This window comes from Mesoplodon bidens (assembly GCF_964165515.1).
Source record: "Mesoplodon bidens genome assembly, chromosome: X".
Classification (NCBI taxonomy): Eukaryota; Metazoa; Chordata; class Mammalia; order Artiodactyla; family Ziphiidae; genus Mesoplodon; species Mesoplodon bidens.
This window is the reverse complement of record NC_138163.1, coordinates 139,538,498-139,826,855: the sequence shown is the minus strand read 5'-3', so window position 1 is coordinate 139,826,855 and position 288,358 is coordinate 139,538,498. Positions and strand designations below refer to the sequence as shown.

Below are 288,358 nucleotides of genomic sequence, written 5' to 3'. Positions count from 1 at the left end.
ACATGCCTCCACGCAGATGTTTTCTCACCATTGTAACCTGAGGAAGACCCCGATAGAACCTTCGGTGTATTACAGGTAAACCGTTCACAACAGCTACTTGGCATTTCCAAATGATTACAGATTACACTGAACAAGCTAACCACCAATTTTTATATTCCAGCAATCTGTCTCTGAGTGTTTATGTCAGAAATAATTTTTAGGAGATGGTTGAGTGGCCCGCATGTGAGGTCCGCATGGGTCACTGACTCATTCCTGAGTCCTTTATGCTGGCAAGCGATCACAGCTACGAGAAGTTGACGCCAGGGCGAGAGAACCCATATTAATTATCCCTTAAGATCAATAGTTGTTTTGGGGTTTTTTGCTGTTAAATTTATTTGTTTGTTTGTTTGTTTATTTATTGGCTGCGTTGGGTCTTCGTTGCTGCGCGCGGGCTTTCTCTAGTTGCGGCGAGCAGGAGCTACTCTTCCTTGTGGTGTGCGGGCTTCTCATTGCGGTGGCTTCTCTTGTTGCAGAGCATGGGCTCTAGGTGCACGGGCTTCCATAGTTGTGGCACGTGGGCTCAGCATTTGTGGCTCACGGGCTCTAGAGTACAGGCTCAGTAGTTGTGACGCACGGGCCTAGTTGCTCCACGGCATGTGGGATCTTCCTGGCCCAGGGCTCGAACCCCTGTCCCCTGCATTGGCAGGCGGATTCTTAACCACTGCGCCACCAGGGAGGTCCCAGATCAATAGTTTTTAGTTTATTAAAGAAATGTAATCAGATTACAGTAACCACTGACAAGCCATTGGTTCCAAACATTGAGTTTTCAGCATATAGGATGAATGTAAGCCAGGGACATTTTTAATATTTAATGCAGCATATTTTCATGGTTCTTCAGTTCATAATGTTTATGCAGACACTTGCACATGTAAATAGAGTATTTGCATGTTTTTAAAAATGTATGCCCATTAGTGAAAGCGATTGGCTTGGTTGCCTATGTTTTCCTATGGCTGTTTGAATCATTCACCGAAATTTGTGAATTTAATCAATTGATATAGTTTGTTTAGTGTCTACTCTATGCTTTGCATTAAGCAAAGGGGAGCAAGCTATGGCCATTTGGACTTAGTACACGGAAATATTAGCAAAAGGAGTTTTCCCAGTTTTACCGTAGGAATTTGTATTCCCAAACTTCAAATCTGTAGCTGGTGGATTCCAAAGGAAATGACCCTTTTCTCTCTCCCTTTCTCTCTTCCTCTCCCTGTGTCTCTCCCTCCTTTTTGTTTTTGTTTTGTTTTGCGTCTATTAGCTATTCATGTTACAGAAACGTAAAGAGAAATGATCTTTTGATGTGCAGCGTCTTCAGGTCTTTCCTTTCTCCTTCACTTTTTTTCTTCCAACCTAGCTCGAACGACACACTTGAAGTGGTATCAGGAGAACATAAAAGAAAATTGACGGAGCAGAGAGACATGGTGAAAGAATGGAGAATACAAGCGAAGATACGTATTCCCTCTTTGCTATGGATTTTAGAGTTTGTGGATTTTAGAACTGTGCACTAAAGAGCCGTCTGAAATAGTAAACAGTATGCATTTCACTCCTTTCTGGCTTGCTCCCATTAGCACCGTCATCCTTCAAGGTTGCCTTGTCGTTGGAGTTTGACAAACACACGGGGAGACCATGTTGCCATCACAGAGGCTGGGAGGTGATGGAGCAGAAATCCCTTCAAACTAAACAGCAGCCTGATGTCAGAGTGTCGGAGACGTCGGTCATTCTCTCGACGGGAGAATGTGGGAGCTCTGATTTGGATGTGAATATATGTATTCTGTGAAAAGTAAACATTTTATAAATGTAAGAAACAAAGGGATCTGGAGAGATGATAGTGTGCAGGTGTATGTTCCTGGACCCCTACTTATTGCACAGGAGCTCGATGACTAAAGAGACAGAGAGAGAGACACACACACACACACACACACACACGAGACAGAGAGAGAGTCAGTCGGTCTGTGGACAACAGCTTGATCCGTGCCCATGAGCTGCAACCTGTGAGGTGAGTTTCTGTTTGTGACAAGCTATGGTTTTTAGACTGAGGAAGTCACCACAGTCACCTGAGACGACTGCTTGTATACTACACTAGAGTATATCTAAGATATATTTTATATACAGATAATATAAATGTATTGCAATTATTGTAACTGTATTACAGTTATAATACATAATGCATTACGTATTACCTATTTATATATCTTTACTGTTTCTGCTTATCTCATTGAACCCTGATGGATATATCCACCAATATTTCTCTATCTGTGCTGCATTTATTTATCAATACATATATGATTGATATATTTATGTCCATGATATATATATCTCTCCCTATATAGGCAGCATACACATAGAAAATACTAATACTAAAATATTAATCAATTGTGTACAATAATGGAATAAGTTAAATCATAAATGTATAGCAATAAAATGTACCTGTTCTGTAAATAAGCTTATTCCAGTCTAAAATCTTATGAATGCATTATTATACAAGAAATTCTCTCCATTCATTTATTCTGACACTTTTTCATCAAGACCTAATGCCTGGGGCTTCCCTGGTGGTGCAGTGGTTAAGAGTCCGCCTGCCGATGCAGGGGACGTGGGATCGTGCCCCGGTCCGGGAAGATCCCACATGACGCAGAGTGGCTAGGCCCGTGAGCCACGGCTACGGAGCCTGCACATCCGGAGCAGGGGCTCCTCAACGGGAGAGGCCACAACAGTGAGAGGCCCGCGTACCACAAAAAAAAAAAAAAAAAAAAAAAAAAGAACTAATGCCTGCCTAGTGTCTACAGCACATTCAGAGACGTGACCGCAGCTATAATGAAGAAAATATTGACAATGTCCTCCAACATCATAAATTTATTTATAAAGAGGACCACAACCAGACAATTATGAAAGATGCTACAAGAACATCAGAAAGACATTTAAGGAAGCACAATTGTTAGATAAATTGGTTCCAACTGAGATCATTGAAAAACGGGACCATTTTCGCTGGCCATCAAAATCCAAATGTTTAGGGAGAAAAGTCATAAAGGATACTTAAAAGATAATGCTGTTAACTAACACTTGTTCTTTAAATGCCAAGTACCATGGTCTATTTTTCGTGAATATTTCACTCTTATAAAAGTCACTATGATTCTCAATTTGCAGATAATGTCATAAAAGCCTAAGAAATTCACACAGTAGATAGCAGAGCTGAAGGTCATCTATGCTTGGTGTGATTTATCGCCCAAGCTCCTACGTTCACTCGCCCAGTAAATATTTCTGGTTGTCCACTTTGCATGATGCCATATTTTCCTGCTCCAAGGGTGTGTGGGGGGAGCATCTGAGTGCAGCCCCAAATGGGAAAGACTAGTGTGTTGAGATTTTGCAGCTTAGTTCGATTTGGGACAAATCATAGCGATCCCTGCATTTCACCGCCCAAGTGATTTGACTGCCCTTGACATCCAGCTGCCCGGACTTCGTGTTTTTGTAAAGTGGAGTAATTAAAAGGTCCCTGTTACATGAGCCTCGTCTAAGGTTAGAAGACGACCATTCTGAAGGAACAACCACACCATTATTCTAATGGATGGCTTTCTGGAGAAGTAGCGATTATCAAGTCTGATTTGAGAAGAATTAGAATACTTAGTCCAATCACTGACATGGATAAAACACAGCAATATAATCTTAGGACAGCAGGTGAAAATGGATTTGATGGTGAATGCCACAAAACCATCCAGGAAGAAATGATCGCCATATTATAGGCAATACACGCAGCAGACAGAGGGGTGTGTGTGCAATTTGCCAGTGCGTTCATGAGCCTTCTGTAGGCTACAAAAGACAGAGTGTGACCAACCACCTCTGTGAGGGAGAGGATGAGGAGGGGCACGTTTTTTCTTAAAAAGAGTTTGTTTTCTCTAAGAAGATACAGAAAAATAAGGTGGCTGTGAACATTAGGAATGGGCCTCTAAAACACGTCTCTTGTGTTCTGATATGGGATATAAGAGAACATAATTATTTGCTGATGAGAAAAAAATAGAGAGAGAGATGGGCTCATGATGAAAAAGAGATAAGAGGTCATCTTCATGGTGGAGAACAGCAAAGGCTCTCGGGGAAGAAGTCCACTACCAAGTGGATGTGGGAAGCTTTGATCGAAGTGGTACACGTGGTCCATTATAACAGGAAGGGGTAAAGTCTGAGTGAAGATTGATGGAACTGGGACCACGAGAGGTCCCTTCTGAAGAGTTTCATTGTCTGAGTGAAGCACAAGGTGGTATCTTTAGGGACAGCACAGAGGGTAGAAAGGGTTTGAATGGAGAGAAAGAGTATTCATCTCAGAATGAGCTTGTTCCCTCAAAAAGCAACCATGGACATTTCCAAAGCATGCGTTTGATATCTGTGTACCTGCCTTGGAGGTTAGATTCCTCTTCAGTTGTGCGTGTTTTCTCTAGCGATGTTGACACATGCTGGTCAGGTCAAGGATTGGTTGAACAGCTGGCTGAACCAGAGATATGGTTTATTCAGGCCAGTCCTATAGAATAGGAAAGTCCTGCTCATGAGGGAGTAACTTTAATGGAGGACCTTCGATTTTAGGCTGAGTAGGAAGGCAAACATAAATGAGCTGAAAAGAGAGAACCATTTGTAATGGCAAAGGATAGAGGTATCGGTAATACGTGGAAACGGTAATACATGGAAATGCTGCACCAAGAGCAGGGGGGTCGAACATCAAAATTCAACTTAAGAGCTGAATGTTGGGCTTCCCTGGTGGCACAGTGGTTAAGAATCCGCCTGCCAATGCAGGGGACAAGGGTTCGAGCCCTGGTGTGGGAAGATCCTACATGCCGCGAAGCAACTAAGCCTGTGCGCCACAACTACTGAGCCTGCGATCTAGAGTCCATGAGCCACAACTACTGAGCCCGTGAGCCACAGCTACTGAAGCCCACATGCCTAGAGCCCGTGCTCTGCAACAAGAGAAGCCACCACAATGAGAAGCCCGTGCATCGCAACGAAGAGTAGCCCCTACTCACTGCAACGAAGAGTAGCCCACACTCGCCACAACTAGAGAAACCCCGCATGCAGCAACGAAGACCCAATGTAGCCAAAAATAAAAAAAATCATTAATTAATTAATTTTAAAAAAGAGCTGAATGTTGACCGTACTTGTGAGTTGCAGAGCATTTCTTTTTCCCTTGCTTCACACACAGTAACTGTTATTCTCATTTTGGGGTTTACCATTGCCTTTTTTTATTTTTTTAAAAATATTTATTTATTTTGCTTATTTTTTTTGGCTGTGTCGGGTGTTAGTTGTGGCACACGGTGTTTTCACTGAGGATCTTTCGTTCCGGCGTGCAGGCTGTTCGTTGCGGCACACAGGCTTCTCTCCAGTTGTGGTGTGCGGGTTCTCTCTCTCTAGTTGTGACGAGCAGGCTCCAGGGCACGTGGACTCTGTAGTTTGCAGCACACGGGCTCTCTCGGTGAGGCGCGAGAGCTCAGTAGTTGTGGCCCGCGGGCTTTGTAGCCCCGCGGCGGCACGTGAGATCTTAGTTCCCCGACCAGGGATCGAACCCACGTTCCCTGCATTGGGATGCAGATTCTTTACCACTGGACCGCCAGGGAAGTCCCTTACCAGGGCCTTTAAATGTAATTTTGCACCTCTAGTTATTTACAGCTATTTTGTGGGAAGTATAGAAGAGCAGGACACAGTAAATATACCTTTTGAAGATGTTAATTGTAACTGTAAATCTTAATGTTCTTTCTACACAGAGGTGAAGGCAAGATGCTTTCTGTTTGGTGTAATGTTTGCAATGGTATTTTTCAATATGAAGTTGGCCCTTGAACAGCAGGAGTTTGAACTGCACGGGTCTACTTGTATGTGGGCTTTTTTTTTGTTTGTCTTTCATTAAATGAGGACTACATGACCCACGGTTGGTTGAAAACAGGGATGCAGAAGCAAAGATACAGAAGGCTGACTGTAAAGTTAAATGCGGATTTTCCACTGTGTGGAGGGTCCGAGTTTGTAACCCCCGTGTCGTTCAAGGGTCAACTTGAACTTGTTTGATTAGATATTTAAAAGCAATTTCAGAAATATGATGATCCCCGATAGAATATATAAATAGTAATGTCTACAGTTTAGAACTTTTTTCATGTTACAACATTCTATTTCTATATACCCAGAGTACACTCACCAACAAAACTTTAGTTTTCATCCATCACCATACAGGAGAACTTTTCAGTAACCTTTAGATCAGGATGCATCTGGATTATAAAGAGTGGTGTTGACACATTTCAAGAGTTTGGAAGGATAGATGTGGGGCAGAGGGGAGGGAATGTGCACGGCCTTGTTAAACAAATAAAAATTTCGAATTCCGTTTATTTTCTAGAAGCCAGAGAGACTAGAGGGTGAGACATTGCTCCCATGGGAGAATGACATGAAGTTAAAAAAAGGGCATCAAGACATCAGCCAGATGGATTCGATAGAAGCGATGAGTCTGAGAGTTACGGAGCAAGGCAGGGGGACCTACGGGGTGACAGTCAGGGGACCCATCATTAAATGTTTCCATAGAGATACAGAAGAAAGGGGAGGTGGGTCCTGGAGCAGGGTATGGTCCCCACCTTGACCCACGATGATGGAGAGAAGGCAAAAGCAAGGGGACCTGTGCACCTGGCATGGCCACGTGTTACTCCAGGAGCCTGAATCCTCTGCATCCATGATGATGGGGAGGTCGCATTTTAAGTGCCACATCCTATTTATTACTTTTTCTAATGAATCAGCAACTTTCCTCACTGGATGACATGACATAAAACCTGCACATGTACTCATTTTTATAAGAAACCAACAAGGATGAGAACAGTTTCTTATCCTTTTAAGCATTTCTTTTTTTCTTCTTCCAGTTTTGTTGAGATGTAATTGACATCCAGTGCTGTGTAAGTGTCAGGTGTACAGCACAATGATTTGATTTACATACAACATGAAACAATAACCACAATACGTTTAGTGAACATGTATCATCTCGTACAGACACAAAATTAAAGAAATAGAAAAAAAGGTTTTTCCTCGTGGTGAGAACTCTTAGGATGTACTTGCTTAACTTTCATACACAACACACAGCAGTGTTAATTATATTCACCAAGCTGTACGTTCCATCCCTAGTTCTTATTTAACATATAATTGGGAGTTTGTACCTCTTGACCCACCTTCATCCACTTCCGCCTCCTCCCACCCTTCCCTGTAATCACAAATCTGACCTCTTTTTCTATGAGTTTGTTGGCTTTTCAAGTACAATTGACCTACAACACTGCATTAGTTCCTGTTACACAACACAGTGATTTGATACTTCTATATGTTTCAAAATGATCACCATGGTAAGTCTAGTTACCATCTGTCACCATACAAAAATATTACATAATTACGGACTATGTTCCCCACGCTGTACATTTCATGCCCAAGACTCCTCTTTAATGAGTTTTTGTAGGGGACAAAGGGCTTCCAATTTATTTCACATAAGGGATGGTTTCCATAGTCTTGATATTTAAAAAACAACTATAAGCATCTTTTTTTTCCCTTAGGCTCTTGTTTTTGTTTCAAGGTTATAATATTCCTTTGAAGCCTGAAAATGGTCTTCTACCCAAAATTAACGTGATTTTTACCATAACATTAAATGAACATGTTAGTGTGTATTTAAGATATTTCCAACGAGGCCAAATACAGTGGAGGCCACTATTTACAATTTGCATTTGCTCTAAATTTTAGATGCTAATTCATTCATAAAAAGGTAGATCATTGAAATTCTCACAGTGTTTCTGTGTCTATTATCTAGTTTGGGGACACACAGGGGCATATACACTCTACTTGTTTTTAAAGAGCTTTTTTGTGTAGTAATCGTGAGCAGTGTGAGGGAGTCTTGGGAGTGTCCTAACCCTTCTCTTGAGATTTATGTGTTTAAGTAGTGCAAACTCTTATCTAGACGTCTCTGATATGACTAAAGGATGAGTGTACACATTTTAACTTCCTTTACAGGATAATGGAGAGTCGTTCATAATCTCCGTGACAGTGGTATTTTGTCCACCGTGAGTCCCGATGTCTACACTGAGAATAATTCATCCGTGAAAGGACTGGATACAATGGGAAGTACGAACACACACTTGCTCTGACAGAAGCTTACGTTCAATCTCCCTGCTTCCACACGCCACCGCCCCTCACCCCCATTTCCTACGGCGCTGATCTACTACCCTGGGGGAGTCTAACTGTTATATGGGTTTCCAGGGGACAAAGACTATTAACAATTTTCTGTATCTTTCCCTCTCTCGATTTCTCTCTCTCTGTCTTTCTCTCTCTCTATCTCACTATGCATTTAATCTCACACCTAGAGAAAAGAAATCATCTTTATGCTTTCTGATTCATTTCAAAATACTACAAATGTACGTTAACTAGCTTTTAGCACTCTTGCAGTGTGGAGGCTGATGTAATCATATATAAGATCCTCTATTGAATCTGACATAGGAGCACAAGACCTAAAATTTTTCCTTCTCCAAACCTACATCAGTTCATCCACAACCAACTTTATTGTGTTTTTTTGGCACTTTCGGAGAAAACAGGAAAATGACCCAGTTCTAGATTAAACATTTTTTTTTTGAGACAAAACACAAACTTTCTCAAAGAAAGTTCTCTAAATTGTAAAAGACAGATGTATCGTCTCTGAGCCTACTTATTAAATGAACCAACACGTCTGATACCCCACACCTGCCCCAGAAAGACAAGACTTAGTTCTGTGGAGTTTCCAGATAAGTTACTGTGCAATTTATAGAGCTATCAGGCCAAACCCTTTTATCATAATTAATTGCAAATTAGAGAAGCACATCCATTTTTAAACCTTAGCTCATTTCCATACAGATCATATGTATATGAATGCAGAATATGTATTCTTTCTTTCCACTGCAAATTCTGTTCACTTATAGCAGAATATTTCTTCACTAAGCTAGAGTTTTTTCCTCAAAGTTGAGAATGATTCAATTAAAAATATGCTCTAGTCTTTACTAGAATAAGCTTTTGGAAAGCATCCTAAAATCATTCCTCCTTCCACTAGGAAGCTAATAAAATATGAAGCCAAAACACACACATAACACACACACACCAAATCTAACAAGAAAAATGCTTTGGAAGAAATAAGTATTTTTATTACTTTTCACATTAGATTCAATTTCTCTCCTTAGAAGTCCTAAAAATTTTTTTTTTCTTTTCAAATTGATTTTGCTTTAGAAAAGTACGGACTTCTGCGTTTTCATGCCAAAAGAAAAAATCCTTGGTGAGTTCAGAATGGCATATGATACAAAATAATTATCTTGGACTTGGATTTGGAGAGAAAATGATATTTCTATAAATATGATAATCCCCAACCCTGTAAATTGAGCACATTGAAGGTACTACCCCACTAGCTTCAGACATCCAATTTTGACTTGAGGAACTAAACTGCTAAAATAACTGTCACTTATTTCAGTGAAAAATATTTGGTAGCTTTACAATTTTATTATGTTAATTTTCTTCTTACTTTTTCATGTTAGAACTTCCAACTTAGACATTATTCTTCTATTCTTGAGGACAATAATGCTTAAAAAAGTGCATTTTTCCCCAAAATTCAAGTTGTTTTTAGCAGAAAGTTGGGTCTAAATAAACTATTAGACCATATCATGGAATAAAAACTCACTATATGGGGATCTTAGTTCTACCTAGTCAATATGAAGGATTATTATTTTCCAGACACCATGCAAAGTAACTAATTCTCCAATACGCTTTAGCTTTAAAATTGTATATTCCATTAGTGACTTGATGTGTTAACATAATTTGCTTCATAACAGCCTCTTGGCCAAAGAAACTGATTTCAGAGCCATTTTTCTTTAAACATATGGAGAGATGTGTGCTGACTGCTTTCTCTAGGAAGCTTAAAATGAACTACTTTTCTTTAATGTGAGCATCAGAGTCTGATACTCAGTTTCAGCCAATAGTCATCTATCTTTATCACGGATATTACACTTACAGATTGAGATTAAATAAAAATAGTATATGTTCCTGGTACACATTTTAAATAAATATTTTATTATGGCAAAGGAAAAGAGAAATATAAATTTGTGTTATATGTTTAACAAAAAAAATGTTAACCCGTGAGCCATGGCCGCTGAGCCTGCGCGTCCAGAGCCTGTGCTCCGCAACGGGAGAGGCCACAGCAATGAGAGGCCCATGTACCGCAAAAAAAAAAAAAAAAGCAGTTGCTTTTGTGACATGAATAGATTGGATGACTTGCAATGAATTGCTTAAATGTTGAGGAGCAGTAAGAAGACAATACAAGAGTTTAAGGAAATAATCAAGCTTAATATACAGGTTCACATAATGAAAATGCTTATCCCTCTTTTGAAAGAGCATATTGTCTCCTTGGAAACATTAATGTTCGTATTCAACTACACTGAGGAGGCAAAACTTATTTTAATCATTTTAATTCTTAGTGTTTTTAAAATGTCTCCTAATTCACTCAAGTGTTGCCAGAATGTAAGACGTTGATGCCCAATTTATCTCAGTTTGCTAACCAGAGGAAACAAGTTTTACCTGCACCTTTCCTGTCTCAGGATTTTACAAACTGCAGCTCAGCATGAAAAGCAGTGAGAATGTAACTCTTAAGAATGAAGCCTTTCTGGATTTAAACACATACAAAATGTAATTTTGGGAAAATACAGAAATAGATTACCTAGAAGTTGATTTAATGGAAGCTTATTTCTTGCCCTTCAGATCATCTGAAGTTTAGCAGGAGTTTAAATTGTTCTTTCTCTCATTTACTTGTTTATTGCCCATCCCATTCAGACTCTTTCTTTTTTAGATCCTATTAACATTTCTACGTACACTTTGAACAAAGGGGTAGGAGCCAGTGAAATGGAAGGATTGATTATGGATTTACGTAACAGTGACTATCTTGAGGTTTGGGTGTAAATACCACTCCTCAGGGTTCTGTCATGTTTCACTGGATTCATTTTTCTTTCACTGAGGGAACAAATACTAAATCTGGCCTCTAGTCCCAACCCTGTTCTAGGTGTTTGGGTCACATCAGTAAACCAAACTGTCACAGTCATCTAATCCTTGGGGGTTACATTCAAGGGGATATGGACAGAGGAAAGAAAATGAATAAAATAAACCACGGACAATGGTGAAAAAATTATCACTGTTATGGAAAAAAATAATCTGGTCTACCCGTGGATTCCATAACAATGGATTATCATACTTTTTTGGTAATTTCACTTTTAACGTCAGGAAAATCTGTGAATTCTGACATATAATGATCAAAGATTATTAATACTTCTTATTTTAAAAATCTAAAATGTTTCTGGCTAGATTGGATATTTAATTTTAGAACTATTAGAACCAATTTTATTAAACATTTTATTAAAAAGGATTCTATTGAATGTTCATAATAAACTAATTAATGATAAATTAGATTGGCACATTTATTGTTCAATAATCAGAAATAATATAGAGTTAGAAAGAAAACAGTGCTATAGACTAAATGTGCCTCACCAAAATACATATGTTAAATCCTAATGCCCAAACTGATGGTATTTGGAGGTGGAGCCCTTGGGAGGTCATGAGGTCATGAGGGTGGAGCCCTCATAATGGGATTAGTGACCTTATACAAGAGACCACAGAGAGCTCCCTCACCCCTTCTGCCAGGTGAGGACAGAGAAAGAAGACAGCCATCTGCGAACCAGATAGAGGTATCTCACCCGACAATGAAATTTTTGGTGCCTTGATATTGGACTTTCACCAGCCAGAACTGTGGAAAATAAATGTCTGTTGTGGAAAATAAATGTCTGTTGTTTATAAGTTGGCCAATCTATGTATTCTGTTACAGCAGCCTGGACAAACAAAAACAAATGGTATGTTAAAACTGTACCTCATGCTTGAATTATTATAGAAAGGCAGAATGTAAGGAGCTGGCTAAGGAAATGCCAAGAGCCTTGGAGAGTGTGCTTTCAAACTTCAGTGTAAGAGAATCCCCCCAGGAATGCATTAAAGAGGCAGTCACAGGCTATGTTCCAGATGTTCTATAGGGCCAGGATATATCCATCCAGATGTTCTATAGGGCCAGGATATATCCATCCAGATGTTCTATAGGGCCAGGATATATCCTATATCATCCAGAAGGGAAGAGGAAGTCAACAGTGGATCCCTTCAAACCTCACACGCTGTATTTGCTCTGCGGAGCTCAGCTGGCCTTGCTGCCTGCCAGACATCTGTGCCTACATCTGCTTTCAAACAGAGATGTGAGTTGTGACTGGATCCTGCCCACACTTAGACCCAGTGGTTCTCACAGGGGGTTCCCCACCCTCCAGCTCCCACTGTGTGCATTGGAGCAAAGGCTCCACATGTGCACAACCTCTCTCTCTGATGCTCGATTCAGACTGAGCATGTGGCTGCAGTTGGGTCGTGCCCGTAAACTGCAGGAGATCTGAGGGAACGTTAGAATGTAAAGGTCTCTCTGCACTGGAGTTGCAGAATTGAAAGGGTGGTCATGTTGCCATGTGCACAGAAGAAGCACCTGCCTAAAAGAAAGCCTCCATAGGAGGGGGGCACCAGGAGATGGAGAGTTAAGTACACAGTATGGGAGCCATTGGATGGGAATTTCTTATACATTTCAGATTGGGGAAGATTCATTCTCTCTCTTTCTTTCTTTCTCTCTCTCTCTCTGACTTTCTCTCTGTCTTTCTCTCTCTCAAAGTTGAATTTACTTGCCTCCAAACCAATCCTGACCAATCCTGATTCTGCCATTGCTATCGAGTTCTTGGGAATAATTCAGTGAATGTTTAAATACTTGATAGCAGACAGTCCCTGAGGGCATAGTATTCACAAAAAAAGGATGATATCATCTCTGCCTGTCATCCACCTGAGGATGGAACTAGCATGCAAATCAATCTCACACCGGGGATGAAACGGCGCTAATATGAAGAAAAGCCTGTGGTGTTCGCGAGGAGATGGCAGTGAGCCCCCTCTGCTTCAAGGAATTGTAATTAATTACATTTCACTATTTCCATGCCAACGCGGGGAAATTATTTAGCTCAACACAACGCCGAGTCCTTGAAATACTATTCTTTCCCTGGTAATGTTATTTTGGAAAAGAAAGTGAGATTTTTAGTTATTTTTAAAGGTAAAGATTACAGGAAAATATTACAGGTTCATTTATATATATATTTTTTTATATATGTGTGTATGTATATCACACTCTGTAATACTTATTTTGAGGCCATTTATTTTAACTGACATACGTGAACTTCGTGAAACACAGGATGGACAGTCCCTACATAACTAAACATAACATGAAATTTCTGCAGGGATTCAACTTCTTGCATTTGCAGAATAAATATTTCAGCCTTGATGCACAGTATACGTAGGCAGTTTTACTTAAATAGTACCCATTGCCAGGATAATAGAACAACAGGTCCTTACAGGTTTCCTGGTAGGTGTGTGTCACTGTGTAACAGAGTGATTACTGCCTGCTTGCAGAAAAAATAGCTATTGCTATTGTGTGACAAAACCCTTTGGTCAACTAAATTGTGTCTTTCTTCCCCTTGTACAGATCATAATGAATGCCTTGGGGTACAAACACATTCAACAATAGTATGTCTTTTGTGTGTCTGTACATGGTAAAGAAGCAAAAATTGCTACTACGTCTAAGAAGGAAACATCCCTGCAGAGGATGGGACGTGTAAAAGCCTTTTCTCACCAGAACCTCATTAATGGACATTGGTGAGAATGCTGCCGGTGCCGAGAGGTTCAACCCTGGAGCTCCTTCTCAGCTTAGGTGCCCCTCTACTGTCAGTGAACAAGCATGACCACTCAGTGGCTGAGCTACGAGACTGCCCGCACATAGCAGACAGTACAGACATATGGGTTCTGTCCACAACTGGTTAAAAAAAAAAAGGTGTACCAGTGACAGAGGCAGTGTCAGCCATCCAGAGAGAGTTAGGCAGCAAAGTCACAACTTTCAACTCTGGAGTCTACCCTGTGACATTTACTGGACACTACTGAGATCATCCGTTTCCAGGTCATCTACTCGTCAAGGACCGGCACATCCCACCATCTTAGATGAGCCAGGAGCAGGCAATGTGGAGTATTTTATTCCCCTCCCCTCTTCCCTCCCTCCCTCTCCTCCTATCGCTCCCTCCTTCCTGACTTCCTTCCTTTCCTTCTTTATTTCTGACAGTGAGCTCACTGAATTGAACTGTCCAGCGGCTGATAGCAGAAGATCTAAAATCGCGGTTAGATTACATCAAAATATGGGCTGGAGAAACGGAAATGGCTCATCTGGGGAGCTGCAGAGAATGAAAGAAACATAGAATTTTTTGGTGTTAACATGATGCCAAAATATTACAGCAAGAATGAAAACCACTCTTGTAATGGATCTTGCTGTGTCTTTTTGGTCTGCTACGTTTTAATTTCATGTGCTAGTGGATTTTATTTTCTTTATTAAAACACATCTAGGATTTGCTTTACAGCATTTCATGAAAATTAATCTAACAGCAAACATTTGCATGCATTAATCTGGTTGCTTTAAATATGTTAAATCATTTAATTTTCATTAGAAATTAAAACTGAAAATTTTATACTTCTTAACTCATTTACACGTAACAATAAAAACTCATGACATTTTTTCATTTATGACCTATTGTTATGGAAATAACAACATTTTCTAAATTAAGAAAAAGTAGTAATTATATTGATATTATAGTTTATTTTGCAAATCTCTGTAATGTCTATCTTAATAGAAGGCAGTTAGATTCTCACATCTGCTTCTGTGTTCCATCTGTTGTAATGTCACATGGAACACAGCTTCTGGAAAACTCCAGTGATGGAATGAGGTTGCAAAAGAAAAATAATATCTTTGTATAATTAAGAAAATAGAACTGAACACACAGCTGTCCTAGAAGTATCTGCGGGTGACCCAGGGCTCCCCAGAGCAAACAACTCACCTTGAGAATTACTGATCTACCTACTTATGTATCTATGTATGTATGTATCTATCTATCTATCTATCTATCATCTCAAAACCTAGCTATCTAGCTATCCATCTATCCTTCTATTTACCCATCTATCTGTTCATCCATCCATCTACCTACATATTGATCTACCTATCTAGATCTAGGTAGTTATTCAACTATCTATCCAAATCTAACGATCTATCAATCTGTGCATCTATCTATCTACAAATCCAGCAATCTAGCCATCCATCCATCCATCCGTCCATCCATCCATCCATCCATCCATCTACCTGCATACTGATCTACCTCTGTAGATCTACGTAGTTATCTAAGCATCTATCATTACTTTTATATTTACATTTATGTTTATAATTAAATGTGTATTGACCCTAAAATTGAAAGGAACTTTTAGAAAATGAAATTCCAAAGGAATAATATAGAAAACCAGTATTAAACACATGGGCATAATGATGCCTTTTATCACCAGCGTATGTTCTCAGAATTCTCTCCTCACCCTTATATACTTCTCTTGTAATCAGGGAGTTTCTGCAAAAGGTGGTGAGGAGATTTTCCTCAATTATCTCGACACTATTTTGGACTTTTCTCTGAACATTCTGCTTACTTATAATGGGACTGCCTGTCTCTTCACTGTAGACATGTCAAGTAAACAATTCCGTGTGCACATTAACCACTCTAATTCTGAGCCCAGGAAAAAATGAGCATTGTGAATATATTCCAGATTTATCTCCCTCAAAGTATGCATTTTAGGTTTCTTCTGTTATTTGCTCCTTCATTCTTTTGCCCCTAATTGTTCAGACCACTGTATTTTCCTTATAAATTTGGAGGAATTTCTTATATATCTAGGTATTATTTCCTCGGCTGTGAGATTAAACATAGTGAAAATGTTACACCCATTGATCCACAGTTTTAAAAATATTTACCCATATTAATCCTATATTTTGATGGTAAAAATACTCACCAATTTTCTTATCCAATACTTTGCATTAAAAAAAATGCTCTACAACCCTAAACCCATTAGATATTTTCCTGTATTTTCTTCTATTAATGTATAACCTTTATGTTTCACATGTAGGTTTATCCATCTACAATCCGACATTGAATATGGATCCAGAGAAAGGGGCACTGTTATTTCTTACATAAGCTAGTTTTCAGTGCCATATACGGAATGCTCTGTCTTTTTTCATTGATCCATGACACCAACTGAACTGTATATTAAGTTTCCAAACAGTCATAGTTCTGCCAATTTCTGGACTACTCTGTTAGTCTATTTCCAATCCTTGGAGCATCAGCAAATTGTTTTTAATACTAATGGCTTTGCAAATATTTACCTGGTAAGACAGCTCTGTTCATCCTTACATTTCAATTTTGACTTAGCTATGTTGTTTTTTCTATTCTCCATATAAACTTTCGGGTATGTTAATGGAGCTTCTAAAGAACCAATGGGAATTTTGACTGGTATTTCTCTGATAGCATGATTAAATCTGGAGGAGAATTTATATTATTATATTTGTCATGCTTTCTGAGATCTGGATGATCATTTGTATTAGTCTGTTTTCCTTTGTTGAACTGTATGTGTTTAGATAAGTTAATTCTCAGATGTTTAATACTTTTAAATTGATATTGCAATGAATATAATTTGCATTATACTTAGCACTTCATTATTGAGGAGCAGAAAAACACTATAAAATTTTTAAAGTTGATTTTGTAAATTAATCTTTTGTGTAGTATTCTTGCTGGGTTCTCATTAAATTTGAGGCGTAGAGATACAGTATAATTTTTTGCCTTGTAGGAGATCACATCTTCTCTAATGGCAATTTTAACCCTTCCCTGACAATCTTTACTCAGCTAGTTTATTTTTCTTTCTTTCTACTGTTTACTAGGATTGGTAATATTATAATATACAGTAATAATTGTATATATGTGTGTATGGTAAAATAAGAATAGATGTGGAATATGTATGATGAATTACATATATATAAAACCCTCGTACAGTGAATGCTCTCAACCATAAAAGCTATACTCATGCATATTTATGCCTCCATATGAACCAGATCAGAATATAATTAATAATAATATGTAGGTAATCGTATTTTGATAGGCCTTGACACTCAAAGGAGAAATATCAGGAGTCAAATATTATCTTTATTATTATAAAGATATATTTTTATTATTATAAAGAAAATAACTGATTCATATAACTACCTAAAAACCAATTTAAACATGTCTCAATGTCAAAAGACCCCAAATTAAACACAACACCAAATATGACGCCCTAATAAGCGTCAGGAATTTTTTCTGTCAAGGGCCAGGTGGTACATATTTTAGAATTTGGGGGCCACACGTTTTCTTTAGCAACCATACTCTGTGGTTATAGCTTATAAACAGTGGGAAGAACGGTGTTCCAATGAAACTGTTTTTACAAAAAATGGGCCATAGTTACCCACCCTTCACATAGAATAAAAAGCTTGTAATAAATACAGTGACTACTCTGGGAAAATTTACAAGTGGGTCCACTATAAAAATTGCCAGAGGATATGACTGAAGTATATATGCATGCTCTTTGTATTTTGTTCTTTAATAGAATAAATTCTATTTATTTTATTCACAGGAATAACAAATTCACACAACAATATTCATTTTCGTTTCCCAATATTTGGTGTGAGTGTTAGGAAGCATGTACCTAGAATTCTCAGGACACACACTCACTTTTTTTCCCCCCTTTTCCTGCCCTTTGCTTTTGGTTAGTGTTTAATTACCCTGATATGATCTGCCTAGGTTACCAAAAGCTAACCTGTTTAGTTTAGAGGGGTAATTTCAGCTTTGACATCAGAAAATCAGCGACTCTATCGTGGAAGCAGATTCAGCTTTTAATTGGTGTGCAGGCCCCAATGTGTAGGGTGAATGGAACTTCTTTTATGGAGACCAAGCTGAGGGGACTTCCATCCAAGATTCGCTACAAATTACAGGTGAGATGAAGGACGTGGGATTCAGACGAGCCCCTCGGAAGGCGACTCTGGCCTGGATCACCACCGTCATGGCATTTTGTAGGTTGGGTCTTTGCTACAACATTTCTTTTCCTCCACTTCTCTTTCTTTGGCCTAAATTTTTGTTCGCATGGTGAATCTGGCATTTGGTTCCTACAAAATGAACATGTAAAGTGATAGTTTTACATGATCGTGAAGGACGTGTTTTGTGATATGCCCTATATAAACGAATTCGGAACCATTCAGCTGCTGGCTGATGCCACATCATTGGCCCGTGCTGTTTCTCTGTATATAGGGAGGGTCTCCCTGTAATGTAAGCAGAGAGATTCCCAGTACAAGAAATCATGAGAAAAGAGAAACCAGTACTCAGCTGACAGATACTGTCAAACTCCTTTTCCCTCCAGACTCTAATCTGGTCTTTTAGTATATATTTCACCAGGCTGGTGGGAGGTTAATCATATTTTCTTTGTTCTCTCTTAGAATAAAGTTAGGAAAACTAACTAAGGAAGAGAAAAAGAAAAAAAAAAAGAATCAGAAGGTCTATCATTATTATCAGGAGGTCAGATACTGAAAAAGGCAGGCAGCCGTACAGTTCCTTTTTTAAAGCTACAAGTATAGTAATTACTTCCAATCATTAATCAAATGGCATGATAGTAATTAGCATGATGTGAAAACTCAATCTTCCCATTTAACATTTATTTACTTTGCTTTTGGTGGTGTACGATTTAATTCTAACACGCTGCACTCTGCTTGTTACAGAATCCAATGTTTACCCCAAACTGTTATTTTCACAGAGATGGAAATGTCGCTCCACTCTGCAAACTGATTTTTAATGAGGAAAATCTAAAGAGACCAGAGGGAAAGAAGAAAGGAAGGAAGGAAGGAGGGAGGGAGGGAGGGAAAACTAGATAAGATTTCAATTTGTTTTTAGAAGAAAACAAATAGAAAACAACAAAACAAAACTTCACCAAGGAGATTAGAAAAGATCCAAGAAAGTAGAAATGTAAAAAGTGAGTGGAATGGGAAACTCAAGATTTCTCTTCCCCTATGTACCATATTTATTTTCATGATTTGCATCTCGTTTATAACCCAGCGGTTGTGATTTGCACATTTCACAGGACTTTGTCAGAGCATTTAGCATTTAGGTAGCACTGTAGTGCTTATCTCACCTAAAAAGAGGCACTTCTGCAATGTTGGACACACATACCTCATAAAGAGCAGCTTAAGCTGTTATCCCCAAAGATAGCTGTGAATCGTAGCAGGGCAAGAGGGTCAGATGTGCGATGGTGGTCACTTACAGACATTATGCGATTTTATTGTATTTTATATATTTTTTCTGGCTGCTTTGGGTCCTCATTGCTGCGTGCAGGCTTTCTGTAGTTGTGGTGAGCGGGGGCTACTCTAGTGATGCATCTAGAAATATTTTTAGGCCCAGATGAAGAGCTGTAGCAAACTTTCTACCCTGATTTTCTTTCCAAGTCATAAACTTGTATGTAAACATAAAATGGCACATTGGATTAATTTTTAAAAGAATGTGAGATGAAGAACATTGGCAAGACTTAAAAACTATCAAAATTTGATGGAAAGTATTTACTAGTTAGAATTCTACCAGACTAAAAAAGTGGTTCCAGTCGCTGTTTCAAAAAAAATTATCCAGACAAGTTTATTCTTCCTGAAAGGGTTCAATACAGTAGAATATAAGGCAGGTAAAATTCATTAGTGGATAGAAATTGTCCGAAATATTTTACTTTAAAAAAATATCATCCAACTATTTAGACCAGTAAACCTATTAAGACTGTATCTAGTTATATTAACTTTTTTTTTCTCCTTTATATCAGAGATAAAGAAGACATGTTAAAAACATCATATAACAATATAAATATAATGAAGTTGCTTTCTTCCTTAATAATAACTGCTGTTTGGAGCAATTTTTGCCAAAGAAAGCCTAGCTACTAGATTCACGGTCATTACTTCATAATTTTAAAAAGTAATAAATTTTTATGGAAAAGGAATGGTTAAAAAAGATGTGATATATACACACAGTGGAATATTACTCGGCTATAAGAAAGAATGAAATTTTCCCATTGGCAACAACATCGATGGCCTTGGAGGGTATCAGGCTGAGGGAAATAAGTCAGACAGAGAAAGATAAATACTCTATGATATCACTTACATGTGGAATCTAAAAAATAATACAAACTAGTGAATATAACGAAGAAGAAAGAGACTCACAGAGACAGAGAACAAACTAGTGGTTCCCAGTGGGGAGAGGGAAGGGGGGGAGAGGCAAGATGGAGTAGGGGATTAAGAGGCACAAACTGGGCTTCCCTGGTGGCGCAGTGGTTGAGAGTCCGCCTGCCGATGCAGGGGACACGGGTTCGTGCCCCGGTCCGGGAAGATCCCACAGGCCGCAGAGCGGCTGGGCCCGTGAGCCATGGCCGCTGAGCCTGTGCTCCGCAACGGGAGAGGCCACAACAGTGAGAGGCCCGCGTACCGCAAAAAAAAAAAAAAAAAAAAAAAAAAAAAGAGGCACAAACTATTACGTATAAAATAAGCTACAAGGATATATTGTACAACACAGGAAATGTAGCCAACATTCTATAGTAACTACATACCAAGTATAACCTATAAAAACATTGAACCACTATGTTGTACTCCTGAAACTTATATAATATTGTACATAAATTCTACTTCACTAAAAAGAGGAAAAGTAATAATAATTTGTTCACTTCATTCTACCAGCAGGGTTGGATCCCTGAAGAAGATATATGTTGGATATCTAGACTGTCCATTAAGGTGCAGAGATCTTTTATGGAGAGGTTTTACAAACGTTTCAAGAAGCTGCATGATGTTCAGAGACAGAAAACGTATGTGTTCATTCTTCCTCACGAGAATATGTCTAATTCACTGACACTAAAGCTGTTATTAAGTAGGACGACCCTGCTGGCTTCCTCTGCAGGGGAAGAATTCACATAGACTGAGAGTGTTTAAAGCAAACAGCAAAGGACCAACACACACTTTCTTCTTTCCAGGGACGCAGGATGGGGTCGGGGAGACGAGGGAAGATGCTCAATGCCTTCAAAGTCAATGATACGAGGGAGACTGGGTTTTCTTAGGCCTCAATCCTCCTTCGGCTTCCAGGATAAACTGAGAGGAGGGCTTCCACCCCTCTATTCTACCCATTCATCACTCAACGCCACCGAGAGCCAAAGAGACACCTGATGAAGTAGATGACGTGGCCAGGGCTTGGGGAGGATGGGATATTTGCTTTCCCTTTGATGGAGTGCGTGTGTGTGTGTCCGTGTGTCTGTGTGTGTGTTCATGGGCACCGTCTCCTGCTGTTTGTAGGAAAACCATGACAAGGCTAAGATTGGATGCAGGCCATAGGGGATCAGTTGAAGGAAGCCTTTGTGCTTTTTATATCTCAGCTCACTGCTCACATGGGACCTAATACACACACCAGGGTAGGAAAGTTCATAGAACTTCGGTAACAAATTGACCATTTTCCAAATGGTCTTCAGTGCCATTGACATAAGTTGTGAGGCTAACAAATCACAGATGATTGAATGTTTTATTTTGTGTAATTAACAATTCTAATTTTTCTACAGTATGTCCAACAGCCTAGGTTGCTTCAAAAATAGCAAGAGTGGGGCTTCCCTGGTGGCGCAGTGGTTGAGAGTCCGCCTGCCGATGCAGGGGACGCGGGTTCATGCCCCGGTCCGGGAAGATCCCACATGCCGTGGAGCGGCTGGGCCCGTGAGCCATGGCCTCTGGGCCTGCGCGTCCAGAGCCTGTGCTCCGCAGCAGGAGAGGCCACAACAGTGAGAGGCCCGCGTACCACAAAAAATAAATAAATAAAAAAAATAAAAATAAAAAATAGCAAGAGTGACAACACAATTATGGCCAATTGGCTCTTTCACCTTTTAAGGGTCAGTATGTAATGGCCATCTGCTACTGCATTTTAGTCATCCTGAACAAACATCCTACAGAAAAGAGCTTTGCTGACTAATGAATAAGCTTAATTATTTCGGGTATTAAGGGTATACTGAGCACTTCTGTCAACTAAAAAATTAGCTCTATGTGCGCTGGCCTTATAAAATGGATTTCTGCTTATACTGAGCTAATTTAGACATTTAAATGCTTAGCAAAAGGTACTAGTTTATTGAATAAGCTAAAGTCAGACCACATTAAATAGGTCAGACAGTGGACATCTGTATACATTTGTGGAGAAAAAATAAGTAATATCGAAAACATAATTTATTTTAAAACTTTATTTCTTGAAGTAGAAATTTATCTAATAGCAATCAGCAAGTGATTTGGCATATATTTGAATCAGAGCATAGCAAACAAAATTGATTAAATATGGTTTTGTCACTTGCTTAGTAATTTAAAGTGTATACCCTTCCATGATTCAATAAAGAGTAAATTTTAAAATGAAAACTCAGGGGGTTTAAACATTATTAAAAGAAGTCGTTTTAAGTTGTCTTTGTTTATGATGTCTCTCACATTTCTCAGCAGCTGTGCAAATCCCATTATTATAATTACTTATAGCAGACTTATTTTGTACCATTAGGATATAAAAATGACTGGCCTGCTCATTCAGACTGAAGTATTTCAGTCATGATCCAACTAAAACTCATTAACCTTTGCCAAGCACCACTATTTTCCTCCAGCTATAGGATATGGGTGGGGAATGAAATGACCTCTAAGGTAACTTCCGTTTCCAGAATTCCTTGTTCTGCTAAAGCACAGAGGCATTCCTATGCTTTAGGAAATGGATTTTTCCAACACTGAGGTGACCTTGACTTAGATATTAAAATGCAGTGAAGACAGTCATTGATGCATTCACTGTGTGAAAATATAAATTGAAAGTACTTACTTAATCTAAACTAAACAACCTTAATGAATCAGAATTAAGTGAGGAGCATCCCTAGCACTGAAGTACATCGGCCTGTTTGTTCTTTTTCATCTGCTACCCAGCTTTCCTCCTTCCATCCACCATGACAAGTCTGCACGGTGTGAGTCACCATCCCCATCAACTCAGGAGGGCACCTGCTAGGTTTGGGGCAAGTGAACAGAAGCTGCTCCAGGTACTCCTAGGAAGAAGGGTTTCCCCTGCACTGAAAACAGAAGCTTACACCCCTCACAAGGGAAGAGAGAAGCTCTTGATGAAGAAAAACATGTGGAAAAACTAAATGAGATTCCAAAGGAAGACGTTCTAATAATCTGGACACAACCTCGCTTAGAAGGCACTGTGGCGAGAAAGCTCTGTTTATCAGGGGGGATGATGTTGTTGAAAATCTCTAGGCGTGGCTGCCCAGCTGGCATCCAAGTTATTCTCTGTGTGGGTTTACAATGTAATCATAGGATCATAAATGACTGCTATTCTGAATGGGAAGGACAGATAAATGAAGAAGTTTGATAGAAGACAGAAGTGATAGAAGATGTATCACATTTAATTAAAAAGCAGAACGAAATGTAAACAGGGAGTTTCAGAAGTCATAGTAAGAAGTTTGATTCTCAACCCATGCTGGTTAGGAAAAGACTTGTAAGTTATTTTTTTAAAAACATGTTTTGTTCCTAAATCACATTGCCTGTGTAATACTATGAACATTTCTGAATAGAACAGCTAATTTTCACACGTTAATTTTCCTTCCTTCCTCCCTTCCTTCCTTTGAAGAGAGCATGTGTTCTCACTAGGATCAAATCTGTTGAAGAAATCGGGGTGGGAAAAGCTATAAATGGAATCACCCAACTGGGAGAAAACAAAAAACAAACAAACAAAAAACCACTGTCTAACACCAAACTGACTTAGGAATGTAACTCCACATAAAGAAATAGCTGGGGAGTGTGGGTGTCTGAGCTTGGTTGAATCTCTGAGGAAAAGTGAACTCCAGGGCTTCCCTGGTGGCGCAGTGGTTGAGAGTCTGCCTGCCGATGCAGGGGACACGGGTTCGTGCCCCAGTCCAGGAGGATCCCACATGCCATGGAGCGGCTGGGCCCGTGAGCCATGGCTGCTGAGCCTGAGCGTCCAGAGCCTGTGCTCCGCAATGGGAGAGGCCACAACGGTGAGAGGGCCGTGTACCACAAAAAAAAAAAAAAAAAAAGTGAACTCCAAATATGGAAAGGTCAACCGTGGGGCTAGAAAAAATGATATAAATGTCTCTTTTTTGAACCACAAGGGTACAGTTCAAAAACAGGCAGCTCCTTCACCAGAATGATAAATACATCTGAACACTGGCTTCAATGCCAGGAAAGTAGACAGTGATTTACTAATTTTCACTATCCTTGCTGTACTCAAACTTAATCACCTTTCTTCCACATTAAAAAAAAAAAATTCTTAGGGCCATCTCAGAATTTCAGTTCACTTTGGGAAAAGAGATTCTTGTGTGTGAAGCTGCAAGGATATTAGTGCTATAAAAATGAGTGGTTCTTTAAGGTGCAGGGTCAAAAGTGCTGGCAGGGCCTCCCTGGTGGCGCAGTGGTTGAGAGTCCGCCTGCCGATGCAGGGGATACGGGTTCGTGCCCCGGTCTGGGAGGATCCCATATGCCGCGGAGCGGCTGGGCCCGTGAGCCATGGCCGCTGGGCCTGCGCATCCGGAGCCTGTGCTCCGCAACGGGAGAGGCCACAACAGTGAGAGGCCCGCATACCGCAAAAAGAAAAAAAAAAAAAATAAAATAAAAAAATAAAAAAAAAAAAGTGCTGGCAAAGCTCTCTCTGTCTTCTTGGGTTCAAAAAAGCAAATCTTTGATACCTGTACCCCAAAGTTTATTGCCACACTATTTACAATAGCCAAGACATGGAAACAATCTAAATGTCCATCGACAGATGAATGGATAAAGAAGATGTAGTACATGTATGCAATGGAATATTACTCAGCCATGAAAAGGAATGAAATAAAGCCATTTGCAGCAACATGGATGGACCTAGAGATGATCATACTAAGTGAAGTCAGTCAGACAGAGAAAGACAAATACCATATGATATCACTTATGTGTGGAATCTAACGAACATAACTAGTGAATATAAGAAAAAAGAAGCAGACTCAGAGATAGGGAACAAACTAGTGGTACCGGAGGGGAGAGGGAAGCAGGGAGGGTCAACATAGGGGTAGGGGCATAAGAGGTACAAATTATTTGGTATAAGTAAGCTACAAGGATGTATTGTACAGCACAAGGAATAGAGCCAATATTTTATAACTATCCATGAAGTGTAATTTTGAAAAACTGTGAATCACTATGTTGTACACCTGGAACTTATATAATATTGTACAGCAACCATACTTCAATGTTTAAAATAAATAAAAAATAAAAGATAAAAAGTATAAAAATAACTAAAAATTTAAAATGAAAAAAAATGTTTTTAAAAGCACATCTTTCATTGGAGGACATCCACAGGGCAGGAGAGAGCAGGGACAGTCCCTGCCGTCCCCAGGGTCTGACACCTTAATGGGCTGACAACAGGCTTGCCACCTGCTGCGAGCCAAGGAGACCTCTCTTCCATAACGAACAAGATGATTCTTCCCTGCACCGTGAGCACTGATGACTCTTTCACGTTCCGAAAACTTTCTCTAAGCAGGCCTGGGAGAAATTGGTCCAGAGTCTAAGGTGGGCATTCTTCAAGGTCTGTGGTTTCACCGAGAAACGCTTTCCCTTGTAACAGAGACTGGTTTCCATTGGGGCTGCGTCTTTGCTTGGGATGCTCCTGCCGTGGGACGTGCCGGGTGCTGGCGATGAGACTGCATCTTGACTACTCAAGGCCGTTCGCAAGTCGTGGTAAATAAGAATGAAATAGGGAAGACGCGCTGAGGAAGGTGATTTACATTACTCTTCACACAGCATCTCGGAAGCGAGACGCCCGGTGTGAGGGAAGTGGGAACACAGATGGCTAGAATGCCAATTTTTCCCCAAAGGCAAGTGGACAGGGGTCATGAGTGAGCCTTGGATGCCTAGGGGGTCCAGGCTGCATAGAGGTGTCCTGCAACAACAATTCACTTCCAGTGAACGAGGCTTGTCCGCACGTTAAATGTTCTCTGCATGGATGACACAGCCTTGTAGTCAAAGAAATCAAGCATTCCTAAAGGCGGGGTCCCTTTTCATTGCCTCACTTCAGGGAGGAGGATGAACACTGCTCTGATACGGTTGGAAACTATTCCTAATGTAGTTTTAGGAATGGATGCTTTTGATTCATGTGTTTGTCAGACAGCCAGAAAAAGCAATGCTGTATTCCTCTTCCCTCCCAAAAAGCAAAACCAAGCAAAAAATCATTGTTAGGAGGGTTTCCCTGGTGGCGAAGGGTTAAGAACCTGCCTGCCAATGCAGGGGATACAGGTTCGAGCCCTGGTCCGGGAAGATCCCACATGCCGCGGAGCAGCTAAGCCTGTGCGCCACAACTGCTGAGCCTGAGCTCTCGAGCCCACAGGCTGCAACTACTGAGCCCGCGAACCACAACTGCTGAGCCTGCGAGCCACAACTACTGAAGCCCATGCGCCTAGAGCCCGTGCTCCGCAACAAGAGAAGCCACAGCAATGAGAAGCCCGCGTACCACAATGAAGAGCAGACCCCGCTCGCCGCAACAAGAGAAAGCCCACGTGCAGCAATGAAGACCCAACGCAGCCAAAAATAAGTAAATAAATAAATAAAATTAAAAAAAAACTTTTTTAAAATCGTTGTTAGGAAACTTTGGACATGTGGCCTTTTCCATGCAAAAACCATCTAAATATCATATAATATAATTTGTATGTGGAATCTAAAAAAAAAAATTTACACAAATGAACCTATTTACAAAAGAGAAACAGGCTCACAGACATAGAAAACAAACTTATGGTTACCAAAGGGGAAAGGTGGCGGGGAGGAATAAATTAGGAGCTTGGGATTAACATACACACTTACTATATACAAAATAGATAACCAACAAGGACCTACTGTATAGCACAGGGAACTCTACTCAATATTCTGTAATAACCTATATGGGAAAAAAATCCGAAAAAGAATAGATACATGTATATGTATAAACGAATCACGTTGCTGTACACCCGAAACTAACACAACATTGTAAATCAACTATATTCCAATATAAAATAAAAACTTTTAAAGTAATAGTAATAAAATAAAAAATTTTTAAGTAAATAAATAAAAAGTCAAACAAACCAAAAAGCCCATCTCCTCCTTCATGATAGATCATAGGCATTTTATTTTAAACCTGAATAGAGAGAGTCATATCTCAAAAATATGGTAAAAGATACCCAGGTAAAAGTTAGTTCTGTGTGCCTACACTTCACTACTCACACAGCACTTCACTTCTGACACTTCTGGTCACCAAATGTGTGTGGGGGTGGGTTTCTCCCACTAAGCAGTTCTCCGCCACAGCAGCTGGGTGTCCTGTAGTTCAAGGATGACGCTAGCCAGGGTTGGTGACGGGCTCGGTCCCACAAGACAGCCGTCACCAGAGGCCAAATGCAAGTCCTAAGTTGTCACCTGTGCTTCTGGCCGATCAGCTATAAATCGGAGTTCCCACCACTCCCTGCTTGGGTTTGATCATTTGCTAGAACAGCCTGCAGAACTCAGGGAAACGGTTGCTTAGGTTTACGAGTTTATTATACAATAAGGGGTATCATAAAGGATCCAGATGAACAGCCACAGGAAGGGGTACACAGGGTGAGGTGAGGAAGTGTCCCGAGTACAGGAGCTTCTGTCTGCAAGGAGCTGGGGTGCACCACCCTCCCGACGTGTGGACCTGGTCACAAGCCTGGAAGCTCTCTGAACCCCTTACTATCAGCATTTTTGTGAAGGCTTCCCCAAGTTTCGAGTCAAAACTCAACCTCCAGCCCCTCCACCCTCTCTGGAGGTGGGGAGTTCCAAGCTTCTAATCTAGCCGTGGTCTTTCTGGTGACCAGTCCCCACCCAGGAGCCCACTGAGAGGCACCTCAATAGAACAAAAGATGCTTCTGTCACCCAGGAAATTCCAAGGGATTTAGGAGGCTTGAGTCTGGGAAGGGAGCAAAAACCAAATATTAGAACAAAAGATGCTCCTAAGATATGACATAAATGAACTTACCTACGACACAGAAACAGACTCACAAGCATAGAGAACAGACTTGTGGTTGCCAAGGCGGGGGGTGGCAGCGGGAGGGGGGAGGGATGGATTGGAGTTGGGGTTAGCAGTTGCACACTATTATATATATATAGGATGGATAAACAACAAGGTCCTGCTGTAGAGCACAGGGAACTATATTCAATATCCTGGGATAAACCATAACGGAGGGGAATATAAAAAGAAAGCATGTCTCTATGTGTATAACTGGGTCACTCTGCTGTACAGCAGAGATAGGCACAGCATTGTAAATCAACTATCCTTCAATTAAAAAAAAATAAAAGATGCTCCCAGGAGCTTGTGCCGGGAACCTGGGGTGAGACCAATAATATGTTTTCTATTATTTCACATGAGATACCTGAAATCTTCTAAACATTTTTTATATTCACTTAAGATTTTAAAATCCAGATGGAATAGTAATACCTTCAACATTCCCATTCACCTATGACACTAACCACAGTTCATGCATAACTAACTAATCATTCTCCTCCCAGGTTAAATAAGAGCATTATGGACACGCGGTTTTTAAGTCACCAGAAGCTCCTACATTCTTATTTGTAACAGTGCAAAGAACGCCTCTCTCTCTTAGATTGTCGTTTCATTCATCCTAGAATCATATTTGAGGGAAAATACTAAGGCTGTGTGTAAATACTCCAAAGCAATTTGTAAGAAGTTACTAAGTCAGGGAAGCATCCCTCATCACCAATACAATAGCTGGAAAACTCCCTGCTGCTTAATTGGCTCAACTTCTAACCAAGTCAATATTGTCAAACCAATTATGCATAAGTACATAGACTGAAATAAAGTCATACGCCATATTGCTGGGATATAACCAAAATTAGGTACATAATCTTCTAGGCTACCTCCAAACACCTAAATGATTAATGCTAGTCAACATTGCATGATGTATAATCCAGAGCTGCCTACCAACCACACACACCCACACACACACACACACACACACACACACACACTCATGATATTTATTAATACCTGCCACTTATATATATTTCAGGATTAAAAAAAATTCCTGCGTGCAAAGAGTCAGACATCAATTGTGCTTTGGTCTATAAAATAAAAAATAGTAATTTTTAAAAGTCAATGAAAATATCAGATAATATTTTGGCGACACAACGTGGAGTGTTGGCACACACAAAAAAGAGTAAACCGTTGAACAAAGACTGGAAATCACAGGCAGAAGAATGACTCATCATTTTTAAGAACAGCTGCTATTCACTTTCCTGCAACACCCAGGTTCATTAGAGCGCTCACCCATTACATCAGGGATTCTCTGGCAACCCTGTACGTATTTTACTACTCTAAGTCTAAAGTTCTCACCATCTGAGAGACTGTGTTGACTGTGAGTGTGTCTGTCTATAACGTACAAATCACTGACCATTACTCCAGGTGCTTGAGAGCCATAAATGGAAATGATCACGGCAAACAAGGACTGGCTCAACACAAGGGGTGGGGGGGCTCACACTTCATGAGTTAATCTAAGTGAAAAACTGGCTTGGCGGTTCTCTTTACAGCTTTTCTGACGATCATATCTAACACTCAAATGACTTAAATTATCGGTCGCAGCAACACGTATACCCCTCAGCTTTTCCAGCATGGATTCACATGGCCTCTCTTCAGATGATTGATGGGTGGAGACAAAAAGGAACAAAAACAAAACCATGAACCTCCCCCCTAGTATTCCTGATTCTTATATTCTCTCTGCAAAACACAAAGAGCAAGAAAGTTAATGCAGACTGTAAGACCAAGAAAAACCGTAGCAACACCATTTTGGATTGAATTGTTATCACCCTAAGAACTCCCAAGACCTCAGGATGGGACTGTATTTGCAGATGGGGTCTTTAGAAAGGTGATAAAGGTAAGATGAAGTCATTAGGGTGGGTCCTGATCCCATAGGAGTGGGGTCCTTATAAGAAGAGGAGATCAGGACACAGACACACACAGAGGGACGACCACGGGAGGACACAGGGAGGAGACGGCCGTCTACACGCCCAGGAGAGAGGCCTCGGGAGGGACCAGCCCTGCTGACACCTGGATCTCAGATTCCAGCCTCCAGAACTGGGAGAAATAATGTCTGCTGTTTAAGCCGCCCTGTGTGTGGTGTTTTGTTATTGCAGCCCAAGGGCACTAATACACACACTATGAAGGAAAGCGTTACTTTTATAATCATTTACAATCAGTTCTCATTATTCATGGTTTGATGCTCTATAAAGTTGTCCCAAATTAGTGAATACTGGACCATTGGTTCCAGGGCAACTCCAGGGTTAGGTTCCTGTGAACTTCTGGTCACCACATTTTCATCAATGAGTACATAACCTTGTTTTACGTGTCTTTCTGTTTAAAGACACCCCAGTGAATCGGTATTGTTGATTCGTCCACACCGAACTCACAGCCTATAACTCACACCTGAACAAAGCTTCTCTCTCACTCACGTATTTTCTCTGTGAAGCACATCACAGCCTTCTTGTGCTTAAGACACTAGACAGCACCTCAGCCCTACGGTGGGGAGGGGCGCCTTGTAAACAGGAAAATCATCACTCAAAAGCACAGGAACAGGAAATGCATGGCATTCAACAGACCACGAAAAGAACACTTTACAGGAAGAGGATTGACATGAGAAGACAGAGTAACTTTGTAACGCGTCACTTGGAAACTTGCGTGACAAGTGACGAATTTCTCCCTGCTCAGCAAATGCCTAAGAATGACCTCAAAAGTCCAAGTATTGATTTCAGGTTACAGATAAATTTTAGCGAGCTGGTGAGTTTGCAAATATGGATTCAGCAAATAATAAGGATTGTGCATAGATAGATAGGTATAAATAAGAGGATGGATAGATGGATTGATATAAATACAGAGGATGGATGGATGGATAAATATGATAGATGTTACATAGATGACATAGTTAGATAGATAGGTATAAACAGGATGGATGGACAGATAGATGGATATAAATAGAGAGGATGGATGGTTAGCTAGCTAGATACATAGATGATACATAGAAGATAAAGATAGAGATAGACACAGATGATAAATAGATGGTTGATAGATGATAATCATGATAGATATACATATATAAAGAGTACACAGAGAAAATATATGTATAGAGGATACATATCTATGTCTATATCTATCTGTATCTACATGTCTATACTATAACTATAGCTATAGCTAAAATCTATCTCCATTGTTAAATAATTCTGAGGCCCAGTGATTAAAAAATGTGATACTAGATACTTAGCTCTCTCTGAATATGGGAAAGCACAACTTTGAAACTTTTGATTTCCAATTTTACCAAAATTACCCTGGATTTATTTTCACAATTTTCAGTTGAAATTTGGCTATTTTGGGTACAAATGGATGGAAGAATGCACCTGGTAAAGACCTCCATTTATGTGGAAAAGACAACCATAAAGGTAGTTTTGATTTTGGTGTATTCTCACTACCTCGGCACACATATGGGAGATGTGAGGATTTTTTTTTTTCCTCCAGGATGCATTTCCATCAGCTAAATAGAATAATATTGCTATTTTGTGAATAAATGCCCAATCCAGAGAGTGGCTTTATTGCACCTTAAGATGTAGTGATGTCCCTTTCAGCAACCATTTCCCCCCAGTTCTCTTCAGAGGATAAATGTATGCATTAGCTGGGCATGCATTAGCTGGAAGACACTGTCACACGTATAGAGGACGGCAGACAGGAAGCAGCACCCACTGGGGATTGGACAAACTAAATAAACTCATATTAGCATGCATAGCCTTTCTCTCTCTGTGCATCATTCCCCGTTTGAACTGCATCACCACATCTGATTCACAATAATGCCCTGAGTTATTCTACTCTTGTCACAGAAGCTAATTGCGGAATTCCATAATCCCTTGCCCTATTCACGTTTCCCTGCTTGCCCCTGACCAACTTCCAAACGTTATTATTTTCATAGAAATTTCACACCCTAAAAAAATGGACCTAGAGGGGTGGGATAGGGACGATGAGAGGGAGGCTCAAGAGGGAGGGGATACGGGGACATGAGTAGGTACATGGCTGATTTGCTTTGTTGTGCAACAGAAACAAACACGGTATGGTGAAGCAATTATACTCCAATAAAGATCTATTTTAAAAAATGGAGAATCGGTAACTGATTACTCCATGTAATTTTCCAGATTCTGAGCAAAGCAGTTCAAAAGTAAGAATTAGTCATGGTGGACAGTTGGCAGCTCTTAAAACCCTCTTTCATGAATATACAGGTGGCCATCAAATGGTAGCACCATTTAAGAAAAGAAAAAGGGACTTCCCTTGTGGTGCAGTGGTTAAGACTCCATGCTCCCAGTGCAGGGGGCCCGGGTTCAATCCCTGGTCAGGGAACTACATCCCTCATGCATGCTGTAACTAAGAGTTCGCATGCCACAACTAAGGAGCCCACGAGCCGCAACTAAGGAGCCCATGTGCCACAATTAGGGAGCCCACCTGCCGTAACTAAGACCCAGTGCAACCAAATAAATAAATAAATATGTTTTGAAAAAAGAAAAGAAAGGAAGGGAAGGGAATGAAGGGAAAAAAAAGGAAAGGCAAGGCAAATTTTTAAATATCCCCAAATGATAAAAGATAGCTTTATATATTATGTGAGCTAATCATGAAAACAGCAGAGTTTATTTCAGTAGCATAACTCAGAGAACTAAGTTTTGAAAAACCAGTCAGTAGTTTAAAAGCCATTTCCCAAATCCTAATATTTTACAAGTGGGCTTGTGCCCTAGTTTTTAACTGAAATGAAATTTTACTTGAGGCATTTATTATTCATTAGATTTGAGTCCTCATTCTAAATCACTGTAATGAGAAGGCAGGAGGGACCAGATATTTCCTATTATGTGCTTTCATAGGACACGTTTAAACACCTTTCCCTTTACATTATTTACAATATAGTAGCAAGAGCAATTTTGAAACACAATCCACCTGTTCTAGCAGCTACGCCAACTGACCTTTAAATTCGTTCAGGTTCTGCTGAAAGTGGGGCAGGAAAAGAGTGAATGATTATGCCATTCAGAATGTCCATTAGGGGCTGTCTGGCTGATGGGAAGGAGTGCACGGAAAATTAAGCCAATTCATTACAAGGTACAGTCGCGATATAATAAAACAGGAGCAGAGAAGAACTCTCTAGTCCTGCGTATCGTCACGGGAAATGACCAAGTGATTTTGATGAATCCTTACGGCAAATGTGAATTGGGAAAGTCATGGGAAAGCTGTAATAAGAGAAAACTAAACAAACAAATTGTCTTGGATTAGTGAAGGGGGTCAAAGGAGGAAAACTCGATACCTCAGGAGTTTGGGATTAACAGACGCACACGCATTACTATATATAAACTAGATAAGCAACAAGGACCTACTGTAGAGCACAGGGAACTCTATTCAATATCTTGTAATAACCTATAATGGAAAAGAATCTGAAAATTATATATAAAGGAGTATATATATATATATATATGTATATATATATATATATACATATATATAATGGAATCAGTTTGCTGTACACCTGAAACTAAGACTACATTGTAAATCAACTATAGTTCAATTAAAAGAAAAAAGAAAAAAAATTTTGAGTGATGTTGCAGATAATACTGGGAATGTCCTCAGAATTTCTCAGCCTTGGCACTACTGATATTTGCGGCCAGCTGCAACTTGGTCGCAGGGGGCTGTCCTGTGTAACATGGGAAATTCATAGAAGCATGCATGTCCTCCACCTGCTAGATGTCAGAAGCTCCCCATGCCCCAGTTATGACAACCAAAAACAACTCCAGCTCTCTCCTCAGGTGTAAAATTACCCAACATGAGAACCACCATCCATTGAAAGATAAAGCATGTAACTTGCAATCTATAGGATAGAAGACAACTCATAACTCTAGGTCACCAACAGTCTACTGTTCTATCTATACTATATATTCTGTGGGTCTATAGCTAGCATTATATATACTTGACATTCCATGTGTATACAAATCTAATAGCATATTTCCTAATACAGCTAATCTAGAAGAAATTCCTGGTTATTTCCTTTGATATTCAAAGTTTTAAAGGATTGTCATTTCTGATGCAATGTTTATTCAATGCTTATCCAATTTTCTCTTCCTAATTTGTAGAGTTTTCCATTAAAATGTGTCAAGAGGCCTCAGGAGGAACCAGCCCTGCCCACACCTGGATCTCAGATTCCAGCCTCTGGGACTGGGAGAGATACATGTCTGTTGTATAAGCCATCCAATCCGTGGTATTTTGTTACGGCAACCCAAGCAGACTAATATACTCATGTCCTTCATTACCAATGCTTTTTGATAATCTTGGCTTAAATTGGAATAAAACAAAAAACAGAATATGACACTTTTTAACTGAAATATCTATTTCTTCACCCTCAATGATGCTTAAGGAATGAATAAAACAGGAATAAAGAATTATTATTGCCCAAGTTATGTTAAATTTAAAATTTTATATACATGAATTCATGATCCCAGTAGATACTTCAAAACACTTTTTATTTACATTCACAACTGTAATAGTATTCCCTCAGACGATTATTGTATTTTTAAAGTAAAGCTGTTGCCGTTTTCTTAACATCCTTTATTAATCATGTTTGGATTTTGTTCCTGTCTTTAGTTGTTTTAGAATCCTGCTGACAGAATGCCAGATAATTGTATTTCAACACTCTAATAAAAAAAGACTTCAGCTTGGGACTTTTCTGGTGGTGCAGTGGTTAAGAATCCGCCTGCCAATGCAGGGGACACGGGTTTGAGCCCTGGTCCGGGAAAATCCCACATGCCGCGGAGCAACTAAGCTCGTGCGCTACAACTACTGAGTCTGTGCTCTAGAGCCCGCGAGCCACAACTACTGAGCCCACGCACCACAATTACTGAGCCCACGTGCCTAGAGCCCGTGCTCCGCAACAAGAGAAGCCACCGCAATGAGAAGCCCGCGCACTGCAACGAAGAGTAACCCCCGCTCGCTGCGACTAAAGAAAGCCCGCGCGCAGCAACAAAGACCCAACGCAGCCAAAAATAAATTTTTTTAAATTAAAAAACAAAAGGCTTCGACTAAATATTGAAATGAAACCTCCACTGACTTCAGCTCTTTCTGTGTTTACGAATTCTTCCCATAACCGGTTTAGAAAACCAATGTCTATACACGTTGTGAATTTCATTTATACACATCACTTGCTTGTCACAGTCAGTAGATAGAGTTTTCACTTTGAAACATGGAAATAAGTGTCCATTTAGACTTTCCTAGAGAAAGACACTTACAGGCCCAGGAAAATAGGAAGATTTAAAGGGACTTAAAGGAATTCCCTGGTGATCCACTGGTTACAGACCCGGCGCTTTCACTGAAGGGGGCACGGTTTCAATCCCTGATCGGGGAACTAAGATCCCACAAGCTGTGCAGTGTGGCCAACAGAATTTTTTTAATAAAAAATAAATAAAAGGACTTAACATGGTGTTTATTGTCTGCTATTCCTTTTACAAGCAAAATTTAACAATCAAATTATTTTCCAAAATGTTCATAGAGTGCTAAATATGATCATTGATGACGTAGAATAATGTATTGCCAGGATGGAAGGGCAAAAGAGAGGGAAAAGAACTGCCAAGCCATAATCCTAGATTTTCCATTTGGGGGCCATAAGCTGTAGAGGAGAAGCAAAGTAGTAGCTGTAAAAATTAAATGCTCTGTGAATACCTAACGGATTATCTGGTCAAGAGTATTTTATACTAATTGAAGGTAAGAAGTTATTCTCAATCAAGGTATTTGATCAAGGTGTAGAATCTGCTGTACGTCTTAGCACACAGGACAGGATGACACACCCACAGTAAGTTGGTAATTGAGATGAATGAGTTTGTAAAATAACTTAGTGTATTTATGCAAGGGCGTGGAGTGGATAGGGTGCCACGCAATGGATTTTCTATTTTCTGAAGGGAAATTCCCTGTAGGTTGTAAATACACATGCTAATGTGAGCTCACCAATGGAATCAGTGATAATTAACCTCTTCTCTCCACTGTCACATGGCAAATATTCCTAGGAAACCTCGTATTAAAGTTAATCCCTCAGGAATTATATAAAAATCAAAGCTGATTATTTATTGTGATGCCACAATCAAAAACGAATTGCAGATTCTCTAACACTTATTTTTGTAACATCCTCCATTCTGTTGAATCAAAGTTTATTCTATCTCTGGATGGTATTAAGCCCAAGGGTTCAAGATCTGACTTTGCACACTATTTCAGTTGGCAGACCGTAGGCCATTAAAGAAGATGTACAGAAAATAAACAAAAATGTAGCTTACTGGGAAAAAAGAAATAAAGTTAATCCCTCATTTGGGTGCTTGGAAGAAGATAATCATGTACGTTTTCCTGAAATCAATGCATGGTTTTACCTGAGATCATTAGAAAGTCTAGTGAAATCAAAAGTTCTAAGTTGGTTGTTACATTGGGGGTTTTGAAGACCACCCTCAGGTTTGATGATTTGCTGGAAGGACTCAAAGCTCCCAGAACAGCTCTATTCTCATCGCTGTGGTTTATGTCAGTGAAAGGATACAGCTTAGAAAGAGCAAAGGAAAAAGACGGGTCGGGGTCCTGGAGAAATCAGGCATGAGTTGCCCTCTTCCAGCGGTATTGTATGGGTAACACTTAATTCTTCTAACAACCAACTGTGACAACGCTTCGGGAGTACAGACGTATCTGTGTGTTCCCATCCACTGATTCAACCAACCACAGACTGAAACGATTGGAAAAAAAATTCCAAAAAGTAAAACGTGAGTTTTCTACAGAGTGAGAACAATTTACATGGCATTTCCATTGTACTAGGAATCACAAGTGATCTAGAGATGATTTGAAGTACATGGGAGGATACGCATAGATTTTATGTAAATATGGTGCCATTTTATATAAGGAACTTGAGCATCCTTGGATTTTGGTGACCAAGGGGTCTTGGAACCAATCCCCTGAGGATGCAAAGGGACAACTGTATTTTCAACTAGGAAGCTCACCCAAGCCTTGGTGTTCAGGGTTTGTATGGGTGCCTGGAGCACCTAGGTCACTGATCTTAGCTACCCAGTGTCCAGTCCTCTCAGAGATCAAAGGGATATGGTGTGGCCCAAAGCCCCAGTTATTAAAAAAAAGGGGGTGTTCACCATAAATCACCCAGTTAGCATACATCTACTGGCATAGCTCAAGGCTCCAGGTCTACAAAGACACTCCTATCCACCCACTATCCCAAGGGCTTGCAGGTTATCTCACAGGAGCTGATCAGGAGCTAGCTGGTCCTGAAAACCCTGAGGATGTGGAGTGGCTTTGGGCAACGACGGTCTGCTGTGTTAACCCTTTACTGCACAGTCATATGCTTACATGGCTTGACAAAAATGGGAAACAGATAATATGAATTATAAAGTCCCTCAGGGCTTAAAACTAGCATTCTATCAAGAATGATTAATGGAATGTCTATTTTGAGACCTCCCTTTGTTGACTTTAATGTTGACTGAGCACTTCCTATGTTAACACACCCCGCTAAACATTGTACATACATATGCATTGAGTTTAATGTTCTACACCATCTTATAGTCCCCATACTGGTACTGTCTTGTGATGAATACCACAGATCTTGAGACAGTAATTTGCTTAATGTCACAGGCAGCTTTTAGAAACAGGGGAGGGGATTCCCTGGCGGTCCAGTGGTTAGGACTCGGCGCTTTCACTGCCAAGGGTCCAGGTTCAGTCCCTGGTCAGGGAACTAAGATCTCGCAAGCCAGGCAGCTCGTCCAAACAAACAAACAAACAAAATTAAACAAACAAAAAAGGACAGAGGAAGGCTGACTACCTTCAAATCCATTGCATTAAAAATTACTCTATTATGGGCTTCCCTGGCAGTGCAGTGGTTGAGAGTCCACCTGCCGATGCAGGGGACACGGGTTCGTGCCCCGGTCCGGGAAGATCCCACATGCCACGGAGCGGCTGGGCCCGTGAGCCATTGCCGCTGAGCCTGTGTGTCCGGAGCCTGTGCTCCGCAACGGGAGAGGCCACAGGAGTGAGAGGCCTGCGTACCGCAAAAAAAAAAAAAAAAAAAAGGTAGGCCAGGCTGGGTGAACTAACTCCACCCCAGAGCTTCTGGTCTGGACAGTGAGCAGTGAATGGCCTTGTTGCCAGAAACCCAGCCCTGAAGGAGCAGTGCTGCAGGCAGTGACTGAGTCCACAAGTCAGGTCCAACTGTTGCAGGCAGGGGGTTCATAAGACATAGACGGCCTATGTCAAAGCCTCAGGCAAGGCAGCCTATGTTCAGGATAGGGCGACCACCCCCAAAGCCGGAAACTTCCATATAAACCTGCAAACCCAGGTGGACAGGACCTTACTCAAAAGCAGTGTCATAGCAAAAACATGGGTTCTAGAATCCAAGCAGGGTTGCATGACCCTGAGTAACTTTATCCTCCGATGGTCTTCCTAGGCAAAAGAAAATGCATGTCCACGGTCTAATAGAGAGCTCACATAGTACACGCTAAATTCAATGGTGGTTACTATTATGTTTATTGTAGAGGGAATCATATTCTTACCTGAGCCTCTGGTCCTCAGCGCTGCCCCAGGTTCTTTGAATTCTGACCCAGTTGGTTGGAGGGCTGGGTAGCTAGTATAGTACCTTGTTCAGCATCTGAGCAGAAGGAAGCATGCATGCTCAGAGAACACGTACTGGGCTTCTCTGGTGGCGCAGTGGTTGAGAGTCCGCCTGCCCATGCAGGGGACGCAGGTTCGTGCCCCGGTCTGGGAGGATCCCACATGCCGCGGAGCGGCTGGTCCCTTGAGCCATGGCCGCTGAGCCTGCGCGTCCAGGGCCTGTGCTCTGCAACAGGAGAGGCCACAACAGTGAGAGGCCCGTGTAACGCAAAAAAAAAAAAATAATAAAAAATAAAAATTACTTTATTGCTGAAAAATGCTCACCAACATCTAAACCTTCAGAGAGTGGCAATCTTTTTGCAGTGGTAACATCAAAGACAACTATCACCATAACAAATAGAATCATAATAAAAAAGCTTGTAATACTGCGAGAATTACCAAAATGAGACACAGAGACACAGAGAGCAAATGCTTTTGGAAAATGGAACCAATACACTTGTTCGATGCAGGGTCGCCACAAACGTTCAATTTGGAAAAAGTGCCATATCTGTGAAGAGTAATAAAGCAAACACTTTAAGAAAAGGTGTGCCTGTAATTACAGCCTCCACGGGTTCTTTTGCTTGTTTTTGTTTTTGTTTTGTTTTACACTTGTGTTTATATTTAAGATAAAACTCTTTCTCAATATTTCTGTCAAAGCCGTCACATTAGACCACCATGTTTGTTTTCCTCAAGTTTCTTTCCCCCCTCTGAGAAGATCTCTTTACCTGCCTGGGTAACAAATAGCACTTGTTTTTGGTGGGTCTCTTAAAAATACATCATGAGGTGAATGGAGAAAGAGATATCACTGGCCAACTTTATGGATCACTGACACTGTTTTACTAATTATTATCTTACATGATGTATCCTGGGGTTCTTCTCCCTGTAAACAGGCTTTGCTGTTCAGTCGCTCTTTAAAACTGCCATCATCAAGGCCGCTTATAACGACTGTCCTTTGCCACACCTGGCCTTGCGTCTCCCCCATGCTGTCAGTAGACTCTGCTGCAGTGAAGGGAGCCTGCATCAGAATCACCTGGAGGGTTTGCAGAACCACAGGCTGCAGGGCTCCAGCCCCGCAGTGTCTGCCTGGGCGCTTTGGAACAGGGCGGAGATCTTACCTTTCCTAACTGGTTCCCAGGTGACACTGATGCGGCTGATCTGGGACCCCACTCTGAGAAGCGGCTCTACCAGCGAGCCTCGGGCTGCGTACTGTTTGCCAGTTTTCACAGCTAGAGCCACTTAACTCGCGCGTGTTGACTCCGCCCCGCGCAGTTAGGAAGGAATACGGGCTTTGCATTGCGTCAGTCGCACGCCACTTTACGTCCTCACTTTACGGCAGCTTTGCGTTAATAGCGGACCTGAGGCTTGGCTGAGTTTTCCGTCTCCCGAACCTCATCCGTTCCTGGACTCCTTGCTGGGCCCGCCACGTCCTCTGAGACGAGGACGCCTGGATTTCCCTTGCTCTGCTGCTTCTGGAAGCTGAAGACAAACAGGTAAGTTCACTTCCCACATCTGGGAGTTTACCTGGTGGCCTTCTGACCACGTGTGACCCTGCGCCCACTCTAGCCGTTTTGGTTTGCCTGTGCTGATTTCTTCCGTTGCTTGTTGTTAAGACTTTGAAGTTTGCCTTTTCTGCACCAGTGAGTCCACTGTTGTGGTTCTGGCATGTCTGGGCCCGACTTCAGAGACCCCCGGCTCCCTTCCTCTCTGCGCTTGAAACACGGATCGTTTACTCAGTTGAACAACAGTTGTTGCTGTTTCTATGACGGCCGCCCTTTCTTTCCCTCTCTGGATTTCTATTTGTGTTCCCAGACTCCTCAACCCCAGGCTCCATCTCCCTCAGGCTCTGAGACTCGGTGCTGCCGTGGTTTTCTTCCTCTCTGAATGATTACTTTTCTGCTAAGATCATGCAGCTTGGTTGGAAGTTTCTAAAGCCACCGACCTGCATGACTTACATCCAAGTAAGCCAACTACATTCCTTCCTTTTTAAACCTGGGTCAAGGAGGTTGATGGGCTTGCTGTGCAGAGTGTAGCCTGAGGCCCAGCGGCTTTCAGAGTGCTGGGGGGGCTTGTTAGAAATGCAGGCTCCACCTCAGCTGTACTGAGTTAAAAAACCACGTTGTAACAAGAGGCCCTGGTGACTTTCATGCACGTTGTAAATAAAGAACTGATGTATGTAGAGCAGCCCGTACACTGAACTGCTCTCACCTGAGACTGATTGTGACTCTCCACCTGACCAATCACTACCTTTCCAACTCCCTTATCACCACCGATATGACTTTACAAACCTGTGTTGGGTGACTTTCCCACTGAAAATGTGAACTGTACTGTGATTCTGCAGCAACCCGTAGTCTCTGTGTACATCTCACATCTGTTGTTTCTCGGGATGGCTCTTGCACGGGGCCTTTTGGGCTATGTCAACAAACCAGCAGAATATTTCCTCATGCTTTTGGCCATGATGTGGGTTTGGATGAGAGGCTACCTGAGGGTGCAGGGTGCATGAAGACGACTCAAGTTCAACAGTAAATTTTAGGAACTTAATGTAATGCTGGCCCACAGTAGGTGACCATCCAAACATTGCTCATCAGTAGCTGTTGTGGAGTAGGTACTTTAGGTAGGTCAGAGCTTCCCAGGTGGCGCAGTGGTTGAGAGTCCGCCTGCCGATGCAGGGGACACAGGTTTGTGCCCCGGTCCGGGAGAATCCCACATGCCTCGGAGCCGCTAGGCCCGTGAGCCATGGCCGCTGAACCTGCACGTCCGGAGCCTGTGCTCTGCAACGGGAGAGGCCACAGCAGTGAGAGGCCCGCGTACCGCAAAAAAAAAAAAAAAAAAAAAAAAAAAAAGTAGGCCAGGCTGGGTGAACTAACTCCACCCCAGAGCTCTGGTCTGGACAGTGAGCAGTGAATGGCCTTGTTGCCAGAAACCCATCCCTGAAGGAGCAGTGCTGCAGGCAGTGACCGCGTCCACAAGTCAGGTCCAACTATTGCAGGCAGGGGTTCATAAGACATAGACGGGCTATGTCAGAGCCTCAGGCAAGGCAGCCTATGTTCAGGATAGGGCGACCACCCCCAAAGCCGGAAACATCCATATAAACCTGGGAACCCAGGTGGACAGGAGCTTACTCAAAAGCAGTGTCATAGGAAAAACATGGGTTCTAGAATCCAACCTGGGTTTGCATGACCTTGAGTAACTTTATCCTCCGATGGTCTTCCTAGGCAAAAGAAAATGCATGTCCACGATCTACTAGAGAGCTCACATAGTACGTGCTTAATTCAATGTTGGCTACTATTATGTTTATTGTAGAGGGAATCATATTCTTATGTGAGCCTCTGGACCTCAGGGCTGCTCCAGGTTCTTTGAATTCTGCCCCAATTTGTTGGAGGGCTGTGTAGCTTGTGTAGTACCTTGTTCAGCGTCTGAGCAGAAGGAAGCTTGCAGGCTCAGAGCACACGTGCTGGGCTTCCCTGGTGGCGCAGTGGTTGAGAATCCGCCTGCCGATGCAGGGGACATGGGTTCGTGCCCTGGTCCGGGAAGATCGCAGGTGCCGCGGAGCAACTAGGCCCGTGAGCCATGGCTGCTGAACCTGCAAGTCTGGAGCCTGTGCTCCGCTACGGGAGAGGTCACAACAATGAGAGGCCTGCGTACCGCAAAAACAAACAAACAAACAAAAAACTAAATGCTCTGTGAATACCTAGTGGATTATCTGGTCAAGAGTATTTTGTACTAATTGAAGGTGAGAAATTATTCTCAATCAAGGTATTTGATCAAGGTGTAGAATCTGCTGTACGTCTTAGCACCCAGGACAGAATGACACACCCACAATAAGTTGGTAACTGAGATGAACGAGTATGTGAAATAACTTAATGTATTTATGCATGGGCGTGGAGTGGATAGGGTGCCACGCAATGGATTTTCTATTTTCTGAAGGGAAATTCCCTGTAGGTTGTAAATACACATGCTAATGTGAGCTCACCAATGGAATCAATGATAATTAACCTCTTCTCTCCACTGTCACATGGCAAATATTCCTAGGAAACCTCGTATTAAAGTTAATCCCTCAGGAATTATATAAAAATCAAAGCTGATTATTTATTGTGATGCCACACTCAAAAAGGAATTGCAGATTCTCTAACACTTATTTTTGTAACATCCTCCATTCTGTTGAATCAGTTTATTCTATCTCTGGATTGTATTAAGTCCAAGGGTTCAAGATCTGACTTTGTGCGCTATTTCAGTTGGCAGACCGTAGGCCATTAAAGAAGATGGACAGAAAATAAACAAAAATTTAGTTTACTGGGATAAAATAAATAAAGTTAATTCTTCACTTGCGTTCGTGGAAGAAGATAATCATGTACGTTTTCCTGAAATCAATGTGTGCTTTTACCTGAGATCATTAGAAAGTCTAGTGAAATCAGAAGTGCTAAGTTGGTTGTTACATTGGGGGTTTTGAAAACCACCCTCAGGTTTGATGATTTATTTGTTGGAAAGACTCAGAACTCCCAGAATAGCTCTATTCTCTGCGTTGTGGTTTATGTCAGTGAAAGGATACTGCTTAGAAAGAGCAAAGGAAAAAGACGAGTCTGGGTCCAGGAGAAATCAGGCATGAGTTGCCCTCTTCCAGCGGTATTGTATGGGTAACTCTTAATTCTTCTAACAACCAACTGTGACAACACTTAGGGAGTACAGACGTATGTGTGTGTTTCCCATCCACTGATTCAACCAACCATGGATTGAAAATATTAGAAAAAAATTCCAGAAATTTCCAAAAAGTAAAATGTGAGTTTTCTGCAGAGTGAGAACAATTTACATGGCATTTCCATTGTACTATGTATCACAAGTAATCTAGAGATGATTTGAAGTATATGGGAGGATACGCATAGATTATATGTAAATATGGTGCCATTTTATATAAGGAACTTGAGCATCCTTGGATTTTGGTGTCCAAGGGGGTCTTGGAACCAATCCCCTGAGGATACAAAGGGACAACTGTGTTTTCAACTGGGAAGCTCACCCAAGCCTTGGTGATCGGGGTTTGTATGGGTGCCTGGAGCACCTAGATGACTGACCTTAGCTACCCAGTGTCCAGTCCTCTCAGAGATCAAAGGGGTATGGTATGGCACAAAGCCCCAGTTAATTAAAAAAAAAAAAGGGGGGTGTTCACCATAAATCACCCAGGTAGCATACATCTACTGGCGTGGCTCAAGGCTCCAGGTCTACAAAGACACTCCTATCCAGCCACTATCCCAAGGGCTTGCAGGTTATCTCACAGGAGCTGATCAGGAGCTAGCTGGTCCTGAAGACCCTGAGGATGTGGAGTGGCTTTGGGCAACGACGGTCTGCTGTGTTAACCCTTTACTGCACAGTCACATACTTACATGGCTTGACAAAAATGGGAAACAGATAATATGAATTATAAAGTCCCTCAGGGCTTAAAACTAGCATTCTATCAAGAATGATTAATGGAATGTCTATTTTAAGACCTCCCTTTGTTGACTTTAATGTTGACTGAGCACTTCCTATCTTAACACACCCCGCTAAACATTGTACATACATATGCATTGAGTTTAATGTTCTACACCATCTTATAGTCCCCATACTGGTACTGTCTTGTGATGAATACCACAGATCTTGAGATAGTAATTTGCTTAATGTCACAGGCAGCTTTTAAAGAAACAGGGGAGGGGATTCCCTGACGGTCCAGTGGTTAGGACTCGGTGCTTTCACTGCCGAGGGTCCAAGTTCAGTCCCTGGTCAGGGAACTAAGGTCCCGCAAGCCAGACAGCTCAGCCAAACAAACAAAGAAACAAAAAAGGGAAAAGAAATAATATTAAAAAAAAAGGAGAGAGGAAGACTGACTACCTCCAAATCCATTGCATTAAAAATCACTCTATTAGGCAGATAAGGGTCTAGACTTATAAAACAAGACTAAAAGCATGCTGTGTTTAGTGTTGATAAATGAATTATAGATACTGTTACTACTTGAAATGTAAGACAGACAGTTCGACATGGATAGCCTTAAATTGTCTCTCGTTTGTGAAAAGAATGAAACTGATTGCCATTTTGTTGCTAGTATTTGTTACAGATTGCCAGGGCCCCTCCCCCTGTGGGTCCTGCTGCATGAGTGGTTCTGAGCTTGGTTGTAGCCTAGGCTTTGCCATCCCTTAGAGCTGCGTACTCTCTGCATTCCTGGGCTCTGTTTTCCTAGTCCGTCCCTTGAATTGTGGCCGTACTCTCCTTATTTTCCTTATTGATCTGGCCAGCCTCCTTCCTGGCCCTGTCTTCAATCCATTCCCCATTTCAGTGAGACACAGTGGTCCTTCTGAAGGTGACGTCCCTTCCCGGTCCTCCCTTGCTCACCAGCGTTACCGGGATGGCACCCAGGGCCACCATGAGCTGCCCACTTGTGCTCTGGCCTCGTGTCCTCTCCCCCCAGCCGTTCCAAGCTTCCAGCGTTTCCCACAAGGCATTTCACGCCTTCACCTCTTCCCACAGCTCATTCCCTCTGCTAGGATGTTGTTTAATCTTCTGTTCTTCAGAGTCAAAGTAAGCATTAATCCCTGTTGAGAAGAGTTCTTTGATGCGTTTTGGAGAAACTCTATAGGGTCGTGTAGCTCCTTGGGCGAACTTCTAGTACAGCTGTGTCAACTCAGTGTATTGTCATGTTCTCTGCCCGACCCTCCTCGCTACACTGCAAGTATCTGAAAGACATTATGTTTTATCTGCATCTTCAGTGTCTGAATAGAGCAGATATCTAGCTCATATTGGCTGAATTAATGTGTACACAGGCAGACTTTGGAGACACTGCAGGTTTGGTTCCCGAGCTCCACAATAAAGCAAATATGGCAGTAAAGCGAGTCACAGGAATATTTTTTTTTCCCAGAGCCTTTAAAAGTTATGTTTACGGGGCTTCCCTGGTGGCGCAGTGGTTGAGAGTCCGCCTGCCGATGCAGGGGATACGGTTTCGTGCCCCGGTCTGGGAGGATCCCATATGCCGTGGAGCGGCTGGGCCTGTGAGCCATGGTCGCTGGGCCTGCGCGTCCGGAGCCTGTGCTCCGCAATGGGAGAGGCCACAACAGTGAGAGGCCCGCATACCGCAAAAACAAACAAAAAAAAAGTTATGTTTACACTAGACTTTAGTCTGTTAAGTGTACAATAACATTATGTCTAAAAAAATAATGCACAGACCTGAATTAAAACTTACTTTATTGCAGAAAAATGCTCACCAACATCTAAACTTTCAGAGTGGCAATCTTTTTGCAGTGGTCACATCAAAGACAACTGATCACCATAACACATAGAATCATAATAAAAGAGCTTGTAATACTGCGAGAATTACCAAAATGAGACACAGAGACACAAAGAGAGCAAATGCTCTTGGAAAATGGCGCCAATACACCTCTTTGATGCAGGGTTGCCACAAACGTTCAATTTGTAAAAACTGCCATATCTGTGAAGAGCAATGAAGCAAACACAGTAAGAAAAGGTGTGCCTGTAATTAAAGCCTCCACCTGTTGTTTTTCCTTTTTTTTTTGTCTTACAATTGTGTTTATATTTAAAATAAAACTCTTTCCCAATATTTCTGTCAAAGACGTCACATTAGACCACCACGTTTGTTTTCCTCAAGTTTCTTTCCCCCCTCTGAGAAGATCTCTTTACCTGCCTGGGTAACAAATAGCACTTCTTTTTGGTGGGTCTCTTAAAAGTACATCATGAGATGAATGGATAAAGAGATATCACTGGCCAACTTGTGGATCACTGACCCTGTTTTACTAATTATTATCTTACATGATGTATCCTGGGGTTCTTCTCCCTGTAAACAGGCTTTGCTGTTCACTCGCTCTTTAAAACTGCCATCATCAAGGCCGCTTGTAACGACTGTCCTTTGCCACACCTGGCCTTGCGTCTCCCCCATGCTGTCAGTAGACTGTGCTGCAGTGAAGGGAGCCTGCATCAGAATCACCTGGAGGGTTTGCAGAACCACAGGCTGCAGGGCTCCAGCCCCGCAGTGTCTGCCTGGTCGCTTTGGAACAGGGCGGAGATCTTACCTTTCCTAACTGGTTCCCAGGTGACACTGATGCGGCTGATCTGGGACCCCACTCTGAGAAGCGGCTCTACCAGCGAGCCTCGGGCTGCGTACTGTTTGCCAGTTTTCACAGCTAGAGCCACTTAACTCGCGCGTGTTGACTCCGCCCCGCGCGGTTAGGAAGGAATACGGGCTTTGCATTGCGTCAGTCGCACGCCACTTTACGTCCTCACTTTACGGCAGCTTTGCGTTAATAGCGGACCTGAGGTTTGGCTGAGTTTTCCGTCTCCCGAACCTCATCCGTTCCTGGACTCCTTGCTGGGCCCGCCACGTCCTCTGAGACGAGGACGCCTGGATTTCCCTTGCTCTGCTGCTTCTGGAAGCTGAAGACAAACAGGTAAGTTCACTTCCCACGTCTGTGAATTTCCCTGCTGGCCTTCTGACCACGTGTGACCCTGCGCTCACTCTAGCCGTTTTGGTTTGCCTGTGCTGATTTCTTCCCGTTGCTTGTTGTTAAGACTTTGAAGTTTGCCTTTTCTGCACCAGTGAGTCCGCTGTTGTGGTTCTGGCCTGTCTGGGCCCGACTTCAGAGACCCCCGGCTCCCTTCCTCTCTGCGCTTGAAACACGGATCGTTTACTCAGTTGAACAACAGTTGTTGCTGTTTCTGTGACGGCCGCCCTTTCTTTCCCTCTCTGGATTTCTATTTGTGTTTCCAGACCCCTCAACCCCAGGCTCCATCTACCCCAGGCTCTGAGACTCGGTGCTGGCGTGGTTTTCTTCCTCTCTGAATGGTTACTTTTCTGGTAAGATCATGAAGCTTAGTTGGAAGGTTCTAAAGCCGCCTACATGCATGACTTATATCCAAGTAAGCCAACTGCATTCCTTCCTTTTTAAACCCGGGTAAGGAGGTGGATGGGCTTGCTGTGCAGAGTGTAGCCTGAGGCCCAGCGGCTTTCAGCACACTAGGGGGCCTTGTTCGAAATGCAGGCTCCACCTCAGCTGTACTGAGTTAAAAAACCACGTTGTAACAAGAGGCCCAGCTGACTTTCATGCACGTTGTAAATAAAGAACTGATGTACGTAGAGCAGCCCGTACACTGAACTGCTCTCACCTGAGACTAATTGTGACTCCACCTTACCAATTACTACGTTTCCAACTTCCTTATCACCACCGATATGACTTTACAAACCTGTGTTGGGTGATTTTCCCACTGAAAATGTGAACTATACTGTGATTTTGCAGGAACCCGGAGTCTCTGTGTACATCTCCCATTTGTTGTTTCTCGGGATAGCTCTTGCACGGGGCCTTTTGGACTATGTCAACAAACGAGAAAAATATTTCTTCATGCTTTTGGCCATGATGTGGGCTTGGATGAGAGGCTACCTGAGGGTCCAGGGTGCATGAAGACGACTCACGTTCAACAATAAATTTTAGGAGCTTAATGTAATGCTGGCCCACAGTAGGTGACCATCCAAACATTGCACATCAGCAGCTGTTGTGGAGTAGGTCCTTTAGGTAGGTCAGGGCTTCCCAGGTGGTGCAGTGGTTGAGAGTCTCCCTGCAGATGCAGGGGACGCGGGTTCGTGCCCTGGGCCGGGAGGATCCCACATGCTGCTGAGCGGCTGGGCCTGTGAGCCATGGCTGCTGACCTTGTGCGTCCGGAGCCTGTGCTCCGCAACGGGAGAGGCCACAGAAGTGAGAGGCCCACGTCCGGCGGGGGGAAAAAAAGGTAGGTCAGGCTGGATGAACTAACTCCACCCCAGAGCTTCTGGTCTGGACAGTGAGCAGTGAATGGCCTTGTTGTCAGAAACCCAACCCTGAACGAGCAGTGCTGCAGGCAGTGACTGAGTCCACAAGTCAGGTCCAACTATTGCAGGCAGGGGGTTTGTAAGACATACAAGTCCTATGTCAGAGCCTGAGGCAAGGCTGCCTACGTTCAGGATTGGGCGACAACCCCCACAGCAGGAAACTTCCATGTAAACCTGGAGACCCAGGTGGACAGGACCTTACTGAAAAGCAGTGCCATAGAAAAGACATGGGTTCTAGAATCCAAGCCGGGTTTGCGTGACCCTGAGTAACTTTATCCTCCGATGGTCTTCCTAGGTGAAAGAAAATGCATGTCCACGGTGTAATAGAGAGCTCACATAGTACGTGCTTAATTCAGTGGTGGTTACTATTGTTTATTTATTTATTTATTTATTTTTTTGCGCTACGTGGGCCTCTCACTGTTGTGGCCTCTCCCATTGTGGAGCACAGGCTCCGGACGCGCAGGCTCAGCGGCCATGGCTCATGGGCCCAGCTGCTCCGCGGCATGTGGGATCCCCCCGGACCGGGGCACGAACCCGTGTCCCCTGCATCGGCAGGCAGACTCCCAACCACTGCACCACCAGGGAAACCCACTATTGTTTTTTAGAGAGGGAATCATATTCTGATCTGAGCCTCTGGGCCTCAGGGCTGCTCCAGGTTCTTCGAATTTTGACCCAATTGGTTGGAGGGCTGGGTAGCTAGTGTAGTACCTTGTTCAGCGCTTGAACAGAAGGAGGCTTCCATGCCCAGAGCACACGTGCTGGGCTTCCCTGGTGGCGCAGTGGTTGAGAGTCAGCCTGCCAATGCAGGGGACACGGGTTCGTGCCCCGGTCCGGGAAGATCCCACATGCCGTGGAGCGGATGGGCCAGTGAGCTATGGCCGCTGAGCCTGCGCGTCCGGAGACTGTGCTCTGCAGTGGCAGAGGCCAAGGTGGTGAGAGGCCCGCTTACCAAAAAAATAAAAAATAAAAAATTAAATGCTCTGTGAATACCTAGTGGATTATCTGATCAAGAGTATTTTATAGTAATTAAAGGTAAGAAATTATTCTCAAGGTATTTGATCAAGGTGTAGAATCTGCTGTAAGTCTTACCACACAGGACAGGATGACACACCCACAATACGTTGGTAATTGAGATGAACGACTATGTAAAATTACTTAGTATATTTATGCAAGGGCGTGGAGTGGATAGGATGCCACGCAATGGATTTTCTATTTTCTGAAGGGAAATTCCCTGTAGGTTGTAAATATACATGCTAATGTGAGCTCACCAATGAAATCAATGATAATGAACCTCTTCTCTCCACTGTCACATGCAAATATTCCTAGGAAACCTCATATTAAAGTTAATCCCTCAGGAATTATATAAAAATCAAAGCTGATTATTTATTGTGATGCCACACTCAAACACGAGTTGCAAATTCTCTAACACTTATTTTTGTAACATCCTCCATTCTGTTGAATCAAAGTTTATTCTATCTCTGGATTGTATTAAGCCCAAGGGTTCAAGATCTGACTTTGCGCACTATTTCAGTTGGCAGACAGTAGGCCATTAAAAAAGATGTACAGAAAATAAACAAAAATGTAGCTTACTGGGAAAAAATAAAGTTAATCCTTCATTTGCATGCGTGGAAAAAGATAATCATGTACGTTTTCCTGAAATCAATGCGTGGTTTTACCTGAGTTCATTAGAAAGTCTAGAGATATCAAAAGTTCTCGGTTGTTACATTGGGGTTTTGAAGACCACCCTCAGGTTTGATGATTTGCTGGAAGGACTGAAAGCTCACAGAAAAGCGCTATTCTCATCACTGTGGTTTATGTCAGTGAAAGGATACAGCTTAGAAAGAGCAAAGGAAAATGACGGGTCTGGGTCCAGGAGAAATCAGGCATGAGTTGCCCTCTTCCAGCAGTATGGTATGGATAACTCTTAATTCTTCTAAGAACCAAATGTGACAACACTTAGGGAGTAGAGACGTATGTGTGTGTTTCCCATCCACTGATTCAACCAACCATGGATTGAAAATATTAGAAAAAAATTCCAGAAATTTCCAAAAAGTAAAATGTGAGTTTTCTGCAGAGTGAGAACAATTTACATGGCATTTCCATTGTACTAGGTATCACAAGTAATCTAGAGATGATTTGAAATATATGGGAGGATACGCATAGATTTTATGTAAATATGGTGCCATTTTATATAAGGAACTTGAGCATCCTTGGATTTTGGTGTCCAAGCGGGTCTTGGAACCAATCCCCTGAGGATACAAAGGGACAACTGTGTTTTCATCTGGGAAGTTCACCCAAGCCTTGGTGTTCAGGGTTTGTATGGGTGCCTGGAGCACCTAGGTGACTGATCTTAGCTACCCAATGTCCAGTCCTCTCAGAGATCAAAGGGATATGGTGTGGCCCAAAGCCCCAGTTACTAAAAAAAAAAGAGTGTGTTCACCATAAATCACCCAGTTAGCATACATCTACTGGCGTGGCTCAAGGCTCCAGGTCTACAAAGACACTCCTATCCAGCCACTATCCCAAGGGCTTGCAGGTTATCTCACAGGAGCTGATCAGGAGCTAGCTGGTCCTGAAGACCTTGAGCATGTGGAGTGGCTTTGGGCGACGATGGTCTGCTGTGTTAACCCTTTACTGCACAGTCATGTACTTACATGGCTTGAGAAAAATGGGAAACAGATAATAAGAATTATAAAGTCCCCCAGGGCTTAAAACTAGTATTCTATCAAGAATTATTAATGGAATGTCTATTTTACGACTTCCCTTTGTTGACTTTAATGTTGACTGAGCACTTCCTATCTTAACACACCCCGCTAAACATTGTACATACATATGCATGGAGTTTAATGTTCTACACCATCTTATAGTCCCCATACTGGTACTGTCTTGTGATGAATACCACAGATCTTGAGAGAGTAATTTGCTTAATGTCACAGGTAGCTTTTAAAGAAATAGGGGAGGGGATTCCCTGGCGGTGCAGTGGTTAGGACTCGGTGCTTTCACTGCCGAGGGTCCAGGTCCAGTCCCTGGTCAGGGAACTAAGATCCGCAAGCCAGGCAGCTCTGCCAAAGAAACAAAGAAACAAAGAAAGGAAAAGAAATAATACTAAAAAAAAGGAGAGAGGAAGACTGACTACTTCCAAATCCATTGCATTAAAAATCACTCTATTAGGCAGATAATGGTCTAGACTTATAAAACAAGACTAAAAGCATACTGTGTTTCGTGTTGATAAATGAATTATAGATACTGTTACTACTTGAAATGTAAGACAGACATTATGACATGGATAGCCTTACATTGTCTCTCGTTTGTGAAAAGAATGAAACTGATTGCCATTTTGTTGCTAGTATTCATTACAGATTGCCAGGGCCCCTCCGCCAGTGGGTCCTGCTGCATGAGTGGTTTTGAGCTTGGTTGTAGACTAGGCTTTGCCGTCCCTTAGAACTGCGTACTCTCTGCATTCCTGGGCTCTGTGTCCTAGTCTGTCCCTTGAATTGTGGCCATGCTTTCCTTATTTTCCTTATTGATCTGGCCAGCCTCCTTCCTGGCCCTCTCTTCAATCCATTCCCCATTTCAGTGAGAGTGGTCCTTCTGAAGGTGACGTCCCTTCCTGGTCCTCCCTTGCTCACCAGCATTACCAGGATGGCACCCAGGGCCACCATGAGCTGCCCACTTGTTCTCTGGCCTCGTGCCCTCTCCCCTCAGCCGTTCCAAGCTTCCAGCGTTTCCCAGAAGGCATTTCACGCCTTCACCTCTTCCCACAGCTCATTCTCTCTGCTAGGATGTTGTTTTGTCTTCTGTTCTTCAGAGTCAAAGTAAGCATTAATCCCTGTTGAGAAGAGTTCTTGGATGCGTTTTGGAGAAACTCTAGGCTCTGTAGCTCCTTGGGGGAACTTCTAGTACAGCTGTGTCAACTCAGTGTATTGTCATGATCTCTGCCCGACCCTTCTCGCTACACTGCAAGTATTTTGAAAGACATTATGTTTTATCTGCATTTTCAGGGTCTGAGTAGAGTAGTTATCTTGCTCATATTGCCTGAATTAATCTGTACACAGACAGACTTTGGAGACACTGCAGGTTTGGTTTCAGAGCACCACAATATAAGAAATACGGCAACAAAGCGAGTCCCAGGAACATTTTGGTTTCCCAGAGCCTGTAAACGTTATGTTTACACTAGTCTGTCGTCTATTAAGTGTACAATAGCATTATGTCTGAAAAAATAATGCACAGACCTGAATTAAAAATTACTTTATTGGGCTTCCCTGTTGGCGCAGTGCTTGAGAGTCCGCCTGCCGATGCGGGGGACGCACGGGTTCGTTCCCCGGTCCGGGAGGATCCCACATGCCGCGGAGCGGCTCAGCCCGTGAGCCATGGCCGCTGGAGCCTGCGCGTCCGGAGCCTGTGCTCCGCCACGGGAGAGGCCGCAGGGGTGGGATGCCCGCGTACCTCAAAAAACAAACAAACAAAAATTACTTTATTGCTGAAAAATGCTCACCAGCATCTAAACCTTCAGAGTTTGGCAATCTTTTTGCAGTGGTCACATCAAAGACAACTATCACGATAACAAATAGAATCATAATAAAAAAGCTTGTAATACTGCGAGAATTCCCAGAATGAGACAGAGACACAAAGAGAGCAAATGCTCTTGGAAAATGGCGCCAGTATACTTGTTCGATGCAGGGTTGCCAAAAATGTTCAATATGTAAAAAATGCCGTATCTGTGAAGAGTAATAAAGCAAACAGTAAGAAAAGGTGTGCCTGTAATTAAAGCCTCCACGTGTTGTTGCTTTTTTTTTGTCTTACACTTGTGTTTATATTTAAAATAAAACTCTCAATATTTCTGTCAAACACATCACTTTAGACCACCATGTTTGTTTTCCTGAAGTTTGTTTCCCCCCATCTGAGGAGATCTCTTTACCTGCCTGGGCAACAAATAGCACTTCTTTTCGGTGGGTCTCTTAAAAATACATCATGAGGTGAATGGATAAAGAGATATCACTGGCCAACTTTGTGGATCACTGACCCTGTTTTACTAATTATTATCTTACATGATGTATCCTGGGGTTTCTTGTCCCTGTAAACAGGCTTTGCTGTTCACTCGCTCTTTAAAACTGCCATCATCAAGGCAGCTTATAACGACTGTCCTTTGCCACACCTGGCCTTGCGACTCCCCCATGCTGTCAGTAGACTGTGCTGCAGTGAAGGGAGCCTGCATCAGAATCACCTGGAGGGTTTGCAGAACCACAGGCTGCAGGGCTCCAGCCCCGCAGTGTCTGCCTGGGCGCTTTGGAACAGGGCGGAGATCTTACCTTTCCTAACAGGTTCCCAGGTGACACTGATGCGGCTGACCTGGGACCCCACTCTAAGAAGCGGCTCTACCAGCGAGCCTCGGGCTGCGTACTGTTTGCCAGTTTTCACAGCTAGAGCCACTTAACTCGCGCGTGTTGACTCCGCCCCGCGCGGTTAGGAAGGAATACGGGCTTTGCATTGCGTCAGTCGCACGCCACTTTACGTCCTCACTTTACGGCAGCTTTGCGTTAATAGCGGACCTGAGGCTTGGCTGAGTTTTCCGTCTCCCGAACCTCATCCGTTCCTGGACTCCTTGCTGGGTCCGCCACGTCCTCTGAGACGAGGACGCCTGGATTTCCCTTGCTCTGCTGCTTCTGGAAGCTGAAGACAAACAGGTAAGTTCACTTCCCACGTCTGTGAATTTCCCTGCTGGCCTTCTGACCACGTGTGACCCTGCGCCCACTCTAGCCGTTTTGGTTTGCCTGTTCTGATTTGTTCCCGTTGCTTGTTGTTAAGACTTTGAAGTTTGCCTTTTCTGCACCAGTGAGTCCGCTGTTGTGGTTCTGGCCTGTCTGGGCCCGACTTCAGAGACCCCCGGCTCCCTTCCTCTCTGCGCTTGAAACACGGATCGTTTACTCAGTTGAACAACAGTTGTTGCTGTTTCTATGACGGCCGCCCTTTCTTTCCCTCTCTGGATTTCTATTTGTGTTTCCAGACCCCTCAACCCCAGGCTCCATCTCCCTCAGGCTCTGAGACTCGGTGCTGGCGTGGTTTTCTTCCTCTATGAATGATTACTTTTCTGGTAAGATCATGCAGCTTAGTTGGAAGGTTCTAGAGCCACCGATATGCATGCTTTGCATCCAAGTAAGGCAACTACATTCCTTCCTTTTTAAACCCGCGTCAAGGAGGTGGATGGGCTTGCTGTGCAGAGTGTAGCCTGAGGCCCAGGGGCTTTCAGAGTGCTAGGGGGGCTTGTTAGAAATGCAGGCCCCACCTCAGCTGTACTGAGTTAAAAAACCACGTTGTAACAAGAGTCCCAGGTGACTTTTATGCACATTGTAAAGAACTGATGTACGTAGAGCAGCCCGTACACTGAACTGCTCTCACCTGAGACTAATTGTGACTCTCCACCTTACCAATCACTACCTTTCCAACTTCCTTATCACCACCGATATGACTTTACAAACCTGTGTTGGGTGACTTTCCCACTGAAACTGTGAACTATACTGTGATTCTACAGGAACCCGGAGTCTCTGTGTACATCTCACATCTGTTGTTTCTCGGGATAGCTCTTGCACGGGGCCTTTTGGGCTATGTCAGCAAGCCAGAAGAATATTTCTTCATGCTTTTGGCCATGATGTGGGCTTGGATGAGAGGCTACCTGAGGGTCCAGGGTGCATGATGATGACTCAAGTTCAACAGTAAATTTTAGGAGCTGAATGTAATGCTGGCCCACAGTGGGTGACCATTCAAACATTGCATATCAGCAGGTATTGTTGTGCAGGTATTGAAGGTAGGTCAGGGCTTCCCAGGTGGCGCAGTGGTTGAGAGTCCGCCTGCCGATTCAGGGGACACAGGTTCGTGCCCCGGTCCGGAAGGGTCCCACGTGCCGCGGAGCAGCTGGTCCCGTGAGCCATGGCCGCTGAGCCTGTGCTTCCGGAGCCTGTGCTCCACAACGGGAGAGGCCACAACAGTGAGAGGCCCGTGTACTGCAAAAAAAAAAAAAAAAAAGAAAAAAACTATTAGGCAGATAAGTGTCTAGACATATAAAACAAGACTAAAATCATCCTCTGTTTTATATTGATAAATGAATTATAGATAGTGTTACTACTTGAAATGTAAGAGAAACAGTAGGACATGGATAGCCTTAACTTGTCTCTCGTTTGTAAAAAGAATGAAACTGATTGCCATTTTGTTGCTAGTATTCGTTACAGATTGCCAGGGCCCCTCCCCCAATGGGTCCTGCTGCATGAGTGGTTCTGGGCTTGGTTGTAGCCTAGGCTTTGCCATCCCTTAGAACTGCGTAACCTCTGCATTCCTGGGCTCTGTGTCCTGGTCCGTCCCTTGAATTGTGGCAGTACTTTCCTTATTGATCTGGCCAGCCTCCTTCCTGGCCCTCTCTTCAATCCGTTCCCCATTGGTGTGAGATAGAGTGGTCCTTCTGAAGGTGACATCCCTTCCCGGTCCTCCCTTGCTCACCAGCATTACCAGGATGGCACCCAGGGCCACCATGAGCTGCCCACTTGTCTTCTGGCCTCGTGCCCTCTCCCCCAAGCCGTTCCAAGCCTCGGGCGTTTCCCACAAGGCCTTTCACGCCTTCACCTCTTCCCACAGCTCATTCCCTCTGCTAGGATGTTGTTTAATCTTCTGTTCTTCAGAGTCAAAGTAAGCATTAATCCCTGTTGAGAAGAGTTCTTGGATGCGTTCTGGAGAAACTCTATAGGCTCGTGTAGCTCCTTGGGCGAACTTCTAGTACAGCTGTGTCAACTCAGTGTATTGTCATGTTCTCTGTCCCACCCTTCTCGCTACACTGCAAGTATTTTGAAAGACATTATGTTTTATCTGCATCTTCAGGGTCTGAATAGAGTAGATATCTTGCTCATTTTGGCTGAATTAGTGTGTACACAGGCAGACTTTGGAGACACTGCAGGTTTGGTTCCCGAGCTCCACAATAAAGCAAATATGGCAGTAAAGCGAGTCACAGGAATATTTTAGTTTCCCAGAGCCTTTAAAAGTTATGTTTACACTAGGCTGTAGTCCAATCAAGGTATTTGATCAAGGTGTAGAATCTGCTGTATGTCTTAGCACACAGGACAGAATGACACACCCACAGTAAGTTGGTAATTGAGATGAATGAGTTTGTAAAACAACTTAGTGTATTTATGTATGAGTGTGGAGTGGATAGGGTGCCACACAATGGATTTTCTATTTTCTGAAGGGAAATTCCCTGTAGGTTGTAAATATACATGCTAATGTGAGCTCACCAATGGAATCGATGATAATGAACCTCTTCTCTCCACTGTCACATGGCAAATATTCTTAGGAAACCTCGTATTAAAGTTAATCCCTCAGTAATTATATAAAAATCAAAGTTGATTATTTATTGTGATGCCACACTTAGAAACGAGTTGCAAATTCTCCAACACTTATTTATGTAACATCCTCCATTCTGTTGAATCAAAGTTTATTCTATCTCTGGATTGTATTAAGCCCAAGGGTTCAAGATCTGACTTTGCGCACTATTTCAGTTGGCAGACCGTAGGCCATTAAAGAAGATATACAGAAAATAAACAAAAATGTAGCTTACTGGGAAAAAAGAAATAAAGTTAATCCCTCATTTGGATGCTTGGAAGAAGATAATCATGTACGTTTTCCTGAGATCAATGCATGGTTTTACCTGAGATCATTAGAAAGTCTAGTGAAATCAAAAGTTCTAAGTTGGTTGTTACATTGGGGATTTTGAAGACCACCCTCAGGTTTGATGATTTGCTGGAAGCACTGAAAGCTCACAGAACAGCTCTATTCTCATCACTGTGGTTTATGTCAGTTAAAGGATACAGCTTAGGGGCTTCCCTGGTGGCGCAGTGGTTGAGAGTCCACCTGCCGATGCAGGGGACACGGGTTCGTGCCCCGGTCCGGGAGGATCCCACATGCCGCGGAGCGGCTGGGCCCGTGAGCCATGGCCGCTGAGCCTGCGCGTCCGGAGCCTGTGCTCTGCAACGGGAGAGGCCACAACAGTGAGAGGCCCGCGTACAGCAAAAAAAAAAAAAAAAAAAAAAAATGGATACAGCTTAGAAAGAGCAAAGGAAAATGATGGGTCTGGGTCCAGGAGAAATCAGGCATGAGTTGCCCTCTTCCAGCAGTATCGTATGGGTAACTCTTAATTCTTCTAACAACCAAATGTGACAACACTTAGGGAGTACAGACGTATGTGTGTGTTTCCCATCCACTGATTCAACCAACCATGGATTGAAAATATTAGAAAAAAATTCCAGAAATTTCCAAAAAGTTAAAATGTGAGTTTTCTGCAGAGTGAGAACAATTTACATGGCATTTCCATTGTACTAGGTATCACAAGTAATCTAGAGATGATTTGAAATATATGGGAGGATACGCATAGATTTTATGTAAATATGGTGCCATTTTATATAAGGAACTTGAGCATCCTTGGATTTTGGTGTCCAAGCGGGTCTTGGAACCAATCCCCTGAGGATACAAAGGGACAACTGTATTTTCAACTGGGAAGCTCACCCAAGCCTTGGTGTTCAGGGTTTGTATGGGTGCCTGGAGCACCTAGGTCACTGATCTTAGCTACCCAGTGTCCAGTCCTCTCAGAGATCAAAGGGATATGGTATGGCCCAAAGCCCCAGTTATTTAAAAAAAAGGGGGTGTTCACCATAAATCGCCCAGTTAGCATACATCTACTGGCGTGGCTCAAGGCTCCAGGTCTACAAAGACACTCCTATCCAGCCACTATCCCAAGGGCTTGCAGGTTATCTCACAGGAGCTGATCAGGAGCTAGCTGGTCCTGAAGACCTTGAGGATGTGGAGTGGCTTTTGGCTATGATGGTTTGCTGTGTTAACCCTTTACTGCACAGTCATATACTTACATAGCTTGACAAAAATGGGAAACAGATAATGGGAATTATAAAGTCCCTCAGGGCTTAAAACTAGCATTCTATCAAGAATTATTAATGGAATGTCTATTTTGAGACCTCCCTTTGTTGACTTTAATGTTGACTGAGCACTTCCTATCTTAACACACCCCGCTAAACATTGTACATACATATGCATGGAGTTTAATCTTCTCCACCATCTTATAGTCCCCATACTGGTACGATCTTGTGATGAATACCACAGATCTTGAGATAGTAATTTGCTTAATGTCACAGGCAGCTTTTAAAGAAACAGGGGAGGGAATTCCCTGGCGGTCCAGTGGTTAGGACTCGGTGCTTTCACTGCTGACGGTCCAGGTTCAGTCCCTGGTCAGGGAACTAAGGTCCTGCAAGCCAGGCAGCTCAGCCAAACAAAGAAACAAAAAAGGAAAAGAAATAATACTTAAAAAAAGGAGAGAGGAAGACTGACTACCTCCAAATCCATTGCATTAAAAATCACTCTATTAGGCAGATAAGGGTCTAGACTTATAAAGCAAGACTAATAGCATGCTGTGTTTAGTGTTGATAAATGAATTATAGATACTGTTACTACTTGAAATGTAAGACAGACATTATGACATGGATAGCCTTCAATTTTCTCTCGTTTGTAAAAAGAATGAAACTGATTGCCATGTTGTTGCTAGTATTCGTTAGATTGCCAGGGCCCCTCCCCCAATGGGTCCTGCTTCATGAGTGGTTCTGAGCTTGGTTGTAGCCTAGGCTTTGCCGTCCCTTAGAACTGCGTACTCTCTGCATTCCTGGGCTCTGTTTTCCTAGTCCGTCCCTTGAATTGTGGCCGTACTTTCCTTATTTTCCTTATTGATCTGGCCAGCCTCCTTCCTGGCCCTCTCTTCAATCCATTCCCCATTTGAGTGAGATAGAGTGGTCCTTCTGAAGGTGACGTCCCTTCCTGGTCCTCCCTTGCTCACCAGCATTACCAGGATGGCACCCAGGGCCACCATGAGCTGCCCACTTGTGCTCTGGCCTCGTGTCCTCTCCCCCCAGCCGTTCCAAGCTTCCAGCATTTCCCAGAAGGCATTTCATGCCTTCACCTCTTCCCACAGCTCATTCCCTCTGCTAGGATGTTGTTTAATCTTCTGTTCTTCAGAGTCAAAGTAAGCATTAATCCCTGTTGAGAAGAGTTCTTTGATGCGTTCTGGAGAAACTCTATAGGCCCTGTAGCTCCTTGGGCGAACTTCTAGTACAGCTGTGTCAACTCAGTGTATTGTCATGTTCTCTGCCCGACCCTTCTCGCTACACTGCAAGTATTTTGATAGACATTGTTTTATTTGCATCTTCAGAGTCTGAATAGAGCAGATATCTAGCTCATATTGCCTGAATTAATGTGTACACAGGCAGACTTTGGAGACACTGCAGGGTTGGTTCCAGAGCTCCACAATGAAGCAAATATGGCAGTAAAGCGTGTCACAGGAATATTTTTTTTTCCCAGAGCCTATAAAAGTTATGTTTACACTAGACTTTAGTCTGTTAAGTGTACAATAACATTATGTCTAAAAAAATAATGCACAGACCTGAATTAAAACTTACTTTATTGCAGAAAAATGCTCACCAACACTTAAACTTTCAGAGTGGCAATCTTTTTGCAGTGGTCACATCAGAGACAACTGATCACCATAACACATAGAATCATAATAAAAGAGCTTGTAATACTGCGAGAATTACCAAAATGAGACACAGAGACACAAAGAGAGCAAATGCTCTTGGAAAATGGCGCCAATACACTTGTTCGATGCAGGGTTGCCACAAACGTTCAATTTGTAAAAACTGCCATATCTGTGAAGAGTAATGAAGCAAACACAGTAAGAAAAGGTGTGCCTGTAATTAAAGCCTCCACGTGTTGTTTTTCCTTTTTTGTGTGTGTTACAATTGTGTTTATATTTAAAATAAAACTCTTTCCCAATATTTCTGTCAAACACATCACTTTAGACCACCATGTTTGTTTTCCTCAAGTTTGTTTCCCCCCTCTGAGAAGATCTCTTTACCTGCCTGGGCAACAAATAGCACTTCTTTTCTTTGGGTCTCTTAAAAATACATCATGAGGTGAATGGAGAAAGAGATATCACTGGCCAACTTTGTGGATCACGGTGTTTTACTAATTATTATCTTACATGATGTATCCTGGGGTTTCTTGTCCCTGTAAACAGGCTTTGCTGTTCACTCGCTCTTTAAAACTGCCATCATCAAGGCCGCTTATAACGACTGTCCTTTGCCACACCTGGCCTTGCGTCTCCCCCATGCTGTCAGTAGACTGTGCTGCAGTGAAGGGAGCCTGCATCAGAATCACCTGGAGGTCTTGCAGAACCACAGGCTGCAGGGCTCCAGCCCCGCAGTGTCTGCCTGGGCGCTTTGGAACAGGGCGGAGATCTTACCTTTCCTAACTGGTTCCCAGGTGACACTGATGCGGCTGATCTGGGACCCCACTCTGAGAAGCGGCTCTACCAGCGAGCCTCGGGCTGCGTACTGTTTGCCAGTTTTCACAGCTAGAGCCACTTAACTCGCGCGTGTTGACTCCGCCCCGCGCGGTTAGGAAGGAATACGGGCTTTGCATTGCGTCAGTCGCACGCCACTTTACGTCCTCACTTTACGGCAGCTTTGCGTTAATAGCGGACCTGAGCCTTGGCTGAGTTTTCCGTCTCCCGAACCTCATCCGTTCCTGGACTCCTTGCTGGGCCCGCCACGTCCTCTGAGACGAGGACGCCTGGATTTCCCTTGCTCTGCTGCTTCTGGAAGCTGAAGACAAACAGGTAAGTTCACTTCCCACATCTGGGAGTTTACCTGGTGGCCTTCTGACCACGTGTGACCCTGCGCTCACTCTAGCCGTTTTGGTTTGCCTGTGCTGATTTCTTCCCGTTGCTTGTTGTTAAGACTTTGAAGTTTGCCTTTTCTGCACCAGTGAGTCCGCTGTTGTGGTTCTGGCCTGTCTGGGCCCGACTTCAGAGACCCCCGGCTCCCTTCCTCTCTGCGCTTGAAACACGGATCGTTTACTCAGTTGAGCAACAGTTGTTGCTGTTTCTGTGACGGCCGCCCTTTCTTTCCCTCTCTGGATTTCTATTTGTGTTCCCAGACTCCTCAACCCCAGGCTCCATCTCCCTCAGGCTCTGAGACTCGGTGCTGGCGTGGTTTTCTTCCTCTCTGAATGGTTACTTTTCTGGTAAGATCATGAAGCTTAGTTGGAAGGTTCTAAAGCCACCGACATGCATGACTTACATCCAAGTGAGGCAACTACATTCCTTCCTTTTTAAACCCGGGTCAAGGAGGTGGATGGGCTTGCTGTGCAGAGTGTAGCCTGAGGCCCAGCGGCTTTCAGCATGCTGGGGGGGCTTGTTCGAAATGCAGGCTCCACCTCAGCTGTACTGCGTTAAAAAACCACGTTGTAACAAGAGGCCCAGCTGACTTTCATGCACGTTGTAAATAAAGAACTGATGTACGTAGAGCAGCCCGTACACTGAACTGCTCTCACCTGAGACTGATTGTGACTCTCCACCTGACCAATCACTACCTTTCCAACTCCCTTATCACCACCGATATGACTTTACAAACCTGTGTTGGGTGACTTTCCCACTGAAAATGTGAACTGTACTGTGATTCTGCAGCAACCCGTAGTCTCTGTACATCTCACATCTGTTGTTTCTCGGGATGGCTCTTGCACGGGGCCTTTTGGGCTATGTCAACAAACCAGCAGAATATTTCCTCATGCTTTTGGCCATGATGTGGGTTTGGATGAGAGGCTACCTGAGGGTGCAGGGTGCATGAAGACGACTCAAATTCAACAATAAATTTTAGGAACTTAATGTAATGCTGGCCCACCGTAGGTGACCATCCAAACATTGCTCATCAGTAGCTGTTGTGGAGTAGGTACTTTAGGTAGGTCAGAGCTTCCCAGGTGGCGCAGTGGTTGAGAGTCCGCCTGCCGATGCAGGGGATACAGGTTTGTGCCCCGGTCCGGGAGAATCCCACATGCCTCGGAGCCGCTAGGCCCGTGAGCCATGGCCGCTGAACCTGCACGTCCGGAGCCTGTGCTCTGCAACGGGAGAGGCCACAGCAGTGAGAGTCCCGCGTCCCGGAAAAAAAAAAAAAAAAAAAAAAAAAGTAGGCCAGGCTGGGTGAACTAACTCCACCCCAGAGCTCTGGTCTGGACAGTGAGCAGTGAATGGCCTTGTTGCCAGAAACCCATCCCCGAAGGAGCAGTGCTGCAGGCAGTGACCGCGTCCACAAGTCAGGTCCAACTATTGCAGGCAGGGGTTCATAAGACATAGACGGCCTATGTCAGAGCCTCAGGCAAGGCAGCCTATGTTCAGGATAGGGCGACCACCCCCAAAGCCGGAAACTTCCATATAAACCTGGGAACCCAGGTGGACAGGAGCTTACTCAAAAGCACTGTCATAGGAAAAACATGGGTTCTAGAATCCAGCCTGGGTTTGCATGACCTTGAGTAACTTTATCCTCTGATGGTCTTCCTAGGCAAAAGAAAATGCATGTCCACGATCTACTAGAGAGCTCACATAGTACGTGCTTAATTCAATGTTGGCTACTATTATGTTTATTGTAGAGGGAATCATATTCTTATGTGAGCCTCTGGACCTCAGGGCTGCTCCAGGTTCTTTGAATTCTGCCCCAATTGGTTGGAGGGCTGGGTAGGTAGTGTAGTACCTTGTTCAGTGTCTGAGCAGAAGGAAGCTTGCAGGCTCAGAGCACACGTGCTGGGCTTCCCTGGTGGCGCAGTGGTTGAGAATCCGCCTGCCGATGCAGGGGACACGGGTTCGTGCCCTGGTCCGGGAAGATCGCAGGTGCCGCGGAGCAACTAGGCCCGTGAGCCATGGCTGCTGAACCTGCAAGTCTGGAGCCTGTGCTCCGCTACGGGAGAGGTCACAACAATGAGAGGCCTGCGTACCGCAAAAACAAACAAACAAACAAAAAACTAAATGCTCTGTGAATACCTAGTGGATTATCTGGTCAAGAGTATTTTGTACTATTGAAGGTGAGAAATTATTCTCAATCAAGGTATTTGATCAAGATGTACAATCTGCTGTACGTCTTAGCACCCAGAACAGAATGACACACCCACAATAAGTTGGTAACTGAGATGAACGAGTATGTGAAATAACTTAATGTATTTATGCATGGGCGTGGAGTGGATAGGGTGCCACGCAATGGATTTTCTATTTTGTGAAGGGAAATTCCCTGTAGGTTGTAAATACACATGCTAATGTGAGCTCACCAATGGAATCAATGATAATTAACCTCTTCTCTCCACTGTCACATGGCAAATATTCCTAGGAAACCTCTTATTAAAGTTAATCCCTCAGGAATTATATAAAAATCAAAGCTGATTATTTATTGTGATGCCACACTCAAAAAGGAATTGCAGATTCTCTAACACTTATTTTTGTAACATCCTCCATTCTGTTGAATCACTTTATTCTATCTCTGGATTGTATTAAGTCCAAGGGTTCAAGATCTGACTTTGTGCGCTATTTCAGTTGGCAGACCGTAGGCCATTAAAGAAGATGGACAGAAAATAAACAAAAATTTAGTTTACTGGGATAAAATAAATAAAGTTAATTCTTCATTTGCGTTCGTGGAAGAAGATAATCATGTACGTTTTCCTGAAATCAATGTGTGCTTTTACCTGAGATCATTAGAAAGTCTAGTGAAATCAGAAGTGCTAAGTTGGTTGTTACATTGGGGGTTTTGAAAACCACCCTCAGGTTTGATGATTTGTTTGTTGGAAAGACTCAGAGCTCCCAGAATAGCTCTATTCTCTGCGTTGTGGTTTATGTCAGTGAAAGGATACTGCTTAGAAAGAGCAAAGGAAAAAGACGGGTCAGGGTCCAGGAGAAATCAGGCATGAGTTGCCCTCTTCCAGTGGTATTGTGTGGGTAAGTCTTAATTCTTCTAACAGCCAAATGTGACAACACTTGGGGAGTACAGACATATCTGTGCATTCCCCATCCATTGATTCAACCAACCACAGGTCGAAAATATTAGAAAAAAATTCCAGAACTTTCCAAGAAGTAACACGTGAGTTTTCTGCAGAGTGAGAACAATTTACATGGCATTTCCATTGTACTATGTATCACAAGTAATCTAGAGATGATTTGAAGTATATGGGAGGATACGCATAGATTATATGTAAATATTCTGCCATTTTATATAAGGAACTTGAGCATCCTTGGATTTTGGTGACCAAGGGGGTCTTGGAACCAATCCCCTGAGGATACAAAGGGACAACTGTGTTTTCAACTGGGAAGCTCACCCAAGCCTTGGTGATCGGGGTTTGTATGGGTGCCTGGAGCACCTAGATGACTGATCTTAGCTACCCAGTGTCCAGTCCTCTCAGAGATCAAAGGGGTATGGTATGGCACAAAGCCCCAGTTATTAAAAAAAAAAAAAAAGTAGGGGGTGTTCACCATAAATCACCCAGGTAGCATACATCTACTGGCGTGGCTCAAGGCTCCAGGTCTACAAAGACACTCCTATCCAGCCACTATCCCAAGGGCTTGCAGGTTATCTCACAGGAGCTGATCAGGAGCTAGCTGGTCCTGAAGACCCTGAGGATGTGGAGTGGGTTTGGGCAACAACGATCTGCTGTGTTAACCCTTTACTGCACAGTCACATACTTACATGGCTTGAGAAAAATGGGAAACAGATAATGGGAATTATAAAGTCCCTCAGGGCTTAAAACTAGCATTCTATCAAGAATGATTAATGGAATGTCTATTTTAAGACCTCCCTTTGTTGACTTTAATGTTGACTGAGCACTTCCTATCTTAACACACCCCGCTAAACATTGTACATACATATGCATGGAGTTTAATCTTCTCCACCATCTTATAGTCCCCATACTGGTACGATCTTGTGATGAATACCACAGATCTTGAGATAGTAATTTGCTTAATGTCACAGGCAGCTTTTAAAGAAACAGGGGAGGGGATTCCCTGGCAGTCCAGTGGTTAGGACTCGGTGCTTTCACTGCTGACGGTCCAGGTTCAGTCCCTGGTCAGGGAACTAAGGTCCTGCAAGCCAGGCAGCTCAGCCAAACAAAGAAACAAAAAAGGAAAAGAAATAATACTTAAAAAAAGGAGAGAGGAAGACTGACTACCTCCAAATCCATTGCATTAAAAATCACTCTATTAGGCAGATAAGGGTCTAGACTTATAAAACAAGACTAAAAGCATGCTGTGTTTCGTGTTGATAAATGAATTATAGATACTGTTACTACTTGAAATGTAAGACAGACAGTACGACCTGGATAGCCTTAAATTGTCTCTCGTTTGTGAAAAGAATGAAACTGATTGCCATTTTGTTGCTAGTATTCGTTACAGATTGCTAGGGCCCCTCCCCCAATGGGTCCTGCTGCATGAGTGGTTCTGAGCTTGGTTGTAGCCTAGGCTTTGCCATCCCTTAGAGCTGCGTACTCTCTGCATTCCTGGGCTCTGTTTTCCTAGTCCGTCCCTTGAATTGTGGCCGTACTCTCCTTATTTTCCTTATTGATCTGGCCAGCCTCCTTCCTGGCCCTGTCTTCAATCCATTCCCCATTTCAGTGAGACACAGTGGTCCTTCTGAAGGTGACGTGCCTTCCCGGTCCTCCCTTGCTCACCAGCGTTACCGGGATGGCACCCAGGGCCACCATGAGCTGCCCACTTGTGCTCTGGCCTCGTGTCCTCTCCCCCCAGCCGTTCCAAGCTTCCAGCGTTTCCCACAAGGCATTTCACGCCTTCACCTCTTCCCACAGCTCATTCCCTCTGCTAGGATGTTGTTTAATCTTCTGTTCTTCAGAGTCAAAGTAAGCATTAATCCCTGTTGAGAAGAGTTCTTTGATGCGTTTTGGAGAAACTCTATAGGCTCGTGTAGCTCCTTGGGGGAACTTCTAGTACAGCTGTGTCAACTCAGTGTATTGTCATGTTCTCTGCCCCACCCTTCTCGCTACACTGCAAGTATCTGAAAGACATTATGTTTTATGTGCATCTTCAGTGTCTGAATAGAGCAGATATCTAGCTCATATTGGCTGAATTAATGTGTACACAGGCAGACTTTGGAGACACTGCAGGTTTGGTTCCCGAGCTCCACAATAAAGCAAATATGGCATTAAAGCAATTCACAGGAATATTTTTGTTTCCCAGAGCCTTTAAAAGTTATGTTTACGGGGCTTCCCTGGTGGCAGAGTGGTTGAGAGTCCGCCTGCCGATGCAGGGGATACGGGTTCGGGCCCCGGTCTGGGAGGATCCCATATGCCGCGGAGCGGCTGGGCCTGTGAGCCATGGCCGCTGGGCCTGCGCGTCCGGAGCCTGTGCTCCGCAACGGGAGAGGCCACAACAGTGAGAGGCCCGCATACCGCAAAAACAAAAAAAAATAAAAAAATAAAAAATAAATAAAAGTTATGTTTACACTAGACTTTAGTCTGTTAAGTGTACAATAACATTATGTCTAAAAAAATAATGCACAGACCTGAATTAAAACTTACTTTATTGCAGAAAAATGCTCACCAACATATAAACTTTCAGAGTGGCAATCTTTTTGCAGTGGTCACATCAAAGACAACTGATCACCATAACACATAGAATCATAATAAAAGAGCTTGTAATACTGCGAGAATTACCAAAATGAGACACAGAGACACAAAGAGAGCAAATGCTCTTGGAAAATGGCGCCAATACACCTCTTTGATGCAGGGTTGCCACAAACGTTCAATTTGTAAAAACTGCCATATCTGTGAAGAGCAATGAAGCAAACACAGTAAGAAAAGGTGTGCCTGTAATTAAAGCCTCCACCTGTTGTTTTTCCTTTTTTTTTGTCTTACAATTGTGTTTATATTTAAAATAAAACTCTTTCCCAATATTTCTGTCAAAGACGTCACATTAGACCACCACGTTTGTTTTCCTCAAGTTTCTTTCCCCCCTCTGAGAAGATCTCTTTACCTGCCTGGGTAACAAATAGCACTTCTTTTTGGTGGGTCTCTTAAAAGTACATCATGAGATGAATGGATAAAGAGATATCACTGGCCAACTTGTGGATCACTGACCCTGTTTTACTAATTATTTTACATGATGTATCCTGGTTTTTCTTCTCCCTGTAAACAGGCTTTGCTGTTCAGTCGCTCTTTAAAACTGCCATCATCAAGGCCGCTTATAACGACTGTCCTTTGCCACACCTGGCCTTGCGTCTCCCCCATGCTGTCAGTAGACTGTGCTGCAGTGAAGGGAGCCTGCATCAGGATCACCTGGAGGGCTTGCAGAACCACAGGCTGCAGGGCTCCAGCCCCGCAGTGTCTGCCTGGGCGCTTTGGAACAGGGCGGAGATCTTACCTTTCCTAACTGGTTCCCAGGTGACACTGATGCGGCTGATCTGGGACCCCACTCTGAGAAGCGGCTCTACCAGCGAGCCTCGGGCTGCGTACTGTTTGCCAGTTTTCACAGCTAGAGCCACTTAACTCGCGCGTGTTGACTCCGCCCCGCGCAGTTAGGAAGGAATACGGGCTTTGCATTGCGTCAGTCGCACGCCACTTTACGTCCTCACTTTACGGCAGCTTTGCGTTAATAGCGGACCTGAGCCTTGGCTGAGTTTTCCGTCTCCCGAACCTCATCCGTTCCTGGACTCCTTGCTGGGCCCGCCACGTCCTCTGAGACGAGGACGCCTGGATTTCCCTTGCTCTGCTGCTTCTGGAAGCTGAAGACAAACAGGTAAGTTCACTTCCCACATCTGGGAGTTTCCCTGGTGGCCTTCTGACCACGTGTGACCCTGCGCCCACTCTAGCCGTTTTGGTTTGCCTGTGCTGATTTCTTCCCGTTGCTTGTTGTTAAGACTTTGAAGTTTGCCTTTTCTGCACCAGTGAGTCCGCTGTTGGGGTTCTGGCCTGTCTGGGCCCGACTTCAGAGACCCCCGGCTCCCTTCCTCTCTGCGCTTGAAACACGGATCGTTTACTCAGTTGAGCAACAGTTGTTGCTGTTTCTGTGACGGCCGCCCTTTCTTTCCCTCTCTGGATTTCTATTTGTGTTTCCAGACCCCTCAACCCCAGGCTCCATCTACCCCAGGCTCTGAGACTCGGTGCTGGCGTGGTTTTCTTCCTCTCTGAATGGTTACTTTTCTGGTAAGATCATGAAGCTTAGTTGGAAGGTTCTAAAGCCACCGACCTGCATGACTTACATCCAAGTGAGGCAACTACATTCCTTCCTTTTTAAACCTGGGTCAAGGAGGTTGATGGGCTTGCTGTGCAGAGTGTAGCCTGAGGCCCAGCGGCTTTCAGAGTGCTAGGGGGGCTTGTTAGAAATGCAGGCTCCACCTCAGCTGTACTGAGTTAAAAAACCACGTTGTAACAAGAGGCCCAGCTGACTTTCATGCACGTTGTAAATAAAGAACTGATGTATGTATAGTGGCCCATACACTGAACTGCTCTCACCTGAGACTAATTGTGACTCTCCACCTGACCAATCACTACCTTTCCAACTTCCTTATCACCACTGATACGACTTTACAAGCCTGTGTCGAGTGACTTTCCCACTGAAAATGTGAACTATACTGTGATTCTGCAGTAACCCGGAATCTCTGTGTACATCTCACATGTGTGTTTCTCGGGACAGCTTTTGCACGAGGCCTATTGGACTATGTCAACAAACCAGAAGAATATTTCTTCATGCTTTTGGCCATGATGTGGGTTGGATGAGAGGCTACCTGAGGGTGCAGGGTGCGTGAAGACGACTCAAGTTCAACAATAAATATTAGGTGCTTAATGTAATGCTGGCCCACAGTAGGTGACCATCCAAACATTGCACATCAGCAGGTGTTGTGGAGAAAGTATTGAATGTAGGTTAGGGCTTCCCTGGTGGCGCAGTCGTTGAGAGTCTGCCTGCCGATGCAGGGGACGCGGGTTCGTGCCCCGGTCCGGGAAGATCCCACATGCCGCAGAGCGGCTGGTCCCATGAGCCGTGGCTGCGGAGCCTGCGCATCCGGAGCCTGTGCTCCGCAACGGTAGAGGCCACAACAGTGAGAGGCCTGCGTACCGCAAAAAAAAAAAAAAAAAAAAAAAAAAATTTAGGTCAGGCTTGGTGAAGTAACTCCACCCCAGAGCTTCTGTTCTGGACAGTGAGCAGTGAATGGCCTTGTTGCCAGAAACCCATCCCTGAAAGCAGTGCTGCAGGCAGTGACTGAGTCCACAAGTCAAGTCCAACTATTTCAGGCAGGGGGTTCATACGACATAGTCGGCCTATGTCAGAGCCTCAGGCAAGGCTGCCCACGTTCAGGATAGGGCGACCACCCCCAAATCAGGAAATTTCCATATAAACCTGGAAACCCAGGTGGACAGGACCTTACTCAAAAGCAGTGCCATAGCCAAGACATGGTTTCTAGAATCCAAGCTGGGTTTGCATGGCCCTGAGTAACTTTATCCTCCGATGGTCTTCCTAGGCAAAGGAAAATGCATGTCCACAGTCTACTAGAGAGCTCACATAGTACATGCTTAATTCAATGGTGGTTACTAGTATGTTTATTTTAGAGGGAATCATATTCATATCTGAGCCTCTGGACCTCAGGGCTGCTCCAGGTTCTTTAAATTGTGACCCAGTTGGTTGGAGGGCTGGGTAGCTAGTGTAGTACCTTGTTCAGCGTCTGAGCAGAAGGAAGCATGCATGCTCAAAGCACACGTGCTGGGCTTACGTGGTGGCTTAGAGGTTGAGAATCCGCATGCCGATGCAGGGGATGCAGGTTCGTGCCCCGTTCCAGGAAGATCCCACATGCTGTGGAGCGCGTGGGCCGGTGAGCCATGGCCGCTGATCCTGCGCGTCTGGAGCCTGTGCTCTGCAACGGGAGAGGCCACAACAGTGAGAAGCCTGTGTACCAAAAAAAAGAAAAGAAAAAAGCACACATGCTTGGCTAGGTATAGTGTTGAAAGCGGTCAGAGTGTTTTCACGCCAACTGGGCAGCACTAAAATATCCCTGGGAGAAGTGTGCTATTTCCGTGATAGTCAGGGAGGCTGGATTCTACGCGTAGGCTGCTGTGGAGGTCTGTGGCTTTTGGCATGTACGGCTATGACTCTGTGCCTCAGCTTCTTCATCTGTATGTAGGAGAACTGAAATAGATGCCCCTGAAGACAACGGGCAATGCAAATTCTGCCAAGTGATCTACCTGATATGGAATATAGTGGGATTTGTGTGTGTTGCCAGATTAACCAGTGTACTTTTGGTGATGGTGTGTAGCCTCTGTAAGTGTGGCTGGTTAGACTTAAGTCAAGTTCAAGGGCAGCCCACCTTCTACCCTTAGGTCTCTAGGCAGTCAGTGAGGTGGAGCCATGGTGATGAGTGAGACGGACGGAGGCCGCAAGTCAGAGTGGAGTCTCATCCCTGCTCTTCAACCTCCTGAAATTCTGGAACCGGTCCCTCAGATTTTAGTAGCAACTGGACTGAAAGGGACCTTGACTTTTTTTGAACAGAAATCATACAGATGAAAGTTAAATCCGAAAGCAGACTGAAGTGTTCGGTCTTTTTTACCATCAGTTCTTAGATGGATCACAACATCCTTTTTTATGATTATTGAAGTATAGTTAATTTACAGTGTTGGTTAGTTTCAACAAAGTGATTCAGTTTTACATATATATATATATATATATATATAATCTTTTTCAGATTATTTTTCCTTATAGGTTATTACAAGATGTTAAATATAGTTCCCTAGTCTATACAGTAGGTCATTGTTGGTTATCGATTTTGTATATAGTAGTGTGTATCTGCTAATCCCAAATTCCTAATTTATCCCTCCCTCCTTTTCCCTTTTGGTAACCATAAGTTTGTTTTCTATGTCCATGAGTCTATTTGAGGTTTGTAAGTAAGTTCATTTGTATTATATTTTAGAATCCACATATAAGTGATATCATATGATATTTGTGTTTCTCTGTCTGGCTTACTTCACTTGGTAAGGGATAATCTATAGGTCCATCCATGTTATTGTAAATGGCATGATTTCATTCTTTTTATGGCTGAGTAATATTCCATTATATATATGTACCACATTTTCTTTATCCATTCATCGGTCGATGGACATTTGTTTCCAATGTGAATAGTGCTGCTACGAACACTGGGGTGCATGTATCTCTTTGAATTATAGTTTGGTCTTGATAATGCCCAGGACTCGGATTGCTGGATCATATGGTAATTCTGTTTTTAGTTTTTAAAAGAACCTCCATCCTGTTCTCCATAGTGGCTGCACCAACTTACATTACCCCCAACAGTGTAGGAGGGTTCCCTTTTCTCCACACCCTCTCCAGCATTTATTGTTTGTAGACTTCTTGATGATGGCCATTCTGACTGGTGTGAGGTGATTGCTGATTGTAGTTTTGATTTGCATTTCTCTAATGATTAATGATGTTGACCATCTGTTCATGTGCCTGTTGGTCATTTGTATGTCTTCTTTGGAGAAATGTCTGTTTAGGTCTTCTGCCCGTTTTTTGATTGGGCTCTTTGGGTTTTTTTGTTTTTTTGTTTTTGATATTGAGCTGTATGAGCTGTTTGTATATTTTGGAAATTAAGTCCTGGTCAGTTCCATAGTTTGCAAATATTTTCTCCCATTCCGTGTGCTGTCTTTTTATTTTATGGTTTCCTTTGCTATGCAAAAGCTTTTAAGTTTAATTAGGTCTCATTTGTTTATTTTTGCTTTTTTTCCATTACTCTAGGAGATGGATCCAAATAAATACTGCTGCGATTTATGTCAAAGAGTATTTTGCTTATGTTTTCATCTAGGAGCTTTATAGTACCCGGTCTTACATTTATTCTTTAATGCATTTTGAGTTTATTTTTGTATATGGTGTTGGCAAATGTTCTAATTTTATTCTTTTTATGTAGCTGTCCAGTTTTCCTAGCACCCCTTATTGAAGAGACTGTCTTTTCTCCATTGTATATTCTTGTTTCCTTTATCATAGATTAATTGACCATAAGTGTGTGGGTTCATTTCTGGGCTTTCTATCCTGTTCCATTGATCTGTGTGTCTGTTTTTATGCCACAACCATACTTTTTTCATTGCTGTAGCTTTGTAGTACAGTCTGAAGTAAGGGATCATGATTCCTCCAGCTCATTTCTTTCACAAGACTGTTTTTGCTCTTTGGGGTCTTTTGTGTTTCCGTACATTTTTTCTTGCAGTCCTGTGAAAAATTCCATTGGTAATTTGATAGGGATTGCATTCAATCTGTAGATTGCATTTGGTAACATGGTGATTGTAACAATATTTATTCTTCCAATCCAAGAACATGGTATATCTTTCCATCTGTTTGTGTCATCTTCAATTATTTTCATCAACACCTTATAGTTTTTGCAATACAGGTTGTTTGCCTCCTTAGGTAGTTTTATTTCTAGGTACTTTATTCTTTTTTATGTGAATGGTAAATGGGATTGTTTCCTTAATTTTTCTCTCTGATCGTTCATTCTCAGTGTATAGAAATGCTTCAGATTTCTACATATTAATTTTGTATCCTGCAATTTTAATGAATTCATTTATGAGCTCTAGCAATTTTTTGGTAGCATCTTTAGGAGATATATAGATATATAGATATTGTCTTGCTACTGAACTTGCCTTGCCTATGTGACTAGAAGAATCCTATGCCAAGGAAAGAAAACGAAGTGTCACCCAAGGACCAGGTGGAGGCCCTTCCATCCTCCTGAAATCCTGTGTTTTATTGTGGATGCTACAGAGATGTTTCAATTTTTTTTATTGAAGTATAGTTGATTTACAGTGTTGTGCTAATTTCTGCTGTACAGCAAAGTGACTCAGCTATATGCATATATACATTCTTTTTTATATTCTTTTCCACTGTGGTTTATCTCAGGAGACTGGATATAGTTCTCTGTGCTCTACAGTAGGACCTGGTTGTTTTTCCATTCTAAATGTTATAGTTTGTATCTACTAACCCCAAAGTCCCAGTCCATCCCTCTCTCCCCTGGCTCCCCCTTGGTAACCACAAGTCTGTTCTGTATGTTCATGATTCTGTTTCTGTTTCATAGATAGGTTCATTTGTGCCATATTTTAGGTTCCACATATGAGTGATATCATATGGTATTTGTCTTTCTCTTTCTGACTTCACTTAATATGATAATCTCTAGTTGCATCCATGTTACTGAAAATGGTATTCTTTCATTCTTTTACATGACTGAATTGTATTTCATTGTATATACATACCACATCTTCTTTATCCATTCATCTGTTGAGGGACATTAAGGTTTCCATGGCTTAGCTATTGTGAATAGTGCTACTATGAACATTGGGGTGCATGCATCTTTTTGAATCATAGTTTTCTCTGAATATCTGCCCAGGAGTGGGATTGCTGAATCATATGGTAATTCTGTTTTTAGTCTGAGGAATCTTCATACGGTTCTCCATAGTGGCTGCACCAACTTATATTCCGACCAACAGTGTAGGAGGGTTCCCTTTTCTCCACACCCTCTCCAGCATACATCGTTTGTAGACTTTTTAATGATGGCTAATCTGACCAGTGTAAGGTGATACCTCATTGTAATTCTGATTTGTATCTCTCTAATAATTAGTGATATTGAGCATCTTTTCATGTGCCTACTGGCCATCTGCCTTCTATGGAGAAATGTCTATTTAGGTCTTCTGCCCATTTTTCAATTGTGTTGTTTTTTATTGCTGTTCTTGAGTTGTATGAGCTGTTTGTATAATTTGGAGATTAAACCCTTGTTGGTCACGTCATTTGCAAATACTTTCTTCCATTCAGTAGGTTGTCTTTTCATTTTTTTGTTTGTTCGTTTGTTTATGGTTTCCTTTGCTGTGCAGAAGCTTGTAAGTTTGATTAGGTCCCATTTGTTTATTTTTGTTTTTAGTTCTATTGCCTTGGGAGAATGACCTAAGAAAATATTGGTACGATTTATGTCAGAGAATGTTTTGCCTATGTTCTCTTCTAGGAGTTTTATGGTGTCATGTCTTCTGTTTAAGTCTTTAATCCATTTTGAGTTTATTTTTGTGCATGTTGTGAGGGTGTGTTCTAACTTCATTGATTTATATGCAGCTGTCCAACTTTCCCAGTATCACTTGCTGAAGGGATTTTCTTTTTCCCATTGTATATTCTTGCCTCCTTTGTCAAAGATGAATTGACTGTAGGTGTGTGGGTTTATTTCTGGGCTCTCTGTTCTGTTCCATTGATCTGTATGTTTGTTTTTGTACCAAAACCACACTGTTTTGATGACTGTAACTTTGTAGTATTGCCTGAAGTCTGGGAGAGTTAGGCCTCCTGCTTTTTTTTCCCCTCAGATCACTTTGGCAGTTCTGGGTCTTTCATGATTCTATATAAATTTTGGATTATTTTAGTTCTGTGAAAGGGGACTTCTCTGGTGGAGCAGTGAATAAGACTCTGCACTCCCAATGCAGGGGGCCCGGGTTCCATCCCTGGTCAGGGAACTAGATCCCACATGCATACTGCAACTGAGAGTGTGCATGTCACAACTAAGGAGGCCGTGTGCCACAACTAAGGAGCCATGAGTCGCAACTAAGGAGCCCGCAGGCCGCAACTAAGGAGCTGATAAGCCACAAGTAAGGAGCCTGCCTGCCGCAATGAAGACCTGGTGCAACCTAAATAAATAAATATTTTTTAAAAATATCATGGGTAATTTAATAGGGGTGTCATTAAATCACTATAGGGATGTTTTGAGTGATTTTCATGCTTGAGGTTGTGCATAGGAATCACCTTGATGGTGGAGTGCTTCCTAAACTTAACCCTTGGGCCCCATCCTCAAATTTTGTGCCCTGGGGTAAGGCCTGAGAATGTGCATTTCCAACAAGCTCCCAGGAGATTCGGATATTGGGCTGTGGACCCAGTTTGAGCGGCACAGCAGTAGGCTGTTTGCAGTATGTCATTTTCTGTAGTCTAATTCTCCAGCTTACACTGGTATGACTGGGTTGGGGTTGGAGGGTGCACACAACCTAAGAGTTGAGAGCTATGTTGTATTGGGGGGCCCTTACTGAGGACTGTAGTTCAGGAGACAGCCTCTCAGATAGCTCTGAGGTTCTGTGCCAAAAAGGTAAGAAAGGAGCGGGGATATACAGAAGTTTTTGCTGGGGGCTGGGGGCACACATGTAGTTTAACTGCTCATCACACAAAAAACCAGACATCTCAAGTTAATGATTTTCGTGCTTCTCTATGTATGTGAAGATGCAAGAGTCTCGGTTCACTGAAGTCATTCCTTTGATTTGTACCTTAGCCCTCTGGGGCCAGCATCCTGTTTTCCCCATCCTGAATCCCCTCAGGGTGCACAGTCAGTGGGGCGGCTGAGGACTGAATGGTTCCAACATCCTTTGTTTACTAAAGTGGCAGGTGACATTCTTTGTCCCCAGCGGCATCGTCTGTTTGTCAGTCAATACAGGTCTTCCTCTTCCTTCTCCTCCTAAGGTGAGGGAAGAAATGGCTAAGGTGACCCTCCTGCCAGGCTGGAGTGGGTTTATCCCTTACTCTGAAGGCCCCCTGGCTTGGATGCCCTTGTGGATGAGGCAGGTTTTTTTTTTGTTTTTTTGTTTTTTGCGGTACGCAGGCCTCTCACTATTGCGGCCTCTCCCGTTGCAGAGAACAGGCTCCGGACGCGCAGGCTCAGTGGCCATGGCTCACGGGCCCAGCCGCTCCGTGGCATGTGGGATCCTCCCGGACCGGGGCACGAACCCGCGTCCCCTGCATCGGCAGGCGGACTCTCAACCACTGCACCACCAGGGAAGCCCGATGAGGCAGTTTTGATCATGGCAAAGAAAAAGGTTTCTTTAGGCAGAGATTGATCCTCTCCTCATACCCTGGAGGTTGGCTGAAAGCATCAACAGGCAACCCAGTCACCAGATGTTTGCTCGACGCGTGGTTCCCTTCCTCCATCCTTTTGTTAGATCCCAAAGTCGCACATAAAAACTAAAGTGACAAATGTCGAACTTCACCATCTTTCAGACTGTTCTTACGGCTGGCTTCTTAACCCAGCTGGGCGCTGGGTCTGCCCTAGTGAGAGCTCTCGTGTAGGCTGGGATGCAAGATTACGGAACACTCCCTGGTGATGAACGTGCTCTTAAGATTAAGCCATGAATCCATGGAGCAGCCACGCTAGAGACGCCTAGTATTTATTCTAGGAAGATTTCCTCACTGTCACTTGGTCCTCTGAGCAGATTCTCAAAGCAAAACTTCTGGGTCTTAGAGCAGGCACAGCTTTGAATACGTTGACCCGGACTGGTTTCTTTCTCTTTCTGGCCCCGTTTTCTCTGCACATCAGGGTCTAATTCTCAGCCTGGGAGTTAGACTGCTTGTCTAAACCAAACAGACAGGAGATACTTGCTCCAACTGAAGTCGTAGAAGGAGGGGTGCAGGGTGATCTGCATACAGACTGTCCTGTAACTTTTTTTTTTTTTTTTTTTTGGTGGTACGCGGGCCTTCCACTTTTTTTTTTGTTTGTTTGTTTTGTTTTGTTTTGTTTTGCGGTACGCGGGCCTCTCACTGTTGTGGCCTCTCCCGTTGCGGAGCACAGGCTCCGGACGCGCAGGCTCAGCGGCCATGGCTCACGGGCCCAGCCGCTCCGCGGCATGTGGGATCTTCCCAGACCGGGGCACGAACCCGTGTCCCCTGCATCGGCAGGCGGACTCTCAACCACTGCGCCACCAGGGAAGCCCAAGGGCCTTCCACTTTTGTGGCCTCTCCCGCCACGGAGCACAGGCTCCAGACGCACAGGCCCAGCGGCCATGGCTCACAGGCCCAGCCGCTCCATGGCATGTGGGATCCTGCCGGACCGGGGCACGAACCCGTGTCCCTCGCATCGGTAGGCGGACTCTCAACCACTGCGCCACCAGGGAAGCCCTGTCCTGTAACTCTTGTCTAGTAGCCTCATTGCCTGGGTCACAGGCCGATAGGGGCTAAGGGTCCCCATGCATAGGAGCAGCAGAAACCTTGAGGTGCATGACGAATTCAAATACCTACAGTGGCAAGTGATATAAAAAGTGAAGTGGGCCAGGGGTGCCAATAGGGAGGGTTGAGGACTGTAGTGAATGACAGGGCATGGGGCTTGTCTCAAGAGGACGGCAGCTCAGGAGATCCAGCTGACTGTCACCATGGAAGCACCTCACCTAGTGCTGCTGGGTCTTCTGACTTTTCAGAAGCCAGAACTCTAAGGGATTCATCCTCACCCTGCGTGAGATAACAGATACCTTGAAAAGTGGTCAGATGTTTCAGACACCTCCTTAGGTTGAATCTGGCTCACAATACCCTATTCTGACGTCTACGCTACAGCAAATTAGGCAAGGAATTCAGCTTTTTGGCTACTGGTAACCATGTATCAATATAGATAGCTCTTGTATCAGTGGCTTTTGAACTTCCTCCCCAGACTGAGTTTATTTATGCATTAGGTAACGGATTCAACAACAGATGTCTTAATATTCACTAAAATAGGACTTGGGGTTCCGTTCCAAGTGGTGCAGAATTGGATTTAGATGTGTGGATTCTCTACTGGGCTTTGTCCTTTCCTGCTTTTTTCCCTTTCCAACAATTACCTTAAAGACTTTAACCCAATGGTATTAATGGTGTATGGTATTAATACAACTCTGACATTTCTAATTTGAGGACTGAGAAATGAAGAGTGAACACCACTGGTCAAACAGCAGTAAATCTAGTGAACTGCTGTGACTCTATATTTTAGATGCCATTTTTCTCCCAAGATCATGTTGCAGCATTCTCCCAAAACACTTAGAGCAGAAGAAAAAGGTAAGCACATGGCAAAAGACAAACATCAGTGGGATAGAATACATATTTCAGAAAGGAAATGATGCCCTCTCCACCCCGTTCCCACTGCTGTGGAACTCTGTAGCCTGGAGAGGAAAGAAGATAAACAAGCAGGTGCACGCAAAGGTGAAAACACTCAACGTGGAAGTCTCCAGGTTAGGCAGCAATGTCAAGATAATGCCAAATAACTCTCCATAAATTATTAACTCAACATTGGAAGGCATCCTTGCTTATTTTTAAGGACTCTTTAACACCAAAAAAACCACACATGTCAGCATAAGTGGGTCATATTTCAAGTGTTTTTGAAGTCAAGGGCCAGTGAATATTTCAACAAGTCTAAATGTCCAGATGTTCTGACTACTGGCATTCATTCTTCTGGTCTATATTGTATGTTCTTTTTTGTGTGTTCAACACACCAAACTTACAAACTACGGAAATCTTTCTAAGAAAGCCCAATTTAAGAATTTCGCTGAATACTTCAGACTAGGAGAGGCCAGGACTAAACTTGGAAGGACTTCAGGCTCCTGGCAGCCAGGAAGAAGCAAAACCGGGCTGGGGCCACCGGGGTCTGTATGTTCTGACTGTCCCGATGCCATGTAAGCTGGGTGTTAAGGGATATACAGGATTGCCTCTCTGATCTGGAAAGATAGCTGGTGGCCTTGAGCCTGCCTTGTCCTAGAATATTCCATAACTGCATGTGACAGCTGTAGACTTCCAAAAGGCATCCTCACTCAACCACAGGCTTCTTTGAGCCTTTACCACTTCCCCAGGCATCTGAGCTAGTGTATCCTTGCACTGGGGTACAGTAAGTCCCTGACATACGAACCTTCAAGTTGTGAACTTTCAAAGCCGTGAATGTGCATTCCCACGTCCAATCACGTACGTTAGTTCACGTGTCTGGCGTGCATTGTCACGTGCGTGCATCGTCTACAAGTACTTGTGCTTGTGTGTGCTTTACGGTACTGTATAGAGTACAGTAGTACAGTATTTTTATAGATAGAATTGAATCCAGCAAGGAACCAGCACCTGTGCCATCAGTGTCAGGGGTGAGTGACATTGTAGCTTGCCGTCCGTCTCTTATTGCTGATGATGCATCCACTCTACCATCTCCCACCTCCTCTCTCTCCTCCAGTCAGTAACTCTTGTTGCCTGTTCCCTCGATGTCAGCCCCTGGATGCCCGCTGTTGTACTGGACTGCTGTGCTTGCCCAGGTACTGTAGTGTAAGACTGAAAATGTTTTCTTTATTTTTTGTGTGTGTTTGTCTATTATGTGTTAGTTGTGTGAAAAGTATTATAAACCTATTACCGTTCAGTACTCTATAGCCGATTGTGTTAATTGGGGTACCTAGGCTAACTTTGTTGGACTTACGAACAAATCGCACTTACAAACACGCTCTCAGAATGGAACTCGTTCATGTGTAGTGGGGACTTAGTGTATTGGATTCCCCTTACTATCCAAGCTCATCAGGTACTCAGTAGAAACGAATAGTTTCTCTAAGATTGTATACTTTATGCTGTGCCGAGGCATCCTTTAACTGTCACGGTCCATCATTCTTGTCTTCCAATTATTTTGGTTCTAAGGGCTTTTTAAACATGTCTTTCCTAACTAAAATCACCTGGCCCTTATCATACTAGAAGGTTCTATCTCGTGTTCAAAGAAATCTATGTCACTTGCAGCTGGCTGGTCAGATACGATGAATTAGTTGAAGTCTACAATATCCCTGCTGCTTTGCTAGTCAAACTAACTGGAGTCTTTGTCTACGACCAAGCCATAGATTTTGACTAGTATCATTCGTCAGCACCACTCTCGATCCATGGCCTGACGCTTAGCTCCCTGTCTGCGTTCCGTGCTGTTCATTTACCTGCGGCCCCTCCCTCAAGGGGGATGTTCTCGGAGCCCCGGTATCTGAGGGCACAGCATCGTTTCCCAGCACTGCCCTCCATTCCTTCTTTGTCCTGCTGGCCATGCTGTCATACTCATGGTCGGGACCCCAGACAGTGAATCCAATAACTGTTACCTAAATGCTGTGTTCGATGTCCACAGCACCCTGTAGGCTACCGCAGGACGGAGGGCAGATATCTGCCTCACACTTAAAACATCACGGTGGCCCCTCTTCTCGGCTGTTCTGTGAAGACCAGGACCATCCTGGGGGATAGAGTAAAGGGAAGTTAGAGCTATCTTACGCTCTCAAATAACTATACATTATTGTTCCTTAAAATGGGAAGAAGTCTTGGGCAGGTAGATGTGGGCCTTCAATTAAGCCTCCTATATATTTTCAGAACAAGTAGGAATATAAACTAGAACAACATATGTGGAAAGTAATTTGGCAATCATCCTGTTTAGTAATGACTTTTTCAGGAATTTCTCTAAGGGAAATGATGCTCGTATGAACGAAGGTATCTGTACACGACTGATTTTATTTGTACACAGCATAGTAAGAAGCAACAACCAAATAACTGTTTCTTGCAAGACCGAAAGGAAGAACTTAGGTCTCCTGACACTCAGTTCTTGTCAATTCTCATGCTTCTGCTAAACTTAAATACTCTTGGAAGGTCCGTGTGGAAGCAGACTCAACAGGAGAAGTGGAGGTGGATCGTGGTGTGTATCACAAGATGTGCCATGGACCTTTATCTTTCCCAACCGTCTTCTCTGCCCAGGAAGCTGACTTGGAATTATCAGTGGGATCCTGTGACTTGTGGGTTCCCTGTGGGTTCAACAGAGGAGATCGGACAGGTGTTCAAAGGGTGAAGGGAGTTTGAAGTTAGGGATTTGGTTCACTAGCTCCCTGCTTGCAAGATCAGCCTGGGCTAGCAGGGTCCTTCAACCGCTGGTCCTCTCAAGGGGGTGTTTTCTCCATAGTCCACTCTTTGTAGGTTGTTGGCAGATGATTCCTCTCTTGTCACTCATCTGTTTGGATGTCTTACAAGCAGGTAATAACGGCTGTTCTTTTCGGCCCTATCTTTCCAAGGATATTTGCCTAGTTAACTACTATTTGACAACACAAAATGCTGGTGAGGATGTTGAGACATAGGAACTCATTGGTGGGAATGCAAAATGGTACAGCCCCTCTGGGGGACAATTTGGCAGTTTCTTCAAAGTAAGCATAGTCCTACCATACGATCCAGCAGTAATACTCGTGGTATTTCCCCAAAGGAGTTGAAAACTTATGTGCACACAGAAACTTGCATGTGGATATTTGTGGCATCTTTATAATCATAATTGCCCAAACTTGCAAGCAACCAAGATGTCCTTCAGTAGGTGAATTGATTAATAAAATGTGGTACATCCAGATAACAGACTATTATTTGTCACTAAAAAAAAAAAAGACAAGAAAAAGAACCATCAAGCCATGAAAGGACGTGGAAGAAACATAAATGCATTTTACTAAGTGAAAGAAGCTAGTCTGAAAAGGCTACATTCTGTATGCTTCCAACTGGGTGAAATTCTGAAAAGGGAAAAGCTATGGAGACAGTAAAAAGATCAGCGGTTGCCTGGGGTGGGAGAGGGATAAATAGATGAAGCATAGGATTGTTCGTAGTGAAACTACGGATAGTATACTGGTGGGTGCATGTCATTACATATTCAAACCCATAGAACATAAAACACCAAAAGTGAACCCTAATGTAAACTATGGACTTTGGGTGATGATGATGTGTCCGTGTAGGTCCGTCAGTTTAACAAACGTACCACCCTGGGGGGCGGGAGGGGTGTAGGGTAATGGGGGGAGCTGTGCGTACGTAGGGGCAGTGGGTGTCTGGGAAATCTCTCCACCTTCTTCTCAATTATGCTGTGAGCCTAAAACAGTTATGAAAGTGTTTAAACTCCACAAATATCTGTCGTAACTTAAATAATAATATCACATTTAAATAATGTCTTAAAAAGAACACAGTATGTCTTTAAGCCCAAAGTCTGGGCAAAGTGAACTACCTTATGACCTTACATCAAAAATTCAGCGTCTTCATATAATCCAGCAATTTCCCTCCAAGTATTTACCCAAACTAAGTGAAGTTGGAGACCTAGCAGGTATTTGTACACAAATGTTCATAGCATGATATACAATGGCTAGAAGAGGGCAACAATATAATTGTCCATCCATGGATGAATGGATAAAGAGTGTGGTGTGTCGGTACTGTAGAATATGACTCAGCCTTAAAAAGGAAAAGCTCTGACACAGGCTTCAATATGAATGAACCTTGAGGACATGATGGTAAGTGATACAAACCGGACACAAAGAGAAATATTGTATGATACCATGTATACCATGTACCTAGAGCAGGTAAATACAAAAGCAGAGTCAGGGGGCGGGGCTGGGGGAGGGGGAATGGGCGGAATATCTAATGACTCTAGGGTTTCACTTTTGCCTGATGAGCTCTGGAGATGGATGGTGGTGACAGGTGCCCAACAGTGTGATGTACTTAAGTCCAGGGAACGACTGTTCAAACAGTTTAAAGTGATAAAAAACATATATTTTGACCACAATTAAAAAACAAACAATGAGCTGCCCCTTGGGATCCAGAAGTCCTAGGCTGAGACTCCATGCAGTCTTCTGTCGGGGGCTGCATGTATTAGAAATAGCTAGACTTCCAATGAAACACCCCCAGAAGGTGTGGGAGACATAATGAGACTTAAAAATAGGTACCCGGGAAAGAAAAGGATATATTTTCACATTGAAGGTTATCTAAAAAAAGAATTTCTATTAAAAAATGAAAGCTTCCTGCTTTGGTCTCCCTTAGGTGCTAAAAAGGTCACACTTAAAACAAAAATGCCTCGTTAGCATTTTACTCCTTATATGCCGGTGATAATGGCCGCTACACCATTGCTTTTGCGCAGTTATTTATATGCTTATTTATATAAGCATATGTTATTATATGCATATTTAATCTTATATGGTATTTAAGATCATCTCACTTGCTGAAGTTCCACCAAACCTGTGGCCACTGACCTAAAAAAACATTGCTTGCTTAGATAGTTATCCTAAAACAAATGTTACAGAAACTCTGCTTGAAAGAACATAAAAACATTTCTTTTTATATTACAACACAAAGAAGGAAGCCCATTACTTGAGTGCTGTAATGTTTAAGCTTCAGTGTTGGGGCACATGCAGAGTTTCATGGGTTGCCTCTTTCTCCATTTGGAGATTTTACCAGTGGAAGAGAGAGCCCATGAAGCCTCTTGAAAAGCCACCATAACTATGGAGGTAGGCTTAGTATGTCTTAGTTTCCTGGGGATGCTGTAACAACTACCATATGCTGAACATATTTAAAACCACACATGTGTCATCTCCCAGTTCTGGAGGCTGGAAGTCCAAAATCAAGGTGTTGCCAGGCCACCCTGCCTTCTGAAGTCTGAAAAGGAGACTCCATCTTTGCCTCTTTGAGCTTTAGCTGGTTGTCAGTGTTCCCTGGAGTCCTGGCTTTCATGCACACGTCACTCCAACCTCTGCCTTCAACTTCACAAGGCAGTCTTCCCCCTGTGTCTTCACGTGGTCTTCCCTCTGTGTCCTTTTTTTTTCTTTTTTTCCCCACCGCGCCGCTTGCGAGCTCTTAGTTCCCCAACCAGGAATCGAACCCAGGCCCTCAGTGGACACCGGTTATAGTGGATTAGGGTCCACCTTAGAGAGCTCATTTCACGTTGATCTTACCCCCCCCCCCCGTTCACCTCTGTTCATGACGATTCCATCTGCTCAATAAGATTCCATCAGTTTGGAAAGACCCTATTTTGAAAAAGGCTCACATTCCTAGATACCAGGGATTTGGACCCTAACATATCTTTTTGCAGGACACGATTCAACCCATAACACCACCCACTTGAGTCTGGATGGCAGTGAGTATAAAGGATTCAGGATCCCACTAGCTTAGAACCAGTGACTGGAGTCGGCTGTGGTGTGGCTGATCCCCGAGGGAATCACCTCACCCTCACTCAGACCATCCCCCACACAAGGAGTAGCACCAGAGGACAGGACGAAGCAGGTGTTCCTGCATCTGTGACCTGTCCCGGTGTCCTCACTCCAACCCCAGCCCTGTCAAGCCCTGTCCTCATTACAGATTTGATATTTTGCTCCTCATGGATTTCTTGGCATTCGTTTTGCTCTTCACAGACCTTGCCTTAAAATACTATTCTGACCACTGAGTTTTCAGAACCCCTTAAATTTTCCACCCCAAATAAGACCCCTCTCCCCTCACCCTAGTCCTAGCCCCTACCAGTGATTGTCAAATGTGTCCCCAGAGGTAAAATTCTAGCTCCCCCAACGCAGTAAAGCTCCCCTGCGTGTTTCATTCTCCTAAAGCCATGCATCCTCTCAAGGCTCAAATCTGTAGGCTGTTTCATACCCGTGGCGATTTATAACCTGCTTCCCCACAAGCTTCATTATTTCAAATAGATATTTAAATAGGCATTTCAATAATTTAAGTGAGTTTCTCAATAATTCATTGAGGATCACTGGTGAGGGGTAAAGTGGGAAATCAGACTTGGGTCCTCACATTCTGAGTTCATTTCTTTTCAGCTCAGCATATCCAGATTCTGGTCAAACAAGAGGCGAGGAGTTGGAGGTCAGCCAGGAGGGGATTTTGGCTGGGCCTCCCGGGGTTGGGTACTTGAAATTTCATCTGTAAGACTTGTATTCTTTCTCTCACGTTGATTACATGGGCTCACTTGATCCCATCAGGGCTCACTTGATCCCATGTGGTCACTTGATTATATGGGCTCATTCAGTTACATGGGGGTCACTTGATCCCATCAGACTTGGATCCTCACATTCTGAGTTCATTTCTTTCCAACTCAGCATATCCAGCTGTTGACACAATTGAAAATAGAGATAATGGGTACTAATAGGCAACATGGTTTAAAAGTTTGCTATGTGTCTGACAGATACATCATCACAATTAGCTAATGACAGAGAAGCTTTCAGGTGTATGCTTTTTTACATGTTAGTTTTATTGAGGTATAGCTGATGTATTAGTTTCATATGTACAATATAAGGATTTGATATTTGTATGCACTGCAAAATGATCACAAGAATAAGTCTAGTTAACATTTGTCGCCATTATGTGGTTCCAAAAATTTTTTTCAATGAGAAATTTTAGAATCTACTTTCCTAGCAATTTTCAAATATGCAGTGCAGTATTAACAGTAGTGACCATACTGTACATTGCACCCCCATGACATTTCATAACCAAAAGATTGTACCTTTTCACCCCCTTCATCCATTTCACCCACCCCCAGTCCCCTGCCTTTGACCACCATCAATCTGTTCTCTGTATCTATAACCTTGGGGTTTTTTTGTTGAGTGTGTTTGTTTTCTTTAGATTCCACAGAGTGAGATCATATAGTATCAATGTTTCTCTGACTTATTTTATTTAGCATAATTCTTTCATTCATGTTGTCACAAATGGGAAGATTTCATTATTTTTTATGACTAAATAATATTTCCCACCCCCATATACACACACATATACCACATTTTCTGTATCCATTCATCCATAGATGAACATTTAGGTTGCTTCCCTATCTTGGCTATGGTAAATAATGCTGCAATGAACATACAGGTGTGTATACCTTTTGAAGTTAGTGTTTTTGTTTTCTTTGGATAAATACCCAGAAGTGGAATTTTGATCAAAAGCTAGTTCTATTTTTAAATTTTTGAGGAACCTCCTGTTTTCCATAGTGTCTGGACCAGTTTACACTCGCACCAAGAGTGCACAAGGGTTCCCATTTCTCTACATTGTGGAAAACACTTGTGATTTGTTGTCGTTTTGTTGGCAGCCATTCTGACAGGTATGAGGTGATATCTCACTGTGGTTTTTATTTGCATATTCTTGATGATTACTGATGTTGAGCATCTTTTCAATGTACCTGTTGGCCATCTCTAAGTCCTCTTTAAGAAAAACATCTATAAAATTCTCTGGTCATTTTTATTTTTATTTTTTATTTTTATTTTTTTATTTTTTAACATCTTTATTGGAGTATAATTGCTTTACAATGGTGTGTTAGTTTCCGCTTTATAACAAAGTGAATCATTTATACATATACATATGTTCCCATATCTCTTCCCTCTTGCGTCTCCCTCCCTCCCACCCTCCCTATCCCACCCCTCCAGGTGGTCACAAAGCACTGAGCTGATCTCCCTCTGCTATGCGGCTGCTTCCCACTAGCTATCTATTTTACATTTGGTAGTGTATATACGTCCATGCCACTCTCTCGCTTTGTCCCAGCGTACCCTTCCCCCTCCACGTGTCCTCAAGTCCATTCTCTAGTAGGTCTGTGTCTTTATTCCTGTCTTACCCGTAGGTTCTTCATGACATTTTTTTTCTTAAATTCCATATGTATGTGTTAGCATACGGTACTTGTATTCCTCTTTCTGACTTACTTCACTCTGTATGACAGACTCTAGGTCCATCCACCTCATTACAAATAGCTCAATTTTGTTTCTTTTTATGGCTGAGTAATATTCCATTGTATATATGTGCCTCATCTTCTTTATCCATTCATCTGTTGATGGACACTTAGCTTGTTTCCATCTTCGGGCTATTGTAAATAGAGCTACAGTGAACATTTTGGTACATGACTCTCTTTGAATTATGGTTTTCTCAGGGTATATGCCCAGTAGTGGGATTGCTGGGTCATATGGTAGTTCTATTTGTAGTTTTTTAAGGAACCTCCATACTGGTCTCCATAGTGGCTGTACCAGTTCACATTCCCACCAGCAGTGCAAGAGTGTTCCCTTTTTTCCACACCCTCTCCAGCATTTATTGTTTCTAGATTTCTTGATGATGGCCATTCTGACCGGCGTGAGGTGATACCTCATTCTAGTTTTGATTTGCATTTCTCTAATGATTAATGATGTTGAGCATTCTTTCATGTGTTTGTTGGCAGTCTGTATATCTTCTTTGGTGAAATGTCTAGGTCTTCTGCCCATTTTTGGATTGGGTTGTTTGTTTTTTTGATATTGAGCTACATGAACTGCTTGTAAATTTTGGAGATTAATCCTTTGTCAGTTGCTTCATTTGCAAATATTTTCTCCCATTCTGAGGGTTGCCTTTTGGTCTTGTTTATGGCTTCCTTTGCTGTGCAAAAGCTTTGAAGTTTCATTAGGTCCCATTTGTTTGTTTTTGTTTTTATTTCCATTTCTCTAGGAGGTGGGTCAGAAAGGATCTTGCTGTGATTTATGTCATAGAGGGTTCTGCCTATGTTTTCCTCTAAGAGTTTGATAGTGTCTGGCCTTCCATTTAGGTCTTTAACCCATTTTGAGCTTATTTTTGTGTGTGGTGTTAGGCAGTGATCTAATCTCCTACTTTTACACGTACCTGTCCAGTTTTCCCAGCACCACTTACTGAAGAGGCTGTCCTTTCTCCACTGTACATTTCTCTGGCCATTTTTAAATTGGATTATTTCTTTTTTCTTTAATGAATTCTTTATGTTTTCTAGACATTAACCCATTATCAGATATATAACTTGTACTGCATACTTTTCCTATTCATTAGATTGCCCTTTTGTTAATGGTTTCCTTTGCTGTACAGAACATTTTTAGTTTAATGTCATCCCACTTGTTTTATTTGTCTCTGTTGCCTTTGCTTTTGGTGTCAGATCAAAAAATCAAGATCAAGACCTATGTCACAAAGCTTATTGCCTATGTTTTCTTCTAGGGATTTTATGGCTTCAGGTCTTACATTCAAATCTTTGATCCATTTTGACTTAGATTTTTTGTGAGCGGTGTAAGATCAGGATCCAGCTTCATTCTTTTACATGTGGCTGTCCAGATTTCCCACTACCATTTACTGAAGACACAGTGCTTTCCCCATTGTATATTCTTGGCATTTTTGTCATAAATTGAACATATATGTGTAGATTTCTGGGCTCTCTACTCTCTTCCATTGATCTATGTGTGTGTTTTTATACCAATAGCATATTATTTTCATTACTATCACTTTGTAATATAGTTTGAAATCGGGAAGCATGATGCCCCTTTTTTGTCAAGATGGCATTGGCTCCTCTGGTCTCTTGTGGTTCCATAGAAATCTTACAGTTGTTGGTTCCATTTCTTTGAAAAAAATGCCACTGGAATTTTGATGGAGACTGCATTGAATCTGTAGAGAGTTTTGGGTAGTAGAGACATTTTTGTCAACTAAATTTTTATATTATAGTTGATGTACAATGTTGTGTTAGTTTCAGGTGTACAGCAAAGTGATTCAGATACACATATACTCTTTTTCAGACTTTTTTTTCCCATATAGGTTATTTCAGAATACTGAGTAGAGTTCTCTGTTCTATACAGTAAGTCCTTCTTGATTATCTATTTTACATATAGAAGTGTGTAAATGTTAATCCCCAACTCCTAATTTGTCCCTCCCCCACTTTTCCCCTTTCATAACCAAAGTTTGTTTTTGAAGTCTCTGAGTCTGTTTCTGCTTCGAAAGTCCATTTGTATCATTTTTTTTTAGATTCCACATATCAGTCATACCATATGATATTTGTCTTTATGTGACATACTTCAATTTAGTATGATAATCTCTAGGTCCATCCATGTTTCTGGAAATGGTATTATTTCATTCTTTTTTGTTGCTGAGTAATATTCCAGTGTATATATGTACCACATCTTCTTTATCCAGTTATCTGTGGATGGACACTAAGGTTGCTTCCATATCCTGGCTATTGTAAATAGTGCTGCAGTGAACATTGGGGTGCATGTATCTTTATTTTTTACCATCTTTATTGGAGTATAATTGCTTTACACTGTTGTGTTAGTTGCTGCTGTATAACAAAGTGAATCAGGTATACATATACATATATCCCCATATCCCCTCCCTCTTGCGTCTCCCGCCCATCCTCCCTATCCCACCCCTCTAGGTGGTCACAAAGCACCGAGCTGATCTCCCTGTGCTATGGGGCTGCTTCCCACTAGCTATCTGTTTTACATTTGGTAGTGTATATATGTCCATGCCACTCTCTCACTTCGTCCCTTCCCCTTCCCCATGTCCTCAAGTCCATTCTCTATGTCTGCGTCTTAATTCCTGTCCTTCCCCTAGGTTGTTCAGGACCATTTTGTTTGTTTGTTTTAGATTCCATATATATGTGTTAGCGTACGGTATTTGTTTTTCTCTTTCTGACTTACTTCACTCTTTATGACAGACTCTAGGTCCATCCACCTCACAACAGATAACTCAATTTTGTTTCTTTTTATGGCACGGTAATATTCCATTGTATATATGTGCCATGTCTTCTTTATCCATTCATCTGTCGATAGACAGTTAGGTTGCTTCCATGTCCCAGCTATTGTAAATAGAGCTGCAATGAACATTGTGGTACATGACTCTTTTGGAATTATGGTTTTCTCAGGGTATATGCCCAGTAGTGGGATTGCTGGGTTGTATGGTAGTTCTATTTTTAGTTATTTTTAAGGAACCTCCATACTGGTCTCCATAGTGGCTGTACCAGTTCACATTCCCACCAGCAGTGCAAGAGTGTTCCCTTTTCTCCACACCCTCTCCAGCATTTATTGTTTGTAGATTTTTTGTTGATGGCCATTTTGACCAGTGTGAGGTGATACCTCATTGTAGTTTTGATTTGCATTTCTCTAATGATGAGTGATGTTGACCATCCTTTCATGTGTTTGTTGGCAATCTGTATGTCTTCTTTGGAGAAATATCTGTTTAGATCTTCTGCCCTTTTTTTTTTGTTGTTGTTGTTGTTTTGTTTTTGTTTTTTTTGCGGTATGTGGGCCTCTGACTGTTGTGGCCTCTCCCGTTGCGGAGCACAGGCTCCAGATGCGCAGGCTCAACGGCCATGGCTCACGGGCCCAGCCGCTCCGCGGCATGTGGGATCTTCCCAGACTGGGGCACGAACTCGTGTCCCCTGCATCGGCAGGCGGACTCTCAACCACTGCGCCACCAGGGAAGCCCCTTCTGCCCATTTTTGGATTAGGTTGTTTGATTTTGATATTGAGCTGCATGAGCTGCTTATATATTTTGGAGATTAATCCTCTGTCAGTTGCTTCGTTTGCAAATGTTTTCTCCCATTCTGAGGGTTGTCTTTTTGTCATGCAATTCTGATTTGCATTTCTTTAATAATTAGCAACGTTGAGCACCTTTTCATGTGCTTTTTGGCCATCTGTATTTCTTCTTTGGAGAAATGTCTGTGTAAATCTTCAGCTCATTTTTTGATTGGGGTGTTTCTTTTTTGATATTGAGCTGTATGAGCTGTTCGCATATTTTGGAGATTAATCTCTTGTCACTCACATCATTTGCAAATATTTTCTCCCATTCTGTGGGTTGTCTTTTCCTTTTGTCTATGGTCTCCTTTGCTGTGCAAAGGCTTTTAAGTTTAATTAGGTCCCGTTTGTTTGTTTTTGTTTTGATTTTCATTACTCTAGGAGGTGGATCCAAAAAGATCGCAGCGATTTATGTCAAAGAGTCTTCTGCCTATGTTTTCCACTAAGAGTTTTATAGTATCTGGTATTACATTTAGGTCTTTATTCCATTTTGAGATTATTTTTATATATGGTGTTAGAGAATGTTGTAATTTTATTCTTTTACATGTAGCTGTCCAGTTTTCCCAACACCCACTTACTGAAGAGACTGTCTTCTCTCCATGGTATATTCTTGCCTCCTGTGTTGTAGATTAATTGAACAGAGGTGCATGGGTTAATTTCCGAGCTTTCCTATCCTGTACCATTGATCTATATTTCTGTTTTTGTGCTAGTACCATACTGTCTTGATGACTATTATCTTCGTAGTATAGTCTGAAGACAGGAAGCCTGATTCCTCCAGCTCCAGTTTTCTTTCTCAGGATTGCTTTGGCTTTTCAGGGTCTTTTGAGTTTCCATTCATGTTTTAAAACTTTTTGTTTGAGTTTTGTGAAAAATGCCATTGGTAATTTGTTAGGGATTACAATGAATCTTTAGACTGTCTTGGGTAGTATAGTCACTTTAAGAATATTGATTCTTCCAATCCAAGGACATGGTATATTTTTCCAACTCTTTGTGTCATCTTCAATTTCTTTCATCAGTGTCATACTTTTTGGAGTAGAAGTCCTTTGCCTCCTTAAGTAGGTTTATTCCTAGGTATTTATTTTCTTTTTAATGCAATGGTAAATGGGATTGTTTTCTTAATTCCTCTTTCTGATTTTTATTAGTATATAGAAATACAAGAGATTCCTGTGTATTAATTTTGTATCCTGAAATATTACCAAATTCATTGATGAGCTCTAGTACTTTTCTAATAGCTTCTTCAGGATTTCCTATGTATAGTATCATATCATCTGCAAACAGTGACAGTTTTACTTCTTCTTTTCTATTTTAGGTTCCTTTCATTTCTTTTTATTTTCTGATTGCCATGGCTAGGATTTGCGAAATTATGTTGAATAAAAGTGGTGGGAGTGGATGCCCTTGTCTTGCTCCTGATCTTAGAGGGAATGCTGATAGCTTTTCACTGAAGAGAATGATGTTGGCCGTGGGTTTGTCCTATATGGCCTTTATTATGTTGAGGTAGGTTCCCTCCATGTCCACTTTCTGCAGTTTTTATCATCAGTGGGTGTTGAATTTTGTTAGAAGCTTTTTCTGCATCAATTGAGATGATCATATGGATTTTATTCTTCAATTTGTTAATGTGGTGTATCACACTGATTGATTTGCGGATATTGAAAAATCCTTGTATCCTTGGGATAAATCCCACTTGATCATGGTGTATGATCCTAATAATTTATTGTTGGATACGGTTTGTTGGTATTTTGTTGAGGATTTTTGCGTCTATGTTTATCCATGATATTGGCCCATAATTTTCTTTTTGGGTGGTATTGTTGTCTGGTTTTGGTATCAGGGTGATGGTGGCCTCATAAAATGAGTTTAGTTTATCTCGTCTAATGTGTCACTCAAGGCCTGTGCTTCCCTACTGATCTTGTGTCTGGATGACCTGTCCATTGATGTAAGTGGGGTGTTTAAGTCCCCACTGTTACTGTGATACTGTTGACTTCTCCGTTTATGGCTGTTAGCATTTGCCTGATATACTGGGGTGCTCCTCTGCTGGGTGCATCTATATTTATAATTGTTATATCTTCTTCTTGGATTGGTGCCTTGATCATTCTGTGGTGTCCTTCTTTGTCTCATATAACAGTATTTTAAAGTCTATTTTGCCTGATGTGAGTATTGATACTCCAGCTTTCTTTTGATTTCCATTTTTATGGAAAACCTTTTTCCATCCCCTTGCTTTCAGTCTGTATGTGTCCCTAGGTCTGAAGTGGGTCTCTTATAGACAGCATATATATGGGTCTTGTTTTTGTATCCATTCTATGTCTTTTGGTTGGAACATTTAATCCATTTACATTCAAGGTGATTATTGATATGTATGTTCCCATTACCATTTTCTTAATTGTTTTGGGTTTGTTTTTTTGGGTCTTTTTCTTCTCTTGCATTTCCCACCTAGAGAAGTTCCTTTAGCATTGTTGTAAAGCTGGTTTGGTGGTGCTGAATTCTCTTCGCTTTTGCTTGTCTGTAAAGCTTTTGATTTCCCCACTGAATCTGAATGAGATCCTTGCTGGGTAGAGTAATCTTGGTTGTAGGTTTTTCCCTTTCATCACTTTAAATATATCCTGCCAATATTACTCACCATAAACAGGAACAAACCTGAGTTATTTGTAATGAGGTGGATGGACCCAGAGTCTGTCGTAGAGAGTGAAGTAAGTCAGAAAGAGAAAAGCAGATACTGTATGCTAACACATATAAATGGAATCTAAAAAAAATATGGTTCTGAAGAACTTAGCGGCAGGACAGGAATAAAGATGCAGACGTAGAGAATGGACTTGAGGATATGGGGGGGGAGGGTAAGCTGGGACAAAGTGAGAGAGTGGCATGGACATACATACACTATCAAATGTCAAATAGCTAGTGGGAAGCAGCTGCACAGCACAGGGAGATCAGCTCGGTGCTTTGTGACCACCTAGAGGGGTGGGATAGGGAGGGTGGGAGGGAGACACAAGAGGGAGGGGATATGGGGATATATGTATACGTATAGCTGATTCACTTTGTTGTACAGCAGAAACTAACACAACATTGTAAAGAAATTATACTCCAATAAAGATAATAAATAAATACACACAAACACACACACACACAAACACACACACACGCACACACACACACATACACACATATATTTTGCCAATCCCTTCTGGCCTGCAGAGTTTCTGCTGAAAAATCAGCTGATAACCTTATGGGGATTCCCTTGTATATTATTTGTTTCCTTTCCCTTTCTGCTTTTAGTATTATTTCTTCGAATTTAGTTTTTGTTAGCTTGATTAATATGTATATTGGTGTGTTTCTCCTTGGGTTTATCCTGTATGGGACTCTCTGCACTTCCTGGACTTGGGTGACTATTTCCTTTCCCATGTTAGGGAAGTTTTCAACTATAATCTCTTCAGATATTTTCTCAGACCCTTTGTCTTTCTCTTCTTCTTCTGGGACCCCTATAATTCGAATTTGGAGCATTTAATGTTGTCCCAGAGGCCTCTGAGACTGTCCTCAATTCTTTTCATTCATTTTTCTTTATTCTGCTCCTTGGCAGTTATTTCCACCATTTTATCTTCCAGCTCACTTATCCATTCTTCTGCCTCGGTTATTCTGCTATTGATTCCTTCTAGTGTATTTTTCATTCCAGTTATTGTGTTGTTCATCTCTGTTTGTGTGTTCTTTAGTTCTTCTAGATCTTCATTAAACATTTCTTGTATTTTCTTGATTCGTGCGTACATTCTATTTCCAAGATTTTGGATCACCTTTACTATCATTATTCTGAATTCTTTTTCAGGTAGGTTGCCTATTCCCTCTTCATTTATTTGGTCTTGTAGGTTTTTGCCTTGCTCTTTCATCTGTAACATATTTTTTTTGTCATCTCATTTTTTTTTGATGGGTCAGGATGTATTCCTGTCTTACTGGTTGTTTGGCCTGAGGCGTCCAGCACTGGAGTTTGCAGGCAGTAGGAGAGCGCTGGGTTTTGGTGCCAAGATGAGGACCTCCGGGAGACCTCACTCTACTTCATAGTCCCTGGGGTCTGAGGTTCTCTGTTATTCCAGCGGTTTGGACTTGGAGCTCTCACCACAGGAGCTCAGACCTGACCCTCAGCCTGGGAACCAAGATCCTGCAAGCCACTCAGCATGGCAAAAGAAAAGAGAAAAGGGGGGTGGAGGGAATGAGCCAAAAGGAGCACAACAATAACAAAGTATAAAGTACAAAATAAAATTAATAAAACAAAAGATTTATTAGAAAAAAAAAATATATATATATATATGAAACAACAAGGTAAAACAGAACCACAACGTAAAAAGGAAGAAAAGAAAAATGCTGGAAAAGGCCTTGGCTATGGTGGTGGAGCTTAGGCTGGGGCGGAGCTTAGACTCCAGACCCCCTGTGGCTGGGAAACGGAGCAGAATGCAGAGTTCAGAGGTTAGGCCCTGGGTGGGGGTGCAGGGGCAGGGCTTAGGCTCAGCACAGCCAGAGGGCGGAGGATCAGGCTCGGGACCTCAGCAGGCTCCACGGGGCCCAAGTGGGCAGGGGAAACACTGGCCACGTTCCCTTCTGATCCTCCGCTTTCCTGAGCATCTGGACCCTGTCCCCATTGATCCCCTAACTGTGGGTGGGCCCCTCTGGGCTTGGGATCCCCTCCCCTCCCCGAGCCACCCCTCCAGGGCATTGGTCCCATCCCACCTCCACTTCTCCTCCCCCCCTCCCCCCTCACATCCTACCCAGTCCCTGGGGGTTCCTCCTGTCCCCTTAGGTGTCTGTGGTCCCCCACTGGTGCTTGGTAGGTGCCCTAGCTGTGCAGAGACCCGAATTCCCCATCATCCTAGTCCGTCATCTTGACTCCACCCCCCCTTGTTGAGGATTATTGTATCTAAATTCATCAGGGACATTGGCCCATAATTTTATTTTCTTGTGGTGTCCATGTCTGGTTTTGGTGTCGGGGTAATACTGGCCTTGTAAGATGAGTTTGGACGTGTTCCCTCCTCTTACATTTTTTGGAAGAGTTTTAGTAGGATTGGTATTAGTTCTTTGAATGTTTGGTAGAATTAGCCAGGGAGCCATCTGGGCCTGAACTTTTCTTGGGAAGTTTTTGATTCTGATTCAATCAGGGAGAAACTTATATTCAGCTCAACCTATAAATGCCAAAATGAAATGGACAGTTTGTGACAGGTCAAACCCCACCCAGGTAACAAGGGTGTTCAGCTGGATATAGATCTCAGTATTTAGGTTTCACCACCCACCTGAATGATCTATTACCACACTGCCTGTTAACTGGATACTAAATCCATGAACAGCTTTCCCAGGTAAGAGAATTAGGAGGTGATGACATCACAGAGTTTGGTTTTGGCAAAGAAAACTTAGGCTAGACAGAGAAAGTAGGGACAAAACAGATATAACCAAATTAACCACCATTTTGCCTAGACCCAACCCATTTCCCATGCACTGAATCACTCCAAGAATGTCAGCATGTGATAGGCCTACAAGATCATGTTTTCGCTATCTTGGGCACTGTTTTCTTTGGCTTCTGTCTGTGCACCGTTGCATATTTATGTCTTCCTTTTTCTACAATAAGAACTGTGGCTTCCACAATGATTAATATAATTAATCATCTCAATACTACAAAACCCTCAAATGAGTTTCCAAATGGGATTCTTGGTCCACGGTTTTTCCCAACAATTTTATATTTTTGATAGGCAATCTATTGGTCTGCAAATTGTTTTAAACTTTTGCCCATATGGCAGAGAGCATCAGCAATATATTTTTTTCTTGGACAAATGTTGATGCTGTTTCTCTGTTAGGCATATGCATCCTACGTGAAAAAGACACTTATTAAATGCCATGTTCAATGCTCATTTCTTCCTTATGTGTTTTCATTATGAAAAAGTCACTGACCAGTATTCTTTCTGAGATAACATTTCATACCTCATTCTGTTTCACAGAGATTGATCTCTGAGTTTAATATAAGGATTGGCTAAGGCAAAGATAACTTTGGAATGTAGACATTTCTTCCAGGTAGGTTTTACTTGTGGCTACATAAAAATATATAATAAATTAAAAAACTAAATCTTGGGTAGGGCCAAGGTTTCTATCCTGTCCTTTACTGGAATAAATTTTGCTAGAATAGGAAAAATTACCACTGTTTCATAGCTTTAGGGTTTATCTATTCAGGCATTTTGTGTGTGTGTGTGTGTGTGAACAAAACAATGTGAGGGTATAACAAAAGGATATCTGAATATTTAAATCACTCACACATCTCAAGGGAATTAAGTTTTCAAAACTCCACACACATACACCTTGTGACCAGCTGTATTTGTTCAGAATGTCCACAGCAATTTCTCCCATCCCCTGGCCCCTTCACAGAATGTGACTTTACCACTTTAAGCCTCCTCCTAGATAGAAGAGGGCTCTATAATCCTCATCTTGAATTTGGGCAGAGTTATGAACAGAGAGGAAGTGATACTTTGTAAATGCTGAGGCTGGATCATAAAGGGTTATACAATGCTACCCTGCTTTCCTTAGGTGGTTTGTTCTTGAGAAACAGTCATCACACAGTGGGGAAGCCCAAGCAGCTACATGGAGGTGCCATGTAGAGCTATTCTGAGAGCTCCAGAGAGGTCCTAGCTGACAGCATTCAGGGACAGACATAGAAAGAGACTAGCCTTAACTTCATTCTAGCTCCCAGCCTTTATAAATTCCCAATTAAGGCCCCAAACATCATGAGCAGAGACCAGCCATGTTCAATAAATTCTCTCCAAATTCCTGACCCACAGAATCCATTCACATAATAAAATGATTGCTGTTTTACAAGACGAAATGAGGGGTTACTAGTTACACAGCAATAGAACAGGAAAATACACCCCAAGGGCAAATTCAAGTGAAAACTGAGAAGATGAAATAAGGTAGCAAAAGTATTTCTTACTAGTATGTTAAGAACTGTTTTTTTGTTCTTAGCATATGCATTTTCAAATACATAATTGTACGTAAACATTCCTAGACAGCATTTATATTTATAGGATAAATGAGCAAATCAGTTTTTTAAAGGGAGAGATTTTTTAAATATATATAAATAATTTCCATTTATGATATTCAAATAGTATGGTTGGTGAGTAAAATTGGCATTTCTCATTTCTCAAGCTTTTCCTCCTGTGATGTGAATATTCAGTATAACACTGAGTCACCTACCCTGTAACAAATTTTAAACATTATAAATGACATTTTCTAACCAGGAATGTTTCAAGCATAAGAAACTTTTTTTTTTAAATGAGAACTATTAGGGAACTTATATTTTAAAGTAGGTACTATCTTTTGTCACCATTCAAGAAAGCAAAAAGAAATTTTGCAGTGCCTTGTTCCCACATTTTTACAAAATTATTTCTTCTGTAAATCAAGCTGCATGCCTACTGGAATAAGAACGTTTAATTAGAAAATAACGTATATTGCTGTCAAGTTTTGATTCAATCACTACATTTTAACAACCCGCTAAATTAAGGTGGGTGACAAGAACAGTTGCTTCTTGGTCTTCAAACAAGCAAGCAAAATAGAACAAGCCTGAATTTCCACTAGTGAGGAAAATCTGAATGATCCATAAACATGAGTCTAATTTACTAGTAATGAACTAAAACATGAAAATAGAATTTCACAGCCATTAAGCTAGCAAACATTTAAATATCTACTGGATGCACTGTTGAGAAATTGTAGCAATGGGAACTTTATACACAGTTTTTGAGGAGCAATTTTGTATCGTTTAATAAAATGTAAAACCTCTTTTGTATGTTACTCAGCAAAACCTTTCAATGAGAAAGCAAGAAATATTTAATCCCTGGGGGATTTTTTTGTTTTGACAGAGTCTGAGTTGGATCCCAAATTTTCTGCCTGCTGGCCATGTGATGTGAAAATGGAAATGACTTAGACCAAGCAAGTGGTGTAAATAAGTAAATTCCAGTGTTTTCATGCAGTGTGTACTCTACTGCGGTTTCAAAGAATTGGCTAGATATGTGCATAACAGAGTAAAATAAAATTGCAAAATATGCATCCATGAATGTACTTCTAATACATAATTTAAAAATATCCACTATGTATTTTTCATATTTTCAGGGACAACAGGAAAGTGTAGATTGGAAGATTCCATGAGGATTTCATAAAGCAGTTAGACCACCACTATCTCTGCAGATAGAGGAAATTGAATAGCATGGAGCCAACTTCAGATTTATCAATACTAATTTGACTTAATGGACAGAACCAAGCTACATTTGATCTTTTAAAAACTGTGAATGGTAGGCATATGGGTTTTTGAAAAACAATACAATAGCAGTGCACAACTTACATTTTCTGAATTAAAAACATCAAATGCACTATATAAAAACTTTGTTCTAACTGCTTGGATTTCCAGGATGTTCAGTTGCAAAATGAAATATTTCCAAGTAAGTTGAATAAACACTGTAAGGAAGCTGCTACCTTTGGGGACAAATGCAGTACTTGTATATCAATTAGTAATTTAAAAGTGTAGTATAATTCCCTTTGACATCTCAGATTCAGAAAATGTGTGTGTTGCTGCTGGTTTAGAAACTACCAAAACAAGACTGCCTAGGTACCAATATCATCACTGGTCAGAGCACTGCACTCACTTTCTGTAACTGTAAAACCTAAACGAGGTTTTGGTGGCTTCAGACACTGAAAGAGAGACGTGCAAAGTTAACATGAAAAGAGAATGAAAGCTGCACCACAACTAATCTTACTAAATACAATTATGTACAAACACAGAGATAAAATCTAAACCTGGCTGCATGCCATATTTAACATATATGTATATATGGATCATGGGTCGATATTTATTTCAGGCCTTAATTCATGTCACTTCTTTTTTAAAATTTATTTTATTTAAGTATAGTTGATTTACAATAGTGTCAATTTCTGCTGTACAACAAAGTGATCCGGATATATATATATACACACATATACATTCTTTTCATTATGGTTTACTATAGGATATTGAATGTAGTTCCCTGTGCTCTACAGTAGGACCTTGTTGTTTATGCATTTTATATATAATAGTTTGCATCTGCTAATCTTGAACTTCCAGTTCTTCCCTCCCCCACCCTCTCCCCATTGGCAACCACGCATTCATTCTCTATGTACATGAGGCTGTTTTGTAGATAAGTTCATTTAGGTCATATATTAGATTCTACATATAAGTGACATCATAGGGTATTTGTCTTTCTCTGTCTGACTTCACTTAGTATGATAATCTCTAGGTCCATCCATGTTGCTGCAAATGGCATTATTTCATTCTTTTTTTATGGCTGAGTAGTATTCCATTGTGTATGTACCACATCTTCTTTATCCATTCATCTGTCAGTAGACATTTAGGTTGTTTCCATGTCCTGGTTATTGTAAATAGTGCTGCTGTGAACACTGGGGTGCATGTATCTTTTCGAATTAGAGTTCTGTCCAGATATATGTCCAGGACTGGGTTTACCGGATCATATAACAACACTACTTTTAGTTTTTGAAGGAACCTCCATACTGTTCTCCATAGTGGCTGTACCAATTTACATTCCCACTAACAGTGCAGGAGGGTTTCCTTTTCTCCACACCGTCTCCAGCATTTATTGTTTGTAGACTTTTTAATGATGGCCATTCTGACCGGTGTGAGGTGGTACCTCATTGTAGTTTTGATTTGCGTTTCTCTGATAATTAGTGATGATGAGCATCTTTTCATGGGCCTGTTGGCCATCTGTGTGTCAAATTTGGAGAAATATCTATTTAGGTCTTCTGCCCATGTTTTGATTGAGTTGTTTGTTTTTCTGATACTGAGTTATATGAGCTGTTTGTATATTTTGGAAATTAAGCCTTGTCAGTCACATCATTTGCAAATATTTTGTCCCAGTCCATAGGTCGTCTTTTTGTTTTGTTTATGGTTTCCTTTGCTGTGCAAAACCTTATAAGTTTGATTAGGTCCCATTTGTTTACTTTTGCTTTTCTTTCTATTGACTTGAGAGACTGACCTAAGAACACATTAGTACTATTTATGTCAGAGAGTGTTTTGCATATGTTCTTTTCTAGGAGTTTTATGGTGTCATGTCATATTTAAGTCTTTAAGCTATTTGGAGTTTATTTTTGTGTATGGGATGAGGGTGTATTCTAACTTCATTGCTTTCCATGAGGCTGTTTAACTTTCCCAAAAGCACTTGCTGAAGAGACTGTCTTTTCCACATTGTATATTCTTGCCTCCATTGTCAAAGGTTAACTGACCGTAGGTCTGTGGGTTTATTTATGGCCTCTCTATCCTGTTCCGTTGATGCACATGTGTGCTTTTGTGCCAATTCCATGCTGTTTTGCTTATGGTAGCTTTGTAGTATAATGTGAAGCCTGGGAGGGTTATGCCTCCTGCTTTGTTCTTTTTCCTCAGTATTGCTTTGGTAATTCTGGCTCCATATAAATTTTAGGATTATGATTCCACATAAATGGTTTTATGGTTCCATATAAATTTTAGGATTTTCCTAGTTCTGTGAAAAATGTCATGGGTAATTTGATAGGGATCACATTAAATCTGTAGGTTACTTTGGGTACTATGGCCATTTTAACAAATATCAATTCTTCCGATCCAAGAGCATGGGATATCTTTCCATTTCTTTGAATCATCTTCAGTTTCCTTTATTAATGTTGTATAGTTCTCAGCGTGTAAATCTTTCACCCCCTTGGTCAGGTTTATTCCTCAGTAATTTTTCTTTTTTGGGGGGATGTGAGTTTAAAAGGGATTGGTTTTTTAAATTACATCTCTGATATTTCATTGCTAGTGTCAACAAATGCAACCGATTTCTGTGTGTTAACCTTGTATCCTACAGCCGTGCTGAATTCATTTATCACTTATTGCAGTTTTTGTGTGGCGTCTTTAGGGTTGTCTATATAGACGATCATGTCATCTGCATATAGTGACAATTTTACCTCGTCCTTTCCGGCTTGAAGACCATTTATTTCCTTTTCTTGTCTGATTGCTGTGGCTAGGACTTCCAGTACTATGTTGAATAGAAGTGGTGAGAGGGGGCGTCCTTCACTTGTTCCCAGTTTTAGTGAGAAGGGTTTCCTCTTTTCACCATTGAATATTATGTTGGATGTGGGGTTATCAAAAACAGCTTTTATTATGCTGAGTTATGTTCCCTCTATACCCATTTTGGTAAGTTTTATTATGACTGGATGTCGAGTTTTATCACATGCTTTTTCTGCATCTATTGAGAAGATCACGTGTGTTGTGTCTTTTCTTTTATTGATGTGGTGTATCACATTGATTTGCGTATGTTGAACCATCCTTGTGACCCTGGGATGACTCCAACTTGGTAACGGTGTATAATCTTTTTATATGTTGTGGGATTCAGTTCGACAATATTTTGTTGAGAATTTTTGCATCTATATTCATCTGAGATATTGGCCTGTAATTTTCTTTCTTGGTGATGTCTTTGATTTTGGTATCAGGGTGATGGTGGCTTCTTAGAATGTCTTTGAAAGTATTCCCTCCTCTTCAATCTTTTGGAAGCATTGGAGAAGGATTGGTATAAATTCTTTGTATGTTTGGTAGAATTTGTTTGTAAAGCCTTCTGGTCCTGGATTTTTGTTTGTACGGAATTGTTTTTTGGGTTTTTTTGTTTTGTTTTCTTTTTTTCAGATCCTATTTCACTTCTAGTGATCCATGTGTTCAAATATCTATCTTCTTGATTCAGTTTTGGTGGGCTGCAGTGTTTCTAGGGCTTGTCCATTTCTTCTAGGTTGTCCAATTTGTTCATAGTATTCTCTTATGGTTTTTGTATTTCTGTGGTATCAGTTGTGATTTCTGCTCTTCCATTTCTTATTTTGTTTTTTTGAATCCTCTCTCTTCTTGGAGAGCCTGGCCAGAAGTTTGTCAATTTTGTTTACCCTTTTAAAGAATCAGTTCTTGATTTTAGTGATTTTTTTTCTATTGTTTTATTAATCTCTCTTCATTTCCTCTCTGATCTTTATTTCCTTCCTTCTGCTATTGTCCCTTCTTTTTCTTATTCTTTTAGGTAGGAGGTTAGGTTGTTTGAGATTTTTCTTGTTTCTTGAAGAAGGCCTGTATCACTCTGAACTTCCCTCTAAGAACTGCTTTTGTTGCATCCCACAGATTTTGTATGGTTGTGTTTTCATTGTTATTTGTCTCAAGGTATTTTTTAATTTCCTTTTTGATTTCATTATTGACGCACTGTTTTTTTTTTGTTTTTTTTTGTGTGTGTGTGGTATGCGGGCCTCTCACTGTTGTGGCCTCTCCCGTTGCAGAGCACAGGCTCCGGACGCGCAGGCTCAGTGGCCATGGCTCACGGGCCCAGCCGCTCCGTGGCATGTGGGATCTTCCCGGACCGGGGCACGAACCCATGTCCCCTGCATCGGCAGGCGGACTCTCAACCACTGAGCCACCAGGGAAGCCCTCAAATACATTTTTGATGCCCTTTCCTCTTCCTTCTTCTTCTGGAATTCCTATTATGCATAGATTGGCACATTTTATATTACCCTATGGGTCTCTTATGTTGGTTTCTTTTTTTTCCCCCTCATTTGGCTGTCTGCTGTTCTGATTGGGTGATTTCCATTATTTTATCTTCCAGATCACTTGTTTGTTCTGCATCATTCATTTTGCTATTTATTGCCTTAGCTCAGCTTTCATCTCAGTAAATGTGTTTTCTAATTTTTCTTGGTTCCTCTCTAGTGTCTAGTTCCTTTTTACAGTAATTTGCATTTCTATCAATAGTTTCTTAATTCCTTCAGTATTTTCATTATCTACTTTTTGTACTTGGTGTCTATTAGATGGAAGAAGTCTATTTCATTGTATGTTCTTTCAGGGGAATTCTCTTGATCTTTTAATTGGGAGTGGTTCCTCTCATCTTTCATTTTACTTATTTCTTCCACTCTATGAGTTTAGGAGAAACAAATATCTACTGTGGTCTTGGAGGGCTATTTTCATGTGGGAGCATCCCTGCATTGCTTGCATGGGTTTAATATTTTGGGTGCAAGGGCTATTTTCAGTATGGATGCCTGACACATCTTTTCTCACTGTGTGCTGGCCATTATCCCCTTGATAGGGGGTGTGAGTGGTGTTGTGGTGACCAGAGCCTGCACCCGATGTTGAGCAGGACCTCCTCTTTGCTCTGTGCTTGCCACTGCCCTGTTGGGGGTAGGGTCTGCTCACGAGGTGTTGGAGCAGAAGCCCCCAGATCTGTTTCTGAGCTGCAGTGTGAGGTAGGTGGGACTGGAGCATTTCCACTGGTAGAGGAGCCACTAAGTATTCCCCATCAGAGCTGTCCACCCACCAGGGCGTGTGCTCTGTGGTGTCGCCTGTCACCCACTGTGTGGGCTCACAAAGTACACCATTGTTGGCACTGCCCTCAGCCCCACCTCAATTGTGGCAACGCCAGCAATCGTCCCTGGTTTCCTCAGGTGTTGTGTTCACAAACCCACCAGCACAGATCCATAGGCACAGATCCACTGAAGTGACGTACCAGGACCGCAGTCGTCGCACACCTGGACCCCCTGTGGGAGTTAAAGAAGCAGCCCAGACCCTGGCCCAGTCTCCATGCATGCACAAAGCCCACAGCTGCTAAGGCTGGACCTGTCCCAGCCAGGGGAGCATGCAGAGAGGTAGCACAGACCTTCTGTGCTGGTTCTGCCTGCTGCGAACTGGCTGCTGCACTCTCCTCTGAGTCTCTGAAGCTCCCTTTCTTTCCCGGCTGATCTCCGTGCCGGTGAAGGGACTTCCAGGATGAGAGAAGCTTTCCTCTTTCACAGCTCCCTCCTAGGGGGGCAGGTCCCGTCCTGGTCCCTTTTTTTTCTTTTGTCCTACCCAGTTACATGGTGATCTTCCTTGCAACTTCGGTTATGCGAGATCTTCTGCCAGTCTTCAGTAGCTATTCTGTCAGAACTGTTCCACATGGAGGTGTATCTTTGATGTATTTATCGGAGGAGGTGATCTCCACATCCTTCTATTCTGCCATCTAGATTCATCTGTTGACATTTTAAATTTACATTTTAAAATTGGAGAATATTGGGCTTCCCTGGTGGCACAGTGGTTGGGAGTCCGCCTGCCGATGCGGGGGACGCGTTCGTGCCCCAGTCCGGGAGGATCCCGCGTGCCGCGGAGTGGCTGGGCCTGTGAGCTGTGGTCGCTGGGCCTGCGCGTCTGGAGCCTGTGCTCCGCAGTGGGAGAGGCCACAATGGTGAGAGGCCCGCGTACTGCAAAAAAAATAAAAATAAAATAAAATAAAATTGGAGAATATTAACAGAACTGATGTTCATATACATTTCTGTGTTATTGATCTTATTCATATTACAGGGTCTTTGCACAGAAAACGCACGCCTCGTCTACCCAACACATGGTATATTAAAAGCTGATTTACGGGCCCTTTGGCAATTTCAATGTCTTTTTCTAACATTCTACTGAGTGTTGGAACTCTTGTTCTGCTCCAGGTTTTCCAATTTCTAGAATGGTCCTCCATCACATCCCCTTCCCCATGATCAGCTCAGCTCATTTCTTAGTAAGCTGTCCCACCAGCCTCTCTTGAAAGAGATGGATACTGCTTAGAAAATTTTGGCTAACCTAGAAACTTCCTTGGAGAATCAGAAAACTAATTGGCAGGTACTGTCCAAAGAAATCTTCTGTAATCCTGCAGGGAATCAGAACATAATTCCTGTACTGACACTTTCATCAGGTCTGAACTCCTAAAGGAAAGAAAAAAAGTTGATGCCCCCTACGGACTGAGTTTTACTCCTCCATATGTTTTACCCTCGTCTGAAGCAAGAGGGAAATGCTGCAGTTGGCATAGATTTATTACCCTGAATGCTCCTCTCTGCATCAAGGATTCATAGAACACTGCAATATTTCTACTGAGCCAAAGTGACAAAAGTAGAAAATGGCCAGATTCTGCAGTTGGAGGGCATGAAACATTCGTGTCCCTGGCAGTAACAATGGGTGGCTTTCTCAGGCCTGTTTTAAGGATAACAATTCTTGGCGAGTAGAGCCTGTAGCTATTAGAAACAGAAGTGACACATCACGCCAGGATTGGCGTTTTTCCCCTGCCTGCCCAATGAGGAGCATGAGGGTAGACGGATCCACGGTGGAGCTACCCAAGAACACCTCTTCATCGGGAACCCTCAGATTCAGAAAACACTGGCCTAAGGGTTACATCTGAAATTATTGTCAAACATTGTGGAAATACTTAGGAACCAGGAAGCTTTGAGAAATGTGTAAAACATGCTAAGTTCCTTTCATGTACTTGGAATTGATAAGTACTCTTGATAGTGGATTCTTTACCTAAGCATATCCATGGGATAACTAGGGTCCAGGGGCCACATCACTTGTTTTTGTCAGTAAAGTTTTATTGGAACACAATCATACCCATTCATTTCTTTGTACCTTTTTTTTTTTTAAAGAGTCCACATCTAAGCAATATCATATGATATTTGTCTCTGGCTTACTTCACTTAATATGATATTCTCTAAGTCCATCCATGTTGCTGCAAATGGCATTATTTCATTCTTTTTCATGGTTGAGTAATGTCCCATTGTATATATGCACCACATCTTCTTTATCCATTCATCTGTTGATGAACATTTAGGTAGTTTACACATCTTAGCTATTCTAAATAGTGCTGCTGTGAACATTGGGGTGCAGGTATCTTTTTGAACTAGTTTTTTATTGAAGTATAAACATTGATTGACAATCTGTCAGGTGTACACCAAGTGATTCAGTTTATATATATTGGGTTGGCCAAAAAGTGCCTTTGGTTTTTAAGTAAAAATAAAAGACACATTTTTCATTTTCACCAAGAACTTTATTGAACATTGTATTCACCTTTTTGTTCCACTACCTTCTGCCATTTTTTAGGCAACTTCATAATTCCATCTTCCCAAAACTTTTTATCTTTTTGAGCAAAGAAGTGTTGCAGGTACCTTTTACAGTCTTCCAGGAAATTGAATTTTTTTCCATGAAGAGAATTTTGTAAAGACCGAAATAAATGGAAATCGAAGGTGCTATGTCTTGTGAATATGGTGGCTGAATCAGAACTTTCCAGCCAAGCTGTAACAGTTTTTGCCTGCTCATCAAAGAAACATGTGGTCTTGCGTTATCCTGATGGAAGATTTTATGCATTTTCTGTTGACTAATTCCAGATGCTTTTTGTAGACTGCTGCTTTCAGTTGGTCTAATTGGAAGCAGTACTTGTTGGAACTAATCGTTTGGTTTTCCAGAAGGAGCTCATAATAGAGGACTCCCTTCCAGTCCCACCAATATACACAACATCACCTTCTTTGGATGAAGACTGGCCTTTGGTGTGGTTGGCGGTGGTTCATTTCACTTGCCCCACGATCTCTTCCATTCCACATTATTATACAATATCCACTTTTCATCACCCGTCACAACTTGTTTAAAAAATGGAACATTTTCATTATGTTTAAGTAGAGAATTGCATGCGGAAATATGGTCAAGAAGGTTTTTTTCTACTTAACTTATGTGGAACCCAAACATCAAAGCAATTCACATAACTAAGCTGGTGCAAATGACTTTCAGTGCTTGATTTGGATAGTTTGTATATGTCAGCTATCTTCCGCGTGGTATAACGTTGATTGTTCTCAATCTATGTCTCGATTTGATCTCTATCAATTTCAACTGGTCTACCTGACCATGGAGCACCATTCAGCGAGAAATCTCCAACATGAAACTTCACAAACCACTTTTGACATGTTCGATCAGTCACAGCATCTTCTCCATACACTGCAGAAATCTTTTTTTTGCGTTTCAGTTGCGTTTTTACCTTTCTTAAAATAATAAAGCATAATAGGCTGAAAATGTTGCTTTTTCCCTTCCATTTTAAATATTAAGACGGCTACAAAAAAATTCACCAACTTTGATAAATCTTTTTTTAAATGCACGCTCATACAATTGATACAATTGTAGCTGTCACATACAATCTAACAAAATTGTTTCGAATGAGGTTAAAGACAACTAAGTGCTACTAGAGCCATCTTACAGAGAAAAACAAATGAACATTTTGGCCAACCCAATATATACTGATATTCTTTTTCAGATTCTTTCCCACTAAAGGTTATTACAAGATATTGAATATAGTTCTCTGTGCTATATAGTAGGTTCTGTTGTTTATTTTGTATATAGTAGTTTGGATCTGTTAATGCCAAACTCCTGATTTATCCCTCCCCAACCCCCTTCCCCCTTTGGTAACCATAAGTTTGTTTTCTATGTCTGTGAGTCTGTTTCTGTTTCATAGATAAGTTCATTTGTGGCATATTTTAGATTCAATATATATTCCGAATCATGATATTTGTCTTTGTCTGGCTTACTTCACTTTGTATGATAATCCATCCATGTTGCTGCAAATGACATTTTTTCATTATTTTTAATGGCTGAGTAATATTCCATTGCATATATGTGCCACATCTTCTTTATCCATTCATCTGTTAATGGACATTAGGTTGCTTCCATATCTTGGCTATTGTGAATAGTGCTATTGTGAATAGTGCTGCTGTGAACATTGGGGTGCATGTATCCTTTCGGACCATGCTTTTCTGTGGATAAATGCCCAGTAGTGGGATTGCTGGATCATATGGTAACTCTATTTTTAGTTTTTTAAGGAACCTCTATACTATACTCCATAGTGGCTGCACCAGTTTACTTTTCCACCAACAGTGTAGGAGGGTTCCCTTTTCTCCTCACCTCTCCAGCATTTGTTATTTGTAGAGTTTTTAATGATGGCCATGCTGAGTCCTGTGAGGTTGTATCTCATTGTAGTTTTGAGTTGCATTTCTCTAATAATTATTGATGTTGAGCATCTTTTCATGTGTCTCTTGGCCATCTGTATGTCTTCTTTGGAGAAATGTCTATTTAGGTCTTCTGCCCATTTTTCAATTAGTTTTTTTTTTTTGGAAATTAATCCCTCATGTGTTGCATTGTTTGCAAATATTTTCTCCCATTGTGTAGGTTGTCGTTTTGTTTTGTTTTGTTTATGGCACCCATTCATTTCTGTATTTTCTGTGGCTGTTTTTGTGCTGCAGAGAGAGTTGAGTTCATTGCAACATGATCTTTATGACTCAAAGCTGGAGATACTATTGGATCTTTTCCAGGAAAAATCTGACAATCCTTTTCGCACTGTTAACAGTACTAAAATATAAAATTTTTTCCATCCTCTCTCAACTTGCCATAGCTTTAAAAATTCTGTTATTTAATGTTCTAATTAAAGAAATAAAATAGTCATTGGTATACTTTTACTTTTATATTGTGCCATGCTACTTTTAAATTTGGATATCAGAGTATTTAGCTTGTATTGAGAGTCACTGGAATTTCACAATTCAGATTTTTGGGGAGGTACCCTAAGGCGTTGTTATGTGAACAGCGGAGACGCTGTATATTACTCACTCGGTGGAGTTTATTTCACTTCTTGACACACACGTGTCTGTTGTAGCAACAGTGTCTAACTTCAGCTTACTGAGGAGTGAGGAAGGGTGAAATGGAAAGGAATTATGGATTGCCTACTTCTTTCCTAGGCCATCTTTGTTCTTCTTTCTTAGAGCCAAATTCTGGTCCCCACCAAAAGCATGACCCAGCTGTGCTGCTAGAGGGTCCACTTCATCACAGGTGTAACACTTACTTTGTCCTCACTTTGAATCTTGCTGAATTCCCACACCTTGTGGGTCCAGCCACAGTCTGTGCTCACAGAGCACTGTGTACTCCAATGGGGTAGCAAGGAACTTAGAAGGAATGCATACGGCGCACAAGCCCCCCTGATCATGCAATGCTTTATTTTCCGGTTGGACTCGACTTAGAAACACACCCTTAAATTTCTCAGAACTTCAAGACTGAAGCAGCAGTACACTAAAGCAAGTAGGTGACCCTGCTGGAAACAGGACTCTGTCATTGCTCATGTCATATACCCATCAAGGGGCACTCGGAGTTAGGAAATCGGACAAATTAATGACGCTTCATTCCTCTTTTCAACCAAATTATTTTTCTTCTTAATCAGAGGAGACTGCTGTCCTGAGTTTAGACCTAGGTTTTCTAGTGTTCTATTATTAGGGAATGTATTCTTAAATTTTTCCTGATTTTCAACATTATGTAAGAGAATCAGATTGTAAATGCCCTTCTTGGGCTCTTTCCTTGAACACTGTGTTCAGAGAGGCACCCAAGGTGATTTAAATACATGTAGTTTATTATTCTTCATTGCTGTATAATACAACACCGATTTTTTTCTTTGGATAAATACAATCTACTTTTGACAAGCATATGTGTGATCTAGGGTTTTGGTCTTATGAAAGAAGCTGGTATGAACATCCCTGTAAGTGCCCCAAGGTCTAAATGTTCGTGACATATTTATGATACGTGCAGTCAAGTAGAATTGTTGGTTCATGAGTTATTCTTCAGGTAGATTTCCAGTGTAAGCCAAACTGTATTCTGAAACCTTGATGACAGTTTGTAATCCAAGATGTGGGTGAGAATGCCCATAGATTCACAGCTCCAGCTTCAATCCGTATTTTTCAAGTATGGAGTCTTACCCAACTTTATGGGTAAAGACATGATGTCTCATTGTTAAATTTATGTCTATATTCTATGGATGAACGCAAATACCTTCCGTATGTTTATGAGTTGTAAATGATAACTTATCTGTGAACTACCTGTTTATAATTTCCCACATTTTTGTATTGGGGGTTATATATTTATGTGTGTGTGTATTGTTTTTTATATTTGCTGTATACATAGATTGAAAAAATATCCTTCAAAATGGATGCTTCACTTATTACCCCCTTTAATATTAGAGAGACAATTTTAAATTTTAAGGGAATTGAATTAATCGAACTTTCTATTCTTGGTTTTAATTTATGTAGTTCATGTCATTTTCAAACATTCTCCTAAAAGTTTAAGAATTTTCATACTTGGTTTTAAGTTCTTAACAAACCTATAATTTCTAAATGATTTTTTTAAGTGTTCAAGCATAATTGAAAGTTTACCTTCTCTATTCAGTATTCATAAATTATGTGTCTGTATGTCTCTGTGGGTTTACTCTTGTTTTTCCATTGAACTGTGTTAAGAACATACCATGTTCTTCTAATAAGGGTTTATCATTAAGGCATGAAATCTTACAGGACATATCACCCACCTTCATTTTTGCCTTGAAGAGCTCCTTGGCTGCTCACACCACTATTTTTCTATACACATTTAAGAAACAGCCTATCGTGTTCCACAAAAATTGCTTTTCACAGTTTTATTTGAATTTAACTGAATCAGTGGGTTAAATAGAGAACTGACATCTTTGAGTCTTATACATATTTATGCCAACGAAATTGTTGTTGACGCTACAAATGATATGCTTATCCCACATTTTCTAAGCGATCATTACTGTTGCAGCAAAGGAAGCTGACGTTTGTAAGTTGATACTGTATCTAACACCACCATTAACATGCTCACATTGATTTGACCAGCTAGCTGTAGGCTTCTGTGGGTTTTGTCTGTCTATGAGCACATCACTGACATATGATACCTTTTCTGAGCACAGTATGGAATAGAGGTGGTGACAGAAGACATCAGGGTATCTTTCCCATCCTAAACATCATAGGAACATCATTATCTGTAGGTTTTCATAATGCCCTTTCCCTTGTTAAGAGAGCTTCTTTGAATTCCAGTTTCATAAGAGATTTTGTCATAAATGTTTGTAGGATTTGATTTTTTGCCCCCTCTATTGATAAACGCATCAATTCAGATGAGCATTTACCAGTTGTGAGTGACTTATTATATTTTAACAAATATTCCAGCATTAATGGGGAGAGTGTGCTTTCCTGAAATGGGCATTGATTGATTATAATGCAAATTATTTTTATACAATCAATGTGTGTGTTAATTTTACATCTACCCTGATGAGTGAGAGTGGTCTGGAGGAAGCCATTTGATCACACTCTTTCCAAGTGATCCTGAATTTCACAGATTCTTGTCTCAATCCAGCACTGCAAAACCTCTCAGAACTCATAGCTGGGACAGACGTTAAAAGCAACTGCCATCCTAAGGACTAGTGCCAAAGAATAAATAATTTCTAATAATTTCCCTCACCTTAAGTTTCCCTGATTCTTGATATATTTTTAAATCCAAATGGATGTATGACTATTATTGTTATTGAATTAATGTATACATTTTGAAAAATCCATTTTGATGCCAAACATGTAACAGTGCAGGCTGGTTAACTTCAGTTATACTTCAAAGAACCCTTTATATTATTTGTTTAAAGACACAGTACACAGGTAGGCTGTTGGTCAATGTTCAGCTAAACTTACAAGATTTTCTATTAAAAAAATATGGTGTATCGGAGCTTTTGTTAACCTTTACTTCAGGATTACTTCTTGAAGAGTTAATATGTACTGTTGCAATCCTTACAGCGTCTGGATGGATAGATGGAAGTGGTTTATCTTGTAGTTGGTAGGGTAGTTTTAGGCAGAGGATAGACTCCATATAATCTTTTTGAACTGCATTGCACAGAAAGCGTTTTTTTTTTTTAATGCCATTTTTCTAAAATTGAGGTATAGCTGTTTAACAATGTTGTGTTGGTTTCTACTATAGGGCAAAGTGAAGTAAAGTTCCCTGTGCTGTACAACATGCTCTCATTAGTTACCTATTTCATACCTAGTAGTGCATAATGTCAATCCCAATCTCCCAATTTATGCCACCCCCTCCTTTCCCCACTTGGTGTCCATATGTTTGTTCTCTACGTCTGAGTCTCTATTTCTGCCCTGCAAACTTGTTCACCTGTACCACTTTTTCTAGATTCCATATATAGGCGTTAATATACGATATTTGTTTTTCTCCTTCTGACTTACTTCACTCTGTATGACAGTCTCTAGGTCCATCCTCGTCTCTACAAATCACCCAATTTCATTCCTTTTTAGGGATGAGTAATATCCCATTGTATATATGTGTCCCATCTTCTTTATCCATTCATCTGTCGATGGACATTTAGGTTGCTTCCATGCCCTGGCTGTTGTAAACAGTGCTGCAATGAACATTGGGCTGCATGTGTCTTTTTGAATTATGATTTTCTCTGGGTATATGCCCAGTAGTGGGATTGCTGGGTCATATGGTAGTTCTATTTTTAGTTTTTTAAGGAACCTCCATATTGTTCTCCATAGTGGCTGGCTGTATCAATTTACATTCCCACGAACAGTGTAGGAGGGTTCCCTTTTCTCCACACCTTCTCCAGCATTTATTGTTTGTGGATTTTTTGATGATGGCTATTCTGACTGGTGTGAGGAGATACCTCATTGCAGTTTTGATTTGCATTTCTCTAGTAATTAGTGATGTTGAGCATCTTTTCTTGTGTTCCTTGGCCATCTGTATGTCTTCTTTGGAGAAATGTCTATTTAGGTCTTCTGCCCATTTTTTGATTGGGTTGTTTGTTTTTTGATATTGAGTTGCATGAGCTGTTTTTATATTTTGGAGATTAATCCTTTGTTCGTTGATTCATTTGCAAATATTTTCTCCCATCCTGAGGGAGCATTTCTGTGTGTGATTTGATACTGAACTCTGGGTCTTTCCAAATTAATGAGACTGCATGACTGTATATTACTTATTATGCTCCAAATAGTTTCTTATTTTCATCAGCAGAAGATACACAAAGATTGATAAATTGCTGTCTGTCACAGCTTTACATGGAGGGGAAAATGTGTATTTACACAATCAAGAAAACCTACATTCTCCCATTTTCCTTCCTGTGCATTCGCATGGCTCTTTCTCACACTGAAGTTTCTGGCAACTAATATTAATTCTTATGACTCACTGCTCAGCTACAGTAAACCATGCCATTTAATTAAGGAAACTAAAATAATACTTATGAGAAAGTCATCAGGATGTAGAGAGAGAATATTTTAAATCCTTTCACTAAATTACGGAATTAACTGACTATACACACAATAATTCATCATCCATGTAAAGGTGTCAGAGCCCAGAGCTATGTAACATACTGAAATTAAATTTTTGGTGGAGTCCATCAGAAATCTCATAGCTTTCATTTATGTAAGAAGACTTGTATACATATATAAATTCAAAATTTATGTTTACATGTATATGTAGATTTTCCTCTTCATTTGGTGATTCTGGTTTATTTTGTAGTCACAACAGCAATTTGTTTCCTTATGTCAGATACTAAATGGTTTAAAATGTGTTCTTTTCAATTCCCTAGCAATTTTGAATAGTGAAAACAAACACGCAAACCTGAAACATGGGCTTTATGAAATAATTAGTCCAATGGGAACCACAGAATACATTCTCAAGTCTTAATTACCTGTCACCTCTGGGATTTTTAAATTTAGTAAAGGTGTAAAATCACTAGATCTCAGTTTCCTCAGTCACTACACAGATAAAATCATCAACAACACAAGGTTGTTTTTAGGATAAAAAGTGTAAGTGTTCTTTGAAAACTGACATGAAGTATGAACCTCACTTTGGATATATATCATGTAGTTTGATATTTAAGTGACGTGAACAGGAGATGATAGACAAGTATTTGCAACAGTTGTGAAAATCTATGAGACTGCAAAATTGTTAAAGTGCATTACTTCGTTACTTGCATAGTGATAGTAGAGCTTAATGCACAGAAATGTGGGTCGATCTCTGTAAGGACAGAATCAATGGACTCTCAAGGTGACCTTGCCAGGATGGTCCACTCTACCTGAGTAAGTGAAGGGAAACAGTCCATGCCTCACATTTGCAGACCTCACAGCAATGCATTAAAATGTTGGCAGTGGGGCTTCCCTGGTGGCGCAGTGGTTGAGAGTCTGCCTGCCGATGCAGGGGACACGGGTTTGTGCCCTGGTCCAGGAAGATCCCACATGCCGTGGAGCAGCTGGGCCCGTGAGCCATGGCCGCTGAGTCTGCGCATCTGGAGTCTGTGCTCTGCAACGGGAGAGGCCACAACAGTGAGAGGCTTGTGTACCGGAAAAAAAAAAAAAAAAGTTGGCAGTGAAGTGCCTTTTCCTGCACAGAATTTATAATTTTGGGGGGCCCAATAGCATCGCAAAGCCATTTCCAAGAGGAGTTTTTGGGGTGAAAAGGAATAACAAAGAGCCATCTAGGCAAATAAAGAGGGAGGAAAAATAATTCGCAGGCCTTGACATACCTCACTAAAATTTCTGGACACCACTGAAACACAAAATCCTATGTTTTTGGTGAAAAACAGGGTTTTTCTGGGAAACCTATGCATTTCGGGAAATAATACTATGATCACCAGGACTATCATCATGGCAGCATACTTACCTAAAACACTTAAAACTATTAAATATTAGAGTTCTGTTGAGAATCTGCTGAGACAGATTATGATTCAATTTCATTAAAAAATGGTGAAATCATGAAAGGATGCTCAACATCACTAATCATTAGAGAAATGCAAATCAAAACTACAATAAGGTATCACCTCACACCTGTCAGAATGGCCATCATCAAAAAATCTACAAACAATAAATGCTGGAGAGGGTGTGAAGAAAAGAAAACTCTCTTGCACTGTTGGTGGGAATGTAAATGGATACGGCCACTATTGAGAACAGTATGGAGGTTCCTTAAAAAATAAAAAATAGAATTACCATATGACCCAGCAGTCCCACTACTGGGCATATACCCTGAGAAAACCATAATTCAAAAAGATACATGTACCACAGTGTTCACTGCAGCTCTATTTACAGTAACCAGGACATGGAAGCAACCTAAGTGTCCATCAACAGATGAATGGATAAAGAAGATGTGGCACATATATACAATGGAATATTACTCAGCCATGAAAAGGAATGAAATTGAGTTATTTGTAGTGAGGTGGATAGACCTAGAGTCTGTCATACAGAGTGAAGTAAGTCACAAAGAGAAAAATACTGTATGCTAATGCATGTATATGGAATCTTAAAACAAAAAAGGTTCTGAAGAATGTAGGGGAAGGACAGGAATAAAGATACAGATGTAGAGAATGGACTTGAGGACACGGGGAGGAGGAAGGGTAAGCTGGGACGAAGTGAGAGAGTGGCATGGACTTATATACACTACCAAATGTTAAAATAGGTAGCTAGTGGGAAGCAGCTGCATAGCACAAGAAGATCAGCTCAGTGCTTTGTGACCACCTGGAGGGGTGGGATAGGGAAGGTGGGAGGGAGACGCAAGAGGGAGGGGATATGGGGATATATGTATACGTATAGCTTATTCACTTTGTTGTACAGCAGCAAGTAACACAACAATGTAAAGCAATTATACTCCAATAAAGATGTTAAAAAAATGGTGAAAGTTCAAAAGCTAGCATTATATAGGAACCTTGATACTTTTTTCCTTGAAGGTGAAAGAAAACAGTGCAGCCTAATACTTTGAACATGGACCAACTCAATTATCCTAACTGTTTAAATCTCTTGAGGATGTTACTGACAAAAAAGTCTAAAAGTGATGGAATCGTAGGGGAATATAAGAGTTTCAAAAGGGGTAATGAACAGTAAATCTTATATAATGTTGTTAAACTAAATGTGCAAAGACAGAATAAATGGAATTTTCATAAAGGCCTGGAGAGGTAAAGAAGAGATTGGACAAGGAAACTATTTAGAGGTGGTACTTGTACAGTACATCTTACACATTAAGAGGTGAATTGAGAAAGAATTGACAAACCACAATAATGAACACAAATTTGAGGGCTGTGAATTCCCTATAAGACAAGTTTTCATCCTTATTTTTTATTAAAAATTTGGAATATAGTTGACTAACAATGTGTTAGTTTCAGTTGTACAGCAAAGTGATTCAGGTATATATATATCATTTCTTTTTCAGATTCTTTCCCCATTTAGCTTATTACAAAATATTGAGTATAGGGCTTCCCTGGTGGCACAGTGGTTGAGAGTCCACCTGCTGATGCAGGGGACACAGGTTTGTTCCCCGGTCCGGGAAGATCCCACATGCCATGGAGTGGCTGGGCCCGTGAACCATGGCCGCTGAGCCTGTGCTCCGCAACGGGAAAGGCCACAACAGTGAGAGGCCCGCGTACCGCAAAAAGAAAAAGAAACAAATATTGAGTATAGTTCCCTGTGCTATATACAGTAGGTCCTTCTTGTTTATTTTATACATAGTAGTGTGTATATGTTAATCACAAACTCCTAATTTATCCTTCTCCACACCTTTTCCGTTTGGTAACCATAAATTTGTCTTCTATATCTGTGAATCTGTTTCTGTTTTGTAAACAAGTTCATCTGTATTTTAAGATTCCACCTACAAGTGATATCAGATGATGTTTTTTTCTTTCTCTGATTTACTTCACTTAGTATGATAATCTCTAGGTCCATCCACGTTGCTGCAAATAACATTACTTCATTCTTTTTTATGGCTGAGTTGTATTCCATTGTGTATATGTACCATATTTTTTTGATGTTTACAAACATTTTTTAAATTAATTTTTTAATGGAATATTGTTGATTTTGTAGATTAATCCCGTCAGTTGTATCGTTTGCACATATTTTCTCCCATTCTGTGTGTTATCTTTTCATTTTGTTGATGGTTTCCTTTGCTGTGCAAAAGCTTTTAAGTTTCATTAGGTCCCATTTGTTTATTTTTGTTTTTATTTTCATTACTCTAGGAGGTGGATCCAAAAAGATATTACTGCAATTTATGTCAAAGTATGTTCTGCCTATGTTTTCCTCTAAAAGTTTTATAGTCTCTGGTCTTACATTTAGGTCTTTGATACATTTTGAGTTTATTTTTGTACATGGTGTTAGAGAATGTTCTAGTTTCATTTACATGTAGCTGTCCAGTTTTCCCAGCACCCCTTGTTGAAGAGACTGTCTTCTCCATTGTATATTCTTGTCTCCTTTGTCATAGATTAACTGACCATATGTGCATGGGTTTATCTGTGGACTTCCTATCCTGTTTCATTGATCTATATTTCTGTTTTTGTGCCAGTACCATACTGTCTTGATTACTGTAGCTTTGTAGTATGAAGTCAGGGAGCCTGATTCCTCAAGCTCCATTTTTCTTTCTCAAGATTGCTTTGGCCATTTGGGGTCTTTTGTGTTTCCATAAAAATTGTAAAACTTTTGTTCTAGTTCTGTAAAAAAAAAAAAAAAAAATGCTACTGGCAATCTGCTAGGGATTGCATTGAATCTGTAGATTGCCTTGGGTAGTATAGTCATTTAGACAATATTGTGCCTTCCAATTCAGGAACATGGTATAGCTTTCCATCTGTTAGTGTCATCTTCAATTTCTTTCATCAGTGTCTTACAGTTTTCAGAATACAGGTCTTTTGCCTCCTTAGGTAGGTTTATTCCTAGGTAGTTTATTCTTTTTGATTTGATGGTAAATGGGATTGTTTCCTTAATTTTTTTTTCCTGATCTTCCCTTGTTCGAGGATAGAAATACAAGAGATTTCTGTGTATTAATTTTGTCCTGCAACTTTACCAAATTCATTGATGAGCTCTAGAAGTTTTCTGGTAGCACCTTTAGGATTTTCTCTGTGTAGCATCATGTCATCTGCAAACAGTGACAGTTTTACTTCTTTTCCAGTTTGATTTTTCTTTTTCTCCTCTGATTGCCATGGCTAGGACTTCCAAAACTATGTTGAATAAGTGGTGAGATGGGACATACTTGTCTTGTTCCTGATCTTAGAGCAAATGTTTTCAGTTTTTCACCTTTGAGAATGATGTTTGCTGTGGGGTTTGTCCTATATGGCCTTTACTGTGTTGAGGTAGGTTCCCTCCATGCCCATTTTCTGGAGAGCTTTTATCATAAATGGGTGTTGAATTTTGTCAAAAGCTTTCTCTGCATCTGTGGAGATGATCATATGGTTTTTATTCTTCGATTTGTTATTGTGATGTATCACACTGATTGACTTGCAGATACTGAAAAATCCCTACATCCCTGGGATAAATCCCACTTGATCATGGTGTCTAATCCTTTTAATGTATTGCTGGATTTGGTTTGCAAGTATTTTGTTGAGGATTTTTGTGTCTATGTTCAGTGATATTGGCCTGTGATTTTCTTTTTTGTGTGCCATCATTTTTGTCTGGTTTTGGTATCAGGGTGATGGTGGCCTCGTAGAATGAGCTTGGGAGCGTTCCTTCCTCTGCAATTTTTGGGAGGAGTTTCAGAAGGATTGATGTTAACTCTTCTCTAAATATTTGATAGAATTTGCCTGTGAAGCCATCTGATCCTGGACTTCTGTTTGTTGGGAGTTTTTAAATCATAGTTTCAACTTCAGTACTTGTGATTGGTCTGTTCATGTTTTCTATTTTGTCCTGGCTTAGTCGTGGAAGGTTGTACCTTTTAAGAATTTGTCCATTTCTTCTAGGTTGTCCATTTTACTGGCATATAGTTTCTTGTAGTAGTCCCTTATGAGCCTCTGTATTTCTGCGCTGGTGTCTGTGGTAACTTCTTTTTCATTTCTAATTTTGTTGATTTGAGGCCTCTCCCTTTTTTTCTTGATGAGCCTGGCTAAAGATTTATCAATTTTGTTTGTTTATCTTTTCAAAGAACCAGGTTTTGGTTTCATTGATCTTTTGTATTATTTCCTTCATCTCTATTTCTGCTCTGATCTTTATGATTTCTTTCCTTCTATTAAGTTTGGGTTTTGTTTCTCTAGTTGCTTTATGTTTAGGTTGTTTCAGATGTTTCTTGGTTCCTGAGGTAGGACTGTATTGTTATAAACTTTCCTCTTAGATCAGCTTTTACTGTCACCCATAGGTTTTGTGCTGCATCCAGTAGGTTTTGGATCATCGTGTTTTCATTGTCATTTGTCTCCAGGGATTTTTTGATTTCCTCTTGGATTTCTTCAGTGATCCATTGGTTACCATTGGTTATTTAGTAGCATATTGTTTAGCCTCCAGGTGTTTATTTTACCATTTTCTGCCAAGTATTACAGCTTGCTCCCTGGGTGGAGGAGGAAGACAGGCTTGCAAACAGAAGACTCGCAGAGTTAATGGTACCCTAAAGCAAAATTGTTGGGAAAATGCCAAAAAGAAAATTTCTACTATATGCTCTTTAAAAAGAAATCCTCAAACAATGCATTAATCAAGAGAGATTATGTAAGAGATCCTGCTTTGCTAGGGATCTTTCAAGTTACTTTTTTTTTCCCCCTTTCCTCTTACAGTCCCTGGTGGCAATCCCTCCATTCCTGGATCAGGTCCTCCCATCTTCCCAGGGCTGCAGCCAGGCCCAGTCACCTACTGCAGCACCAAGAGGACACTGCTGCTCCTAGACTTTCTGAAGGTTGCCAGGCTCCAAAGGTATGAAGGTCGTAATGATGCAGGAACAGAGGTCTTTAAATAAGTGGATGGTGGAAGCTGAATGCTACATTACAGAAAGTAACAAAGTACAATCTAAAGGTATTTCAAATGCATACAAACTTTGACTCAATCTTATTTAATTAAATGAGGTAAGAATAAGAAAGTGTGTGTTTGTACAGATCTGTGTAAATCTATGCTTGTTTGTGGATGGATGTAGAGAGAAGGAAAGAAGTTTATACCTCTCTTATCTCATTCATGTATCTTGTCATCCATCCATCTCATCTTTTTTCATAGATGATATTTCCATCTAACCCTCATTTTTCTGTATCTCTTCCTTTTCTATCGTCTGTCCTTCCATCTATCCATCTAACATTTACACACACATATTCACTCACATACACACAATCTCTGAATGTTCAGAGATTGGAGATTTCCAGGTGAAAGGGGAGGAGAAAGAGTGAAAATCCAAGGTCTTTTCCCTAGAAACTCCATCCCCAGTACTTCCAATTATCCATCTTTAAACATAACTGGGTGACCTGGCTCTGTGAGTCAGGGCAGATTGAGTGTTTGCTGTGGTTTGCTTTGTAAAGAAAGGGGAAAAGGGCTGGGAAATAGATTTTGTACAGCTGTGCTTGCCAGACACTAAGCTTATTATTATATAAGCTAAATTAATTTAGCTTATTATTATACAATAATTTAGCTTATAATTCAGCTTTTACACTAATTTAGCTTATGTAATTTTATTTACCCAGTTCCATCCTTTAAAAATCATTTTCAAGCGGTCATAATGCTTACAGAAGTGCAGCCGTATGCCTTTACTGAAGGTTCTGTAATATCCCTCCTCCACTGAATTTATAAAGCAAAGAGCTGGCTTTTTTTAGCATAAGTCTAGGCTATATATTACAGAGCAATTTTCAGTAATTTTACTAATTTTCTGAAAGAAGCATGAGGCACATGAACACATGCCTTCGTTACCCATCCATTATTTCAGAGTATAAAGACTGTTTTCTTTAAAGACAAAATTATTGTAATTCTGAGACATGATGGAAAAACCCAGATGAAACCTATTTTCTGAACAGAAAGAAGTCAAAACACTCAGAAAACTGAATTACTGGAGTGAAGGTAGTTTTGGTATTTTAGGTCAATAAAAGGATGCCCACATCGTAATACATGAATTGATGACAGCTGAAAGCACACTGACTTTCATAATGCACTGCTTTAAAAAAAAAACCACCCTTAAATAATCGGGCCTTTGGTCATTTTTTTTGGTACCGAACGGTTGCTTTCACTTCAATCTGTGCCTTTGTAAGAATTAATTTGATCTCTGGCTCAATAGGCCATATGTTTTCAACACCGATCATCAAAGGTCAACTGCCAAGATTTCCGTTCAGTGCATGGAGAAACACAGGAACAGTTACATCCCTGTATTTCAATGAGAGTTTTCTCCCCCTCCCCTATTCTTGGAGAATCACTTGCACAAGAGAAGAATCATGTAGGAAAATATTCTAAATAAACATGGACACAGGAGGCCAAAGATCACTGACTGGTGATCTTTGGTGATGGCTCTGATAGACTTGAATATATTGGAACAACCAGTCAGGTTTTAATTTTCATTTCTTGTGAAAAGAAGGGGCCAGAAATAGATGACCACATTTATTTGGCAACTCAAAGGATTTTCTTTTTCTGGTGTCCCAAATGTCTATGGCTTACCGACTCTAACATGGAAAGCTACAGAGTGTAAATAAGCTTATATTTAATCCGTAGCAGGCGATCGCTGAGCAACTGTTGTCTTGACATTTTAAGATTAGTCAGTACTTAGGATTCCAATGATGGGTCCTTAGGAAATTAGGATAGAGAAATGGCCTTCAGTAAAGTTTTGTTGTTTTTGTAACCCCATTAAGTTATCAACAGCAACAGAGTACTATACAGGTTTACCCTATCGAACAAAAACGTCATCATTCCTTGGATGGCTGACATATGGAAATGCTCTGTCAACCTAAAATGTACAGCCACCTCTAGAAATGAACAAAGCTGAATTTCCCCCAAGCCCTGTTACCCTGGAAAGCAGTAGTGATTAAGAAATAGCTCACCCTTTTGTGTTCTGGGCAACTTCCTCCTCACATGACTTGGTAAGACTACCCCCCCCACCCCCGTCTACCTATGTGACAGGGCCAGACACAGACTCTCCAGGTTCCCGTCTGTCTCATAAACAATGCACTGAACAAAATGCTTGTTAAAGTTTTAGTGTTTCTCCTTCCCACCTCACCTTTTAAAAAAATTTTTTAAATTCACATTTATTGGACTATAATTGCTTCACAATGCTGTGTTAGTTTCTGCTGTACGACACAGTGAATCAGCCATACATACGTCCCCATAGACACAGGTCTTGCGGTTAGAGTTGTACCTACTGCAGCAGTCTCTGTCCCACAGTTCAGCAGCCCCTCCCCTTTCAATAATTCCTGGGGAAAGAGTCCATCTCCTCCAATATGGCTCACTCAGCAGCACAGGAGAGTTTTCTCCACATCCACTCTTTGCCTAGCCCTCATGTGCACACACCATTTGGGCGGGAAGGGTTTTAGAAGATGCCCAGCAGAATTCCAGCTGCTTTATCACTTTGTTTTGATACCCAGACTATCTGTGCTTTGGCCTTAACGTGAAGTTACAGGAACCTGATTTACCCACTACCTGAAACAATGCGACCAACAATAGCAGACGAAAATCTATGAAACCCTGCATCTCAAGACACAAAAAATCCCCTGAAAGAAAGAAAACAAGATTCTGCCTCGAGAGAACTTCAGGACAAGGAATGACAAGAGTGGTAACTAGGCCACTGAATGATATAGACAAGCTCTCTGCAGTGAGTGTAATACATAAGATAAAATTAGAGCGAAAAATACTTTGTTAGAGTAAAATAGCACATTTTTAAAGTTATTTAGAAAAAGAAGGGATGGGAAAGGAACAAAAGGAGGTTATGAGTGCAGGATTAGCCTGTGATGAAACAAATATGAAAATTTAATAACACTCAATGCTATCATGATACAAACCAAGGGATTTTTCCAAAGTACAGATATAAGATGGTACATTATTTCTCAAGAAAAAATAAAGCTCAGTCTCAGTCACCATTAAGCACTAAACATATCTCAGAGATATATGCATATATCCACATATACAACTGGTATACATATACAACTGGTATACATACATATACACACACCAGATGCTAAACCTACCTTAGTGATATATATTTTTATATAATCTATAAATTCTATATATATTTGTATATATGTGATTTATAAATTATATACTATTATATAAAATATATATCTAAATGTATGTACATATATATAACTCATATATATATATATATAAACATACCTTAGTGACATGTGGTTCACCATCCCTTTTTAAATCTAGTCAAAACACAGAGAAGCCAATAGGAAAAATAATTCGTCAAAAAGAGCCAATAGCAAAAGCAAATTAAATCTCAACTGATGAAAATATGTCCATAAAAGATTCTCAGTGACTTTGAATTATTTGAAATAAATAAGTAAACAATTTTTAAACTTCACTTCCAAAACAAAGCACATATGGTGCACCTTAATTACATGATTAATTGGAAAATAAATTACACAATTTTGGTGTGTGACTAGAAGAAGGAAGAGGGATTTGAAAGGTGCTAATTTGTATTTTTTGTTCAGCTGGTGTACAACAGAGTCTATCTCTAATGGTGAAAAAACAACCAACAGTATTTCGGCATACAGTAATCCCAAGGAGGGTATTATTTAGACACCACTGTGTATTAAAGTCATGTGAGTTGCTCATGAGAAGGATTCCAAAGCCCTTCCTCCCAAGAGAGTCTGGAAAGAGGGTCTCCTGAAATGGTGGTGTTCAAACACCTCAGATGGTTTTGATGGACGGGTCCTTTACCTCATTTTGAGAAATATTGAAACAGATGAACCAAAACCTTCATCACCAATTCAGTCATAGAAAGAGAAATCAATATGGGCACACACCACCACCACTCATACACCGAAAGAGTATGCCGAGTAGAGCTGGCCAATAAAATAAGGCAGGTACCATCCACTGAAAAACACAGATGAGGACAAGAGGAGATCATAAGATCAAGATTGTATTAAAGCTTTCCATGGCATCACCAAACCAAGTCTGTAACAAATCAACTCTTATATACTCAATAGACACTTGTAAATTGAATCAGAAGAGTTGCTAAAGAAAGGGCAAAGACTTCATGGAAATATACACGTAAACAAAATTAGAACAAGCCCGGCCATGCTAATGGCAGGCACATTTGCATCTAAGACGTATCATTAGATAGACATTGTATGGGTTATATTACTCAGCCATTAAAAAAACGAATGAGACGGTGCCATTTGCAGCAACGTGGATGGACCTAAAGAATATTATGCTTCATGAAATAAGAGAAAGACAAACACTGTATGATATCACTTATATGTGGAATCTGAAAAATACAAATCAATGTACATGCAAAACAAAAACAGACTCACAAATGTAGAAAACTAGTGGTTACCAGTGAGGAGAGGGAAGGGTGGAGATAAATTAGGGGTATGGGATTAAGAGATACAAACTGCCACACATAAAACAGATAAGCAACAAGGATTCATTGTACAGCACAGGGAATTATACCCATTACCTTATAATAACTATAATGGAAGATCATCTTCACAAATACCGAATCACTTTGCTGTACACCTGAAACTAGCACAATATTGTAAATCAACTCTACTTCAATAAAAAATTAAAAAACCTAAAGTGCAAAGCCATGAGTAGGCCATGTCTGGGTTAAATAAACACCAAAGTACATATAGCAAACCTTCCAAGGGACCCCATTATGGGTCACTCCTTTCATTACTATGATACCAGGTCCCCGTGTCTTAGAACACAGTGTCTATCTGTACTTGCAGCAGAATAATTTGCTGAGCTATTTCCTGCTGCTTGTGTGTTTCACCGATAGGCTTTCTGTCTTTTTCTCTGGTTTCTGGGATCTTTATGCTGCCCTGAGAAGATACTTCCCGTTAGGGTTTTGCCATCCTGAAGGCTGAACTCATCGGTAAAATCATGGTTAGTGAACGGCACATGGGGAATGAACAAGCACATTTACAAGCCAAAAGGGTTAAAAAGGTCTGGTGGTAAGACACAGTGGCCAAGTCCAGATGGTGGCCAAGCCATACCTTACAGGGTAAGACCTAGAGGAAGCATGAGGCCCAGCAGAGATTCCTCTTCTCTAACCCTAACACCGACACAAAGAATCGGGGGAAATCGGGGGTGCCTGGAGAACAAGAGGCACGAGGTGCAATGAAACCCTGGTGCCACCATCCTGCAAAGCAGAAGCCCACAGCATGTAACAGTGACCGCAGAACGTGTTTTCCTTTGAAAGTAGGATTGGGACGTTACAGAGAAGGCATTTTCTTTCTTCACTGATTAACTGATTATAACTTTGTAAAATTATCAGGAGTGATGTTACCATTTCAATAAAAAGTAAAAAGCAAAAAAATTAAAAAAGGCTTTAAGTAAGTGCATATTCTATGTTGCTGTGTACATATCTGCCTACAGTTGCAAAGAATCCACGATGAAATTGCTGGAAATATAATTTGCTTGGTCAAGCCCTTAGGGAATTTGCTATGGTAACTCTCTCAGCATTAGGCTTTTTTTTTTTTTTTTATAACCAAAGCAACGATCCTTGAAGCAGGGCATTTCTGAACATGATAAATGTTTTTCACCAGAGGTCAAGGATGTGATCACATCTAAAGACAAGAAAACAGTTACCCAGCTGCTGGCCCTTCACCCACTGAGGGGCAAAGGCTAAATTCTCTCCGTTATTCCTGGTGAACTCACCAAAAGGGCAGCAAGTGTACATTTTTATTACATGTCAGCAGGGCCTCTGTGGTCCAGGACAGAAACACTGATGAGGAGGATGACTCTGGCTTCTCTGCAAGGGTGCCTTTTTGGGATCTGGCCAGCAGCCACCTGGGAGGGCCAAAGGAGGGTGTCTTTCGTACATTGTGAACAAAGTACCCCAAGCCTCCACACACGAGTGCGTGCGATCCTCAACCGCAGACGTGCATCCATTATCTCCTTTTTCATGTAAGAATATAGAGGCTGGAAAATCTTATGCCAACTTGCTGAAACCTTATAAATTCCAGGGATGACCCTGTGTCAGAGGCAGAATGATCCCCACCCACTCCGCTTCCCAAAGATGTCCCCCCATCCTCACCCTGGACTCTGCAGACACCGTACGTTACAGGACAAAAGGGGTTTGGCAGATGTGATGAGGTTAAGGACCTGAGATGGTGAAACCATTCTGGATTATCCAGGTGGACCCAGTGTCATCACAGGGGTCCTGTACACTGGAGAAGGAGGAAGGCAGATGAGTCAGACTGTGAGATACAGCTTTGTGAGAAAGACTTGACCAGCCATGGATGGCTTCAGAGATGAACGGGGGCCAAAGGTCAGCGTGCACTGAGCCCAGGGAGACCCACGTGAGACTCCTGACCGCCAGAGGAGAGTATCAGTGTGTTGTTTCAGCCCCTAGGAGGGTAATACTCTGTTACAGCAGCCATAGGGAACTCATACAACTGGAAAAAGAGGTGCACAGCCCATACCAACCAATCAGAACATGGTGTCTCCAAGTGATCAACAGAGTAGAATGAAGCAACGCCTGAGGAGCCCTATGTGTCTGGATAGGCAGGTGACTCTCAGGCTTTCTGTAGGACGGGGTCAAGGACCTCAGAACCGCCCAGAGAACGGAGCCATCGCCACATCAACCGCGATCCCGGAATCCATACAACAGAGAACGGAGCCATCCCCATGCCAACTACAATCCCGGAATCCATAGAACATCCTAATGCCAGAGTAGGGTTTCTTCTCCACACTGGGAATCCTGATGAAGTATTCTAGGGCAGGGTTGAGGTGGACTGGGAAACATCACTTGCTGTGATGGGATGTAGTCCCATTCCAGCATTGTCGATTTGGTGGATTTTACTGTTAAAGTGAGAAGGTAACTCCATGAAGCCATTTACTTCACCAAAGAAATGGTGATCAGGCATACAATGGGATCCTGTTCAGTGACCAGACAAGGCAAGGACATTTAAAAAGGAACCTTATGTGCAAACTACTAAGTGAAAGAAGGCATTCTGTATAATGGAAAAGAATCTGAAAAAGAATATACGTGGGTGCATGTACTAATATATATGTATATATGTCTATAAACACATACCTATTACTGAAGCACTGTGCTGTACACCTGAAACATTGTGAATCAACTATACTTCAATTACAAAAAAAGGCAGTCTGAAAAGACTATGCATTGCATGAGTCCATTTATATGACATCCTGGAATAGGCAAAACTAGAGAGAAGGTAAACAGGTTCACGTTAACCAGGGTTTTGGGGTGGAGGAGTTTTGAATAGGTGAAGCATGGGGGATACTTTGAGGGTGGCGAAACTATTCTGTGTGATACAGTAGTGGCAGATACGCGACACTAGCTGTTTGTCAAAAGTCACAGAACTTTAGAGCACAGAGACCGAAACTAAGGTATGCAAATTAAAACAACAATAACAAAAATACTGAGGATTTTACGGGCTCCCAGGATGAAACGCGTATGCTGTGTCACGAGAATTTAATGGTGTTACCAATGGGTGAAGTAACCTTCGGTGAGGTGTGTGGTTAGGGGCTGGTGCTCACCTAATATTTCTGTACGTATTGGTGGATCTGTAAGATGGAAGACAAAAGGACTTGCAGATAAGCACTGAACTCTACTTGACAAAACTGTTTCCCACGGGGGCATGGCTGAACAATTCTGATAGTGCCCTGCGTGTACACTGGGGTTGACCCAGCGGTATATGGACTGCAGGAGCCAGGTGGCAGATGAGCAATGAAGGAGGTGGCAGTGGTCCACGTGGTGATGGATCAGAGCTGTAGACACCGCCATGCACTCAGGTTCTGCTTAATATACAAACACATCCTCACGTAGAGCAATACTGAGAGACACGTGCAGAAACATGAGTTAGCATTGCACACACACAGTCGGCCCTCCGTATCCGAGGGTTCATATCCTCAGATTCAACCAGCCACAGATCAAAGCTATTTGGGGGGGGGGGGTGAAAAAATTTCCAGAAAGTTCCAAAAAGCAAAATCTGAATGTGCCACAAGCCAGCAGCGATCTACATTGCATTTACAATTATTTATATGGTACTAGGTACTATAAGTAATCTAGAGATGTCTTAAAGTATACAAGAGGTTGTGCGTACACTAAACTATTTTATATAGAGTTTGAGCATCCATGAATGTTCGTATCCCTGGGGGTCCTGGAACCAGTCCCCCACAGAGACCGAGGGAACCCCGCATATTTCCTTGCTCTGTTAGATGACAAGTTCCTGAAGAAATGACACTCTAGGAGCAACAGGCCCATCTGCTGCCCAGAAATTGACTTCTAATCCCACCCTCCAGTAAAAGGAACCAGGGCTCCTGGGAGAGACGGATGACTCTGGGAGCGGGACAAGAAATAGACAGGATGCCTGTAGCAACGTGTAGTTCAGGAAGAGTGCACACCCACACACACCAAAAACACAAGGATGGGGCTTCCCTGGTGGCGCAGTGGTTGAGGGTCCGCCTGCCGATGCAGGGGACACAGGTTCGTGCCCCAGTCTGGGAAGATCCCACATGCCGCAGAGCATGGCCGCTGAGCCTGCACGTCCGGAGCCTGTGCTCCTCAACGGGAGAGGCCACAGCAGTGAAAGGCCCACATACCGCAAAAACAACAACAACAACAAAAACCAAAAAAACACAAGGATGGTTATGTGAAAATTAGTACCACTACTCAGGAAAGCAATTTGGAAATAGCAAAGTTTCAGGCAAGAACATCCTACGACACAGAAATTCCATCTCAGGTATAATCACCAGATAAACATGCCTGTATAAGGAGGATGCTTGGGGATCATAATCTTTGTACTGTTTTTAAGAGAAAACATTGCAGAAGAAGTAAGATACTTTTATGAAGGATTGTGTAAATTATTGCTCTTAGTATAACGCAATGCTTTACGACCATTGAGGACACTGAACCAGATCCATGTGTATCAGTGTAATTGAGTGCAAAATGTAAAATAATGCTGATCAGAATTCTATCATGATGGGGGATGCCGGTTTAGTCAGTGTATGAAAATACAGATGAATATATAGTGACTGCCAGCAAGCGGTTACCTTTGGGAACAATGGAAAACATATGTGAAGGAAGGGTACTTGATTTATGGGGTTTTTTTTGCAGTACACGGGCCTCTCACTGCTGCGGCCCCTCCCATTGTGGAGCACAGGCTCCGGACGCGCAGGCTCAGTGGCCATGGCTCACGGGCCTAGCCGCTCTGCGGCATGCGGGATCTTCCCGGACCAGGGCACGAACCCGTGTCCCCTGCATCAGCAGGCAGACTCTCAACCACTGCGCCACCAGGGAAGCCCTGATTTACATTTTGTTTCTCAAAAAAAATGTTTTGAAAAATTTATAACAAAGCATCTCATTATCTAGTTGCTGGTCAGAGGAGCACTTTTATATTATTTTTAATTTTTGATGTGGTTAAAATATTTTCTATGTTAATTTGAAATTTTAAATGAATGAAAGAAACAAAATGAGCATAGGGTAAAGGGTGTATGGTGATGAATCAGAGGACAGGGCAGACCTCTCAGCAAATACGTCTGCAAGAAGGGATGCACGACAGTTGAGATGGGGTTTATTCTGCTTTAGGAGGTGGTGATTGGTAAATTCTTGTCTGAAAGACTAGAAGGGTGAGTGAGTGAAAACAGATGGACAGAAATTTTGGGCAAAGGTTCCATGCAGGTAACTGTGAGGGCAAGAAATCTGAGACAAGAGCTCATATGGATTGCTGCAAATACTCAGAGTGATCATAGAAAGCAGCATATCTGATGGTGTCTCCTGTGACCCTGGAGCTCATGGAATGCTTGCTGTACTTTTAAAATTTCATTTATTTTTGGCTGCGTTGGGTCTTTGTTGCTGTGCGTGGGCTTTCTCTAGTTGCAGTGAGTGGGGGCTACTCTTTGCGGTGCGCGGGCTTCTTGTTGCAGTGGCTTCTCTTGTTGCGGAGCACAGGCTCTAGGCGCAGGAGCTTCCGTAGTTGTGGCACAAGGGCTCAGTAGTTGTGGCTCATGGGCTCTAGAGCACAGGCTCAGTAGTTGGGGCACACAGGCTTAGTTGCTCCAGGGCATGTGGGATCTTCCCGGACCAGGGCTCAAACCCGTGTCCCCTGTATTGGCAGGCAGATTCTTAACCACTGCGCCACCAGGGAAGTCCCGAATGCTTGCAATGTTAATGAGAGCTATGTTATCTACTTTTTTCTTACAATGCAATACTCTGATTTTTTGTTTGTTTGTTTTGGTTAAAGGTTTTCTGTAAGAGTTTATGGGGAAATCTAAAAGAAATTAATTGGAGAAATTTTATCAGGTTTTTTTTTAAACATGATGGTATAGAAGGTGGGTATAAAAATAAATTGTTATTGTGGGCAGAAGGGGATAGTAATCATCTTTTAGCATGTTATACAATTATGTGTTCTCTGTTGTTTATTTTTAAGCAATATTCTAAATTTTCAATGTCTCGCAATAACGTCAATTTAAAGTTGCATGACTAATTGGCTTCCTCTATTTTCTGTCTATTATGAGAGACATATTGAATGCAATAGAGAAAATAATTAGCCCACAGCAAAATCTCACATGGGATTAGCTTTCATGAACTTGACAAAAATAACATATTATCACTTAGATATCTCTTAATTAAATGGACTAATCTATTCTCCTCATGTACACTAGTAGAAGCAATCTGTTCCAGTGGACAAGAAAATTTATTTTTGTTATTATTGTTGCTATTTTTTTTTTTTTTTTTTTTTGCGGTACGCGGGCCTCTCACTGTTGTGGCCTCTCCCGTTGCGGAGCACAGGCTCTGCATGCGCAGGCTCAGCAGCCACGGCTCACGGGCCCAGCCGCTCCGCGGCATATGGGATCCTCCCGGACCGGGGCACGAACCCGTATCCCCTGCATCGGCAGGCGGACTCTCAACCACTGCACCACCAGGGAGGCCCTATTGTTGCTATTTTTAAAAGCACATGCCTTAGACCTAGCACTGTTTCAAAGTATTAACTTGCTACCAGACAGGGTAGTCCTCTTCCCTGATATTAATAAGGTAAGATAGACATGAATGGTGATTACCAAGGACCGATGATTATCCTAAGGTCTTTACAATTATTACACTGTTTCGTCATCAAAATAACCATTCTGGAACCAGTATATTAAGAAAGAGTGGAATATTTTCTTCACAAATGGAAAGTAGCTCAATATTAAATCTCCTTTAAACCCCAGTTTTTACTCCTAGTTTCACTCTGGCCCAGGAAATCACTAAATGTTTAACAATAAGTAATGTTTTTTCATCACTCAAAGCCTCAATTTCCTCATCTGTGAAATGGGGTAACAATGATACCTAGCTTAAAGGGTTTAATAAGAGAAGTAGACAAGAATGCTTAGAGAATGCTCAGAACAATGAATTCGGTAAGGAGCCAAAGGGTAGCATCTACTAATTTTTTTTTACCATTAATAATAATTTGTGACTTAGTGGAATTTTTTCAGTAGATGTATTTTCTATTTCTCTCTTTGTATACGTTGAATGCAGTATTTGTGTCATCATCAAGGGTCAGATTCACTGGGTGACTGCTTTCTGCATCTATTGTCATCCCAGGAGGAGTGGTCCATGATGATGCATGCTTGGAGCTGTCCATAGTGAGGACGTTGCAAAGTATCTATTTCCCTGTCATTCACCACACTTCAGCATTATTCTACACATTCTCCTTATATTAAATCACAAACTGTATTATAGATTAACTGGCATAAAAGGATTCAATAAAGCCAACACACGAGAAGGCCGTAACAGTATCTGGGAAAACACAACAGAGCCAACCTGCAAATACATAATGAAGCATTCTGTGCTTGGATTGCTGAACATTGTAATAAACCAATTTAAAAACTTCAGACTGGGGCTTCCCTGGTGGCGCAGTGGTTAAGAATCCACCTGCCAATGCAGGGGACACGGGTTTGAGCCCTGGTCTGGGAAGATCCCACATGCTGCGGAGCAACTAAGCCTGTGCGCCACAAGTACTGAGCCTGCGTGCCACAACTACTGAAGCCTGTGCACCTAGAGCCCGTGCTGTGCAACAAGAGAAGCCACCGCAATGAGAAGCCCATGCATCGCAACGAAGAGTCACCCCTGCTCGCCACAACTAGAGAAAGCCCGCGTGCAGCAGCGAAAACCCAACAGCCAAAAATAAATAAATAACAAAGAAAAACCACCAAAAAATCTTCAGACTTGTCATGAGAAAGTTACCTGACTTCCCCATAAGCCGTGGGTCACCTTTCAGTCTACTTACCAATTATCTCAACAAAAATTAAAACAAAGAAGCAAGCTATATAATACTGTTAGAAATATTCCTCTTTATATGTGTGCATGCCTCATTGAAATTGTATGCACTTACATTTACATTTTTGCCTCGATCCAACTCGAAACTCTACCATACTCTTACCTGTCAAATTGGGGCATTTTCATAAGGAACACTATTATCGTAAAGACCCGTGGGACAAAACTGATTATGTTTATAATACTTGGTAAGTTACTGTGACAGCAAGGATAGTAATAAACGTATATGATAGAGCGGAAACGTCAGTCTAATAATTCACTGTCATAAGAAAATACAAAAAGCAGATGCATGAGGTTCATAATTAAACCTGTGGGCATGTCTATATGCAGTACCACGTTACTGTGTTTCTTTTACTAGATCATCATTAATTATTTGTAACATGGTGTAGTCCTTGTCTAGAATGAGCATGGTTAATATTATCACTACATACAAAGACATGTTTCAGCATATTTTTTCCTTGAGTCCTTCTCTCCTGGGTCCTGAATGGTTAGTATCTGGTTATGCTAATTGTTCATAATAACAATATTTAAGTGCATATCTCAGCAGCAGTAATAAAAGAATATTTTAACAGACAGTGGTAGGGATTGATCTGGAAACTGTATTAAATTTACAATGGAATCAAGACTTAGAGTAACCATCTTTAGAAAAACCCCAAACTAGAACACGTGTATGAGTTTTACTACAGACCTAACCTAGCAACATGTGAAAGCTTTACCTAAGTGCAGCCCACAGACAATCTTTTTTTTCACAAGTCCACCCTATGTCTAATGCACAGAAGTATAATTACATGCTGCAAATAATGTGATAAAAAATACTCTCAGGGGCTTCCCTGGTGGCGCAGTGGTTGGGAGTCCGCCTGCCGATGCAGGGGACGCGGGTTCGTGCCCCGGTCCGGGAAGATCCCACATGCCGCGGAGCGGCTGGGCCGTGAGCCATGGCCACTGGGCCTGCGCGTCCCGAGCCTGTACTCCGCAACGGGAGGGGCCGCAGCAGTGAGAGGCCCGTGTACCGCAAAAAAAAAAAAAAAACCCCAAAAAATACTCTCAGACAACGAGAAAATTTCAGGGAAATCTGCAAACTGAGGTCTTTAGTGGGATCTACTTTTATTGCATCATTTCCTGTTTCTGTTTTAAATCTTTTCTGAGGAGGAGGTGGAGAATTTGGTAAATCTAAGTGTACATGATAAGATACGTAAATTGTAAATTACAAGTAACTGTAAATTATATCTGTATATATACGTGTGTGTATATATACACACATTAATATGTGTATATATACACACACACAATACACACACACGTATGCATATATGTGTCATATGTGTACATATGCATATGGCGTAAGACATACCATCCTCTCTTCATCTGCCTTCTTGGTTGGTAATAAATACAGTAATTATACTATTTATAGAATCAGACTGTGTGTCTCTGGTGTGTATCACCATAGACTCTTGACCTAAAATCCCAGGCGTCCTTTTAACGCCCACCACAGTGATTTCGACACGGACCACAGGAGGGAAGAGATGTGTGGGGGCCAAGGGGACACCGTGAGCCACCCCGATGAGCTTCAGACTGCTCTCTGCTAGGAGGTCCTGGGACAGTTTCTGGAAGCCTTTTGTAGCAAAATCAGCAGCTCCTGGTGCCAGCAGGTGGCAATTCACCTCCATGCAACATTTCTGAGGGATAGTGTTTCGGGCCAGTTTTGTCCCACAGAGAGCGGGGTTCTGTGTTCTGTCGAGAACATCACCAACGTGTCTTGAGTTTTTACCCCTCATCTTGGTATTCAGTTCTGCTGCAAGATGAGGAAATCAGCTTACAGAATGCCAAATTCCATGCAGTGCAGGATTTAACTTTCCCTTCAACATGTATAGAAACAGGGAGGCTGTACTTCCCATGGCACTCTAGTATACTTCGCATCTTTGCCTATAAAACTATTCTGCTTTTTTTTTGTCCCTAGGCTGTGTGGTGTATCTACTTATATGTAGAAGTAAACTGGATGGGTTTTCAGAAATAGATTCACAGACTTAGAAAACAAATTTACGGCTAGCAGGAGAGGTGGGAGGAGAAAGAAATTAGGAGTTTGGGATTAGCATATACCCACTACAGTAGATAAACTAGATGATCAACCAGGTCCTACTGTACAGCACAGGGAACTCTACTCAATATTCTGTAATAACCTATATGGGAAAAGAATCTGAAAAAGAACATATATGTGTGTATATATATATATATATATAAACTGAATCACTCCTGTACACCTGAAACTAACACAATATTATAAATTAACTATATCTCAATAAAAAAATAATAAATTGGATGGTTTTTGAAACACAAAAATAAAACTATATTGACATCTTTTATTAAAGTCTTGTGAATCCTAAAGTTTAAAAAAAAATGGGAAGAGATTTGATACATGCCAAGGAAAAAAAATCAGGCAATTGTATTCCAACCAAATTTGAGGGATCTATAATCAATCAGGGCTATGGGGAGGTCCTGAGAACAAAAACATCACAAGTTACTGAAGAAAATCTTCAGTGGACTTAAAGCAGTAAGATCCTGCTATAGCAGTAATTCCATGAATTCAAAGTGGGGAATGTTGGTTATTTTTGTTTGCCTTGGCTGTATTGTGTTTCCAGGAGATTCTTAACTGCCATCCACGGACACTTAAAATAATACAGAGATGTAAATAGGAGCAATTTTAGAGATTTAAGGACAATCCAGAGCCACATAACCATCCAGAGCTGAGGCGCTGGAGAGGACATGCCTTTTTCCCATGCCCCCTGGGTCTGTCGTTGCGGGTGACAAAGGGACCTCAGACACCCAGCCCTCCTTAGTCAGCAGCACGCAATCGTGATTCCACTCATGGCCAGAATTTTCCATATCCTGGTGTCTCAGCTGGTGCAGGAGCCTGACCTCAGGCCGGCCCTCCCAGTCGCCTGCAATCCGGCTCCCTGAAATATTCGGTGTCTACCCTGTTGCCATGGTCACTCTCAGCCCATCCTCCAGCTTCAAAGCACACTTCATCTGACTACCTCACTTCTGTCGGGAAGGAAGGCATTTTTCTCTACCCTTCTAGGTTCTTAAAATTAAAATCTAAGAATTAAATTGACATGGGACGGATGAACAGGTGAAAATCAAACAAAAGTTGAAAAACGTGTATCCACAGGAGAGACCCGGAGACCCCGAGCGAGTCACGTGCCAAAATGACCAAAACCCACACCTTAAATATCATCTTCAGCTGTAGACAAAAGAGGCTCTTGGGGTAGTGGTTTGGGACCTCAAAGGGGAGGAAAGCAGTTCCCATGGAGAAGGAAAAGCAAACCTTTGTAAACAAGTGTTTGCTGGGCCTGCAGAGACAGGGGGACACGGAGTGGACTCTGATCTCCAGGCCCTGCTGTTTCCCCACCCCACATGGTCCATATTCTTTGCAGACATGTCTGGTGATGCTCCCTTCCAGGAACAAGCCCTCTATCTAAATTCTTTAGGCAACTAAGGGGAGGTAAAAAGAAAGACGTCCTGAGTTTTCTGCTTTTTAAAATAATCTTTCTAAAGTAATCCTCACGTCAGACACACATTTTGGGGTGGCCAATTTTGTTCCCATACACTTTCATTCTCTTATAATCCATTTCATCATATTATCCTCTTTTCCTGACACCCAAATCTGACCCTCTCATTTCTAAACATTCTGCCTCTGGTTTTATTGTCATGGGCTCCAATTCTGCTGAGCTAATTCTTAATATTTATATATACATTCACCTGATCCTTTCACTACCCTTGCCCTTAGGTTCTCTGAAAGCTTACCTGCAATGATGCTTTTCCACCACCTAACCTAAGTCCTACACATGATGGTTTCCAGTAAGCACCAGTCCTCCATAAGTTCAAGGCTACAACTTCTTTCTGATCTTGAACCTCAACTGTTCCAGCTCACCACTAACTCCCCAATCCGTTTCCAAAAACCATTCACTTCACTGGCTTCACCAATCCATCGCAGCTACTAAATTTTCACTGAAACTCACCTTTCTTGACCCCGTTTCCCCACTAAAATCCAGTGATAAAACACCATCATCACTCCTAAACTTACTCCCTGAATCCCTGGCCTCTCTCTCATTTTATTGCACTAGCTTGTACCCCCAGGTCTGATTAAATACAGCTCTGCCTACACCCCGCTGGCCACCATGAACATAACCACACCAACCACTGTGACTTTACATTTGTGATGGTAAATGCCGAGTGGGGTGTCCAGGTGCCCCTAGTTTACTTTCACCATCTAGTAATCCTCCAACTGCCTCTGATAGATATTTTGTACTTTGATCTCCTAGAATCCTAAGACTTACCCCCTCTTACCCCCTCAATCAGCTGAAGATTTTGCTTTCCGTTTCTTCAAGAACCTGGAAGCATTGAGACCAAACCACCCATGGGCTTCTGCCTGCATCGCCACCAAGGTACCCACATCTGAAACCACACACTCTGAACGGTGACGGATGCTAGCCACCCTCCTCCTATCCAAACACCATCGCTCCATCTGAGCAAGGATTCCCTCCCTCCTTGTGCTCTGAAGGATACAAATTCTGCACCGATTCCCAAGTGGATTCCTCCCATCCACAAAAAAATCTGCCCTATTTCGCATCTTAGAAAAACATGTTCTGGACCCCACTTCCCCGACCAACTGACAGCCACTCCTTCTTGCTGCCACGCACTGCGAAATTCCTCCAAAGGAATTGTTGCTACTCACACGCCTGTGACACCTGCACCAGCCCTTTCTGTCCTAAAGACAATCCAGGCAGAGTTTTGCATCTTCCACTGTCTGGAAGTTATTCACGTAAACTTCACTGATAACGTCATGGAGCTGAATCCAGTTTTCGATTCTCAGTCTCCATCTCGCAAGGGTTCACCTCTTTTGCCTTTGGCCTTCGGGACACCAGTGTCTTTACTTTCGTGTGACGGCTGCTCTGGCTGCTTTTGATTTTTTCTCCCATGCCCACTGCTATTTCTCAGTGTCCTTTGTCACTTCCTTCTCTGTTCCCTGACCTCTTAATACTGTCAGGATCTCAGTCTCAGTCTTCCGACAACTCTCTCTCTCTGACAATCCCCCTTGGGTGACCTCATACAGTGTCACGCCACTGAGTGCCACCTGTACACCACAGATTCAGTTTTTGTTTCCTCGGCTACAAACGTCTCTTCCAAAGCCCAGTCTCGCATAACTAATAAATATTGGGTTGCCCAAAAAGTTCGTTCGGGTTTTTCCGTAAAATGTTATGGAAAAACTCTAACGAACTTTTTGGCCAACCTAATAGTATTTTGAAACGATTACACTCGGCACTGTTTTCACTACCTCTGAAAAAAATTCGCTATGTTGCATTCTCATCCTTTTTCAGTTAAAATATTTTCTAATGTCCATGTTTACTCACTGTCTGATAAATGAGTTAATGTGAATTTTCTCAATACCAAGTATGTAGGATGTTTTAGCTGTGCACGTGTGTGTTCACAGGAGAAAACTCTGCATGATTTTATTCCTTTGAAAGTTACTGAATCTTGCTTGATAGCCCCGAATATGGTCTATTTTGGTGACTATGTCGTGTGCCTTCTAAAGGACGTGTATTCTAGAGTTGTGGATGTAAGGCTTTAGAAATGAGACTGAAAAGTATTGGGTTAACAGGCTTTTACAATCTTACCTATTTATAACCTACTGATATCGCGTCTCTCCTTTACCGAGAGAGGGTTGTTAAAATCTCCAGCCATGTTCATGAATTCCTCTCTTCTTTGAGTCTCTGCAGCGGAATTTCAAACTGCACTTGTTAATTCAGAACTTGAGTAACGTCTGCTGTTGAGGAATAAAGAATGCTGCTGGGGCTTCCCTGGTGGCGCAGTGGTTGAGAGTCCGCCTGCCGATGCAGGGGACACGGGTTCGTGCCCCGGTCCAGGAAGATCTCACATGCTGCAGAGCGGCTGGGCCTGTGAGCCATGGCCGCTGAGCCTGCGCGTCCGGAGCCTGTGCTCCGCAACGGGAGAGGCCACAACAGTGAGAGGCCCGCGTACCGCAAAAAAATAAAATAAAATAAATGCTGCTGATTCTGATATTTGAAAGAAGTGCAGTGAGATGAGAAGAAAGAAACGAGATTCTTTCTCCACGGGGCTGAGGGGAAAGGGCCGCCCCCAAGCAAGTCTGCTTAGTAATGTCACCCGTCTTGCACAACTGATGTGTTACCAATGAATGAATGTGTGTAAACTTGCTGGCACCCAGCATGGCACGGTGTACACATTCATGAAAAGTCACCTGCAACTCTCTTCATACAGAGACTGCAAGGCCTGGGGTTCATGACATTCAGTGAACCTTTCCTCCGAATAGCCCTGAGAAGATTCAGAATTGTAACCAGGTCTTCCTTGACACTCCTCCCACCTCAGCCTTCTGTAGATGTGTACCACCAAGTTTTTTCTCCTATAGTTCAGTGCAGTCAGTTTCTCCAACCTTTGCCTTGTACTCCCTCCAGCGAACGTGCCCTTTAAACACCCCGCCCCCATCTTTTCTGGAATCCCCATCACTAGGGTAACTGCCCTACTTAAATACATGGCTTCAGATTAAGTGTACCATTCTCTAAACCCAATCTTCTTTACGGTCATTTTTCTACATCTATCTGCTTAAGCACATCCAAAATACATTTCCTTGTCTAATAATTACATGTTTTTACAAGTGCTTGTATAGCAACAAGTACTATTACCCTTGTTATTATTACATTTTGCCCATCCTCCTATAAGTTGAATAACGTTTAAACTCCCGAGGGCAGAAGCCAGGGCGTCTCGTCTACATGACTCCCAGCATAGCGTGAGGGGCAGTTAGGGGTGAAATATTTTGCAGAAGCCCATGTATACAGAACATGGTTCCCTGAGGAGCTACCCTCAGGAGCAGTGCATCTCTGCAGTAAACATCTCAGTGAGCATCTACAGCACATCGTCCGCCTCCCCACTGACTCTGGGGGAAAGTGGTACTCGTAATCCCTGGGGAATCAGCCGACAAAATCCGTCTTTCTGTGACAATGGTCTAAGGAAGGAAAACCCCGTCAAAGGGATGGAGAGAATGGAGAAGCCATTGTCACTGCTCACGGGGAGGGCAGAGAGTGGCTGGGGCAACGGGATGCTTGAGTTGGCGGCCACTCACTAAGGGACGGGTTTTTATTACGTCACCCTAACCTGTGACTAATGCATCTAAGGGTGGTTCATGATATGAGCAGAAGCCTAGTGGGAAAGCCTAGTGGATCTGATGTGCAAAGAGAAGCTGAAGAATGTGGAAAAGGCTGCCTTGCTTATTTTAGGATATTTGGTCCCGTCCAAAAGGTCCCTAAGACATTTGGTCCACACCAAAACATCCTTGATATCTGGTCATATTTGGTCCCATCCAAAAGGTCCCTAAGACATTGGAGCCACACCAAAATGTCCTTCATATCTGGTCGTATTTGGTCCCATCCAAAAGGTCCCTAAGACATTGGAGCCACACCAAAATGTCCTTCATATCTGGTCGTATTTGGTCCCATCCAAAAGGTCCCTAAGACATTGGAGCCACACCAAAATGTCCTTGATACCTCGTCATATTTCATCCTGTCCAAAACGTCCATAAGACATTTGGTCCACACCAAAAGGTCCTTGACCTTTGGTCCTGTCTAAAACCATTTGGCATGGACCAAATATGCTCATGAACGCTTTGGACAGGACCAAATATCAAGAATCGTTTAGCGTGAAACAAATGTCTTACGGACATTTTGGAAAGGAACCAACGTCTGGTAACCGCCTTGGTTCCTGACCTTTTCCAGATCCCATTCCAATAATATGTATTTTCACTATGCGTGTTCACGTGTGTGTGTACACACATATATCCGTCACACAGACTATCAATTAAGCACTGGATAGGTGTTGGCAAAGTAATTCTGTAAACAAAAGGAATATATATATTATAGACAATAAAATTTGAAATATATAAATATATAATAAAAATGTGTGTGTGTATAAATATACGTATATATCCATGTACGTATCTTGTATGAGTTTCCTGTGGCTACTACAACATATTATCACAAAGTTGGTGGCTTAAAACTAGAGAAATGTCTGAAACAACAGAGATGTACTCCCTCATGGTTTTGGAGGACACAGGTCAGAAATCAAGGTGTGGGCAGGGCCATGCTCCCTGCAGAGGCTCTCAGGGACGGTCCTTCCAGCCTCTTCCAGCTTCTAGGGGCTCCAGGCATCCCTGGGCTTGTGGTCGCCTCCCTCCCGTCTCTGCTTCTGTCTTCACAGGGCTTCTCTGTGTGTCTGTATCTACAGCTTCTCTCCCGTCTCTTGTAAGGACGCCAGTCAATGGATAGAGCCCCCTTTCACCCAGGGTCACTTCTGCCTGCCCACCACATATCTATAAACGTACGCATACATATCCATCCCACATATTATGCGTTAACCACTTGGACAGCTATTGGAGAAACCAGGTAATCCTAGAACGAATGCTGCAGTGGTTCAGAGCAATGAAATACGGAGGCAGGGGACGGAATGCAGGTGTACAGAAAGGAGAAGCAAGTCTTTCCTGGAGAAGCAGCTCCTCCTGGTGAGGGGCCCACAGCTGGGGTTTCCCCACAATCGAGTTTGACTCTCCAGCGGAGAGGACTATCCTAAGCCAGAGAAAAAGCGTGGATTTTTGCCACTGCCTAGCTTCTGTGACGATTAATGGCTGAGCCTTGTTCATTGAAGCAGAAACACTTGAGGATGGTAAATATCAGCATGAACAGATCGTTCTGTAAATAACAGTGTCATAGGAAATCGTGGGCACGTGTTGGCATGCGTGTGTACTGTATGTTGCGTGGAGTCCGTACGCACATTAGAGACCATATTTAGGGGAAGTGTGTGTGGGTCGGTGTGTGTTCTCGTCTGGAGAAAAACGTGGCAATTTTTATCTACCTAAATCCCCAGAGTCTTATACTTATCTGCTTGAAGCAGGGATAACTTGTTTGCACTGATAACTCTGTCTACATCTCAATTACTCAGGAACCCGTGCCGGGAGAGAGCAGCCAGTAAGAGGCTGCACCCAGCTAGAATCAGGTACTTTGTGACGACAGACTGCACTATATGTTAGTTATGATACCGTGTAGCAAGCCTTCTGGACAGAGAAGTCTTATTATTTTTATAATGAAACACTAAACCTCCTCTCAGATGTCTCAGGGCCCGAGGGGTGCCATTTCTCCAGCAAGGCCTATCAGAGTAGCAGAGCTGGCAACCAAGAAAACGCACAGACATTTGTAATAAATAAAAGGCAGAAAAAAACATCACCAGAATTCTGATCTTGCTTTCACCTAACAAAATAGCAAATCTCGGGCCTCCCTGGTGGCGCAGTGGTTGAGAGTCCGCCTGCCGATGCAGGGGATACGGGTTCGTGCCCCGGTCTGGGAGGATCCCATATGCCGCGGAGCGGCTGGGCCCGTGAGCCATGGCCGCTGGGCCTGCGCATCCGGAGCCTGTGCTCCGCAACGGGAGAGGCCACAACAGTGAGAGGCCCACATACCGCAAAAAGAAAAAAAAAAAAAAAAAAAAAAATAGCAAATCTCTCTCTCCCTCCCTCCCTACCCCCCCTCTCTCTCTCACACACACACACACACACCCAACACGACACAGCCAAAAGTAAACAGAAAAACTGGCAAATCCAAAATCTTAGATTTAAATAAATCTTTCTCTGAAAAGGTTTGACAAGCAGAAAAGTACTTAGAAAAGAGATGTAGATACAACTTAGAATGTTAAAAGGATGGTACTGATGCGCTTTTACAGAATATTGCGTACCTGGAACAATGTGCAAACTTACTGCATTAACCAGTACACACACTCTAAGGCACAGTAACAAAATAAATATAAATTGATAACAAAACACCAGTGAAAACCAGATCATATGCTTGCATCATGAAACACACACTTCTAAACAATTCAGGGGTTCAAAAGAAAAATATCATAGAAGTTGGAAAATATGCAGAATCCAAAGACACCAACGTCATATACCAAGGCATGTGAAGTGTGAGTAAAGGGGACTAACTTTACTTCACTAATTTTAATTTTGCTATGACTCATTTTAAAGAGGAAATATAAAAGACAAATAATTAAAAGTTGGAAAACCCACATTAAACACAGAGAATAGAAGGAAGGTCTGAGAAGTAAACACAGAGAAGAAAAGAACCACATGGTCTGTAGTGGAATGCTAGGGAAAATCAATAGTATAGCAAATAAAATTTAAAATATTGGTATATGGGAACAGCAATATGGGAAAAACACTGACAAGGCTGGTCAGGAGGAGAGAAAGAAAAGCATAAACAGTCAACAGTATATTGAAACATGGGATAATTATCTCAGAGATTGAAGAAAATCATAATGGAATAAAAAGTGTCATTTTACATCCCACGGACTATTTATATAAATAATGAAACAGCCCAATACAGACAAGAAGACACTTGAGTCCTGAAACTCTACTCATTAATGGCCCTCAATAATTAGCTACAACGTTTGACACTTTCCAGGGTGGTGACAGGAGAGGGGAGGGTAGTTGAAACACTCTGGTTCTAAATTGGTAATAACTGAAGGTCAGCTGTAAGTATATTCATTATACTCTTCTGTCTACTTCGGTAAATGCTTAAAAATCCACCTATTTTTAAAATTAACCTCCCCAAAGGAACACCAGTCCCTGATTAATTTACAGGAATGTTTTTACCAGACGAACGCTATGAGGGGGCTTCTTTTACTTCATAAAGGATTAACTTCTCAACACATTCCACAGGAATCAGAATCACTCAGAGAAAACGATTAACCCTGCATCTATTCAATATTATATCTGAGAATGTACCTCCTGCCCAGAAAAGACTACAAAGTTCTGAGAGTTTTTAGAAAACAAAATTATTAATAGGTGACAGATTTACGACAGTCAACAAGCCAGAGAATCCACAAAATCCTAAAATAAGGGTGAATGCTGAGCAGTACACAAACATCAGTCTCTGTCATCTACCATAGGAAAAACTAATTTAATAACTCATTATACTTAGCATGTAAAATAGCACTGAAAATATTAAGTGACCAGGGATAAAGTCCGTGCATTTGAGTCCAGAGTACCACTCTTTATAATTGTTTCAAGCTGGAAACAACCCACATATCTAGTGATTCTATGAATAGAATGCATCAGTACATCGTAGGACATGAAGCCAATGAAGTATTACAGAGCCGTGAAACAAATCATGCAGAGCTGCAAACAACAGCATGAATAATCCTGAGAAATACTGAGTAAAAAAAGGAGCAACAAAAAGCAAAGCAAACTGTATTGCTCCATTTTTATAAGGTCTGAGAACAGGCAGATGTTAACTGCAGACAATTACGTGTGTAGGCAATGAAGTGGGTAGTCACGACAGAGGCGTGTGAAACACATTTCTGCCGTCCTGTTAACATTCTACCTACTGACCTGGAAGGTGACTCCATGGGTATGTTCTCTTTATGTTAACCTATCCAGTTGGTCACTGGGTTTTCATACCTTTCATTATTTAGGTTCTATGTCCATAAAAAGCTAAAGGCCACTTGGTCATACGTTTATGAATGTCTGTTAACTATTCTATCTGCATTTAAAAATTAATATTCACTGAGCAAATTTTAAAATGGTTATTACCAAATGGAAAAGAGTCACTGTAAATGAAGGTCTTGCCTGTCCTGCTACTTCTCTGATTGGTAGAAATCTACTGGATTTGTAAATATGAAAAAAAAAAAAGAGAGAAAGAGCAAACTGCATTAAATGTTGACTACTTGACCACTGCAGGGGTGGGCAAATGCAACTCCAGACAGATACAGATTTGATGTAAGAAATCATTGACAGAGCTAAGATGGAAATACTATCATATTCATGTCAATGTGTCCATGGGTCATCAGCTGACAACATAGGTGACAGACAGCATAGTGATTTTTGCAAGTAAGGAAAAGGAATAGTCAGCATCTGAATTTTTCAACTGGGCAACAAGTTAAGATGACTTAAAAAGTATTAAATGTATATACATTGTATGGCAGACTTTAGGAAGAAGAACCAAGAAAAAAAATATATATATATATATGTAGAACATTACCATGGATGTCATTTGGATTTAGAGAGATGTGCTTGGGAAAATTTTTTTTTTTTAAAACTACAAATTCTCTCAAGACTATCAGTACTTCAAAGGTCAATATTTTTTTAAACTTAAAATATCAGTATTTTCAGAAATTTTCTTATGTAAATGAGATAAAATTCTACAGTCTTAGACTGTGCATCATTCTCTTTAGCTATAAATTAGAAACTCCTACAATGAATTGAATTACGTTTTTGAAACTGCACCCAACAATTCTTAAAATGTGCAGAAAAGCGTACATCTACTCATCTGCTAATACTATATTTAAAAGTTGAGTGTGTCGGTTCTTTAAGCATTGCCTGTGCTAAACGTTTATTGGCATTCTTTCTAAAGAGTCTTGGAATGAAACTTAGGACATATTTTCTTTCTCGAAAATAGATACCACTCTTGTACGTTTATGATTTGAGAGAATAACTGGAAAGAGGGTCTGCTGCCCTCATGTGGGCTGTGATTACAGACACCCACTATCCCCATATGCAAGGACACTCTTCCCAACTGGAACAAAAGCTGAACTGTGTTTCATGCTTAGCTCCACAGCACACATTCCCCCCGCAGAGGCGGTGTAATTGTAGATATTCATCCCCAGGAAGTACCCCGGCTCAACATGCTGCCTTCACCTTGATACTCTCTCTCAGACACACACACACACACACACAGACATGTACCTATAACCGCCCCCCCACACACACACACAATGCCATTAACAAATTGTGGGCACCCCTCTTTGGATGTGGTTATTCCTCTCAGAAGCTAAATTCACTTTTGTGTTTCTCTTCTACCCCAAATCTTCACTTGTCCTTTCTTTTCTCCTTCTTAAAAATAAACATGAGTTAAGTACTACTTAGAAAATTAAAGGAAACTTCTTACAGGTAACTGTAATTATTATATGTAATTATTATATGACTTAGAGCATAGATCTTACATCTGATTAAAAAGATCTTTATAAGTTCAATAAGGTCCCAATATGTGCAATGCACATAGCCCTATGCTATGAAGTCTATAAACATTTAAGCCAGATTCTATCAAGGGTAGTTCAATTTCAATACTTAAGTCAGGCGTACACATATGAAATATTTGGGGCAATAATTATTTCATAAGAACTAGACATCAACATTGTAATAGATTTTCTTCTATTAGTAAGCATTGGAGAAATATCAAAAGAATTGTGCAATTGCTACATTAGACTCTGAGGAATGAAAGAGTGATACGTTTGCAATTGAGTTTTGTTGCCTGTGTGCTAGTCTCTAAGATGACTTCCAATTCTGTGGGAAAGGACTTCTTGATTTCTTTTCTCTCTTTGGTAGCTACAATGTTTTAAAAGATGTGGTTACATTGGATCTCTAAGAAAAGACTGTCATCCAATAATCCTATTCAGCTCTAAACACTCTTAAAGTATCGTTTGTTTTGATTGCTACATGCTTTTTTCTTTCTAGATGGTGCATGTATTCATGTATTGTCTTTATTCTCGTATTTTTACATTTTAGATTCAGGAACTGTCTTATTTTTGTTGTTGTCTTTCCATAATGCTTCATAGACTGTAAATACTCAATGAACACTTTATCAAATATTTAATATTGATAATTAAAAGGAGAGACAAGAACTAGACATGGGAATATTGGGAAATCATTGTTTTTCACTGTAATAATCTATCAACTTTAATTGAATTGCATTTTAGCCCAGTCCACTGGGTTAGAGAGATTTGAATACCCTGAAATCACCCTTTTTACTTCTACTGCTACTGCTACAAAAACATAGACACATGTACACATCACATAAAACCAGGGGTTTTGTATTCATTCCTGACTTTTCAAAGTCATTTAATAAAGCATAAACCAACTAATTACAGTTACTCATCACTTTAGTGAGTTCAACAAGAAAAAAAAAAACTAAAGCTTATAATAGACAAGACATAAAATTCCTTTAGTCTCTACCCCAGAGGAACCAGGTAAAAAACACATGTAAAATAATTAGACAATAATACCAAATTTCACCAATAACAGTATTGGAAGGTATAACTGCCAAAATAAATGACACTCAAAAAGGTAAACTGATATCATCAAGGTATCAGAAGTGTGAAATGAATGAGCAATGTCTTGCTACTAAGAGTGTATCTGTCTAGGGCTTCCCTGGTGGCGCAGTGGTTGAGAGTCCGCCTGCCGATGCAGGGGATACGGGTTCGTGCCCCGGTCTGGGAGGATCCCACATGCCGCGGAGCGGCTGGGCCCGTGAGCCATGGCCGCTGAGCCTGTGCGTCCGGAGCCTGTGCTCCGCAACGGGAGGGGCCACAACAGGGGGAGGCCCGCGTACCATAAAAAAAAAAAAAAAAAAAAAAAAAAAAAAAAAAAAAGAGTGTATCTGTCTAAAACTTAAACCGTTTGAAATCACCTTCAGAGGATATTGCTAAAGTGGTCTTGTGAGATGAAGTCTTTGGGTAGAAAACTGGCATTTCACCACCATTATTTAATTCACTAAGTTCCTAAATGCTGGAGCTCCAGTCCTGTGAGGGACTGTTGGACAGTATCCCTGAATTTTTCTACTGAAGGCTGAGGTGTGTGTCTGGTTTTTGCAGGTGAGCTGCAGAGTATGTATTGACTTATCAGGGTGGCAAACATCACAGAGCAAAGTGGCCAGTTCTACAAAGGACACCTCAGCATGGCATCGATGATCCTTCCATTTCCTTTTGCCTTAAATGCAACGTACAGCCAGGAGAAACATGATGGGCAGGACATCGAAACTCCCATAGGAGGCATGGAATGACTGCCTGCTTCAGAATGATGCCGTTTGTGTGTTTTCATAAAGGGAATTTCAAGAGCCTTGCTAAAATAAGATGCCTGGGGACTTCCCTGGTGGTCCAGAGGTAAAGAATCCGCCTTCCAATGCAGGGGTTGTGGGTTCGTTCCCTGGTCGGAGAACTAAGATCCCACATGCCACGGGGCAACTAAGCCGGCGTGCCACAACTACTGAGCTCGCACGCCTCAACTAGAGAGCCCACCTTCCACAAATTACAGAGCCCATGCGCCCTGCAGCCCACGCGCCACAACTAGAAAGAAGCCCGTGCACCGCAACCAAGAGCCTGGAGCCTGCGCCGTGAAGAAAGATCCCGCATGCCTCAACAAAGACCCGAGGCAGCCAAAAAAATAAATAAAATAAAATAAAATAAAATAAGATGCCTGTAGTGAGCTAAACCATCTACTAAGTCAGAGATCCAAATGTGGATTAACCCTTCCAGGTCAACCGATACTCACAAGTGAGGAATTCAATTGCCCCTCAGGACACAGGGACCCTCAAAATATCCTACACATTGTTGGGTGCCAGCAGTATCATGAAGGAAAACATGTCCTATGACTAATTTATCCGATTAAAAAACACATTTACTTAATTCACAGCACTGACACTTAACTTAGTGGAAGAAAGTCTTATTTTAAACTGCATTGACCTTTTTATTGTTTTCACCGTATTCAACAATTGGTTATTTCATCTAGCTGGGTCATCAAGCTGTTTAAAAGTCTGCCATGTTGAAGCTAGAAAAAAGACATGAAAGTTGATGCCATATCATCAAGTTGTGTCTTGAGTGGAGAAACTCTAGTGGATACAGTATCTTATCTTTATTCTCATTTGTGTTGGCATCACACACTAAGGACCTTCTGCATGTTTATCGCCATATTGTCTGGGTTCTAATCTCCTGCCCAAAACCCTTCCCTCCCATCTTGTCTTCTTTCACAAGCCCCTGTGCTGTACTCAGGGAACTGTTCTCCCATGAGGAGCAGATTTCCCTGCACACGCTCCTTTTTCAAATAGATCTTCCATTGTTCTCCAATGTATCTTACAACCCCTGCTCTCCCTCTTTCTTACTGGTGCAGAGAAAATCACAAATACAAAGCAATACAGAAGCCCTGTTTCCTTAGCATTCACACCTCTGCAAGTTTCATGGAGACCATCAGGTCTGGGACCACCTGCCATCTCCAAGCCATACCCAGGGCCATGTGGTCAACTCACGGCAAACTGTGTCTTCTCAATTCCATGACCCCTGCACCTTTTCCTTCACTGCCTATGCAGGCTCCCCCTGAGCGTTTCAGAGATATTGCCTTGTTTTCAAGAGTGGAGGGTTCATGCTAAGCAAAATATATCCTATATTTTTCTGTTATTTCTAAACACTTATTTTCTATTTCTGTTCTTTCCATGTGGTCTATTTTGCTGTTTGATTTTTGGATTAGTTTTTCTTTTCCCATTTTTCCTCTGTTATCTGTTCTGTATCACAGATGATCCTATAGCTTTTTTTTTTTTTTTTTGGCCAAACATGCTTTCATTGAGGTCTGAATGTAAACAACAGACTTCCCCTTTTGCTAGACATCACAAGGATCTTACAATTGTAAAGTACAGACATCCTCTTTCATTTCTGCTTGTGTCTCAGCCCTTATCTAAGATTATGTTCCTTCCTCTTGAGATTTGCCACTGTTATTAAAATAACATTAAAAGCCTCATTGAGACCTTGCTGTCATTGTTAACGTAAATTCTAAGTCTATCTCTTTGACTTAAGATATCTTTATTTTGCCCTTGCTATTGAAGGATATACTTTCCAAATTTAGAAATCTAGGTTGACATGACTGCTCAGAAATCTGATGTCACACTAATCGTTATTCCTATGTGCATTTTTTTCTTAATCTTTTCCTACTTTTTAGATCTTATCTTTGCCTTGGTATTCTGAATTTAAAATCTGTAGTTTCTAGATCTCAGTTAGTTTGTACTTACCATGGTTGCATTTGTTCAGTTTTTTAAACTAAAAATTGGTGTCCTTAATCAATCTGGCAAAATTCTTAGGTGACATCTTTACAAAGATAGGTTCCTCCCCCTCCCCCTTGTTTCTCACTTTATCTCCTTGAATAGGTAAGGTATATCTTAGATCTTTTCATTCTAGTCTCCATATTCTGTAACCTCACTTTCTAGTTTTCCATCCTTTGTCATAACCAGGGTAACTTTTGAAATACCCAAATATTTTCATGCCCTCATTCTTTCATTTCTTTAAATATACTGAGCATAATTATATTTTGCATATGATCCATATGAAATTCATGATAAAAGTGGATTACGGACACCAGCTAGCACCCCAGGAATCTGACGATAATAGCTAAGGACTTAACTGTTTTAACCTAAATGCTAGCACATATTTGAACAAGGCAGAGAGAGTGAATTTGGGCTGCCAAGGCTCTTGTGCATTTGGAATCGTTCTGTTGCCAGAAATTAAAGTATCAGAATATATGCATGCAGACCATGTCCTTCCACCTGTGTCACTTTGGTCTGAACATGTAGCCAGCACACAGTGGTTGCCCTGCAGATACCTGTGTGATGAACATAAATAGGGGTGATTCCAGAGTGGAAGGTCAAATCTGAAGCCATCTACTTCTACCTTTTTTCACTGTAACACAAGACCAATGGATGTCTGGAGATTCGGTCCAGCTCTCAGCTAAAGAAAATGGTGTATACTTTGCTTGTTATGAACAGAGAATTCTTTCTGTAATGAGTGTGCATTGATATTCTGCTCACGCTGGCTCTGTTGACTCTAGGAGAAAAGTGGATGAAGACAAATATCTTGGCAGAAGAGAGAAAGATGCGTTTGCAGAAAAGCGGAACTCCAGAGGGTCAATGCTTTTCCATTAGGCAGTCAATTACTGTCAGCACGCTGCACTGGTCCAGAGCCTTCCAGTGTGTGCTATGCTGAAGGGATCTGAGATCAGGGGCCAAACTGCCCTCAGAGAAGTTTCTGATCTATTCTGAGCCACTTAAGACAAGCATGCCAAAAAAAAAAAAAAACCCACATCAATAATTTAGTACCATTTTAGGTGAATTCCACTATGCTGGGTTTTCAAAGTAGAAACTGCAGAATGGACCTATTTGGAATTGTGGAATACAGTTCTTAGAAGTGTGGATTTACATGTGGTATAAATTTTTATTGCACATTTAAAAATGTAGTGGTGCTCCTTTTCAGAGATAAATATGCCATCTTGCAAGTGTGTTTAGTGCAGAGGTATACAGATATAAAAATCAATGAAAATTAAATTTTAAAAGAAGGAATATCTTTTATGCATATAAAGTGCTTTAAATCCACCTGTGTATGGTCAATTAATTTATGACAAACGGGTCAAGAACATACAATAAGGAAGGGACCCTCTATTCCATAATCAGTGTTGAGAAAACTGGTCAGCCACATGCAAAAGAATGAAACTGGACCCCTATCTTACACCATACACAAACATTAACTCAAATGGATTAAGGACCTGAAACCATAAAACTCCGAGAGGAAAACATACATGGGAAGCTCCTTGACATCAGACTTGGTGACAATTCTTCTGGATCTGACTCCAAAAGCAAAGGAAACAAAAGCAAAAAATAAATAATTGGGACTACATCAAACTAAAAATTTTCTGCACAGTAAAGGGCACAATCAACAAAATGAAAGGGTAACCTACTGATGGCAGAAAATATATGCAAATCAAACATTTCATAATGGGTTAATATCCAAAACATATAAAGAACTCATACAACTCAATAGCAAAACCCAAACAATCCAATGAAAAAATGGTCAGAGGATCTGAATGGACCTTTTTCCTAAGAAGATATACAGATGGCCTACAGGTACATGAAAAGATATTCAACATCACTAATCATCAGGGAAATGTAAATCAAACCACAATTAGATAACACCGCATACCTGTCAGAATGGCCATCATCATCAAGTCTACAAACAATAAATGCTGAAGAGGGTGCAGAGAAAAGGAAACCCTCCTACACTGTTGGTGGGAAGGTACACTGGTGCAGCCACTATGGAGAACAGTATGGAAGTTCCTTCAAAAACTGAAAAGAGAGCTACCATATGACCCAGCAATCCCACTCCTGGGCATATATCTAGGCAAAAAGCTAATTCAAAAAGACACATGCACCCCACTGTTCACTGCAGCACTATTTACAATAGCCAAAGTATGGAAGCAACGGAAATATCCATCAACAGATGAATGGATACAGAAGATGTGGTACATACATACAATGGAAAAAAGAATGAAATGATGTCATTTGCAGCCACATGGATGGACCTAGAGATCATCATACTAAGTAAAGTAAGTGAGACAGAGAAAGACAAATATATGATATCACTTATAGGTGTAATCTAAAAAAATGATACAAATGAATTTATTTACAAAAGAGAAATAGACTCACAGACATAGAAAACAAACTTGTTACCAAAGGGGAAAGGTGGGAGGGATAAATTAGGCATTTGGGGTTAACAGATACACACTACTATATACAAAATAGATAATCAACAAGGACCTCCTGTATAGCACAGGGAACTCTCCTCAATATTCTGTAGTAACCTATATGGGAAAAGGATCTGAAAAAGAATAGATATATGTATATGTATAACAGAATCCCTTTGCTGTACAACTGAAACTAACACAACATTGTAAATTAACTGTACTCCAATATAAAATAAAAACTAAATTAAAAACTAATGATAAAGGTAAAAAAAAAACCACTTCATAGATACAGAGAACAGATTAGTGGTTCCAGAGGTGGAGTCTGGGGCGGGGGGATGAATTGGTTGAAGGGGATCAAAAGGTCCAAATTTCTAGTTATAAAATAAATAAGTCATGGGGATGTAATGTACAGCATGGCAACTGTAGTTAATAATATTGTTAGCATATGTGAAAGCTGATAAGAGAGGAGTTCTTAAAAGTCCTCATCCCAAGAAAAAAAATGTGTACTATGTATGCGGATGGATGTTACCTCGACTTACTGTGGTGAGATCGTTTTGAAAAATATAGACTCATTACGTTGTACACCTGAAACTAATATAATGTCAATTATATCTCAATAAAATCTGCCAAAAAAGCAGTTTACATATATATATACATAAATTTCCTTGGTGACAGAGGAAGACACACATATATACACACACAGGATGAGAGTGAAGAAGACACATCAGGAGGGAAACTTTCCTCATAGTCTTGAGAAAACAACAAACACATTAGATACGACATTTGTGGCTTTTTTTTTTTTTTTTTTTGCAAAAGAACATAACAAATTCCACAATTTCCCAGTGGGAAATAGAGTCCTCTGTTAGGAAATCAGGTTCATACCAGAACAAGTGATCAAATGATTAGATACAGCATATTGGAATCTTTTGAGCGTCTGAGCCCTAATAAAGTTAAGACACCAGAAGTATGTAAATCACTTCACTAATAGATGCAGGATGATTTATTTTGTATTGTATATGCTTGCAGCTGAGTGCCTAATCATTCCATGATTAATCATCACCAGGAGATTTGCAGGTGAAGTAATCAAGCACAATATATATTCTCAAATGGAACTACAGTCAGTTATCGACAGTCCATAAAAAGTTGACACCTGGGCCTCCCTGGTGGCGCAGTGGTTGAGAGTCCACCTGCCGATGCAGGGGATACGGGTTCGTGCCCCGGTCTGGGAGGATCCCATGTGCCGCGGAGCGGCTGGGCCCGTGAGCCATGGCCTCTGGGCCTGCGCATCCGGAGCCTGTGCTCCGCAACGGGAGAGGCCACAACAGTGAGAGGCCCGCATACCGCAAAAAAAAAAAAAAAAAAAAGTTGACACCTATATAAACATTATCTTGAGGACTGTCCTTTGAGGTGGCACTCTTCTGATTACTTAGCATACAAGAGAGCATTTTCCTTGCACAGTTTCTAGTTGTTCTGAGAAAGTGTTTTCAGTCTAGGTGATGTGTGTTCATTGCTACTCTGCTACGCAAACCAAGGGTCAAGACCAAGATGACTGAGCGGGGCTGCCGTGTGGCTCCAACACTGTGTTTTCCCTCGGCTACGATGCTGACTGCTCTCAAAGCACATCAGCGAATCTCTCCTAAAGTGGGTCACGGACGACCTTGCCCATCGTACCATCTACAGAGACAACATTCAGTCATTTCATTTCTTGAGGTTTCTATAGCATGTTCGACCTCTGACAATCTCTGGATTCTTGCATCACCGTGATGCCTCTGCAGCGATCACTATCATATCCTCCTGTCCGTCCTTCCGGATTCTTCAGAATTCTGTGTCCTTATGTCACCATTCTCCTCTGCCTCTACCCACAACATCAGTAGATGCTGACGCTCAACCTCCCACTGCTCTTATCTTACGTATCAGGTTTACGTTTCTCTAGGGAAAGTTCTTTCCCTCCATGGTTTCCATGGGCATGTCCATGCTGAAGTTCAGCCCGACCTGGGTCTCCAATACATCTTTCTTTTTAAAATTACGACCTATGGGCCCACCTGCCCAGCAGACATGCATCACCATCTGATAAACCAAAGTCAGCTCCACATCCGTCCACGTGTCTGCATTCGACGTTTCTTCTTCCACAGGTAATGTGTCACCTTTAATGAGTCCCCACTCAGGGAACAATGAAAAAAGATTACCTCCTAAATCCTCGGGAAGTGAATGCATCCTGCAGTCTTTCCATCTCAAGTCAGCTGATCATCAACCCTAATTCCACCTGCAACCGTGTTTCTCCTTTGCCCTGTGACACGGCATAACCATGGTTCTAGAGATGAGGATGTGGACATCTTGAGGGGTTGTTTCTGTCTGGTACACATCATGGTCTTTACTCCAGTAAAAGCAAACCCCTGACAACTGACCACTTTCTCCCCACCTCAGAAGTGCTCACATCTGTTTTCTCTTTACCATGACCCTTCCTGGCTACACACACACCTTACAATGATGTTTATTCATTCTGGTTCACTCGTCAGATCCCACTCCAGGTGTCAAGTTTTGCAAGTTCCCTCCCTTGTGATCACTTCTCTGTGGTCATCCTTTAGAGTCCTCTTGGGTTCCCATTTGGGGGAATGTTTCTTACAGGGGGAAATCCTGAGGAAAATTCCTAATAACGGTCTCAAGGCTTCTGAGAGCACCACCTGAGCCATTTTCATGCTATATACAGCTGGTGAGACTCTGTGACTGTCATTCTCCAAGCAAGGTGATAGACAGTGTATGTGCAGAAGGGAGAACATGTAAGGTATACAAACCTCACCTGAAAAGCATCTTTGTTTTTGTTTGCATGTCTGCTACAGGGCAGGTACAAACCTGTCCCTCAGTATCTCAAAGGCAGTAAGATAATTACAGTCAGATACCAGCACGGTCCCACTAGGACCTCCCAGAGAAGAGCTGTATAACACGTAAGAACATTAGGGGGTCTGGAGTGATTTGAAAGTTGAGAATACCCTTCTTTAGCCATCGAGTGCAGAAGTGCCAAGATCTGGTGAATATCGGCGATGCATTTCATAGGCTAACTGAGGTGCTGGTTCAAACTGGATGCTACTAAAAATGAAAGTGCGTCCAGGAGAACAGGAAAAAGTTCCTATTTTGGTAGATCCTGAAGCTAACATTTTGTTCAGTAGCTTATTATTAATATCTTCAGAACTTTCTCCTGAATACTTAAGATTCTAGTCTGTATTCTGGGCACTGCTTTACCCCAGAAATTGCACAGTCTTTGCTTTGCAGGAGGCATAAAAATATTTGTTGAAAGAAGGAAGCGGGGCGTGGAGAGAGGGAGGTAAGATTGAAGAGAGAAATACATCCATCCGGGGCAAAGAGAAAAGGACTCTGACTCAATCTATTCTGCCCAAACGTGAAAAATGGATTTTGAAAATGCACTATGTTAAAACACAAGAGTGCTTGGATGAACGGGGTGGGTTCTCAGCTGGGGGCACTGCACTCTTGCTTGTCTACCCAGGTCGTCTGGCAATGCCTGGGAACGTTTTTCACCGTCACCACGGGGGATGGGGGGACTGTCCCCAGCCTCTAATGGGTGGAGGCCAAGGATGCTGCTTCCTGTCCTACAGTGCAAAGAACAGCCCTCCACAGAGAATGATCTGGTCCCAAGTGTCAACAGGGTCAATACTGGGAAACCCTGGAGTAATAACACATTTTTGGTGAAAGCTGAACCGTCTTCTTTGGTGATGTGAGGCTTAATGTGTATATTTAAAGTACATTTGAGACATCAGGCTTGATCTAAATACTATCATCAGCTGCTGCTTGCAGTATATAGCTGTTTTCATTTCTGCAAAGTGTCCATGAGACAGAATAGTTAGTTACTAGGAATCAATGTATCATGTTTCTATAGCGTGAGCTGATTTTTGTTATTGCTGTAGCTATTTAAACAAGATGTCAGTGAGACATGATACTGAGTTTCTAGGTATAAACGAATACTTAGTTTCCAGTAATGAATGTGCTAAATATGTTTCATAGAGAACAACCGTAAATGTAAAAATCTTGAGACTGTGTGGTATAAGGCTGGTTTTAAAATATTTCTATTTTTCTCTCCTCCCTACACTCAGCTCAATAAAACTCATTCTGAAAAAGAACCAGATTGTATGAGACACCACCTGTGAGTGTGAGAGGCAACTCCCGGATCTGGTTGGCTAAACCGCTTTTGTTCATTTAAACATTTGCAAGTAAGGCAGAACTTTCAGGACCCGAAGGAAACACGAGTAAGTCCACTTGTCCATCAAACACGTGGTTGCTTCTCTCTTTCCTGCATCCGACTGTGCTGCATTTTTGCTGTGTCAATATTGCCACACCACTGTCTGCCCTTAGCTTGTGAGATTTCCTCCTTTTTCCTTTGTCCAAACAGGATTAAACCTCCCAGCATGTGTGGAGGTGGCCCAGAGTTTCCATTTTGCCTGTTTGTCTTCATTTCATTTTGTTTTGTTTGTCTGACCTTTTCAAGGCAGCTGAGAATGGCAGCGGTCTCGATTTCCAGTCCCCGCACCTCTTCAGGTAGATATGATCCTCTGGCTTGTCTCTGTTCCTTGGAATCAACACCAAGGAAGCATTTGCCCCAGGTCCCTGACAAGCAATTGTTGCAACAGGGGGATTTTTTTTTTCCTGATAAAATAATGTTTACATATGTTGATATGTCTAACTTGAGAATAATAGTTTTTTTTCTTTAATTTCCTACTTTATTTTATTTTTTTTCCAAGTGAACATAATTAAATATATGCTGAGATTTGGTCTATGATGCTTCAGGTCTACAGAGAGGAACTCAACTGACTTTTTCCATGAACAGGGCTCCTGACTTGGCATGATGGAAGCTGCCATTGTTTTTATTTGTTTGCAATTTAGGCCCCTCCTTCATTTTTGTGTTCTTCTTTTTGTGGTCTGCTTTCCAAAGAATACACCAAAAATAAATGGGTCCAGATAATCAAATCAACGACAGAAAAAAAAAAAAAAGGCTCTTGGAAACAATGCATGCCTATTTCTTAAACTTGGTTCAAATTACAGCCAAGCAGTGCTCACACATTGAGGATGATTTGGGTAGGGAAACATTACTTTATATTTAAGTTTCTATACAGAATTGGACACACTGGGAAGGAGGTGGTCCTAATTTTCTTTAATCTCATTAGATGCCACTCCTTCCTTACTGGAATAGTAAGAACATGAGGGGATCATCTCATATCAATAGAACATGAACACACAAGTCAAAAGTGATTAACAAGGTAAGCTTTGCACCAGTGTTTGGGTTAAAAGAAGACACAGGGACATGAGTAAGACACAATTGTGATTTAGAAGATCATCAAGCCTTGAGGAGGGCACCTATGTCCCCCCCCTCCAAAACTGAACACCACCTGTCCCGTTTCCAAATGTGCACTTTGCTATGTGCTTGGAAGAAGGAGTCGGTTGACCAAGGGACTTGGAACAGCATCATTAAGGAAGAGAAAGACACAGGCTGGATCCCACAGGGCGAAGTTGAAATTAACTTAGTTGAGAAGAGGAAGAATAGCCAGGACGTGGAAGCAACCTAGGTGTCCATCGACAGACGAATGGAGAAAGAAGATGTGGTACATATACACAATGGGATACTACTCAGCCCTAAAAAAGAATGAACTAATGCCATTTGCAGCCACATGGATGGACCTAGAGATGATCATACTATGTGAAGTCACTCAGAGAAAGACAAATATCATATGATGTCCCTTATATGTGGCATCTAAAATATGGCACAAATGATTAATCTATGACACAGAAACAGACTCACAGACATAGAGAACAGACTTGTGGTTGCCAAGGGGGAGGGGAGAGGGATGGACTGGGAGTTTGGGGTTAGTAGGCGCAAACGATTACATTTAGAATGGATAAACAACAAGGTCCTACTGTAGAGCACAGGGAACTATATCCCGTCTCCTGGGATAAACCGTAATGGAAAAGAATATAAAAAAGAATGCATATATGTGTATAAATGAGTCACTTTGCTGTACAGAAGAAATCAGGGAAACACTGTAAATCAACTATACTTCAATTAAAAAAAAAAAAGCAGAAGAGGAAGAATGTTTCCGGAAATGGAACAGCTTCTGCAAAGGCTATGTTGTGAAGTCAGACTGCATAATCAGGGGATGATAAGAACTGCATGTCATGATGAAAATGCAAATCTCCATTTGAAAGTGTACATTCATTTGTATGTTAAACACTTTGCAAATATCAGCACTTAAAGATTTCTCCAATGCAGACAAACTCTAAAGTATGGTCTTAGCGTCAATTTAAGGTAATTGGAGCAAAACAAATCACACAGGGTTTAGTGTTGCTTTACAAGTTTACGTCCTCAGGGGTTTCTGAATTTCTGTGGACTGTAGTCAGGTTATTTACCAAGAAACCAAGTAAACAACATGATATAGATGCTAGAAAATCCAAGAGTCAAAATCATGACACACACGCCTGATGACTGTTGTTTTCCTTGATCTTTCCTACTTGTTTGCGATCTCTTTCTTTTTTCTCTTTAGCTCCTGTGACAGATTAATTAGGATGTTGTTGCTTTTACTCTTAAAGCTTGTGAGTAGCACGGGCAAAAAGAAATCAGGAACAAAGTACAGACTTCCAGTTGCAAAATAAATGCATCACCGTGACATGAAATGCACAGTGTGGGGAATACAGCCAATACTTACATAATATCTTTGTGTAGTGACAGAGTGGAACTAGAGTTACAGTGATACAAAAAGAGGTATTATCTTGAGTATTTTTACAGATACAACAAAATGGTGACAAATCAACTCAAGTAGTGATGTTCACCTATACAAAAGATGTGCAACAACCTGCCAAGACTGACTCAGGAAGAAATAGAAAATATGAATAGACCAATCACAAGCACTGAAATTGAAACTGTGATTAAAAATCTTCCATCAAACAAAAGCCCAGGACCAGATGGCTTCACAGGCGAATTCTATCAAACATTTAGAGAAGAGCTAACACCCATCCTTCTCAAACTCTTCCAAACAATATCAGAGGAAGGAACACTCCCAAACTCATTCTACGAGGCCACCATCACCTTGATACCAAAACCAGGCAAGGATGTCACAAAGAAAGAAAACTACAGGCCAATATCACTGATGAACATAGATGCAAAAATCCTCAACAAAATACTAGCAAACAGAATCCAACAGCACATTAAAAGGATCATACACCATGATCAAGTGGGGTTTATTCCAGGAATGCAAGGATTCTTCAATATACGCAAATCAATCAATGTGATACACCATATTAACAAGTTGAAGGAGAAAAACCATATGATCATCTCAATAGATGCAGAGAAAGCTTTCGACAAAATTCAACACCCATTTATGATAAAAACCCTGCAGAAAGTAGGCATAGAGGGAACTTTCCTCAACATCATAAAGGCCATATATGACAAACCCACAGCCGACATTGTCCTCAATGGTGAAAAACTGAAACCATTTCCACTAAGATCAGGAACAAGACAAGGCTGCCCACTCTCACCACTTTTATTCAACATAGTTTTGGAAGTTTTAGCCACAGCAATCAGAGAAGAAAAGGAAATAAAAGGAATCCAAATTGGAAAAGAAGAAGTAAAGCTGTCACTGTTTGCAGATGACATGATACCATACATAGAGAATCCTAAAGATGCTACCGAAAAACTACTAGAACTAATCAATGAATTTGGTAAAGTAGCAGGATACAAAATTAATGTACAGAAATCTCTGGCATTCCTGTACACTAATGATGAAAAATCTGAAAATGAAATCAAGAAAACACTCCCATTTACCATCGCAACAAAAAGAATAAAATATCTAGGAATAAACCTACCTAAGGAGACAAAAGACCTGTATGCAGAAAATTATAAGACACTGATGAAAGAAATTAAAGATGATACAAATAGATGGAGAGATATACCATGCTCCTGGATTGGAAGAATCAATATTGTGAAAATGACTCTACTACCCAAAGCAATCTACAGATTCAATGCAATCCCTATCAAACTACCAATGGCATTTTTCACAGAACTAGAACAAAAAATTTCAAAATTTGTTTGGAAAAACAAAAGACCCCGAATAGCCAAAGCAATCTTGAGAACGAAAAACGGAGCTGGAGGAACCAGGCTCCCTGACTTCAGACTATACTACAAAGCTACAGTAATCAAGACAGTGTGGTACTGGCATAAAAACAGAAAGATAGATCAGTGGATCAGGATAGAAAGCCCAGAGATAAACCCACGCACATATGGCCAACTTATCTTTGATAAAGGAGGCAGGAATGTACAGTGGAGAAAGGACAGCCTCTTCAATAAGTGGTGCTGGGAAAACTGGACAGGGACATGTAAAAGTTTGAGATTAGATCATTCCCTAACACCATACACAAAAATAAGCTCAAAATGGATTAAAGACTTAAATGTAAGGCCAGAAACTATCAAACTCTTAGAGGAAAACATAGGTAGAACACTCTATGACATAAATCACAGCAAGATCCTTTTGGACCCACCTCCTAGAGAAATGGAAATAAAAACAAAGATAAACAAATGGGACCTAATGAAACTTCAAAGCTTTTGCACAGCAAAGGAAACCATAAACAAGACCAAAAGACAACCCTCAGAATGGGGGAAAATATTTGCAAATGAAGCAACTGACAAAGGATTAATCTCCAAAATTTATAAGCAGCTCATGCAGCTCAATAGCAAAACAACAAACAACCCAATCCAAAAATGGGCAGAAGACTTAAATAGGCATTTCTCCAAAGAAGATATACAGACTGCCAACAAACACATTAAAGAATGCTCAACATCATTAATCATTAGAGAAATGCAAATCAAAACTACAATGAGATATCATCTCACACCAGTCAGAATGGCCATCATCAAGAAATCTAGAAACAATAAATGCTGGAGAGGGTGTGGAAAAAAGGGAACACTCTTGCACTGCTGGTGGGAATGTGAATTGGTACAGCCACTATGGAGAACAGTATGGAGGTTCCTTAAAAAACTAAAAATAGAACTACCATATGACCCAGCAATCCCACTACTAGGCATATACCCTGAGAAAACCATAATTCCAAAAGAGACATGTACCAAAATGTTCATGGCAGCTCTATTCACAATAGCCCGGAGCTGGAAACAACCTAAGTGTCCATCATCGGATGAATGGATAAAGAAGATGTGGCACATATATACAATGGAATATTACTCAGCCATAAAAAGAAACGAAACTGAGCTATTTGTAATGAGGTGGATAGACCTAGAGTCTGTCATACAGAGTGAAGTAAGTCAGAAAGAGAAAGACAAATACCGTATGCTAACACATATATACGGAATTTAAAAAAAAAAAAAGTCATGAAGGACCTAGGGGCAAAACGGGAATAAAGACACAGACCTACTTGAGAATGGACTTGAGGATATGGGGAGGGGGAAGGGTAAGCTGTGACAAAGCGAAAGAGAGGCATGGACATATATACACTACCAAACGTAAGGTAGATAGATAGTGGGAAGCAGCCACAGAGCACAGGGAGATCAGCTTGGTGCTTTGTGACCGCCTGTAGCGGTGGGATGGGGCGGGTGGGAGGGAGGGAGATGCATGAGGGAAGGGATGTGGGAACAGATGTATATGTATGACTGATTCACTTTGTTATAAAGCAGAAACTAATTAAAAAAATAAAAAAATAAAAATAAAAAATAAATAAATAAAAAATGATTACAAAAAAGAAAATTGAAAAAAAAAAAAAAAGATGTGCAAGCTAGGATGCTGTGGAAATCAGAAATACGAATGTGGAAAAATAAAGGGTATTAGCTTCCTCAACTAAAAAGAATCTACCTAAAGTTAGGAGGATTTCAGTTCTGAGCAACATTCATGCAAAGACTGGTATAAAAGGACTTCTTTAAGTCTACTACAATGAATAGATTTGGATCAATTCTACTTAAACGCCCTTTTTTTTTTTTTTTTTTTTGCGGTACGTGGGCCTCTCACTGCTGTGGCCTCTCCCGTTGCGGAGCACAGGCTCCGGATGCGCAGGCTCAGCGGCCATGGCTCACGGGCCCAGCCGCTCTGCGGCACGTGGGATCTTCACAGACCGGAGCACGAACCCGTGTCCCCTGCATCAGCAGGCGGACTCTCAACCACTGCGCCACCAGGGAAGCCCAACACCCCTTCTTATAACAAAATGTTGGCTATACCTCACCCTTGATGTTTATGTACCTAATGTGTGTGTGTGTGTGTGTGTATACAACCCCATGTGTAACTACTTGCATGTTTGTTTTTATTAATAAGGGGAACTAATGATTAATTTTAATTTTTAAGGTTATCTGTATCCAAGAACATCACCATAGCTTTTCAGTGTTTTTGTCCCTTATAGCTGTTTCAAGGGACACCAAATGTACCACAGAATTGCTGTACTTGTTCCTGAATTAATTAGCAGAGGCAAATCTGTGACTTTCTGTTACCAAATCAATGCAAGAAAGAGTCTATGTTACGGGGCTCTAACTGCCATACGTACTGAAGCTTAAGGCAACCAGAGCTTTTGCTAAAAGAGCCCTAAAAAATACATTATTTAGGGTATGTGTAAGGGTCGGGGTCTTGTCGTAATTGCAACTAGACTTTGTAACACACATATCAAAAGTGTGTTTGTAGGGCTTCCCTGGTGGCGCAGTGGTTGAGAGTCTGCCTGCCGATGCAGGGGACACGGGTTCGTGCCCCGGTCTGGGAAGATCCCACATGCCGCGGAGTGGCTGGGCCCGTGAGCCATGGCCGCTGAGCCTGCGTGTCCGGAGCCTGTGCTCCGCAACGGGAGAGGCCACAGCAGTGAGAGGCCCGCGTACCACAAAAAAAAAAAAAAAGTGTGTTTGTAACACATCTATAATTTTATTACAACTGCTTGTTTGCCAATTAGCTATCCTAAAGCACCAAGTCTAAAAGCAAAATGTTACAACTCAAATGATTCAGTGTTATAAAACTAAAGTCTATGCAATATACAAATGTGAAATATTTGTCTTTCAATATTGGGTTCAACAGAAAAATGGGGATGCTTAAAAAACAACAACAACAAAAAAGGATGTTTCCCTGAAAGATACTTCAACACAGGGTTAAATCGAAAAATATTGATTTCATGGGAAATATCATTGCTATAATTGATACCACATTCTTGGTATTTCACAATGCTAATAACAAACCCACTGGATTCACTAAACAGTACATTTTTTTTTCCTCTCTCAAATCCTAGTTATAAAGGTATTTAGTACACCCTACACTTACTTCTGGTATGAAACATTAAGTAACTGACAGCTAACATTGGTAAAGAATTCTATATTTTACTTCAAATCCAAAAGAGTGCTTGATACCAATTATGGAAGACAGCATAGATATTAAACAAAATATTAATAAAAACTAGTCATTAATGAAATGTATGGTTAAATATTATCCTAAATTATGAATCATAATTTCAAAACATTCAACTGCACTATACTTTAACTATGCGTCCACTGCAAATATAGTCACATTTTCCAGTTCGGCATCTTAAAATCATTGGATGACACTCCAAGGAGTAAAATACATATAACAAACTGGAGTAAGGAATTTGGTGTGTGAATTCACCATACTTTAAGGAGTAAATATGTATTGCGATATCTCATGGTGCATGTTCGTGCACATTAGAATGTTGTGAAAATCATGATGCAAAGACAAGCCATCACATTCCGAATGAGCCGTATCAATAAGTTGTGATAAACCTGGAAAAGAATCAAACTCTCCTTTACATGACCTGATGATTCACACTTGAGATAATCTCAACGTGGCAGTTCTCAGGCTCCAACATTTTTATTCAGTCTCTTGAGGAGATGATTTTCAAAGGGGCTATGTTAAAAGATCACCTCGGGGGCCTCCCTGGTGGCGCAGTGGTTGAGAGTCCGCCTGCCGATGCAGGGGATACGGGTTCGTGCCCCGGTCTGGGAGGATCCCATATGCCGCGGAGCGGCTGGGCCCGTGAGCCATGGCCGCTGGGCCTGCGCGTCCGGAACCTGTGCTCCGCAACGGGAGAGGCCACAGCAGTGAGAGGCCCGCGTACCGCAAAAAAAAAAAAAAAAAAAAAAGATCACCTCGGGTGAGCATTTTGAGTTAATTCAGTTTTCAGGTTTCTTCATTTCCATACTTCAAGATGGAAGTCCTCCCCCAAATAACTAATAGAAATGACTAAGTCCCATTCACTTGATTGATTGCCACGCCAAAGGAGAGTCATTTCTCTTCGGCACAAGATCGTTTAGGGTGCTCCAGGGGCCACAAGTTCAAGGAGGAATGTATGGGACTCCCATGGCTATCCTGATTGGAGCTGTAATTAATATAGAAATGCGATGATAACTATTCCACACGGGCCACGCACCTTTTCATTCTTACAGTCTGCCTTTGTCTGAGCCTCTGAGCGTGAAACTTTTGCTTTTCCTCAGTGTCTGAAGGGAGAGGGGACGGGGTGGAGGAGGGCACAGTACTGATGGATAAAGCTGGCAGCACTTAAGGCCATGGAAAGCGATCCTCCCTGCCAGGATGGAATTCAGTTTCCTTCAGAGCTGGATCCAAAGTTCTGGGGTTAATACCCGTTCACCCTCATCCTGTTTTATCAACAGACTATGTTTGGGGGAAACATGGATGTCAAAGAGAAACTGCATTTTTTGGCCTCACCCTGAGCCAATCTTTCAATATTACAGCATCCTGAAGGATGAGTTCATTGAAGTGCTGAATTCCCCACTGGGTTTGACACGTCTTGCTTTTTTTGTTGTTGTTGAACTTGATTTTGTTTCGAGGTCTATGGGTGCTGCTGTTATGGAGGTTTGGATGAGATTTGACAAGTCCCTTTGAAAACGTGCCTTGGATTTACACGTGGTAGGGAACGCCTACAATGTGTGAAAGTTTTATACAACTGGAAGTGAGCATCACACTATAACTAAATTTAACTCATCACGGGTATGAATACATGGGTGCTGACCCCAGCAACATGCTGGCCAGGAGTCTGGATGTCCCACCCTCCTCCTGGGCGTGTTTCTAGCCCAGTTTGTGATATCCGTAGCCCTGACAGAAGAGCCATTCTTGATATCTGGGCATCAGGACCTCAGCACACTCATTATTCCAAGCAAACACGTCAAGACACCATGTCTGGCTGAACGCAACCATCCCTGGTTCATTTATGTCACTCAGATGTGGAATCACTTGCCCGTCTTGGAAATCTGCTTTCACGCTCTGTGTGCACATCCTTTTGCAGGGACAAGGTCCATGCTCCAATCCTACCCCCGATGCTCATTCTCCACGGGGGCCGGACCTGTCCTTCATTCTGCAACGCCTCCTTAACGGGAAATTCCGATTTATCCCAAGAGCAACTCTTTCACAGGTTGCTTTGAGAATTACAGGCTCTATCAGTGAAGGACTTAGCATGGTGGGTGGAAGGTAGTAAGTATACAATAAACACTGGCATTACCATGGGATACAATCGTCCTGAAGTTCTAATGAATATTCATGAATTCCTGATATTAGTCATATAATCTGTTCTTATATAATCGTAAGTCATATGTTCATAAGAATATGAAATCATATACTCCTAAGAATATATAATCTTTTTAAAAGATTGTATTCATTTATTTATTTTTGGCTGTGTTGGGTCTTCGTTGCTGCGCACGGGCTTTCTCCAGGTGCGGTGAGCAGGGGCTACTCTTTGTTGTGGTGCGTGGGCTTCTCACTGCGGTGGCTTCTCGTTGTGGCGCACGGGCTCAGTAGTTGTGGCTCATGGGCTCTAGAGTGCAGGCTCAGTAGTCGTGGCACGTGGGCTTAGTTGCTCTGCGGCACGTGGGATCTTCCCAGACCAGGGCTCGAACCTGTGTCCCCTGCATTGGCGGTGGATTCTTAACCAGTGTGCCAACAGGGAAGTCCCTATATAATCTTATATAATCATATAATCTCTGTATAAAACATCCCATATAAAATATTTCAGTCATATATTCATAAGAATATATAGTCATATTCATAAGAATATGTAACCATGCATTCATAAGAATATATAATCTTATGTAATCACATAATCCCAGTATAAACCATTTCCATATAAAATTTCCCAAAAGGTGCTTAGCAACTATACCCCAATGAAAACAATTTATTTTAATTCCAAAAAAAAAATACTACCAACAAATATTATGTTTAATGATTTGAGTGAGTCAAAATGCAGTGGTGAATATTTTTAAATACATACATATGTTAAGAAAGAAGAAAAAAAGAAGGTGCTTAGGAATTTCAGGATTCGAAAACTTTAAGAAGTGTCTTCTTTACATCCAGCATTCAGTACCCACTGTTCTGTGCTGTGTTCTGTTCCTTACTGATGATTTGGTGTCTTTGCTGAATGGGTGAGTTAATGATGGATAAATGATATAATTCTATAACCAAGCCCTATGGGAAGACTTCCTTCAACCCCATGAAGAAGCTCTGAGCACTTCATGACACGGGCTACCTTCTACATCCTTCCCTTATTATGTATATTGTTTTATCATTGCAGGAAGCAGGGAGGGAAAGAACCTAATCTCCTTAATGTATATTAAAAACAGAAAACAAAAAACAAAAACCTTTTAGAAAAGAAGGAGAAGTGCCCGGTTTCTTACCTATTAGAATATAAATAGACACCTCATTGAGTGAGATTGGAGATAATTTTTACAACCCAATGTTCTATCTCTGTGTAGACAAGAGTTAAACAGGGCAATTCTGAGACTGCCGGCCTTAGAAAGTTCTACAGGCAAGGCTGGTCTTTGGCTGCTACCTGGGAACTTGAGTTTCAGGTGGGTTCCCTCCATCCCTTAACTGATAAAGGTGGTTCACTTTGCCTAAATCCTTTGTACAACAACATGGGCTCAAAGCCAGCTTTCCTTCTGGGAGTCTGCTATTTTGGTACATACTAAGCAGAGGGTGCTTACGTGACCAGCCCCCAACAAAAACCTCAGGCACTGATTTCTAATGAGCTTCCCTGTTGGACAAAGTCATGTGTGTGCTCTCAAAATTTGATACTGGAGGAATGAAGCATGGGCAATGGGAGCGGACTCTAGGAAACTTGCACCTGGTGTTCTCTGGACTTCAGGAACGTCTTCTCCCTTTGCTGATTTTGCTTCGTATCCTTTTGCTGTGATAAATCATAGCTATGAGTTAGACTATCTATGCTGAATCTTCCTAGCGCATCATCCAACCAAGGGGTGGTCTTGGAGACCCCTGCCACAACTCCCCTTTGAAATATGAACACATATCTTGAGGCAGGGACATCTCTCCCCGCTGGTCACTGTATATGCGTCATCTCTTCACTTCCAAATCTTCTCCCAGAACACAAGTTCCAGTAAACTTTGCCCAGAAAGTCCTAATCAAGTATATCCTCTACACTCTAATATTTGTTTTATGTGTACTTGAAATGATGTGTATCTTCTAACTGATAGGCATAGGTTTCCACTGGGTTGGCCAAAAAGACCGTTTGGGTTTTTCCGTAAGATGTTACAGAAAACCCAAACGAACTTTTGGGCCAACCCAATATATATATACCCATTAAATCAAACGCGTTGTTTCTTTCAAAGCCTAAATTGATGTCTTTACTCCTTTTTTAAATTATTGATTTGAAATGACAAAAAGAGGTGTGCTAAACCTAAAACTATGACTTTAATTTTTCCAGGTCTTCATATTAATTTTGCCCATTCCTGTGTCATCTATTTTAAGGTCCTTCAACATGAGATGGTTCAATTCATAGACTGCGTGAGAGAAAACTGCATAAGAAAATGCACCCTCACTTCCATAGTTCCCTGACATGCGGGGTTATAGCAGCTTGCCTCTACAAAGGTGGCAAAAAAAAAAAACAATGAGACTCCAGAAAAACAAACATGCAAATCTGACGCTTGAAAAACTCTCCTACTCAGTTACCTGCAATCATGTGCGAGCTACCCTGTCTACGTTTCCCCTACCTGCCTTTCCTTTCTTCTTCTGGTTGGAATCAGGGCCCTAGTTTCAGTCCACACACCAGGTGAGGAGGTGACAGAAAGACATGAAATTCAGGAGGTAGGAACCATGGATTGCGGGCTGGGAACAGTGTGGATTCTGACTGCATGAAGTGCATATAAAGGTACCTGTTATAATTATTGGCAAGTTAGCCAGGAATACAAATCATTTCATTATAACCGTGATTTTATAAAACAGAATGACAATTACCATAGTCAGTAAGACAAAAAAGGTGAAAAATAGATGCTAAAAATATATGCTGGGCAACTGTTAAACTTCAACTTCAGTAACTGCAGTGTTTTATCACAGAATAAGATCTACTAAGTCCAGTTTTTTGTCTTGGGTAAAAACACAGGCATGAAAATAGATAGCTAGTGGGAAGCAGCCACATAGCACAGGGAGAGGGAGATCAGCTCGGTGCTCTGTGACCACCTAGAGGGGTGGGATGGGGAGGGTGGGAGGGAGGGAGATGCAAGAGGGAAGAGATATGGGAACATATGTATAACTGATTCACTTTGTTATAAAGCAGAAACTAACACACCATTGTAAAGCAATTATACTCCAATAAAAACAACAACAACAACAAAAAACCACAGGCATGGCTCTCTCTTGGAATGAGCTTGTTGGTTATTTCCCCCCCAACAAAATTAACAGTATTTCTTTTACTTATTTCCTCTTCACATCTAAGAAATCATCAATCCACTTTGAGTCAGTTCTACACTCTGACATATTCTCAAGTTTCCAGATTCTCGACATTTGTAATACACATCATGGTGTTATTTATGCTGTGTGAATTAAAAAAACAACAACAACCCTGTTTCAATACATGTCACACACGAAAAAGAAAACTGTAAAGTGTTGATTACAGAATAGATTGAATCCAAAATAGGGTTTAATGAGTCAAAAAATTCAAACAACCCATTTGAAAGTTAATTATGGTGCCAAAAGCCTGTCTTCAGGCTCCTTTTATTAAATCTGTGTTGGTGTTTTTTTTTTTTTTTTTTTTTTTTGGTACGCAGGCCTCTCACTGCTGTGGCCTCTCCCGTTGTGGAGCACAGGCTCCGGACGCGCAAGCTCAGCGGCCATGGCTCACGGGCCCAGCCGCTTCACGGCATGTGGGATCTTCCCGGACCGGGGCACGAACCTGTGTCCCCTGCATTGGCAGGCGGACTCTCAACCACTGCGCCACCAGGGAAGCCCTGTGTTTTGCTTTCTGAGGAAAAAATACAGGGCCCTTGAGGCATTCTTTGCAAAGTAATTACTTCTAAAGGGAAAAACTTCAACAATGTTGCAGTGACATGATTTGAATATCATACACATGCTTTCACCCTACTTTGCTTTCCCTTTGACATTTTTATCATATAAAAAATGGATTTATCAGACTAGTGAAAATAATTAGACTCAGATTATCAAAAAAAATTGTTGATGGCAGTTTTTGTAGCATTGTGAGAAGTGATAAACCCCTGTTTCCAGCTACAGCGAGGATATATCTGTAAAAAGTTGCTCTTTCTCTATCCGGCTGAAGTGAGATCTGACCAAGATGTTGATACCTATGTACTGCCTGAAATTTTATATAGATGAGAGAGGGATGTAAGTAAGGAATGTAATGGTTTGTAAGTAAGGAAGTAGGAATGTTATGGTTTGGAGAATCGGGTCAACAATCTTTCCTTCACATGTGATCATTCTACCAAGGCAAGGGTTCCGTGGGTGATACAGAGCAAACCTGGAAAAAAAGTAGTCAGTTAATTGGTCTTGTAGGAGTTCTACGATATAACTAGTGTCAACGCTGACCAAGATTCCTTATGATAATCCGTAAACTCCCCGTGTTCTGTACCTGTCTCAGCCCATATATGAGATGTTTTCTCCAAAGTTTTCATTTAAAAAGTATAGTTCTTTTTTGACCCACGTCCTAGAGAAATGGAAATAACAAAAAGAAACAAATGGGACCTAATGAAACTCAAGAGCTTTTGCACAGCAAAAGAAACCATAAACAAGACCAAAAGACAACCCTCAGAATGGGAGAAAATATTTGCAAATGAAGCAACTGACAAAGGATTAATCTTCAAGATTTACAAGCAGCTCATGCAGCTCAATAACAAAAAAACAAACAACCCAATCCAAAAATAGGCAGAAGATCTAAATAGACATTTCTCCAAAGAAGATATACAGATTGCCAACAAACACATGAAAGAATGCTCAACATCATTAATCATTAGAGAAATGCAAATCAAAACTACAATGAGATATCATCTCACACCAGTCAGAATGGCCATCATCAAAAAATCTACAAACGATAAATGCTGGAGAGGGTGTGGAGAAAAGGGAACCCTCTTGCACTGTTGGTGGGAATGTAAACTGATACAGCCACTATGGAGAACAGTATGGAGGTTCCTTAAAAAACTAAAAATAGAACTACCATAGGACCCAGCAATCCCACTACTGGGCATATACCCTGAGAAAACCATAATTCAAAAAGAGCCATGTACCACAATGTTCATTGCAGCTCTATTTACAATAGCCAGGACATGGAAGCAACCTAAGAGAGTGGGTAGGGGGTGTCTGCAAGAGGGAACACAGTGGAAGAACTAAGGTGAAGCTCGGGAAGTTCATGAAAACAGAGAGAGAGAGAGAGAGAGGGAGGGAGGGAGGGAGGGATCGATCGATCACTGGGGCGAGTGAAGTGCTCCCTACTCAGTTATGCAGTGCTCTAAGTCGAGCTTTGACCAATGCAGCCGCATTTTGTATGATCAGGTATGATAGTTCTTCTACTATTAGTTACGACATCTCTTCACACAATGGGTAGCGTCTTAAGGCCAGTGGCCAAGTGGGCCACATGTGTAAATCTATCTCTACACACACTTCAGTTTCTTATGCTGAGAATGAGCTGTGAAGTAGAAAATCATCGCAGCGTTGCAGTTACAAACATGAGGAGATGACCCCCCGCCACCCCAAGTGCTGAAGTGTCATGGATGGTCAAAGAGCTGCCTGGCCTATGCCTGCTGCTTAGACAACGCGCAGAAACATACAGGTGCAGATGGGAAATGTCCTCCAAGGTACTGTGTTAAGGGGAAAGTAAGTTGCAGGGCAACAGGTACAGTGGGAAGAGATGAGAGAGCAGATTATGAAGCTGAGATAGAAGGAGGACTTTTACTTTTCTGGTTTAAACGTGTTACAAGCAGGACACTGGTATTGGTTTTAAATAAAGCATGATGGGGAACCAGGGGACGGTGTAACATACTATGCAGAGTTTTTCAGGGAAACCATTGGGTAGCAGCACAAACAAAGGCCAGATTTACAGATCAGGAAAGTAAGCCAGGATCCGTATGCTAAGGTGTAAGCAGCAGTGATTACCTGTGAAAGCAGGAGCCTCTGAATCCCATTTAAATCTTCTACCACGACACCAAAATGTCCAGGAGGCAATGTAACAGTCACTTGCTACAGCAATAACCTGGAAACCACAGCTGGAAGGAGAGAAAGACGATCATCAGACACCAACACTGAGAGGGAATCATCAGGCAAGAATTTTAAAGCACCAAACATAAAAATTCTTCAGCAAGCAATTATATTCTACCAACAAATTAAAAAAAAAATATATATATATATAATCTAAGCAAAAATCAGAAGGTATTTAAAAAGAACCAGATGTAAATTACAGAAATGAAAAATACAATAGTTGAAATAAAAGAAGGGAGGGTGAACTAAAGGCTTTATCAGACTTAACAAAAGCTGAAGACAATCATCAGCATTGGACTTGTTAGAGAAGAAAACCTAAAGACATTGCTCAAGTCAAGGGAGACAACAGACTATGGAATTTCAGTCTCTACAAAGGAAGAGAGAGCAGTGACAGTGACAACTGTGTAAAAATAAAGATTCTTAGAATGTTTAAAAGCAACGGTAACAGCAATGTATTGTGGTATTTATAACGTGCAGAAGTAAAATTTACGGTAACAATAATCGAAGGCTGGAAGGACAGAAATGCCATGATATTGTGTGTGATCTTTTCTTGTACATGTAAGTCGTACACATCGCTTCAAGAAGGACGGTTTACATTTAACCCTATAAATGATCACACTGAATGTATATAAGCTCAAGGCTTCCAACTAAAGGGCAGATATTGTCATATTGCATAAAAAATTAAGAGTCAATTATATACTTCCTAAAGAAACCCATGTGAAATATGAAAGCATTAATAGGTTAAAAGTCGAAGGAAATACATAAACCCTGATCATGCTAACAAAAGAAATATATAATGGATAAATCAATATCAAAGTAAGATTTATGCCATAGACAATTATCCTGAATAAAGAAGGTCATTTCATAATGACATACAGGTCCTTTCCTCAATAGCGTATAACAATCCTCAAAATGTATACACTTAATTACAGGGCTTCACAATACTTGAAGGAAAAGCTTAAAGAACTACAGGGAGAGATAGACAAATCCATAAACATAGTAGAAGTTTTAATCCCCTGCCATCAATAATTGATAGAACAAGTGGACAGATGAGGAAATATTTAAACAAACAAAAGGGCAGAAAGCACAGACTCCACCAAATAGACCTAATCTACCTTTAGAGAAGAGTCACCCAACAAGAGCAGGATGTAGAGTTTGTTCTGGGGAACTCAGCATTTGCCAACGTTGACTGTATCCTGGGCCCAAAGTATTTAAGTCATAAATAGGACGTTCTCGGACCACAGTAGAATCGATTTTGAAATCATGAACAGAAAGCCATCTGGAAAATCCCAAACCACTTGAAAATGAATAACACACTCCTATGAGTCAAAGAAAACAATCGAAAAGGAAATAGATAATTTGTTCTGAACTGAGTGCCTTTAAAAGCACACCATACACAAATGCGTGAGATGCACAGACAGCAGTTACTAGAGGGAAGCACCAAATTCCTGGATTTGAAAAGAAGAAAAATCTCAAATCAGTGCCCTCAGCTTCCAACATGAAAAGACGAAATAAAGGAACAAAGTAAGCAGGGAAAAACTAATAAAGATCAAAGTGGAAGTCAATGAAATAGAAAACAGAAACAATACACAAAACAAATGAAACCAAAAGCTGGTTCTCTGAAAATAACAGTAAAATTGTTAAACTTCTGGCAACAGTAATTACGACAGAAGACTCACTATGCTGATATTAGAAACAGAATGGCAATATCACTACAATTACTGGAGATGTTAAAAGCAAAATAAAGGGCTTCCCTGGTGGCGCAGTGGTTGGGGGTCCGCCTGCCGATGCAGGGGGCGCGGGTTCGTGCCCCAGTCCGGGAAGATCCCACTTGCCACGGAGCGGCTGGGCCCGTGAGCCATGGCCGTTGGGCCTACGCGTCCAGAGCCTGTGCTCCGCAACGGGAGAGGCCACAACAGTGAGAGCCCCGCGTACCACACACACACAAAAAAAAAACCAAAATAAAGAAACACTAAGAAAAACAACTTTATGGCCCTGCCTTATCAGGGAAAATTTAGTCTTTACAATGAAATACGATACTAACTTTAGGTCCTTAGATACGCTTCATCATGTTGAAATATTATATTACATACATATAGTACTACATACATATAATACACAGTGTTTGCATATATATAGTATGGGTTCATTTGGACAATATTTTTTAAAGAATTTTGCAATTATGATTAGGAGAGATATTTTTCTGTAGTTTTTTTTTCCCCCTAATTATACTACATTGGTCTGTTTTTGGTATTAGGGTATGTTTAGCCTTATAGAATGAGATTTAAAATGCTCCTTTTTCTTTCAGCTTATGAGACAATTTGTGTAGAATTAGTATTTTTTTTAATCTATTAAAAAATTTAGGAGACTTCCCTGGTGGCGTAGTGGTTAAGAATCCTCCTGACAATGCAGGGGACACGGGTTTGAGCCCTGGTCCGGGAAAATCCCACATGCTGTGGAGCAACTAAGCCCTTGCGCCACAACTACTGAGCCTGTGCTGTAGAGCCTGTGAGCCACAACTACTGAGCCCATGTGCCACCGCTACTGAAGCCCACATGCCTAGAGCCCGTGCTCCACAACAAGAGAAGCCACCGCAATGAGAAGCCCGTGCACTGCAACAAAGAGTAGCCCCTGCTCACCGCAATTAGAGAAAGCCTGCACACAGCAATGAAGACACAATGCAGCCAAAATAAATAAATAAATTAATTAATTAATTTTAAAAAATTGATGTAAAGGAATGGCTGTTTTTCTATGGACTTGTGTCTTTCCTTTAAAGGGATATGGACACATATTCTTTTTTTTTCTTTTTTTTTTTAAGGGCTTCAAATGCTTGGCTTTTTATTTATTTATTCATTCATTCATTTATTTATTTATTTTATTTAGGCTCTGTTGGGTCTTCGTTTCTGTGCGAGGGCTTTCTCTAGTTGTGGCGAGTGAGGGCCACTCTTCATCGCGGTGCGCGGGCCTCTCACTATCGCGGCCTCTCTTGTTGTGGAGCACAGGCTCCAGACGCGCAGGCTCAGTAGTTGTGGCTCACGGGCCTAGTTGGGCCACGGCATGTGGGATCTTCCCAGACCAGGGCTCGAACCCGTGTCCCCTGCATTAGCAGGCAGATTCTCAACCACTGCGCCACCAGGGAAGCCCTGGACACATATTCTTTATAACAAACAGAATTCCATAGCAACTGCAAAAGTTGGTAAGAATAATTTCATATAAGCATGTAATAAAGGAAAGATGTAATAATCACTTTATAATTACAATGCTATAAATGTTGCCACTTCTACTTACAGATAGATGAAGCTGAATTATTAAAAAATACCTGTGTGTATGTACATTTGTATACATATGAATATATGTAACAGTTTATCATTTTCTCAAAACAAAGAAGAATACAAGCTGTATTTCTTTTCTGATTAATTAAATGATACTCTTACTAAGTGGAAAACTTGGAATATATAGGGTAAATATCAATGTAATTAAGAACACAGTAATCTATTTCTTTTTGTAATATTCTAACAAAAATATTTTTCCTAAATAGAATAAATATCTCTACTTGGAGCAAAACTACTGATCTTCACCAATATTTAGTTAAGTTATAATTTTGATTGAAATATTCTTGTTATCTTATTTGAAGTCACAATTTCTGATCTAAAAATACAGGTTTTAAAAAATTATTTCATGTTTTGATCTTTGAAAATTACTTTCTAGTTTAGACTTCATCAAGGTCAATAATACATGTCAAGCAAAGAAAAGAAAAGAAAATTTATTCTAAAAGTTAACCAAAATCAAATCAACATATTTTAATAGAGATCATTTTTTGATTACATTTTAAAAGAAAAATAAAAGAGACATGTATATGGGAACTAGTTAAAGTTCTGAAAATGTAGTCTGATTAATGCTGACTTGTTCTTTTTCTCTTTTTCCCCCTTAAAGAAAAAATATACACTAGCAAGGTATGTCCTTGGGAATCCCTGACAATTCATCTGTATTCTGTTCACAGAAACTTTAAGATCTGCTTCCAAAACTGAAAGCCTGTCAACAGGTTATGATTGTAAAAAATAGAAAACAAGTATTTTTCAGAAATGTCTCAGACTTCCCTGGTGGCGCAGTGGTTAAGGATCTGCCTGCCAATGCTGGGGACACGGGTTCGAGCCCTGGCCCGGGAAGATCCCATGTGCCACGGAGCAACTAAGCCCATGTGCCACAACTACTGAGCCTGTGTGCTAGAGCCAGCGAGCCACAACTACTGAGCTCGTGTGCCACAACTACTGAAGCCCACGAGCCACAACTACTGAAGCCCATGCGCCTAGAGCCCGTGCTCTGCAACAAGAGAAGCCACCGCAATGAGAAGCCCGTACACCGCAACGAAGAGTAGCCCCCGCTCACCTTAACTAGAGAAAGCCTGCGTGCAGCAACAAAGACCCAGCACAGCCAAAAATAAATAAGTAGAAGACATTAAAAAAAAAAAAAGTCTCAAAATACGTTACTATGAATGTGTGTGTTCACGTAGAGCCTAACAGTCAAAATACAAACAAAAAAAAAGAACCACCTTTTTAGGTGCCCATTTTATTGGGTTGGCCAAAAAAGCTCGTTTGGGTTTTTCCGTTAAGATGTTACGGAAAATGTATGAAAAACAAAAATAAATTAAATCGTGGTTGCAAAATATGTGCCTAAAATCAAAAGGAAAAGAAAAAGGTAAACTAATCTCAACTTTACTTGAAATCAATTGCAGTCCCTAAATAATACTCACTTCCCCCCACTCATTACCCTTAGAGGAGATGAAACGTTGAGATGAGTCAACCTTAGGGACTCGAACAGAACTTAAGAGGTTTTCTAACACATGTCCTTTACCCAGGACGATGGTAGCTGCGTGTAACCCAGTCAAGGCTCACAGAAAGTCAAAAATTAAGCAAAATTCACGACAGAACTTAGTGAATGCTCAGATGCAATATATTTTATCCACCTTTCTGCATTTCATAAACAACCCAGACTCTTTAAGCAATGTAGAAAAAGTAGACTCCACAGGGCAATAGGAGTAACACTCATTTTTATCAGTTGGGCTTATATATATATATTTCCAAATAGTCCTAAACTAACGTGAACCCCATCAACACTCTCATTTCTTCCTTTCCTTCCCTTGTTACGTAAATCAGGGCCATCCGTACCTATTCAGCTAAATACAAGTTGCCTGGAAGGGGCTTATTGATATGAGTCCTGGAGGGAAACTGAAGGGTGGGAAAGGTTTCCTTCTGACTGTGGTCTCATCATCCCTTAATGATCACACACCATCCTTTTGAAGAAGACCCAACAGTTCTGAAGAACTTGCGTGTGAACTGGAAAACAAGCATCTGTGTTCTAATCTACAGCAGGGTGTGGAGAGATGAGCAAGCAGGGGAAAGCCATAGATTTCAACCAGGCACTCCTGGCTGAAAGAAGAAAGTCCTCAACAGACAGGCAGCCCTGCCCTCAGGCTATCTCCTGTATCATCTGGGGTGCCCAGGAATCTTCCAGCACACTAGGACCAAGCAGGGTCACAGGACTCCAGAACAGAGGCAAAGGAGGGCTGCTAGATCAGATGAATGGAAGAGAGACCCTTGGAGTTGGCCACCATAATGGTACCCACGGCCAAGGTGCACCAGACAGAAAAGACAATAAACAGCACCAGCTAGAATCACAAATTAAGGAGGGTAGCAGAGCAAGTCGTTCCCAGATGGACGAAGGGTAACACCAATGACCAGAAGGGCCCAACATGGCGCCCAGCGGACCCTCTCTCCCCTGCATCCAGGATTCCAAAGATGTCCCTCCTCCACATCTTTGGGGGAGAAGCAGAGGCTAGAAGGCTGAGAGTCTTGAGATTTCTTTCCAAGACATTCTATCTAATAATAAGAAAAATGATTCAAATTATATAGTGGAACTAAGATGTTAAACTGTGTCAAAGAGGTAGTTGATTTTTTTTTTTTCTATTAACTAGCAGGTTGGGATTTGAAGGACAGATGATTCCAGACTAAATAAATGTCATTTTCCCTGTCCATCCAAGTGGCAGCGTAAATGACATTTTTGAGCATATTATTAGATTCTGTAGTGGAGCTTATACATCGAAGCATTCACTCAGATGGACAGCCAAACGTCCATGAGAGGAACTGTCTCATGTTTGCCAGTCTTTCTTATATGTTGATGTGGGAATGACTGTTCGAACAAGGGAGCTGTGAATACTTGATTGTGGCAACGCAGGGAGAAAAGACCCCCAGAAGGTTGGGCTTGGTGGCATCATTCCAATGTCACAGCTCTATTCAGAAGAGGTGACCTTCCCCGTCAACGGGGAGTTGTCACCATGAAGTAGGATAGTATCCTGAGTCCTCCTGGGCCTTTCCAATACTGCTTCTCATGATGCATGAGAAGTCTGTGTGACAACTAACTTCAGTGCACAGAACCTTCAGTCCCACAGGGGATTCATTTGCTAAAGGATGTGTATCCGGCAGGGCCAACTAATTAAATGGTTCCCGCTGGCATTGATGAAGCACCCTGTGTGGGCGTTGATAGTTTACAGGCACAAAGATAGGATGTCAAAGAGCTTTGCTTAAGGAGCACAGCTTCGGGATATAGCTACTGGTTTCCCTTCCATTTTTCCCCCTAATGTCTACTGTGCCCATAATTGTGAGTTGCATTTGCTTGTGTCACAATTTATTGAGATACAAATTGCACACTGTGGGGCTTCCCTAGTGGCGCAGTGGTTGAGAGTCCGCCTGCCGATGCAGGGGACACGGGTTCGTGCCCCGGTCCAGGAAGATCCCACGTGCCGCGGAGCGGCTGGGCCCATGAGCCATGGCCACTGAGCCTGTGCGACTGGAGCCTGTGCTCCCCAACGGGAGAGGCCACAACAGTGAGAGGCACGCGTACCACAAAAAAAAAAATTGCACACTGTGAAATGCACAGATGGGAAACATGTGCTTAGATATTTTGATAATTCCATGAATTGGCCACCTTAAGATGGAGAGTATTTTTATCACTAGAAAAAATGCTCCCACGTTTCTTCCAGGATTGAAGACCATGGCTCTGTGCTGTATTACCACAGTTTGTTTTTTCTGCTTGGTGTTGAACTTCATACAAACCTAAGTTCAACACACAAATGTGCACTGATCTGTATCTGATTTCTTTCAGTCAACCTAATGTCAATAAGAGCCACCCATACTATTCACACATCAGTATTTGATTTTTCTTTTTTTTTTTCCCCCAGTGCGTAATATCCCATGGTATGAATACACTGCAATTTGCTTATTCATTCTCCTGGTGAGTTTTGTTGAGTTTTTTTTTTTTTTTTCCAGTATGTTTTCTGCATCTCCTAAGTTGATGATATGGTTTCTCATCTTCATTCTGGTAACGGAATTACAGAGACAAACATGGATTCATTTTCACGTGTTAAACCCACCTGACGTTTCTGGACACAAGGCACTTAGTCATGATGTTGTGTTCTTTTTGCATATGGCTGGATGTGATTTGTAAACTGGGCACCTGACTCAAGGAAATTCTCCCTGGGAACCTCGCTTTTAATTATTTCCAAGCAGCAGAGTACAGGTTAAACACAATCTACAACTGACTTTACAAAAAGAAAGAAAGCACATACTAGACAATGAAATTGAGTACGGAAGATGTAATTATGTTATGGAAACTATTCTTCACTACAAGAGCTCATTGGTGTGTCTTTAGCTCAAGTACCTGATATTTTCTTGGTAAACTTCTTAAGGGCTAAGGAATGAAATAAACAGCAGGAGACTTACCCTGAGTCTTGAACTTAATGTGTGTCTACCCCTATGCTCCAACCCACCTCTTGTGAATCCTTTCTTTGTCCCTTACAGATATCCATCATATCTTGGGTCCAATATGCGAATGTGGGGTAACATCTCCCCCATGATTTATACTTACAATCTTATTCTACTTATAAAGTTATCCAACAGCCTGAGCACCAAGAGGTAAGCATATCAAGTCTACACTTCAGCTTGTTATTGGAAAGCTTTGTCCGAATATGTATTACTTGGTTCCTGCCCGTCTCGAACAGGGCCTGCCTAGCAACGACTCCCCATTTTTAGAAATATCGTCTTTGCAAAAATCTCTCTACAGCTTTGACATACAGACAACCCAGCACTTTTGCATCTAAGAGTCAAATGTATGCAGGATCTTTCAACTCCTCTCTTCTCTGTATTTTCTGAGTGTATTGCCAAGAATCCTTCACACACAGATGATGTCTCAAGTGGTGACGTGAATAATGGTGAAGTTCTGTTGAATGTGAAAATACATGATTTTGGCAATAAATTCAACAGACTATTAATGCTTGGTCTAGCTTCCCTCCCCCGCAACCTCTCTCTTTCACACACACACACACACACACACATAAATAATCTCCAAATTGACTAAACGGAGTGCAGAAGTGCCATGATTGTACAGAACAGACCTGAAAAGAGAAACTCCCAGGAACATGGAACCAAGCTCTTATCTGACTTTCATATAATGAGGATTTAGAATGAAACACATTTCCAAAATCAAGAGAGAAGAGCCAGCTGCCCCTGGATGGGAGGCACGATATTTCCTTGTCCCCTTCTTTCTACACTGGATAGAATGTTTCGTTTCGTTGAAGTCAAATGTTCTCAAGAGTGAGATTGGCAGACTGAAGAGGGTGACGTCCAAGTTCAGGGTAGAGGCATTCCTTAGTCCCTGAGGGTGACATTCAAAATAATATTGCTGTTCTGAGACTTCCCTGGCGGTCCAGCAGTTAAGGCTCTGTGCTTACACTGCAAGGGTCGTGGATGCGATCCCTAGTCAGGGAACTAAGATCCCACATGCCGTGCGGCATGGCCAAAATAATAATAATAATAATAACTTTTGCTGTTCTGTAAATTCTGTGGTCTCTTACATTATTACTACACATAAGTGAGGGCTGTGAATCTCATGCTAGAACATTGGTTATGATGCTCCAACTGTAAACACATGCATTTGAAATAATTACACTCATTCTGAAGTCACAGTGACTCAACTATATGTATTCAAAATGTCCAAAGGCCACCAGTAAGATCAACAGTATTAAAGGACTGATTTGTTGAAAGCTGGCTATTTCTGATTTATCTTTCAGGATAGCCATTATCTGCCCTCTTTTTTCTAGATGTCTTTTCTCTTTGATAGGAAAATAATGTAAATGACACAAAAATAGCTTAATTGGCTCCAAGAGACAAAGCAAGTGTTAATCAAAAGGGCAAAAACACTGAAGTACATTTTGCATTTAATATTACATAGATCAAAGTCCACTGCCTGTGAGGACTTGGGGAGGTGGAAGGGTAAGCTGGGACGAAGTGAGAGAGTGGCATGGACATATGCACATTACCAAATGTAAAATAGATAGATAGATAGTGGGAAGCAGCCACATAGCACAGGGAGATCAGCTTTGTGCTTTGTGGGATAGGGAGGGTGGGAGGGAGATGCAAGAGGGAGGGGATATGGGGATATATGTATATGTACAGCTGATTCACTTTGTTATACAGCAGAAACTAACACACCATTGTAAAGCAATTATACTCCAGAAAAGATGTTAAAAAAAAAAGGAAGAAAGAAATGCTTTATCACAGTGGTCTAGATGGCATTCAGGATGACACTGTTTAAAAGTATGGACATGAAGCCCATCAGTTAAAAAGATTTTCAGAAATTGGTCCTTTGAAGGTCAGAGGTTTAGGAAAACCTTAACCAACTTAATTTGCTTATATTGCCTTTTTAAAGTATATGCAAGAGTCTTATATGGTAACTACATATTTAATTAAGTTGAAAAAAGGTCTTTCAGACCTCAAATAATATGTGATAAAAGAGACTGTCTCATGGTTTAGTTGTTCAGTTGTTTGTAAAATAGGATTGGTCATTAAAATTAATGATTACATTAGAGGCAATAAAATATACAAATTATAATTAAAGAAAAAAAAACACAAGTCCACTGCCTGTTATGGTTTTCATCTTTTCAAATAGATTTAAATAGCTCTACAAAACCTAAAGTGGTAAGTCTAAATCTAACAAGCATGTCATTCTAAATAAAATAACAACAAAAGCAATAGTAGGAAGAAGAAGGAGGAAAAGGAGGAGAAAGTTCTAGCATAGTATCAGGGAAAACAGCAGGAACTCAAGTGCATTCTGCCAGGCTTGATGCTTAAGAGGACCTTTTATTATAAAGGATAAGAGAGGGAACTATGTTTGCACCCCGTGGCTGGAGTAATACCCTTCAGCAATTAAAGTTCATCTCTGTAATTAAATCAACAGGAGTAAGAATTGCCTCTTTGTGGAAAGGTCATACATCACGGCAAAGGCGGAAATCTCAAGCTTATACAAGAAACGCTAATTAATTGCCAAACCATTAGACAGTTCTAACGCTCTGCAGGCACACCTAAGAACTTAGAAAGATTCCAGGTAAGATTTTGAAGGAAACATTGACAGAATATAAGGGAACGTTATTTATCAATGACAGCATTTCTTCTTCTCTTTTCTTGCTTTAGAATTGACAGGTTTTTACAAATCTAAGGATGCTCTTATTGGTTTCTGGGAGAAAATGTTTCTCAGAGACAGTCGTGTTGAAGAAGTCAGGTAACATAGGAGAATGTACTCTTAAAATTTAAAAACACAAATAATAATTTGGTAAATTACATTAAGTTAATCAGTTTGAATAACTATTAAGTGAAAACATTACAGAAAAAATAAAGTTTCGTGTTTACTATCGAAATCCTATACTCTTAATGTAAAATAGTTTATGGTGGGACTTCCCTGGTGGTGCAGTGGTTAGGAATCCACCTGCCAATGCAGGGGACATGGGTTCGAGCCCTGGGATGGAAAGATCCCACATGCTGCAGAGCAACTAAGCCCGTGCGCCACAACTACTGAGCCTGTGCTCTAGAGCCCACGAGCCACAGCTACTGAGCCCACGCGCCATAAGTACTGAAGTTCGCGCGCCTAGAGCCCATGCTCTGAAACAAGAGAAGCCACCGCAATGAGAAGCCCACGCACTGCAATGAAGAGTAGCCCCCGCTCGCCGCAATTAGAGAAAGCCCACACAGCAACGAAGACCCAACGCAGCCATAAATAAATTAATTAATTAATTTTAAAAATAGCTTATGGTAATAAGTTGTCAATGTTACCTTTATTAGAAAATATTTCTGGTTATATATCTTTTAACCCATCACCTAGGAAGGACGGAAAGAAAAAACATAGTTTTCAGCCTGAGACAAAGTTCCAGTGCAAATTAGCCAAAATACGACAAGTGTTTAGATGTTTCAAGGTCAGTTGAAGAAATGAAGGATGTCAGCATCAGGATATTAATAACATAAAATTATTTTAAAATGTGTATATCACTGTATGTTTTTAAAAAGAAAATATTTCCAAGTCAAGAATTAGGAACCTAACTATTGAACTAAAGAGAAAGCTCTGGGCTTCCCTGGTGAGCCATGGCCACTGAGCCTGAGCGTCCGGAGCCTGTGCTCCACAATGGGAGAGGCCCGCGTACCGCAAAAAAAAAAAAAAAAAAAAAGCTCCTATAGATGATTTAGGAAAGGTAAGAATAAAACAAAATACTTCTTCCTTAGAAATAAAGTCTCAGCTAAATTCTACACAAACAGAATGACAGCGAATGGCCAACTGTTTCATATCTATATATTCATATATATATATATGAATATATATATTTTTTTCCATGAAATACAGGACTAAGTGATTTTCCAAATTAGCTACTCAGAATGTGGATTCCACATGCTGCACAGGAGTATTTGCCCTTACAGAACTAATATCCATGAAATTAAAATGCTTATATTTTTATTTTCATTCCCAACCAAAGATTCACTCTTTTTCCACTGCACTGTAATGTCATGGTTTCTATTTGTCGGTTATGTACTCACGACAAGGAATAAGCCAATTAAGTGATCTTTAGGGCATTAATAAAAACAGTCCTCAGAATAACACAGTTTTAACTCTGCTAATCTAAATTACTGAATTAAGTGGGAATAAAAAATGAACTTAGTTTTTGGTGGCATTGTATTCAATCACGTGTGGCCCAGCTAAAGATGAACTTAGAATGTAATACAAGTTTACTGGGAAAGCAAAATATTTCTGGATGGCTTCCAAGCTCAACCTTCATGCTTTTTCACAGAACTCAATTCTGTCTTCACTTTTCCTTTTCCACTTAAATGACTACAATCCAACTATTAATTTCCTGGCAACACTGTGACCAAGCATTTCATTTTGTATTCATTGCCCACATCAGGGCAAAGTATTTTTTTAGACGCCTATGGCCAACTTCCCTGCCCCCTGATTTCTCATCAATTTTCCAGGGATTTTGGAGGTAGGTTTTTATTTGCCAACACAGTTTTTATTCCGTTAGAAGCAATGAATCTTACAAAATAAAGAGCTTCTATACTAGCAACAAAGAATTACAATGTGTAATTTTAAAAAGACAGTTTGTATTAATTTTTGAAAAGACATACTTTAGTATCAAATATAGACCTTATATATGATATATACTTATGAATCAATATACATAACTTCACACACAGTGTATATGTGTGGGTATACCCGTATGTGCATATGTGTATATATGAACATATGCATATATATTTTATATATGTGTATAAAACATAGCTAACACATGACAAAATAATTTAAGAAAAATAAGACATTGTACTGTACAATATTGAAAAAATTAAATGTGCCAATAAATACACAATTGGCATGTGTTAGAAGACCCTCTGTCATTAACATCTTTATAAGCTCCACATGGGTGCAATCAAATTCCCCACTGTTTTCTTTGTGAAGCTCAAAGGGAAAGGTGTCTCAAACAGGGAATACTGGCTCCTTCCTAGACACTGTGTACATGTCCTTGTGTTATTAAAAATACCCAAATCTACGTGTTTCTTCCTTTACTAGTTGAGGTGGATCCTGAAGCTTCTATAGAAGACCAACAGGCCAAGAACAGAAAACTACCTTCTGAGGAGGAACGAGATCAGACGTTGCCCTACTGTGTGCCAGGTGTCATAAAAGGTTCTAGTAATAAAGACTATGGTAAGGAAACAGGGATTAAGTATTGATTAATCACATGGGGAGATGAGGAGTGAATCCAAAAATCAATGCGATTCTTGTCTTTGCACAGTACAGGTATTTCAAAAACCGGTGTAAGATAATTCCAATCCCTGGAGGCTTGTGCACTGGACCCCTGTGCCTACAGGCTCTTGTTCATGGTGCTTTCTTCTCTGCAAGTGCTTTATGACTTTGGGCAAGTGCGTCAACCATCTGTCTTGCAATTGTTTTTGTGGGATTGTGTCGATGTCAGTCATGAATGGAGATTCTACCAGAGAAGACATGTGTTTGTACCTGCCAGGTATGGGGGAACACACCAACTGGGGGATCGCTTTACAGTAATTTATATCTCAAAGTTCTAGAATCACAGTGCAAGTATCTATTCTGGCTAACCATGCACTGCCTGGTCATTCAGAGTTTAGGGTACATCATCTTCTCCACTATTTGGGGCCGAGATTATAGATAAACAACTTACCTTGCTATCTTTGGGGAGATGATACATTTCCAATTCACCCTCCCCACACAGTGAAACCCTTTATAATCTCAAGTGTATGGGACTTTTGTATTGGAAACTCTTCATTGACTAAGCTTGGGATTTCATCATCTCTCCCTTGATCTTTCAACGGATGAAAAAACCTCAGTTCTCCAGATCTGGGGTACTGCACTTTAGTTGAACGCGAATGGAATGCTTAATTCTTGTGTTTCTACTTTTAAATATTTAGCATGGTTTTTTTTCTCTTTGCACCTGTCAGTTGAGAATTTGTTATTCATTCTACCATCTGTGATTGTTTTCATCAGGTTGGTGTATCAAGCACCAAGGATTCTAATCAAGTCAATCTTTAAAAGTCAACAGAACGAAATTAAGATTTGACCCATAATCTAATTGCACTGAAACAATTGCCATTTAGTCTACCACCTTCTAAATGTAACCCTTTGTAACAGCATTATTGAGGTATCATTGCTATACAAAGAACTGCACACATGTAATGTGTACAATTCAATGAGTTTGTACATAGACGCCTGTGATACCATCGCCACCATCCAGGTAACAGACACAACTAACACATCGCCAAGTTTCCTTGTGTCCCTTTGGTTTAGTTTTGTGGTAAGAACACTCCCCATGAGATGTACATTTGTAAGAAATGCTGAAGTGCACACCACCATCTTGTGAACTAGAGGCGTGTGCTGTACCCAAGATCTGTGGGATGTATTCATCCAGCGTAACTGAAGCTTTGCACCCTTTGACCGACCACTCCTCATGCCCGCAGCCCCCAGACATGGGCAACCACTACTGGACCCTCTGCTTCTGTGGGTGACCCTTTCAGAGTCCACGTATAAAGGAGATCGTGCGGTACGTGTGCTTCTCTTATCAGCTTATTTCACTGGGCATCATGTCTTCCAGCATCATTCATGTTGTCACATATGGCAGAAGTTCCTTCTTTTCTGAGGCTGGATAGAATTTAAAATGTGTAAGCCGTGTGAGTGTGTGTGTACGCACACACGCTGGTCATTTGCCCCTTTGCTCAGAGCCATCCTCACCCTCAGCTTGCTCTGTCTGCAGGCGCCAGGCTCTCCTGCCAGCTGGCATCTTATTGTCACCAACAGGAGGCTGAGATAGGGCACGGGAAGGAGAAAGGAGGTGAGAACCCAGATACTGCTTTGCATCTGCTTTTCAAGAAGCTATGCCAGGGCTTCCCTGGTGGCGCAGTGGTTGAGAGTCCGCCTGCCAATGCAGGGGACATGGGTTCGATCCCTGGTCCGGGAGGGTCCCACATGCCACAGAGCAACTGAGCCCATGAGCCACAATTACTGAGCCTGTGCTCTAGAGCCAGTGAGCCACAACTACTGAGCCCGCATGACACAACTGCTGAAGCCTACATGCCTAGAGCCCGTGCTCTGCAACAGGAGAAGCCACCGCAATGAGAAGCCCACTCACCGCAACGAAGACCCAACGCAGCCAAAAATAAATAAATAAAATAAATAAATTTATAAAAAGAAAAAAAAAAGAAGCTATGCCATCTGCAGCTTTGTCCCCTGCACAGTCCCAGCGCCTGACACTTAGGTCCAGTACCCAGACTCCCTCGGGCGGCTCAAGCCTGGAAAGGCTCTCTCCATCCCCAGTGCAGCTTTCCAGCTCTCTCAATACATTGGCAAACAGCTTCCAACATGTAATTCTCCTCTTCAGCTAGCTGGTGTAGCTCCTGTTTTTCTGACTGGGTCATGAATGACATACTCTGCACTCTGAATCGCTATTTTAATTCACGTAACTTTACAGAGTTGCTCAGCCACTGGCAGAAATTCCTATTAGCCCTGGAATTAATTAGGCATATAATGAAAAGGACCCATGGTATTCTGAGATTCTTCACCTCTTACCCATGATAACCATTTGTCCAGATCAATGACCTGTCAGTTTAGTAATTTCCCAGAGACAGTAGATGCTTTTGTGTAAATAACGAGCAACTTTAGTATCGCAAACTTATAACATCTGTATGTCTAGAACCCTTTCTCCCTAGATTCAAGTCTCCACGCAACCAAACAAAAAAATTACAGTAACTTAAAAGCCATCCGTTTTCATTAAAAAATGTGTATTCCTGGCAGTTTAAGAACTACAAATTTTATTTAGGTGACCTTTTAACATGAGGGCTACTGTATTACCAAATATTAAATAATTTTTTAAAACGTTCTAATTTTCTAGTTAATGCGTCATTTGAAAGATGGATTAAACTCCTATCTTAAGAAGTGAAGTTTGATTAGATAATAAAAGTCAATTTCCCAACAAATATGAGTTAATATCCTTAAGGAATTTATGCCAATATACAAAACAGAGGAGAATTTCAGGATGCCGAGTCCCATCTGCATGAACGTTGCTTGTTTGTCAGTGAGAAAAGTAATCACATCTTTCTCTTTAGAGCTTCAGAGATATTCAAGGGATGCTCACAACTCCCTCTCACTTTGTTTTCTCTCTGTAGATGTCAGCCATGCTGATTTTATGTCACGGAGCTTATCTCACTGCCTTGTACATATCTCTTTTCTAATAATTCAACACCAGTTAAAACCCTAGACCACAACGGGGAAGTCGCATTGTTTAGTTTTTACACATGAATTCCATGAATTCTTCCAAAACGTGTATTTTGAATATACGTAATTGGCATCATTGTCAGAGAGTTCTATTTTTTCTTTCTTTTTTTTTGCGGTACATGGGCCTCTCACTGTTGTGGCCTCTCCCGTTGAGGAGCACAGGCTCCGGACGCTCAGGCTCAGCGGCCATGGCTCACGGGCCCAGCCACTCCGCGGCATGTGGGATCTTCCTGGACCAGGGCACGAACCCGTGTCCCCTGCATTGGCAGGTGGACTCCCAACCACTGTGCCACCAGGGAAGCCCGAGAGTTCTATTTTATTTTATTTCTTTTTTATTTTTTATTTTTTGTGGTACGCGGGCCTCTCACTGCTGTGGCCTCTCCCGTTGCGGAGCACAGGCTCCGGATGCGCAGGCTCAGCAGCCATGGCTCACGGGCCCAGCCGCTCCGCGGCATGTGGGATCTTCCCAGACCGGGGCACGAACCCATGTCCCCTGAATCAGCAGGCGGACTCCCAACCACTGCGCCACCAGGGAAGCCCGAGAGTTCTATTTTAAATGTTTAAGTGTTGAGGAATTCGTTTTGGTTCTGCAACTCCAGAGTGGTATTTAACACTATCTTAAAAAAACAAATCGCAACATACATTTAGAGGATTGTGTTTCGTATACACGTCTCTGTCACACGCCTTATGGTTTACATATGAATAGCATTAAAGTCGTTTGCCATATATTTGCCTATGGGTTTTATGTCCCTCATGAGTTTGCAAAATATTTGTGAGCACATCAAATCTTAGTCACCTCTATGGAGCAAGAAAACTTGGCATCTAACCTTGTTCCATCCAAAGTTTCAGAGACGAGCCCTGATGAGCATGCAAAGAAGAGAGAAATCTGGAAAATGAAGTATTCTGAGGGGAGAACCCAGAAAGCTCATTCAGAAGAAATGAATCCATTTGGAAAAAAGCAAATGTAACAGGTGTTGGTAGGTACTGCTGAAATGATTTCTCAACTCTGGTCATTCCTCAAAAATGTAAGGAAAAAAAGAAAACTTAAGTCATGAAAATCTTGGGGATTATATGACATGTATCAGGCAGAACTGCTCTGTGGATGATTTACAACAACTTGACAGAGAGAAGATGGTCTTCAGGACTGAGTTAGACTACCTTGGTTCCAAGAAAAAAAGGTACTATTCCAGATGACCTAATACTCTTAAAATATGAGCATGTACTCCCATATGCTAAAACACTGGCTTTCATAAGATAACACAATTTTGGATTTTATCTGACATTTCTGGAAGTCCTTCTTGGACCCCACTGTAGGATGCTCTCTCTTTGCCAGATCTTAAACTTTCATTTTTTTCCTAGAACTGGTTTCTTTAAACCCAGTCTTACTGGGTAGTCCAATTCAATCCTTTCAAGTATCGTCTAAAAATGGACAACTTTCCTTTCTGGAAATCTTATGTGCTACACACCAGACACATAACTCTCTCCTTAAATCTATTATCTAGAATACTTCATAGATCTGTATCTTGCAGAGACAGCAAAAAGCTGGTCTGACAATGTCTCTCTTAATAAGTGATTCTACCCCATGGATATTTATTGTTATAAGTGATATGTTAGATTGGTTTCACCACATTTTTTTTGCTTTCAAGGGTTTGTCTTTGTTTTAATGACGTATTATTTTTCTTCTGAGTTGTGAGTACTAAACTCTTTTCCGTCTTCTATCCCTCCTTCCCTTTAGATCAGTGGTTCCCATCCTTTTTGGCACCAGGGACTGATTTTGTGGAAGACACTTTTTCCAGGGACTGGTGAGGGGGGACGGTTTCAGGATGATTCAAGTGCATTACATTTATTGTGCACTTTATTTCTATTATTATTACATAGTAATAGATAATGAAATAACTCTACAAGTCGCCATAATGCAGAATCACTGGGAGCCCTGAGCTTGTTTTCACGTGCCACTCACTGATAGGGTTTTGAGATGAGCCTGCAAGCCATTGATTTATGATGGTCTCTGTGCAGTCAAACCTCTCTGCTAATGATAATGTGTATTTGCAGCCACTCCCCAGCGCTGGCATCACTGCCTCAGCTCCACCTCAGATCCCCAGGCATTAGATTCTCCTTGGGAGTGCGCCACCTAGATCCCTCGCTTGGGCAGGTCACAGTAGGGTTTGTGCTCCTACGTTATATCCTTATGCTATTTATCTGTCTCTTTTCCCTCTTTTCTGTTTTCTTCGTTTAATTTTATTTGCTTTTTAAATTATCAGGTTGAGTCTCTTTCAGCTCACTTAGTAGTTACTTAGTTTATAGATTCAAAATTGTACTCAATTTGTTGAAATGAAAAATAAAATAACATCTCTTTCCTACTTCTTATGAAGAATAAAGAAATTAACTTTTGTTATTGGAAAGTCTCATTTTAAACACTTTTCACATAAGTCTGCTTTTTTTTTTACATTATGTTATTTTTCTTTGGAGATAAAACAAATAAATCCCTTACTATATAGCTATGGCCTATAATAATTTAGTTTTAGGAAGCACTTCTATTATTTTATAATTGTAACTTTTACTGACTGTGATATTAGTGTATTACCAAGATATACCAATATATAGGTAACTCAAATTATTTAGGTTTTCAGGAAAAATAAACTGAAGACTTGCTTAAATGAGATTATGATAAGATCAAAATATGGTGAATAACAATTTATAAAACAGAATCATTACATATAACTAATTTTTTTAAAAAGTATCTGGGTAAATATATTATGTGAGCTTTTACTTCTATAATAATTCACACTAAGTATTTTTAAAAAGAGAAAAACATTGAAGTACAATTTTCAGTTGCTTCTTATATACTACTAGCCAAGGCCATTAAACAAACTTATATTTGAATCATTTTTCTTTGTGACTTACAGGTTCACTCAGAAAACAAAGAATGAAATAACACAGTATGTGTATATATATGCATACACATTTGTTAAAAAGCCAAAACACTTAAAGTGTAAGGAATAAAATGTCTCTTCTAGAAATCTAAATGTTTCTTGTTTACATATATATAAGGCTTTATTAATCTCTTTAAGCCAATCAGAATAGGTGCTCAATTATATTTTAAGGAAGCTTATAATCTAATTCATTAGTTACCTTCTAAATTATTCAAAGTATAGCATTCTTTTTCTCAAAAAATATTTCAAGGTAGTAAAGTGGAAAACTTTCTATCAAATTCCAAAGAAAGCTAGGATAACTCATTTTGATAAAACAACATGTATCTATTAGAAAAGTTAATCAGTTAAAGAAACAAATACACATAACTCAGCACCAATAAAACTTCCTTTGTGATTACTTTCTAAAGTTGCCATGTCATTCTCTTCACCATTATAATAATGACATTTATTTTCATGAGTTTCTATAAAGGGCTTAATGAACTTAAGATTTGAGGAATTATAAATATTGGTTTAATTGGCTATTAGAGACCCCTATTTTGAAAACTGTAATTTGAAAATTGTAATTGTATGTAATTTCTAAAGACATGTGTTTCTCTGATTTCTTTGGCCTCATTTCAAAAGTCTTGGCATGATCTTCATTTATAATTATTGAATTGTTTACATTACTCACTGTCCTTGTCAAAGATCATTCCACTCCTGGGTATATATCCAAAAAAACCAAAAACACAATTTTGAAGAGATACATATACCCCTATGTTCATAGCAGCACTATTTACAATAGCCAAGAAATGGAAGCAACCTAAGTGCCCATCAACAGGTGAATGTATAAAGAAGATGTGGTACATATATACCATGGAATATTACTCAGCCATGAAAAAGAATGAAATAATGCCATTTGCAGCACCATGCACAGACTTGGAGGGCATTATGCTTAGTGAAATAAGTCAGGCAGAGAAAGACAAATACTGTATGATAGCACTTATCCGTGGAATCTAAAAATCACAACAAACTAATTAATGTAACAAAAAAGAAGCAGAATCATACATACAGAGAACAACCTAATGGTTACCAGAGGGGAGAGGGGAGGGGGAGGGGTAATATAGGGGTAGGGGATTAAGAGGTACAGACCATTAGGTATAAAATAAGCTACAAGGATATACTGTACAACCCAGGGGATATAGCCAGTATTTTATAATAACTATAAGTGAAGTATAACCTTTAAAGATTGTGAAACACTATACTATATACATGTAACTTATATAATACCGTACAGCAACTATACTTCAATTAAAATAAATAAATAAAAATAACAGCTCGGTGGTGTTGGACTGAAAACAAAACAACAACAATAAAAAGATCATTCACTGAATGTTCGATTTAGTTTCTCTTCTGTTCTAAGGACCCCCCGCCATGTGTAGGAACAGTTTTTTAGGGCCTAAATGTTCTTCTGGATTGATTGCAAATGAAGATCATTCCATTTTGTAGACATTGATAATAATTAAAACCACAATGCGTAAACACGAAAACGAAGGTTTGCAGGAGAGCAGCAGGCTCTGAGGCTTTTAGGGTTAGAGAAACGTTGGTGCATGAGTGTGAATGCAGAGGTGGGGTTTTTCAGTCTGCATATTTCACCCTTGCTGACTGCACTAATGTACCCCTGATGTCTGAAAGCATTGCACCCTGTGAGCAATAGTAGTTCTAGGGACTCTATGCTGTGAAGACACCCAAGCGTGTTGTTGTTCAGCGTCCTCACTGCTGAGAAGTATCTTGCCTGGAATTAAATACACAACAGGGATTCAAAGGCAGGGGGGGTGTCAGTGTTTCTAAATGGTTACAGTTGTACACAATGCTTGCAGTTACTGTTATTGAATTCCCTCCATAAGCATAAGAGTTATCAAAATTTTGGTGGCTCTGAGTTCAATTTTACGATCAACAACGAGAAGCTGGAGGTCGTCGTGGATAAAAGTGCTCACCGATGTCAACATCTATCTCATTGGTCCTTGTTCTCAGTCTTGGACTAGACCTTGTCTGAAAGGCTGGGTCCCTAAAGAGGAAACTGAGTGACTCTGTGACCTCATGGGTCAGACGTGGTGCCATCTACTGAGACATATGATGAGTGAATAAATGGTAAAAATGGGGTCATTAGGATAAAAAAGAGAAATAGGTGTGTGGTCCTAGGAAGAGAAAAGAAGGGAGCACTTGCTTGAACACAGGACGAAATGTGTGACAGAAATGGTGATGAATAACAGCATGGTTTTGTTTTCTTCATTTGTTTTGTTTTTAGTATGAAGATGCCTGTTTTATTATTTTTTTATTAAGGTATAATTGATTTATAATGTTTCAGGTGTACAGCAAAGTGATTCTGTTATATATACACATATATATTCTTTTTCAGATTCTTTTCCATTATAGGTTATTACAAGATATTGAAAATAGCTCCCTATGCCCTACAGTAGGTCCTTGTTGCTTATCTATTTTATATATAGGAGTGTGTATCTGCTAACCCCAAACTCCTAATTTATCCCTCCCCCATCATCCCCTTTGGTAACCATAAGTTTGTTTTTATGCCTGTGAGTCTGTTTCTGTTTTGTAAATAAGTTCATTTGCATTATTTTTTTTTCAGATTCCACACAGAAGAGATATCACATTATATTTTTCTTTCTCTGTTTGGCTTACTTCACTTAGTATGACAATCTCTAGCACCATCCATGTTGCTGTAAATGGCATTGCTTCATTCTTTTTTATGGCTGCGTAATATTCCATTGTATATACGTACCACATCTTCTTTATCCATTCATCTGTCGATGGACATTTAGGTTGCTTCTGTGTCCTGGCTATTGTAAATAGTGCTATAATGAACACTGGGGGTAAATGTATCTTTTTGAATCATGGTTTTCTCTGGATATATGCCCAGGAACAGGATTGCTAGATCATATGGTAGCTCTATTTTTAGTTTCTTAAGGAATCTTCATACTGTTTTCCACAGTGGCTGCACCAACTTACATTCCCTCCAACAGTGTAGGAGTGTTCCCTTTTCTCCACACCCTCTCCAGCATTTATTTTTTGTAGACTTTTTTTTTTTTTTTTTTTTTTTTGCAGTATGTGGGCCTCTCACTGTTTTGGCCTCTACTGCTGCGGAGCACAGACTCCGGATGCGCAGGCCCAGCGGCCACGGCTCATGGGCCCAGCCGCTCCATGGCATGGGGGTTCCCCCCGGACCGGGGCACGAACCCGCGCCCCTGCATCGGCAGGTGGACTCTCAACCACTGTGCCACCAGGGAAGTCCTTTTTGTAGACTTTTTAATGATGGCCATCCTGACTAGTGTGAGGTGGTACCTCACTGTAGTTTTGATTTGCATTTCTCTAATAATAGTGATGCTGAGCATCTTTTCATGTGCCTGTTGGCCATCTGTGTGGCTTCTTTAGAGAAATGTCTATTTAAGTCTTCTGCCCATTTTTTTGACTGAGTTGTTTGTTTTTTGGTTACTGAGTTGTTTCTATATTTTGGAAATTAATCCCTTGTTGGTCACATCATTTGCAAATATTTTCTCCCAGTACATAAGTTGTCTTTATTTTGTTTACAGTTTCCTTTGCTATGCAAAAGCTTATAAGTTTTGATTAGGTCCCATTTGTTTATTTTTGCTTTTAAGGAAATGTGCTTTTCAATCTTCCATAACTACCTTTAAGTTCATGAACTCCCTCTATTTCTTTTCATTACAACTGTCAACCTGAATGCTACTCACTTTAATTAATGCTCCACACACTGAAAAGAATTCCAGGATCCCTAATCTCTCAAAGTATAAAGTCTCCAGGTTTGCATTCATGACAAGTAAATAAACAGCTGGCTCTAGTGGGATGAAAGGCCCAGGAGGAGTGAATTGTAATAACAGCCTTACCTTTTGTGACTCTCTGAAAGTAGCATATTCAAGACATGCAGAAAATATGATCAGACTACACATGAATCCAAACTGGATTCTCCAATAGACAATATTGCTCAAAGATCCTTTGGAATTTTAAAAAATTAGTTGTTGGTTTTTTTTTTTTTTTCAGCAGAGAAGATCATTTTGGAGATAGTGGCAAAAGAAAACCATGTGACTTCCCTGGTGGCACAGTGGTTAAGAATCCGCCTGCCAATGCAGAGGACACGGGTTCAAGCCCTCGTCCGGGAAGATCTCACATGCTGCACAGCAACTAAGCCTGTGCACCACAACTACTGAGTCTGCACTCTAGAGCCCGTGAGCCACAGCTACTGAAGCCCATGCACCTAGAGTCCATGCTCTGCAACAAGAGAAGCCACCTCAATGAGAAGGCCGCACGCCGCAACAAAGAGTAGCCCCCGCTCGCCGCAACTAGACAAAGGCCATGCAGAACAACAAAGACCCAATGCAGCCAAAAATTAATTTAAAAACATTTTCAAGCTCCAAGCCCCGGTAAATTTTTCTAGTATACGTGCATTAATTTTGTTTCCCTTATGGACAAAAGAAGGGAATCAAAATGAGGAGTTTTTCACTGAAGTGCAGGGAGGAAACACACACACACACACACACACACACACACACACACACACTCTCTCTCTCTCTCTCTCTCTCTCTCTCTCTCTCTCTCTCTCTATTAAACAGCTTGGATCACCAAAGAGAGAGATATTTAAGCTCATCTCTGGAGCAACCCCAAAGCAGAAGTATCACTTCCACTGAAGGTTTTGAGTTTACTTTTTTTCTTACATTTTCTAGAAACCTTGAGGATGTGCTTGCCTGGCTTCACTTTCTGCTCTAGAGAGGTGCTCACCTCTAAGAATAAGGCTATTGAAATGTTCAAGATTCTCAGCAAGTTGCAATTGTTTGGACGCAGTGACTTTAAAGTTTACAAAAGGAGGAAATGTGAAAATATCTTTTGTTAACTTGTGTCAACGACACCAACTTGAAAGCTAGTAACTCTGTTTTGTTTCCTGAACACAAAGTCCTGGGCTCCATGTTGTTCTTTAGGTCAAGATGAGAGTCCTCTTAACTTCAAATATTTCCCTCTCCTTCCTTTTCTTCTCAGAGATTCAAATGTTTGGCCCTCACTCCCCTTTCACCTTCTCATGATTTATTCATTCTTTTGGATGAGGATCTTTTATATTGTCCACACCTCCATCATCCACTGTATATATAATTCCTCATTGGAAAACAGTATGGAGGCTCCTCAAAAAAATTAAAAATAGAACTACTGGGACTTCCCTAGTGGCCCAGTGGTAAAGAATCCATCTTCCAATGCAGAGGATGCAGGTTCAATCCCTGGTCAGGGAACTAAAATCCTATATGCCACAGGGCAACTAAGCCCGTGCGCCACAGCTATTGAGCTCACGCACCTCATAGAGACAGCCCGCAAGCTGCAAAGTACAGAGCCCACGTGCCACAACTAGAGAGAAGCCTGCATGCCGGAACTAGAAAGAAACCTGAGCAGACCGCATGCCGTAATGAAAAGATCCCACATGCCTCAACAAAGGTTCCGTGTGCCGCAACTAAGACCTGACACCACCAAAAAAGGAAAAAGGGAAAAATAAATAAATATAAAAGAAACAGCTACCAAATAACACAGCAGTTTACTTCTGGGTATTTATCTGAAGGAAACAAAATTATCATGTCCAAGAGATATCTGCATCCCTATGTTCACCGCAGCACTGCTCACAATAACCAAGGCGTGGAAACAACCTACGTTTCCACTTACAGATGAATGGATAAAGAAAAATTGAAATATTATTCAACCATTGAAACTAAGTGAATCTTGCCATTCGTGACAACATGGATTTATCCTGAGGGTCTTATGCTAAAGTGACATAAGTTAGAGAGAGACAAATACTGTAGGGTCGCACTTACACATGGAATCAAAAAGCAAACAAACAAACTCATGGAAAAAGAAATCAGATTTGTGGTTAGCAGAGACAGGATGGGTGGTTGGCGAATTGGAGAAAGGTGGTGAAAAGATACAAATTTTCAGTTATAAGGTAAATAAGCAATGGAGAAATAATGTACAACATGATGACTATAACAAAGCTGTATGGCCTATTTGAGAGTTGCTAAGAGTAAATCCTAAAAGTTCTCATCACAAGGAAAAAACCACTTTTTTCTTTTTCTTATATCTCTGTGAGATGATGGATGTTAACGAAACTTATTGCAGTAATTTTTTCACAATATGTGTATCATTACACTGTACACCTTAAACTTGTACAGTACTGTATGTCAGTTATATCTCAATAAAACTGGAAGAAAAGAAATTCATGCCATGTCTAGTAGCTTTGTTATTATCATACAGATAATATAACTAAAAATTCCAAGTTCTCTCTTACGCTGAGAGTACATATGCTGCATCTAATTTTTCCTATTTGTTTGTTTTTAAATTTTCAAGTGACTGAGAAAAATCTCTTACTTGCTGGTTAAAAATAAAGACGGTGGAAGTGGGATAAAAAACCATATGCAGGAGCATGTCTGCAAACATATATCATCTAAACTGTGGTTTCAAATCCTCACATAAGCAGGAACATTCAAACATTTAACATTTCAAGTTGTAGAAACTTTATGGCATGAAACCAAAACAAACAACTCAAAAAATTGAAGGTTGGCTAAACAGTAATAAACACAATAATGATGTACATTTTATATTGCATAATGCCAACGATTCATCTTTTTTAATCTTTTATAAGTTTTGATAAAGGAAGTGAAATAATTCACAAAACTATTCAAATATAGAGAACACATTGTAATTCATTCTGATGTTGAAAGCAAAGATGTCTGCATCTAATCTGTCCGACCATGGCTATCTTCTGTAACGTGGTCATGAAATAGTTTGAAATTCTATCCAACCTACAGGAAGAAGTCCATAGACGTACCTATGGCTGGGGATATTTTTAAGTCACTTTCACATAAATTAGTGATTCCTCAAATATTTTGTTGTTTCTAGATTTTTGGTCATGGCACTCTTTGCCTTCCCTCTGTGGCCAACTTTTCTGTAAATAGATTCACCCAGTTGTAAACACAAAGGTACATGTATGTCTGAGAGGGAGAGAGAGAATTAAAGAGAAATGAGTGATGAAATAAAAGTTGTTAGAAATCCATGGGGATGTTTACAGCTGAGAACATTTGTGCACAATGTCTATCTCTTTATCGAATCCAGTTAGCTCAGGATTCAAAATGTGTAACTTAATTACTGAATTTTCCAGTGGAGAAGTAAGCTTAAAGTATTTATGTTCAAAGTTTAAATGAATTGAAAATACACTTGAGGGGACTTCTCTGGTGGTCCGGTGGATAAGACTCTGCGTTCCCAATGCAGGGGGCCTGGGTTCGATTCCTGGTCGGGGAACTAGATCCCGCAGGCATGCTGCAACTAAGAGCCTGCATGCCGCAACTAAGAAGCCCATATGCTGCAACTAAAGATCCCACATGCCGCAACTAAGACCCAGTGCAGCCAAAATAAATAAATAAATATTTTTTTAAAAAACAAGAAAGAAAATACACCTGAGTCCAAAAAATTGAATATAATCATGTCGATAACTTCTGATCAGTATAATGGATTGAGATGATAGGGAGTATTCTGTTCTCATTTCAAACACAAACAAATACTGAAAAAAATATAACAAAATATATAGGTCATGAACTCAATATCAAGGAAGGAAATTCCTTAGTTGTTAGACATTCTGACAACTCCCAAGACAGACCTGTAACAGTGTGCTAAAGCCAAGAGACCCATGGAAGAAATGGACAATTATTAGGTGTTAACAGGTAGAAGCTGAGACCTCACCAGTACATGCAGAGTGAGTATAGGCAACCTGTCCCATGAGCATGGGGATTTTTAAATTCTTATTTGTTATTAGCATTGTTATTTTACATTAAGCCTTGAGGTGTGAGAATTTTCTCTATTGACCAACCATAAGAAGACAGACATTTTCAAAGACGTCTATTTGAAAGTATCTGAGAGGTCCCAAGACGGTGAGGATTTGAGTGACCCGTAGAGGTTAACTCATCCTCTGACACCAATGCAACCCTCAAGGTATTAATGACTCATCAGTGGCATTGAAGTAAGCATTGCCTGAGTCTGAGGGCCAGAGGATAGCCAGTGACATTTACTGTGAAGCTGGAGGATAAAAACTGGACAGGAGAGCCCGCCTTGGAGCAGGGATCTGGTAAAAAAAAAAAAAAAAAAAAAAAAATCCCAAGCTTCATTCTGGGACCCTGATGAGCTGTATCATAAGACTAGTGATGAACCAGAAATAGATTAATAAATGGGTCTTGGTAAGGAATGAAAACTAGCCTTAAATCTGTCCATACGATGCAATTAGATCAAGCAAAAATCAACCCTCTTTGAAGGAAGATCACCATCCCAAGGCAAATTTTGTTTCTGAAAATTATTTTAAACAATGCCAACATTAAAACAATGTACCGGAGATACAAGGAAACACTAACAAATGGCTGAAAACCAAGATAAATGTGGAGAGACAAAAAACAAAAACAAAAAAACCAAAAAACTGCAACCAATCCAGGTATTATACATATCAGAATAGGAGTTTTAAACACCTGTGTTACCACCTTCACTAAGGTCAATATCACCAGTGATAATACATATCAACATGATGAATCCCGTGATAGGACAGGCTGAAGATATAGCATCATTTCTGGAGTATTTTTGCCCAAAATGCATACCTACAGTCTGTACAATCACAAGAAAACATCAGACAAACCAAAATTGAGGGAGATTTGACAAAATAACTGATCCATATTACTCAAAATGGTTAAGGTCATAAAAAACAAGGAAAGACTGAAGATTATTACAGACTATAGGAGAATGAAAAGAAATAAAAATTAAATGCATTTTTGGATCTTGGTTAGGAGTCTGGAATAGAAAAAGGACATGAGTGGAAAAATTGGTGAAATACAAATACATTTTGCAATTTAGTTAATAGTGTACAAGGTTAATTTCTTATTCTTGATAATTGTACTAAAGTTACATAACAAATTAAGGGAAGTGGGATGAGAGAGAGATGGAAACTCTTTATTTTGTAACTTTTCTTTTTTGTATTTCTGTAAAGCTAAAATTGGTTTATAATTGAAAAATTTAAAATAAAAAGCCTAAGGCTTCCCTGGTGGTGCAGTGGTTGAGAATCTGCCTGCTAATGCAGGGGACATGGGTTCAAGCCCTGGTCTGGGAGGATCCCATGTGCCGCGGAGCAACTAGGCCTGTGAGCCACAACTATTGAGCCTGCGCGTCTGGAGCCTGTGTTCCGCGACATGAAAGGCCGCGATTGTGAGAGGCCTGCGCACCGCGATGAAGAGTGGCCCCCGCTTGCCACAACCAGAGAAGGCCCTCGCACAGAAACGAAGACCCAACACAGCAAAAATAAATAAATTACTAAACTCCTGCCCCCAACATCTTCTTAAAAAAAAAAAAAAAGCCTAACACCGTGGTCAAAAAAGTAAATATGACAGTGTATATCAAAAAAAATCTGTGATTAGTATGTTCAAAAACTCAGATGGTTAGTAAGATCAACAGAGCAAAGGAAAACATAAAATATGGGTTAGAAATTCTAGAACTGAAAACAAAACTAATGAATAAAATTGACAGGATATCAGTTACAGTAGAAGACAGAATTAATTAGTGGAAAGAATCACTGAAAGACAAAAGAAAGGGAACTTGAGGGAAAAAGAATGACATACAAGACACAGAAAAGAGATGCCATACACATGCAACTGGAGGTCCAGGATGGAAGAAAAAGAAGAGGGGAGAATCAATATTTGAAAAGATAATCTCTAAGAATTTTTCCACACTGTTTCTTGGAATTAAGTCGGAATTAAGTCCAAGTCCAGGAAGCCATATGAACCCCAGGAAAGTTCCATATAAATAAAAAAACACACAATAAAAAACAGGTTTAAAAAAAAGACAAAGAACACCTAAAATATATCGCAGTAACAAATGACACCTTTAAAAGAAAATAATGACTTACATTAATTTATCCATAAGACTGTGAATTTTTGAGTCAAAGATAGGAAGAAGAAAATGAAAAATATCTATAGATAAGTAATGCATGATGGAGTTTGGACCACAGATCCTAAGGAAAGCATGTGATGGCATAAATAGTAGAGGAGATTTGGGTACCTCCACAGAAACAAACAAACAAAAACCAACCACTTCATCTCACACCAAAAAAGTAATTGATCTGAATTTCTTTTAACATTTTATAACTTTTATGTTCAGTTGTAATGTCCTTTCTTTTTTTTAAATTTTTATTTTATATTGGAGTATAGTTGATTAACAGTGTCAGTTTCAGGTGTACAGCAAAGTGATTCAGTTGTACACAGACAAGTATCTATTCTTTTTCAAATTCTTTCCCCATTTAGGTTATTATAGAATATTAAGCAGAGTTCCCTGTGCTCTACAGTAGGTCCTTGTGGGTTATCAATTTTAAACACAGTAGTGATCTGAATTTTAGATGTACACAGGAAAGCTTAACAATGATTACTTGGATGATATATTCTTGAACAAGGATGATTATTTTCTTGAAAAAGGATTAAAGTTGTTTTTTTTTTAAGGAACACACTCAAGAAAGCTTTTTGCTATTCAAATGAGTAAGTTCATCAGGTGAGATGAATAAATAGTTATAAACATCTGCTATATACTGAACTTAAAATTTTGTGAAGAGCGTAGATCTCATGTTTTTTGTTTTATTTTGTTTTTTTTTTTAAACACACAACTTTACGGAAAATGAAAGGAGTGATAAACTAAACCACTACTTTCAACATTTAAAATATTTGATTTTCCTCTAATTCGAAAAGATACACGCATCCCTGTGTTCCAAACAGCACTATTTACAATAGAAAAGACATGGAAGGAACCTAAATGTCCACTGACCGATGAATGGATAAGGAAGATGTGGTACATATATACAATGGAATACTACTCAGCCCTTAAAAAGAATGAAATAATGCTATTTGCAGCCACATGGATGGACATGGAGATGATCATACTAAGTGAAATAAGCCAGACGGAGAAAGACAAATACCATATGATATCACTTTTATGTGGAATCTTCAATATGGCACAAATGAACTTGTTTACAAAACAGAAACAGACTCACAGACACAGAAAACAAACTTACTGTTACCAAAGGGGAATGGGGGAGGGATAAATTAGCAGTTTGGAATAAGCAGATAAAAAGTGTTATGTATAAAATAGGTAAACAACAAGGACCTACTGTATAGCACATGGAACTATATTCAATATCCTGTAATAAACCATAATGGGAAGAATCTGAAAAATATATATACAATGAATATATATATATATACAAATATATATATATATATATATAACTGAATCACTTTGCTGTACACCACAAACACAACATTGTAAATCATGTATATTACAATAAAAAAAAAGGAAAAAAATGTTTGGTTTTCAATCCACACCATTAAATCATGAAAGTACCAGCTACTAAAAAGAGATATTTGCAATAATATTTAATATAAGATATTCCCAACAAAGTGCTCATATCTAGCATTTGTAAAACATTGTTTTGTATAAATTATAAAAAGACAGACTACTTAATAAAAAATAAAGGGCTTCCCTGGTGGCGCAGTTGTTGAGAGTCCGCCTGCCAATGCAGAGGACATGGGTTTGTGCCCCGGTACGGGAAGATCCCACATGCCGCGGAGCGGCTGGGCCCGTGAGCCACGGCCGCTGAGCCTGCACATCCAGAGCTTGTGCTCCGCAACGGGAGAGGCCTGTGTACCGCCAAAAAAAAAAAACCAACAATAAAATAGGCACTTCACTTAGTAAGATATTAAAATGCCATTCTTAGTCATCTGTGTAATATACATGAAAACCATATACAGGCTTCATCTCCCAGAGTAACTGAAATTAAAAAGACTGACCATCTCAAGTACTGGCAATAATGATATGGAATAAATGGAATCTCTCCCATGCTGATGCTTTACATTGCAATTGGAAGAGTCACCTAAAACTCTTTTAGCAGCATCAACAAAGTTGAAAATAAGCATATCCTATGACTCAGACATTCTATTCTTACACAGATAAAATTATAGTAGTATATGCAGATAGCTGTATATTATTCCTTTATGTTAGGATATTAAGTTGTCTATGTTTTATAGGTAAGTATGTAAAACACGTGCACACATACAAACTTACTAAGATTGAAACTGCACACATATTCTTTGTAAAGAAACATATCCTTTCAATAAAATCTACCTCCAGGTTAGCCAACAAAGAAATAATATCTTACAGAAAAATTATCTGACTTCCATGTCATTTAATTAGCATTGACCAATAATACAATAATGGTGAGAACTAACAAATTCAAACACATTTTCTCCCAGAGCTTCAAGGGGGTAAACCGAGGGGGAAAGACGAAATAATTACCATTTAACTCTGAATGTACAATATATACAAATTTAGATCAAGCAGTGATTAAAAGGAAAAAATCGAAACATATGAATAGCTAAAGGGTAACAGTAATTTAAACAAGTGGAGATCAGCATGTCTATTTCATAAATTACATCATTTAATAAAATTACTTCCAATTAATTTTATTATAATTGGATATAGGTAGCCTCACATTCTTAAAGGATACCCACATGGGACAGGAGATGAAAAACACTATCTTTCAAAAATTGTATTTTCTTTAATCGTTAGAATATTAATAGAGCTATTTGAAGACTGCCACTCTCATTTGAAATAGACCACATGAGACATTCATTCGACATTTCGAAGAATGTGTAAACAGATTAAGTAATGTCCACATTATAACTGCAAAGATAATAACTCTAGTGTTGTAATGGTCACTGCTAAATCAAACACATGGCCCTTTGCCCCTAAAAGAGATGAAATGTTTAGTTACCAAGTTGGCAAGGACTGTATTCAAGGGAATAGCAAATGACTTCTTTCTATTTAGCAACATTTTGCTATTTAGTTTTAAGGGATATTGGGTTTGCATTTTAATGCTCACCTTAGCAAGTGGCAATTATGTAAATGTCTGTGCTTGATGACTGTGCTCCTTCTATCACCCTTATTCTAAACAGAAATGACCAATAAAACAAGAGCAAACATTTAAACCATTTCATTTACTCCAGGGGCCAGTGGAGATGAGCAGGAAAGGTAATTAACTATATACCCTGAGAAATCATTTTAATATAAGCTTCCTCTGAAGAAATTAAGTTCACAGCATGAATTTGTAGATTCAATCCCCTGTCACCCACCTCCACTGTTTGGGGTCCTTTTCAGAATTTCCATAAAGAATGCTCTGCTGTAACACAGAGGCTCTAAGATTCTGTGGGTCAGGATGGAGAGCAGTTGGTCTTTGATTTAACGACTCGGATTCTGAAATGGGCTCGCAGGGCAGGCTGAGAAGTGGCTCTCTAAAGCAGGTATTCCACCACTCTGGCTTTTTCCACGTTGGTTTCTGACCACAAAGAGGAGTCAGCTTAACCATACCTTGAATGTTTCCCATTACTCTTACATTGCACCCACCTGAGATTTTTGTCTGCTGTGAAAAGTACGGAAATCAGCACCAAACTCTGGTTGAGGATATGAAACAACAGGAACCCTCGCTTATTGCTGCTGGGGATCCAAAATGGTGCAGCCACTTTGGAAGACAGTTAACCAGTTTCTTACCAGACTAAACCTATTCTTACCATAAAGCCAAGCAGTTGCACTGCTTCGTAGGTAGTAGGCAAAGGAGTTGAAAACGTAATGTCCTCACCAAAAACCTGCACATGGGTGTGGACAGCAGCTTTATTCATAATTGCCAAACTCTGGAAGCAACCAAGACATCTTTCAGAAGGTGATGAATAAATGGATGGTGGTCCATCCAAACAATGGAAAATTATTCAGCACTAAAAAGAAACACGGTATCAAGCCAGGAAAAGATACGGAGGAACCTTAACTGCGTATTAGTAAGGGAAAGAAGCCAACCTCAAAAGGCTGCATCCTGTGTGATTCCAACTCTATGACATTCTGGAAAAGACAAAACTATGGAGACAGTAAAAGGATGCCAAGGACTGGGGGAGGGAGGGATGAGCAGGCAGAACACAAGAGGATTTATAGGGCAGTGAAACGACTCTGTATGATGTCATAATGATGGACACAGGTCACTATACACTTGTCCAAACCCACGGAATGTACAACACCAAGAGTGAACCCTAATGTAAACTGTGGCTTTGGGTGATAATGACACTGGTAGGTTCATCGATTGTGGCAGATGCACCATCTGGCGGGGATATGGATCACGGGGGAGGCTGTCCATATGTGGGAGCAGGGTGTGCATGGGAAATCTCTGCACCTTCCTCTCAATTTTGCTGTGAATCTGAAACGACTCTAAAAAATAAAGCCCGTTAATTAAAGAAAATTTCACTGGATGAATGGATAAAGAAGATGTGGCACATATATACAATGGAATATTACTCAGCCATAAAAAGAAACAAAATTGAGTTATTTGTAGTGAGGTGGATGGACCTAGAGTCTATCATACAGAGTGAAGTCAGGCAGAAAGAGAAAGACAAATACTGTATGCTAACACATATATATGGAATTTAAGGGAAAAAAATGTCATGAAGAACCTAGGGGTAAGACAGGAATAAAGACACAGACCTACTAGAGAATGGACTTGAGGATATGGGGAGGGGGAAGGGTAAGCTGTGACAAAGCGAGAGAGAGGCATGGACATATATACACTACCAAACGTAAGGTAGATAGCTAGTGGGAAGCAGCCACATAGCACAGGGAGATCAGAACGGTGCTTTGTGACCGCCTGGAGGGGTGGGATAGGGAGGGTGGGAGGGAGGGAGACGCAAGAGGGAAGGGATATGGGAACAGATGTATATGTAGAGCTGATTCACTTTGTTATAAAGCAGAAACTAACACACCATTGTGAAGCAATTATACTCCAATAAAGTTGTAAAAAAAATAAAATAAAAAATAAAGGCGAGGGCTTCCCTGGTGGCGCAGTGGTTGAGAGTCTGCCTGCCGATGCAGGGGACACGGGTTCGTGCCCTGGTCCGGGAGGATCCCACATGCTGCGGGGCAGCTGGGCCTGTGAGCCATGGCCACTGAGCCTGCACGTCCGGAGCCTGTGCTCCGCAACGGGAGAGGCCGCAACAGTGAGAGACCCGCGTACCGCAAAAACAAAAACAAAAACAAAAAATAAAGGCGAAAAAAATTTTTTCATGGGTAAATATTGATACAATCCTATCTGGTGCCCAGAGGGACAAATGAAATGAAACATGAGGAGCCCTAGTATCTATCGCTAGGTGCTCACTCAATTACTTTCTGTTACAAAAAAACAAAAAGAAAAATCAACAACAACAACAAGAAAACACCCCAAGCTTCTTGAGAAGGACACATTTGGCTGAAATAACCACCATACCCTTTATGAAATGAGCCGTTTTACATTAAAAGACTAATGGAGAAATCCTGGTTGGTGGAAATCCCTGGAAAGGGGACCCGTCACCCCCTCCAGGTGTGCAGCTGCATGGCCTGTGGTGGAAGTTATGAAAACTTGAAATCAACAGAGTCCAAACTCAGCCTTAGAATCACCTGGAGAATTAAAACAAACACAAAACAAAACAACTCGGTTCATGCGGCGGAGAGATACTGACTGAGTATGTCCCACTTAGGGGCCTTTTCCAGGTGATCAGATGTGCTTGGGTGAAACCAGGTTAGGGCTTTGGGAGTTCCAGCTTGTGACCCTTTCCCAGTCCATCAGCTCTTCTGGGTTCAAGGCCCAGCACTTGACCTGGCAAGCCTTAGCGCAAGTGCAGAGCACGGGCTTTGGGGAGGGTGCTGAGCTCCGGGACCAGGACTGCTCTCCGGCGAGCAGGATGCATCCGCATCTCCTGTGCTCCCGTCACCGGGGCCCGAGCCTTCCCACCATCTGGAAGGAGCCCAGGTCTCTCAGCAGAGAACCAGGACCTGCGTGGAGCTCCCCTCTCTTCAGTTTGCAAACTGCAAACAGTGACAGTTTTACTTCTTTTCTGATTTGTATTCCTTTTATTTCTTTTTCTTCTCTGATTGCCATGGCTAAAACTTACAAAACTATGTTGAATAAGAGTGGTGAGAATGGGCAACTTTGTCTCATTCCTGATCTTAGTGGAAATGGTTTCAGTTTTTCACCATTGGGAACGATGTTGGCTGTGGGTTTGTCATATATGGCCTTTATTATGTTGAGGTAGGTTCCCTCTATGCCTACTTTCTGGAGGGTTTTTTAACATAAATCGGTGTTGAATTTTGTCCAAAGCTTTTTCTGCATCTATTGAGATGATCATATGGTTTTTCTCCTTCAATTTGTTAATATGGTGTATCACGTTGATTGATTTGTGTATATTGAAGAATCCTTGCATTCCTGGAATAAACCCCACTTGATCATGGTGTATGATCCTTTTAATGTGCTGTTGGATTCTGTTTGCTAGTATTTTGTTGAGGATTTTTGCATCTATCTTCATCAGTGATACTGGCCTGTAGTTTTCTTTCTTTGTGACATCTTTGTCTGGTTTTGGTATCAGAGTGATGGTGGCCTCGTAGAATGAGTTTGGGAATGTTCCTCCCTCTGCTATATTTTGGAAGAGTTTGAGAAGGATGGGTGTTAGCTGTTCTCTAAATGTTTGATAGAATTCGCCTGTGAAGCCATCTGGTCCTGGGCTTTTGTTTGTTGGAAGATTTTTAATCACAGTTTCAATTTCAGTGCTTGTGATTTGGTCTCTTTACATTTTCTATTTCTTCCTCGTTCAGTCGTGGAACGTTGTGCTTTTCTAAGAATTTGTCCATTTCTTCCACTTTGTCCATTCTATTGGCATGTAGTTGCTTGTAGTAATCTCTCATGATCTTTTGTATTTTGGCAGTGTCAGTTGTTACTTCTTTTTCATTTCTAATTCTGTTGATTTGAGTCTTTTCCCTTTTTTTCTTGATGAGTCTGGCTAATGGTTTATCAATTTTGTTTATCTTTTCAAAGAACGAGCTTTTAGTTTCATTGGTCTTTTCTACTACTTTCTTTGTCTGTATTTATTTCATTTATTTCTGCTCTGATCTTTATGATTTCTTTCCTTCTGCTGACTTTGGGGTTTTTTTTTGTTGTTGTTGTTCTTCTTCTTCTTTCTCTAATTGCTTTAGGTGTAAGTTTAGGTTGTTTATTTCATATTTTTCTTGTGTCTTGAGGTAGGATTGTAGTGCTATAAACTTCCCTCTTAGAACTACTTTTGCTGCATCCCATAGGTTGTGGGTTTTTGTATTTTCACTGTCATTTGTCTCTAGGTATATTTTGATTTCCTCTTTGATTTCTTCAGTGATCTCTTGGTTACTTAGTAGTGTATTGTTTGGTCTCCATTTTTTGGGTATTTTTTACAGGTTTTTTCCTGTAATTTCTATCTAGTCTCATAGTGCTGTAGTCGGAAAGATACTTGATACAATTTCAATTTTCTTAAATTTACCAAGGCTTGATTTGTGACCCAAGATACGATCTATCCTGGAGAATGTGTAGCGGGGTTGCTGGGTCATATGGTAACTTCAATATCAAAAAAAACAAACAACCCAATCAAAAAATGGGTGGAAGACCTAAATAGACATTTCTCCAAAGAAGACATACAGATGGCCAAGAGGCACATGAAAAGATGCTCAACGTCACTAATAATTAGAGAAATGCAAATCAAAACTTACAATGAGGTATCAGAATGGCCATCATCAAAAAATCTACAAATAATAAATGCTGGAGAGGATGTGGAGAAAAGGGAACCCTCTTGCACTGTTGGTGGGAATGTACATTGGTACAGCCACTAATGGAGAGCAATATGGAGGTTCCTTAAAAAATCTACATAGGGATGTTATTCCATCCCTTCAGAAAAGGAAGAGTATGGACCCATCTCTGATGGCTGAGTTGCACAGACAGTGACTCAATGTAATTTCACAAATAATTGCAGCCACCTGAAAGAGAAAAGTGACTGTGTACTGTCATAATCTTGTCTCTTCTTGATTCCAGGTGCCAACCTCAGATATATTTAGCCCATCCTCAGAGATTCTACACAATGTTTTCATACACATACCAAGGTAGAGGAATGGTTCCATGGGGATTACAGGTTGCCATGCTTTTTTGTCCTAGTAGATTATAACTTCACTCATGGCAAGTAGCATGTCTTATCTATCTTGGTTTCCTCTTGTTTAGCTGAGTACCTGGCACCTATTAGAACACCCAACAAATGTTTACTAAGTAAATAATCAATTATGATCATATAAACCACAGGAATAGAGCCCAATGAGGAAATAGAAAGTAATCTATATTTACATGTGGCTATAGGCCCTTTAGGTCTCATTTAATATTTTTTTATGTTCTACCATCATGATGTTTGCTACAGAAGATTAAACATCCATCGACAGATGAATGGATAAAGATGTGGTACATATATACAATGGAATACTAACTACTCAGCCATAAAAAGGAATGAAATAATGCCATTTGCAGCAACATGGATAGACCTAGAGATGATCATACTAAGTGAGATAAGTCAGAAAGAGAAAGACAAACATCATATGATATCAGTTATATGTGGGATCTAAAATACGACTCAAATGAACTTATTTACAAAACAGAAACAGACTCAGAGACATAGAAAACGAACTTATGGTTACCAAAGGGGAAATGGGGAGAGGGCTAAATTAGGAATTTGGGATTAAGAGATCCCACACTACTAGATACAAAACAGATAAACAATAAGGTCCTACTGAATAGCACAGGGAAGTATATTCAATATCTTGTACTAACCTATAATGGAAAAGAATCTGTAAAAGAATATATATATATATATATATACACATATATATGTACATATAAACTGAATCACTTTGTTCTACACCTGAAACAGTGTAAATCAACTATACTTCAATTTAAAAAAATAGGATAATTAAGTTAAAAAATTTTAAATAAAGATAAAAATAAATGTGGCTACAGACCCTTTTGGTCTCATTTAATATTTTTGTATTCTAACATCAAGATGTTTGCTACAGAAAATTATACAATGTGTTTCATTTTGTTCATTATATTTTCCTTCTCTGAAGCAATATGGATTCTTAGCCTGAGAAAAAAGTTCAAGGTTGATAATATTTTAGGTGGCAACAGTCATTAACATGGTGGTCAAATGCGTGACTTGCTTTTTATGGCGTGACCCATTATGTCTTGTTGGTTTTCTTAAAACATATTAAATAACTGAATCTATTCAGAAATGACTTCTTTTCAGAGGGAGAGAATGTGTAAACAAAACTACTCCTGTCCTTTCAAAATCTATTTTTAAAGGAACTGGAACTATGCTGTACATAGATTTGAGAAATCCAGAAATATGTCATAAAGGGAAATAAATTTCGAGTTTGGTGATACAAGAAACTGTCCAGATGCTTATCTGAATGCATTTCCAGCTTTTGAAATTTAGTCCAGGGACTCCCCTGGTGGTGCAGTGGTTAAGAATCCGCCTGCCAATGCAGGGGACACGGGTTCGATCCATGGTCCAGGAAGATCCCACATGCCATAGATCAACTAAGCCTGTGCACCGCAACGACTGAGCCTGAGCTCTACAGTCCGTGAACCACAACTACTGAGTCCATGTGCCACAACTACTGAAGCCGGCACACCTAGAGCCTGTGCTTAGCAACAAGAGAAGCCACTGCAACGAGAAGCCCGCGCACCGCAATGAAGAGCAGCCCCCGCTCACCACAACTAGAGAAAGCCTGTGCTCAGCAAAAGACCCAACACAGCCCAAAATAAATAAATTAAAAAATTTTTTAAAGAAAAGAAATTTAGTCCAGATAAATGTGAACAGTCTATTTATACTGTGAACCATGTTTTGTTTTCTCAGTGATACTTCATCCTGGACTGAGCTGTTCACTAGAAATTCGGCGACATGTATTATTAGTTTTGTACACAAATATCCTCCAGAAACAACTCTGGATAATTCTGTCCAGAACAATATCTTGAATACTGTTTTTGCCAGATGGCATTCACAGTGTGCATTTAGTATATTTATATATGCCCGCGGCAATTTAATGTTCATGAAATGTTTCATTGCTCTTCACATCCATATATATCCTGTGAAATAGGCAGAATGAGAGATTCCTCAGATGTCCTTTATTTTCACATTTCTCATGTAATATACAGAATTGGATATTCACTCATGGGTGATCATTCTTAGGTAAGCTACTCCCTATCTATTCTCCACTAATTATCCTTTTATAGATAATGTTACCTGGAAAAGACTGAAGGAATTTAGTACAAGTTGTTCCTCATTATCTTAGTATAATTGGTAACAATCAAAGACCACTCAATCCGCACCCTTTGAGAATGTTAGCCTACTAACTACAAGTAAAATGTTTTTAAAAATGGAGAATTTCCCTGCAAAAATAAAAAACAAACTTATGGTTACCGGGTGTGGGGGGATAAATTAGGAGATTAGCATTGACATCTATATCTATATCTATCTATATATATATATAACTAATAAGAACGTACTGTAGAGCACAGGGAACTCTACTCAATACTCTGTAATGACCTATATGGGAAAAGAATCTAAAAAAGAGTGGATATATGTATATGTATAACTGATACATTTTGCTGTACAGTAGAAACTAGCACAACATTGTAGATCAACTACACTCCAATAAAAATTTGTAGATCAACTACACTCCAATAAAACTTTAGATCAACTACATTGCAATAAAAATTTAAACCAAAAAAAAAAAAAGGATGGATGAAAACAAATGTGTTTATCCTCATAACTGACATCATTTAAGTCACATTAACTGTGTGTACACGCTTACCTGAGAGATTGCATGGTTGGCAGTTTTCCCTGATGTAAACGTCATTTAGAATGGTGAAACATGCTGCAGTTTATGCTTGAATTTGCAAAGCAACAGGAGAATCTGTTTGGTGGAAACACAAAATGAAAATGGTTTTCTAATGGTCTTCCCAGCATCTCTCTTAATGCTTTGAGATTCATTCTTTCGATTTGAATTTCCAACATTAGATCACATTCCTAGTTCCTATCATTAATTGGTCATGAGAACTGCCAGACTTCTCATTTTTTTATGATTTTGCACAGGATTCAAATAATTATCTAGTATCATTTTTAACGTCTTAATAGAATTCTACTTTTTTGGCAAGGTTGAGATTGATTTGTAATATGATATCGATGTTTAGAAGCCACTTGATAGAAACAGTTAAACGGATGGTCTGAGTTGATGTAATAAAGAAATATGATTAATTTCAGTAGGAAAACATATTTCTCAGCAGCCAGTACACTAGGGAATTATTGCACAAAATGAGAAATCTCACATAACATGTAAAAGCATACTTTTCATTCAAATTCCCAATAACACTATATACAAGTAATTACAATTCCAAATCAAAGTCCGAATGACAGATATATCTAAAACCCAGCTTTTGTGGACTTATTAGTTCCAATTCCAAGTAAAAGTGGGACACTTATTTCAAATTTCAATTCAAATTTCAAAATCTGAGTAACCCAGTAATCAAGCAGTGATACACTTATTCACCCCAATTCTAAATAACACCAGTGTACTTACTGGATTAAATAATAATGCTAATTAAATATTCCAAATAATACTAGTGTGTTTATTTCAATTTCCAATTCAAATTTCAAAATCCAAATAACACTGAGAATAAATATGGGTACAGTTATTATTTTCAATTCCAAATAGCACTAGTGTACTTATTAACTTATATTCTGATTCTAATTTCTATTTCTATCTTAATTTATCCATAACAAACACTAATGCATTTATTAGCATGAATTGCAAATAGTATTTCAGGTCTTATTAAGTCAAGTTCCAATTCAAGTTCTGAAATATAAATTGTACTGGTATCAAGCACTGCAACTATTATTAGTTCCAATTTTAAATAATAGTGGTATAATTATTACTTCTTATTTCAATTAAAATCCAGAGTCTAATACCTCATAACATATACCATTGTACTTATTAGCTCAAATTCAAAATAACACTGATAAATGACTATGTGACCTTTCATTTCTACTTCTAGTATTTCAATATCTCCTATAACAATCACTGGTACACATATTATTTCAAATAACTAGTAACACGGTGGTCTTGTAATTCATACAAATTTCAAACAACACGTGCTAACACATTTAAATTCCAAATTGCAAAAGTTTACTTCTAAGTTCAAATTCCAAATGAGGCCGATTTACTTATTTATTCATATCTCAACTCCAATTCTAAAATGCAAATAAAACTGATAACAAGCTTCAATGCGCTTATCTCTTCAAATTTCAAATAACGCTGATGTATTTATTCAGCCCTATGTCCATCTGCAGGTAACTTACATAATAACCTGAGGTTCACTTTTAACAGAAATGCCATTTCCCTAACAACCTGAGGTCCACTTTAAACAGAAATGCCGTTTCAACTCCAAAGGGTTAAGAAATCTGACCACAAGCATAGGTGCACTGATCAGGTTCAAATTTCAATTAACACTGGTGTGCTTATTAATTCATATTCCAGTTGGAGTATCCAAATATCTCTAATGCCAAGCAAAGGCATAATTATTGGCTCAAATGGTAAATAACATGAGAGGTCTTATAAATTCAAATTCCAATTCACTATCCCAAACCCAGGTCACAGTGGTAACAATTATTGGTAAACTGATTTGTTCTAATTCCAAATAACCCTGGTATCAGTCCAAATTCCAATTCAAATTCCCAAATAAATAGATAACAAGTACTGGTGGACTTTTAGCTAATATTTTGATTAACACTGGTGTACCTAATATAAATTTTAACTTTTGGTTTAATTTTCATTTAGAATTCCAAATTTCAGAAATCTCAGACAATAATCACTAATATGCTTAGTAGTTTAAAATTCCTCATAACATCATTTGTCTTATCAAATCAAATTCCAATTTAAATTCCCAAATTCAAATAATACCCATGACAAGAAGAAACACACTTTTGAGGTCCAATAGCAAGTAACACTGTTGTAATTATCAGTTCACATTTCAAGTAAAATTCCAATATACAAATTTCTCCAGTAAGAAGCATTATTCCACTTATCTCTTCAAATTCCAAATAACATTAGTGCATAAATATTCAAATTTCAGATAACATTAGTTTACTTGTTAGATCAAATTCAAAACGACAGTGGTTTACTTATTAATTAATTTTGATAAATGTACTACTGCATTAATTAGCTAAAATTAAAAACGACTATGCTTTATTTCAAATTCTAAATCAAATTCCACAAACCAAAAATTAAAAGTAATTAAAATAAAAAACACCAATGCACTTATTAGCTCAAATTCCAAATAACTCTGTTTTACTTATTGGTTCCAATTCCACACACAATTTTAAAATCTAAAAAAAATTGACAACAATCACTGGCTGTTGCACCTATTATTTCAAATTCTAATTAACACTGGCACAAACTTCCTTGAAATTGCAACTGATATACCAAAGACCTATAACCTAAGGTATACTTTTTCACATTATTTACAAATAACACTGGCATATTTGTTGATTCAATTATAATGTCAATTTTAAATTTAAGAGTCTGAAACTTCCAATTGAAATTTTCAGTTGAAATTTTAAAATCCAAGTCGTACCATTAATATGTACCAGTCCACTAATTATTTCTAAATGCAAATAACACTGGTGAATTATTAGCTCAAATTTAAATTCAAATTCCATAATCCAAATAAATCTGATAGCACATACTTGGCATTTACTGGCTCAAATTCTAAATAACACTGGTACACTTAGTGATTTAAATTCAGTCCAAATCAAATGTAAATTCACATTTCTAAATAACACTAGTACATTCATTCACTGAATTCCTAATTAAAATTCAAAAATTCAGATAAGACCATAACAAAGATCAGTACATGTATTAATTCCAATCCCAAACACTGGTTGGCTTATTAGCTTATACTTCAAATCAAGTTCCCCTATACAAATATCTCTGATAAAAAGTTCTACTGCACTTATTAATTTGAATCCCAAATAACACTGATAAACTTCCTCAAATTTTCAAATAGCAATATTTTACCTTTCAATTCTAATCCTAAATAACACTGACTTACATATTAATTCAAATTATAATTCACCTTCCAAAACCCAAATAACTTTGATAGCAAATACTGGTAAACTTATTATTTGAAATTCTATCTAATTATTTTTATTTGTTCAAAATTTTAAAACTAAATATCTCAAAATTTAATAAATATACAAGTATTGGTAAACTTAATAGCTGGAATGCCAGATTACAATGATTTACTTACTGATTGAAATTAAAATGCACATTTACATTTCCAAATAATACCCATGCTCTTCTTTGATTAATTTCCAACAAACACAAATGTATTTCTTTCCAATATCAATTCAAGTAGAATACTACTCGTATGACAAGCTCTGGTGCATTTAGCTCAAATAACACCTGTGTATTTATTTGTTCAAATTCAAATATCAAAATATCTCCAGATAAGCACTAGGGCATTTACTAGTCTCAATAGACATAACACTGACATACTTATGGTTAATAGACCCATTTACATTAGAAAATATATATAACTCTATTAATAGATATGGGTGTGTTTGTATGGCCATATTCAAAATAATGTTATAATTTTTAATCAAAATTTCTTTCAAATTTCTATGTCTAAACAACTCTGAAAATGAACACTGGTGTACTTATTAATTTAAATGCCAAATTTATAAACTCTATTGAATGTTAAAATATACTAAAATGTATAAAAAGATCTAAAAAGTTTGTACTTACTAATATTGTAATAATTATATTATTAATGATTGTACTTATCACTTCCGACTCAATTACAAATTCCAAATAACTCCAAAAATAAATATTCCTGAACTTATAATTTGAATCCAAATTTCACATGCAGAACTTTGGCTGTATTATCTGTTCAACATTTTTATTCTTAAAATGTGTTTAATATTGCCTAATTCAAGGGTATCTCTCCTGATTTCACACCAAGAGAAGGAAAAAATCAATTAGACTATGATCAGGACAATACATTAAGATTATTTTACTCTTGGGACTTCCCTGGTGGCGCAGTGGTTAAGAATCCCCCTGCCAATGCAGGGAACACGGGTTCAAGCCCTAGTCCGGGAAGATCCCACATGCCATGGGGCAACTAAGCCTGTGCACTACAACTACTGAGCCTGAGCTCTAGAGCCCGTGAGCCACAACAACTGAGCCCACGCACCACAACTACTGAAGCCCGCGCACCTAGAGCCCGTGCTCCACAACAGAGAAGCCACCGCAACGAGGAGCCCACGCACCACTCACTGCAACTAGAGAAGGCCCACGTGCAGCAACGAAGACCCAATGCAGCCAAAAATAAATAAATAAAATAAATTTATTTTAAAAATTATTTTACTGTTTTTTAATGAAATTCCAGCAATTCCACTCATAGGTATATATCTAGAAAAAACGAAAACACTAAGTCAAAAAGATACATGAACCCCAATGTTCATAGCAGCACTACTTAAAATAGCCAAGATATGGTAACCACCCAAGTGTCCATCAACAGAGGACAGGTAAAGAAGACATGGAATATATATACAATGGAATATCACTCAAACATAAAAAAAAAAAAAGAAATTCTGCGATTTCCAGCAATGTGGATGGACCTAGAGATTATCATACTAAGTGAAGTAAGTCAGAAAGAGGAAGACAACATGATATCACTTATATGTGGAATCTAAAATATGATACAAATGAACTTATTTACAAAACAGAAACAGACTTACAGACATAGAAAACAAACTAATGGTAACCAAAAGGGAAAGGGGGAGGGTGGGATAAATTAGGAGTATGGGATGAACGGATACACACTACCATATATAAAATAGATAAACAACAAGGATATATTGTACAGCACAGGGAATTGTAGCCATTATCTTGTAAGAATTTTTAATGGAGTATAATCTGTAAAAATACTGAATCACTATGCTATACACCAGCAATTATTATAATAATGTGATTCCTCTATAGTTCAATAGAAAAAGAAAGAAAAAAATCCTTTTTTTACCTTATAGAAATTAGATGGTATTGCATTATGCATACCATTCATTATTATATATTGAATGGTTTTATTTATGAAAATATGAAGCACTGGCATTTATAACTCAATAACTACATATTATCATTGATATTCAACACAATTAATATGTTAAATATATTAAATAATCAAACATTACCCAAGGGGCGGGATTAGAGGGAAGAGTGTATTCCCAAGCCTGTCACGTTTCTGCATGATAATGTATGATGCCATTGAGCAAGGGCTCTGGTTTGTTGGGAAAAGTAACACAAAACACATCGCAAGGTGCAGATGGGATACACGTGACTTAGGGGATTTAGTGTTCCAGCACACGACTTTGGAAAGGGCAGAGCGTGATCTTTTCTTCCTAATTTTCTGAGCACTGACCTGTCGCTAATCTTCTTCACACAGTGCTCCATCCCAGCTTTATTCGAATGACACATTGTTGAAAAAAGATAAATACTACAATAATGTTTTAAAAGTAAGTACCACTTGAAAAAATTAGGTAACCACTGTGTAGGGCCTAGGCGTCCTCCTCCCCTTATATTCTTCTTCATAATGAACACTTATCGGATACTCTTAAGTTAAAGAAAAATGTATGAAATACAGGTTGGATTACTCAGGGGGCGGTGAGGGTTAGAAAGAGCCAGAGGATGACTGGGTGACTTGAGAACACTGCTTCTTCCTAAATGTAATTTTCTACGCCACTCTGCTGCTGGGAAGTTGGGTGAGTTCAAGAATGGACGCAAAGTCATCTTGCTCTTGATTTCTTAGCGATGCTATGGGAATAACTGTGACACCTCCTGAAGTTGTGGTGATTAAATGAATGAACATACACAAGACTTCAGTGAAATATGTGGAGAAGGTGTGGAGAAAAGGGAACCCTCCTGCACTGTTGGTGGGAATATCAATTGATGCAGCCACTATGGATAACACTATGGAAGTTCCTTAAAATATTAAAAACAGAAATACCATATGATCCAGCAATCCCACTACTGGGCATATATCTGGAGAAAACTATACTTCGAAGAGATAGATACACCCCAGTGTTCATCGCAGCACTATTTACCATAGCCAGGACATGGAAGCAACCTAACTGTCCATTGACAGATGAATGGATAAAGAAGATGTGGTACATATATACAATGGAATACTACTCAACAATAAAAAAGAGTGAAATAATGCCATTTGGGGCAACATGGATGGACCTGGAGATGATCATACTAAGTGAAGTAAGTCAGACAGAGAAAGACAAATATCATATGATATTGCTTATATGTGGAATCTTAAAAAAATAATACAAATTAACTTACTTACAAAACAGAAACACTCACAGACTTAGAGAACGAACTTATGGTTACCAGGGGGAAAGGTTGGGGGGAAAGGATAAATTAGGAGTTTGTGATTAACATATACACACTACTATATATAAAATAGATAACTAATAAGGACCTACTGTACAGCATAGGGAAATCTAGTCAGTATTCTGTGATAACCTAAATGGGAAAATAATTTGAAAAAAGAATAGATACATGTATATGGATAACTGAATCACTTTGCTGTACACTTGAAATTAGCACAGCATTGTAAATCAACTATACTCCAATATAAAATAAAAAAATATATATATGGCACCAAGTGAGGACACAACCAATGAAAGCTACCATATGAATTCTTAATAAAAACATTATATACAGATTACAGTGTTTATCTGTATATTATTTCCTGTGGCAGAAAGGTGCCTCATTAAAAATGTTCTTCTGCATTGTTTTATTACAATGAATAATGACCCCTCTTTGATTGGTTTCACATAAATATAGTTAGTATACAAAATTCCTTCAAAATTAAATCCCTAATTATTAAATAATGGGAACATCATGATTAAAACAACATGACACATATTTAGATTTTAAAACATAATTATTAAACTAATAAATTTTTGTGAATGTGTTTCTTAAGGATAAAATGATTTTTTAAGTGCTTACTGAAAAGGAAAGCAACTAAAAATAAGCTAGTTCAGCAGCAAGAATTTTGTTTCTCTTAAGAAGTATGAAATACCAAAAATCTATGTGACAAGATGAGAATCGACTTTAAGTGGAATATTTTATGACATAACAGATCATAGTTGGAGTTCTTATTTTAGTCCCACTCAACAGTAAAAGACATATACATATATTTTCCCATCTAACTTTCCTGAATTCATGATCACAGTGTGTGCAACACTTTAGATTACTGTCATCCTATAAAACTACTTTAACTTGCTCACCCTTAAGTTTTATCACTGAAACCTCACAGTAGATCTTTCACTACTTCAAGGAAAAATGCTCTAAAAAAGTACACAATACAACACTGTTAACTGTAGGCTCTATGGGGGTACAGTAGATCTTTGGAACTTAGACATCTTGTATAACTCAAAGTTTGTACCCCCTTGTACCTCCCTGTCTGCACCTCTCTTCCCCCAGCCCCTGGAAATCACCATTCTACTCAGCTTCTATGAGTCTGAGTACTCTAGATTCCTCATACAACTGGTATCATGCAGTGTTTGTCCTTCTTTGTCTGGCTTATTTCAGTAAATTGCTAAGGCAATAGATCCTATGTTAATTGTTCTTATCATAAAATAATAATTAAAATAGTAATAGTAATAATAATAATAATACTGAGAGGAAACTTATGTAAGTGATGGAAATATTCATGGCGTAGATTGTGGTGGTAGTTTCGCGGGTATATACTTATCTACGAAGTCATCAAGTGGTATATATTGAATACATACAGCTTTTTGTAGGTCAATCACATGTCAATAAAATGGTTCAAAAAACTACTAAAGAAACTCCAAAGTGTTGAACAGGTATGTTTTAAACAAACAGAAACCTCTCAATTATTTCTAATATTTCACCTTCATTCCTTAATTCTTTAAGTTTTCTTGTATAGACTGAAAAAAAGATATTGATAAAAACATATTGTGTTGCAACTAGAGATGATCATACTAAATGAAGTCAGAAAGACACAGACAAATACCATATGCTATCACTTATACATGGAATCTAAAATATGACACAAATGAACCTATCTATGAAACAGAAACAAATTTGAGGGACACAGAGAACAGACCGGTGGTTGCCAAGGGGAGGTGGGTGGGAGAGGGCTGGATTGGGAGTCTGGGATCAGAAGAGGCAAACTGACATATATAGGATGGATAAACAACAAGGTCCTACTGTAGAGCACAGGGAACTATGTTCAATATCCTGTGACAAACCATCATGGAAAAGAATACGAAAAAGAATGTGTATATGTATATATAACTGAGTCACTTTGCCGTACAGCAGTAATTAACACAACATTGTAATTCAACTCTCCTTCAATAAAAAATAGATTAAAAAAACCCAAAAAGCATATTGTGTATATAAAGAAAAAAATCTTCACTAAAATATGAGAAAGTAACATTTTTCATTCTGCATAGGTGCTCCACATATATACTATGCTATACATGCATGCATAAATACCTGCAGGTTTATTCCTATTTAGATACATTCAATCAAGAAAATATTACCCAAATATAATTGTAAGATTATAATATTTCTATGCAGAGTTGAAAATTCAATCTAATTTGAAAAACAGGGATATTTCTTCCAGGTAAGATCATGAGTTAGTCTCTTGAGTGGCAGTTTGGGCTAAAATTTAAAAATGAATTAAAAAAAATACTGAATCTATGTTTGGAAATTCTCTGGGAAACAAACAAACAAACAAAAAAGTTTAAAATCATTGTAAATGAAATTATGTATCTTATTAGAGAAATTTTGACATCTTATTTGAAAGTCAATCACGGGTACTTGTAAAGAACAAAATAATATAGAGGATAATTTTATTTATATGTATTTCTAATATGTTTTAAATGTCCCCAGTTGCTTCCTTTTAACTTCTGTGATAACAACACACTCATATTGTATATAATTACTTAGTTAATTCCTTTCTATTTATAAGCAAATGAAGCTAATTTAAAATTAAAATACCACGGATAAGCTTTTCACTTGATTTAAATTAATAAAAATAATTGACCTGAAGGTTTATGAAATTATTATATTTGGAGCATTTCCTACTGAGGATCCATACAGACATGATTTAACTACCATCTAGGACAGAGTGCTTCCAGGACTTCCCTGGCAGCCCAGTGGTTGAGACTCCCTGCTTCCAATGTAGGGGGCATGGGTTCAATCCCTGGTTGGAGAACTAAGATCTCACATGCCGTGAGGCATGGCAAAATAAATAAATACATATTCAATTAAATATTAAAAAATAAAAAGCATGCATAGGACACAATGGTTCCAAGCAGATTAGGAAACTGAAATACTTCCATAAAGGATGCCTATTTACTCCTCTTTTTTTTTTTCTTCTTTTTTCGGTGAGGCTGCTCTCTGGATTATCAGAGTTGAGGGGAATATCACACCATGATGTTTCCTTTTCTTCCCCTAGCAACTGAGCAATGCCTGGGACTCAGCAGAACCTCTATAAAGAGCTCTTTTACAAATGTTCCTGTTGCTTTCTTACATATCATGCTACAATACAAAAGCTGAATTAGACAACTCAGAAAGTAGTCAGGGTTTTGGCCAATATCCTCCTTTTTAAAAAAAGACAATAACAGAGTTTTGTGGATTCATGAAAAGCCTAATTTTAGCAGTTATTTATATTTTATTGATGAATTGAAAAAATCAATATTTGGGGGGGGTGGGGAGAGATAAATTAGGAGTATGGGATTAACACATACACACTACTATATATAAAATACAACAAAGGAACTCTACTCAATATCTTTAGTAAGCTATAATGGCAAAGACTATGAAAAAGAATAGGTACATGTACATGTATAACTGAGTCACTTTGCTGTACACCTGAAACTAACACAACCTTGTAAATTATCTATACTTCAATTTAAAAAATATTTTTGAAAAATCAGTATATATTTTAAAATAAAAGGCTTCTTTCTCTACAGCTGACCATCGGATCCTGGATTTTCTGGATCCCATGATGCAGAGATCACGGGTCTTTACTGCATTAGGACGCACTCACAGAGGGGCAGTCACTTGAATGTTATGTAGGTTAAAATTTAGCTTAACTGTTTTTAGCCACAAATCCGTTTCTTCACCTGTACTATAATCGTTGGCTTCCTTATTGCACGAGTTATACAAAGATAAATACTTCCTTTATTGGAGAAATTAATTTTATATACATCTATTTGCCTGTCATATCTATTATCTCTCTATACATTATCTATTTATCTATACAACCTATTTATCTATTATCTATTTATATATTATCTATCTAATCTATCATATAGCTATCCATTATCTATTTATCTATATCTATCTATCTATCTATCTATCATCTATCAACATTTACCAGATACGTATTTGGCTTTGGAGGAAAAGATACATGTTGCAAATCAACACCAGGAAATGGGGTTAAAAACTGGTCCTTCTCACTGTGAACTCATCCTAATCGTACTGTTGCTGTTTTGGACGTGGGATTGGGTTCCTGACTTTCTTGCCCACGGTCCATTCTTCTGCCTCAACTTCCATGCCCAGCATGATGGTGAGGTTGTTATTTCTCACATGTTCCTGTGCAGTCTTGCCGGTACTGGCCAGATGGACACCGTCCCTACCTCCCCTACATATCCGTCTCCTTCTCTGACGCCTCCACTTCTGCCTACTCTTAGAGCCCCGAGACAGTCACATGTTCCCTTTTAAGGGAAAAATGTACGCTTCCATTCCACCTAAATTACCCTGTCCCGTACTGTGTGTAGACATTGACCCTGAATACTACACCTATATTTATTAAAGTTAAAATTAAAGCTTGAATCTACCCTAATCTTCCACTCGGTCCGTCCTTATTCATAATCGCTTTCCTTCCTTCATTTCTCTAACCAAACGCTCAAATGTCTCATGACCAAGTTAGAACTGCTTCGGAGAACTGCCCCCAGGATGAAAATGGACATTCCTTTCTTTCTAAGGCTTCAATTTCCTTCTAGCACAGAGCTGCTTTAGAAAAATAAATAAATAACATTGTAGTGATATTTAATAAGAAGGATATATTAGATAGGAAAAACAAATCAATATGTTTCCTACCTTATTAATTAAACACACACAAAAATACCAGCTGGCCCTCCTAAGAACACTTAATCTGAGATATCTGTCAGGACATGTTAGGGACCCACCAGTTCTCTATCTCTAGAGAGACTCATGTAGCCTTGACCCATTATAAATGAATCCCAGTCAGCATAAACGGTCTTCAAGCTAACAACTTTGTCTCGGAGCCACAAGGTTACTATTCAAAGCCCAGGAATTAAAGTCATCACAATTAATACCATCTTAAGATTTCTGGATGGTTAACATTTTTGCTGGTCAGTTCATTATTTTGGTCAAAGCTTGGCTATTATGTAAACCCTCTAAGGAGAGAACCGCATGGACAAAACAGCCATGAATTATGGGCATATACTCCAATGCATAACCCTAGCAGAGCAGTGATGAATGCTGCCCTTGCCAATTTCTATTTCCAGTGTTCCTTTTCTTTCCTAAGAAGAAGAATAAAACATGTCACCCAACTTCACTAATTGGTATCATTGCTCCCAGCGCTGTGATTCATGTCTGACGTTGAAAAGCTAGTGGAGTAAGGGGAGCTGGACTTGCTATTAAATTGTCAAAGAATTACCCCCCAAAGCTTTCCAAACTCATGCTGTTGTGAATGCAGCATGTTTTATTAAACCTCAATTCAGACGAACCATTTCACACATTGCCTATATGTTTTACTCAATTTCTCTGCAACAATAACAATAAAAAGGTAAAAATAAAGACACGTTCTTTAACATACTTGAGGAGTATTGTCTTGGTTTGGAAAAGAGAAAGAATGATGCATTCCTCCTACTGACAAATGTACAGCACTTGGTTGAAACTTTGCTATACGGCGAATATGACTAAGAACCATTTCTTTGGGCGGATAACAGCTAGCTTTTGTTCAAGGTAGCTTAGATCAGTGCAATCAAATAATGAAGGGTCTCTTCTTTATTATTTATTTATTTATTTAACACCTTTATTGGAGTATAATTGCTTTACAATGGTGTGTTAGTTTCTGCTGTATAACAAAGTGAATCAGCTATACACATACATCCCCATATCCCCTCCCTCATGCATCTCCCTCCCAGCCTCCCTAACCCACCCCTCTAGGTGGCCACAGAGCACCGAGCTGATCTCCCTGTGCTATGCAGCTGCTTCCCACTAGCTATCTGTTTTACATTTGGTAGTGTATATATGTCCATGCCTCTCTCTCACTTCGTCCCAGCTTACCCTTCCCCCTCCCCTCCCCACCCCCGTGTCCTCAAGTCCATTCTCTATGTCTGCGTCTTTATTCCTGTCCTGCCCCTAGGTTCATCAGAACGATTTTTTTTGTTTGTTTTAGATTCCATATATATGTGTTAGCCTACGGTATTTGTTTTCCTCTTTCTGACTTACTTCACTGGGTCTCTTCTTTATAACCCAACTATTTATTTATTCAGCACTGGGGTGGTGACAGAAACAAAATATGTGTGTGTGTGTTTGTGTGTGTGTGCACATTCTGTTTTGTTTCACCTCCACCATAAAGAAGAAGAGATTCGATCCCGCATGGGTGACTAAACCAGAAAGGCTAAGAGATTTTTGAGTGGGTCTCAGATAAAGCAAAGGCATTCAATTTCAACTACAAGTGTCTGGATGCAAACAGTTACTCCTTCAGTATTTCTGCAGAATGAACTTACAATCTACTGTACATACCAGAACACATGTGAGAGAGAAAGAGGGTCTCTTACCTCTTTGCTGAAATAGCCAGTATAAACCAGAGTTTTCCCAGGGACATGGAACATGTGGGTACCCAAGGTTTGTATCCAGATTCTCAATTGTTAGAAGGTCCTTTTGAGGACAGGAATGGCAGCACTGGTCCATCCAGAATGATGGATGAGTGAATGAATAAAGGCAAAAATGAAGGGAGTGAAAAACAGTGTATCCTAATTATACATATTTTAGGAGATAAAGTCCCACATGGTTTCATGGAAGACATGAATATCACAGATACGACGTTTATTCAGTTTGCAAATATATTCTACCCACGCTGTGTTCCATGTTCTTCCGCCTGGTATCTTTCCTGAGTGCACGTATCTCCCTGCTGAGGTCCGTCAGTGTAAACGTGCTTATTCAGTCCACACTTCTGAAATATATACTTCAGGGGTTACGGATTTCTCTACGGACAGGCAATCTCTCGCATTCCTTGGATTTTATGGCTCCTTTCTGTGACCAGTGGAAATCTCGCTATTAGTCTACTTGTTATTCCTCTATATGTGATCTGCTTTTCTCTCTCTGCTTGAAGTTGGGTTTCGTTGGGCTCAAGAAACCATACCGCCCTGTGCTCCTGAAGAGCCATTCTGTTCCTACAAAGCGTGAAGCATCATCTCCTCCCTCAAGCATCATTGTGGAGTCCTAACTGGTCCAAGAGACCATAGCGGTAGCACTTACCCAGATGGTTTCAGCATGTCTTGTACTGTCCAGTGTCAGTCACAAACAAGCATGGCTTTACTTTGTCACCTGACCATAGGTTTCCTTCCATGAGGCCATGATGTGTGTTGAGGCCATGCAGGAGAACGCACCTTGGTATACGAAGGATTTGCTCCCGCAAAGGATGTGAGCCTGTAACACCTGCTTGCTCTCAACTCCACACGGCCACTTCTCCTTGGTGAAGGAGTGTTCTGGGCTCATTCCTTCATTGGGTTGCAGAATATCTAGTTTATTTATTTTTTTTAATTTTATTGGAGTGCAGTTGATTTACAATGTTGTGTTAGTTTCAAGTGTACAGCAGTGATTCCGTTATATATATATTCTTTTTCAGATTCTTTTCCATTATGAGTTATTATAGGATATTGAGTAGAGTTCCCTGTGCTATACAGGAGGTCCTTGTTGTTTATCTATTTTACACATCGTAGTGTGTATATGTTAATCCCAAACTCCTAATTTATCCCTCCCGCCTCTCCACTTTGGTAACCGTAAGTGTTTTCTATGTCTGTGAGTCTGTTTCTGTTTTGTAAATAAGTTCACCTGTATGACTGTTTTAGATTCCACATATAAGCTGTATCATGTATTTGTCTTTCTCTTTCTGAATTAAAGAACATCTAGTTACTGATAGATATCATTCAAGATGCAAGATCACTGGACTCCAAGGGTAAGGGACACATTTTCTACGAGTTCTGTAAAAAGCAAGCGGCTTAATCCAAAATGGCAAGACTCTGCAAGACGGCATGGCATTCCCTGTAGGAAATCTTGGGATTTCACTATAATCAGCTAGGCGGGGCTTTCCACGAATTCTATCAGCACCAAGACCTGTTACGTACACTTCACGCAACAATCAATGTGCTGGGTGACAAAATTTGCAGGAAAATGTTGTTAGCAGGTGAACCAGCTGGGAAACCCTCCCTTCTCCACTCACCACTCAAAGACAGCCAGCAGGTAGCATATAGGTATTTATTTCAGTTCATTTTCATATCTAGGCAAAATGAAGAATATGCTCTATGGTCATGGATAAGGCGATATTCCAGAGAGGATTCAGATCCCTGTTGTATCAGGGGAAGTTATGAACTAAACTGTGTCTCCCCCCCACAAATTCATATGTTGAAGCCCTAACACCCAGTATCTTAAAATGTGATTGTGTTTGGAGATAGGACCTTTAAAGATGTCATTAAGGTAAAATGAGGTCTTTAGGGTGGGGCCCTAATCCCATAGGACTGGTGTCCTTATAAGAAGAGGAGATGAGAACACAGACACACACACAGGGACCACCGTCTGAGGACACAGGGAGGAGATGGCCATCTCCACGCCAAGGAGAAAGGCCTCAGGAGGAATCAGCTCTGCTGACACCTTCACCTCAGATTCCAGCCTCCACAACTGGGAGGAATAAATGTCTGTTGCTAAGGCTCCCAGTCCATGGCCCTGTGTTATGTCAGCTCTAGCAACTAATACATAGGTGTTATCACCCATGGTAAGCATTGGTCTTACCTAAATCTGGAATAGTGCTACATCCTAAGTTTCAGTGTCCCTTTGCATCAATGACATGGACGAGGGTTATGAAATCGTAGGATAGTGAGAAAATCAAACTTGTAGAGATCTACCCTGAGGCACAGAAAGCTGTCAAGATGATAAAGATGTAATGTTGGCACTGCTCCCTGAGAGTCAGTGTCTCTCAGACCTGTTGCTTATGGAGAGAGACAATAAACAAAAGAGATGAAACAAATACATTTGGCAACACAATAGCTGTATGCTGTGGGCCAGGTGCCTGCATTTGGTTAATTTGTTTCTGAAGAGAGAGAAAGAGAATGCACTGGAATGGCAGTAGCAACTGAAGGCACCCCCAGCTGAATCCCAGTCTAGATCACTGTCGCTTTTTACAAGCACCTGGATTTTGCAGAGATAAATAGACACGTTAACAAACAAAAAGGGGCTTCCCTGGTGGCGCAGTGGTTAAGAGTCCTCCTGCCAATGCAGAGGACGCAGGTTTGAGCCCTGGTCCGGAAGATCCCACATGCCGCAGAGCAACAAAGCCCCGTGCGCCACAACTACTGAACCTGCGCTCTAGAGCCCACGAGCCACAACTACTGAGCCCAAGTGCCACAACTACTGAAGCCTGCACGCCTAGAGCCCGTGCTCCACAACAAGAGAAGCCACCACAATGAGAAGCCTGCACACCACAACGAAGAGTAGCTCCGGCTCGCCGCAAGTAAAGAAAGCCTGCGCACAGCAACGAAGATCCCAAGAAGCCAAAAATAAAAGAAAAGAAAAAAAAAGTAAAAAGAACCACCACCTGTGGCTGAAAATGTGGGCTGCCTCTCAAAACACTTATTATCTTCTTCCAGTTTCCCTTCCGGAAGGAAAGACCAGAAAGCGACATCTGCATTTTTCTGGACAATCTTCCATGCAGGTGTCAACTTTTTAAGTTCTTTCAATTTAATGCACTTGCATGAGTTATGAAACCAGAGCTGACACAGGTGATGAGAGGCAGGTGCGAGGCATCAATTGAACTGATTCAGATCATAGCAGATGTGGTCTGATTTGAACCCAGCATCGTGTAAAGTGTAGCAGGCAGATTCTTGACAATAGAAGGAATATCAGCTTCATTGATAACCCCCATCTATCAAGTAATTTGGGGATCATCCCTGGGAGATCAATGATCCATTTCTTCAGCGCTCCTGATGATTATTTAAGCCATTAAATGCTCTTGTGAAATCACTTTTGGACAACATGCATTCTTTCCTCTGACGTTGAATGCTGACCAATGCAAGCATTAGTACCCACAGAGGTCGAAGGTAGGAGCCCGTCAGAGAAAGGTGAGTATGGGATGGTTTATCACCCCAGGTGAGTTTCAAGACAGTAGGCATATCTCTACCAAAACACATTGGGACACTGGAAACCCATAATATGAAACACGGATTGAAGTCAAGACCACGTGACTACTTTGGTGGAATCTTTGGTAGGAAGGACAGCAAGATGGACAGACTGATTGGACTGCATGACAGAGCTAATGAGTGACAACTGAGGTCAAAGTTTAAGTCTTATCGCAGGGCATGGTGACAGGAAGGGGGCACCTACTTCCAACGAATCGCTCTTCTATTGAAGACACAGGCTGATTTAGGACAAAACCAAGAAGACTCAAGGCTGAAGCTTACTGAAATGGAATCTGGATTGACTTTGCAGCATCCCACATCTTTTACGAACATTGTCCCATACATTAGAAAATACCAGGGTTTAGCACTGGGATGTGGACCTTCAGGTGGGATCAGAGGACTCTGGACACCCCCAAACTCCTCTGAGCCAGCAAATGACACCCCATCTCTGAAGCTGATGAAGTGGTTGTTTCTTTTCCTGAAGACCCTACAGTTGTCTTATCCAAAGTAGGTACCTGTTAGTAAGTTGCCACTTTTCCTTACTCTTTACACCTGAAAATGTGCATTGCTTCCAATCTATAAGGAGCTCAGAAACACCCTGGACCATGCTGGCAAATACAGATCTCACTCAGAGGAGACACTCACAGCAAACGGATCATGTGTGTATCAAGAGACCATTTCGGAAAAGGATACGTGGGGATGGACCTGGAGGTTGCTAGAAAAATATTGATTTTTTGTGACAGGGTACTCATGGATATGAGAGAATTTTCCAGAGATGCTGGCTTCTAGCTTCTTCCTGGAGCAAAGGGGACTGTTTCTAACTGTTTATTAAATCATTTCTGTAAACTGCATTTAATTTTAGTGAATATCTAAATACACTCATGTAACACGAGAGACTGCATCATTTCCCATACAACTTGGGTTTCAAGATACCAGCCATGGAACACTAGGCTTTGGGTTAAGACACCTGGAAAGGTTGACTTTTTGGAGACATCTAGATGTTTGCACATGGGAAGGACAAATTTTATTGTAACTGTGGAAGGAGAAATCGAGTAAAAGTCATTAGTGCAAGCCTTGATGAAAATATTTCAACAGCAGAAGAGCAGTGTGGTGACTTTTCTGATGAGAGAGGTGCTTGAGCATAGTATAGGACTGATGGAGGAATTTCTTCTGATTAGTCTTCACTGATCAAATTCTAAGAAGGTAAGAGAAGCTATGACTGTTTGGGGCCCCCTTAAGGAAACAGAGGCTGAGTGAGTGGAGCTGTGGTTTATCTAAGTTTGGTTGGACAACTTGTGTTTAGCCAGAAAAGCCAGGATGGGTCACTGGGGACAAAGTTCCTGCAAAAGTTATATGGTAGTGTAACTTTGGTCTCTCAGGGTCTCATGTTGCAGAACTTTTAACAGATAAAGTAGAAAGTAAACCTAAAAATTGAAAAAGTTTCCCTGAATTGCACAGTGACCATTAAACCATACAAAAGGCATCTTCCCACATAAGTGGTTGAAAATGGTATCACTTGAAATTCTACTTTTATGAATTTTTGAAATTCTGGATGCAGCCTGTAGAAATCTAAATAGGCACGGTCTTCAGTTTGAAAAGAATGATAAGTGAGCAATCCAGGTCCTTAAAATAAATCACAATACTGGTTTGCATGAAACCATGTAAAAGTGTAAAATGAAAACACATTAATTTTTCTCTTGCTTCTATGACTATTATAATTAATCTAAACATTTTTATACCAAATGAGTTCAGAAAGGTATAGATTCAATTCACATTTGATATTTCTAGCAATGTATAGGGAGGAATATTGTTTGCATGAATCTGACCTTTTGTAGAATTGATTTTGCTTTAAAAATTTATATTTACTAATATATCAGATTTAAAACATACTATTTTACTAATTTAGGTGACCTGACAAGTTATTAATCTTGAGCAAACAATTGAATGATAATAATGGAAAACATATTGACACAGATATCTTCTTAAATGTGTATATGTTCTTGGTCTAAAACAGTCATATCTCAAAGAATACCATATCCAGGCAAAAGTTGGAAAAAAAAAATAAGATGATGCTGTATAATTTGGGGGTATGTGGGTGTATATGATAAAATCTTCTTGCCCTTAGTAGAAATTTTACAGATTGCCTGTGCTACAAAAACAGATTGGAAGACTAATTTTTAACTCTGTCATTTTCCTGTTCATCTATACCTAATTTTCACAGGAATGCAGGGAAATCATATCCTCTAGTAAATAGGTCCTCTTTTCCTTCCATTTTTGATGCTGGTATTTATCTGTATTCTATCACTGACAAAAGGATCCATTACCACAACATGAAAATAGGACACCCTGAGATGATTTTCTCTTCATGAAGTTGATGGAAAAATAAGAGATGGCTCATTATATAGACAGCATGTACTTTTAGTATGAAATGAAACCAAAAATTACAGCTTATCATCCAGTTAATGAAAATCCAAAGGGGGAAAGGGATGCCTTGTCAATTTTAATCATTACGCAGTTGCTAACCTTCATTAGTAATGGCCTTTGACATGTGAGCAGAAAACCTGCTTTCATGCAATTTTAAATTGAGTTCTCCAGTAAAATGAATCCTGTATGTCACACGTTACCATCAAACTCAAGCAACCTTCTTTTTTCTCGTGGTTCACACAAAACTGTTTGTCCCTGGGTTGCCTTCGGTGCTGAATTTGATATTATTGACATTTATTTCCCCAAGCAAAGAAAACTCTCGTTATATGGTCCCTTTAGGTAATGTTTAATTAAAAATCCTACTTATTTCAAATCATTTAAGATATTGAAGATTTTAAAATTAAGATGGGGTGAAGCCTATGTCAACTAGTTATGATGTGTTTTTAAGAAATGATAATTTTCTTACAAATAATAAATGCTGGAGGGGGTGTGAGGAAAAGGGAACCCACCAACACTGTTGGTGGGAATGTAAATTGGTGCAGTCACCATGGAGAACAGCATGGAAGTTCCTTAAAAAACTAAAAACAGAACTACTATATGATCCTTCAATCCCACTCCTGGGCATATATCTGGAGAAAACCATAATTTGAAAAGGTACATGCACCCCTATGTTCATAGCAGCACTATTCACAATAGCCCAGTCATGGACGCAACCTAAATGTCCACTGACAGATGAATGGATAAAGAAGATGTGGTACACATATACAATAGAATATTACTCAGCCATAAAAAGGAACAAAACTGGGTCATTTGTGGATGGACCTAGAGACTGTCACACAGAGTGAAGTAGGTCAGAAAGAGAAAAAGAAATACCGTATATTGATGCATATATGTGAAATCTAGAAAAATGGTATAGATTGTCTTATTTGCAAAGCAGAAATAGAGACACAGACATAGAGAACAAACATATGGATACCAAGGGGGGAAGAGGGGGTGGGTGGGATGAATTGGGAGATTGGGATTGACATATATACACTATTGATACTACGTATAAAATAGATAACTAATGAGAACCTACTGTATAGCACAGGGGACTCTACTCAATGCTCTGTGGTAACTTAAATGGGAAGGAAATCCAAAAAAGAGGGGATATGTGTATATGTACAGCTGATTCAGTTTGCTGTGCAGTAGAAACTAACACAACATTGTAAAACAACTATACTCCAATAAAAATTAATTAAAAGAATAAAATAAAATAAAAATTGGGGGGAGATGGGTTTGTCAGTAGAACCACCTCAAAGTATTTTCAGACCTCCAGAGAGCCCGATATTCCATATAAATAGCTATATTCTTGTGCTGGGCAAGGTGGAGACCTTGGACCACCTCAGTCACCCTCACCTGGGAGCTTGCTGGCAATGCAGAATCAGCACAGGGCTGTCAAATAAGAATTTGCATTGTAACAGGATCCGCAGGGCATGTCTGTGTGCATTAGATCAGGGGTCCCCATTCCCTGGCCCTTGGACCAGCACCAGTCTGTGGCCTGTTAGGAACCGGGCCACACAGCAGGAGGTGAACAGCAGGTGAGCAAGCGAAGCTTCATCTGTATTTGCAGCCGCTCCGCATCACCCACGTCACCGCCTGAGCTCCGCCTCCTGTCGGATCAGCCGCCGCGGCATTAGATGCTCACGGGAGGGCGAACCCCACTGTGAACTGCACGTGCGAGGGATCTAGGTTGCGCGCTCCTTGTGAGAATCTAATGCCTGGTGGTCTGAGGTGGAGCTGAGACGGTGATGCTGGTGCTGGGGAGCGGCTGCAAATACAGATTCTCAGTAGCAGAGAGGTTTGACTGCACAGAGACCATCATACAGCAATGGCTTGCAGACTCATCTCAAAACCCTATCAGTGAGTGGCACGTGAAAACAAGCTCAGGGCTCCCCGTGATTCTGCATTATGGTGACTTGTAGAGTTATTTCCTTGTCTATTACTATGTGATAATAATAGAAATAAAGTGCACAATAAATGTAATGTGCTTAAATCATCCTGAAACCATCCCCCCTCACCAGTCCATGGAAAAAGTGTCTTCCACAAAACCGGTCCCTGGTGCCAAAAAGGTTGGGGACCACTGCATTAAGACGTCGAGAAACACTATTTCATACTACAATTCTTAAGTATCCACCTGCTTAGCTGAATCACCTCTTCCTTCCAATGGAAGAGCTGGTTTATGCCTGGAGTAAAGAAGTTGGATCACCAGAAACATTGCCTCTCTCTTCAACCTGAGTGGTATAAATCCTGCAGAGGTGCTCTGATTGGCTCAGGTGAGTTCAGGGGCTTCAGGTAGGAACAACGAAATGTACTGATGTGCGCTGAGTGGGGACTGAGCGAAGCATCCAATCTTTCTACTGGAGGGTGTTATAGAGTGAATCATGTCCCAACTGAAAATTACATGTTGCAGTCCTGATACTCAGGAACTCAGAAGGGGCTGTATTTGGAGATGGGGTCTTTAAAGAGGTAATTAAAGTAAAATGAGGTCATATGGGTGGGTCCTAATCCAACTGGACTGGTGTCCTTATAAGAAGAGATTAGGACACAGAGGGACGACCCTGTGAGGACACAGGGAGGAGATGGCCATCTACACGCCCAGGAGAGAAGCCTCAGCAAGAACCAACCTGCCAACACCTTGATCTCAGACTTTCAGCCTCAGGCTTTCTCTCTCCAGGACAGAGAGAATTTCCGTTATTGCAGCCATCCAGTCTATGGTACTTTGTTATGGCAGTCCTTGCTGACTAATATATAAGTAAAATTTAATAGAAATAAGCAAAGAAAATAAAATTTTAAAATTTATTTTCTGTCACAGTTTCTATTCATGAGAGCAGTAATAACATACTATCAGGTGCCTTTAGTGTTACCATGATTCTGAAAAGTATATTTACACCTGAGACATTATGTATCACTATAGAAAAACCACATATTAGAGGAAGAAGAATGTGTTGAGCTTATTCAATATATTTTGCCTCGTTCCAGAAGGGGAAAGGAAACAGCCTCATGAGCGTCATACAGATAATGGAAAGTGAATCACTTTAAGTTCCATCAAGACAGATTTATATCCTATTTTCTTAATACAGAGTCATGTTTCTAAGAATAGCTGCCATCTAAAATGATAGTCATTAATTGTGTACGAGATAACCCCTACCACCTATTTCCAATTTACTTCCACAAAGAATTATGCACACATAAAATTCTAGGTTACAGGCCATGTTTGAAAAAAATGATGTAGTATACTGTTTTAACATTTTAATGCTTTCGGGCTATCAGCAAGCTGTTTTGTTGTTTGCAAACATTACAATTGATGGCATATTCTGGTTTGAATAAATGGCAGAACATCTGGTATTAAAAAAACACAAGAGCAAACTATTATCTACAACCTTATTATTACGGAAGCCATGTAGAGAGGGGCAGGGCTTTCGGTGGTGAGTGCAAACTTTATGGTGCTAAACTCCCATTTTTAGGTATTTAATTAGAGAGAAATGTATGGATATATATTAATAAAAATGTCATTGGGTAGAGCTTATAGAATGGTACCAAAAATACACAGTCCCACAAAAATAGCTGGTCACAGTGGAAACGTTTTTAGAACTTTTATTTGGTCTCTTTGGGTATTTGCAGCCCCCCCAAATCCCCTAGAAAATAAAAGTAAGTAAATAAGTATAACCCAAAGGTATCACCTAGATAAGCTGAGTGATTTTATTCAATGGTATGACTGTTCATGCTTGAAATAATGATCATGGAGACTATATTGCTGAGAGGTAAGCATGTCCATGTTCCTTCTCTTGCTGCTGGGTGTTAGAAGCAAATTATGTCTCCGCTTGGCAATGTCTTTGCTTACATGACTGCCAACTGGATTGAAGCCACATTTCTGACATATCATCCGAGAAAAATATTTTCCCCAAACTCTGAAGGTCATGAGGTCAAACTCTGTTGTTAAAATTGCTAGGAGAGAAACAAGGAGGTCTTCTTCCAACCCCAGTTAGTGGGACAATTGGGATAACACTGGATGTAAGCTCTCTGTGCCATGTTTTGAGAGATTAAAGATCCCTTTGTGAGAAGACATACAGGTGGCCAAGAGGCCATGAAAAGATGCTCAACAGCACTAATCATTAGAGAAATGCAAATCAAAACTACAATGAGGTATCACCTCACACCAGTCAGAATGGCCATCATCAAAAAGTCTACAAACAATAAATACTGGAGAGGGTGTGGAGAAAAGCGAACCCTCTTGCACTATTGGCGGGAATGTAAATTGGCACAGCCACTATGGAGAACGGTATGGAGGTTCCTTTAAAAACTAAAAATATAGCTATCACATGATCCAGCAGTCCCACTCCTGGACATATACCCAGGCAAAACTATAATTCAAAAAGATACATGCACCCCTATGATTACAGCACCATTAGTTACAATAGCGCAGACACAGAAGCAACCTAAGTGTCCATCGAGAGATGAATGGATAAAGAAGATATGATAGGACTTCCCTGGTGGCGCAGTGGTTAAGAATCCGCCTGCCAATGCGGGGGACACGGGTTTGAGCCCAAGTCTGGGAAGATCCCACATGCTGAAGAGCAACTAAGCACATGCACCACAACTACTGAGCCCGTGTGCCACAACTACTGAAGCCCATGCTCCGCAACAAGAGAAGCCACTGCCATGAGAAGCCCGTGCACCACAATGAAGAGTATCCCCTCGCTCGTCGCAACTAGAGAAAGCCTGTGCAAAGCAATGAAGACCCAACACAGCCAATAAATAAATAACTAATAATTTTTAAAAAGATGTGATATATATACAATGGAATTGCACTCATCCATAAAAAAGAATGAAATAATGGCATTCACAGCAACCTGGTTGGATCTAGAGATTGTCATAGTGAGTGAAGTTAAGTCAGAAAGAGAAAGACAAATACCACATGATATCACTTATATGTGGAATTTAATATATGACATCAATGAACTTACCTAAGAAACAGAAACCGACTCCCAGACACAGAGAACAGACTTGTGGTTGCCAAGAGGGAGAAGGGGTGGGGGAGGGATGGATTGGGAATTTGGGATTAACAGATGCAAACTACACTCTTGCACTGCTGGTAGGAATGTGAATTGGTACAGCCACTATGGAGAACAGTATGGAGGTTCCTTAAAAAACTAAAAATAGAACTACCATATGACCCAGCAACCCCACTATTGGGCATATACCCTAAGAAAACCATAATTCAAAAGGAGTCATGTACCAAAATATTCATTGCCGCTCTATTTACAATAGCCAGGAGATGGAAACAACCTAAGTGTCCATCATTGGATGAATAGATAAAGAAGATGTGGCACATATATACAATGGAATATTACTCAGCCATAAAAAGAAACAAAATTGAGCTATTTGTAATAAGGTGGATAGACCCAGAGTCTGTCATACAAAGTGAAGTAAGTCAGAAACAGAAAAACAAATACTGTATGTTAACATAACACATATATATGGAATTTAAGAAAAAAAAATGTCATGAAAAACCTAGGGGTAAGACAGGAATAAAGACACAGACCTAGTAGAGAATGGACTTGAGGATATGGGGAGGGGGAAGGGTAAGCTGTGACAAAGTGAGAGAGAGGCATGGACATATATACACTACCAAATGTAAGGTAAATAGCTAGTGGGAAGCAGCCGCATAAGCACAGGGAGATCAGATCGGTGCTTTGTGATGACCTAGAGGGGTGGGATAGGGAGGGTGGGAGAGAGACGCAAGAGGGAAGAGATATGGGAACATATGTATACATATAGCTGATTCTCTTTGTTATAAAGCAGAAACTAACATACCAATGTAAATCAATTATACTCCAATAAAGTTGTAAAAAAAAAAAAAGATGGATAAACAGCATGGTCCTACTCTAGAGCACAAGGAACTATACTCAGTATCCTGTAATAAACCATCATGAAAAAGAACACTAAAAAGTATGTATATATGTATAACTGAATCAGTTTGTTGTAGAGCAGAAATGAACACAACATTGTAAATCTACTATATTTCAATAAAAAAAATATAAAAAAGAGAATCCCTTTGTGGAATAGTTTCCTGTTTGAAGGTGGATTTGAACCTGCACTGTTTCTCTTTAGGTGAAAGCACATTTTTGCAAGGGCACACATGGGATTAAGACTTGGCAACTGGAGAAGTCCAGAATGGACGGAGTGTGAGGTGTATCTTTACGGAAGTTGAGTCACTGATGGCAGGAGAGTGGACTAGTACGTGAGGGGTAAGCCCACGGATCCTGTTGGGTTGCCATGGATCCGGTAACCCTTCCAGGAACATGGCTGCATCCCCAGCTGATGCTTCTCTTCTTTGTCTTGGCAACACCTTTACTTACTGTGTGTCCTTGAGATAGGGGGTTAGAGAGCCCGTGTGGAGGGCTTTACAGGGTGGAAAATGACTGCTAATTACGATCTGTTTAGCCCAAGGCTGCAGGAAGACAGTTGATAATCTTAACATTCCATGCATCTTTGTGGTTCTATTAAAATTGCAGAAACTTTGTAACATGCAATTCTATCAAGCATCTACTGTTCTATAGACTGGCGGGAATTCAGGGGAAACAAGGTTGAATTTACATTTGTCTATGGGATATGGCCACAGAGAAGAGAGCCGATGCATTCCATTCTTTAATATCTACAAACAATAATAGAGTCTGAATTCTTAGCTATTACTGAAGCAAGTCTTGATTGATTGTGGGAGCAGGGCTCTTTGAAAGTGTATATAACTACTGACACTGTATTATTGTTTCTTATAGGGACTATTCTTTTTTAAAAAACCTACTTTGTTGAAGTATAGTTGATTTACAATGTTGTGTTATTTCTGCTGTACATCAAAGTGATTCACATATATGTGTGTGTGTCTGTGTGTGTGTATATATATATATATTTTTTTTCTTTTTCATATTCTTTTCCATGATGGTTTATCAAAGGATGTTGAATGGAGTTCCCTGTGCTCTACAGTGGGACCTTGTTGTTTATCCAACCTATATAAAACAGTTTGCATCTGCTAACCCCAAACTCCCAGTGGATCCCTCCCTCACCTCCCTTTCCCCTTGGCTATCACAAGTCTGTTCTCTGTGAGTATTTTTATGTCTGTTCTATGTCTGTGGTGACTATTTTATCAGAAAATGACATCTCTCTGTCTCCTTTCCACATGGATTAAAGTAGTTTTATGTTCGGGAGGAAAGACTGACAAAGACTTGAGAGAATAATCACAGACATGCAATTTTAATTTATGCCATTGCCCGAAATATTCAATTCACTACAGGGTCAAGTTCCTTTCCTCGCCTTTGCCCCCGACTCCACATCATTTGGTTTGTCTTATTTTACAAAGGTTAAGCATTTAAATGTAGTCCAAGAAATATTATTTGAATGTGTACTCTGTGTCTTCATTCATAGCCACAAAATGCAATGAAATACCTACATCTGTTGAGAGCATAAATTAATAACAATCATACCACTTCAAGTGACTTAGATATTTAACCTGATTTTTGTTCTACAAATCTGAGAGTGAATAGTTATACCATTATTTAAACACATCCTGTCCAGCTTTACTCCACAAGAAAAATGAAGAGAAAGGGATTCAATGCATCTTACCAAAGCATACATTTTGACAGGTTAGAGTTTTAGTGTTTTATGTGTACAAAACTTAAGTGGCATATTAGTGTTTTTGGTATCTGCCAATTATACGCACTCTTTACTGATAGGGTGTTATGTTTCCCAAGCATCCACACACATACCAGAATATGTTAAAGTTCAGGTAACCAAAAACCTTATTAATTCAAAATAAATGAAGTGTACTTTGTTATAATTTCCTTACTTCTCAGATTTGCAAACTTTACCAAAGTGATATTTTTACATAGGAAGTACAGTACAGTTTTGGAAAGGGCTTGGTAGAGCCATTATATTATAACATTGTATTAGCTAGTAGATGATGTTGTCTTACAGGTGGTTATGCAGAGATCAACCCTTTACAGCGAAATAAAAATAAATTAGGCTTTCTCTTTCCATAAATGAATTCAGAATGCTTCTCTAACTATTTTCCATGAATTCAGTACACCAAAGTTAAAGGGATTAAAAAATCAAGTTAAACAGCTATGATTTGTAGGATTTAGAAGAGGATGGTAGTGATATTCTTTAAATACTAGACAAAAAAAATAACGCACATGAAATCAGATGAAGAACTCGGGGCTCCTACAGCTCCCTTTGCAAGATCTTTAGTTTCCCATGACACACGACAGCAGGAGAGCACTGTGAAGGTACGTTAATTTAAAATAAACACAAAAACTACACTCTCCAGCCCACTGAGCACAGCACCATTCAAGAGTGAATGCTTTGTATTCTTTTAGCAATTGAGAAAGGTTCTTTTCTTCCTTTTAGAACTCTCCGGAAAATGCTCCTGCAATATGCTTGCTTCTTTCCATCCACCCTGAACGAAACCTGAAAAGCTAGCACTTTTTTGCTGATTTTATGAACTTGATTTTAATTCTGGAATGTAAGGCATCTCCCCCACTCCACTGTCATCCTTAGCCAAACAGCATAACCTCTCATCACTTTTTCTCAGCCCAAGAATATACATAAGCATTAAGAAATGACCATTGATTAAAAAATAAAAATTATCAACCCGTCAACTTCAGTAAGCATACATAAACTGTTCACCAGCTGAAAACAAGTCCCCCTAAAACCAACTTCCACTGCTGAGTTTATGATTAACCTCGCTATGCAAAATTTTATTCTCTCTCTTATCCCTCCCCACTCTGGATTGAGGACTATCAAAGAAAAGGGGGTACTGAAACCGAGCAGGGTCAGTACCGAGCAGGTACAGTGGCCCTGCAGGGTCTTCCCTTGTACAGAAGCCTCTCTGTGTCCCCTGTTTCTTGTCTGTAGAAAAAGGCTTTAGTCCCTTAGGCCTCCCCTGAGCTCCAAAGAGATTCAGTCAGTTACTAAAGTGAGGGACTGCAGAAAGAAAGGAAAAGCAGTTAAACACAATAGCTTGAACAACAGTTAATCAGAAAGACAGAGTCCTAGGTCTTGAGGGATCTACAAAACAATCAGACACATATCTTCTTTTTTTAAAATTATCTGAATCCTTATTTATGTTTTGCGTGCTTGAGAGAATTGTGTGAACATTCTCCACCATGGTAGAATATGTGTTTATTTCACTTTGTAGCCCTGCCATTGATTTTTTTTTAAATGAGCTTGTGCTACTAGGTACGTACTTTCTCTGGCATTCTGTAAAATATTTTACAACTGTATTATATAGTGGTATATACACACAATAGAATATTATTCAGCCTTAAAAAAGAAGGACATTCTGCTATATGCTACAACACGGCTCAATGTGGAGGGTATTATGCTATAACTGAAATAAGTCAGTCACTGAAGGACAAACACTGCATAATTCCAATTTGAATTGTTAGTCTGAAACTAAGACACCCCCATCACCTCCCCCCACAAACCCAAGTGGAGGATGGTGACCACATGCTGACCACAAGCACAGAGAACCCAGCCTGGTTGAAAACAAAAGGTCGATGATTAAGGTTCCTGGAACATCACCCTGTTACCTCAGCACCCACCAATCTGAAGCAAGTCATGCTCCCTGAACCCCTCACCCCAAATTTGCCTTTTAAAACCCTCCCCTGAGAGCCTTTGAGGAGTTTGGGTCTTTTGAGCATCAGCCGCCCATTCACCTTGCTTGGCCCCATGTTGGGAGCCTTGCAAATAAATGCTGGACTTTCCTTCACTACAAGCCTGAGTCGGTACATGGCTTTGCTGCACGTGGGTGAGTGGACCCAAGTTTGGTTCCGTAACACAACCCATCATATTGTGGATGTCCAAAGATAAAGCCTTTGGGACATCTTATACTTCATTACAATAGAGCAGCAGGAAGTAACTATGGCTGTGAAACAGGAGGAAAGGGGTCAGGGCACAACCTTTAAAACATGACACAGCCCGAGAACACCATGTAAATGGTTTGAACCAAATAGGTCCAAGAGGGTGGACAAGTCAACTTCCACTAGACCTTGAGCCTCCGTATACCCTCACTGTAACACATCAGCATGCTAAATGACACGCCCACAGGTGCCACGATAGTTCCAAGGCCGACCTAAAATGTCAACAAGTGGGTGGGCAGTGGCCCAATTCCTGGAAATCCCCACCCTTTCCCCAAAGTAGCTAGAATACTGTTCCCACTCATTAGCCTATGAAATTACCCACTCCTATACAAACTGACAACCCCCATACCCTGGTGCCACTCTCGCCTTCTGAGATGGCCCACACTTTTTTTCTGTGGAGTGTGTTTCTCTCTAAATAAATCCACTTATTACCTATCACTTTTTCTCTCACAGAATTCTTTCTGTGATGAGATGTCAAGAACCTGAGCTTCATTAAGTTCTGAGACCAGCGGTGTGATCTCAGTTAAAAGACCACAGCTTCGGGCTTCCCTGGTGGCGCAGTGGTTGAGAGTCCGCCTGCCGATGCAGGGGACACGGGTTCATGCCCCGGTCCGGGAGGATCCCGCGTGCCGCGGAGTGGCTGGGTCCGTGAGCCATGGCCGCTGAGCCTGCGCGTCCGGAGCCTGTGCTCTGCGGCGGGAGAGGCCACAACAGTGAGAGGCCCGCGTACCGCAAAAAATAAAATAAAATAAAATAAATAAGAGACCACAGCTTCAGTGACAAAGCAAAAGAGTGGCATGGACATACATACACTACCAAACGTAAAATAGATAGCTAGTGGGAAGCAGCCACATAGCACAGGGAGATCAGCTCGGTGCTTTGTGACCACCTAGAGGGGTGGGATAGGGAGGGTGGGAGGAAGGGAGACGCAAGAGGGAAGAGATATGGGAACATATGTATATGTATAACTGATTCACTTTGTTGTAAAACAGAAACTAACACACCATTGTAAAGCAATTATACTCCAATAAAGATGTAAAAAAAAAAGACCATAGCTTCAAGTCTCAATCTGGGTTTTGGCCAAGTTCAAGTCCTGGCCCACGGGTCCAAGTCCCAATCTGAGTTGCACAGTTTCAGTTGTGTTGCAAAGCCAGTACAGGAATAAAGGATTTTGTACAAGATGGAGACTTGAAAGAAGGAAGCGGTAGAAAAAGGTTACATGGATAAGCGAGCAGTCTCAGCTGGGTTTTGGAAGATCATCACCATTTCAGCTGGAAGAGTGGAGGTGAAGTGAATCTAGGTGAGGCAACCCTATGGAGCTGATTTGATCATTTTTGTAGAACATGAATGATGAGAGTCTATAACATGCGATTATGAGTGGAATGGAAGGCTTGGTTCCTTGGGAGCCATGAAAATTTTAACGAATCCACATATAAGTGAAAGGACATTTACAGTATCTCAGACAATTATAATAAAATGAATTAGGGGGCTTCCCTGGTGGCGCAGTGGTTGAGAGTTCGCCTGCCGATGCAGGGGACACAGGTTCGTGCCCCGGTCCAGGAAGATCCCACATGCCACGGAGCGGCTGGGCCCGTGAGCCATGGCCGCTGCGCCTGCGCGTCCGGAGCCTGTGCTCCGCAACGGGAGAGGCCACAACAGTGAGAGGCTCGCGTACCGCAAAAAAAAAAAAAAAAAAAGAATTAGGTTTTATAGTCAAAATACCTAAAAAGTATTAAATTCTAATGGGTGTTTCCTGAAACTCTGATATGTTGTATGTGTATCATCTCCGTAGGATGTCATTTAAAAACAAAACTCTTTGCATTAGGAACTAGTGAAACCAAGCAGGACCCTGTGGGGCTCCTGGGCCCAAAAACCTTTCCGTGTCCCCAGTTTCTTATTTCAGGATAAAGGCTTCAGCGTCCTAGACCTTCCCTGAGTTCCAAAGGGCAGATTCAAACAGTTGCTAATCAGGGAAGAGAGGGGATGCAGAGACAAGGGAGGTGCAGCCAAGACACAAGAGTGCAGGCTTGGGGCAGGGTCCTGGTCCCTCCTCAAGGGATATAAATAATGATATCACTGAGTTCTTCTGCTGGAACCATGGCCCCCACCCGGGAGGGTGGAGGGGAGGATGGTAACTTCAGGCTGAGCTCAAGATTCCTGGAGAACCGCCCTCACCACCCACCAATCAGAAGAAGGTCACACACCCTGCAGCCCTCACGCCAAATTTTGCCTTTAAAAACTCCTCCTTGAGAAACATCAGAAAGTTCTGGGGTTTTGAGCACAAGCTGCCCATTCTCCTTGCTCAGCCCTGCTCTGAAGTCTGCCATTCCGGTATTGTTTGGCCTCACTGTGCATAGGGCACACAAACTTCTATTCAGTGACAGTATTATCATGCCTATTTCCCCAAGATGTTTAGTTCAGTAGCACAAGGGATGCTGTTCAACTGGATTTCAAAGTCCATTTCTGTTCATGTAGGCGTTGGAACACTTTACCACTGTCCTATATTTTCATCTCTCCAGCAAAACTGTGGCTTTGAAGATTCTCTGATCAGAGGGAAAATGGATTCTGCCCTAACAGAGAGTCTTGTGATAATCCACAAGATAAATAGGAAAAGGAGATAGCAGTGGTATTGAACTAGAAAAAGTGGATATTAACCTTTCCAATGGGGGAAGACGAATTGGCCACTGACTAGATGCAGATATAAACATCTCTCAGAGATAACTGAGTATTTCCTCCCACTTGTATTCCCATCTCATATAAATAGAAATCACATTCAACATTTGAATGTCATAGGATTACCCTTAAATCAAGATGAAGTGTGAAAATAAAATCAATAGTAAAGAGATAGCTGTAAATTTTCTTCCAACGTGTCAGTGGTAGAAAGCTGATGAACACTGATAATTGAAAATATTTATATTTCATGAAGTAGAGAAGAGGGAATGACATTCTTTAGAGCTCTGACTTTTATTTTTATGTGTTTTATGTCTTGGTCTCTCTGGCTGCTCTCTTGGGAAACGCCACAAAATGAACATTAAACAGAGTGCATGGAATTTACACGTGAGAAGCATATAAATGTGTGCTGTTGTGTCTAGAGAAGGGATTTTTCCCAGGATGGTTCAGTGACTTGGGAAAGAAGAAAAATGAGAATTGTACATTTCTGAAGACGACTGCATCAGTCCTATGAAGATAATTATTCTGTGAGTTAAATCTCAACCTCGTAATCCAACTTCTTAGAGGTCAATGAATAAAAAGAAAGGAAATCAATGTATGAATTGTTTGCCATGTGTCAGAAAAGTATTCTGACTAATAATAATTCTACTTCTGTAGAATAAAGCTAAGCATTTTGTTTTCACACTAGAAGTCTAAAAGTCAACCAGGAGGCTGGAAGTTCGAGGACAAGGTATGGTCAGGGCTGGCTCCTCCTGACACCTCTTTACTGCCCATGTCAGTGGCTGTCTCCTCCCTGTGTCCTCACGTGGTCATCCCTCTGTGTGTCTGTGTCTTAATCTCCTCTTCTTATAAGGACATTAGTCCTACTGAGTTAGGACCCACCCACATCATCTCATTTTATCCCAATTACCTCTTTAAAGACCCCATCTCCAAATACAGTCAGTTTCTGAGGTCCTAGGGGTTAGGACTTCAACACAGAAATTCTTGGCGGGGGTGGATAATTCAGCCCATAACAGATACCTTGCTCTATTTTGCAAATCAGAAATGAATTTAGAAAACCTAAATGGCTTTTCCAGAATTGCACAAGAGGAAAATTAACACAGGATTATTCACTGCAGATCTGTCTATAATCCAAAGTCCCTGTTATTTCAATTTTCTGTGCTTAGTCATTTAGACAGTTCATAAATGTCACAAGGCTGTGTAACACCATAATATAATCAATGGTTTGACGGCAAAACAGACTGATGCATTTAAACTAAATTAGGAGGAAATATCACTAAAGACTTATCTTTTACCAAAAAGTACAGTTTTAAAGCTGACTAAATATGGATGATATTCATCAAGGGTCTTCAAAAAATAATCTCTTGATACATGCTGATGCTTTAAAATTGAGCATGTAATTTTGCACACATGAACATACATTTTCTCTTGTGAATTATTCTATTGATGTACATAATAGAAGTAGAGAATTATCTTTGTAGATAATACTTTCAGAGAAACTGGGCAGTCTGTAGATATGTACAAGTTACACAGAAACAGATACAAACATACAAGATAGAATTGGACCCCTTATTCAGAATAATAACAAGATAAATAGAACAGTGCCTTCATATAAGCCATTCAAAAACATTGGTTAATAATATATGAACGTTGATTAATAATTTTAAAATAAGAAAATATACCACTTTTTGAAATATAGGTCTTTTTCCCCCACTTTACATGAATGGAAGCTAATTATACATATTGTTTGACACCCTATTTGGGTAGAAAAAGACGTTCCATGTCAACTGATACAAATCTATCCCATTGTTTTGCCTTTCAAGTATCTCACTTCCTGATACACCTTTATTTAATTAGGCAAGCTTACACTGATGGATAATTAAGTGGTTTCCAGTTCAGCGCAAATAATGATTTTTTTATTTGAAAAAATGTTATAATATCATTGTACATACACATTTATGCCCATGTAACCATCTATATACACAACCTTGGCATTATAACTGCTGATCTGAGGTTATATAAAACCAAATAAATTTAGTTTATTTTAGAATTTTCTAAATTTCTTTCAAAAATTTTTATGAGCTAAGGTTCTTTCCAAGTCTATATGTGAATCCCTGACTTCCAGTCTCCTCCAAACTCGTGTTGAGTTTGTATTATCATCAGGCTTATAAAACTGACCAAAATAAAAGAAGAAAATTTGTATTTGTTTTAATTTTTCTTCAATTAAGAGAAAGGTTAATCAGTCTTGTATATGTAACTAAACCCAAGTGTAACTGGGTTTTGTTTGAAAGTATTCTCAGCTAAATATAGAAATATGTATAGAAATACACAAGTTACATAATTTCTTTATACAGATGGAGATCAAGATTATTTATATATTATCAGCATATGTTAAATATGCTTGGACATTTTAGGGTTAAAATAGGACTAAGATTCAGCTAGGAAAATAATGTGATCAACAAAAATCAGATGGTGACATCTGTGAAAAGGCAAAGGATGTGGAATTTCTTTAATCTCATCCTTCTTCAGAGCAGCAATTCCATAGAGTACTCAAAGTACAGGGTTCCAGGAAATATAACTATCTACTTACACAAGTTAGGACAATAGAATCCTTCAAGGCAGAATATATTCATCTTACCAACAAATGTAAGACATCTAATCTTATCTATTGACACACACAAAAAAATGTTATCCAAAGGAAAAAGCAAAATCCAAAGGGACTCAAATAATGGAGACAAAAGAATGGGCATGGGGGCTTCGCTTGTGGCGCAGTGGTTAAGAATCCACCTGCCAATGCAGGGGACACGGGTTCGAGCCCTGGTCTGGGAAGATGCCACATGCGGCGAAGCAACTAAGCCCGTGCACCACAACTACTGAGCCTGTGCTCTAGAGCCTGCAAGCCACGACTACTGAGTCTGTGTTCCACAACTACTGAAGCCCGCACACCTAGAGTCTGTGCTCTGCAACAAGAGAAGCCACCGCAATGAGAAGCCCGCACACCGCGACAAAGAGTAGCCTCCACTCGCCGCAACTAGAGAAAGCCCGTGCACAGCAACGAAGACCCAATGCAGTCAATAATAAATTTTTTTAAAAATTTTAAAAGAGAGAAAAGAATGACACTGCTAATTACCAAGAATACAGTCCACCATGAAGCTTTAATTGTGCATATTTTGGCACACAAATACCATAGCATTAGCTTCTATAAAACAAACACTATGGAAGATAAAAGAAAGTGGGAAATACTCTGTGATAACGGATCTCTGTCATCAACTGATATCACAGGTCTCTGGGATAACTGAGCATCCCTTGAAATACGATACAAATCATCAGCATAGGGATTCAAGCTTCTCTTTGTTCCCTGAAGTGTTTAAAAAAATTATGTATGAATAAAATGTGTTGTACTCAATCTATGCTATATAAAGTCATCCAAATTAAAAAAGAAATAAAGACAATGGTTTATAAAATCTAAAAGGACCATATCTCTGCAGTAACTGAATATCCCTTGAAATATGGTCCAAATCATCTGCATAGAGATCCACGTTTCTCTTTGTTCCATGAAAAGTTTTTAAAAAATTATAAATGAATAAAATGTGCTCCTTTTTAGTGTCCTACTCAGTGTATTACATATAAAGTAGACTAAATTTTTAAAAATTTAAAGACAATGATTTATAAAACCTAAAAGGACCATATTCTACAATAACTGAATAGCCCTTGAAATACCATACAAATCATCGGTATAGAGATCTCAGTTTCTCTTTGCTCCATGAAAAGTTTTAAAAATTATATATGAATAAAATGTTACTTTCTAAATATTTTAACTTTATACAAATTTGCTTTTGCTGTGTTTACCAAAATGCCTCTTTCATATTCCTGTGTTTTCCAAACTATCTTTTCTACAGCGGGACGTTTCTTATGCCTTTAGTATATTTACCTGTTTTAAGTATCTTCCCAGGAAGCTCACTTTTTAATTCATGTATTTGTCTTTTCATTCCTGTTGCTCCAAGGATCACATGTTATACTTATTTTGATACCGTGTTAGTTTTAAGTGTGGTGTTTCTTCCTATAATATTTTTTCCTAGGGTGTTTTCTTCATCTGATTTTTAGCTTTTCTATATTTCTCTTCTCTTTGGAGATAGGAATTGACTGGATTTCTGACACCAGACATTGTTAATCCTAGTCAGAAAAGACTACGTAGATATGAGGGCTACTGAAATTCTTCAGAAGTAGAAATATGTAGATATTTCTACTTCTGAAGAATTTCACATTCTACTCAAGAGAAGTCAAAATTGTGTCTCCTGGTGATCTTATATCTGGGTTATTCTCCAAAAGCTTTAGTTTGCTGTTATGGCTGCATCCTACAATCTTCTCATTATTTCCTGTGTTTGGTTGTATTCATTGCTTTTCACGTTACTGCTTTCAGAGATAGTAATTATATATTAAGTCCCACTGTTCCATTATAAAAGGTTCAGTTTCACTGTTGAAAGTGTCCTATCCAACTACTCCTGAGTAGTAGCTGCAAGGCTTTATCTATTTTTTTGCCCTCTGGTAATTCCACTGTTTATACCATCGTCTCTTTAGTTAAGTAGTGATCTTGCATGGATTGTAATTATAGTCTGTCTCTTGTCATATTATTTTAGGTTCTCTGGAGCTCTCCTGGCAGCTGATAAAAGTTCTGGCTGCCAAATCATCTGCTATCACTATGGAATGGCCTTACTTTCATATTTCAAAGCAGGTGCTGATAATCATCTCAGTAAAGCATGGTAGGCTATTGATAGGCATTCGATTATCTGTATGTTTATACTAAAGCTCCTGAAAAAATAGGGACATTTTTCTTTCCCTACAAATACATTGACAGGGGCTTCCCTGGTGGCGCAGTGGTTGAGAGTCCGCCTGCCAATGCAGGGGACACGGGTTCGTGCCCCGGTCCGGGAGGATTCCACATGCCGCGGAGCGGCTGAGCCCGTGAGCCATGGCCGCGGAGCCTGCACGTCCGGAGCCTGTGCTCCGCAACGGGAGAGGCCACAACAGTGAGAGGCCCGCGTACCGCAAAAAACAAACAAACAACAACAACAACAAAATACATTGACAGGGCTTCCCTGGTGGCGCAGCGGTTAAGAATCTGCCTGTCAGTGCAGGGGATACGGGTTCAAGCCCTGGTCTCGGAAATCCCACATGCCGCGGAGTAACTAAGCCTGTGCACCACAACTACTGAGCCTGCGCTCGAGAGCCCACGAGCCACAACTACTGAGTCCGTGTGCTACAACTACTGAAGCCCACGCGGCTAGAGCCTCTGCTCAGCATCAAGAGAATCCACTGCAATGAGAAGCCCATGCACTGCAACGAAGAGTAGCCCCCACTCACCGCAACTAGAGAAAGCCCACGCGCAGCAACAAAGACCCAACGCAGCCATAAATAAATAAATAAATAAATAATGGTATTTAAAAAATAATACAATAAAATTTAAAATTCCTGAAATTCTTATAAATGACTACAGTTCCTTGTTTTTATTCATTTCCCCATGCACAGAGAAAGTTATATTAGAGAACAAGATGATTAGTTATCTTCATCGACTTTCATCATTGATTTGGGTTGGAATTTTGGAGGAGTAAGGTTTCTGACTCTTTTTGTCTTTCGTATTCCAAATTTTCTCAAATGAAAGTACATTTTCTTCCAAAGGAAAAAGGGAGAGATTTATCAAGCAGAATTTTAGCAAACATTTCAACATTATTTTCTATTTCCAATCTTGCTTTATTCTTGCTATCTTTTGTAATATGTAAATAGTTGGGGTGTTTTTGTTTTTGTTCTAATTCAAACATTGTCATTCATTCATTAAAGCTAAGGAATAGAGAAAAAAAGTGTTTTTGAGTTTAATCTCTATTTCTTTAAGGCTATCACAAGAGCTTTCCTATTTAATTAGTGTGATGATTTTGAAAATTTGGTAGTATCTTCTTTTTATAGATGTGGACACAGGCTGTAAGATATTAATTGGGGTGCCCTACTGTATAATGTTGGAGCTTGTATATATATTCATACCTGTCCAGGTACCAAGCTTGTATTATTTGATACATCCATAGTTGACAAAATTTATTTGACTTCCTTTTGTCCTGAAAAGGGTAGAAATATTCCCAAATAGTCTCAAAATACTTCCAAATAACTTAAGGGAAAATTGCCATCAGAACAAAGTGTTCTAAGTATTTCTATAGGCTATAAAACACACAGCCTACATATATATCCCAAGAACTAGTTATGGAAGTGTGGTAAGCTTGAAAGAATTTTTTTTTAATTTAAGTGTAGTTCATGTACAATATTATATAAATTAGAGGTGTGCAATATAGCGATTCACAATTTTTAAACAGTATACTCCATTTACAGTTATTATAAAATATTGGTTATATTCCCTGTGTTGTATAGTATATTTCTGTAGCTTATTTTATACCTAATAGTTTGTTGAAACAATTCTTAATGTTTTAGGCAAAGGATATTTTTGTTCTTCCTTCCCTGTTTCATTGATGAAGGTACTGTTGTAGGTTTGAAGAGCTTACCTTTAGAGGTCTGGACTGATAAGCTACAGTCTGGTGTGTGGGTGGAGCTAAATTGAAAGATTTATAGCAACACCAATCTGCAAAATCTAAGAGTAACTTTGTTTTGACACAAAGTAGTTCATGGAAATTAGTAAAACTGAAATAAACGTGGTAGCCTACCAAACATAAAAGAATGTAATACAGACCTATATAAGGCATTGAAATCAGTGAAATTAAGTCTTGGAAAGTAGGGTGGGAAGCACCATTCCCAGACACTCCCCTATTTTATGAAAGAGAAAAATCACAGTTGGGATTATGACCTCTCTCGAGGTGACTACACAGGTGATTTAAAGAGGTTGAGACACACAGAATGAGTGGTTCGATACATGACGTTTTCCCAAAGAGATACAGTAAGTCCCCTACATACGAACGAGTTCCAGGAGCACGTTCGTAAGTCCAATTTGTTTGTAAGTCCAACAAAGTTAGCCTAAGTACCCAAGTAACGTACTCTATAGTATTGTACTGTAATAGGTTTATAATATTTTTCACATGAGTAATACATAAAAACACAAAAAAATAAAGAAAACATTTTTAATCTTACAGTACAGTATCTTGAAAAGTACAGTAGTCCAGTACAACAGCTGGCACTTCTTAGCAGTACCAACTACAGCACCGCTGCTTTTACTCTTGCTTCTGGAATCCTGGGCTTGAAATAAAGATACTGTACTACTGTACTCTATACAGTACTGTACAGTACACGAAAGCACAACCACTTGTAGAGGATGCACACATGTGACAGTGTATGCCAGACACATGAACTAACTTACATGATTGCACATGCAAATGCATGTTTGCACCTTTGAAAGTTCACAACTTGAAGGTTCATATGTAGGGGACTTACTGTATTTGGAAGGTTTGTTTTTAACCCACACGGGTGATCTAAAAATTGAAGCTGTCCTCATCAAGAATCCCTCCTAAATAAATTTTGTGGATTCCCCAGGCGATTGGCTAACAACGAGGTGGACATCTGTTATTGCAGGACCAACTAGGAAGAAGCAAGGCTCACAGCAGTCACCCTTCATGTGGACCCACACGACCAACTCTTGCCCAAGCAGCCCAAGAAGATTACAGAAGCCCAGCCCCCTTCAATAGGCAGTGCTTTCCATGGAGGTGTCCAGATAAACTTCATTTTCTCCAAAGGATTATCTTCCAGCTACGGTTTATCTACCCAGGGAGGCTCAGCCCAAGCCTACATGACTCTGGTGACAAATAACCGTGAACTGGTTTTCCATGTACCTACTCTTTCCACATTACCTAGGATGGTGAGGGCAGTGAATTTGGAGCCAGGTGTAGAGGTGCATGGGAGTGTGTGTTTATGAAAAACACCACAACAAAGACAGTAATTCCAATCCTCAACAATTGCAGTACCAGTGTACTCCGTTTACTAGTTGGATCTGTTTTTATCTGTACCCTCAGGGTTGATGAAGAAACTAGTCCTTGGAAAAATTAAGTGTGCCTTGAAAGAACACGCAACCCCTGAAAATGGAGCCTGGGTGAGAAACACCATCTTGCTCCAGTCACCAATCTTCCCCCTGTGACATGATCCATCCTGCTCAGAAATTCATCTACCTGCAGTCAGAAAATGCAAGCTGAAATCCCATCTCGCCTCTGAAGTTAGCTTTAACGTACTCACCTAATTGCCCATGGACGAACTGAATGATAAATTAGATATACAACTCTTGGGTTCAAGATCAAGGCACATACTGCTAATTTGGCAACCCTTGACATTTTCTAATTTCTTTAAATTACATCATACAAATGTAAAGGTGGGTAGTACTAAGGCTAGAGGAATCTGATATTTAAAATAATTTAGGTAGATGGGGCTATTAACAGCCATTCATAAAGAAGCAGCCTTTGTGACAAAAAGGAACTTTAGTAACCCCATGACTATTCAATTTTGGGGAATGACTTTTAAAGGAAAATTATATTAAAATTATATTTTGGTATATCTTTATAACTTAATAACCATTCACTTGAAATATCTCAAAACTCAGAAATACGATATTATACTAGGTCTCTCAATAAGAATTTAAGTACTTAAAACATTTAAAATATCATTGAGGGACTTCCCTGGCAGTCCAGGGGTTAAGACTCCACGCTTCCAATGCAGGGGGCATGGGATCTGGGTTCGATCCCTGGTTGGGGAACTAAGATCCCACGTGCCACACCACGTGGCCAAAAATGAAAAACAATAAGAATAAAATAAAATAATATAAAATATTATTGATAACATAGAAGGGATAGAAAATTGCTTTTCAATTCTATTTTTTTAGTAATATTTTGCTTTAAAAAAAAATCTCAGAATTTAACCGGTTTCACAATGGTCATTAATGAACTTTTTTTTTTTTTTTTTTTTTTTTTTTTTTTTTTTGCTGTACACGGGCCTCTCACTGCTGTGGCCTCTCCCGTTGCGGAGCACAGGCTCCGGACGCACAGGCTCAGCGGCCGTGGCTCACAGGCCCAGCTGCTCCACGGCATGTGGGATCTTCCCAGACCAGGGCACGAACCCGCGTCCCCTGCATCGGCAGGCGGACTCCCAACCACTGTGCCACCAGGGAAGCCCATTAATGAACTTTTTCTTACTAAAACCTAAAGTCCGTCCCTTACTGGCTTGATTCATCTGCAATTATTTACAAAGGTGGTTTCTACCTACTCTTAAATTCTCTCTTCCTGTGACTTCTGTGATATTTGCCCCCCAGTAACTTCCTACCACTGTTTTTAAATAAATGTTTTTATTATTTTCATTTTTGAACAATTTTAGATTTACTAAAAATAGTAAAATAGTACAGATAAGCCCAATCTACCCTGTACCCAGCTTCCGTTATTGTTAGTATCTTACATTAACCTGGGACATTTGTTAGAACAATCGAGCCACCTCTTGTGCTTTTTTGCCCGTCTAATTCCTGTATTCTGTAAGGCCACCAAGATGCCCTTTCTGAAATCCAACGGTCATTATTGTACTCTGATTTAAAAGCCTTCATTGACCCATTTATCACATCTTCTTTTTTTTTTTAATTGAAGTATTGTTGATTTACAATGTCATGCCTTCTTTTTTTTAACTGAAGTACAGTTGATTTACAATGTTATGTTAGGTTCAGGGTACAGCAAAGTGATTCAGAAATACAGTTTTTTTAAAAGTTAAATAAGCATCTAAGAGGGATATTGTAATCAGTGGAATAACTACCGAAAAAAATACAAATGTCTAAAACTAATAAACAGTTAACGTGCCAACAGTACACGAAAACACAGAAGAATGTGGAAAAGAAGTAACAGAGAAAAAAGAACAGATGGACCAAACAGAAAATAAATGTCAAGCTGGCCTGCAACTGCATCACACATTACATTGTATGAAAATAGACTAAATGCTCCCGTTAAAAGACAGATTGTCAGGCTGATAAAACAGCAGAACCCTGCTATACGTTGTTTATTTTTAAATGCACTGAAGTCTAAAGACAGAGACTGAAAAGCACTAAGGTGAAAACATGATCATTCCAACAGATCATAAGTGGCTCTTCCAATCTCCTACAAAGTTCATGGGAACACAAGGACTACTGTCAGAGATAAAGACGGTTCTTCTGGGGGGAAAAAGGTGAGATGGGTGATCAGGGAGGCATTATGATTTTATATGTATAGGGACCTATTTACAGAGCTTCAAATTATATGAAGCAAAAAGGATAGAACTGAAGGGAGGGAATGAAAGAAAGAGAGACAGAGAGAGAGAGAGATTCACACCCCACTTGGGATTTTAAGACCATACCGTCAGAAATTGATAAAGCAAGTCAAATTTCACAGGTGAGTTTATGTTAAATGTTTGTGTGTGTGCTGTGTGTCCAGGTCCATTGACACTCACTCCATAAAATTCCAAGGTTCTCCTTTTCAGGGTTCTAACACTGTCTAAAAAAAAATCACTGGAATAAATATTTTCTTTGAAAGCTTGGTGTAATTTTTCCCGTAAAATCATCTGGATAAGCTACTTCTTTTGAGTTGCTGGAAGTTCTTTTTTGTTTAAAGCCGTTTTTTAAACCATTTTTATATTATTCCAAGAAAAGCAGTTACAGATTATATGTCATTTTGGATCATTTTAACCAGTTTTCTTATCCCATAATAGGTATTTCTTGTAAATGTGTTGTTTGCTTACTACTGAACATGTTACCAAATTCGTTACATCTCTAACTGTTTTCCCACTTGTCATTTTCTTAATTTTCACTTGTGGCTTTTTTCTTTTTTTGTATGTATGTAGTTTAATGAGAACATCTATCTTTTCTCCAAAAACCATGTTTGAGATTTACTAGGTCTACATTATCTTTTCGATACCATTCCCCCCCAATCCCGTTTTTATCTTCATGTTTTCTTCAGGGTTGGTTTGACTGTGATAATTTCATTATCAATTCACTACTTGTTATTCTTTAATTTCAAGTGTTGGAAGTACAGGAGAAAGCACAGAAAGTTTTTTAAAGTCTGGAAATGTCTCTGGAGGGAGAGTAGCAGAGGCGAAGGGCTATGATTTCCACGTAGTGTTTGCTACTTGTTTTCTGGATTGAGGCTGTTCTCTCTGTGTTAGTAGTGTATCACTAGGAACAACTGCATAGCTGCTGAACACAGGGAACCCTCTTACACTGTGGGTGGCGATATAAATTGGTACAGCCACTATGAAAACAGTATGGAGGGTCCTTAAAAAACTAAAAATAGAACTACCATGTGACCCAGCAATCCCACTCCTCGGCATATATCCGGAGGAAACCATAATAAGAAAAGACACACATACCCCAATGTTCACAGCAGCACTATTTATGAGAGCCAGGACATGGAAGCAACCTAAGTGGCCACAGGAAGATGAATGGATAAAGAAGATGTGATACACGTATACAAAGGAATATTACTCAGCCATAAAAAAGAATGAAATAATGCCATTGGCAGCAACATGGATAGACTTAGAGATGATCATACTAAGTGAAGTAAGTCAGACAGAGAAAGACAAATGTCATATGATATCACTTATATGTGGAACCTACGAAAATGATACAAATGAACTTATTTACAGAACAGAAACAGGCTCATGGACATAGAAAACAAACTTGTGGTTACGAAAGGGGAAAGAGTGAGGGATAAATTAGGAGTTTGGGATTCACAGATACACACTACTATATATAAAATAGATAACCAACAAGGACCTACCGCATAGCACAGGGAACTATATTCAGTACCTTGTAATAACCTATAAGAGAAAATAATCTGAGAAAATGCATATGTGTATCACTGAATCACTTCATTGTACACCTGCAACACAACGTTGTTAATCAACTATACTTCAATAAAACAAAGCACACAAACAAAACGAAAACTCAAGCTTCCTGCAATTGGTGCAGGAACTTTCAGCCCTGGAAGGATGTCCTATATCGGCATGGAAAAGTAGAAGTGACTTCAAGACAATTTAGTGTTCTAGGATACAGTGGTCCAGAATAGACATCTCCTGACACAGAGAGAGGAAAATTATTTTCCCCCAAATAATACCACAAATGCAATCTAAGGGCTCCGAGGTCCCCACCCATGTTGGCTGTGAGGTCAGATGCGCCGAGAGCAAGCCGCCATCTCATGGGGTTCATTTCCTCCTAAATGTCACATGACCAAACTGCCCATCTGGCGGAGACAATGGCTGGACAACTAGCATGGATCTCTAACCAGTCTGCAAGGCAAGCCAAGTCCACCAGCCACCTAGAAAGATCTCTGCTCCATCACAACAGGAGGTACCTGCAGCTCCAGCAAACAACAGCTAACCCTCCCCCCAACGCACGAGAAAACGGAAGAAGCAGTGATGGAGCGAATCCTAGCTTCCCAGGCAGTGGATATGGTGATAAAGTCAACAAGTCCCCGACAATGTCGTATGAGAACCATGAACCTCCAGCCCACAAGCCTCTTATAACAGCTTACGGCAGAAACCCCAGAAGGCAAGCAACCCTACAATTCAGATCGGTACGTGTACCTGGTGACTATTCCTGTTATAGGAAGAAAACAAAGGACATCTCAGTAAGGAACTCTCTGCTCTCAAAAGGCTGCAGACATGGGAAGCCCCAAGGTATTTTAATATCTGAAGGAGAAGACAATGTAAGAAACCTAGTAGAGTCCCCCATTTGGAATAAGTACTCAAGAAAGAGGTGAAGACTTAAAGGCAAGGATGCTCAGAGGTAGAGGGCTACCTAACCCTTAAAGAGTAGGGGGAGCCAGGGGACTTCCCTGGTGGCGCAGTGGTTAAGACTCCGCCTGCCAACTCAGGGGTCATGGGTTCGATCCCTCGTCTGGGGAGATCCCACATGCCGCGGAGCAGCTAAACCCATGCACTACAACTACTGAGCCTGCACTCTAGAGCCCATGAGCCACAACTACTGAAGCCCGCGTGCCACAACTACTAGAGCCCACGTGCCTAGAGCCCAGGCTCTGCAACAAGAGCAGCCACCACAGTGAGAAGCCCGGGCAGCACAATGAAGAGTAGCCCCCACTCGCCGCAACTAGAGAAAGCCCGCATGCAGCAACAAAGACCCAATGCAGCCAAAAATAAAATAAATAAATTTGTTTTAAAAAAGTAAAAAAAAGAGTAGGGGACCCAGACTAAAAGATCCATGACGGGGCTGACATTTTATTTACTTTTTTTTTTTTTTTTTTTTTTTTACAAATACATATCTTTTTCTTACCACTGTTATCCCAGTGCTCTAAATGGTAGTGGCTTACCACAACGACTATTTGTTAAAAGACTGAATATTGTGTAAGTGGATAAAGAGCCTCCACTTATTCACAGACTCATAAAACCGTGGTGCTCATCCTTCAAACCTTACCTGTCACGTCCCACAAAATACTTGAAGACAATGCATTCACAGGATACTCCCATTTCCTTTTCTATCAAAATGAGCCTGAGTCATTGCTTGGTAATATGTCTGACCTAGACATTACAGTGGCCCATGATGATCTCAGATGTGTTGGGATTTCCTCAGAGTATGACTATGAAGATACTTGATGCTGTATTTTGCCCATTCCTCTTGAATCTCTTCAGAGCTGGTTCATACACTCAAGTGGTGGCTCATAATCCATGCTTGACCCCGAGGTGGGGAGCAGACGTCATTTGTGTATTTTGTTGTCACTGTTAAAGAAGCTGATTTTTTTTGAGGGTTGTCAATGAATATCCCTCTTGGTCAAAGTAAATTTGCTTTCCTTTGACTCTGTTTTTCCTTTCCGTATGATGGGCAGGCAGCTTCATCCTTGAAGATGTTAACCACCCATCAGACACACATTGTGTGCAGGGACACACAGTGGAAAACGCTGGCTGATCTTGACCACTCCTACCCACCCTGTGATGGACAGGACAAAGTTCTCTCACATCTGAGCCATTCACGTTGGTTGGGTGTCTCTCTTTGTAATAGCCATTTCCCCTCTCTGCAAGGTGATGCTTCAACTCTCTACTCTCTACAGGATTTATTCCAATATCCTTAAAATAGCATACAAACACATTTCTAATCAACAATATCCTACAGCATTTTCAATCTGCTCCATACATCTTCTTTGGCCAATAATGTTTCAGCAGAGGGTCCTACTTGAGTTACAACCAGAAGCTTTTGACCTGCTGTGGGTCTTTGCCAGTTTCATGATCCTTCCCTCAGAAATAAGAAAGGCACGTTCCAGGTGGTGTTTGCTTCACATACCCTACCACACAACATGAGTAAAGTATAGCCCAACATTGACTAAGTCCCTAAAATTTGAGGATTATTTGTTACTGCACCATTTTCTAGCAAAACTCATGTAAATGATTGAAAACAAAACAAGGTGAAATAACACCAAATAATGCTTCAAGTAATCAATCAGGAAGACATTTGTATTTTTCTTTTGAATTACATTACTGTCAGCTGTGGGCAGATATTTAGGGGTTTTTTCTGCTTAGAAAATGACTTAATTTGTTCAAGTTCTCCAAAAGCATATCCCGAGGCTAAGACTCCTGGGCAAATGACTTGTTCAGGAAGTATTCCAAGCATAGAGAAGAAAGAGGAAGAAGCTGAGAGACAGGAAATTATAGACATTGTCTCATGGAACCTCTGGGCATATCCAGGTGTTCTCCATGTTTCTAACTGCTCTATAGAGAGAAGATATATACAGAAAGCAATTGCAAGAAGGGAATACAAATCAACACTTGGCTTTTTATTTGACCTTGGGATTCAGAGACCAGTCGATAAGCTAGAAGTCAAGACAATCTGAGGGGTGATGTCTCTCTGGTCCCCGGGTTACTCACGCCCCTTTGTTCACATCTCATATTGGGATGTGTGGAGAAGTTTGCAGAATTCTGAGAGACCATCACCAGTGCTTTCCTTCATTGTCTACCTGTTTCCCATGTTTAATAAGCATTCCAAATTTTCCATTTGAAGCTGTGAGAAGATGACTTAGGTTTTCCTAGTCAGATACTAATTTGAATCATAAAATACAGATGGCATTTTTTATTATAATTTTTAAGTTGATATGTAGTATTTTCATTTTTATTCAGTTGAAGAATTTTTTTTTGGCTGCCCGGCATGCAGGATGTTAGTTCCCCAATCAGGGATTGAACCCACACCTCCTTCAGTGGAAGCACAGAGTCTCAACCACTGGACAGCCAGGGAAACCCCCAGATGGTATTTTTGAAGAACATCGTACGTTTCATTGCCCTGGGTGTCTTTCTTCTAAATATGGTGTGATATTATCTTTCAAACGTAATATTGCTTTCACTCTGTGAAGGAATACTTAGTCCACATTGACCATAGCACTCTCTGGAATGTTTACTGATGTATGCTGAAGATCTATCACAACTAACAGAGATTGAATGGATGCAATAAACAGTAGTATTCTCACAGGACTCTCTTCCTCAGAGTTATTTGAAATTCATGACATTGATGTCTGCAGAATTTTGGTGGTTGCCCCCTTGCACAACTTAAAACTGAGTCAGTTTTTTCCATTATTAATTGAATGTCAGTGTATATAAAACGAATCATTCTGGTTATCAGAATTCATTAGTATGAATGCTGTATAAAGCACCAGAAACAGCTGGGTGAGAATTGCGTGTAGCCTTACCCTTGCAGTTGAAATTACTACATCTTGATTTGCTCAAATTGGTAATGAAAAAAAAGCATATAATTGCCACAAATGAACAGATTTCCTGCTTCCACAGTTTCATAGAAATATATGACTGACAGTTCTGGATTTAACTTTATGCATCTCAGCATTTGGAAGCATTGAAACTAAAAGCCATTGTCTACCCTCTCTTCCTTATTATTTTAATCAAATTACCTAAACAATTCAGATAAAATATAATTCAGGGTTTGGAGTTATTCAAATCATCATGTCAATTTTCCAAATGTAAGGGATTGCAAAGACAATTCCAACTTGAGAGTAAAACATTGATGAATTCTTCGGAGAGGCAAATAATCAATGAATTGGATAGCAAACATGTATGTATTATAGGTCGAGATCAATCAATGTATATTTCTTCCTAGCTAGACATGTAAACATTCACGCATGAACTTCCCAGTCAATAGCACTCTGCTGTGTGGGCCTGTGTGTGCATGTACATGCTTGCGTGTGCATGAGACGAGTGTTTGTGTATAAATCTTGGGAAGAAGCAATGTTTACGAAATTACAGAAATGGAAACCAGCATTTAAATAACTTCACTTCATCTAAACAACTAAGCAAGCACCTAATTAGTCTAACTCAAAAGCACTCTCCTTTCTTTTGTGATTCTTTCTTATAAATATTATACGACACCATCTAGGGATAAACAGAAATCATTTTAAAAGGGATGAATAAACAACTGTCACATGTGAGTAAACAGCCATAAGGATTTAGTTTCATCTCCTGGGTGATGCTTTCTTGGTTCTGTAGTTTGTTTTTCCTGCACGTTATGTCTCCGTGGGGAATACAATGGCCCCTGCATATGTCAGTCACAGAAGGAAATAGAGATTATAATCCACTTATCTGCACAAGGTCTTTAAAGTTTACCTGCAGTATTCTTTTCCAGCAACTTAATTCTATGAAAAGAACTTTGCGGGCAAAATCAAATTGACAAATAATTCTCATCAGTATGTATGTTTATTCATGCTCTTGTGGTTGTTTTCACGATAAGGTTTTGGAACAAAAGGCACAACACACACATAGTAAGCCTCCATAGGTAGACTAAAAGAAAGCACCATCATGGCACTTAGCATCTTAAGGATTTTTTAAAATGCTCCAGTCACTTACGTAGCTCATAAAGGAAATACAATATGTCTTCTTCAGGTGAAGTTTGGCTTATTTTCTCCTTGATGTTTTGTCAGAATGAACTAATTGTGATTTGCAACGAATATTCTTGATTTCTTTTGCAAATTCCACAACGTTGCACATGGAAGTTTCTCATACACATGTATGCAAATATCTATGTATATCTTTGAATAGATCTCTACATACCTATACCGCATATATGTATATGTACATGTAAATATACATGGGTATAGATGCATGTGCCTAACTGGTAATGAACATATATGGAATACTGAATGCCATTTTGGCAAATAGCATTATGCCATTGGGCTGTATATAATGAGACTATTTCCATGTCTGAGCACAGGCTTATAGAAGCAGTGTTTGTTTAGATGGTGATAAGAAATTCTATTCTCTGCAAAACTTCTTTATAGCAGATGATACTTTGCTGTTTGATCGCTTTAGGTATCCATCCTCTGGAGGGAGGGAATTTTAAAAACCTAGTAATTTTTGCTGTAAGAGGGAAATTGGATCCCTAAGGCGAACAGTATAATCTGACAACTTTGACCTAAAAATGCTTTGGTGTTTGGGGGTTTTATTTGGCCAGGGGTTGGTGGTGGGGCAACAGAGAAGCAAGTCCTGGGAGGTTCTTAATGACGTCAAGACACACAAAGATGAAAAAGGTGAGATTAAAATCACCTTCTGCTTTTAGGCGCCAAGATCTAAACTACACGAAATTAAATTAAAACACAGTAGTCCGCAGCTGGGCATTAGACCTTGGTTAAGTGGTTCTGAATAAAATGTATCAAGAAGATTGTACCTGACATCGCTCTCTTTGGCATTCTTTCATTCTGACCAATCCAAGTACTCTTCTTTCTGTTCTTCCCTCTGTCCTCACACGTCTTCTAATTCTGTCTCCACTGCTTTATACACATATACATATCCAAATGCATTTATACATCCGTATGGGGCCATTTTCCAGGAAGTGTTTTAAATAAGAAAAGACAAGTTTTAGAAGCGTGTTCTTAGAGATACTGTTTTCTTCACACACATCAGCTTTCATTTTTCTTATCATGGTGAAACGATTCACGACAGATGAAAACATTTACTGTTTCTGGCAGAACACGCGAGGACCTTTTGTGGGAGGGGCAATTATTTTTCTGTGTTGCCTACTGAAAACCTCATTTTTAAATGTAAGAAATTCGATTTTGCCAAGAATGTGTATTGCCTTGAACTGCAGAGACCAATTTTCATGCCTAGCTATAGATTCAGCTCTGTGTCCATTAAATGTACATGTCAAAAAAAACCACACTTAACCTATTATTTTAAATTGATGTAACCCAAAATTTCAATCATGTTTTTTATGCCATGCATTTTTTTTGGAAATACATGTTTTTCAACGTCTCCAGCTAAACGCTAAGCCTACGCACTTTGCGTTGCAGCTCTTGTTGGCCGTTTTGATTCTGACATCCTGAACTTTCCTTGATGCTGAATTCTTGTTCCTAATCGTATTTAATTAAGGTCTCCTGCCTGGCATTCTAATGAGATTCACCAACTTGACAAGCCTTTCCTGACCTCGAGATTCATGACATGACCATGTTTAGTGAAGTCCTCTCCTCCATGCTTCCTCTTCAAAAAAAAAAAAGATAAAGAAGTCATAAAAGTCATGGAGAAAGAAACATTAACCAGGGTCAATATTGTTTTTTTTTTTTTCTTCTTTTTTTCTTTAAAATGTTACCATGACTTCACCAAAGGAGCCAGAGTGAAAACACAGCCAAAGGGCATCGTGTCTTTCAGGACCAAGAAGCTAATTGGTTATGACTTCAATTAAGCAGCCTCCAGTGCCCAGTTGAGGCTTTTCTCATTGGAGAACAGACATAATAAAAACTGGTAACATTACAGCTTACACAAATGGTGAAGATAAGTTTGTAGGACGGTTTCATTTTAGAGAACAAGAAAAATCCTCAGTTGAGACCCAGAGGAACTGGAAAACGGATTCAAGATCACTCAGCAAACAATGAGTTAACCAAGGGAACATAATCAAAATTATTAATCTTGTTCTAATGCTTTTCTCCTCCCTTGCATTCCTTTTGACACAATGGTGGGACAGATTAGATTATCTGGAGTAATAATAATGACAATAAGTCCCACATTAGTAACTGCTTCCTGGGCCAAGTTCTGCCCTCTGTTTGACATATTTTATTTTATTTACATTTCTTCAACAGTTCTGAGGCTGATACGATTATTCCCATTTGACAGAAGCAAACTGAGTTGGATCAAGATTAATGATTATCCCAAAAACCTAGAGCTAGAAACTTTTAGAGGATGCAATAAGTAGAGGACTATTTCATTTAAAAAGTGAATATTTTTCCTGGGCATATATCCAGAAAAGATGAAAACTACAATTTGAAAAGATACATGAACCCCAATGTTCATTGCAGCACTATTTACAACAGCCAAGACATGGAAACAACCTAAGCGTCCATCAACAGATGAATGGATAAAGAACATGTGGTACATATATACAATGGAATATTACTCAGCCATAGAAAAAGAACAAAATAATGCCATTTGCGGCAACATGGACGGACCTAGAGATGATCATACTAAGTGAAATAAGCCAGACAGAGAAAGACAAATACCACATGCTATAGCTTATATGTGGAATCTAAAATATGACACCAATGAACTTATCTACGAAACAGAAACAGACTCAGACATAGAAACAAACTTTGCTGTGCAACTTATGATTACCAAAGGGGAAGGGGGAGGGATAAATTAGGAGTTTGGGATTAACAGATAGACACAACTATATACAAAACAGATAAACAACAAGGACCTACTATATAGCACAGGGAATATACTCAATATTTTGTAATAACCTATAAGGGAAAAAAATCGGAGAAAAATAGATGTATATGTATGCATATACGTATAATTGTATATGTATGTATATATGTATGTATATGTATGCATATACATATACATAGATGTATATGTATGTATAACTTTGCTGTACAGCAGAAACTAACACAACATTGCAAATCAACTATACTTCAATGTTTTAAAGTATTTCATTTTTATAAATTCTAGCTAAAAAGTCCATAAAATACTCTGCAGATTTTCTGGAGGCAGATATTTTTTGTTGCCATTCTCTTTCATGGTAAGAGTTCCCACTTCCATCATCCTGTTGTTATTTTTACCCTTATGCACAAAAAAATGTTTCATTCTGGCCCTCAATCTGTTAACTAAATCCTAATGGGATTTTTTTTCCCCCTCCAAGTAACTTGTAAATCTTCATGTGCATATGAAAAGACTCTTGGCTATTGAATACATCATGATCTTCACACTGGTAAATCTATCATCTCTTCAAAAATTAATGTAAATATAATATGGATAAACCATACTGTATAGCACAGGGAGCTATATTCAATATCCTGTGACAAACCATAATGGAAAAGAATACGAAAAAGAATGTATATGTATGTAGAACTGAGTCACTTTGCTGTACAGCAGAAATTAACACAACTTTGTAATTCAACTCCACTTCAATAAAATTTAGAAATAAAAATTAAAATATGCAAAAAAATTAATTTAAAGATATTGGATGAACTGGCTGACATTCATCCAGAACATGTTCATAGGGTAACTATTATATTCCAGTTTTGGATTCTACAGTGTGGATGGGAAGTCTGTTATAATGTCGGCTTATGGGTGCCAGGACTATGCCATTCACCATATCCTTACTGCCTGGAACTCATGTGTGAAAACAGGACTTTAAAATAGGACTTTTTGGCTATTTATTTTTACAGCTCCCTCCCTAAAGCCCAGTAACATATTTCTCTACAGTTTTAGACATAAGAATAAGGTGAAGTCATCTCAACAAAAAGATGTCCATCTAAGTGGGCAGTTTCTAGAGAAGGGCACTGCACAGAGACGTGGACTGGGTCCACATTCCAGCACATCAGGGGTTAGTACAAATGATTCAATCTGTGCATATGATGTGAGGCTTCACCCTGTCATTTGCCATTAGGGGTTCTGACATATGTTTGCAGATGCCTGCTTGAGGCTTGATGGCGGGTGGTTTCCCTCACTGTCACTTTGTTTTGATCACACAAAGCTGCAGGAACATGCACTGTGGAAGGATTAATGCCCATTGCAAGATTAATGCATTACAGATGCATTCACGTACAGACTTTTCTTGTGTTTCCCTTGGAAGGCAATAACATTATTTAAACATCTGCCAGAACATAACTTCCCCTGTGAACTGAGTGTTTTGCCCTAAAGTCTATTATTATGCCCCTCGTTTTAAGGTAAATACATCACAGTGAATAGTTACCTCTACCCACAAGCCAAATCATGAATTACCTCAAATTTTATGCATTCGAATTTTTAAGTGAAAGCCCCTGGGGAAAAAAAAATTGTTTTTCAGGATAGGAAAGCTTCACCTCATTGACAAATAAACGGAAGCTAAAAGCAATCAACTTTATATATAGTTTTAAAGTGAGTTACAGACAAATCAATTAACACTGTTGATGCCTGCAGTTTATTTTTAATATTTTATGTAGTTACAATCAGAGAGATTAAAATGGACTTAGTGTATTGGAGTTGGTTTAGATATAAAATGCAGTTGAGGAAAAATGAGAACTTTCTAAATTGAGGGAAGATAAAGAGGGCTGATACATAAAAAAAAAAAAAAAAGACTGGAATTCTATCATTTGCAGCAACGTGGATGGACCTAGAGAATATCATGCTTAGTGAAATAAGTCAGAAAGATAAATACCGTATGATATCACTTATATGTGGAATCTGAAAAATAAACCAAATGTACATGCAGAACAGAAACAGATTCACAGATATAGAGGACAAACTAGTAGTTACCAGGGGCAAGATAGGGGGAGGGAATTAAGAGGTACAAATTACTATGTATAAAATAAATAAGCACTACACTGCACACAACCAAAGATTTTCGTTGGCAAAACAGGACTCAGAGCTGTCACTAAATTAAGCTGTTCTAGTGGCACAACTTCAAAACAGTTTATTAGACAATGCTGTCAAAAATGTGCTGGTTTTATTTGCTATCTCATCGCAACTTTTTTTCCTTAAAACTTTAATAGTTATAAAGTGACACATGTAGTTTAGAAAACTTTAAAAATTGTAAAACATAAAGTACACATACACTCCCAGAGATATCTTTAACATTGTGCTGAATCTACTTGTTTTTTTTTTCAGATGTGCAAAGCCACACACACACACACAGACACGCACACACACAGAGTTGGTTTATTTTTCTTTTAGATAATTGAAATCAAAGTGTCATATGTATTAATAAGATGTATATTAAAGAATATAATTTATATGTGAGGAAATGCACAAAACGTATGTTCTCCATGAGTTTATCAGATATGACTACCACCAAATCAAGGAACAGAACCTTAGCAGGACTTCAGAAGCCTACTTCCTGCTAAGTCCCCATAGAGATGTCTACTCTCTTCCAAAAGGCAACTTTTTTTTTTCTGAGATTTAACACCAAAGGACTGATTCCGCAAGTTCTCTTTAACTGTGGCTTCCTCTGCTCAGCCTTTTGTTGGTGACACTTAGCTGTGATGTAGATCTATGTGTAGCAAGAGGTTATTCATTTTCATCCTTCAGAGATTCCCTTACAGGAAGAGCCTCCATGTATTTACACATTCCACTGTTAATGGACGTCTGGATTGTTTAGAGTTTTTAACAATTACATATGCTATTAAAGATTCTTCAGCTCACACAACTCAACAACAACAAAAAAAACAGACAACCCAATCAAAAAATGGGCAGAAGACCTACATAGACATTTCTCCAAAGAAGACATACAGATGGCCAACAGGCACATGAAAAGATGCTCAACATCAATGATTATTAGAGAAATGCAAACCAAAACTACAATGAGATACAACCTCACACCAGTCAGAATGGCCATCATCAAAAAATCTAGAAACAATAAATGCTGCAGAGGGTGTGGAGAAAAGGGAACCCTCTTGCACTGTTGGTAAGAATGTAAATTGGGGGCTTCCCTGGTGGCGCAGTGGTTGAGAGTCCGCCTGCCGATGCAGGGGACACGGGTTCGTGCCCCGGTCTGGGAAGATCCCACATGCCGCGGAGCGGCTGGGCCCGTGAGCCATGGCTGCTGAGCCTGCTCGTCCGGAGCCTGTGCTTCGCAACGGGAGAGGCCACAACAGTGAGAGGCCCACATACCGCAAAAAAAAAAAAAAAAGAATGTAAATTGGTACAGCCACTATGGAGAACACTATGGAGGTTCCTTAAAAAACTAAAAATAGAGCCACCTATGATCCAGCAATCTCACTCCTGGCCATAGATCCAGACAAAACTGTAATTCGAAAAGATACACACACCCCAATGTTCATAGTAGGACTACTTACAATAGCTAAGACATGGAAGCAACCTAAGTGTCCATCAACAGAGGACTGGATAAAGAAAAGGTGGTACATATACACAATGTAATATTACTCAGCCATAAAAAAGAATGAAATAATGCCATTTGCAGCAACATGCATGCACCTAGAAATGATCATACTAAGTAAGTCAGAGAATGACAAATATCATATAATAGCACTTATATGTGGAATCTAAAATATGACACAGATGAACTTATCTATGAAACAAAAACAGACTCACAGATATAGAGAACAGACTTGTGGTTGCCAAGGGGGATAGTGAGGGGAATGGGGGAGATAAATGAGACTTATTTTTCAAGAGTAAAATGTCCATGAAGTGTGGAACTCATTTATTTCTTTTCATTTCTTTTTCTTTTTTTTTTTTTTTTTTTTTTTTTTTTTCAGTACGCGGGCCTCTCACTGCTGTGGCCTCTCTCATTGTGGAGCACAGGCTCCGGACGCGCAGGCTCAGCGGCCATGGCTCGCGGGCCCAGCTGCTCCGCGGCATGTGGGATCCTCCCGGACCGGGGCACGAACCCGTGTTCCCTGCATCGGCAGGCGGACTCTCAACCACTGCGCCACCAGGGAAGCCCGGGAGTAACATGTTGAGACAATTTTTTTCTCATCCCACAAATGGGTAGTAAATAATTAGGATTCTGGAATTCTGTTAGGCAGATTTACATTAATCCCACTTTTTAGTTTAAAAATATGTGTTGAATTTAGCACATTGCATTTATCCCCCAGGAACTTACATAAAAACCTTTCAGTGTCAATTATTTCACTTTTCATATATATGAGAGAAAGAGAGAGATTTTGCTATGTTCTTGAGCACTTCTCTAGTTGTCGCTATAACTAGAAGGATAAGCAAAGAACACAGCAGTGTGACTGCATAGATCATATGACTACTGCCAAAGAAGAAATCATATAGTCATCTCCACACTCTATATCCATAAATACTGATATGTGTACATATATGACATCATACATTCCTCCACATACTATATATGTACCTTGAGATGATCATGCCCCCAGGGGTTACTTAGCAATGTCTGGAGAAATTTTTTTTTTTTTTTTTTTTTTTGCGGTACGCGGGCCTCTCACTGTTGTGGCCTCTCCTGTTGCGGAGCACAGGCTCTGGACGTGCAGGCTCAGTGGCCATGGCTCACGGGCCCAGCCGCTCCACAGCATGTGGGATCTTCCCGGACCGGGGCACAAACCCGTGTCCCCTGCATCGGCAGGCAGACCCTCAACCACTGCGCCACCAGGGAAGCCCATTTCTTTATTGTGCTCTGTAGGACATGAGACCCTGTCACGTCAAGAAGCACAGAAGAGGGACCTGTCTTAGACTGGAGTCTTCTAGGATGAGGAGGAAGCTGTAGTGATCACTATATAAGGTGTAAACAGATCACCCCTCTTGGATATCTTTACTATGCATTTAAACCCCCACCTTGATGTGTGTGTAAATCATGAATCAATACTTTGCTGCATCATTGATGGCAGACTTAATATATTCCTATTAACCCAAGGTTGAAATATTTTAATAGAAATCTGACTACGTTCCTGTCATTATTAACACCAGTTTGACATTTCCAAATGCAGATCAAATATCTCAACCTCCATGACACTGCATGGCGTTTTGTTTTTCTCTCCCCAACGAAGGAATGCAGTCTGAATATTTAGCTCTTTAGTTGGATTTATGTAACCTGGAATTCTTTGAGCCCCAAACAATTCTGTTTTATCATACAATGATGTGTCGAGAAATACTGGGAGCTCCTCTAAAAGATATATGAAACACTGTATTCGTCTCTGTTTATTTGCTGGGTGTAATCTTTTCAAAATTCACTCCACATACAAATTCCCATAGTAACGTAATAATTTTTTAAGATGCACTGACCCATCAAGTTGCAGGTTCTCAGTCATAAGCTGGCAGCTGTCCTTGAGGGAGCTAAAAATAAACCCCACATTGATGCAAAACACCTCCAGAGAAGCATATCCTGCTTTTACAAAATGTGTTTTTGTAATAGATGCTTCAATAATATCCTTCTTATCAAAATGCTTAACATTTGTCTTCATATGTTGGGTGCAGAGTAATTTTATGATACCAAACAGTATCGAAATTTCAAAGATTTTGTTGCTCTCATTCTGATATTGACCAACGTCAGTTTCCATTTTCTGTAGTGTATATGGTCAGTTTCAGAGACATTGTGAGACCATTCATGTCTGTCACTTTTGTTTCCCTAATTCCAATTTAGTTTCCTAATTCCAGCTAAGAGACTGGGAATGTGATTTCAGTAGAACTACCCTTTGTAAGACTACCTCCATTTCAATAGATGAATACTTGACTGTAAATAAGTTTCAAATTCCTAAACAGTAGGTCTCCAAAGGAAACATTTTGAGAATGTTGACTAGCTTGTCCTGGAGATATTGAGAAATAAGCATTCTATGCAACCAGGTGTATCCTCTGATTATGTCATTGACATAACTGCCTGTCATCAGCTAGGGGATTAAAAGAAAACCACCCACAATGAAACAAAACCCTGAGGTCATTCTCATAGATCAACCATCTGATAGAGGATCTATTGGTAGTTCAGGAAGCCTTTGAATAGAACTGACACCCAGGATGTTCTGAATGGATGCCTGTCACTCCATGGAGGTAATCATCTCAGCTAGAAAAGCTCTGCCATGCTCCTTGCAAACTGGCTTAAAATCATAGGGGTGATCCCCTTTGGTAACCATAAGTTTGTTTTCTACATCTGTAGTTGGTGCGGGGTTGGGGAAGGAGAGATAAATTGGGAGTTTGGGATTAACGGGTACACTAATATATATAAAATAGATAGCCAACAAGGTCTTACTTGTTGATAAGTAACAGGGAACACAGGGAACTCTACTCAATATTTTGCAATAACCTATAATGGAAAAGAATATGAAAAAAATATGGATAACGGAATCAATTTGCTGTACACTTGAAACTCACACAACACTGTAAATGAACTATACTTCAATTTAAAAACGTTAACGTGGCAAACAAAAAAACAAAAAAACCACACGGGCAAGAGTCCTATGGAGAAGCACAGTGTGGCTATTTTCTGGACTCTCCTGGGTACCTCAAATCCCCAGCAGGTGTGAACTTTCCATCTGCACAGGTGTAGAGCTGAATGACCTAACTCTGGAATGAGAAATGTTCTGTAACTTTATGCATGTATTCATTTCGTGAAAGTAAACTCACCTCCAGCTTCTAGTGCTGGATTCTAAGAAAACCAGTGATGGACAACACTGGCATTTGAATGGAAACTGCTAGCCCCAAAGGTTGGGAGGGAAAGTACTGGGGTGTTATTCAGTCTCAAGTATTTGGGGAGGACCCTCCAGGAACTCATCTGCTGTGTCTCACCCAGAGAGGTGGCTATGGCATAAATGAGTGTTTCTTTGCGGGGTGAGAGGGGGAGATAAGATGGTGGCATTGGGTACCCCAGGGGATATTTGACAAGAACTGGGGACATTTTTAGTTATGGGAGCACTACTGACAGCTGGTAGGTAGAACCAGAGGTGTCCCCAAAAGTCCCAAAGTGTCCAGGGCAGCCCGTGGCCACCACAAAGAAGTGCCCTGCCCCAAATATCAATAGTGTCAAGGTTGAGAATGCCTGCTCCGCACCCATATGTTCTTTCATATGGGAAGAGACTGTGCCTCCTATACCTTGCTCTAGTCTAGAAGACCATATGCCTTCATGCCAGGCTCCCTTGATTGAAAAACTGCCTTCCCACTTGGGATTCTGCCATCTCCCCTGGCGTCTTTGATCAACCTGTCCAATTACCATCGATTTCATGAGGATTTACAAAATTTTCCAACTTCACATGGTTCTTTAGCTCCTCTCATTCAACCTTTGCTCCCTTGGCTGGTTCCTGGGGAAACATTTAGACCTTAACAAAATGTCTTCCCTCTCTTCTGTTTCCTGCACGCCCATGTATTCCAAAGTGTTTCTCATCTATCCACCAGAATCCTTCACTTGAACCATTTACACATCTCTTTGACTACGAAGTGTACTCTGTAAAACAATTCTCAAAGGAAGCCTGTACAACAACAAAATACGGAGAGTAGTTTGCATTACAGTTAGTGGTACCACTCATTTTTTTCTCTGATGGACACTTTCCTATGTTTCATAAATGTTTCATTGCAACTATTTGATATTTTGAAATAAACATATACCTAATTCCTTGTTCTCCTAAGCAATATTTCCTATCTGCGTGGCACAAACTTCCCAATTAATCCTCCTACCTAGCTCATGTGAACACATAGTATTTATTTATGATATTTCGGTAATAATATATGTATATTTTTACAGCATAGTATCCAATAGGAACCTATGTACATTCATATTATGTTTGGCTGGCTTTATGAAAACCAGCAAGACTTTCAGTATCACTTTTATAACTGCATTTGCTGCCTCTGTTCCTAGTGTGATTTATAATATGAGCATATATTTCTCCTAATCATTAGCTGTATGGATGTTCAGATGCGTGTCTTCCATTTCTCCAAAGAAGAAATACAAATGGTCAATAGGCACATGAAAAGATGCTCAATATCGCTAATTATTAGAGAAATGCAAATCAAAATTGCAAGGAGGTACCATCTCACACTGGTCAAAATGGCCATCATTAAAACATCTAGGGGGCTTCCCTGGTGGCGCAGTGGTTGAGGGTCCGCCTGCCGATGCAGGGGACACGGGTTCGTGCCCCGGTCTGGGAGGATCCCACATGCCGCGGAGCGGTTGGGCCTGTGAGCCATGGCCGTTGGGCCTGCGCGTCCGGAGCCTGTGCTCCGCAACGGGAGAGGCCACAGCAGTGAGAGGCCCGCATACAGCAAAAAAAAAAAAAAAAAAAAAAAAACATCTAGGGATTTCCCTGGTGGCGCAGTGGTTAAGGATGCACCTGCCAATGCAGGGGACACGGGTACAAGCCCTGGTCCAGGAAGATCCCACATGCCACGGAGCAACTGAGCCTGTGCACCACAACTACTGAGCCTGCGCTCTAGAGCCCGCAAGCCACAACTACTGAGCCCACGTGCCACAACTACTGAAGCCCGTGCACCTAGAGCCCATGCTCTGCAACAAGAGAAGCCACTGCAATCAGAAGCCCACGCACCGCAAGGACGAGTAGCCCCCACTCCCTGCAACTAGAGAAAGCCCACGTGCAGCAATGAAGACACAACGCAGCCAAAAATAGATAAATAAAAGAAATAAATTTACAAAAAAAAAGAAAGTGAAAAGCCAAGCCACATAGTTGGAGAAGAAAAACAGATACCTAGCTAGCTAGGTAGCTGGATAGATGGATGGATGGATAGATGGATGGATGGATGGATAGATAAGATAAATAGAAGATTTAGACAGATGACAAATTTAGATAAATGATAGATTAGATGATAGATAATAGATGATAGATTGATAAATGATTTAGAGACAGATGATAGATACAGATGATACATGAGATAGATAAATAGGCAGATAGGTAGGTAGGTAGGTAAGTAGATAGATAGATAGACAGATATAGATAGATAAGCAGCTAAGAAAGTACATGTATGTACAAACTTCTGTTATTGGAGAAAGATGATATTCTTTACTGTGGACCATATAATTGCCCCAAAAGTTTGCTTCTTCATAACATTCAAAGAAATGATTCACTTATGAGGGTGTGCACCATTAATGAACTATTTAAGTACTTTCAAACTTTTTAAAGTATATCATGTATGCAGGAAACCACACAAAACATAACACTATTGCTCAACTATTTATTAAAAAAAAAAAAACCAAACCAAAGCGCCATGTGACCATAGTACGTCACGAAAGTGAACACTTCTCGGAACCTCAAAGTTCACTTTGAGCCATTTCCCAAGTAATCTTAGGCATTTGATTCCTTTTGCTCAGTATCATGTTTGTGAGATTAATCCATGTTGGTGCCTATAACATTGGTTTGTGCATTTCATTGCTGTCTTGAATTACACAGAACACAATTTATTAATCTATTCTACTGTGGTTGGACCATCCTCCCATTTGGGAGTGGCTACAGATAACACTGCACCATGCATTTAAAAAGTATCTCTTCAGGGACATGTATGCAAGCATTTTTTTTGGTGGATATATAACTATGCATAGAATTTCTAGATCCCATGATATGGTAGACAGCAAAATGCATCCCAAAGATGTCCACATCCTAATTGCAAACGCCTGTGAATATGTTCTCTTACAAGTCACATCTCCTCTTTGACACGGATCCCCCAGCCTTCCTCTTATAAGAACACTGTGATTATACTGGCCTTCCCAGATAACTCAGGATCATTCAAGATGGAAGAAAACTAAAATTCTTAACCAGCCTTTAAAATGTTTGCTTCAACCTACCCACAAATAACTACAGAAAAGCTATTTGTAGCCTATTTATACATCATTGGGCTAATTAAGGAAAAGACTCAATTGTTAATTTTTTTTTTTTTTGGACCCAGGTTTTATGAGTACTGAGTCTGTAACAAAATAAGTAAGGCAGGCATTCTTCTTCCAACAGTAGCTGCTTTCTGAAGTGGCCATTGTGCTGTACTCGACAGAAAAAAGCTCTGTGCACTCAGCGGTCTGTCAGCATCCTCAGCTCTGAGGACCTCAGCAGACAAGTGGGTATTTTCTTAATAATGGTTTGGGGAGAAGCAGATGTGGTTTTACAACCAGAGGGATGCAGATGTTTGCAAACACACTTCAGAAGAGGTTCTTCTTCTATCTAATTGCTAAAAACTAAGGATGCCCCTACACTATTATAGACCCAGAAATATTTGAAAATGCAATGTGTATCTATTATTTGAGTTCTAATAAAAATGTTTACTTTTGGGCTTCCCTGGTGGCACAGTGGTTGAGAGTCCGCCTGCCGATGCGGGGGACACGGGTTCGTGCCCTGGTCCGGGAAGATCCCACATGCCGCGGAGCGGCTGGGCTCGTGAGCCATGGCCGCTGAGCCTGTGCGTCCGGAGCCTGTGCTCTGCAACGGGAGAGGCCACAACAATGAGAGGCCCGCGTACCGCAAAAAAAAAAAAAAAAAAAAAAGTTTACTTTTTACACTTGGTAAAACCATGAGAATGTCTATGTTTATTTTCATTTTCTCAAACTGAAATCTGGGATGGGAAAATCACTCTTGTTTCAAGGAGCAATGAATATAAACATCCGTCTAAGTATGGAATCCTCAGAAGGAAAAACAAATTGTAAAGATTTCCAATTTGAATGGCTTATCACGTGGATTTATTAGTTTAGTAAGTTTATGACTTAGATTTGCAATGAATGTAACTATATATCATTTCACTATAAAAATCTGTTATATGACATGCCTTTCATACTGAGTGAATGTAAAAGTGATTTAATATGATTATACCTTTAATATGCTAATTAATATCCTAGTATCTAAAAATACCTGGAAGTTTTTCTTCTACCCTTGTTTATATTCATTCAGGAAAATGGCTGCAGGTCCCTTTTGGGAAAGAATAGGGGTAGTTTTGAGTTTTATCATATACTCATGAATTAATTAGAGGGTCTCTGCTCAAGAATATTCCTTCCTCAGCTAAACAGTTCTGCAGTGATGAATTGCTATGAGTCTGAACAGTAGATAAGGCTTTGTGATTCCTTATGATATTGATTTATGTTTTTGCCAGGCAGATCCAGAAAATCCCCTCCCTCCTGTATATCAAGCAGCCTCTATTAGGCTATTTCATTTTCTGAGGTCCAGTGATCCACTGGCCATTGTTAGAAACTCTGAATTCCAACATACCATATCATGCTATCCTGTGGTATAGTTTACCCATTGTATCAGAAGATTATATTCCACCCATCCAGGATTCCTTGCCTCAAACTAAGATCAAACACTGAGCACAGCTCTGATCTTTCCAGAAAAAAATCCTAAAAGCAAAATCTGGCAAAAACAAACTGTTTTCAAGTAATTTAACTATGTCCGAGAACAACGTTCAAAAATATTTATAGAAATATTTATAACTGAAACAAAAAGCAAACAAAACACGGTCAACCTAGAAATCTATACCAAGCAAAAATACTTTTTGCTTTCAAAAAATTAAAAAAACATTTTTTTGGGGACATACAAAAGTTTGAAGTATTTTGTCCCAATCAGACCTATGGTATAAGAAATCTCAGGCAGAAAGGAAATTATACCAGATGGAAATATGGATTTAATCAAAGTAATTAAGAACTACAGTGAAAAGTACATGGGTAAATATAGTAGGTTATTTCATTTCATGTCTTTAACGGATCACTGGATATTTAAACAAAAACTAAAATGTAGTTTGTGGTTTATAGCATATGTAAAACTAAAATATATGAGAATATGGCACAAAAATCAGGAGAGGAGAAATTGAAGTTGATCATTCTAAGAAAAGAAAAGTAAATTTTTCCAAAGTTCCTATACTGTTTATGAAATAATGTAATATCACTTGAAAGTAAATTGTGACAAGTTAAAGCCTCACACTGTAAACACTAAATCAATGATTAACACAACAAAACAAAGAATTATAGCTAATATGATGACAAATGAGACACACCGGAATGATAAAAGTTTTTCAGCCAATCCAAAACAATGAGGAAGAGGAGGGAAAACTGAACAAAGAACAGATGGACAAACAGAAAACAAATACAGGGCTTCCCTGGTGGTGCAGTGGTTGAGAGTCCGCCTGCCGATGCAGGGGACACGGGTTCGTACCCCGGTCTGGGAAGATCCCACATGCCGCGGAGCGGCTGGGCCCGTGAGCCGTGGCCGCTGAGCCTGCGCGTCCGGAGCCTGTGCTCCGCCACGGGAGAGGCCACAACAGTGAGAGGCCCACGCACCGCAAAAGAACAAAACAAAACAAAACAAAACCAAAAAAAAAAACAAATACAGTGATCATACACATCTATTCCTGACCATGTAAAAAGCGTTATTAGATGTAAATGATCTAAATACTCCCATTAAAAGACATATAGAAAGCAAGACCTAACTTTATTCTGTCTACGACAAGCACATTAAATATACAGACACAAGGGTTAAGAGTAAAATGATGAAAAAATATATAACAAGCTGACATTAATCAAAACTGTGCTAACCTACTGATATTAGTATGAAATAAAATAGGTTTTAGAGCAACGGCTATTGCCCTAGATAAAGAAGGTCATTTTAAAATAATAAAGAGTTCAGTTCATGAAGAGAACATAAGATCCCTAAATATTTATGCATCTAATAAGGGAACTTCAAAATACATGAAGAAAAAACTAACAGAAGTGCAAAGAATTAGGGATTTCAATATCCCTCTTTAATAATTGATAAAATAGCTAGAAAATCAGTATATAGGTAGAAGTAAACATATGGAAATTTTGAACAACACTGAAACCACTGTCATATATTTTTAGTTTATTTTAATGATAAAGTCCCCATTTCTGAGACATATTAATTAAACATTAAACTGTACATATTTAAAGCATATAATTTGATGTTTTGATATGTGTATACACAATGGAGCCAAATCCCCAAATTTTCGTAGGCCCCTTGGTAATTCCTCTTTTATGTCCTACCCACCCCCTTTCTAAATGACCTGTGATTCAAAGAGGCCATCACAAGGAAAACCACACACTATTTCAAACTGAATGGTAAAATAATGAAAGCATAATATTCATTTTGGAAGGACACAGGTAAGAAATTATTAGAAGTACATTTATATTTCTACATGCTCTAACTAGAAAAAATAGTTTATTGTTCTCTATGCAACTTTCCATCTTATGAAGGTAGTAAAAATATGTTGTATTAGAAAAAAAGGAAGGCATTAATAAAGAGGGAATTGACTATTCATTGTTCTTTGAGTCTTGGCAAAATATGACAAGGAAATGTAATGTACGTGGCAGGGTGTCTGCTTATAATTATGTGGCAGAATTAAGGCAAAAATACAATACACACACACTAAAATATTTGCATTCCAACTACAGAGTCCTATCATTCTAAGTGACGAAAAATGATTCATGAAAGAAAGGACAGTGAACTAGTTCCCCCCAAAAGACTGAACAGTTGATACGTGTTTTGAAAGCCACAAGGAGATGGAAAAATAAGTAAATAAAAATAACTAGATAAATCAGAAGGAAAGGGACTTTTGGAACATGAACCCGCCTCATTGGTTTTCATTACTTTCAGTGTATAAGTGGCAGCCACAGGTTGCAAACTCTCTAAAATGGACACCAAAAAATACCCAAAGATACGTGTCTACATTTCTCATTTCCAAACCAACACACTTTAACTTCTATAAAACATTTAGCGTCATCTAGCACTAGGATGCATACTTTATTTTTCAGATAAGTTTAGAGTTGAAAAGTAGTTAAATCAGTTACACACACACACACACACACACACACTAGAATCTGCTTCTTAATGGAACTGCCCATAAAATATGTGAAGCACATAAGCATGTTATTATTTTTTTAAAATTCAGATTTATTCCATTAGAGGCTTAAAGTATTTCTTTAGATGCCCGAGAAGGTGTACAAATAATCACCATATTTCAACTCTATTATGTCAGGCATAACAACACTATCTCCAATTATTTATATTACATCGACTTTTACATGTAACTACTGAAATAGCATGCACATACTGTAATCCCACAAAAACCTGAGACCTTAAGATGCTTTAAGAATAACCATGGAAAATAAATGTACTTCCCATTTTATCTTGTTTCACTTGTTTTTTCTCCCTAATCTCTAGGCTTTGAGTAATGCTGCTTCATCTAGTTATTCAATCTTTATCAAACTGAATTGTGCTGATAACACAATTCACTTTGAGAATCCTGCTTCATTCGTGGTCTGGGGGCAGGCAGTGATTTGGTTGAGGATCTGGGAGCTTTTCATCCATTACAGTGACAGCCTGCTAGCTGTGTGCACAAATCCATTTCTGTCAGAGCCAATCTATTCCTAGAGAACTGTGAACAGGAGAAGTCTGGCTGCATATTTGTAACCTATTTCTTGAGGCACTTCTGACAACTTCAGCTTCATTCGAAAGGACCACTGTCCATCCAAAATGAAGTTCCTTATCATTTCTTACATTATAGACAGGGCTTCAATTTTCCTGGCCATTTTCCTTCAATGGCACATTTTGGAAGCTGAGATTTCAGTGATAATACTGACTGGTAAGAAATCATGTAATTTCTTTCTTTGTGACATCTTTGTCTGGTTTCGGTATCAGGGTGATGGTGGCTTCGTACGTAGAATGAGTTTGGGAATGTTCCTCCCTCTGCTCTATTTTGGAAGAGTTTGAGAAGGATGGATATTAGCTCTTCTCTAAATGTTTGATAGAATTCGCCTGTGAAGCCATCTGGTCCTGGGCTTTTGTTTGTTGGAAGATTTTTAATCACAGTCTCAATTTCAGTGCTTGTGATTGGTCTGTTTGTTTATTTATTTATTTATTTATTTATTTATTTTTTTGCGGTACACGGGCCTCTCACTGTTGTGACCTCTCCCGCTGCAGAGCACAGGCTCCGGACACGCAGGCCCAGCAGCCATGGCCCACGGGCCCAGCCGCTCCGTGGCATGTGGGATCCTCCTGGACCGGGGCACGAACCCACGTCCCCTGCATCGGCTGGTGGACTCTCAACCATTGCGCCACCAGGGAAGCCCTGGTCTGTTTATATTTTCTACTTCTTCCTGGTTCAGTCTCAGAAGTTTGTGCATTTCTAAGAATTTGTCCATTTCTTCCAGGTTGTCCATTTTATTGGCATAGTTGCTTGTAGTAATCCGTCATACAGAGTGAAGTAAGTCAGAAAGAGAAAAATAAATACCGTATGCTAACACATATATATATGGAATCTAAAAAAAAAAAATTGTTCTGAAGAACCTAGGGGCAGGACAGGAATAAAGATGCAGACATAGAGAATGGACTTGAGGACACAGGGAGGGGGAAGGGTAAGCTGGGACGAAGTAAGAGAGAGGCATGGACATATATACACTACCAAATGTAAAATAGATAGCTAGTGGGAAGCAGTCGCATAGCAGAGGGAGATCAGCTCGGTGCTTTGTGACCACCTAGAGGGGTGGGATAGGGAGTGTGGGAGGGAGACGCAAGAGGGAGGGGATATGGGGATATATGTATACGTATAACTGATTCACTGTGTTATACAGCAGACACTAACACACCATTGTAAAGCAATTATACTCCAATAAAGATGTTAAAAAAAAAGAAAACATGCAAAAAGATCCTTCCAAATATATATATAAAAAAGAAAGATATTAAAGGATATACTATGTCCCAAATACCACATATTTTGACTTCTCTTATCATAAAAGGCATATCTGATGAGGGCAAAAATTTTCATTAATAAGCGACAACTACACAGTGACAAGTCAAGTCATTCACTGCCCAAAAACATTCCTCCTCCTGTTCACAGAGGTAAATACTTAATAAACTGTTCTCATCTGTCCTTCCATGAATATTGATAAATGAGCAACTCTGTGTGTTCACTAAGGAAATTCTGCAATGCCCAATGAGATGCTAATTGGGGTTCTACTCTGGGTAGGATGTTCAAGGTCTCCAAGGTTTGATTCTGCTTGCATCTTTCTTTCCCTACATCACCACCTTTCCAGCATGTCTTGTTCTCTGCCTGAACCATCTCAGCCACAGGGAGACACTCAAGTAGAGCAGCCCTCCAGATTTCGGGCTTCCTGACTGTACAGCTCCCTCATGAGGTTCTAAGAAATCAGACTAGTGCCTTCTCAGCTTAGAAGAACCACCTTACTATTCTAAGCCACTAGGTCACCTGCCAGGAATTTGTACTCAGGCAAAAAGGTAGTCTCACCCCACGAATTCCTTGTTTTCTTAGAGACTATTATCTTGTCTGCCTGTTGGTCAATATCAGGAAATAGTTGTCTTGTATATCTTGTCAATTTTATAGAGGTTTAAGGAAGGGCCCCTCCACCATAGTTGAAAACCTGTTCTAGCTAATCTGTCTATTCCATTTTAAGGGTGGTGAACCGGAAGTAGGATTCTTCTGTTTCCAGAAATACTGCAATTGAGTTTCTTGGTGCAAACATGCAGGTTCAAAACATCTAAAATATTGCATATGCTATGTATCAAATACATTGAAATGCATGTCTAAGGAGACAGAAATGTAAGGGAAATCCCTGAGGGGTAGAAAACCAGTAAGTATAAATTCAAATACGCAACCGTGGGGAGACGTTTAATGCATCTAATGTTCCTGGCATAGTATCAATATTTGCTGCATGTTCTTTTTTGGTACGAGCTTGCTGTACATGAAACTGTATAACAGTCATGTCTTCAATGTTCATCATAGCGCTAATTTAGTTACGTGGGGTCTTTAGTGTCTTGGTTAAAATTGCTAGACCTAAGTGTACGTCCAACTGAAGGTGATATTATGGTCTGCAGTTTCCCTTTCTAGGCATACAACTGATAATTGGCCATTTCATTTATTTTCATCCCTTGTTTATAGATATCGTGTACTCCACAGAAAGTCTTTTGATTCATGTCTTGTGTGCTTTCCTCTTAACCCAAGGTAAGACCCTTACGAATTATGACAAGATCCCATCAACAGCCATGTGATGTCTTGGAAGTTCTCAGTCACTTGTAAGGACTTACCAAAGGATATTCTTCATTAGAAATCCTAGCTACATGCAGTTTTGTCCATTCAATCAATATCTTAAGAACTAAAATATGCCATATTTTTAGGAGATATGTATTAGTTACATGACAAAATTTCCAAGATACCGTATTTGGGGGGAGGGGTGCGGAATTTGGAGCTACACAATGATAAACAGGCTTCTGTGGAAAACATTTTAAAATCTATAACATGCTAATAATATTACTTTATGGAACACGTCAAACTTTTTGGATCATAATACTGTTCTTCTAATCTTTCAGAAGTATTTATAACAAAGGAATTGGATGACACTTGATTATGTGTTGATGACAGAACAATGAACCCAATATTTCTGAATTATTAAGTATTATCATATGATTAATTATATATTCTATTCTATAATAGTCATATTTTATATATTATTATATCATATATAATTAATATTATTGATATAGTACATACAATTATATACTCTATTATGTATAAAATTTTATATACTTGTACAATACATAATTATAAATTTATATATATAATTGTTATAATTTATATTAATATGTTATAATTATTAGTAATACAATAATTATATATTTTCATTGTTAATAATGAACAGTTATCATCTTCAGTCTCATTTCTCCCAGACCTAGAAATGTTCCAATTCCTATAACTTTCAGGTGGGTGATATTTTCTAATTTTCTAATCTAAAAGAATGTACAGCCTTGTGCTTGATAATTATTATTTTAATTATTTCTTTAGTAACTTTTTTTTCAAGTCTGTGAGAAAAGTTGTGCTCCTTTCCTGTCAGACCTGTCAATACATCAATCCTATATGCCATGTGTCATTTGTATTAAGTACTTTTAAATATTAAATATGCTATGAAACACAGCCCTCTATTTTTCTATTCATCAAAGTTCAATTCAAGGCCAAGTTCAATTGTATCTGGGACTCTCTCACCTTGATTCTGTCTCTCCTTGGAAAAAAGCGCATCATCCCTTCCCCTTACCCGGTAGTTCTCTTCACACCTAAAATAATCACCTGCAAACTCCATAATTTCCTGACTGTGTAGTTCAGAAGAAAGAGGGGAATCACTTCAGGGAAACCAAAGAACACAGATGCAAGTGACTCTGAAATTGTCTTATACGCGCTCGGGGGGAGACTTGCTTGCTTACCCAAGAGCTTAAGAACTCGAACGAAAGGGTCTTTAGAGAAACGCCATCCCTGTCGCTAATAAGCCAGCGATCAAAGGATTCAACTCAACCCACTTCAGATCATTTCTCTTCTGCCAGAAGGCACTATAAACCAACTTAGTTTTGAAAATAGAGCAAGTGGTTTTATTCTTAGCGTGAAGTCAGATCTTTCTATAACCCATGATGAGTCGAGAGGCCACTAGAGCACAGGTGGCGTTGTTTAGAAATACACCAGAGCGCTGATGAAAGGATGAAGCCCTGGAAGGTGACGGTCACTGCCTTTTCTATGCTGAGAGGGTAGGTCTCACGGAATGCCTTTATCGCAGGAAACCCTGCAGAGGATGTCTGAGCTCTTTAAACACTTGGCAATCAATTAGGCTGGGCAGGATCCCTTCCTAGGCAAGCCTTCCTTTTTTCCAGCTTGCTTTGCAATTCTTATCACAAGCTAAGCTCCGAGCATCCACAGAAAACACCGTTTCAAGCACAGCTGGCAACGTTGCTCTGATTTCCCCCACACTGGCACCCGCCATTCATCCTAAATGAAATGCTTCTTTCTCTCTTCTTTCATCAAATGTCACCAAATAAAATATCACATTTAAAAGTCATTCGTTCTAGAAAGGTACAAAATATTTTATTCCTATGAACTGTTGAAAGGGTGGAAAAGGCACTTGTTTTTTTAAATTGGATTGCACGCAGGACCTTCTGGATTTTAAATCAGCTCAGAATGGCTCAAAATAGTAGCTAAATTGATAGTCTTCACAGCTACTGGGCTCTGGGGGGGAAATAAAAGAGGCCACGCACCAACTAGAAGTCAGAGAGTTTGGAATTCCCTGTTGGCGCAGTGGTTGAGAATCCACCTGCCAATGCAGGGGACATGGGTTCGAGCCCTGGTCCGGGAAGGTCCCACATGACGCAGAGCAACCAAGCCCGTGCGCCACAACTACTGAGCCTGCGCTCTAGAGCCCGTGAGCCACAACTACTGAGCCCACGTGCCCCAACTACTGAAGCCTGCGTGCCTAGAGCCCGTGCTCTGCAACAAGAGAAGCCACCGCAATGAGAAGCCCGTGCACCACAATGAAGAGTAGCCCCCGCTCACCCCACAACTAGAGAAAGCCCGTGCGCAGCAACGAAGACCGAACGCTACCAAAAATAACTAAAAATGTATTTTAAAAATTAAAAAAAGAAATCAGAGAGTTTATAAATTCATTACTAAGTTAACTCTGGCAGTTATGACGCTGTTGAGGAGTAAAGATACTGAAGACATTGGTAAGTGCTTTAGGAAATCTCTTCTTTGTCATCAGGCACCAGCCAGGCTTGTAAAGTCACCATCCGTAACTAAAGGAGCTAAAATGAAATGCAAACCCATGTGCTTTGGATTTGCTTGGCATGGATGCTATTAGCGATCCTTGGAGATGGAGGGTAGAAGAGATAAACTGAATACTATTTCCAACTGGTAAAAATAAAAACGATTAAAAAAATAAAAAACATGTCAAGTTGTATGTGTATTTACAATTGTCAATGCTTGCCCATTAAAGGAACCATGAATAAGTGTGCACTTTTTTGAAACAACATGCCCAGCCTATGCTTTAGAAGGAGAAGGCACATTTTGTTCCTTGAAATCATTTTGGGGGAAAATGGAGAGTCTTCATTTTATTATAACATTATTATAACATCCATCATACTCTGAAATTTTACTTAACTCTGACACCTAATGAGTTATCAAAAACATTCACGGAGTTCGTCATTGACTAATTTGCTGCATAATCCTAAATATGAGTAGAGTTACATGAACTTCAAAGAAAATTTAAATGACTATGTAAAAGAATGTTGTACCTTAAGGTAGAGAAACTATACAAGAAAATTGACTAATTCAGTCAGATTTAATGACACACTAGAATCAAATTAGGAGTTTGGGACTAATGTATACACACTACTATATATAAAAGAGATAACCAACAAGGACCTACTGTATACCACAGGGAACTCTACTCAATACTCTATAATAACCTATATGGAAAAAGAATCTGAAAAAGAACAGATACATGTATATGTATAACTGAATCACTCTGCTGTACACCTGAAACTAACACAACATTATTAATCAACTATACATCAATGTAAAAAAGAATCAGAACAAGAATTAGTTTATAACTTTTTGTACCAAATAGCAAAAAGGCTCAATTTCATTTCTTGATATCAACAGAACACATATTAAACAGCATGGGTCTAGGAATAAATGATAAATACGACAAGTTCTTGCCCATGAAAGTTCATTGATTCAGTCACCACCTGCAATTCAAGACCCCTTATTGTCCCTGTAAAACACATGTGATTACTTCCTGGCCACTTCAAAGTGCTGTCTGTGTAATAACTGTCATTTTTCCCCTTCCTTGTTTTACCATGAGATACATGTCAAACAGTACATGCCTCTTTGAATCTCTTATAGACTCACCACCATGACTCACTTTGATGTTTTAGGGCAGCTGGTGTTTATCAAGTCTTTACTTATGGTACGTGTCCTCTTTTTCCACTCATGGGAGTTGCACTAGCAATGAATGGGGAAACTTAGTCCACCCTTCCTCAAGATACTTTCAACCAAGGAAGCGTAAGTATTCAACAACAGGACACAAATCCCAAGGCAACTTAACAGATGTTTGTCTGGACAGGTGCCATGTTCCCGGGGACTTAGAACATTTTTAAGCATTTCAGTGCAATTACTTAATGTTTATGCACCTATCTTAGACATTCGACATTACGTGACACCAATAATGTCTAGTCTGAAGGCAACAGAGCATGTCTGATTATTTGCAAGGCTATTTTATCCAAAGATTTTATGTTACTGGGCATTTATTTACTTAAGTGAAACTTCAGCTTGAAAGTACAGTGGTCCCTCAGTATCTGCAAGGGGGCTTGGTTCCAGGACCTCCAGCAATACCAAAAATCTGAGGATGCTCAAGTGCCTTATATAAAATGATGTAGTTTTTGCATATAACCTATGTATCCTATGCACATCCTCCTGTATACTGTATACATCCTGTATACATCCTCCTGTATACTAGTCATCTCTAAATTATTATACTACCTAACACAATGTAAATACTATGTAAATCATTGTAAATACAATGTAAATGCTTTCTACATTGTTGCCAGCATGCTGCAAATTCTAGTTTAGCTTTTGGGAATTTTCTGGAATTAAAAAAAATATTTTTAATCTACAGTTGTTTGAATCTGAGGCACCGAGCCCCAGGACACAGAGGGCCGCTTGCATAAAGCTGTTAGAACAGTAGGTAAATGTCAGGTGCTCAGCGGAGCTGGACAGAGATGAACTGCCAGTTATTGGAGTAACCCATTGAGACCAAAAGGCACCAGTGAAATTAAGTCAGACATTTAATCTCTCGCTGCAGTAGCAAAAGCAAGAGGCTAATTTGGAGAAAGTGCCAGACTCCACATTCCATTTTTCCCCATGGAACGGCGCTGGGTGAGGGTCAGGTGGATCAGCATAGACCTGGGGTCTTGGGAGGTGGTCTCGCTATCCAGGCAGCCCCAAGCTAAGGGCTTCTGCTGTTTTATGGGCTCAGGTCTAGGGGGAGGGAAGGGTAGGGGAGACATGATGGAAAAGTTCTGGGTGCTCAGTCAGAGTAGAGGAAGGGTCTTTGAGGATTCCTCTTCCTTCCAGAAAGGGGTCTCAGCACAGGCACCCAGGAAAACCTCCACCGAGGTCCCCCAATGAGGAGGCCTCCAAAGGGGGTACCTGGGCCAGGAATGCAGCTAGGCATGAGGTTGCATGACAGCATGGTCCATCAGGGGGCTGAGTCCTTAACGATAACCCTTCAAAGACTGCCATGCACTGCCAGGTACCCCACCTGGTGTGCGGAGAGCAGTTTCCCCACCTGAGGGCTGCCAGGCAAAGGCTTTGTCATTGCCTACCATAGGGCCTGAAAAGCCACACATTGTTTTTCAGCCAAGAGGCGGATTCCTGAGCCAGAGCACCTCACAGATCAGAAAAGAAACGTGGCTGCAGTATCAGAAGCAAGATGGAATACTTTGTGAGACGGAAGGTGGTCAGAGCACACTGAAGAAACCCAGGCAGATGGAAGAATAAAACCTAAGGAGGAATGCATAGGCGCCGCATTATGTAGGCCCTTAACTTACATGACTTCAACTGTACTTGCCAGAGAGTGAACAATAAAGTAGAAAGATAAATAATTGCAAATATTTTCTCCAGTGGTACAGATGAACTTATCTGCAAAGCAGAAAAAGAGACACAGACGTAGAGAACAAATGTACGGATACCAAGCGGGAAGGCGGGGGGGATGCATTGGGAGATTGGAATTGACAGATATACACTACTACGTATAAAATAGATAATTAATGTGAACCTACTGTAGAGCACAGGGAACTCTACTCAGTGCTCTGTGGTGACCTAAATGGGAAGGAAATCCGAAAAAGAGTGGATCGATGTGTATGTATAACTGATTCACTTTGCTGCATAGCAAAAACTAACACAACATTGGAAAGCAACTCTACTCAAAGAGATTTTTTTAAAAAGATAAATAATTGAAAAGAGCTCCAACAGAAAGTCCCCAAAGAAAGAGGGCAGCTGTCTCCTCAGCTGACCTCAGTTCCAAAAAGTCTTGCACACCATGAGAATCTCAAGACATAGAGTGAGACTGTCATGGTGGACGCTGTATGTGTTTCATACAACATGGCACCATGGAAAAAGAACTCTGCTTCCACTGGACTGAAGGAAATACAGAAAGTTTATGGTCATGTGGGGTTTCCTACTACAGGATTGTTCCACATCAGGGAAGATCCTGAAAGCGTTTTCAAGCACGTATGTGTCCATACGCACTTTTCACATTGTTCCTTGACTTGCGAAAAGCAACAGCTGCAAACATACAGACTGCTTATGAACAAGTTATAACAAGCACAGATGAATATCACTTTGGATCTATGTGTAGAAATGATGCATTATACCAAGAATTTGGAGTACATCCACGTATTTGTTTGTCTCACTCACCCGTTACAGTTCTTTAACTTTCAACAGATGGTCATAGGTTTCATATGATGTCATCTCAAAATTGAAAATGGATGCAATGTCGTTTCCTTCTGTGATCAATATTTCCTACTAGAAAATTAGATCTTTCTCTGGCAAGAAGTGAAGTCTGCACTCCAAGTCTTGTATTTGAAAAGGAAAATATTGTAAATTGCATTTGAGGTGTACTCTATGGGTAAGTGGATATTTACTGTCATATTTTATTCCAACCCATTAAGGTACGATGAAACAATTTATTCTGGTAACATGTATTTATATAAAGCAAATGGGACAGATGAGATGTATAATAAATTGTCATTTTTTTATTATTTCCTGATGGTGGTGATTCTTTCCTCAGACTTCATGTTTAACTCCCATGTGAATCATTTGAGGAGCTTATCCCTGTAAGAACCCCCTTCTCTGCTGGATCGGCCTAACAGCCATGTTTTTCCTCACTGAACCTATTTTTCAACTTACTGCTCAGTGTCTTGAGTTGGTTACTATTGATGCCACTGTCCCCAGTCCAAATTGATAGCAAATCTCCTCAAAAGAAGAACTAAGGGACTTCCCTGGTGACACAGTGGTTAAGAACCTGCCTGCCAATGCAGGGGATGCAGGTTCGAGCCCTGGTCTGGGAAGATCCCACATGCTGCGGAGCAACTAAGCCCATGCACCACAACTACTGAGCCTGTGTGCCACAACTACTGAGCCCATATGCTGCAACTGCTGAAGCCTGCGCACCTAGAGCCAGGGCTCCACAACAAGAGAAGCCACCTCAATGAGAAGCCCGTGCACCACGACGAAGGGTAGCCCCTACTTGTCGCAACTAGAGAAAGCCCGTTTATCCAGAAAAGATGAAAACTGTAATTTGAAAGGATACATGCATCCCAATGTGCATAGTAGCACTGTTCACAATAGCCAAGACATGGAAACTAACCAAGTGAACATCAATAGATGAATAGATAAAGAAGATGTGGTATATAAATATATAATGGAATATTACGCAGCCATAAAAAAGAGTAAAATATTGTCATTTGCAGCACCATGGATGGACCTAGAGAATATCACACTAAGTGAAGTCAGGCAGAGAAAGACAGATATTTTATGTTATCACTTATAGGTAGAATCTAAAAAATAATACAAATGAGTCTGTATACAAAACCAAAATAGACTTACAGACACAGAAAACAAACTTATGGTTACCAGTGGGGAAACGGCAGGGGAGGGATAAATTAGGAGTTTGGGATTAACATATACACACAATGATACATAAAATAGATAATCAACAAGGACCTACTGTAGAGCACAGAGAATGATACTCAATGTCTTATAATAACCTATAATGGAAAAGAATCTGAAAAAATATGTAACTGAATCACTTTGCTGTACACCAGAATCAATACTGCAAATCAATTATAATTGAAAAAGAAAAAAACAAGGAAAATATGAACATCTAAGTGCATAAAACATTAAGAATAATGTCAACTTTATACCTAAAGTTTCTCTATTTTGCATGTTCCAAAATATATATTGCATTTCCACATTATCCTAACTTAGGAAAGAAAATTTTATACACAGTATGTATCACTAAATCACTTGTAGCTCTTCGACTGAGTTAACAATATTCTAATATTGCCAGGAGAATAATATAATAACATGGAAAATCCAATATCAGCATTGCAAAACCCCAGATAAAAACATGCAGTGTCAACCTTGCAAACTACAAACATCAGCTTGCAAAAAAAAAAAAAAAAAAAACAACAAGCCAAGGTTTGCACAGTGGATATCTTAGGAGAATTGTATCTTAGACCCATCCAATTAAAAAGCACAGGGTTTCCCTGGTGGCGCAGTGGTTGAGAGTCCGCCTGCCGATGCAGGGGACACTGGTTCGTGCCCCGGTCCGGGAGGATCCCACATGCCGCGGAGCGGCTGGTCCCGTGAGCCATGGCCACTGAGCCTGCGCGTCCGGAGCCTGTGCTTCACAACGGGAGAGGCCACAACAGTGAGAGGCCCACTTACCGCAAAAAAAAAAAAAAAGCACAATACCACAAAGACAAAGTAACATTAAAAGCACATATTCTTGAACATTTGTGAAGAGATTAAAGTTATGTTGCTTATAACATTGGCATTTATAAAAATTTTAGTTAGGTACTCACATGGTGTTGCTATGTTTAAAGTCTGAGATGAATTAGCTATATATGGAGCTCCATCAAGTTACATGAAGTCATTTCTTTGTCTTAGCCCTCACCTATGGAGCCAACTTTGGTGATTCTAGATGAGCACAAACTTAATTGTGAAACCAAAAGAAATCAAATATTATAGCTGTACATACACTATATGTAATATAAATATATATACTATGTTAACGATGTAAACAAGTTTTTAGATAATGTCAAATAATGGTTCCTTTTTGTATTTAGAGATACTTGCTTATTTATAATTTTTATTGGACTATAGTTGATTTACTATGTTGTGGTAGTTTCTGTTGTACAGCAAAGTGAATCAGTTATACATATACCCACTCTTTTTCAGATTCTATTCCCATATAGGTCATTACAGAGTACTGAGTAGAGTTCCATGTGCTATACAGTAGGTCCTTATTAGTTATCTATTTTATATATA

General features: G+C 40.3%; 1 long non-coding RNA gene across 1 annotated transcript; it reads left to right on the top strand.

Annotated features, from left to right (window-relative positions):
• Positions 1 to 67,630: 67,630 nt before the first annotated feature.
• On the top strand, positions 67,631 to 184,703 carry LOC308608791. The gene is made up of 6 exons (XR_014014234.1): positions 67,631 to 68,257; positions 119,436 to 119,571; positions 155,567 to 155,719; positions 178,798 to 178,911; positions 183,878 to 184,012; positions 184,101 to 184,703. It is a non-coding gene; the product is annotated as an uncharacterized lncRNA (long non-coding RNA).
• Positions 184,704 to 288,358: the final 103,655 nt, after the last annotated feature.